Here is a 237,723-nt window from a genome sequence, read left to right as displayed (position 1 = left end):
GTTTGTTATTAAATCACTCACTCTGGAGTAACCGAATTATCCAAGTTTTAGCTGAACCAATTAACTGATATAATACATGGCTCTTGCTCTCTTAGATGAGGAGAAGCATCTTGCTTTCTGCTCATGTCTCGCTGTGAAAGTGATTTTTTTTAAACACTTTAATCTAATTAACTTGTTGAGACTGAGAATCTGTTGAAGGCGCTCAGGTGATGAGAATGGGATTGTTGCTAATGTGTGATGCTAAGCGGGGAGAGAAATCTCAGTGGGGATGAGGGGGCTTGGAAAAAGGATGTTCTTAGGACGCAGCTCAAAGTGCAGGAGGTCCGGCTGGCTGAGCTGATGTCCTGCTAAAATGCAGCTGGAAAGGGAAAGCAATCAGGAAGAAGCACTTTCAGAGTGCACTGGCTGTGCTCTCCTCCAGAGGGAAAGGCTAAACAAAGCTAAATAAAGGGGTGCATGTGACTGGGACCCCAGAAATCCAGCCAAAACAGGGAACCCAAGGATGCACGTTCATGTCTTCAGACAGGCCCAGCCACTCCCCATCCCAAACCCTTCCCTGTGGGAGCACAGCATTCCCTCAGTGGTTTCCCTGCTTTGCAGTGATGCAGCACAAAAGGAGAGTCCTGACCACGGGCTGTGCTGCCCACACAGGTGTTCCACAGCGGAACTGGAACGTGCCCAACGTGCAGCTCGGTGCTGCAGAGCTCTGCAGGAGCAGGGAGCAGCATCCCCGGAGCCCAGCGTGACCCACCCCACAGCACTGACCTTGCACTGCTTGTTACAGGAAATTACAGGAGGGCAGACGTGGGTGAGCTCCCTGCAATCCACCAGCCCTTGGAGCGTGGGGCAGGGGGCTGGAGGCAGCACTGCACACAAAGGGGAAGGGATTGTGCTGACCCACCAGGCCAGCTGATAAGGAGCACGGCTGGTAAAGAACACCTGTACTGAATGTAAATTATCTTCCAGGGTTTCTGTCTAGAAATGAATCAGAGGGAAGCATCACGGGTTAGTTCTGGTTGGCCCTTGCAATGTGACTATAAATGTTATTGTAAAATACAGCATGAGGTATTATGAATGATTCTCTAAATGAAATAAATAAAATAAGATGCAGATTAAGTTACACATTTACCACTAATGTTTACAAACATGAACTGAATCTTCCAACCTATGCACTTTGGCTGATTTTAAATTAGGACAAAATAAAGGTTTTCTTCTTTTCCTTCTCGTGGCATTTGAGCTCCTGTGGCTGCACAGACACTGGTCAGAGCAGATTGCCTGGAGCAGCCTGGCTGACACTGCTGGTGAGGACAAGGAGCCATCGATGGAGGCCAGCCCAAGCTCTTGGAGGACACAGACACGTGTGATTCCCTTGAACACCCATGACAGAGATATGGACAATCCGAGGCTCCAAGCCCACAAGCTTCCACCCCAGCCCACAGAATCACGGAATCATGGAATGGTTTGGGTGGGAAGGGACCTTAAAGCTCATCCCACTCCACCTCCTGCCATGGACAGGGACACTTCCATGAGATGTGTCCTCAGAGGTGACTTCACTCCCGCTCAGTCCTGCCCCACCCAATGCCTTGCACAGGGGGAGAGGAAAGGAGAGGCATGAGGGGTGGTCACGCCGAATGCAGATGGAATTTTCACTCCCCTGGGATTTGAAGACTCTGTCTGGATGCAGGGATGAGAGGAGGGCATTGAGGGCATCTCAGCCTCTCAGCTGCTGCATAAGCAGATTAACTTTACGTGCAGCTGATCCATGGAGAAATGGATCGGCAGGAGTCCCTGACAGAGACAGATTTCGGCCCGACTCACATTCTGCTTGCTCACAGCAAACACGCTGCATGATGTTATTTACGTGACCTCTCTTCTCTTCTCCGACTTGCATCACTTCCCCACTCAACCTCCAGCCTGGGTCACAGCCACCCCATTCAATTAGACCCATCACCGAGGCAGCCCCAACAATCACTCCCCTTCCTGATCTCTCTGTTCCCACAGGGATGCTCTTGATGCCAACCGCTATTCTGTGGAAAAAGCATCTAGAAGGCAGAAAAGGAAACCAGCTGCTGTGAAAAGCTCCATCACTGTGCTCTGGTTGACAAGGCTGGGATTGGTCACAGGGTGGACTTGGTGGCCTTGGAGGTCTTTTCCAACCCCAGTGACCCTGGGATGCTGTGACACTGAGAGGGAAAGCAGCCCTGGCCACTGAGGATGTTCCCTGTGCCCACCCACCCAGCTTCCCCTCTCCCAGAGCCCCACACGGCAGCAGCGCTCCCAAGGACACCCCGGGATGAGCAGCCTGGCTGCCTCCCAGCTAGTTCCTTTCTCATTCCCATGCAGTGTAGCAGCTCCCCGTGGTAATGGATTGTCTTTGGTGCCCTCCTGGAGCTCTGGGAGCTTTGAGTCAGCTCCCCCTGAGCTGCCCAGCCCAGCAGCCCTGCCGAGGCTCATGGAAATTTACTGCAGCATTCCGCGGAGTTACTCCGGGCTCCACCATGGAAGTGGGAGCACAATTGACCCCCTTGTTCTGCATGTCTTGGCTCCAAGGCCTTAATTAGACTGAACATTAGAAAAAACCCAGTGACAGGAGGGAAGCAATTTGGCACTTGGGGAACAACAACAACTCTGTAGTGGGTGTGTGGCAGAGGACAAGGAGCAAAGGCAAGAAAGGGAAGAACCACAGTCAGAGGGACAAGGAAATACAAGTTTTCTCAGGAAGCATTGTTTAAATGATTTGTAACCTAATTTAGCACATCAAGGCCTGTTCAGTTTTTGAGTGCCCTGGATGGACACAGTACTTCAGGCCAGCTGCAACTTCCAAGGACACAAGCGCTTCCCTGGACTTAATGGAACCATTTGCTCTTGAAAACATATCCCATTTCTGCCCTATGTCAGCTTTTCCTCCAGCTGGCTCAATATTCCTTTTGCCTTTGCGGGAGCATCTACACAACCTCTGCCTCCATTTCCTTTAAGGCTGGAGCCCAGGATTTCCCTGCAGTGCCTCATGGCTAACAGACCTGGAATGGACCCGGGAATTCACCCAGTCCACACTAAGGCACACAGCTGGTACACTGTCCTGCTGAGGAAGAACCCAGCACATCCAGGTGTCCTGGCTTCTGTAAACTGTGTCCCCCTGAGCCACAGCCAGCACTGGACTGGGAGACTGCCCAGGACCGTCTCCTTTTGTCCCTCCTGTGCCCTGCACAGGCTGTCTGAGCTCTCAGCAGTCTCTGGAAGGTTCCCAGAGAAGATGATTCCTGTTGATGTGATGAGCATAATGGGAGCGGGGTGGGGTTCAGCTCCTTGCTGGAGAGCCCGTAAATATCCTCTGTTCAGTGGCAGCTCTTTCCCTGACACCTAAATGGAATTAGAAATGCACACTTTATATATAATTGAAACTATGCTAATGCACAATGCACACGGAGAGCTCTCCTCGTCCTCAGCTCAATCTGCTGCTTTTCCTACGCTGAAAGGCCAATTCCTCTAGAGCAATTAAGGAAATCTACCCAAATTGTGATGAGCAGTTTACCAATCAAATCCTGGGGTTCTACTCTGAAGGCAGAAAAAACACAGGACATTCCCAAGCATGATCAAAAGTGCTTTTCAATCCAGATGTTGCAATAATATTTTGTTTTCTTCTTTTCTTCAGGACAAAGGAAGTAGCTCTTAAAATATACGTGGGAATAGAAAAGCATGCTCCAAGCCCATGTCAGGGTTTGACACACACACCAGCTATCTCTGATGCTCAATCTGTGGCTTTCTCAGTCTACAAGAAAAAAACCCACCAAACCACCTAGGCAGGAATCATACCTGTGACCTAACCAGCGGGCAGGAACAGCACAAGGAATTGGGCTATTGAGACAATGGATTCCCGCATTCACGTCCAGAAACCGTCATCACCTGCTTGCAACAAATTACCCGGCCTTTTAGAGCTTTCAGAGCAATTCCCGCAGAATTGCCATTCCCAGTCGTCTCCCGGAGCAAGCGGTAAACAGCAGCAGCCATTTGTGTGTAAGCCGGGAAAAGCAGAAGAATCAGCTGGGCTCCAGCACCGCTCCTCACGGCCCAGTGAGCTCTCATTGAATCTCTCAATCCTTAATAAGCATTTGGCCTTAATTGCTGATTTTATCGTAGCCCAGCACTTATGCCATAATTGATGAACATTGTTTGCAGCGGAGTTTTATGACTCTGCCTCGCTCCAGCGCCCGTGCAATTGGATCTGCCGTTCGTCCCCGTGGCACGGCGGTGCCTGGCACCATCTAGCGCTGGATGCCCGGCTGGGGCAGGCACGGGCCCCCCGCCCTCAGATCAGGGAATCGCAGGAGATCCTGATGGGAAGGGACCCCAGGGACCATCGGATCCCGCTCCTAAATCGTCTCTGCAGGGAGCAGCTGGTGCAGCTCAGAGCAGTGCTCAGCAGCCAGAGTGAAAAATCCTCTCCCACTCCTGGTGAAAGTGCCCCGGGTACAGCACGGAGCCCCCGGGGACAGGAATGTGGGGACGGGGCCGGGCAGACCTCGCTCCAGCTTGACAAGAGGTTTAGGCTGTAAAATTCAGAATATTCTTGTCTCCTGCAGGCTTCCCGAGGACTCAGCAGCGGAGCACCTCTCCTGAGAGGAAAGGCTGACCGGGTGAAGTGCATTTCCCAGCCAGTCCCACTGGCCTGAGCTCTGACCCCCAAAATATCCACCCCTCCTGGTTGAAACATTTCACCCCCGGGCAGCAGACTCCCTCAGCATGAGCTTGGACTTGTTACTTTAATGTGAGTTTGGGGATATTTAATTATTAAAACAAGAACATCAGTTCCCAGCTGTGATTCCAGAGCACAACCAGGACAAGGTGAGGTTTTGTCCTGTGACACTGCACATGAACCTTTATACATTATGGCAAAACTGTTGAGGGTTTTGGCGGATGCAGCAGAAAATTCCCTCACGGAGCTGGGGATGCTTAAATGCCTTAAAATCTTGGCCCCAAGCTGTTATCAAATTTAGAATAGGCAGCAACAGAAAACTGCCACCATCCCTACCAGTTCAGAAATCAATTATTTTAGCAGCACTCGCATTATCAAATTAAGGTTTTTAAAATGATGTTTTGTGCAACCAATTCCCAGTTATCAGAAAGTGCCTCAGAATAATACCATGCTCCAGACAGAAGATTTTTTTTTTTAATAAGGCATGTTTATGGGAGAATTGTCTACTACCCGTCTGACCCATGAAATGTAGTTAACTTAGATCTACTGTAACTGGCATCATGTGGCAGCTGCAGTCTTTATTACAAGGCAGTTTCAGCAGCAAGAGTTGAGGAAGGGCTTCATTGCCCTGGGGAGGGTGAAAACACAAAGCCCCTGCCCTTGGAATATCTGAATGTGTGTGCTGTAGCCATAACCATCTGAGGAAAGTGAGGCCACACACACATTTTTAAACATTTTCTTTACATTTCAAGGGCATGATCTGCAGATTGTATCATCCTGGACTCTCTCTAATTCCCCCAAAATAAATCCAGTAACAATCAGCAGCACACAGATATACTTGGTGTGACTTCCAGAGCAATCCCATACACTCCTGGAGGCAATGGCTGTATTTGTGTTGCCTAAAAAAATGTTATAAAAATGCTTCCAACTAAGCCGTTCCAAGAATGTTATTGGCTGTAGTAAAGCCTCTGAAATCTGGCACAGCAACACCCCCTCAAGCTACAGAAGTCTTTTCTTTGTCCCAGGAAATCTCATGTATATTTAGCAGAGTTAAATTTAAATTATTATTTTCCTCCTCTGCTTGTGCTCCCCAGCAACAAAGAAACAGTAATTGAGGTGGATGTTTTGTGAAACCACAGCATGAGACAACAGAACCTCAGCTCCCTGTGTTCAAACCCTTGTCTGCACTGTGGCTCAGCTCCTTCCCAGCACACACAACCTTTCCTTCCGGGAGCAGGGAATCACCACAAGCTTCCTGCACCCACTCGGGGCCACGGCTACCTCAGCTCCAGGGATATTTTTCTTTTTGCCCCACTTCTCGTTCCCCAGGCCACCTTCTTCAGCAGCTGCTCCGAGGACCTGGCTGCAGCTTTGCTCCTGTGCAGCTCAGCTCTTCCCAGGGAAACCCACAGCAATGCCTTCCCCTTCCTGCAGCCACTCCTGCTGGAGGGAAAAGGGGAATTTTGATCCCCCCACACCCACTCCGGGCATTCCCAGCCTTGTTTGCATCCCCAGGAGCTCTGTGAGCCCTGAGCTGTCAGCTCCTCTCTGAATGTCAGACAAAGTCATTCCCAGTGCACCATTCACTCTTCATTCCCTCACAGATGCTTCCCTGCAAGGATCACTCCAAAATCAATGTTTTCCCTTTTCAGAGATTATCCACAATAACCTGTGGGAGCTCCTGCCAGCAGCTGTGGCTTTATCCTTGCTGGAAATGTCATTTGCTGTTACAGGAATTCCACCAGCCCCTCGGAGCTGCTACTAAAAATGAAAACAAACCTTCTTCCGTGGAATACTATTGAGAGAAAGCACCTTTCTTCCAAAATGCCAGACTGCACTGAGCCTCCCCAGCTGCTTCCCAGGAACAGATGTGCTCCCTCCTCCCGGCCTGGGATGCAGCTTCAAGCCAATCGCAATTCCCTGGATCCAGGTCTGCTCTTTGGGCTGCCATTTGGTGAGCCAGTCCCAGGTGTTCCTGGGCTTGTTTTCATATAGCAACATGTTCTGGGAGATTGATTCTGATACCTCATTCCAAAGCCCTTATTCTCACAAAGATTTCCAAACCTCAGGTGCCCGTAAATAAACACAACCCCATTTCAGCTCTAAAGCCAGTTCTGATTCCATTCAAGTCCTTCTCCAGCTGCTCAAGTGCCATCTTCACCCTTCAGAGATACAGCAAACATTCTCCTTAGATGTCAACAGGCTTTACCTGGTGTGGGCAGCCCAAGTTACACTTTATTAGAGATGGGAAAGGGATGCCCTCAGAGCTCTGGGGGCATTCATTGAACGTGCTGAAAGGGAAATGAATTGTTTTTACTGTTCTTCCTGCAAGTGAGGCCTCAGAGCGTTCAGACACAGCTCTGTGGGGATGAGGAGGGCCTGGACACTTTGCAGGACAGCAGCGCTTTAAGCATCAACCTCACCCTCCAGTGCAACAATCATGTTCCAATAAAACCCCTCTCCAATGCCCTCCCCCTGCTAGAGCTGTTTTCCTACTTTAACTGGAGTTTTACAAATCTCCATGGAAATGCTGCTCATTTGGACAGTTGCTTGGCATACCAACAGATGGAGTATGTTAATCAGTTTTTAAGGATATACTAAAAGTCTGGGATAATTTGAGTTCTGTGTTCAGAATGTCTGTAAAAAACCACAAACTTGTAAAAGATTTTAAAAAAGGTTTATTCTGCTCCAGTGGAAGGAAACGGGATCCTAGAATCTTTAATCAGAGGCTTTTAAAATCACCAATTTTCTGTAAAGCTGAATAGATTATTAAATCAGACCATCTTCTTATCTTTGAGTTGAATTATGCACAGAAACCAAATCTGGCTAAATTTATCTTTCATTTAAAAACCTGCTCTGGATTCTGAAGGGATCAAAATCCTTGGCTGCAACAACAGCTCAGATTTTTTATTGCTTTAACTGACAAAAGTGCCATGGCAGTAACAATACAACACTGGTTCTAAAAATACCACATGTGGGGCTCCTAAACTTTCCAACCTCCCAGCAGGGGGAAAAAAAGGGAAGCAAATAATCAGCAATTCCTTTGCAAAGTGGAAATGTCTGAAGGGAAGAGGAAAATCAAATTATATGATGGATTCCATCAGCAAAACCAAGGCAGGAGGATGCCCTGCCCTAGGCTGTAACAGTACAAGGGTTGAAGCAGCAGTTTTTGAGGTTCCTTTGTGTGTTTTCTCTGCTGATAAGGGCTCTCATGCTGCTGCTTACACGCCTCTGCGGCACCACAGACCTGAGCATTCTTCCTCGGAAAATGTTAACACCTTCCAGAGCCACTGTAATTCTATTTTATCAAACTTCTGCACATTTTTAGGACATCTGGTAATGCTAACAGAAAAGTCTTTCAATTATATCAGTTTTTCTTCTCTGTGGCGTGGAAAAGAAGTCCATTAATGCCGGCTGTGTTACTCCTTCTTGATTAAATTAGTGGATATAAGAGTTTTCTCTTTTATTACTATTTTGTTAAATAACCTTTGGGTATTTTAATCTGGTTAGTGGCAGACAAATGGAAAAGATGCATGGAACAGTCTGGAAAGTTTTGATACAACACCAAATAATTTTTTTTTCTTTGGATCCTTCACTTTCCCCATGATAAGTAGAGGGATTAAGGCTTAGTTCTTGTACTTGCCCTGTTTCAGGGTGGAACAACTCGAGTGCTCCAGGGAGTGATGTCCCCATTCACGCCAGATCATGGGCAGAGAAGCCAAGGATCAGCCAGGATCTTGTCAGGGGCTGAGCTGAACATGCCATGGGACACATTATTCCAACACACAGTGTGAGATTACAGCCAGGGAGAGGCAGCAGGAACACCTTTCCAACCAGGAAAAGAACAGATTAGGACAGGATCAAAGGGTGTGGAACACAGATAAAATTAAATTGGAAAAAGAAAACTTCCTGGTATTGCCTCAGTTCCCAGATGTGCAAAGGAAACCACAAAAATAAAAGTGCAGGGGCCAGTTCTGACCCTGAACTCTGAGGAGCTGGGAAATCAAACAAATTCCAACAGGAACAGCTGAAACAGCAGTGGGGCAAGCACCACTGAGCACTGCCTGGAGAGATTTTTGAGCTGACTGTTACAGGTTAGTACCAAAACAAAGTGTGTGAAGCCCAGGTATAGATTAAATAAAATAACCCAGGAATATGACCTGAAATCTGCCATATTTACATTGTATTTCCATTACTTAGACAAACATTTCCTGGTTTGCAGCAGTCAGGTTGGCACAGAGTAAGTGCAGCCAGAAGGAATAAGCTGAACAGGGCAGACTTCAACCCTGGAACTACCCAGCCTCACAAGGAGGAAAAATTTGAAACGCTGGATTTGGAACGTGAATCTGCACTGCCATCTGCAGAGAGCAGACTGGCAAATTAATGGGCCGTCGGTGTAGCAGCAATTAAATTGCCAAAGTGCAAATATTGGTATGTAAAGTACGGAATCAGGTGGGAAGGACAGAGCCGTGACACCTTCGTCACAGCTGGCAATTCTGCACAAGGTGTGCGGTGTCTCAGGAAGGCTTTCTATACTTTATTTCTTAAATATTGTTATTTTTGCTTCTTTTAGGGGGAAAACTGATCCCCTCCTGTTTCTCCCACATCCTCCCCACACCATTTGCAGCTGGGGGTAACTGGGGTTGTGCCCAGAAGCTCACTGTGACCTCTGCTACCCGAGGGGCTTGGTCACAGCAGTGCAGCAGAACTGTGACTAAATCCCTCCACAGGGAGTAAAGCCAGGCCCAAAGTCTGGGTGGGTGAACTCCAGCACACCTGACTTCGCTGGGATCTCTCTCCCCTGACACCGAACCCTGACTTCGCTGGGATCTCTGCCCCCTCACACCGAACTCTGGATTTTGCCAGGATCTCTCTCCCCTGACACCAAACTCTGGATTTTACCGGGATCTCTCTCCCCTGACACCAAACTCTGGATTTTACCGGGATCTCTCTCCCCTGACACCAAACTCTGGATTTTACCGGGATCTCTCTCCCCTGACACCGAACTCTGGATTTTACCGGGATCTCTCTCCCCTCACACCAAACTCTGGATTTTACCGGGATCTCTCTCCCCTGACACCGAACTCTGGATTTTACCGGGATCTCTCTCCCCTCACACCAAACTCTGGATTTTACCGGGATCTCTCTCCCCTCACACATAGGGAGCGGCTGCAGCCACAGCCAGAGCTGGCTCCGTGTTCCATCCCAGCTCTGTGTCTCACTTCCTCGTGAGAACCAGCGGCACAGCGACATTAACGGGGCGTGAGGGAATCTGCCCAGGAATAAATGCGTTATCTGAGTGATCCTTATAAAACAAATTACTCCCCGTTGTCCCCTCAGGAAACACCTCTCAGGTGCGGGGCCGAGAAGCCCACGGTGCTCCTGCCCCGGAGTCAGGCGGGGGGGACGCACCTGGAGATGGGTCCAGAGACCTCAGAGCCCCTTCCAGTGCCCAGAGAGGCTCCAAGAGAGCTGGAAAGGGACTTGGGACAAAAGGACAAGACAGAAAGGCTTCCCACTGGCGGAGGGCTGGACGGGATATTGGGCAGGAATTGTTCCCTGTGAGGGTGGGCAGGCCCTGGCACAGGGTGCCCAAAGCAGCTGCGGCTGCCCCTGGCTCCCTGGCAGTGCCCAAGGCCGGGCTGGACACAGGGGCTGTGAGTGTGTCGCGTTTCCCCGCGCACGGCCCGGTGAGCCAGCGGCGGGTTTTTAACGTCCTTTATGGAGACTCCGCAGGGCTCCCCTCCCACGGGCGCGCTCCCCTCCCACGGGCGCGCTCCCGGCCCAGCCCTGAGGGCAGGCGGCCCCGGCTCTCGCGAGCGCTGCGCGGGCTCCTCTCGCGAGAGGCGCGGGGGGCGGGCGGCGGGCGGGGCGCCGCGGTGGCGGCTCGGCCGGTCGGTCCCTCAGGGCCCGGCGGCGGCGGCGGCGGCGGCTCGGCTGGCACCGGCACCGGCACCGGCACCGGCACAGCCCTGCCGGCCACCGCCCGCTCCCCTCGGGCTCTTCCCTCCCGCCGTTCTCTCCCAACTCCCTTAGCCCGCTGCCCTCAGGGCCTCTTCTCTTCCCTTCTCTCAGCCCCCCCTTCCTCCCCCCGTACCCCCCAGTTCCCCGCCGGTCATTCCCTTTTCCCCCCCTCAGGACATCCCCTTCCCCTCACATCCCGCCGCACCCTCAGGGCCGCCCTGAGCGCCTTCCCCGCCCCGCCTGACGCCCCTCGGCCTCCCCCATGGTGGGGTTCGGGGCCAACCGCCGGGGCGGCCGCCTGCCCTCGCTGGTGCTGGTGGCGCTGCTGGCGGTGATCGCCGTGCTCGCCTTCCACTGCTGGAACGCCGCGTCCCGCCAGGCGCTGCTGCGGGAGGAGCTGGCCGAGCTGCAGAGCCAGGCCCAGCGCACCGAGGTGGCGCGGGGCCGCCTGGAGCGGCGGAACTCGGACCTGCTGGGCAAGGTGGACTCGCACAGGAAGCAGCTGGAGCAGAAGGAGGCGGACTACAGCCAGCTGAGCAGCCAGCTGCAGGCCAGGGACGGCCAGGTGAAGAGGTGCGAGGACGGCAAGGTAAGGGCAGGAGCGGCGGGGGGCCCTGGCTCAGCCCGGGGCACACTCAGTCCTCGCCCTCCCGAGGTGTCCCCGCAGCCTCTGCAGCCCGGGAGTGAATCAAGGCCCCGAGGCTCAGCTTTGGTGCTGCTGGGACTGCTGCAGCGCTCTCCTTTTTCTGAAAACGTTCCCAGAAAGAGCTGAAGATGTCCAGCGTGTGTGTGTGTGTGAACAATGAAAATCCCGAGAGATCGCTCGTTTCCAGACGGCTGTTTCAAATTCACTTGTTGTTTTTTAGCTTTCTGTCTCTACTGAGAATGTTTGATCTGTTGTGATCATTCAGGAAACCAGACGCAGCCGTCAAACAACAGTTTCAAGGGAAATGAAACCAGTGTGGTGTTCAGCAGCACCCTGAGCTTGCCTCTTGGAATGCCTGCTACAGCACACTCTGATTTTTATGCTGCCAGCGTGTACTTGAGGGAAAAAAAACCCCCAAACAACCCTGCTGCTGACTAACGTGTCATTTTCCTTGGCTTGGAGAAGCCAAGCTCATTGAAAATTCAGCTGGCCCTTTCAGTGGGGGTGGCCTGGGGATTTCTTTTGTGGTGCAGGATGAGTGAATGCCTCAACTTTCACTGTTCTGCTTTCGTAACCGTCCTGAACGGGGAAGTTCACGGGGCTCAGCACACGGGTCCTGCTCAGGGCACGTGTGGGCTGTATTTGCATGCAGGTCAAACTCTGCTCACTGAGCACTGTTCTCACAGTGGGATTTATGGAAACGTCACACTCTCCAGGGTTGTTGCTGGCTACTTTTGTTTTTCTGGCCCTTTCTTACTGCACAGTGGATGAGCAGCCTCAGAAAATGCATTGAGTTGTCTCAGGAAAAGGTGAATATGGACATTTTACATTCCAGAGGAAGACTCCCTCGAACTGATTAAGTTTGTTCTAATGTTTCCTACTGAACCATTAAAATTAAGCCCTTTGTGTTCAGCAAACAGATTTTGAATTTTTATCTTTCCTCAGATAGCAGTAGACATTCCAATTGGATGTGACATGGACTCCATGATCTTAAAGGTGTTTTCCAGCCTCAGTGATTCAGTGATTCTAAAGCAGTTGGGGTTTGGCCAAGATACTTCCCCTTCTGTCTGCAGAAGGGCACTCAGCTTGTTTGGTGTGTTAGTGTCTCTGCCTGTGGGTGTAAAACTGCCCTGGCAGGACTCAGGGGAGCTCTCAGGCACAGCTCAGGAAGGATTTTTTTCCTGGAAGGGATGGTCGGGCACGGGGACTGCCCTGGGCAGGGGTGGAGTCCCCGTCCCTGGTCCCTGGAGGTGTCCAGGCTGGATGTGGCACCAGAAGGTCCCTGTTGAGGCCGTGTGAGCTTGTGGCTTTTGAACATCCTCTCTTCTGTGTTCAAATGTTCAGAGTGCCCTAAGAGGCCAGCAGAGCAGGATTTTATCAAAAACCAGTTGCTGGCCTTCTTTCTTCCCATGTAAGCCGCTGTCTTTTCTCAGTGACAACAATGTTGTTGGTTTTTTTCCAGAACCCTTTAAGTGACTTTATTTAAGGGCTATTACTTCTCTGAGAGTAGAGGATAAAGCTTTGTTTTTAGAGAATCAAAGTCTGTCAAAAAGAAACTGTAGTAGATAGAAAGTGTCTGACCAAAAAAGGGTTGAATGATAATTTTTTTTCCTCTCAAAATAGAATTTGCCAAGTCTGTGTGACCAAGCTGCTCATTACCTGTGATCTTAGTCAATCTGTGAAATGCAGGAGCTGAAATAAAACCCCAACATCGGTGTCAAGCGATCACAGCAAATTCAGGCTCATTTTAAGGAAAAGTCATTTGAAGATTCTCAGTGTCAGTTGTGCTTTGTGCTCCTTTGTCCTCAGCTGAGGTTCTTTGCCTCGTGGTCACGTTAATCAAGGGCCTTTCCCGGTGCTGAGGCAACTCCGGTTTCTCCAGCAGCTTCCTCGTGGCTCAGGGGTTTCTGGGGTCAAGGCCACACCCTCGGCTCTGCCCTCTGTCCCCTGATTGCGGGACGAGCCCGGCACGCTGCCCCAGGCTGTTGTTTGCTCTTGGGAGCAAACATGGGAGTGTGCCCCAGCGCCTTGTGTTTAAAAGGAAACAGAAAAGGCATGGATTCTCGGGAATTCTCCTCTCCTGCAGTGAGCTCCTGCGGGTCTGTGGGACCTTGGAACAAACCAGGAGTTCTCTTTGGAGGCGCCCCGTGAGAGGCAAGCGGGGTAATGCCTACCCTGGAATTTGGGCAGGTGCTGCCTGCACATACAGCATCAGCTTCCTGAGTATTCCCTGGGTTTTTGCAGCATGCTGTTGGGTTTGGGGGTTTTTCCACGGCTCTGTGGTTTGTGATGAGCTCAGGGAATTGTGTGACTGGCAGGAGCCTGTGATGGAGCAGTTCCAGGTGCCAGGAGCCCAGTCCATACCTGCTGCTGGCCATGCCGGCTGTGGAACGCTGCCCTGCCCTTCCCTGCTGCCCAGAAACGCCTGGGATGAAGCTGCTTAGTCAAACATCCCCAGCAGCAGCAGCTGGCTCTGCTCTTTGTTGCCAAAACTTGGTAACTCCCCAGTTTGCAAAGCTGTGGTGTGACAGCAGCAGCGTGGAGCTGTTACATGGCAGGATTCACAACTCAGACAGCACTGGAGGGTTGCCACATGACCATGCACAGGATTTCTGGTGTTTTTTTCCTGTGCAAGGCTCATTGGGCTACAGAGGGTTTGTTTTCTCCATGCCAAGTGCTTGGAAAGGTGCTGAGGAGCCCCTGAGAGCTCAGCAATACAAAGAGGTCCAGACCCAAGGAGGACAGGGCCCAGGGAGAGCTGGAGCTATGCCATGGCTCATGGATTGTGGGCTTTGCATATGTAGGTGGAACAGATCCCATGAATCATAAAAAAGCTTCCTCCTTTTCTGTCCTTCAGATGAGGGACATTTGCTGTCAGCTGAGCTGGTTTGGATGTAAATTCTGTCACTTCTCTCTGAAACTCAGAATCACCAAAAGGAAAGACTGTGATAGAAGTGCTGCAGATTCCCAGCAGCTCCTGCTCACGGACAGCAGCCCTCCCCCAGGCAGGCACATGGTTCTGGGATGAGCAGGAGCCAGTGGGAATGGTCCGTGTGTGAGGAATTCTCATAGATGAGGGTCTGAAAACAGACCCTGCTGCTTCCCAGGATCTCCTTTGTTCATAGATTTGTTGGGTTCTGGGAAACAACTGCATTAGCGTGGGAGACAGGAAAATGTGATTATTGCCTGTAGTTTTGCAGGAGAAGGGGAGATACTTGTTCATGAACACAACAAATCACTGGGTGCTCCTGCTCCCCTCTCCAGCCCACTGGATGGAGAAGCTTGGTGTTGACTTGTGTCTTCTGCTTCCCTGCATGTCCCCATCCCTGCGTGTCCCCATCCCTGCGTGTCCCCACTGCAGGGCCAGTTGTGCCTTTGAAGTGAAGCTCTGCAGGTCCTACCCAGGCCAGCACTGGTGGGGTGTTGCTTTGTGCATCCTGTCAGGGGGCCTTGAGTGCCTCGGTGGGCAGAGCTGGGCAAACGTGGCCCTGATGTGCCAGGAGGTTCCCTGAGTGTCCCTGTGGGGAGTAATTTTGTCCCTCTTGCAGAGCCCTGTGCTCAGAGGGCTCAGGTTACCTCAAGATCACCTTCCTGGTGGAATTAATAAATGCTGACAGATTAACTGTGGAGCTGGACTTTTCAGTTATGTTCCAGAGTTTGGAGGAAATATGTTCAAGGCCATTTTGTTTATTTTACTGTTTTTTCTGCTCTGTCCCTAATTTTCCAGTTCTGCTTGCTTTCTTTTTTTGGGACAAGCCTTGTGAAGCAGCACTGTGTCCTGTCATAGGTGGGAGCCATGGTGGTGCCTCTCCAGCCCTGGAAGCCTCTTGGCTTTTGTTTTGGGCATGATGGGTCAGGATCTCCCTACACTCCAGGGGTGAGCTGGGATCCTGCAGTGCCCTGCTGGCAGGACAGCCAGGATCCTGCAGGCTGGCACAGAACCTCTGCTGTGTGCCCAGAGCTGTCAGATGCATGCCCTGTGTGCTGCAGAAATGCACCATCCCCGCAGTTCCTGCATGGCTGCAGTCCCAAGGCAGGAATGTCTGATCGTACCCGCACGGGGCAGATGGAGCAGAGTGCCTCCTGTAACAGCAAAACCACAATGGGAAATGCATTTAAAGAATGAATGATTTGATAAAAGGGGAGGCACAGGTGCAGGGAGGAAGTCCTGAAGGCAGGGAAGATGTGTTCTGGGGTTTTTTGACAGGAAATGGAGGCGACAGACACAGACACTTGGGGGGCTGTGGGGGAACTGGAACAGCCCCTGTGTCCAGGTGTGTGTCCCAGCCTGTCTTGGCTGTGCTGGCTCTGCAGTGTGCTGTCCCCAGAGGTGATGCTGACCTTGTCACACCGTGACAGCCCTGCCCAGCACCTTCCTGCAGTTACCCTTTGTACCACCCTGAAACTGCAACTAAAACAGCCACAGCGCCCAAGGTGCCTGAGGGCAGGCAGGGATTTTTACCCCCTTTCTTTGAATATTCCAGGCATGAATTTTTTCTCTTTGTTCTTGCTGGTTTTTGTCTTTATGTAGTGACAAAACAAAGCATCTTTACTTCAGGACTTTGTGTATGTGCGTTTCTTACTTATTGTAATTATTTTTTCCTTACTAAAAATGCCAGATTAAAAGCTGTTGTAGTTTACTGGTGTGAGATTCCCTCTCAAAATAAAATGTGTATTAGGTTGTTAGATATAGCAACACCTAAAAGATCTATTTAAATATGACAATTCTATTACATCATATACCTTGCTGTTGATACTGTGATTATTTTTATCCACCTGTGCTTTGACATTGGCTGTTTACTGTCCCTCTTGCAGTATCAGGATGCAGCATGTTTATTTTAGTCCAGACAATCTATTTTTTTTTGATATAGATATGTTCTGGCTTTAAAATTTAAGCCTTTGTTAGCAAAGCCTGAACACAGTGTTTGGTTTGGTGATGTCACTTACAATCACTAAATACGCATTTCTTAGATTTACAGGAAATTTGTGCACGTCACTCCCATAATCCTGTCCATAGGTTGGCTTTACCAAGCAAACTGACACACCTGAGTCTTCACAGCCCAAACCCTCCCCAAGCTGCTGGTCCCCCTGTATTTATCCAGCCTTTTCTTCCTTCCAGATGAAGCTGCAGAGCAACATCTCGTATCAGATGGCAGACATACATCGGCTGAAGGGTGAGCGATTCGTGGCCAAACTCGTTTGGCTGGCTCAAGTTGTGCACTTTAACTGCTCAGGTGCTGCAGAATGCAGGTTAACTGAAGGGTCCAGTGTTGCTGGGGCATCTCATAAGGTGACGTCTCATTGTGTTTGTTAGCTGGGGTGGGTAAGTGCAGAGTTGGCTCTCGCTTAGCTGCAGAGAGGATGTGTGTTCTGGCACTGCTGAGCTCCAGGACAGTAGAGTCATTTTCATGGCCAGATACACAGTTCCGTAGAGTCTGATCAGAAACACTGTGGTGGGTTAGAAAAGGTCCAGGGCACATCTCTGGAGCTCTGTACAGACATGATTATAATGCCTGTGCTGTATCCAGAGTACTTCAGAGTGAGCCTGAGCGTGATCAGGTGTAAACATGCCTGCACACAGCACACATGGGTTCTGCCTGTAGCCGTGTAGCTGCACCTTGAAATAGAAGGAGCTTCATTATTCGTTGCATGAGGAGCAGAGAGAGCCTCTAGAGCAGCTGTGAAGGCAGGAAATCCATGTTGGCTTTATGGACAGTGGGAAGGTGCCTCCTTTTGTACACTCACTGCAGACAGACAGTGTTGGGGCATCCTGCCTGGAGTAACCTGGCAGCACTTCTGTGTTACTCACAGGGACAGAACCATTCAGGAAATTACGGGGATTTCCAACAGATAAGTGAAATAGCATTGTGCAAGGTTCCTGAACGCAAAGGTGCAGAAACATTTAGGGAGGTTGGCATAGTATCAGAAGAATTTGTCTCTTGTTCATGCTGCCATCTGGCAAACATGAGTAAAGTGGCATCTTCTTCAAACTGCTTTAAGAATCTTTAAAGTGTGTCTAGACATGAAGCTTGAGCAATTTCTTACTTACTTAGCAATATTGGAAATTGTATCTGGCACAGGGCGTTTTTTCTTCTCTCTCTGTGTTCATGTTGGTTTTGCTTTTTGGCCCAGAGCAACTGGCGGAGTTACGGCAGGAGTTCATCCGCCAGGAGGATCAGCTGCACGAGTACAAGAAGAACAACACCTACCTGACCAGGAGGCTGGAATATGACAGGTGTGTCCCCAGGAGGGGTGGGAGCTGCAGGTTGATGTGTGTGAGGGGGACTTGTGTTTACTGAGAAGTGCTAATTAATCTCGTGTCTGCTGATCCTCAAACATGAGTGTGCTGCCTTGGCAATGCACCTGAGCTGAGTGTTTGACTTTCGGGTTCTTTGTGGTGGTGGTGTAGTCCTTCCCCCAACCTGAGATAGGAGCTAAGGAAAACTTTGTCTTAGTGGAATTGTTCTGCATTTTTAACTCAATGTATTTTTTATAACATGGAGATGTAGTTCAGTAACACGTGAGGGAGTGTTAAGGACACAGCACTTTGTCACCAACATTGTTAATTGCTGCCTTTCTAGCAGTGTGGTTTCATTTGTTTCAGCTGAAGCTGAAAGCACCTTGTGTAGATTGAAATTTCAAGTTGACTTTAGCCCTTCAAGTTGATGATAGAGCAACAGGGAGAACAAATATTCCTGCAGCTTTGAGAAGTGAGGAAGACCTAACTCTTGAGAAAGTGTTTGAAACTTTTACACACATGAAGTGTTCCTGTGCCGTGCTGGACGCTAGTGGGACACGGGAGTTTTGGTGATTGGGCTGATGTCGTGCCTTGCTGGGGAAGTTGGGGCACCTGGCTGTGTATTCAGATGGTGTTATTTGAGCTGGGAGCTGTAACTGATAGTGCCACTGGTGCCCCTTCTCTGTTGACAGCCAGGAGAGACACGTTGCTTTCCCAGTGGAATTAATATTTGCAGACACATTAACTGTGGAGCTTGACCTTTTGGCTGCATTCCAGCTTCTGGAGGAAGTATATTCAAGGGCATTCTCTTTATTTCACTGGTTTTTCAGCTCACTGCCTATTTTCTTCCAGCCCTGCTTTCTTACTGTGTTCAGTCCATTCCCACTCCACACACCAGGCTTCTTGGACACACTATTCCAGTTGTATCTCTGGTTTGGCTTTTTGTGCCACTTCGTATTTTTCCCTCATTTTACTTGTGGGAGAGCAGATCCAGCAAATGAAGTGTAACTAATGGTGTGTTTCTCCTCAAGCCTGCAGTGTGGGCAGCAGATCAAGGAGATGAGACTGCAGCATGAAGAGACCATCAAGAAATTAATGGACCAACTTGCACGGGAACAAAAGGTAATGCCAAGGAAGGTTGTGTTGCATGGGAAGGGCCCAAAGCCTGCTGTTTGCCTCAGAGATGTGCAGGCCTGGGACACTTCTTCCCTGTGTTCAATGTCCCCCTGAGCAGCCCTGAGTGGGTGTTAGTGTCAGAAATCTGCCTGCTGTCTCACCCAGTGCCCTGAGCTGGAAGCTGTGGCCACATTCTCTGCTCTGCTCCAGCCTTCCTCCATGGTGTCATTGCTGGGGATTTCAGTTGTTGCCTGTAGCGTGGGTATCACTGTTCAGCCCTCCGGGGTGGGATGTGCGTCCTCACAGCCTCACCCGGGTTATTGCAGAGGGCGCTGAGCTCTGCCCAGGCCTCGAGGTGCTAATGTGCTGCAAATTGTGATGGTGCTCGGGTGGTATCAAGGGTGTGATTACATCAAACAGGCTGCCAGTAGAATTTGGGCCTCTTTCCTGCAAACAGATGCTTAAAATCCTGTTTCCTTACTTCATCTATAAACATCTCAAATAATAAGACAGACTGAGAGCAAGTTTGTCATGTCTTCCCTTACAGTCTAGAATTGTTTCAAGGCTCTGACCTGAGGCTTAAGGCTGATGTTACCTTAACCTGCTTCTGTTGTGCTTAACACCTGTGTGTGGCAGTAGAAATGTCCTGCAGCTCTGCTGTGTTGGACATTTCCTGTCCAGTTGTGTTCCCAGATCCCCAGGGTCCAGCTTTGTGCAGAGGGCTCTGCTCTTTGCCTTGGTGATCACTGAATTCATAAATGCAGTTTTGCTGACCCAAAGTAACCCTTGAATTTGAGGATGTTTATTTTGTAATTTCCAGGGAAGTGTTTAATGCTGTCTCCTTATTTGTTCCAACAGGCCACACAAAAAATTCAGTCTAGTAAGGACACTGCAGTGAGCCCCAGCAACGGTCAGCAGGCAGTACCTGAGGCTGTTGCAGAGGTGGAAGATAAAGACACAGGGAAGAATGAGGAGCCTTCAGAACATGCTGCAAATGGCAAAGGTATTTCCTTTTTTGGGCATTTGTGATAGAGAATGGGCCCGTTGTGTTGCATCCTTTGCCAGCCTCCAGACTGTGCATTTCCCTGAAGGAGAAGAAGGAATTGTTTGGCTCAGATACACTCATTAGCTGCAGTGATTGTTCTAAATCAGAGCCTTCCACAAGAGGGAAGTTCACAGTTCAGACTGAAGGGTTAGTAAGGCAGAATATCCTTTTCTTGTCTTGCAGAGAAAATCAAACCAGGAGGAGATGCAGGCATGCCTGAAATAGAAGATAATGACCCTGCTAAAGCTGAAGATACTCCCACTGGTTAGGAGAAACACTCTTCATTCTTTCACATTTGGGTCTTGGTGATGTAGATGTTGTGTGTGAACACCATGTGGTTCACAGTGAGTGCAGGCTTTTAAAATCTCTCTGTGGCAATAAAATTCTAGTGGGGTGTAAAATCAGATCATTTCTACTGTGCCTTAGAGGTTGGAATTCTCAAAATGGAATGTTTTAGGTAATGCCTCTCCTGAAATCTCACCTTTTATGTTTTTGCTAAGGAAATGATTAAAAAATAGGAGTTTACAGGATTGTTAGAGCAAGACCAGCTAAACAGTGTGTTTGTTTCATGTTAATGCTTTTGTCCCTGTGTTCTGTTTTAGCTTTAAGGAAGCCACATATTTCAGCTCCTAAAAGTGAAGGTCATCTTCCAACTGAGCAGCCCCATGCTCCCAACCTGGCACCAGGTAACATTCCTGTTATCAGGTGACGAGGCAATATTTTGGTCACAAGAAGAAAACCAAGATAAATTCCTGAAGGGTCCAAGGCTGTGTTTTTACCTGGCTGAGGCACTTGGGCTGCTGTTGAATGATCTCTTCTTGTACCCTCCACACCAATAATTTCTGAGCCTTTTGGCCAATCACAGCTAAATGTGAGTTAGAAATTTTAGAGATAAGTGCTTCAAGATTCCTCCAGTGGACAGAGTAATTGAAATGAGTGTTCCTCCTTAGGGTACTAATTAGGGCTGCACCAGCCCCTCAGGGGTTGGCTGTTGATCTCTCGGTAGCCACAGTCAGATAAATCAACCATCCTGTCCCTGCTCAGAGTCCTCCTGTCCCTGGGAACAGCTCATTTGAGGGTGCCATGGGGAAGGTTTAGGATGTGAGAAATCAAAGTCCTGCAGTGGGAGGGTTTGGAGGAATTGCAGTTAGAAGAGAGGCAAAGCCAAAGGAAATAAACTCTGTGCTTGTGGATGAAGTCACTTTATCAGAGGATATCAGGTTGTGCCTGCCCTGCAGGTGACTTGTTCCAGGCCTGTCCTGCTAAAATTCTGAGTGTAATTCCCGTTTTAACCTTGTAGGTTTGCCCAGTGACAGTGATGGAAACGCTGATGTTGCCAAGCAGATCCCTCCAAATCCTCTCCAGCACTTGAACTTTGAAGAAAACGTGGAAAACCAGAAAGACCAAAAACTTGAGCCAGAGCAGATAAAAATCCCAAAGAGCCGAGTTAGTGACTTGCAGAAGATTAAGCAAAGTAAGTTGGCCAATATCACACACTTCAATATATTAAAAAAATCCCTTCAGTTTTTATCTGTGTAAGTGCCTCTCTGCAAAATAGGTACCTTTGGAGAGGGAGCCTGAGAAAGAATATAATGTGTTCCTGGCTAAAAGATAGGCTTTAATGTGTTACTTTTCACATGTACATTCAGTTATTTTAAAAAATTATTTCCTCGTCAGAATTTAAGATATTTTTGGAAATTACTGCACAGTTAAATTGGTTAAGTCAGAACTTTGGTACATGCAGGATGCTGAGTTTCTCACTTTATTACTTGACTTCAATACACTCTTTGGACAATACTGTAAGAATTCAGACAAAACTGAGAAAACTCTGGTTGTTTTAATATCACTTGTGGAACTTTGTGATGGAGCGGGGACAAGTGTCTTACAAATTGTCACAGAACGTGGGCAGGCCTGGCTTCCACTCTGTGTATCCTGAGGTGTGCAAGGCTCGTGATTTTATCAAAGCAGCTTCTGGAAGAAACTTCTGGAGTGAGAAAGCTTATTTCAGTTGTTGGGGTGGTGAATGGATTGTCTCTCTGCCCTGGTCACAGATTAAATGATGGGGGATAGTTGTGTGGGCAGGAGCTGGGAAGAAATTATTTCCATTGTAGGCTCTGAGGGGGGACCTGAGAGTCAGGAATTGTCCCCAGTTTGTCTCTTCTCTTTGTTCCTTCATATTTGGAGTAACTCTGATTGTAGGTTTTAATGGTGCAGTGGGGGGAGACATTGTCACAAAAGGAATTTTCTAATCCAGGTTTGTGTAAGGTTCTGTCCTGATGGTCAGTGGCTGTTCAGAGGGTTCATCGGTGCAAACTCCCCCCTGGTGTGGAGGGGCCCGGCTCCGGCCCTGCTCTGGCCAGGCTCTGGCTCAGCTCTGGCCCAGCTCTGGCACAGACGGCTCTTGCTCAGCTCTGGCCTAGCTCTGGCTCAGCTCTGGCCCAGCCGCGGCCCTGCTCTGGCCAGGCTCTGGCTCAGCTCTGGCCCAGCCGCGGCCCTGCTCTGGCCAGGCTCTGGCCAGGCTCTGGCCCAGCTCTGGCTCAGCTCTAGCACAGACAGCTCTGGCCCGGCTCTGGCTCAGCTCTGGCCAGGCTCTGGCTCAGCTCTGGCCCAGGTCTAGCACAGACAGCTCTGGCCCGGCTCTGGCTCAGCTCTGGCCCGGCTCTGGCTCAGCTCTGGCCCAGCTCTAGCACAGACAGCTCCGGCCCAGCTCCGGCCAGGCTCTGTCCCAGCTCTGGCCTAGCTCTGGCCCAGCTCTGCAGCTCCCACCGTGGGCAGGTGCCCGGCTGGGTGCTGGTGGCAGAGCTTTGAAGCAGAGGGTGCAGAGTGGGACTGTTCAGCCTGGAGGAGAGAAGAGTCTGGGGAGACTTTAGGGTGCCTAAAGGGGCTCCCGGAGAGCTGGAGAGGGACCTGGGACAAGAGCTGGAGGGGACAGGACACAGGGAATGGCTCCCACTGGCAGAGAGCAGGGCTGGATGGGATGTTGTTCCCTGGCAGGGTGGGCAGGCCCTGACACAGGTGCCCAGAGCAGCTGTGGCTGCCCCTGGATCCCTGGCAGTGCCCCAGGCCAGGCTGGACACTGGGGTTTGGAGCAGCCTGGGGACAGTGGGAGTGTCCCTGCCCTGGCAGGGTGGCACTGGGTGGGTCCCCAGACTGACTGTGCTCCCTGAGCTCGGTCTGCAGCCTTTGTGGTCCTGCTGCATTTCCTGGGATCTCTTCATCAGCTTTAACCTTTCCTTCTGTCAGCCTCAATTCGTTCAGTGCTGGTTTGTCACAGTATCTCTGGCTGCCCACGGGCTGGTTTTGCTGGGAGTTGGGTACGTGCCCTTGCCTTCCACGGCTCAGTTTGGGTTTAACATGTGCAAATCCCACTGTCCTACCTGGGATTTGGATATAATGCAGGGTCAAAAATACCAACAGGGTCACTCAATTAGACATGAACAGGCAATGGATAAGGTATGGAACTTTGGATTTCTGAAGAGATCAAGGGTTTTTTCTTGCCTTTTTAAGGAAAATACCTGAAACTGGTGCTCCTGTATAATTGAGCTGTGCTAGGTGTGATTCTGCTGCTTTTCCCCCACACAGAGAAGCAGTACTGCTTCTGTCTGCTGTACTGCTGCTGTCCTGGTTTTCGTATACACATTGTTTTGGGGAACAATTTCACTTTTACCTCTGTCCATTTTTAATCCTGGTGTTGAAATCATTCTCCAGTTTTACTTCTCCATTAGTTGCTTGCACTGGGAATCGCCACCTGCCCTGGCAGCCTCGGTGCCCAGTGTGTAAGAGTTGTATCACACTTTAATCCCATTTTTTTTTTCCATTTATACACAATCTTCCAGGCCAGTGACCTCTGCAGACTCAGAGCTGCTTCCCTCAAGCCCTGGGCTGGCAGAGATCTCCCTGTATCCCATTAAACACCAGCTCTGAGCTGACATCACACCAGTAATCTCTCCCCGTGGCCCTGGGTGGTTGTCTGCTCATCCCGTATTTCCAGACAATTCCCCTTTTTCTTGTGGCGTCGTTTCAGGATCTGAAACCATTCTTAATTTTTTGTTGGGAGATGAAAATACTGGATTTGGGACGTGCTGACCAGTGTTAAATCTTCCTAGGACAGCAGAGTGTGAGGGCAGCTGGAGGAGTTTCCATGCCGAGGCGAGGGCAGGCCCGTGGCAGCAGGGCACGCCCTGCAGGCACCAGGGCACGATCCAGGCCTCAGGGAAAGGGGATACTGGCCCTTCCTCTCGTGCTTTCCGAGAAATCTGGTGTGGGTGCCTGTGGGCAGTCCAAGGTGGGGCTGCCTGGGGCTCACTGCAGCCCTTGCCGTGGAGAGAGGAGTGTGGCACAGTCAGGTGTCACCTGCACAGAGGTGTCCACGAGCCTTGTTCAGCCCCTGCCCTGTCCCTTCTCCCCCTTTCTCTCCAGCTGGATCTACCACAGACCCCGACTGCCTCCACCTGTGACCTGCTCTCCTGTAGGATCCCCCTGTTTCTTTCCTCTCTGCTGCTGACACTCCTTTCCTACTCCACAGGCCGGTTCTTTGATGAGAATGAATCCCCTGTGGACCCGCAGCAGGGTTCTAAACTGGCAGATTATAATGGGGATGATGGGAACGTGGGTGAGTACGAGGCAGACAAACAGGCTGAGCTGGCTTACAATGAGGAAGAGGATGGTGATGGTGGAGAAGAAGACGTCCAAGGTGAGCTTGGGCCTTACCTCCATCCCACTGTGATAAATCCATGCTGAGTTACTTGTTGAATTTGTGTAAAGCCTCTCTGGTTTAGATGATCACAAACTGATCTCAGACAGAATAAACAAGACTGAAATTTGGTCTCACTCTCTGTGGGACAGCAGCGATGTCCCAACTCAACAGTCTTGAGTGAGAGGGTTTTGGCACCTTGCTGCTGTAGTTGTGCTAGGAAAAGCAAGACTCTAAATTCCAGCCGTGGTTTTACCCAAACCCCTGGCTCTGGCCCCTGGCTGGGAGGGCTCTGGGCCTTGACATTCCTAAATTGTCAAATGGAGGAATGAAGTGGTTCAACTCCTGCTCCTGTCACACCTGCCTGGAGCTGGTGTGCAGGGAGGCCTCAGGTGGTGACTCCAGGTGTCCCTTTTGTGCATCATACACAGATTCAACAGGCTTGTGGTGTTCTGCTAACCCACCTGGGAGCTGCTGATCCAGTGCTGCCTAACACCTGTGTGTGCATGGCCATTCCCTGTCCTGCATGTCCTCCTGCATCGCCTCCCTTGCTCTGCCTGCTTTGTCTGCCTTCTCCATCCAGCTCTTGGGGGATATTTGTCACAGGCCTGCATGTCTGTAGGGCCAGAATATTGGGTAGACACAGAGAGTATTCCCAGTTAAATGGAAGTGTGAAATAAAGAGGGGGAAAAAATAGGAAATGGGACAAAAATCCTTCAGGCCCCCTGATTTTGACCCTCATGATATAAGTTATGTAAGTTTTTAGCTGGAGGCTTTTCAGGCATCGTATTTAATTGGCATCTAAGCAAAATGAATGGGCAAAGCCAGTAAAAAAGCAGCTGACTGTGTGAGTGTGCAGCTAAGTGCAGTGTCAGCAGGCTGGGCTGGGCTGGCAGTTTAAAACTTGTGCACAAGTGAAAGAATAGGATGGACCAGAACCTGTGGCCATTAACTAACTTACTAATGAGCTGCAGTGCCTGCTGCTCCAGCTGCAGCCTGGCCTGTGCCCCTGGTGCTCAGAACTCACAGGGGGTGTGTGTGTCCCTGGGCTGGCAGAGCTCATCCAGGCTGGCAGCTGCACAAAGGCACGGGGGCATGCAGAGCAGCCTGGCCCAGCAGCAGGTGTCCCTCCCACGGCACTTTGCTGTCCCTGGGGGTGCTGGGCTGATGTGGGCAGGGAGTGCAGGCTGTCCTGTGTGTCCCTGGGCCCTGCAGGCGCTGCCAGTCCTGTGGGTGGGGGTTTCACGGTTCAGTCCACTTCCCAAAGTCGGCAGCGGGTCCTGCCCAGCTCTTCACTGCAGTGGTTCCTTACCTGGCCTTCAGGAAGTTGTGTCTGTGGTGAGTCTGTGCTGGCTGGTGCCATCTGCCCCGCTCAGCCTGTGTGCTCTGGACAGCCCTTGCTGTGAAGAAACGTTCCCAGATTCCAACCTGACCCTCCCCTGGCAAAGCTGGAGGCCGGTTCCTCTTGTCCTGTCCCTTGTTCCCTGGCAGCAGAGCCAGGCTGTAGGTGGCTGCCACTCGGTGCAGGGATGCAGGGCCCTGGCCCTGGCCCCATCCCACAGCCAGAGCCAGAGCTCTGTGCTGCTCTGTTGTGTGAGTACCTGGCTGTGGGGCCTTCCCAGGGGAGCTGATGGCTCAGGCCGAAGGGCTGCATTCCCCTGGGCATTCATTCCCCCGAGCCCCTTGGGAAAGGGTGGGCATGGTACAGCTCGGAGTGATGGGAAAACGTTCAACCCCAGACACTGGGCTTGTGGGACTTGAAATGTGAGTGGTGGTTGTAAAAACAGAGCTCTGGCTGACAGTGACCCCATAAAACCATTTCCCTTCCAGGTGGGGTCCCCGCAAGGTCCCTGCTCTGGTGCCTTGGAATTTGAACTTGGGGAAGATCCTTGTCCTGATGAGCCCCTTTTTGTCTCTGTGCAGACAGACTGGATTAAGAGCTGGTAGTTAAGGGTAAAGGGTGACTTCTGGAAGCTTCTTCCTGAGAGATGGTCTGAGCAGAGTGTCTTACTACCTCAGACCACATTTCCCAAGCTTTGTTCTATTGTTCCTTAACTTGTTGTGTTGGCTTGAGCTGTGATTTGAGTGTGGCCAGTGGAGCTTCCAGGGGCAGTATTCCAGAAAAAGTGACTGCTTCAGGCTTTATACTGATTTGTCTGCAGGGCAGGAGGGGGCAGAACAGGGGGCTTGAAGGGAGGGAGGTTATAATTGTTTAGGGAGGGGAAAAAAGGAACGAGAATTTCTGTCTAAAAACTGTCAGGAAAACATCACCCGGGTCTGCGTCAGCCTGAACAAAGCCTGGGGCATGTGCTACAAAGCCACTGGATTCCACATGGTTTCTCTTTTCTCTGGGAATGTGTGGGCTTCGACTGAAATTATCCAGGGGAAGTACCCAGTTTGGGGGATGTTCCTCAGGGCAGGGCAGCAGCAGCCTGGTTCCTTCCCTCTGACACCTGCTGAAGGGCAAGGGGGTGTTTGAAGGTGGCAACTTCTAAAACGTCTGTTAGTGGTGGCTGGATGGTGGCAGGGGAGTAACTCCAGGATGTCCAGGTGCTGTGGTGACACTTTCTTACAGAACAAACCTGTGTCATGCAGGTGACCTCCAGCCTTTTGCTGCTGGAGCAGCCCCTCAGGCCCCTGCCTGGCTCCCTCCCGGGGTGCGGGGTGTGAAGGTGTGGGGAGCTCCAGGCAGCTCAGCAGCCAGTGGAAGATGGGGGAGCTCAACTTGGGTTTCCTTTGCTGCGAACGAGAGTCTTTCCTGATCTAAAGGAATAGCTCTGAGGTGCAGGAAAAGCTCGGTAGTTGGAACAAATGAAAGTTTTAGGGTTTTTCACTTTCTGAGGGTAGGAGGCCCTTGGTATGGAAGGAGTCCCAGTGACTTCCCTGTGCTAGTCCCTGAAGTTCCCACCCTCTGTGAAGCCTTATGGTGTCAGCTCTGGGCATGGGACTTTGAGCAGGAGCTGGGTTTTGGTGGGGGAGTTTGAAAGCTTGATAGGCAGTCTGAAAGGCCAGCAGCTGGTGTGCCAGTGCTGCAGTGTCTGAAGTCAGGCAGGGTGTGAGGTGGGGCTGCCCTGCAGCCAGAGATCCCCCTGGAGCACTGACAGCCCGGCTGGACACATCCTGTCACCAGCCCGGCCAGCTCGGGGCTGTGCCCTTCAGCAGCATGTCCTGGGAACTGTACTTGGGTATGTTTTCAGTGAGACCACATCAGATCTGATCCGAGCATTTGAACTGTGCTCTAATTACAATCTGTCATTGCAGATGACGAGGAGCGAGACCTGCAGAACGACCTGGGGGACTACAGCAAGTCCCGCCTCAGCGAGGGGGTCCTGTAGGCCCCCCCCAGAGCTCAGCCCAGGAGCCTGAGGTGCTGCAGAACTGGACCTGCTTTACTCCAGCGTTTCCTGCTTCCAGGGAAGCTGAGGATCAAGTGCCGAGTGCTCAGCAGCAGCAGAGGACCCACTCTGTACATATGTACATATCTGTACTGTTGCAGGTTGTATTAAACCCACATCTTTGCTGTGACATGCAGCTGGTTACTCAGCCTGGTCCTTACCTGTAATCTCTACACTTAAACCCAAGTCTATAAACACAGGCTGAAGTGTTTCTGCCACTTAGAACACTTGGAACCTGGAGAACTTGTACAGTTTGTACCTGATGTAACAAAGCCACTGTGGAAGCCACGTACAGCCAAGGACTCCTTTTCTACAGTCCCACCTGTGTGGCAGAACTGCTGCTCCCGGGTGCTGGGGTTTGTGCAGCAGTGAGAATGGAATGTCAGAGGCACTGGGACTGAATGGTTGAATAACTGCTCCTTCCTCACTGCAACCCAGCACCACATCCCACTGAGCTCCTCTGCAGTGACCACATCTCGTAGCTAGAGCTGGAAGTCTGTAGTAGGACTTGAATAATTTGATACATCCCCAAAAAAGTTGTGCAACTAATAGCTCGATTTAAAGGATGATATAAATAATCTGCAGCTTGTAGGAAATCTTTGTGTTAAAGAGGGTAAGTGTGCCAGTGAGAGACACAGCCCCTCCATGGAAAGACCAGCAGGTAAACACGCTGTGGGTGCTGGTGTGCTCTCCCAGAGTGTCTATCCCAGCTCCAGCCTCTCCAGTCCATTTCCAGTTGGATCCCTTGATCCTGAGCACCCACCCATCCCACGGTTTGGTTTTCTCCATCAGGTCTGTGGGTCAGACCCTTTTCTATATTCTGTGCTCAAGCACTTTCAGAACTGATGGAGATGATTCCATTGCTCTGCAGTGGTGGGATGAAGGGGATTGTCCCCCCTGTTCCCCCAAGGGCTCCTGTAGGCTGTAGGCCCTGATGAGAGGCATTGAACTCATCCCTGTGCTCTGGTACTGGGCTGAAGTAATGGGTCAGGCTTGCTCCTTGCCAGCTCAGTGAACCTCTTAAATAAAGTTCAATGCTCGTACAATTATGTTATGGGTTTTTAAGACAGTTCATTACTACTTTAAGTGTCAATGGCAAAAAAAAAAAAAAATTCCCCCCGGTTTCTGCATTTAAAAAGTGGAACTCCAGCTCAGTCCTGTGTCCCCATTCCAGCTGAACCCCATGTTCTCCAAAGCAGTGCAGCAGCACAAGGCACAGCCTGGGGAGACCCCTAAATAAAGAGCTACTTCTGAGATTTTGAGATGAAACCATTCTGCAGTCACAGCTTCAGCTGTTTTTCCCTTCCCTGCCCATCAACAGGACCATCCCTCTTGTGCTCCTCTGCTGAAGGTGGGTTGCTCCCTGTTCCTCCTTCTCTGCCTTTTCTTTTTCTTTGCATTCCACGTTTTCTCTTTTTTTCCTCCTTCCATCAGTGATTCCTCTGCCTCACCCCGTGTGTGCAGCCACATCTGGAGCGTTGTGTTCCATTCTGGGTTCCACAGCTCAGGAAGGACAGAGGGCTACTGTGAGGGTCCAGGAGGCCGTGAAGATGCTGAGGGGCTGGAGCGTCTCTCCGAGCAGGAGCTGCGGTGGGTGGGCTCCCCGCTGCCCCTGCAGCAGCCGGGCCGTGCAGCACCGCTCGGGCTCGGAGCAGCGGCAGTGACAAACCAGGCGGGGTTTGTTTCGGGAGCGCTGTGCCGACATCCCCGCGCCGTTCGTGCGGAGCCCGTTCCCGTTGCCATGGCGATGCAGCACAGACAACGCCGACAGATCCGAGCAGCCGCTTCCCCCAGCACCCAGCGAGGCCGGGAATGCAGCCGGCTCCGGCGATCCGGGGGGCACGGGAGAAATCCAACAAAGCCTGTCCCCACCGCGGCCCAGCCCGTGTTCTAACCAACGGGCACAGGTAGCTCCAGCAGCACACCCGGCCTGGGCTGAGGCTGCAGGGACAAATCCCTCTGGATCCACCTGGCAGTGCCTTTCAAACCAGGAGCAGGGAGCTGAGACTCCACGGCCAAGGCTGAGGATGAGTTCAGGCAGTGTCACCAATGCAGACACCTCCACAAAACAGCCAGAGAAACAACTCCAGTCACTCCAGCCAGTCCCAGCTGCCCAGTTTTGGAGGTTTTCAGCAAACAGACTCTGCCAAAGCTTTCCCAAAGTCACATGGATCCCACAGAAACAAAGAATCACTGGTGAACCCATTTTAAGTAAAAAAGGACAACCAAACTGCTGGGCAGGGTCTTGCCAAAAGGTCAAACCCAGTTCTGGATGAAACAAACCCCCACATTTTTCAGCATTTTAATTGCCACAAAGAGCCGAAGGTACTTTGAAGTGACAAGAAACAAAGAGACATGAGATAATGGTCTGTGGATTTTATTAAATGTTACCATTTTACATTTTTATATTTGCAAACCCAGCAACAGTGGGAAATCCAAAGCCTGCGGGAGAGAAGAGCTTGTGAGTGTTCTGCAGTAGTACATACAGAAAGTACAAAAGGCTTTATTCTCTATAAATCTATTTACCTCCCCTGTTCAGTTTGCACACTGGACTGAACGATGCTTGAATGGTTTTGGAGGTCCTGAGCTCTCAGCAGGACCCATTTCCCTGTGCACACAGATCTCTGACGAAATTCTCTCTCTGAAAACTTCCTCCTTTATCCCTATTAAGGAGAATTTCCACATGCCATAAATCTGTCAGCTGCAATCCCTGCTCCAGGAGATAAACAGAGCTTTCAGTAACTTGGCACCCACGTAGGGAACTTCCAGCTGAAGTAACCCGGGACCCTTCCTTGAGGAGACTGACCAAAATACTCAAAAGGAGGATCAGAAGTCTTGCTGTGATGAATTAGAAAATGTGTGATTAGGCACTTTATAAGGAGGAGCAGTGTCCTGCTGTTCCAGCTGGCTCCAGGACTGAGGAGACCAGAGTTCTGTACTTCAATAAAACAGGAAAACAAACCCACAAAACCAACCGGGGCCATCTCTGCCTGTTTATGAGACTGCAGTGGAATTTTCAAGCCAGCCAGAAACACAGAAATGATATTTACGCCTGAACTTCTTTATGCCAATATAGAAACCATAATACTCCAATTCCTCAACCTATATGAAACCCTGTGTGGCCACACTGGGATTGCTGGGATGGATAATCGGCAGTTCAACTTCCCGGAGCCGGGTTTGGCTGCTGGTGGCTGTGCATTTCCATCCCTGCAGGAATGTCTCATGCCACTCTCCAGTGCTGCACTGTGCCAGATCAAACACAAGGTTCATTCCCTGCGTTTCTGTGGGGATTGGGAGCAGATGAATCCCTGTTGCTGTCAGCTGGAGCGTCTGCAGTGAGAACAGCGAGTCTGGAGCTGCTCCTGGACAGCCAGATTGGCTCCCAGACGCTGGGGATGGAGGAGCAGCACAGCCTGGGAGCTGCTTCTCTCCAACTCTGGTCACCCAGCCAGTGGAACCGATTCCCTTCAGAAAGGCAAGAGAAACAGCAAACACTGCAAATGGCCAACAGCAAGATGTAAACCCAAAGAATCCCAAATTTGCTGAGAAGTGGCAGATGCTGGAGTTAAACTGGAACTGGAATAAACCCCACTTTTTCAGCTGCCCAAGACACTGAACCTGCCCCACATCAGCTCTGCACAATCAGGGAGCTCTGGTTGGTTTATGTGAAGGATAAACACAGAGCTAAGGGCTCTGCAAGGCTTAGGGGAAAGAGCTGAGAGGAAATCCTAAACCATGAGGAGGAGCAGTTCCAGGAGCAGTCAGGACCCCACTGCAGGGATGGGTGCTCTGACCACTGCACATTTCCCCTTCAGTTTCTCTGTGAAGTGAAGCAAACCTGCTGCTGGAATGTCTCAGGAGCCCAGATCCTCTGACAAGGGGATCAGCTCAGCCTTTTCTGTGGCCCAAACACGCGTTCCGAGCTCCGAAGGCTCCGTGTGCCAGCACAGGGTTTTTACACTTCCCACACAGAGCTGAAGCTGTGCTGGGGTACAGGGCTGTGCTCCACGGGGAGCAGGGTACAGCAGGGGACCTTTGAACTTCTCCCTGCACAGCAGCACCGTCAGCAAAATGATTTTCCATATTCCCTTTCCTGCCAGTCCAGCCCCTTCTCCCTAATTCAGCACCAGGGAACCGGAGGAGAGCACAAGGCACTGTGGAAAACAAATTTTGATATCCTGTTACACAGAAAAGGGCAGTTCTCATTGCCATTGGGATCGGTTTGAACCCTGAGTCACAAGTTTAATCTCTTCTCAGAATGGTTTTGGCCGTGCTGGTGCTCACACAAATACCTGCTTGCTTTGAATCTTGCTGGATCATCTCCTCTGGCAGCTCGTTTCATTTTAATTACATGGCTTGAGAGAGTATTTCCACCCACCGTTTCCCAAAACTCCCACTTTCTAAGTATCAGTGAACGTCCTTTTGGGGCAACACTGTGAGACATCACACAGTTATCCTGCAATACAAGTTCCTCCTAAGGGACTGCCAAACCATCTTAATGAGGCTCTAACATGCCCAAACGAACCTTTTTCACAGCTGATCATTCACAAAATATTCACAAGAAATACCTGAATGCTCTAAAGCAATATGGTTCCCTGTTCTGAACGAGTTTCCACTGCCTTCCTATGACCTCTTTTCTATGGTAAAATTAGCATTATAGTGTCTTCTGTTAAAGCCACACTAGTAGAGTCCTGTGACAGAATTCTAAACCAAAGCTTGGCTTCACAGCAGCAGATGTGCTTTTCTTTAACAAGCCAATAAATATTTTAGGTGACTAGAGAGCTGGGACTTCCATAATCTGATCCACGTTCAAAAGCCAAACAGGGAGTCAACGGGTACCAGGAAACACAACACCCGTGTAGGTTTCTTTACTGCTAAATTAGAGGATGGCAGATACTCCTGTAAAAGTCTTCCATTCTGGGCAATACATTGAGATGTTATCCTGTCATGACACAGGTGAACCTGAGAACTGATTTCTGTTACAAACACTGGTAAGTAAAAGCGATCCTCAAGAGAAATATTGTGATATCCAAGTTCGGTAGCATTGAAACGAGAAATGTAACCTCGCTACATCCTCCTATACTGCAAGAGATGGCCAAGCTGCTTCATTAAGCCCTTCAAACAGTAAGGCATGCAGCATCCTCAGCATTTCACACATAAAGAGGCTGCCTAGAAAAAAAAAAAACAACAAAAGAGAAAGCGGAAATAAAACTTCACACTGGATTCCACAGGCGACTTAAAACAGCAACCGAAACCGCAACCAGCACTGCCCTGCGCTTCGGGAATGGCACGGAGGGCGAGCGGGCGGCGCCGGGAGCCGCAGCCGGGGAGGGCTCGGCGGTGCCGCGGGGAGGGGGCGGCGGGAGCCGCGGGGCCGCGCTGCCCGTCCGTCCGTCCGTCCGTCCGTCCGTCCGTCCGGCCTCGGCCCGCGGCGAGCCCTGCCCCAGGGTGCCGCCGGGGAAGGCAGGGAGCCCCGGGCAGGGCACGGAGGCCCGGGCAGGGCACGGAGCCCCGGGCAGGGCCGGGCCGGGAGCCGCTCCCGCCGCCCGCTCGCCCCCTGCCCCGCGCCCCGCTCGCGCTCCCCTCAGCGCTGCCCTGTCCCCTCACCTCCCGGCCCGGCGCCAGGACGCGGCAGCGGCCGCGCCTCCTCCGCCGAGACACCTCCGCTCCCGCTCCCGCTCCCGCCGGCCCCGGCGCCGCGGCCGCGCCAGGCCCGTTCCCTCCTTCCCGGCCTGCCCCGGCCCGGCCCCCTCCCCCGGCCGGGCGCGCCTGCGCGGCGGCCCCGCTGCCATCCGGGTCCCTCGGTGCGGTGCAGCGGGTCGGTAGGCGGGAAATGGCGACTGAGCGCTGAGCGCCGAGCGCCCGGAGCGCGGAGCCGCCGCCGCCGCCAGCGCCCTCCGCCCGCCCGTCCGCCCGCCCGCCCGCCCCGGCGCGGCCCCGCGGCGCCGCTCCCCGGCCCCCGCTCCCGCAGGTGAGTGACGCGGCGGAGCCGCGCGGGTCCCAGCCCGGGATCAGGTGGGGGCGCGGGGTGGTCGTCGCTCCGAGTGACCGGCGGGATGTCCCCTCGGGGCCTCGCCCGCCGCGGGCCCCGCCGCCCCCCGGAGGCGCCGCGTCCCTCCCCCGCTCGCCCCCCGCGGCCGCCGCGGAGCCCCGGGCGAGCCCCGGCCGCGGCCCCGGCGGGCCGGCCCTGCCGCGGGGGGCGGCGGAGCGGTGTCACCCCGCCTGACGCCCCCCGCCCGCCCCTCCAGGCCCGGGCCTGCGGCGGGGCCGCCCGGCCGGCCCGTCCCGCGCCCCGGGGCCGGGCCGGAGCCGCGGCGCATCGCGGGCCGTGCCCGCGCGGGTCCCGCGCACGGCGCGCCTGTTGCTGGTGTTGTTGTCGCCGCCGGGGCGGCCGCGCGGGACGCGCCTGTCACCGGCCCCGGGGCGGCGGGACGGGCTCGGCCGGCGCTCCGCGCTGCCCGGGCCGGGCTCCGGCGGTGTCAGCGCGGCGGGGCGCGGGGGACACCAACTTTGTCGCTGTCATCCCCGGGGGGGCGGCGGCGCCGTGCGGGACCCCCGCGGTCCGGGGCCGTTGCTGGCATCCCCGGCCCCCGCTGGGAGCGCGGCGGAAGGAATTAGCGTGCCGCATACCGCGTTGATTATCTGCCCGCTCGGTGTGACTGGAGAGCACCGTGCGAGCCTGTTGCTCGATTTTCTGGTACTTGAGAGCGCTGGAGAGGACAGGTCTGGCTGTTTCTGCGCGGCTCTTTGGGCGAGCTCCAGCCCAGGTCTGCCCGGGGTACTCCGTTCTCCGTGGTGACAGCCGTGATGCTTTTTCTGGTCCCAAGCCCGTTGTTTCTGGGAGGGGTTTTCCACCGTCTTCCAGGTGCTTATGGTGCACTTTGAAAAGTAATTTCGAGTTTGTCGTTATTGTCTTTGCCTTTCTTGATCCGTTTCCACTGTTAGAGTAGTCCGTGAAGAGGATCTCTAAGTGTAACTATTACTCTGTTGCCTTGGGCCAGTGACAACCTCTTTTGCCGTTTCTCCGTGAGTAAAATGGGGATAATAATACCTTGGAGAGTTGTTACAAGAAGTAGTTAATGTTTGTAGAGGACTTAAAAGACCTAAGTGTTATTAATTAAGCCCCATGACACATTAAGGTAAGAGTTAGGGAGCCAGGTTTGCACATGGATGAACTGAGGCAGGAAGAGATTATGATTTAGCCAGAGTAACGTCCTGGATCTGTGACAATAGCAGAAAACAAGTTGTAACTGCTTCATGCTGTAGGCACAAGGGAGCCGATCCGGATAACTGATAGGATTCCAAGATTACTTGGCCCTCCCTCACCCCCCTCCTCCCAATTTCAGGCTTTTCTACTTCAGGAGGTTCTGCCTGTGTCACTTCCAGTTGACTGGATAGCTCCAAGGACACTTGTGGCTTGCCCACTTAAAAGTGTTTCAGCAGTTTTCATAACAAGATATATGTTCTAGGATGCAAGCCAAATCCCGACTTAAATTCCGTGAAACATTCTCCTCTTTTCCCCTGAAAACATCGTGTGGAACTTAGTTTTGATCCTGTTCCAGTCCGTGCAGTGTGCACTAAAGCTGACATTCCTGTTTCATCGGAGTTCTTTATTAAAGGAAAATTCCCCTGTCAGTCTGCCCTGGAGATCGAATGGGGCGGTGGGATCGTTTTTCTGGGGATGTAAACATTCCACGTGTGCTGGGGGCCTGCGTGCATTTCCTAATTGAAAGGTGATTTTCCCTCCCCAGCCTTGCACCACGAGTGTTGGTAACTCCCTTGCAGGGTGGTGATCCCCAGCGCAGGGATGTGACACTGTCACAGGCTCAGTAGCACTGAACAGTTCAAAAACCAGAAGTTGTCTGAATTCAAAAGGAAACTGAGTCTTCACCTTCCCAAGTTTTTCCGTACTGGCTTTTCTTTGATCTCTTGTGATGCTGCGAGGCTGTCACCAGCAGAAACTGTGTTTGCAGGAGACTTTAGGAGTCACATATGCTCTTCTGACAGACTCCTATGCACAGATTTTCTTCCTGTGGAAGAAACTTTTCCGCAGGTGTAAGTGGAAGAATGGCTTGGAGCGCTTGCACATTTTTGTAGAAACCATTCTGAAAGTCAGGCTGAACTATTTTGGCAAGAACTTGCAAGAAAAGCTTGAGCAGGGGGATTGCACAAGAGAAACTCCAGAGTTCCTTTCCTACCTCAGCCATTCTGGGAGTCTGTAAAAGCAGGATGCGTGAGGCAGGACTGGAATGTGACAGAAACGTAAAATTCCTGTGTATTTCTAGACATATCTGTGCTCCGAGAGGAGCTTGAGACTTCTTGCCCTTCTGGGACAGTGCCTTGGGGTTGCGGAGCATTGCTGTGATCCTTTCAGGGTCAGGGCTGGACGTGTAGCCCTGTAACCCTCAAACTGCCTTTCCCAGGGGATGGGTGTGGAGCTGTGCCCTGTGCAGGCTCTGCCCCGTCCCCGTGCTGCCAGCCTGCTCTCCCTGGGGAAGCCGATTTCCCCGTGTGCTGGTTTTGGCACTGTCAGTGCAGGAGCACGGAGATGAGCCCAGCTTTAGGGGCTGCCCCCGGCACACCCTCCCTCTGTCACTGCGTCCTCGTTCCGTGATTCCTTGGGAGTGTTCCTCCGCACAGGAGCCTTTCTCATTCAGCACTGAGAGTGGATCAGATGTGCTGATTATTCTTACTCCTCTGAGCCCAGGAAGTAAAGGGCCAGGTCTGGGTGAAGTCCCTTTGTTTGCTGGCCCCCAAATCGCTGGCACCGTCCCTTGTCCGTTTTAAATAGGAGATTGTTTTGTCTGTGCTATGTGAAAAGTTCCTGGGGTGCCGCTTCCAGCGCAGGAGGGACGTGGGCCTGCTGCCCTGAGTCCAGGGGAGACCTCCAGGGTGGTCAGGGGATGGAGCGGCTCTGCCGTGGGGGAAAGCCTGGCAGAATTGGGGGTGTTCAGCCTGGAGAAGAGAAGCTTCAGGGTGATCTAATTGTGACCTTCCAGGACCTGAAGGAGCCGACAAGAAGGATGGTGAGAGACCCTTTACAGGGGTCTGGAGGGGCAGGACACAGGGAATGACTTTCCACTGCCAGAGGGCAGGGCTGGATGGGATACTGCGAAGGAATTCCTGGCTGGGAGGGTGGACAGCCCCTGGGTCCCTGGCAGTGCCCAAGGCCAGGCTGGACAGAGCCTGGAACAATCTGGGACAGTGGAAGGTGTCCCTGCCCTGGCAGGGGCTGGAACAGGATCAGCTCTAAGGTCCCTCCCGACCCAAACCATTCCACGATTCTGTGATTTGATGTTCGTACATCCCAAGTAAATCCTCAGGAAATGCAAATTCCACAAGTGCAGGGTTGATTAATCAAATTGCTGACGGGTTGTGATTTTCAGGGGGCAGACTGCTCGCATGGAATCGTTGCTGGGATCCTGGGAGGGAAGGAGAAGCTCTCAGCAGCTGGTTCAAGAGGAGCTCTCCCAGTGGCAGTGCCAGCCCCACGGAGAGCTGTGTCCCGGGGGCATTCCCTGCAGTGCCACCGTGGCTGCAGTGGGGTGCAGCTCTTCCCACTGCTTCGGTTCCCCCAGCTGCTTGAAAGCCTACCTGACATGTTGTTTACATGTTGAGGTGCCTAGATGGCCATTATTTAGTGGTTTAGAAAAATAAATATTTGACATTCACAGATGAAGACATTTTCAACAGCACTTGAAAAATTAAGTGGGAAATCATCCACATCTAAAGCAATCAGCTCAGGGGTTGGGTGGGAGCTTCCCACTTGGCAGTCCTAACTTCTCCTAAATAGATTACTTCCCAATCAGATCAGTTTCAGTAATTACTTTGATTAAGGTGCTCTTAACTTCTTGGATGATAAGTTCTCTCATCATATCCTGTGATCCGAGGAAAACCCTTGTCAGGACGACCTGCTGTAAGGAAAGAGGGAGCTGAGCGTCAGCCTGCAGTGCACTTGCCCGTCTGCCAGCGCTGTTCCCTGTGGGGTGTGAGGAGATGCAGCCTCTGCTGCCTCAGTTTCCCTGGCAGGTGGGTCAGTGCCTGTGGTGATCCCGGGGCCTGTGGCCCGGCCCAGGGGACGTTGTGCAGCTGCTGGTGGACAGGATTAACTCAGCAGCACATCAGTCTGTGCTCTGCGGGGACGTTCAGAATTCAGCTCCCCCAGGGGGAAGTTTTCAGAGTGCAGCCCCAGCAGTCAGATTCCTGTGCATCCTGCTAAAAATAACCCTGAGGCCAACATTTAGGAAGTGCCTGTGCTGCGTTAGATCCAGCAGGGATCCACTGCCCACCGAGTGATGATTCTGCTGGAGTTACACGGCACAGATGATGGGAACAGAAGGTGTCCCTAACGGTGCTGACCTGCCTGAATTCAGAACTCCGTTCTGCTGCGTGAGGAGTCTGGTTGGGATGCACAAAACACCTCTGGTTCTGTGCTCATAGTATTTAGTGCAGCAATATAGCTTTAAGGATAATGCTGTCATGAAAAGAAGTTTAACTAAAAGGGGCTGTTAGCTCCACAGCATCTGGAAAAGAAGCTGTGGATCCTTACTTAAAGGAGCACAGCTACAAAAAATACATCCTGCTAGTCATTGCCAGTATTCCAGGTGTAAGTAGGAGAAAAGAATCTAGGACTCTAAAGCATTTGGAGTAGAACTCACCTGTAAATTAATTACCTTTTATGTACAAACAGGAGTGTTGTTAGCAGCAGAACGGGGCCAGGGAGGGGATGCTGCGGGGTGCCTGAGCATCCTCAGAGCCTCGCAGGGAAGGGAGGGATCCTGTCCTTGCTTAGGCTGTGTTTGGGAATAGCTCATTTAAGTTAATAAAGTCACAGGAGCTCTGACCAAATCAGAGCAGTTGTTCTGAGCAGTTTGGCCCGTGCTGCACCAATTCAGTCTAAATCACAACTCAGTTTACCCTGGGCCATTGTAACCCACGATTGCTTTGGTTTACCCTGTACTTTAGGAGGTGCTAATTAGAGGAAGGGAGGTAACTCAGTCTGAGGCTGAGGCTGTACCACAAGGGCTTTCCTGGCCCCACAGCGGCAGCTGGTTAGTGGGGAACCCCACACAGGGGTTCCTGGGCTGCCACTGGGGAAAAGCAGAGTTGCCCCTTCCCTACCCTTTCCCAGCAGATGCTGTTGGCCTGGGGGAGCTGCTGGGTTAGACCCAGCCTAGCACAGGTGTCCTTAGTCTAGGCAGAGCTTAGGGGTGCTCTGTGTGCTCTGCTCAGCACGGAGGGGCTGACACAGGCGTGTGTGCATCTCCCCCTGCTCGAGTTCCCTGCAGGCCTGCCCTTCCCTGCTTTACATCCCGTCATGGCTGTGTTTGCAGTGGGCCCTGTTCCCGGGCTCACCTGGCTGCAGGTGACAGCTGGGACCTGTCCTTTGGCCTTGCTCATCCCCCAGGACCCCTTGCAGAGGATGGAATCCCACCTGAGACGCTTCTCTTCCCTCCCTGTCCTGGGGGCTTCTCTCACTTTACCATCCTGGGGGAGCTCATTGGGGTGCTCATGATGGGCCACGGTCAGAGATGATGGGCCACGGTCAGAGATGATGGACCACGGTCAGAGATGAGGGACCACGGTCAGAGACGATGGACCACGGTCAGAGATGATGGGCCACGGTCAGAGATGAGGGACCATGGTCAGAGATGAGGGACCACGGTCAGAGATGATGGGCCACGGTCAGAGATGATGGGCCACGGTCAGAGATGAGGGACCACGGTCAGAGATGAGGGACCACGGTCAGAGATGAGGGACCACGGTCAGAGATGAGGGACCATGGTCAGAGATGAGGGACCACGGTCAGAGATGAGGGACCACGGTCAGAGATGAGGGACCATGGTCAGAGATGAGGGACCACGGTCAGAGATGAGGGACCACGGTCAGAGATGAGGGACCATGGTCAGAGATGAGGGACCATGGTCAGAGATGAGGGACCACGGTCAGAGATGATGGACCACGGTCAGAGATGAGGGACCACGGTCAGAGACGATGGACCACGGTCAGAGATGAGGGACCACGGTCAGAGATGAGGGACCACAGTCAGATGATGGACCACGGTCAGAGATGAGGGACCACAGTCAGAGATGAGGGACCACGGTCAGGAGCTCAGAAGGAAAGCAGAGACCAAGAGGCAGCTCCTCATCAGCTCTAGGGGCAGCCGTTTGTGCTGGGGCTTGCCAGGGCCGGGCAGAGTGTGAACTGAGGCTTGAAGGTTTGTTTTCAGAGGGGGGAAACAATGTAGAGAAAGTAAAGGAAGTGTTTAATAAATAGCAGGAACATTTACAGGAGTGTTCGAGGTGCTTGCAGGCGTTGTGGGATTTAGATTTAGCTACAGTGTATTTGTTTGGATTACCCACCTCAGTTTGTGTGACGCCTTGAGCTGGTGTCAGGACCAAGCGGTTGTAGTTGGATCAATTTAAATACAATTGGAAAAGCTCGTTTATTTTGCTTATCAGGCCAGAAATTATAAAGATTACAGGAGAAAATAAAGTTAGTGTAATCTTGATGCTTTCATGTTCTCAAAAATAAAGATTTGGAAGAAATTTTTGAGGGCTTCATTGTAGCTAAAATAATATTCCTAAACAGCTGTAATTACTGGGTTTAGAGTCCTTCACTTTGTGTTGCTTAGGGACCGGGAGGCTCCTTGGCACTTTTAAGAGAAAGGTCTTTGGGAGCTCAGTTGGAACAATGGGCTGCAGAGATCCAGGTTCAGACGTAATTGTTAGGTGTAATTACCCTGTTGGACTTATTTGAAGATAATTCTCTTTTGATAGTAGATTGGTTTATTATATACCTGAAAAGGTTTCATCATGTTCCATCTCAACGATTAATAGTTAATATAGAAATGTCCTCAGTCAATTAACATAATTGGGGTTCCAAACCATAAAATAGCTTAAGATTAGAAAATAAACATTTGTCACTGGTGGTATGTGCTTTCCAAATGAAAAAGTCGTTTTGAGAGGGTTTCTCTGCTCCTTCTCCCCTCGGTGGATTCCTGTTCCCTGCTCTGCGGTGTGAGCGGTGTGTGTGGCTGCTCCTGTGCCCTTTCCTGGGAATTCCAGAGGCTCTGTGGGAATGACAGGGCTAAAGGCTTGTTTGATGGTTTGGTTTTGGCTGTGCACTGAAGTGGCTGTGCTGATAGGTCCCCGCTGCAGCCTGGGGCAAACCGGGGTGACAAGGCTGTAAAAGAGGCTTCCAAGCCCCCAGTCAGCATCCACAGGAAGGAGACAAAGCACTGGGGACCTGGGCAGCTTTCTGCCTGTCAGACTTGGGGTCTTCCCTGCGTCTGCAGGACACTCCTCCCCAGCCCCTGCCCCGAGCTCTGCAAGAGATGCTTGTTAAACTCACCTGGGTGGGCTTTGCTTGTCCTCTCTGTTCAAAGAGAATTTAAAAAACCACCAATTTCTGTTTAATAACACACGTGATACCGAAAGGATGAAGCAAGGAATTTTTTCCTGCTTTAATGTGCCAGTTTTTAAATATTCCAGAGGTGGGCTGGGCAAGGTGGCAAAATGGGATGTGGCTGTGTGTGGCCAGACTGGATGAGGGGTGTAAGGACTGAGCCATGGCCCATCTTCTGCTTCCTTGGGATGCTGGAAGGGTCTGTCTTACCTACACAGGTCTGAATTTCCAGAAACCCAGTAGGAGCTGAGTGCATTTAAAATCTCTGTTCCTGTGTGACACAGCGCTGATGCTGCTCCGTGGGTTCTGCCTTTCCCAGCGAGGACTGACACACGCACAGACAGCTGCAGTTGGGTCAGCCTGGTTTTCTCTGGGAAAAGCTGATCCCCGTTTCTGTGCTGAAGGACAGAGCCCATCAGGGAGTGCAGGGAGCAGATGAAAGCTGAGCTGGAACTGTCCTTTCCCTGCCAGGAGTTCCGTGGTTTTATTCCACCCCCGGTTCCCGTGTGGAGCCACCCCAGCCTGAGGACACTGCAGGGTCAGCAGAGTGCCAGAGCTGCCTCGGGCTGCAGGGGGCTGGAAGGGTTGTGGGGAAGGGAGGAATGGGAATTGGAAAGGATTCCTTCCACCTCCATTAGAACATTTCTACTCTCCCACAATTTTGCTGAGTTGTTCCCTCAGCGCTGCTGCTGAGAAGTGACGTGTGCTCTGTCATACACCGCAGAGGTGACAGCTAACTTTTTTCAACTATTTCTTTGGTTTTTAAGCATTGAATTTGTTATTTAAGTTAATTCAGGTCTCCTCAGTATCTGGAAATTTTTCCCAGATTCGAACGTAGCTGCTTTGTAATGTGATAAATGAACCAGTGCCGAGACTCGTGTGGCTTTGGAGCGTGCCTTGGTGCTTTCTGCATCGTAGGGGCTCCTGATGGAGAGGCCAAGCTCACTCCTGACACTGGGCAATGGCTGGAAACAAATCCAGCAGCCCTGTGAGCTCCCAGGTGACAGCAGCACTTCCTGGTCTTGCTGATTTCTCTGGTTTAGGATCCCTTGGTGCAGATTTTAACTTGTGTGTGGGGATCAGGGCACTCACCCGTGCGGATTTCCTGCTCAGCACATGAATCCGTGACACAGGTGCACACCCCAGCACATGAATCCGTGACACAGGTGCACACCCCAGCACATGAATCCATGATCCAGGTGCACACCCCAGCACATGAATCCGTGACACAGGTGCACACCCCAGCACATGAATCCGTGACACAGGTGCACACCCCAGCACATGAATCCGTGACACAGGTGCACACCCCAGCACATGAATCCATGATCCAGGTGCACACCCCAGCACATGAATCCATGACACAGGTGCACACCCCAACACATGAATCCGTGACACAGGTGCACACCCCAGCACATGAATCCATGACACAGGTGCACACCCCAGCACATGAATCCGTGACACAGTGCACACCCCAGCACATGAATCCGTGACACAGGTGCACACCCCAGCACATGAATCCGTGACACAGTTCACACCCCAACACATGAATCCGTGACACAGTGCACACCCCAACACATGAATCCGTGACACAGTTCACACCCCAACACATGAATCCGTGACACAGTTCACACCCCAACACATGAATCCGTGACACAGTGCACACCCCAGCACATGAATCCGTGACACAGGTGCACACCCCAGCACATGAATCCGTGACACAGGTGCACACCCCAGCACATGAATCCGTGACACAGGTGCACACCCCAGCACATGAATCCGTGACACAGTTCACACCCCAACACATGAATCCGTGACACAGTTCACACCCCAACACATGAATCCGTGACACAGTGCACACCCCAGCACATGAATCCGTGACACAGTTCACACCCCAACACATGAATCCGTGACACAGTGCACACCCCAGCACATGAATCCGTGACACAGTGCACACCCCAGCACATGAATCCGTGACACAGTGCACACCCCAGCACATGAATCCATGACACAGGTGCACAACCCAGCACATGAATCCGTGACACAGGTGCACAACCCAGCACATGAATCCGTGACACAGTGCATACCCCAGCACATGAATCCATGACACAGGTGCACACCCCAGCACATGAATCCATGATCCAGGTGCACACCCCAGCACATGAATCCGTGACACAGGTGCACACCCCAGCACATGAATCCATGACACAGGTGCACACCCCAGCACATGAATCCATGATCCAGGTGCACACCCCAGCACATGAATCCGTGACACAGGTGCACACCCCAGCACATGAATCCGTGACACAGTGCACACCCCAGCACATGAATCCGTGACACAGTGCACACCCCAGCACATGAATCCGTGACACAGGTGCACACCCCAGCACATGAATCCGTGACACAGGTGCACACCCCAGCACATGAATCCGTGACACAGGTGCACACCCCAACACATGAATCCATGACACAGGTGCACACCCCAACACATGAATCCGTGACACAGGTGCACACCCCAGCACATGAATCCGTGACACAGTGCACACCCCAGCACATGAATCCATGACACAGGTGCACACCCCAGCACATGAATCCATGCTCCAGGTGCACAACCCAACACATGAATCCGTGACACAGGTGCACACCCCAGCACATGAATCCGTGACACAGTGCACACCCCAGCACATGAATCCGTGACACAGGTGCACACCCCAGCACATGAATCCATGCTCCAGGTGCACAACCCAACACATGAATCCGTGACACAGGTGCACACCCCAGCACATGAATCCGTGACACAGTGCACACCCCAGCACATGAATCCGTGACACAGGTGCACACCCCAGCACATGAATCCATGCTCCAGGTGCACAACCCAACACATGAATCCGTGACACAGGTGCACAACCCAGCACATGAATCTGTGCTCCAGGTGCACAACCCAGCACATGAATCCGTGACACAGGTGCACAACCCAGCACATGAATCTGTGCTCCAGGTGCACAACCCAGCACATGAATCCGTGACACAGGTGCACAACCCAGCACACGAATCTGTGATCCAGGTGCACAACCCAGCACATGAATCTGTGCTCCAGGTGCACAACCCTGCTTTTCCCCAGCTCTAGAAGCCCTCAGACAGAAACTTCCCAAGGTGAGGCAGACTCATCTCCTCGCTCAGCAGAGCAATCCCCTGGCTGCTTGCGGAGCCAAATGTGCCACTTCACAGCCCGAAAGTTGTTGTTTCATTCCATGTTGTGCATTTCAGAGTGGCACAGATACATTAGACCAGCCTGGAGGTGATTATCTTGTGAAAGAAAGAAGTGAAGTATCGGGGTGAAATTGACTGGAAACGTCACAGTGTGGATGCAGGGCAGTTTTACCCCACAGAACTTCTGTTGTCATTGGTAGCTTGTGCTTATTATACTTTGTATTGTTGGAATATTGAGCAGAAACTTCCTATAACTTTCCATTGAATAGGCAACGAGCCTTGTTGGTTTGTTTTTTCTTTCTTGTGGGTTTTTCACCCAAAATAAAACGAGGACAAAAAGAGAATGAAAATAAAACGTATAAAATAGCTTCATTGTGGTGGAATCAGACGGCTCCCTGAAATTCATTCCAGGCAAGGTTTTGAGACTGGGTAAGTTTCGAGTTCATCGTGTCTCAATATTATGTTTTAAGTGTAAAAACATAGGATCACCCACAAAGCAGTAGAGCTGTTAAACCTTTAGAACTCACTTTCGTGTCAGTTTTGACTCAGGTACACGCACAAATTAAGCTCAGAATTGCAATCTTGTGAGAAGGAGGTTTTCCATGCAGGAAAGAAGCCAGGATGGGCTGTGAAAGAGCCAGGATTAATTCAGCATGTGTTCATAAGGGCAAATGATTCGTTCAGACTTTGTCTGGACACTGAGTGATACAAATCCTGACTGTGCTGGAATTTCCCCCGTTTTTAACAACACAGTTGGTTGATTTTTTATTTTCAATGGGGGAAGCCAGGTGGCAGGAGAGCATGAAAGCAGCCGGGAGAGCAGTTTAGCCTCTTGGGAAAGGTTCTGAAGGGATACAGTGTACCAAGGAAAGTGTCTGCCCGGGCCATGAGAATCATGTTATCAGCGAAAGGGTCTTTATCCTGCAATAAAAATAGGCTGCTATTTTTAAGGCCAAAGGAGCAGCCAGAACCCTTATCTATCCCTTTAAAAGACAGCAACCTGACAAGGTCCTGTGGGATCCTGTGATCCCCCGGGAGGATTCAGGTGGAGTGCAGCGGGCTCAGGTTTTCTGGTGGAGTTCAGCAAAGGCAGCTCTGGTGCTGTGCAGACCCTGCAGAAATTCCTAAATTCTCCTCAGCAGCACAGCAGTTACTCCACGGCTTTCGCAGTCCGACACGGACATACCTGGGGTTACTAACCTGCTTGTTTGTGTGTGTTATTTTTTTTAATTAAAAAGATAACTGGTCGGGGTGAGCTGAACAATTAGCACAGGTAACCCCTCGGGATTGTTCCGTGGTCACACAACATCCCGAAAACGTTTGCTCAGGAAGTGTTTGCAACCTGCCCGTGCCACGGCTCGTCACAGGGGGACTGGACTTCCAGAAATAGGCTCCCTGTGTGCCTGGCAGTGTGGATTAAATGTCCAGAGGGGCTGAGGACAGCTGCTCCCTCCCAGAATCCCAACAGGAGCAGGGCTGGGGCTGTGGAATCTGTTCCTGCTCGTCTAAAACTCAAACTCTGCAGACTTCCCTTCCCCGAGCCCTCAGGAGCCCCACGAGATCTGGAGGTGGCTCGTGTGAAATTGTCACCTTGGCAGCACCAGAGGGTGGAAGTGGGGTCTCCTTTCTGCTGCAGGTTTTGGGGCTCTGCCCTGAGCTATCCTGTCCTGTGGTTGTCCCAGTCCTCCGAGTTTCCTCCTTGCTTAGTGTGACACACACTGGAAAGCCTGGATTAATTACCAGCCTGTACCCTCGGTGCAAAGAGAAAAATATCTTGGCTGGGAGGGAATAAACTTTCAGTTCCAAATGCGTTGGGTAGAATCAAAACAAAGCCTCGCGAGCAAAGCAGTGGCAAAACACAAATACGATGGCTCGAGCAGGAAAAGAAAGGAACAAAAGATCTGTTTTCTGTCGAGGCCAGTTGTAAAAAGCTGCCATCCTTCTTTGGCAAAATCCTTCTAAGGGTGTGTTTGTTTTAGGGGAGGTACTCGGACTTTGGGAGAGTAGAAGGGAGCACAGGTAGGTGTCCTGAGGGTTCAGGGTTTGCCCAGGGCGACTGGAGACCAAGGATTTTCCAGCAGGATTTCGTTTCAGATGGAAATGATGTAGTGCCCTGGAAGGTGGGGAGGAGCAGAAAATGGGCTTTCAGTGAAACGGGGAGAATTTAGAGGTGCCTTTGATGGTTGTAATTCCTTACTGTTGTTTTGATGGAACTTCTGGTCGCTTTATACATTTATCCAGATTTCATAACCCAGCAGCAACATCTGAATAGCACACACTGGCTGATTTGCTATTTTAATAAATCAGTGCCTTTTTATTTTGCTTTCACCTACCCCAGACTGGCATCACTTCCAGACTGCTTTGAGTCAGGGTTTCCTGGTTTATGGCTCTCTCAGTTCTGCAGTGGCAGAAAAACACACCTAAAGATTGGAGAAGAGTGACAAGCGGTGCGGTGCGTTGGAAAATATGAAATACATCTGCTGGAGTGGCATGAAATGGCTGTAATTTTCTAGGGAAGGAGAACAAGTCGGTTAAAAAAGGCCAAGAGTCGTTGAAGGGGAAGAGTCTCAACATCTTGAACTAGCAAGGAGCGTTTCCTTGAGGTGTGTGCAGTGCTCTGGGGGCTGTGTGGGTTTTATCTGCCAGTCCCTGCCCTGGCTCTGGTGCATAACCACAGCTCCTGCTGTGTCCCCAGAGCCCTGCCAGCCTGTCCCCTCCCCGTGTGGCCCAGGGGTGTGTGGGCACCACACGGGGTCTGTGCTGGCTGGGGATGGATCCAGCCCAGCCCTGGGAGCACAGCTCCTCCTTGGGATGCTCCTCACCCTGAAATCTGGGTCACATCCCTGAGATGTGCTGGCCAAACACCTCTGCTGTCACTGGTCTGAAAGGAAACTGGGCAGAGCAGCTGCTCTCGCTTCCTCTGTGTGTGGGTCTGCTCCAGCAGGGGCTGGAGGCAGCTCACACATCTCCTCAGCAGGGAGGGGTGTGTGTGTGTGTGTGTGTGTGTGTGTCACCTGGGAGTGGGACACCCAACCTGCCACTCCTCCGACCCCTCAGTTGTCCCAGCTCTTCCATCTGGGGACAGCTTGGTGCCGTTGGTCACGTCTCCATCTCTGTTTACACCCGGCCTTGATGCTCAAAATTTTAAAAAACGTTAAAAAATATTTGACTTTCTTGGCTTTGCGTATAAAATGTTTCAAGAAAAGCCCCGGATAAATAAATAGAAGTTTTTCACCTCCTGTGTTGCTGTCACCAAAGCCACACTCCTGGACTTGTTCAAGTTGTCTGAATCCTGTGGAGCTCCTGTGGTGTGGAGGCTTGGGGCAGATTGATTTCGGTGCTGGCAGCTCGGTGTTATTCCTGAGTGCCAAACTGACTGTTCAACACTGTAGTTTGGAATTTTCTTGTCACTTATCTCCTCCTATTGTTCTTCACCATTGTTCTTTTACCAGCTTCAACCTTTTCCCGGATCAGAAAGCCCCAAACCCTGTAATTAGATGTGCCTCACCTAATTTTCCCTTTAATAGTTGGGGGGAAAGTAGAGAAAACAGCGGAGTCATGTGTGGTGGGAAATAAACCGTGGCCAAGTGCCGATTCCCCGGGCTGTGCTCTGGTTTGGATCGTGCCTCATTCGCAGGAATCTCTTTGGTGAGTCCGGTGTACCTGTGCCATGGAATAACTGCGGTGTGCTCAGGGCAGGGAGCCTGACGCTTGGGGCTTATTGCAGAATGGGATTTATTGCAGCCGCAGCTCCTTCAGCTGCTGCTTTTTAAGAGCTCCCACGTTTTGTTTTCCTGTCTCACAAATTATTGAGTGGATGTTTCTTTTAGTCCTTCTTTGCCGTGTTCTCTCTTGAAGAACAAGGTTTTTCCTTTCTTTCCCCCCCCCCCCCCCCAGTTTCTGGGTTGATCATAAGTGTAGAAGCGGTTGAAGGGGTTTTGGGGGCTGGTTTCCCTGAGCAAGGTGACACGCTGCAGGTGGCAGTGCCAGCCCGGCCTCAGGTCCTTGGTCACCCAGCCCGTCAGGGGTGGCACGTGCTGGGGAAATCCAAAAAGGAAATTCTCCGGCGTGTTTAGACTTGAGTATTTGGACTGCGTCAAGTTTTGTAGCCTGGTTGAGGAAAGAGCCGCGACGGTAGTTCAGTAAAACCTGCCCCCAACAACCGGATCCAGTGGTAGGGAAGCAAGCTCCTGTCTCTGAGAGGATTGTAGGTACCTGTTGCTAAGTCCATTAGGGATATTTATAACCCCAGCCTTGATAGCCAGGATGTGCGCTGAGCCAAAGCAGCCGCTGGCAGGGCCGCACAGAGGGGCTGAGCATTTCCCTGCTGGATCGATGTGTGCTCTCCGCTGACAAACACTCACTTGGTTCATCTTGGGCCTGACTGATAACTTGGTTCACTTCTACAAAAACCAGGCAACTTACACTGTGGCAAGTTTGCAGTAATATTTCCATTGCCACGTTGGAATTTCAGTGGTGTCAGGGGTCGGGCTCTGCTCCCAGGGGACAGGGGAAGGAGGAGAGAGAGTGGGCCACGGGTGGCTCAGGTTGGGCGTTAAGGAAAAGTCCTTCCCTGGGAGTTCTCCAGCCCTGGCCCAGCTGCCCGAGGCAGCGCTGGAGTCCCCATCCCTGGAGGGATTTAACGTGTGCATGTGGCTGCTGGGGACACTCCTGGTGGCCCTGGGGGTGCTTGGCCTGAGTGCCCTAAGTGGTCCTGTGCAAGCCCGGTGTTCCATGTCATCACTGGGGCTGGCAGAGGTCACAGCCCAGCTGGCAGTGCCAGTTCCGTGTGCCATGGCCCCCACACGCTGCCCAGGGCAGGGCAGGGCAGGGCCGGGGGCTCCTGCTCGGCCCCGAGCTCCTCACAGTGGGTGCCCGGCATGGGGCGTCCTGGGGCTCCTGCTGCCTCCTGCCAGCCTGGGGCCATGTGCTGGCCCTGCCGGGACCCCGTCCTGTCCCTCCTGGGACTGTGACCTGTCCCTCCTGGGGCTGTGTCCTGTCCCTCCTGGGGCTGTGACCTGTCCCTCCTGGAGCTGTGACCTGTCCCTCCTGGGGCTGTGTCCTGTCCCTCCTGGGGCTGTGACCTGTCCCTCCTGGAGCTGTGACCTGTCCCTCCTGGGGCTGTGTCCTGTCCCTCCTGGGGCTGTGTCCTGTCCCTCCTGGGGCTGTGTCCTGTCCCTCCTGGGGCTGTGTCCTGTCCCTCCTGGGGCTGTGTCCTGTCCCTCCTGGGGCTGTGACCTGTCCCTCCTGGAGCTGTGACCTGTCCCTCCTGGGGCTGTGTCCTGTCCCTCCTGGGGCTGTGACCTGTCCCTCCTGGGGCTGTTTCCTGTCCCTCCTGGGGCTGTGTCCTGTCCCTCCTGGAGCTGTGACCTGTCCCTCCTGGGGCTGTGACCTGTCCTGCTGTCCAGAGTCCACCCTCTCCACGGGCTGTGGTGTCCAGCTGTGTCACTCACTGCTGCATTGCTCGGATGCCCACTGGTTCCCCTTGTAAAGTGATTTGTTGGTATGAAAGCGAAGGGATTTCCCCGGTTGTCTCAGTGAGCTGCTCAGGTCTCTGAGGAGGAGACAAGAGCTGAAGTGAGTGTGGGAAGGAAATGAGGAGGGAGCAGGAGCAAGGACTGAGATGTTGGAGTGTGTCCAGACAAGGGCAGCGGAGCTGGGGAAGGATCTGAAGCAGAAATCCAGTGAGGAGCTCTGAGGGAGCTGGAAAGGGGCTGAGCCTGGAGAAAAGGAGCTCAGGGGGGACCTGGTGGCTCTGCACCAGTCCCTGCCAGGAGGGGACAGCCGGGGACAGGAGGAGAGGGAACGGCCTCAGGCTGGCCCAGGGCAGGTTTGGGTTGGATACTGGGGAAGTCTCATCATGGAAAGGGCTGTCCAGGCCTGGCACAGCTGCCCAGGGCAGTGGGGGAGACCCTGCTGCTGGAGGGATTCACCAGCCCTGGGGACGCGGGTGAGTGGTGGCCTTGAGGGCTGGGGACAGCTGGACTGCCCTGGCTGCACTGCCTCCTGTGGCTGTACTGACCGCTGATGGAAACGCTGAGCTCTGGGAGATGCCCCCCGTGTTTGCTGGCAGTTACAGGGAATATTCCATGCAGTTCTCCTGTGGGACATCACGTTTCACCCTTGGCAGTACCCACGGAGGACTTTCCTTGCTGGGTCTGACCGCAGTGGCAGACCTGGGGTCACTCCTCTTTAGCTGCGACACCTTGGTGTGAGACTGAGATTTACCTGGGAACAAACGCAGCTGCGTAACGGGTTTGGGACTGGTTTTCAAAAATACTACCAGTATTTCCCTGTCTGTGACTCGTGCCAGTGCCTTTTCCTGAACAACATACCTGTTGTGACATTACTTATATGGTAAATGCTGCAGATTGTTTATTCTGTCTGTGCAGCAATCGGATCCGCACTAAATGGACTCCAGAAGGGCAGGCGCTGATTCCTGTCGTGATAAGCATTCCACTTTCTTTAAAAACCTGGGTTTTGTCATGATTTCAGGTAGGAAAGGCAAATTACTTTCCTTCCAGTATTTCTGTGCATTACACCTCGGATGGATTTCTTGCTAGTTCATTTTTCTGCTCCTGATCCATCATAAGAATGATTTTAAACATGAGGAATCCCCTTCAACCCGTCCAGCTGCAGGCAGCTGCAGAGGGCACATCCCCAGCCCAGGGAACAGTGGCACTGGGGCTCAGGTGTGACGATACCAGCAGCCCTCTTGGAGGCTGGAGGTAAACGGGATGCATTCCCCTTTACTCTGCTTTAATAAAGACTGCCCTTGCAGGGGAGCTCCCGAGGTGTGATGTGGTTCCCAAACTCGGCTGTGTTGTAGCTCAGTTTGGGTTCCTTTGCAGGGCTGCCCTGTCCTCCCCCACCCTGAGTGCACAGGCTCGTGGTTCCGTCTGTGAGCACTTGGCAGGAATTTAGATTTGTGCTTCGAGTTTAATGTGGAGACTTGCAGACTTTGAGGAACAGAGGGAGGAAGGAACGTCCTGGGTCCCGGAGTCCAGTCCTTTGGGGCTGGAGATGACAGGCCCCCGCAATCAATCCTTTCAGCGAGGCTGTTGACACCCTCCTGGCTGACAAGGTGTGGTTGTTCCCGGGTTGGCCTCGGTGACCTGAGAGATGCTTTCCACCGCAGACAGCCGTGTCACGCTGAGCAGGTGGGTGTTTGCCCCACGGGAGGGAGGGAGGGTTGTGCCGGGCTCAGGGGTGCGCTGGGTGCTCTATCCACGGCCAGGTCCCAGCTCTGTGAATCGCTGAAATCGCCGCTCGGCGCGAGCACCACCAGCCTCGTGCAATTCCTCACGTGCAGCAGCCGCAGCTTCATCCTCAGTGAAGGGCTCCTGCTTTTTCCCCTTGCAGCTTTCCATGTGGTACCCATGAAGATGAGGCTGAGGACACGGAAGGCTTCCCAGCAGTCCAACCAGCTCCACACGCAGCGGGCGCTGCGCGCCAAGCGGAAACACTCGGAGGTGGAGGAGCCCTTACCTGGCGGCGGGGGAAAGCCACCCAAAAATGAGACTGGCCTCTTGTCTTCGATCAAAAAGTTCATTAAAGGAAGCACACCCAAGGTATGGCGGCTGCAGGGCCCCGCTTTGCTTTCCAGGGGGTCATAATCACTTCGAGTTTGATTGAGAACCGGTTCTGGTGAGAATTGATCCTGTGGTGGGAGCAGAACGTAAAGAATTGGAAGGCAACAAGTGCCTGTGAGTTGTGTCAGGTGAAGCAGGCTTTGAAACCTTCAGGAGTCAATTGTAGGCATATTTAACAGTCCGGTAAATCACAGGTTTTATTACCCGGTGTTCCTTTGTGAAAATGTCAGATAAATTCAGTACATTCCTAATTTCTGGTTTAAGGATTCCTTGAATCCAAATTCAAGGAATTACCAGTACTAACAGCTTAGAAAAAGCAGTCTGTAAGCAATAATTTCTTGACTATTTCTGGCAGTTTTGTTCTGTTTAAGAGTCATTTAATCAATGAAGGTCAAACCTCACAAATCCAAGTGCCACGGAGCTGATGCAGGTGCTCAGGGATTCCTGCAGTGAGCACTGCCCTGCTTGGAGCATCCCATCCACATCTTGTTGGGGAAAACCACCAAATCTCACGTCCTGCTGCAGCTGGAAAGCTGAGCTTTACTGGTCTGCACATGGGAACACCTGCTGCGTGTGCTGTAGGGACATTTGAGGGTGAAAAATAAACACACACACACTTTGGTAGGCTGAATGTAACCCCGCAATTACTTCAAGAACTGGCTTTTTTTTCTCTGGCTGGAGGCCGGTTAAAAACCCCACATCATCCATCCCAGAGGTTCAGATACTGCCGTTATGTAACTGCAGGTTTGAAAGGAGAGTATCCAGGAAGTCATAACTAATTTACAGCGTGTCCCAGATCAGCTACGTGATAAATAAAAATCTGGTAAAAATTCAACATTTTATCGACTTGTCGTAGGTGTTTTTGGGAAAAAGGGTAAGAAAGCTGTCCTGAAGGTGTGCCCTGCACATAGAGCCGTGCACAGATTTTGTGCAGAACTGTTTGGTTCTGCTCATTCCCACGAGTGCTGCAGTCACTTGTTTCCAGGTAAGGAGAATCCGTGGATCTTCCGCAGCTCAGTTTTGCCCTGTGCCGGTATGGATTGTCACACTGGATATTGTTGGGCAGTTCACCTCCTGTGTGTTTATCAGGCAGAGAAATCAAGTTTCAGGTCACTTTAGTTGCTCTGTCTCTGCATTTCCCAGCCTCTGCAGCCCTGGAATATTTCTCGATCAGCTGTAAAGACAATTTTTCTCCATGTACAGTTTTCATTTCCCGTACTTTGACTTAGTTTCAGCTCACGTAAAATCCCAGCTGGCCAGACACTTGTTGCACGTTCTGCATCTGGAAGTGGAGCAGTAAAGGGCTCCTTGGTGAACTTTCTCCAGGAGATAACACTCTCTGCTCTGTTCCATGGACAAACAGGCACTGCTCAGTGTGTTTCTTTCTCCCCTCTTTTCTGTTTTAAGGAAGAAAGAGAAAATCCCACCAAGAGGAGTCGGATCGAGCGGGATATCGATAACAACTTGATCACCTCCACGCCCCAGACGGGGGAGAAGCCCAACAAACAGCTCTCCAGGGTGCGGAGGAAAAGTCAGATGAATGGAGGTGGGTGAATGCTCCCCCTGTGCCCTGCAGTGCAAGGGCATTCCCCCAGCTCCCAGCTGGGCACTGATCCAGGGCTCTCCTGCACTGCGGGAGCTGCCTGGGGGCTCTGGCTGACTTCAGTGACACCAAAACAGGATTTCCAGGGGTGTGAGCAGCACTTCCAGCACCCCCCAGACACATCCACTCTGTCTCTGTGAGAGCAGTTTGGATCAGCAGCTGCTACTCTGGAACTAAATGAACTTTTTTGTTGTTTTTAGTTATTATTCTAGAAGTCCCATAATAATTTGTTTTAGCTCTTCTCCCGTTTTCTCCCAAATAAGAGGGAAGCATGACCTCCCAGCTCCTGACGTTTGTGGAAATAGGCAGGTGTCCTCAGATGCTGAAAGCACTTGTCAAGCACATGGACAGCTTTCTGTCAGATCTGGGCGTTGTGGGATGTGCATACCTGTCCTAACATTCAGAGATCACCCTTGTTACACGTCACACCTGCAACGTGCAGATTCATTTAATCCTGTCCTTTGTGATCTGTGCTAACAGCTGACACTTCTGTCCCTGCCCAGTTGTGTTTGTGTCTCTGTGTGTGTGTGGAGAGGAGCAAACGTTGGGCCCTGGAGCAGCTGCAGCCTCGGCCGGGGAAGTCTGACCCTTTCTCCTGCCTCCCTCTAGTGGAGTCCTGGCACTGACAGCTCCGCGGCTGCTCCCTCCAAAGCACTGCCAGGATTTCCCCCTCTGCTCTTTGTCTGGAGAGAAGCTCCAGAGGGTGTTCACAATGGGCATTTTGGGTTTATGCTGGGAGAACGTTGCTGACTCTCATGGACCCAGCTGGGCCATGAACAAGACTACAGCCCTAGGGTGCAAATGCTGACCACAAAGGAGCAGAGGCAGCTGAAGCTCAGCTGGGTGGTGTTTAAACTCATATTTTTTCTTTTCCAGAAGCTGGAAGTTATGAGATGACGAACCAACACGTAAAGCAAAATGGAAAATTGGAAGATAACCCTACCACAGGCAGTCCCCCGCGAACAACGTTACTGGGAACCATATTTTCTCCCGTTTTCAATTTTTTTTCACCAGCAAATAAAAATGGTGAGTGTTACTCAAAAAGCCAATAGTCTTAAAGCTGAGAGTGACAGATTTTTGTATGAAGTAGCTGCTTTGAGTGACAGTACACTTTTCATTCTGGTTTACAAACCAAGAGTTACTGCTGCCAGGCAGAAAAGCTCCTTCATTCTTGGATGGGTTGATGGTTAAGGAAAGAAGCTTACAAGCACTAGAACATTTCTTTTGTAGGTGTATTTAGCGGTGCACCTTTCAGTAAAAAAAACAAGGAGAAGGGAAAAAAAACAGGGATGACATTCCTTGTCCCAAACATGGTTTAAAATCATTGTCGTGGTCTTTGGTTTGGTTCTTATTTCTGTGGCATGAATCAGTGCAGCTACCTTTAATTATTGTGTGTGTGGGGTTAGTAAGGGGTGTGAGCACCGTGGTGGGGACCTCATGGCGAAGGTAAAGGGGTGTTTGGGAATGTCCCCCAGGAACGTCGGGCTCCGACTCCCCGGGGCAGGCCGTGGAGGCCGAGGAGATCGTGAAGCAGCTGGACATGGAGCAGGTGGACGAGATCACCACGAGCACGGCCACGTCCACCAACGGCGCCGCCTTCCCCGGGCAGCCCGGCGCGCTCCGCGTCAACAACGGCCTGGGGGACAGCCAGGAGCCCGGGGACCGCGACCTGCCCCCGCTCACTGGTAAGGGACAGGGACGGGAGAGTGATCCCGGGGGTTCCTGCCTTGGGTAAGGGACAGGGGACAGGGACAGGGACAGGAGAGTGATCCCGGGGGTTCCTGCCTTGGGTAAGGGACAGGGGACAGGGACAGGGACAGGAGAGTGATCCCGGGGGTTCCTGCCTTGGGTAAGGGACAGGGGACAGGGACAGGGACAGGAGAGTGATCCCGGGGGTTCCTGCCTTGGGTAAGGGACAGGGACAGGGACAGGGACGGGAGAGTGATCCTGGGGGTTCCTGCCTTGGGTAAGGGACAGGGGACAGGGACAGGAGAGTGATCCTGGGGGTTCCTGCCTCGGCTAGGGGACAAGGACAGGGACGGGAGAGTGATCCTGGGGGTTCCTGCCTTGGGTAAGGGACAGGGGACAGGGACAGGAGAGTGATCCCGGGGGTTCCTGCCTTGGGTAAGGGACAGGGGACAGGGACAGGGACGGGAGAGTGATCCCGGGGGTTCCTGCCTTGGGTAAGGGACAGGGACAGGGACAGGGACGGGAGAGTGATCCTGGGGGTTCCTGCCTTGGGTAAGGGACAGGGACAGGGACAGGAGAGTGATCCCGGGGGTTCCTGCCTTGGGTAAGGAACAGGGGACAGGGACAGGGACGGGAGAGTGATCCTGGGGGTTCCTGCCTTGGGTAAGGGACAGGGGACAGGGACAGGGGAGTGATCCCGGGGATTCCTGCCTTGGGTAAGGGACAGGGACGGGAGAGTGATCCCGGGGGTTCCTGCCTTGGGTAAGGGACAGGGGACAGGGACAGGGACGGGAGAGTGATCCCGGGGGGTTCCTGCCTTGGGTAAGGGACAGTGGAGTGATCCCGGGGGGTTCCTGCCTTGGGTAAGGGACAGGGGACAGGGACAGGAGAGTGATCCTGGGGGTTCCTGCCTCGGCTAGGGGACAAGGACAGGGACGGGAGAGTGATCCTGGGGGGTTCCTGCCTTGGGTAAGGGACAGGGGGCAGGGACAGGGGAGTGATCCCGGGGATTCCTGCCTTGGGTAAGGGACAGGGGACGGGGAGTGCTGCTGGGGAATCCAGCACCTTGGTAAAGGACTGCTGTCCTTGGGTAAGGGACAGGGACAGGGGACAATGCCACAGAGCAGGAGGGTGCTCCTAGGCAATCCAGCACCTTGGCAAGGGACTTCTGTCCTTGGGTAAGGGGCAGGGCCTGTGCCATGGAGCAGGAGAGTGATCTCAGGGAATGCAGCACCTTGGCAGGGACTCCTGTCCCACCTTTCTTTGGGTTAGGGACAGGGGACAGGCCTGTGCCACAGGGGACAGGGATGGGATGATCCTGGGAAGTCCAGCACCTTCACAGGGACTCTCACTTTCCCTTGGGGCATGCAAACAGTGTTAATGCGGATTTTTATGGTTGGTAGACAAATCTGGTTTATGCGCCAAAGACACAGTTTTGGCAGGACTTACCTGTTCCTGGTGTAACTCAGGTGGCCTCAACACTTCTTCCCATGGAAGCAGAGATTCCAGAGGAAAGGAATTATTAGTGACACTGAACTTGCACACTCAGGACTTGCTGATCCCCAAAGAGAAATTGGCTACATTTTGATGTCTTAGAACCACATGGTAAATGAGAAACATGCAGATTCATGTTCCATATTTTCTTCAGCAGACATCTCTTTTTTTGCCAAAAACTGTAGCCATAAAACCCAGCTCCTGTGTGCATGAGCAGCACCAAATCCTTAACCAAAGCCTCCCCAGACCCTCCAGGCTCTGGTGGATGAGCAGCTTTTTGGTAGGGGGTAAATGTGACCTGGCAGGGGAGGGACAGTGTGTCGCTGCTTCCCTCCCTCGTGCCTCACGTTGTCACTTCCAGGAACTGCACTAATGAGACCAGCTCTTGTGGTTTTTTGTTTTATTTTTTTGTTTTGGTCATTTTGGTTGAATTTCAGCACCAGTATCTCCAGACAGTGGCTACTCATCAGCTCATGCAGAAGCCACCTATGAAGAGGACTGGGAAGTCTTTGATCCGTAAGTGCGGGTGTTTCTGCTGGAAATGGTAAATTAATCATTTGGGGGAGTGAATTAAATTACTTCTATTTAAATTGAATCGTTTTCGTGTTACAATAATGAACTCCAAGAGCTCTTCGTTAAAAAAACGAGTGGATGCTCATGTGGGGTTTATTTCCGTTTAAAATACTTCTTGTGCCTTAAATAAAACTGTTAACTTGGGCTGCAGCATTGCAGTTCAGTAATGTACATTGTTACAGCAAAATCTGTATTATTTTCAGATACTATTTCATCAAACATGTCCCCCCACTAACAGAAGAGCAGCTGAACAGGAAGCCAGCTCTCCCACTGAAAACCAGAAGCACACCAGAGTTCTCATTAGTTCTAGACTTGGTAAATAAAGCTATTTACACAAACTTTATACACTTAAACTTTTTATCTTTAAACAAAGATACAGACACAAACCAAAGCGGGGGGATGGAGCATTTCCCTTATTTTGTTTGTTGTGGGAATCAGTTATGCTTGCTTTAAACTAACACTTTTGAATGTTGCATAATTTTAGTTAAAAATAGTCGAAAAAGAATTAATTGTGGTAGGAATGGAAGGTGAGCTGTATTTGTCAAGTACTTATATCCTGCTTAAAAAAAAAAACCCAAAACCTTACAGTTTTAACATCTCAAGCAGTTATCTGTCCCCAAAAAACTTCCCTAAATCCAGTGTGGGGAAAATGAGGTGGAATAAATAGGAAAAAATCAGTTACGAGTGTCTTCCATCAAGACTGATGAAAAATTAAACTTTTACTTGTTAGAACATTCTTAAAGGGCACAAATCCACCCTTTGAAATACTCCTATGAAATATATTTGCCTTTATGATGAATTGTTTCAGTGTCTCTGTTTTGAAAGCTGTTTCAGACCCTGTTACTGGTGGTGTGACTTTCTGAGCAGCATCAGTTGGGCCGTCCCTGTCATGGTGGGAATGGGGGGATTATTCCCACTGAAAGATACAGGCTGGAGCTGAATGAGAGAAGAGCCTACAAAATAAAAATCTCCTTAGAGCTACACCCCCAGCGCACAGCTTTAGTGACAGTTTAAAAAAATTACAAGAATAATGCGATGTTTAATTCATCCTAAGCATCTTCTTCAGTCTTGACAGCACTTGCACAAAAGTACATTTTCCCTTCTAAATAAACCTGCTTCAGAATGAACATAGAATGCAGAAAACTACTTCCATTTTCAGCATTGTTTTTTCACACTCTTTTTCCTTTCTTTTCTGTAACTTTTTCTCTAGGATGAAACATTAGTGCACTGTAGTCTAAACGAATTAGAAGATGCTGCACTCACTTTTCCAGTTCTTTTTCAAGACGTCATTTACCAGGTAAATGGAAAAACACCAACTTTTTAATTATGTTCTGTGGGAATCCTTGCTGTGTGTAGTCGTCCTCGGCTTGTTTGAAGGGAGAGAAGCAGCAGCCTGGCATTGTACACCTGTCTGGTGATGAAGTGCAGGTGTCAGATCTGGCAGGGAATTTTGTGTTCATTGAAATGTTCCCCTTTGCAGCCCCTCCCCGTGAGCCCAAATCCTGTGTTGGAGTCAGAGAGTCCTGGCCGGGGCCTCTTGTGACTCCACAATTCCTTACAGGGAATGCTTTCTGTGTGTGCAGTTCTGTGCTGGTGGTGGTTGGGTTTATGGAAGTGTAGAAACAACTGAAGATTTATTTTTTTTAATCACTTCTGACACGCCCAGGCTCAGGTAATTGCTGGTGGTCATTAAGAAGAGGATTCAGTTCTTGTGTCCAGGGCTTGAAGTGGTGCTGCCCTGCTGGTGAGAGCAGAGTCAGGGTGTTTAGTCAAAGCAACCAGTTTCATTTTTCATTTAGAGATGTTCCAACTTCTGTATTTTATTAGATTTTTTTCTAACTCCATCCAGTTTTCCAGTGGATGTGCTGAGGCTGATGTTAGTGTGTTCCTCCTCCCCTCTGAGCTGCCCGGGCTGGGAGCTGCTGGGATGCTGCTGTCACTGGGGTGCTGTTAGACAAGAAGCTGCTGCTTGCAGTTTGTTTCTGATGCTGAATTTCGCTGATTTGGGGACGTGGTGGGGAGGCTGAGGGCTGGGAATGTTTGCTGCAGCCCCTCTCTCCCTCTCTGCTGCAGGTGTACGTCCGGCTAAGGCCGTTCTTCCGAGAGTTCCTGGAAAGGATGTCTCAGATCTATGAGGTAAAACTGTCAGACACCACCTCTGAACTTCACATTTTAGATTGTGTCCACTTGCTTGTACCTCCAGTGGTGACTTTGTCCCCTCCAACCCCCAGATCATTCTGTTTACTGCTTCTAAGAAGGTGTATGCAGACAAGTTACTGAACATCCTGGACCCCAAAAAGCAGCTGGTCAGGTAAAACCAGAGCAATGTCCCGGGCAAACTCAGTCCTGTGCCTGCCCAGTGGGGTGGGATGTGTTCCTTACTGCAGTGCCTGATCCCCTGGGGCTTTGCCTGGGCTGAGAGAGGGGGAAGAATGGACTGAGGTGATGGAATTGGTGCCTTGGGGTAAAATAACCCCAGGCCAAAAGCTGCCCCTGTTCAGTCTCTGTTGGGTTGGCTCATGGGAAACGACCTCTTGGGGATCCAAAATGTGCTTTGGAATACACACTGCAAATAAAGGAAACGAAATGAGCGCCTGAATACTTTTAAACTGTTCCAACTTGAGTTATTTATTACAAATTGTGATTTGTGTAGCTTTTACAATCAGCATGCTTTGCATTCTCATTCAATCACAAAATCATTTGTCCGTTGGTTTTGTATTAGAGCTGGGTTGGTTTTTCGTTTCTCAGTACTGAGCTTTGTTGGGGAGTGCTTGGCTTTTCCAGTTCCTTGAGGCAGAAGGAAAGTCCAGGGGTGAGGTTCTGCCCCTCTCACCTGGCAGGGGGGACTGTAGCTGGACCCAGCCTGATTTGTGCTCAGGGGCTTGCCCTGTGTGGGGTGTCCCAGGCCAGGGAAGCCCTCCCTGGTGGTGCCAGGGCTGTGTGACACCCCGGGGATGGTGGCCAGGAGGGCTGGGGCAGTGTCCCCGTGTCACACCTTCCTCCACACGCCCGATCCCGGCGCTCAGGGCTGGGGTTGCTCCCGTGCTGGGGCAGTGGCACGGGCAGGACGGGCTCTGGGAGCCTGCAGAGATGTCCCCGTGCTGCCTGGCTCTGTCTGGGGCTGCCGTGGCTCTGCCACCAGCCCCAGGTGCCTGTCAGGCCCCACACGTGTGACTCACGCTCTAAATATAAACGTGGCAGCTCATTTCCCTCCATGGCAACGTTGGGAACTCGGCTCCCGCACGGAATTAGGCACAGTGTGTACAGCTCCTGAGCGCTCCATTTAAACACACAGGCAGCCTGGAGGGGCTGCTCTGCTCTGGGGCTGGGCAGCCCCAAACCTGCCCGCTTTACACTTTGTGGCTCTGTGGATACACCATGAAATGGGAGTTTTATTCCTGCTGGTTTTTCGCTCAGAGTCCTTTTAGTCAATGCACCTGTTTCTCCTGTCATAAATTACGCAGGGGCAGGCTAATGGGCAGGGAAGGAGTTGATGGGATGTTTTGGCCCTGAGACTTTTTGGGGGTTTTTTTTGAGATGTAATAACTGAAATGGGTCAATTGCCAGCAGAAGTGTAACAGGAAAGGAAACATTCCTTGTGACGCTTTGTGTTCTGGCATGAGGTGGCACAGGGAGGCCCCGTTCTGTGAGGGCTGGGACAGAATAAAGGGATGATAAACCCCAATAAACTGTCTCTGTGCAGGACCTGGGGCTGGGCAGATCCTTGGGGTGTCCTGGGTCCGTGAAAGGGGTCAGAAAGAAGAGCCTGAATAAATAAACACCAACACCCGCCCCAGAACTGGGTTAGTGCAAAACCACCTGAGCTGGGCGTTTTACCAGTGAAATGCTGTACAGAGAGCAGGAAAAGGGCTCAATTCCCTGACAGGAGCTCAGAAGAGGAGGAACTGGATAATGCCTGGCAAAGGCCCGTGCCCCTGGTGCAGTGTGGACGTTGTCCTTGGGCTCATTAATGAGTATTTTCCTCTCATGGCAGGCATCGGCTCTTCCGTGAGCACTGTGTGTGTGTCCAAGGGAATTACATCAAGGATTTGAACATCCTGGGCAGAGACCTCTCCAAAACCATCATCATCGACAATTCACCGCAAGCCTTTGCTTACCAGGTGAGGGGCAGAGCTTCCTGAGGGGGACGGGGAAATCCCACGCTTGGATTTCACTCCTTACGTAGGTCTGGGGCTTTGTGCTGAAGTTTGCACGCCAAAAAAATGCTCGGGAATCTGCAACTTGGAAACATTTCCCCCCCAAATGCTGTTTCACAAGTCGTGTTTGTAGATAAATTAAATATAAATTGTGTGTTGATGATGGTTTGTTTTTTTTTTTTTCATATTTTAACTTCAGCTTTCCAATGGAATTCCTATAGAAAGCTGGTTCATGGATAAAAATGATAATGAACTCCTAAAGTTGATTCCATTTCTGGAGAAACTCGTAGAGCTGGTAAGTGTTTGCGTTCTCGGCTCTTCCCGAGACTGTCAGCGAGTTCCTGTAATATTTTCACCTGTTGTTGAGGGTTTCTGAGTCACTGAGGTTGAGGCTGGTGGAGACTCAGGGGTGTGCTCACACAGCAGGAGGGCACTTGTCGCTGCTGCCTGTGCTCTGGATGCCGGGCTGTGGGATTGTCATAAGGACAATCAGTCATAAGGAAACCAGGAATCTCTGAGCATTCTGGTGCCACAGCGCCTGTCGCCGCCTGGGCTGTGTGTCGGGATTCCCGAAAGGCCAGTGAACCCCTGCCGAGCTGTTGTGGGTGCCATGGAGTTATTTCTGTGAGTCCCTGGGACGGCACCAGTCGTGATTTATGTTTGTCAGCTCCGAGCAGGGGTGTTAGGGCAGGAGGCCTGCTGCAGTGGGGCTCTGGCTGCGGTCATTCTCCTAAACCTGCCCTTTCCCCCGCAGAACGAAGACGTCCGACCTCACATCAGAGACAGATTTCGCTTGCATGATTTGCTACCGCCCGACTAAAGCCTTTGCTCTCGCTGCCGAGGGGAGGAAATGCAGGACCCTGTTGGACTAATACAAAACATTGCCATTACTGTTGAAATTTTGCATTTTTGTACCCCGTCTTGCTTTTCTTATCTTTGGTGCCCAACAATGATCAAGGGTTACAGAAAGAGACTTTCTACACCTGAGGTTGCCGCCATCAGTACAATCCAGTACCCGCAGTAGGGAGGCTAGAACAGAAAAGTCTTTAGAACTAGTGCAACTCCAAGGAAATTTTTTATGTACAGGACATCTGCAGTTTATAAAGAAAATTCTGTTTCTGCCACCAGCAGTTTGACCTGTAGAAACACAGGATTTTATGATACAACAGAGATTGAAAACGGACTCGGATTTTCTCTCTGTTCGGTGCTCTAAGTGGGTTTGTAGCCACTTTTCTGTTACTTTTAAGATTCTCATTTCAACAGGAATGGCCAGTAAAAGTTGTTTTATTTTTCCTGTTAAGGTTTATAACCTTTTTACATTTTTGACCTGTATTAGATTAGAATTTCATTATGCATTCCTTTTAGTTGAGGCGCTTCATAGTTTTTCTGGAAATAGCCAAATTTTGTTAGTTTTTTATTAAACCGTTGGCTGGCCGTTTCCCTGCTTTGTCTGCCTGCATCCTGTATATTTGTTTAAAAATATTCTCTAGTTTTAGCCCACGTAAGTTTCATTTAGAAAGAAAAAAAAAACCCCAACAAACACCCCCCTCCCCCCAAACCCTGCATTTATATTTTTCTTTCCGTAATATTCTACTGTAGTCTGAACCTTTTCAAAAAAAAAAAAAAAAAATTCCAGAGACTGGCTAGATAAGACGAAGATAAGGATGACTAAATATTGGGAATATCCTAAAGCATTGCGATGGCACGTCCTCGGGACAGAGCACACACGCAGCTGGCAGTGGCACCACGATGGACAAGGAATACCTCACCCTCTGCCGTGCCCTGGGCGGGACGAGGTCACCTGGCAGGTGTGCAGAGGCTGCTCCGGGCGGGGCTGCCGTGACACTCCCGGCTCCGCTGCCATCCCATCCCGCTGGTTTCCGAGGGAACGGCCCCGGCCGTGGCTCCTAATGCAGCTCCCCCGGAGGTGATATTTTTATAGCGGTGGGGCCCCGGAGGCTTTTTTTTCTGGAAAAGGGAGGAATTTGTACGAGTTTAGGAAGCTTTTGCCTCTCGACTGCATTACCACGCCACAGGCTCGGACTGGTTTTGTGTAAAAGATGTCACAGAACGGCACTTTTTCTAAAGAGAAGTTTGCTATTTTGTATGCTTGATAAGAAAGTACAGTATTGGAAATTAAAGGTGGACAGCTGATAATTGAGAAGTATGTCAATTAATTTTTTATGTATATTACCTGTTTACTTGTACAATTTTATTGTACAAATTACATGCAGCTTCATTTTCAAATGAGTCCTTAAAATAAGGAAAATCTTTTTAGCAAAACATTTAATTTTTGTATTTTTGATTTTAAAAGGCATGAGTTATGTCAACTTTTTCCAGTGTATTAATGAAGATTTTAACTTTTCATCAGGTTGAGTGTTTTCTTACTATATTATCTGTTGTGTATGTAGCTAGCACATGGTGTCACTGAACTGTTAAAACTTAGCATGTAGAGCAAGCCTGTTTTGTGGAAAATCCTTATTCATTAAAAACAAAATCATCATGGCAGATTTTCTGCAAAAAAAAAAAAAAGTGAAAACATTTGCAATTCAGAATACTGATTTTTTTTGTATTTAAAGAAAGGTATTTTGCTTGCAGGAAAGAAATACTACAGATTCATTTTAATGAGAATCTTTTAAATGTATTTATCTTTAGGGCATCTGGGCATCTTTACGCTGTTTGTCTTATGTCTTTATTGAAATAAAATGTACAGAACATTACCTTTACATCTGCTTGGTGCAGCCGTGTCCCCTGGGCAGCTGAGGAGAGATGGAGGACGGCCCCTGGAAGGGGCAGCTGCTGTGGAGCTGCCCCGTGGTTCGCAGCCATTTCTCACTTGTTCCTTCCCACGTAAATCTCAGTCGGAGGGGTTTCATTCCCTGCCGAAGCTTTTCCTAACGGGGGACTCCTCCCGGTTTCTCCGCATCACAGAACTGTCAAACTCACGGATCTGCCAGCGTGAGGCCAGCTTTAGCTCAGGGCCTTTTCCAGCTGTGATGGGATGTTCACCTGTTGCAGTAACATCCTTTTCCCCAGGTCCTCTGTGGCTCCGGCCACTCCAAAAGTGCTTCCAGAGCTGAGGAGACCAAAGGCACCTTGCACTTTGCAGCTGTGTCTGTGTTGTGCCCATCAGATCCGCGAGGGAAGCCCGAATGTGAACGAGGGGATGTAGTTCTGCATCGATGCTCGGCGGGACTGACAGAGATTGCTCAGTAAACACATTAAATATTCATGTTTTCCTGTGCTGCAAGCCTGGTGTTTATCACTGAACTCTGCAGAGCGCTTCTGCCTCCTGCAAACCTTTCTGGTGTGAAGCAGGGTTTTCGTCCACAGGTTTTATTTCTGTCCTGTTCATCTCGAGGGGGAGTTCCCTGTTCCTGTGCCGAGCTCTGGGTCAGGTTGTGTCCCCAAAACCAGCCCCGTGCCTGGGGGAGGCTCAGCCAGGTGTGATGCCTGAGCAGGGCATCCCAGTGCAGCTGGATCACTGATTCCCGTTTGTGTCCCTACGGAAAGCACCACATCCTATTTCCAGAGTTCGGAATGATTTCCTTTGTGCTCTGTGCTGGGTGTGGTGACCTGTTTTCCCTGTCCCCGTGGATTCTGGTCCGTGTTGGAGCACCTCGGTTCTGGCAGCACAGTGACGTCTCCCAGACCTTTGGTGGCAGCTCCTGTTCAGTCCTTTGCTTTCCCTGGAATGGTCCTTGCCTTGGTGTCACTGGATTCACTGCACCTGACATTTCTCATTGCTTTTGAATGTAGCAGGAGGCCTGGATGTCCCCAGACTGGAGCGGGGATGTCCCAAACCACGAGTGGTCACGGCGAGGAGACGCATCGGGTTTGGGAAGAGCCCTGGAATGTGGAACGGAACCCGCCGGTGCCGCCGTGGGTGACAAACGCCCTGTCCAGCATCGTCCCCTTCCCCAGCCCTGCTCCGGCCAGCTCCGAGCGCCGGGGAAGACATGGAGCCCCGGGACCAGAGAGACCGCCCGGAGAGGAGGAGGAGGAGGAGGAGGAGGAGGAGTTTTTGTTCTTGGTACTTGCAAAAATGTCCTTGTACTGACGGGGCTGAATCCTGTAAAATATGATGGGAAGAGAAGTCCCGTGTGCTAGGGATTTCTGTTTCTTCTGCAATCGTTTCTAGCCTACAGAAGCACAAAGATTTAATTAAATACTTATGCTCTGGATTCTGTTTTTTATGATTTTTAGCTGATATCATCCTTCACTGAGCCTGTTTGCTCTAAGTCAAGACATTGCTCCTGTCAGTTTTCAGCCTTGAAGTGGAGGAAAAGAAATCGTGTCTGTGTTTTACTGTCAAGGAAAAATTTAAATGTTCTGTGTGAATCCTTAGAATTCCAAATTACATATTCCAATATTCACATATTCCAAATCACTGCACAATCCCTGGCAATTTTGTGATTATCCCCGCAGCACCCTGAGCCTGTGAAACAGTGTAGACTTGGCGAGGATATAACTTGTGACATTGTTTGATCCGTAGGTACAGCTCTGTTATTATTTATATTGGCTGGTAAATGGAGGAGAACGGGAAAAGGATGATAAATTTGTAAGTCTCTGTTTTTTCTTTGTGTTTTCCCTAGACACACGTGTGCGATTTATGCAGGTGTATACAGAGATCATTTATTTGTTCCATGAAAGGCACGTTTAAATTTATTATCTTTAGACAAAAGCTGTCCTCCTTTTCCACTTACTGGGATTCTCACAGAAACGGGGAGCTGCCAGTGAAGAAGTGACCAATTCCAGCGTTTGTCTGTTCCATGTTAGAGGGGGAAGGAGTGCTGAACCGGGCCGGCTGAGCCTTCCGTGCCGAACCGGGCCGGCTGAGCCCTCCGTGCCGAACCGGGCCGGCTGAGCCCGCAGTGCCGAACCGGGCCGGCTGAGCCCGCAGAGCCGAACCGGGCCGGCTGAGCCTTCCGTGCCGAACCGGGCCGGCTGAGCCCGCAGAGCCGAACCGGGCCGGCTGAGCCCTCCGTGCCGAACCGGGCCGGCTGAGCCCGCAGAGCCGAACCGGGCCGGCTGAGCCCGCAGAGCCGAACCGGGCCGGCTGAGCCCTCCCTGCCGAACCGGGCCGGCCGAGCCCTCCGTGCCGAACCGGGCCGGCTGAGCCCCCAGAGCCGAACCGGGCCGGCTGATCCCTCCGTGCCGAACCGGGCCGGCTGAGCCCCCAGAGCCGAACCGGGCCGGCTGAGCCCCCAGAGCCGAACCGGGCCGGCTGAGCCCTCCGTGCCGAACCGGGCCGGCTGAGCCCGCAGAGCCGAACCGGGCCGGCTGAGCCCTCCGTGCCCAACCGGGCCGGCTGAGCCCGCAGAGCCGAACCGGGCCGGCTGAGCCCTCCGTGCCCAACCGGGCCGGGCCCGCCGGTCCCTGCGCTCCGCTCCCGGGCTGTGCGTGCGGCGGGGCCGCGATAGCGCCGGGCGGGCTCTGCCCCGGGACAGCCCCGGGACTGCGGGCCGGGGAGCGGGATGCCGGTACCAGGGCCGGTCCCGATCTGGGTCTGAGTCCGGGTCCCGATCCCGATCCTGTTCCCGATCTCGTTCCCAATCCTGATCCCGATCCCGTTCCCTGTCCCGTTCCCGATCCCGTCCCCAATCCCGTTGCAATTCCCTGTCCCAATCCCGATCCCGTTCCCAATCCCATTCCCAATGCCGTTCCCGTTCCCGTCCCCAATCCCGTTCCCATTCCCTGTCCCAATCCCGACCCCGTTCCCAATCCCATTCCCAATGCCGTTCCCAATCCCATTCCTAATGCCGTTCCCGTTCCCGCCCCTCTCCCTCTCGTTCCCGCCCCGTTCCCGCGCGCCGCTCAGGCCCCGCCTCCCTCCCAGGGGGCGTGTCCGGGGGGCGGGGCGGGTCAGTCCGCCGCCGTCCCGGCGTGCCCCGCGCGGCGCTGCCCGGCGGCCGCGGTCGGGGCAAGATGGCGGCGGAGGCGGCGGACTCGTGGGGTGGGTGCGGCGGGGCCGCGGGGCCCGGGGCCGGCGGGGGTCCCCCCGCGCCGCTCCCCGCCGCTCACCCGCGCTCCTCTCCCCACAGACGCCGACAGCTTCGAGGTGGTGGAGCCGGTGGCGAAGCGGCTGGTGCCGGGGGTGGCCGGGGACCGCTGGGCCGGCGAGGATGAGGAGGACGACGTGAAGGTGCGGCCGGGCGGGCCCCGCCGGGACCTCGCGGTGCGGCGGCTCCGGGGCGCGGCCTGGGGGCGGCGGGGCCGGGCCGGGCCGCTGCCGTATGGCGGCCGAGCGCGGGGCCGGCGTGGGGCGGGGGCTCGGGGCCGGGCCGGGCGGGTTCCGCGGCTCCGGGCCTGGGGCTCGGCGGGGCCGGCACGGACACCCCGGGACAGCCCCGGTCACCCCGGACAGCCCCGGACAGCCCCGGGCCCCGGCGGCTCCGGCCGCGCGGCAGCGGCTGCGGGTCGGTGACGGTGCCAAGTGGGAACGGCAGGAGAGCCCGGGCCGTCCGTGCCCGAGCCGCTGTCGCTGCCCGGGGACCCGCGGCGCGGGCAGGGTCACACGGGCGCCCCTAAAGCGTCGCCTCGTGCTGTCTGCGGCATCCACCTGCTGCTCCCCAGCCGCTGCCCGGGCTCCGGGGCGCTCTCCCCTCGCCTTGTGCAGCCTTCGGGGCCCTGAGCTGTGAGTGGGGAGGCGTCAGGACGGCTTTAATGAGGGCAGCGCTGTGTCGGTGCCTCTGCTGCTGACCAGACGCTTCTGTGCGCTTTTCCACCCGATCTTCCTGCTCCGGCACACAGCAGCCGGCGGGACTGTGCCGTGTTCCAGCTGTGCTTGCCGTGTTCCAGCTGTGCTTGCCGTGTTCCAGCTGTGCTTGCCGTGTTCCAGCTGTGCTTGCCGTGTTCCTGCGGGGTGTGTGCACGGGAGGGGGAATAGAACGTGTGGAGGATCGCTCCTGGTGTGTCTGAAGGCGCAGCTCCCTCCCTCACGGGCTCTTTGCTCCTGCCCGGCCCCAGCTGCCCTTGGCACGCTGCTGGTGCCACGGAAAGCTCCTTTTGCTCCACATTCATGTGGATAGTGCAAAGGGATGCCAGGGAATGCACAGGGAACACCCCAGATGGGTTTCGAGGCCAGGCTGGATGGGGCCTGGAGCAGCCTGGTGTGGTGGAAGGTGTCCCGGCCCTGCCCAGGGTGGTCCCTGAGGTCCCTTCTGGCCCAAACCATCCCAGGGTTCTGTCAGTAGAACAAGGCAACTGAAAAGAACCTTTTTGTTTCCTCCAGCCCTGGGACATTGTAGCACTGGGTGAGGACTCCGGGCTGTTCTGAGGACACTGTTGCCAGAATCTCTGAAAAGCGCCAGGAGTTTTTCTTGGGGCTCAGGGGGAGTTCTTCTCATAAACAGTATGGGAAAAGTAGTTGGTCTTCTCTTAGGAACCCTGAAGTTACCAGATTTCTGTGATTCTGGGTGTAATTTTCCTTCTTAAATGAAGCAGTAGCCAGAGCCCAGAGTCGCAGGTGTCACAGAGCAGCAGGACAAGGGCAGTGTGGGCAGCGTGGAGGTGACACAGGTGTGTGTGACTGGCACAGGTGACACTGACGGCTCTGTGCAGACACCTGGAGCTCAGGCTGTCTGTGACATTCGCTTTTCCTCCTGCCTTAGACAGTGTGAGCAGCTTTCCTGCTGGATGGAATGTGTCCAGGGCAGCTGGACCAGAGTGGTTCTCTTGGGGACAGACACCTGAGGGTTCTCTGCCTGTTTAACAAAGGAACAAACATTCCCCACGTGGAATCCCAGCCTGGTGTGGGTTGGAGGGACCTTAAATCCCCTCCAGTGCCAGCCCTGCCAGGGCAGAGACACCTCCCACTGCTCCAAGCCCTGTCCAGCCCAGCCTGGGACACTGCCAGGGGTCCCAGCCCCTGCCCACCCTCCCAGGGAACAATTCCCTCCCAACGTCCCATCCATCCCTGTCCTCTGGCACTGGGAAGACATTTTGCATCTCACACATAGCAAGGATGCAGCTGCTTAACTGTTTCCAAGGGATTATGGACTTAGTGCCAGAGCTGCATCCAGAGAGGATCCAGCAGAGAAAGGTGGTTTATTTTGGTTTCTTCTGCTTTGATTTGCTCTTCCTGCCCCGACTCTGGCTCCCGCGGTTGAGGGCTCACCGTGGGGAAATCCCCACGTGAGGAAATGACGTGGGCTGAGGCAGCAGCACAAAGTTCTGGCCGTGCCTTTCTGGAGGCTCCTCACGGTTTGGAATGTGCTTTGTGTCTGCACGTCTGTGTGTTGGAAGGTTGTTTAGTAATGGACTCGCAGGGACTGTTAATTTGGGAAACGTCAACTTCCCGGGTTTAAAATGATCCCCTTTGGTAGCAGGAGTGCTCTCAGTGCTCCCAGCACACGTTCCCCACAGCCTGGGCCTCCTGCCAGGGGATTTTCATCTCCTGACTCAGGGCTGGCACAGGCACAGCAGGGCCAGCTCCATCCCAGGGCTCATCCCTGTCACCTCCCGGAGCCCTGGTGTGGGTCAGGACACAGGAACAGTGTTGGAGCACTGGGGAATGAAGGTGTTCTCTGGGAATTACTGTAGCACTGCAGGGACACGCATGAGGCACTTCCTCCAAGAGACATCCCTGGAGTTTGTAAACCAGGCCTGCCTGGCAGGACTTGGCGTTCCCAGGTTTCTAAAGCAGACCTGGCAGGATTTGGTGTTCCCTGGGTTTGTAACCAGGCCTGGCTGGCAGGGTTTGGTGTTCCCTGGGTTTATAACCAGGCCTGGCTGGCAGGGTTTGGTGTTCCCTGGGTTTGTAACCAGGCCTGGCTGGCAGGGTTTGGAGTTCCCTGGGTTTATAACCAGGCCTGGCTGGCAGGGTTTGGTGTTCCCTGGGTTTGTAACCAGGCCTGGCTGGCAGGATTTGGAGTTCCCTGGGTTTGTAACCAGGCCTGGCTGGCAGGGTTTGGTGTTCCCTGGGTTTATAACCAGACCTGGCTGGCAGGGTTTGGTGTTCCCTGGGTTTATAACCAGGCCTGGCTGGCAGGGTTTGGTGTTCCCTGGGTTTATAACCAGGCCTGGCTGGCAGGGTTTGGTGTTCCCTGGGTTTGTAACCAGGCCTGGCTGGCAGGGTTTGGAGTTCCCTGGGTTTATAACCAGGCCTGGCTGGCAGGGTTTGGTGTTCCCTGGGTTTGTAACCAGGCCTGGCTGGCAGGATTTGGAGTTCCCTGGGTTTGTAACCAGGCCTGGCTGGCAGGGTTTGGTGTTCCCTGGGTTTATAACCAGACCTGGCTGGCAGGGTTTGGTGTTCCCTGGGTTTATAACCAGGCCTGGCTGGCAGGGTTTGGTGTTCCCTGGGTTTGTAACCAGGCCTGGCTGGCAGGGTTTGGTGTTCCCTGGGTTTATAACCAGGCCTGGCTGGCAGGATTTGGTGTTCCCTGGGTTTGTAACCAGGCCTGGCTGGCAGGATTTGGTGTTCCCTGGGTTTGTCACCAGGCCTGGCTGGCAGGATTTGGTGTTCGCTGGGTTTGTCACCAGGCCTGGCTGGCAGGATTTGGTGTTCCCTGGGTGTATAACCAGGCCTGGCTGGCAGGATTTGGTGTTCCCTGGGTTTATAACCAGGCCTGGCTGGCAGGATTTGGTGTTCCCTGGGTTTGTAACCAGGCCTGGCTGGCAGGGTTTGGAGTTCCCTGGGTTTATAACCAGGCCTGGCTGGCAGGGTTTGGAGTTCCCTGGGTTTGTCACCAGGCCTGGCTGGCAGGGTTTGGAGTTCCCTGGGTTTATAACCAGGCCTGGCTGGCAGGATTTGGTGTTCCCTGGGTTTGTCACCAGGCCTGGCTGGCAGGATTTGGTGTTCCCTGGGTTTGTCACCAGGCCTGGCTGGCAGGGTTTGGAGTTCCCTGGGTTTGTCACCAGGCCTGGCTGGCAGGGTTTGGTGTTCGCTGGGTTTATAACCAGGCCTGGCTGGCAGGATTTGGTGTTCCCTGGGTTTGTCACCAGGCCTGGCTGGCAGGATTTGGTGTTCCCTGGGTTTGTCACCAGGCCTGGCTGGCAGGATTTTGTGTTCCCTGGGTTTGTCACCAGGCCTGGCTGGCAGGATTTGGTGTTCCCTGGGTTTGTAACCAGGCCTGGCTGGCAGGATTTGGTGTTCCCTGGGTTTATAACCAGGCCTGGCTGGCAGGATTTGGTGTTCCCTGGGTTTATAACCAGGCCTGGCTGGCAGGGTTTGGAGTTCCCTGGGTTTGTCACCAGGCCTGGCTGGCAGGGTTTGGAGTTCCCTGGGTTTATAACCAGGCCTGGCTGGCAGGATTTGGTGTTCCCTGGGTTTATAACCAGGCCTGGCTGGCAGGATTTGGTGTTCCCTGGGTTTATAACCAGGCCTGGCTGGCAGGGTTTGGTGTTCCCTGGGTTTATAACCAGGCCTGGCTGGCAGGGTTTGGTGTTCCCTGGGTTTATAACCAGGCCTGGCTGGCAGGGTTTGGTGTTCCCTGGGTTTATAACCAGGCCTGGCTGGCAGGGTTTGGAGTTCCCTGGGTTTATAACCAGGCCTGGCTGGCAGGGTTTGGAGTTCCCTGGGTTTATAACCAGGCCTGGCTGGCAGGAGGGACTCAGGGCACGTCTCAGGGTGTGGAGCCCTTGCCCACGCGCCCTCTGAGGAGTCTCCAGACATCCCAGTGCCGTGGCTGGATCGCTCACACCAGGCTGCCCTTCCCCTGCAGTTTGTGTCTGGCGCCCAGGCCAGGGGGCCGAGGCAGCTCCTCAGTGCCCAGTGGAGCTGTTTAAGCAGTGGGTGTAACAAACTTAATTAGATGTGAGCTCAAGTGACGCTGCTCCAGATCGAAGTCAGCCCTGTGGAATGTGCAGGGAAGCCGAGTCCCCTGCAGGTGCCAATTAGCCCGGTGAGACTGGGGTGTCTCCCTGCTGGGGTCAGCACATCCTGCTGCGACGCGGGGCTCTGCGCCCCTGCCTCTGCTCTGGCCGCCCAGAAAATCCCTGCAGGCACAGGGCTGCTTTTCCCAGCACAGGAGAGGCTCCCTGGGCTGCTGTGGGGCAGAGCACGGTGGTCAGGGTCTCATCGTACCAGAAATGAGAATAAAGTCCTGTTTGTGTGGGTGGTGTTGGACTGTTGGTGACCTGGCTGTTGTAATTATTGACACAGGCTGATAGTTTGACCAAAACCTGCCTTTTTCATGGTGACAACTGCCCCAACCGGCGTGGACAGCTCCCAAAACCCCCTGAGGTGCAGCTCCTGGGGCTCTCTAACACCACATCAGTGGTTTGTGGGCTCTGGGAGAGGTTACAGGTACCTGTAAAAGAATCTTTAATGTTTTGCAGGATAACTGGGATGATGAGGAGGAAGAGGAGGAGGTGAAGGAGACAGAGGTAAAACAAGGTGAGGTTTTAAGATAAGCCCTGGTTGTGTATCAGCGTGGGAACAGACACTGGGGGGGTGTGAGGATCAAACCTGAGCAGGGCTGGGTTTAACAGAAACCTCCTCAGCTCTGTGCCCAGCCCCAGGAGCTGAGCTCTGTGGCCTCCAGTGTTTCTGGTTGTGGGGGGAAAAATAATCTTCAGACTTCTGAGAGCTGTGTTTGTTGTTCCACCTCCTGCAGAACCGAAAGTTTCGGAAAAAAAGAAAATAGCGGAAAAAATCAAAGAAAAAGAAAAGCTACAGAAGAAAAAGCAAGAGGAGCTTAAAAAAAGGGTAACTCCTGATTTCTTCTGGGTCACATAAAATTTAGAGGGCAGGTTTAATTTGGTTTTTTTGGAGGTTGAGCAAGATCTGAAAAGGTCTTGATTCGTGTGATAAACCAGACTTGCGTCTTGGACGTGATCCTCTCTGGGGCTGGGAGCTTTAATTCCTGGATAATTGAACCAGTGATTGGATCAGTGTTATCCCAGTTCCTCTGTGTGGAACAGGCAGGAGTGGGAGTTGGGTGTTTCTTCCCATTCCTTGTGAAATGAACGATTTACCGAGGCTCCAGGGAATGGGCTCCAGGTTTTCCACGTGCCCCGGGTCGAGGCAGCAGTGGGGGATTCAGTGGCTCTGGGGAAGGCCCCGTGTCTTGAAGGTGCCACCCTCTCCCTGTGTGCTCTCCCTGCAGTTAGAGGCACCAGAGGAACAGAAGGAGCTCACACCAGAAGAACAGTTGGCGGACAAACTACGGCTAAAGAAGTTACAAGAGGAGTCAGACCTGGAGCTGGCAAAGGAAACCTTCGGTGAGTTAAAGCAGCAGGAAATAAAAAAACAACCCCTGAGCCACGGGGGGCTCTCAGCACACAGAGCTCGTGGCACTGAGAACAGAGAGGTGGCAAAGGTGCTGATGCACAGCAGCATTCCTCAAACGTGGAAGGGTTTCCTTGGTGGGGAAGGATTCAGCTCGTTGCCCAGGGAGTTGTCACAGAGCACAGTGCCTGGGCAGTGTGCACTGCGGGAGTCCTGCACTCAGGAGCTTGAGGCAGGGATTGTTCATTTGAGGGAAGAAGGGGCTTCCTGGTGCAGGTTGTCCAGAGAACAGGAATAGCTGGGTCAAGTTTGACTCGGCTTCAGAAACTGTTGGACAGAGACTTTGGACAAGGGTGTGGAGTGACAGAACACAGGGAATGGCTTTCCACTGGCAAAGGGCACGTTAGGTGGGATGGTGGGCAGGAATTGTTCCCTGGCAGGGTGGGCAGGCCCTGGCACAGGTGCCCAGAGCAGCTGCGGCTGCCCCTGGATCCCTGGCAGTGCCCCGGGCCGGGCTGGATGGACTTGGAGCCCCTGGGACAGTGGGAGGTGTCCCTGCCCTGACAGGGTGGCACTGGAGGGGCTTTAAAGGTCCCTCCCAACCCAGACCATTCGGGATCCTGTGAAATTACTGAGCTTTGCAGCGAATTCCTTCCTTCCTGCAAGGCCAGGGGTGGGCCCTGGCTGTGGGGGCAGCAGAGCTCGGGGAGGTGGGAGCCCCTTTTAGGGCTCACAGCTCATGTTCTCTGTCCCTGCAGGTGTAAATAGCACTTGTGGAATAGATGCCATGAATCCCTCTTCGAAAGATGACTTCACGGAATTCGGGAAACTCCTCAAGGAGAAGATCACACAGTACGAGAAGTCGTTACACTACGCCGGCTTCTTGGAGGCCTTGCTCCGGGACGTCTGCATTTCCTGTAAGTGCTGAGAGCCCCAGTGCTGCCAGAGCCCCAACTCTGCTGCCAGAGAGCCCCAGTGCTGCCAGAGCCCCAACTCTGCTGCCAGAGCCCCAACTCTGCTGCCAGAGAGCCCCAACTCTGCTGCCAGAGAGCCCCAGTGCTGCCAGAGCCCCAATTCTGCTGCCAGAGCCCCAACTCTGCTGCCAGAGCCCCAACTCTGCTGCCGGAGAGCCCCAGTGCTGCCAGAGAGCCTCAACTCTGCTGCCAGAGAGCCCCAATTCTGCTGCCAGAGAGCCCCAACTCTGCTGCCAGAGAGCCCCAGCCCAGCTGCTGCCGCTGCAGTGGGACACGTGCTGTGACAGTGTTCAGAGAAGATCACTCTGTTAGCTTGTATTAGAGCACTGACTCCATTCCCACAGACTCCACTAAGGATCCTCTCCTCGTGCCAGAGTTGCTCTTGCTGCACGTTGGTTAGAGACAGTCATCTAAAAAGTGTGGATTTCTATGCTGCTCTAAACCTGAAGCCATTTCTGAAAGAGAAAGGGTAAATTCCCTGAGGTGGATGATTCGAGTACCTCATTTGGAGGGGAGCTATTACAAAATTGAGTTCATGTAATTCTGGAGGTGCAGATTAAGTGTTCTGGAATTCAGCGTGTAACTATACAGAGATGAAGTAATTGAAGCTCCTTTTCCCAGAGCCCTGGTGGCTGGAGCAGGGGCTGGGATGGTTCCCTGCCCTGTACCCAGTTGTCCTTCAGTCAGGGGTAACTCGATCCCAGCTGGAGCTGGGTCCATCCATCATCCCAGCTGGCAGCTTCCATCTCAGAGGGGTTCCAGAGCTCCTAACAGGAGGGACTCCCAGCCTCTTGCACCATTTATTGATAAACATAATAATTTGCTAATAATTTACTGTTAATCCAGTGCTCCTTTTGAGACATTTTACTGTATTTTACTCTGTCCATATTTTACTGTTCGAATGTCTCAGTTAGAACCTTGTGCTCAGTAACTTTGTTTGCAAGTTTCACCTTCTACAATGCTCAGGCTTCCAAGGAACCAGCTGGAATCCTTGTTGGGATTGGAAGGACCAGAACCACCCACTCTGTGTTCTGCTGATTTAAATCAAGTAATTGCCCATAGTTACCCTAATGCTTATTTCTAGTTTTAGAGACACTGGATGTTATTTAACTGCCTTATAAGAACAACACTGATCAGGAATCTTTTTTTTTTCCTTTTTTTTTTTTCCTGATGCAGTGGAGGTGGATGATTTGAAAAAGATCACAAACACTCTGACAGTATTATGCAGTGAAAAACAAAAACAAGAGAAGGTAAGACTGGGGCTGTTCCTCAGGGATCACATCCCCTGCTTTTATTAGTTACCTGTTGAGAGTCCAGGGGAAAGAGGATGAAAGGCAGAAGGGGGGCAGGGGGCTGGGGACACCTGGAACTGTCACAGCTTTCCTGGGAAGAGAAAACGTGTGGGGTGGAAACCATTGGCAGTGCTCAGTGCCACTGGGCCGACCCCAGCTGGGGTAGTGACAGAGCTCTGGGCCTGTCCAAATCACCCTCCTCATCCTCTTGGCACACAGAATAAAGCCAAAAAGAAGAAAAAAGGTGTTGTGCCTGGTGGGGGGCTGAAGGCAACGATGAAAGACGACCTGGCTGACTACGGCGGCTACGACGGCGAGTACGTACAAGACTTTGAAGACTTCATGTGACATTTATCTCCCTTCTGTTTGTCTTTCTGTTGCCCATAATCCCTTAAACATGTAGCACAACCTTTCTTCCTCTAAATTCTGCCAAATGCTACAATCAGAATTGCAGTATCTGTGTGCTGGGGGCTGGAGGTGCCGGGGCCGGGCGGAACGGAAAACGTCTGGAAATTGCAGTTAAAAACCCAAAATTCTGACAACGGGCACTGCTGCTGTTCATGGCAGCAGCCACTAAATTGGGAAGGAATTGGAACGAGGTGAAGGATTATAACCAGCACAGCTCCATGACATGGCCTTAACTGTCCCTGCTCCAGGGCCAGGGCTGAGCACGAGCAGTTTGCAGCAAGGGCAGGGTGTGCACGTAGAGTTCCAGTCGCTTTGTCTTGAGTTAAAGCTTGAGGATTTCGGTATTTTGGGAAGGGAACTGCTAACTTCAGTGTGGAATACTGTCCCCTGGGACAGCCACTGCTCCAGAGCCTGACACCTGAACAGCACCTGCTGGGGCAGAGCAAGGCAAAACCCACTTGTGTCTCGAGGATGAAGTTTAGTTCCATTCATTTAAATTTCTACTAATGCAGCTGTCTGGGTTGGGTGTTCTTTAACAGTTAATTAAGGGGTTAAGTGTAAAAGAAAAAAACCAAACCACACGACTTCCTTGGGTTGTGGTGGGTCTCTCACAACTCGGCCGTTTTCTTTCATTAAAAACCAAACTTGCTTAGCAAACTGCAGCAGTTCCTACAGTTGGGCAAATTGTTATGTTAACAATTACAACATCTGCAATGTTTTATAAAGCAACTAATTTAATAAAAATCACTATCGAGGACTTCACCAGGCTGGCCTTGGAGCAGTTCTTTTGGGCCTGACAGGAAAAATACCTGAAGAGGGAGAGTTGCTGTGCTGGGGCTGTGCCCATGGCCTGGGCCAGGAAAGGAATTTGTGTTCAATAACTGTAAAAATACATTTGCACTTGATCTTTTCTTTTACTCCAAGACAGCAGAAGTAGGAATGTGCTGTTCAAAGCTGTGTAAGACTTTAGAAATGAGAGTGGACTCAAAGAACACATTATTCTACTGGGTACCTGATACCTTCACTGATGCTGCTTATTCCACCCCCTTGGCCTGGACATTGTGCACACCTGTTTCAGCCTCTTGGGATACAATTCCTGGCCTGCACCTTAATTTAAAGAGCTGCTGGATCTTCTGCTTCACCTGGGCCAGTCAGTGTTTGCTGGTGACTCAAGTAATTTATAAACAGTAAGATTTACAGATTTATTATACAACACACAATTTCAGGTTAACGCTGTCAGCATTTAAATACTTACAACCCTGTCCAGTTTTCTGGGGTGATTTTTGCAGAGCAGCAGAGGCCTGTGAGCAGGTCATTGATAAAATCTGTGTTACTCAGCACTGACCCTGCAGTCCAGGCTGGAATTCAGTTGGATAAGAGGTCGTTGAGGCAGCAGCCAGTCTGAGGGTCCTTCAGCAGGGAGTTCACCACGTCGTAGAACTTGTGGTCGTAGGCCAGCCTGTAGTAGGTGTAGATGTCCTCACAGTGGCTCAGGAACCGCTTCAGGTTCCTCAGGGCGGCGTCAGCAGGCGGCTGTTGTTTCACCCTGGAACAATGGCACATGGAATTGACACACAGGAGCTTCCCAGCCCTGAGACTCCTGCTCTGGGCCTGCACGAATGACATTTGCAACAAGAGGTTGTGCGCAACACCTACATCTGAATCTCCTGGTTGTTGACTTGCTCTGATTGATTTTAAAGATTTGTTCTGCCCAGCCCTGAGCTCCCTCCTGGTCCAGCTCAAGGACAGGGCTGGATCAGGGCGACTTCCACGCTGTGCTCAGGAACCAAACCCTTCCCTGGCAGGGTGGGCAGGCCCTGGCACAGGTGCCCAGAGCAGCTGTGGCTACCCCTGGATCCCTGGCAGTGTCCCAGGCCGGGCTGGACAGGGCTTGGGAGTGTCCCTGCCATGGCAGGGGTGGCACTGGGTGGGCTTTAAGGTCCCTTCCCACCCAAACCATTCTGGAATTCTGTCTCCAGTCCCTTTTATGCCCCTCACCCTGTAACAATTGAACAGTTTAACCCTTTCCTCCTGCCCCTCCCAGGGCCCTGTGCAGGTGCAGGGTTTGCCCCCAGAGCCTCACTCACCTCTTGGCCACCTCCTCGAAGAGGCCGGGCTGCAGCGGCCGCTGCTGCTTGAACTCCTCCAGGTACACAAAGTCCCCCCTGGTGATCACCTGCTGGAACAGGACCTCGGCCCAGTCCGGCAGGAACTCGTAGGCCTCGGCCACGATGGCTGCCTGCAGGGAGAGCAGCACAGGGAGGGGATTGCACGCAGCATTCCACACTCAGGGCTGGCCATCTTCTGGTCCACCTGCCCCGTGCTGCTGTTCTGGAGAGCAGCTGTGAAATGCAGGGGAGCAGAGCACTGTGAGCAACCTTCCTCAGCCCCCAAACAGGGACACTCCCACTGTCCCAGGGGCTCCAAGCCCCAATGGAGCTGGCCTGGGGCACTGCCAGGGATCCAGGGGCAGCCACAGCTGCTCTGGGCACCTGTGCCAGGGCCTGCCCACCCTGCCAGGGAACAATTCCTGCCCAACATCCCATCCAGCCCTGCCCTGGGCAGTGGGAGCCATTCCCTGTGTCCTGTCCCTCCATCCCACGGGACACAAGGTCGGGGTGACAGTCACAGGGCTCAGAGAAGGAGCAGAGCACAGGCACTGCAGTGACCAAGGGAGCCCAGCTCACCTGGTAGAACCTGGGCAAGGCCAGGATGGCCCCTGGCAGGTCCTGCCTGCCCAGGTTGATGATCCTGGTGCTCAGCCCCGAGCCCAGGAAGTGCAGCTGCAGCGTGATGAGCCGCGTCAGGCGGCGGCAGCGCAGAGCCTGCCGCACGCACGAGTCCTGCAGCAGAACAGAACAGCCTGAGAGCTCCCAGGGGAACCTGGACCGGCCCCGAGAGCAGCTGGGGGCTCTGCAGTGACTGACAGCACTGCAGCCCCCCAGCCATCCCATTCCATCCGTTAAACAAAGCTTCATTCCCACGAACATTTCCCTCATAGTTACGCTCCGGTTTCAATACTTCATTTGCTCTACCCTTGCTAATTGGGCTCATGGTCCCTGCTCTGACAGTGGGAACCCACCTGTAACCCCAGGGGTTAAAGCCTGGGCAGGGCCAGCATGGCCCAGTCAGACACAGCCACGCTGCTGGTGCTGCTGGGCTGCAGAGACACAGATCCTTCCGCACTGGGCGCTGCACACCCTGCCTGGGGCAGCTCTGTGTGTCCTCCCAGCCCAGCCCACTCCTCACGTGCTCCCAGCGCTGCCCAGAAGTCATTCCACTCCACCTCACTTTACCTTGGAGTAACTTTCTGCTGCATCAATGAAGAGAGTCACAGCTTTCAGCAGCAGCTGCTTTAAATTTGCAACGTCCTGAAGAGACTCCTCTGGAACGGGAAAAAAGAAGGAATAATCAATTATTTATAAAGGTGACAGAGTAAGTTACAAAACTCCCTCCCAGTGCCAAGTCTGTCCCTGGTGCTGTCTCATAAAGCACCAACAAACTAAACTGAAATCAATGTGTTAAAAAAGCAGGAAGGGACACGCTGCCTGTTCAGTTAATGGATCAAAGCTTTGCAGGAGCCTGGTCGAGTGAGCGAAGCTTGGGAAGAAACCCCAGCCACACATCTGTGCCCTGACCATTGCCAGACCCACGCAGAAATCCCTTGGCTGTGCCCTGACCATTGCCAGACCCATGCAGAAATCCCTTGGCTGTGCCCTGACCATTGCCAGACCCATGCACAAATCCCTTGGCTGTGCCCTGACCATTGCCAGACCCATGCACAAATCCCTTGGCACAGCTGCTGTGACAGCACCGGCTGGATGGCACACACAGACACAAACCCCGGCCCTTCGCAGAGCCCAGCAAACCCACCGCGGGCGGAGGGAACCCCGGCTGTGCCTGCAGCTGCCCCACAGGAGGTACCACGGCAGTATCCCACCGCAAAGAGCCTGAGTGCCGCCCCCCGGGCACTGCTCCATCCCAAGAGCCCCAGTGTCACCCCCCGGGCACTGCCCGGGGCACTGCTCCATCCCAAGAGCCCCAGTGCCACCCCCCGGGCACTGCTCCATCACAGAGCCCCAGTGTCACCCCCCGGGCACTGCTCCATCACAAGAGCCCCAGTGCCACCCCCCGGGCACTGCTCCATCCCAAGAGCCCCAGTGCCACCCCCCGGGCACTGCTCCATCCCAAGAGCCCCAGTGCTGCCCCCCGGGCACTGCTCCATCACAAGAGCCCCCGTGCCACCCCCCGGGCACTGCTCCATCCCAAGAGCCCCAGTGCCACCCCCCGGGCACTGCTCCATCACAGAGCCCCAGTGCCACCCCCCGGGCACTGCTCCATCCCAAGAGCCCCAGTGTCACCCCCCGGGCACTGCTCCATCACAAGAGCCCCAGTGTCACCCCCCGGGCACTGCCCGGGGCACTGCTCCATCCCAAGAGCCCCAGTGCCACCCCCCGGGCACTGCTCCATCACAAGAGCCCCAGTGCCACCCCCCGGGCACTGCTCCATCACAAGAGCCCCAGTGCCACCCCCCGGGCACTGCTCCATCACAAGAGCCCCAGTGTCACCCCCTGGGCACTGCCCAGGGCACTGCTCCATCCCAAGAGCCCCAGTGCCACCCCCCGGGCACTGCCCGGGGCAGGAGCTCCCCAGGCAGGGGCCGCCCCGGGGCTCTCCAGGACCTCCCGGTCGGAGGGACGCTCACCCCAGGGCCGGCTCTCGATGAGTTTGAGCTGAGTGCAGGCGGCAGCCTCGTGGTTCTGGCCGATCTCCCGGCACATGCTGAAGCACAGCGCGATCATGTTGTGCTTCTCGCTGTCGCCGGGCCGGCAGCGCTTGGTGTAGTCCAGCAGCGCCGCCTTCAGCGTCCCGCTCTGGGCACAGGGAGCACTCTGAGCACGGCTCTGCCCGCTCCTGCCACCCCAGCCCTTCCCAAAAAGCGACCCCTGCGCCCCAAAACCCAGCCGCAGCCCCACAGCCGCGCTCAGCCGGGGATGAGAGTCCAGCACCCGGGCGTTCCTTTACACACAAACGTCAAAATGTGACATTTCTTTACGGCTCACTTAAACAAAGCTGTGAGTATTTATGACTTTTAAACCCCCCACGAAACCTTAAGTGCAAATAAAAGCAAAGCAGGACGTGAAAACTCTGACCGTGCCAAGTTTAAGTTTCAGTGCTGCTCTCGTCGTAGCCCTGAGCTAATGAGGAAAAAACGGTTCCACTAAAAGGAGAAGAAGCCCCAGCACTGATTAATTTCCATGAAACCTGACTCTGGATTCCTGCACTAAGGAAGTAAAATGCCCAGCCAGTTTCACCCTGTGGCAAGAGCAGCTTCTGGCGCAGCCACACAATTCCCTGGGCCTCTGTCCCTCACCTACCGGGTCCAGCTTCTTCCTCATGAGCACCTCGAAGTAATGTTTCTGGTGCAGCAGCTCGAAGATGTAGGTCATCTCATTGTACCTGCCAATGCCCGTCAGCAGCCTCACCTGGGCACAGCCAAATAACCGTCCTCATCCTCCTGGCACAGGATCTCCAGGGGAGGGGAACAATCCCCTGCCAGGGCTGTGCCAGGCTGCCCACACTCCCCTGGAGCCCCGGGGGTTCTCCTAAAGCAACCCCAACGGCATCTTTCCCACAGTGAGGTGAAAGGGCATCGTCTCATCACACTGAAACAGGCAGTGAAGCTTTCAGCACTGGCACCATTCCACCGGGCACGGCCCAGGCCCCAGGAGCTCCCTCAAGGCACGAATTAAAGATGCCCAACAGCCCAGGGACACTGAGCAGCACATTTCCCAGCAGCTGAATCACCACTGGACAGGCAGAGCTGGCCCTGGACGGGCATAGGCAGCCCTGGAACGGGCACAGGCAGCCCTGGAACGGACAGAGCCAGCCCTGGAACGGGCACAGGCAACCCTCCCAGCCCCAGAGACACTCACCACCAGCCCAAACTCCTCCTTGGGGGCCAGGTGCTCCTCGGTGAGCAGCCGAGCTGCCTGCAGCACCCGTGTGATCCCCTCCATGTGACAGGTGAGGCTGAAGCAGCTGTGGGCCAGGATCAGCAGCTCTGTAACTGAGGAGCAGGAGGATTCCGGTGTTTCAGTTAAAGGGCTGGGGAAGGGAATTTCTGCCTCTCTCCAGAAGAGAAAACACAAAACGCACACAAGGCACAGAATTTCCAGCCTCCTCCAGCAAAAGCTGACAGATGAGTAACACATCATCACTGCACTGCCTGCCAGCTCTGCGCTTGGAAAAGGACACGAGCTCTGCATTTGGGCTTAAAAAATTCAGTTTCTAACTGAACATGAACAAAGCCACAATGCCCCTCGTGTAACAAACCACCACCACAGCACAGGTCACTCCCGTTCTGCATTTCCCACCTCCTGCTTAGCACAAAAATCTGACTTTTGTTTGGGAAATAAACCCTTGAGCAGCACCCTTGTCTGCTGTGCGCCCTCAGCCCTACTAACTGAGAGTCAAACCTGAGATCAGCAGCAGAGCCTCCCCTTCAAACTGTGAGTTAAATGCCACACTAGTTACACACAGGTTACACCAGGCAGGATTTGCCATTTACTCACTGCACGACAGCTCCCCACGGGGGACAGAGGAGATTTTATCCAGTAACTTCATCCCAACCAAGGTGTGATCCTGGCACAGCTTGGCAAGCTGCAGGAGTGCCTGGCTCTCCACTGCAGGGTTCCAAACCTGCTTCTGCCCTGTGGCCAGAGAGAGAATCCTGTCACCACTGCTAACGGTGCAGGAGAGAACTCCCGTTATTTTTTATCATTGGTTAACAAACCCCAAACAAACCAATCTGACATCATCCAGACTCACTGAGGACTTGGGACTGCAATCCTAAAAACACTTTGGGTGTTCTTGCTTAAATTCAACAATCAGAAAATGCTTTTTTTGGCAGTTCAACCCAACAAAACCCTACTGGACGACCATACAGCTGCCCCCCATTTCCCCAAGGGAAAAAGAAAGGGGAAAACCTTTTGTCATGCTTTACACATGATATTCCCAAGTCAGATGATGCGGGGCAGCAAAGACCACAGTTAAAAATCCTTTTTTTTAAAAAAACCCATTAAATTTATGGCCATAAAAATACAACCTTGACTACTGCAACACCACACTGGACAGAGGAGTAGCTGCAGATGAACACTTGTACAGGACTTTACACCGGGCTGGCAATGCTCGGAGAGCAGAGCTGCTCAGGCTCCCCTGCCTGTGCTGAGCCCTCGGGCACTGAGTGCAGGGGCTGCTCTGGGACGCACAAATCCCACCCAGAGGACAAACCCAGGTGTGTTCCCACCCTTTACCTGTGCTGAGACCAAACCCAGGAGTGTCCCCACCTTTTCCCTGTGCAGAGCCCAAGCCCCCAGCACAGCCCAGGTGTGTCCCCACCTTTTCCCTGCACAGTGACCAAACCCAGGTGTGTCCCCACCTTTTCCCTGTGCCGAGGCCAGCAGCTCGTGGGTGATCTGCTGTGCCAGCAGCGTGGCCACGGCGGCGGGGGGCAGCCCCTGGCAGGTGATGAAGGCCTGGGCCCTGCGGCCCCGCTCCGGCCCCGGCCGCGCCAGGATGGCCCCGAGCACCTCCCGCGGCTCCCGCGCCCACAGCTCCCCAAAGGGGCAGCTCAGCTCCTGTGGGGACACCAAAATCCCTGTCAGAGCAGCCTCGAGCCACGGCACATCCCCAAAGAGAAGCCAAAATCCCAGTCAGAGCATCCCTGACCCAGAGCACATCCCCAAAGGAACACTCAAAACCCCAGTCAGGGCATCCCCTGACCTATGGGACATCCCTAAAGAGCCCCCAAAACCCCAGTCAGAGCATCCCTGACCCACAGCACATCCCCAAGGAACACCCAAAACCCCAGTGAGGGCACCCCTGACCCACAGCACATCCCCAAGGAACACCCAAAACCCCAGTGAGGGCACCCCTGACCCTCCCTGACCCGGCCAGGCTGGAGCTCACCTCAGCCCCTCATGCCCAGGAAGCCTCTGGCCTTTTCCCACACACAGGGCTGGAATTTCACCCTCCGCAGCTCCCTGAGGGCCCTGCCCAGGACCTTCCCCCCTTCCCTGCCCTCCCCAGCCCCAGCAGAGCCCTGGGCTGACCTTGGAGAGCTCGTAGAGACACAGGACCTGCCTGCAGTAGCCCCTGCCATGGACACACTCGTCTGCCAGAGCCTTCAGTGCTGCCACCACGGCATCGTCCCCACCCGGGGCCCCCAGAGGGCTCCAGTCCTCCAGGCTGGACGCTGGGAACAAAAACACATCAATTCCTGCCTCATAAAGGCAGACAGCTCCCTTACACCTGGGCAAGGATTCCAAAACCCGCAGCAATTCCGGAACACTTCCTCGGTCTTTGAAAACTGAGCTCCTGACACCTCAGACTGTTCAACTTCTACATTTGTTTCAGGGTACAAACCACACGTAACAGAACGCAAATATCCTCAGTAATATCTCAGATATAAAATTTGTAAGCGTAAGATTGAGGAAAGGGTTCTGCAGCCTTCCTGGCGGGTTTGGATTCATTGATGCTCCCCTGTGCCTGTTCAGCTTCCCACATCACGAGCAGAAAGGGATGTTCCAGCTGAAACAGACTGCACAGGCACGCAGAGAACTTTACAGATAAACCTTCTCAGCCTTAGCCTTGCTGTTAAACAAGAACCACTAAACCCTTCATAACCTACAAAGGAGTCAGAAAAGTGCATTAATAAAAGCATTTCCTTGCCTCAGCGACAGCAAAAAAAAAAAAATTAGTAGAGTGTGTTATTCTAGAAGCAGGAACAGGGATTAAAGCCCAGTGCTGCTTTGCTGGGCCAGAACAGGGAGCTGGAACAAATGAAAGGTTCAGCATCTCTGGGAACTGAACACAGGGGACACGATTCAAGGCTTCAGATTCCTTTCACAAGAGCATCAATGAACCAGGGAGGGAAACCAGGAAGAGCTTAACCCCTGCAGAGGATCTGGGGAGGTGCAGAGGGAGAGGAGAGGCAGAGCAGGGGAACCCAGGGGGCACTGGTGCAGGGAGAGGAGAGGCAGAGCAGGGGAACTCAGGGGGCACTGGTGCAGAGGGAGAGGAGAACCCAGGGGGCACTGGTGCAGGGAGAGGAGAACTCAGGGGAATTCAGGGGTCACTTGTGCAGAGAGGGGAGAACTCGGGAACTCAGGGGAATTCAGGAGTCACTGGTGCAGGGAGAGGAGAACTCAGGGGTCACTGGTGCAGAGGGAGAGGAGAACCCAGGGGTCACAGGTGCAGGGAGAGGAGAACTCAGGGGTCACTGGTGCAGAGGGAGAGGAGAACCCAGGGGTCACTCACTGCTGGGGGCTCTGCTCGCCGTGCTCCCCTCCGCCGTGCCCGCTCCGGCCGCCAGCAGTGCCCGCACCTCGGGCTGCAGCTGCTCCAGCCCGGCCTCCCCCGAGGCCAGGGCCCTGCAGTGCAGCACCAGGGCCACGTCCCTGTGCCACAGCTGGAAGTAGTGGCACACGCGGGTGGCCTCCAGCACGCCGCCCTCGTCCAGCAGGGCGCCCAGCAGCGCGGCCAGCGCCGCCCGCTCCGCCGGGCCCAGCTGCGGCTCCCCGGCGGCCGGGGCCTCCAGCCGGCCGGGCACGGCCGCGCTCAGGGCCGGCAGCCTGGAAAAGGAGAACTGCTGGGCCAGGCTGCCAAAGGACAGGGCCCCGGGCAGCCCGGGACACGGGCACTGCCCCGAGCCCCCGGCCTCCAGCGCTCGCTGGGACACGCGGCACTGCCAGATCTGCTTCTCCACCTCCTGCAGCTCCTGCACGGCCACCTCGGGCTCCTTGGCCAGCCAGTGCCCAGCCAGGGTGAGCAGCAGCTGCCTCTCCATGGTGCTGGTTGTCTTCTCCTGCCCCGAGGGCTCCCACACGTCGCTGGCCTGCTGCAGGAAGAAGCCTGCGGCGGCCCGGCTGCAGATGGAATGTTTGGTGAAGGTGTCGTCGCACTTCTTCCAGAACTCCGCTCTTGTCTGGCTTTGATGCCACTGTCCAGTGTCTCTTAAATGATGCAGATCTCTCAGAACCTGTAAAATCCACAGAGGTTTGTCACAATTATCCTCCCAAGGAAGCAAACTCCAACTTGCACAGGACGGCCAGCACTGAAACGCGGGGCTTAGGTGAGTGCCCCAATATGCAACAAGTCACAGAATTGGTTTGGGTTGAAGGGACCTTGAAGGTCATCTCGTTCCACCCCCAATGGACAAACCCATCGATTGTTCTCCCCAGATAAAACTGGTCGCATACAAACAAAAAGAGTAAGAGAATAAGGACGGTCGTCCTGTACTCTGCAGCTCAGCACTTACACTTTGGTGCACTCGCATTTAAAATAAAAACATTTTTAACAAAAAATGAACATTCCAGGAAGGCTGAGAAGCTGCATCCTCAACCCCAGCAGCAGCAGGAAGGAGAGGGGAGCGTCGCCCACTGCACTGTACCTCGTGTGTGACAATGCTGTCCACGGGCAGCTCAGCCAGGGCTGCCACCTCCCGAGCCAGGCTGAACATTCCCTCCTCCTGCAGCTGCTCCAGGATGGAGCTGCACTCCCCCTGGAAGGCCTCCAGGCTGCAGGAGGTCAGGATGGAGCGGCTGATGGAGATGGAGGAGCCCCTCAGGGCCTCGCTGAGGGCGCACAGTCTCCGCACGTGGGGGCCTGGCTTGGACAGAACAAACAGCTCAGGACGGCTGGGGCCGAGCCCCAGGGAAGGCTGAACTTCCCTCGGGATTCAGCCCTGCCAGGGCTCATCCTGTCCTCACCATCCAGCAGCAGGTTCTCAGCCGCAGCCAGGAGCTGCAGCAGCTTTCCCAGCTCATACTGGGTCTGGCACTGCTGCAGCATCAGCTCCAGCAGGAACAACGCCTGCGACTCCAACCACGGCACCGGCACCTCGGGGGCTGCTGCTGCTGCCGCCAGCTGCGGGAGGGAAGGGGTTACGGCTCAGCACTTCAGGCCCTCTCTGCTAAAACACCCTCAAGCAAGCGCTGCATTTGACCCGAGGCCGTGGAACAGGCTTCCAAAACTGAGTGACAGCGCCGGGGTTGTGGGTGTGCGGCTTGAAGAGAAGTGTGTGATCTCGCAGGGGGGAAAACTTAGAATTAAGATTTCAGTATATAGTAACGGATTTGGGGCAAGATGGAAGATTTGGGGCGTTGTCTGAGTCCTTCTTCACCTTCTTCTTGGTTTTGGGTGGTTCTTTCTACTTGGGTGAGAAAGGTCAGCATTGCAGACCTTGTGTGGTCATTACTGGGTTAAAAGTATAAACAATCTAGGTGTCACCTCGTTACTGGGTAATTAGCACTTAAATAACCTTGGAAAGAGTTAGAAGGATCCATTTTCCACCCTGTTAGTTAGAGCTCACAACTCATGAGTCTGTAATCAAGATAATAATTAATAAACACTGAACACGAAACTGCGACTCCTGTGCATCAATCCCTAACAGGAAGAAAAGCAGGTAACAACCCCCACAGGGCGTCCCTTTGCTGCTGCTTTGGGTGGGAACGGGAAAGGAGGGTGCACCAGCTCTGCCCCTCCTCAGGGAACAGGGACCTGGCACTCTGAGTGGCACTGAGCCACCCCTGAGCTGCTGGACCTGAAAATGAGCATTGCACAGCCAGGGGGAGAGGAGAGATGTGAGCAGGGTCAGAAATGGCCAGAGAGGATTAACTGGGGGACAAACAGCCCCTGTCACTGCTGGACCCCTCCCAAGCACATCTGCTGGGGGGGGAAAGGGAGCTGAGCTGCCTGAGCCTGAAGTCCAGGAAGGAAAAGCACTAATGACAGGGAATGCTCGTTAGCAGCACGCCCAGGGAACCAGAAAACTGGCACGGATAGAACTGTGAAAACATCTGCACTGAGAGACAAGGAGCAGCGTGTGGAAAGCCCAGCTGCTAAACCCCAGCAATGACATTTAGAGAGAAGTGGATTTCCTTACTTTTGTGAGGCTTTCCTGAAACTGCTGCAGTTTGGTTTTAGCCTCGTTGTACTTTTTGCAGTTCATGCACAGTTCATACATCTCCAGGATGTGCAGCAAAGGGGAATCCTTTAAGACACAAAAACCAGATGACAATAAATTCCCAAAAGTACCTTAATAAATAAACCATATCTTTAAAAAATCATCTATTATGTCACTCAGTCAATGTAGAATTTGTCTTTCTCAGCAGCAGAACAATGAAGTTCTAATTTGTTAAAATTGCATGCAAGGTTGATGTAGGATCTACAAACTTGTGATAAGTGGAAGAACTCCCAGTTTGACTGGGAATTTCAGTGGACAGCCAGGTTATCCTTGGCACAAAGCAGGACAGAGGGGGATTTACAGGCCCAGAAGGTGTGAGACACATCAAATACACCCCTGAAACCACACTCCCTCACCTTTAAAAAGAGCTGGAAGCCATTCAGAAGAGTTTTACTCTTTTGCTTCCTCAGGAAGACTTTCCAGATGACAGCAAGGTCCTGCAGGTCCCACCGGGGACCCTCTGGCAGGCCCTGGGTGTGGGCAGTTGCCTCGGCCCTGGTGGCATCATCCACAGAGGTGATGATCCAGACACAGAGGCAGGAGACGAGGCTTGCATCCTGCAAATGCCAGAAGGACGGGCTTGCAGCTCCCCTCGCGGGTGAAGGGGGTCAAGCCGTGCGCAAGGACCCCAGAAACACAAGAACAGATTTAACGCAGACCCCGGAGAACACAGCTGGGCACAGGCAGCAGCTGGCACTACTGACCCCCTGAAACACAAAGAACTGCAGACTCACGGGGCAGCAGGCTGCCAGCACACTGAGGACGGGCGCCTGTGCCCTGAGCCCCTCGGCCAGCAGGTGCCAGCAGGGGCTGGGCTGCTCCTGGCACTGCAGCAGCACCTGGAACAGGCTCCCCGCAGGCCTCCTGCCAGCAGCACCAGCCTCAGCACCCAGCAGCTTCCCCAGGGCCAGCAGCAGGTGATCCCGAACCACGGCAGGGAAATCCTGCAGCAGGGGAAGGACCTGTGGGGAAAACAGCACCAAAGCCTCGTGAGGCCCAGGGAGGAGAGGGGCACTGAATACACAAAACACTCTTCACATGCAGTCCTTAGAACAACTGGGTTATTCTATTATTTCATTATTCTAACGGAAGATTGAAGCTCATCCTTTTCCACAAAGCTCAAACAGAGAGCCTCAGTTCTCTTGTCTCTTGTAGCAACAGAGCATGAAGAGGGTCTGCTCGGTGCTTTTGTGGAGTTACAGATTCTTCAAAGCAAGAGGGAGATGCAAGTTAAAACCCTAGGCCTGCTAAGCATCATCTTAATTACCAATCACCCAGTTAGCTTCCTCACACGACTTCTCCCGATTGCTTTTAGTGGAGTATTTTATCCATTTTTAAATCACCTTCAAAAGCAAAGGTGGAAAATTTGGATTCTCCAAAGTCTAAGTATCTTTACCAAAAAATCAACTTGAGTTTTGAAAGGAAAGAGGAGTGGGTTTATTATAACTTACACTGAACATCTGGCGACTCTTCAATTAAAAACAAAAGCAGTAAGTGCCAGAGTTTAAATTAAATTAACGAGTCTATCTTCAAGGGAAGGGCTACCACAGTCCAAGAGAACCAGACCCCAGGAGCTGGTGAGGCTCCTGCTGTCTCCACACTGGGACATTCCCTTGCTCCCAGACTCAGTCCAACGCACAGACAGCTCACCTGGGCTGGCTGGTGGCCACAGAGCTGGCTCTGGATCAGGAACTGCAGCCACTCGTTGGATTTGGCACATTCCCTCAGGAAGGACGTGCTCAGCTCCAGGTTATGGAGCTTGCAGAACTGCATGACCAAGGACCACTGCCTCCTGGAGTCACTGGATGTCCTGCAGGGAATTCGGAGACAACTGCAATCTCTGCACAGAGGCCCAGGTGTGAGGTGACCCTGTGACCCAGAGCCGCTCTCTGCAAACAGCAACAGGGTCACTGCAGGGAGGCCACGTCCCCTGGGGGCTGCCACCAAGGCAGGCACTGTCCTGTCCTGCCCTCTCTGGTATTCTCTGGCACACAAACAACAGAAGTCAGTGCTCAGCCTCCATCTCCCAGGTAAGCCCCCAGCTCTCACCTCTTTATTCCCTGCTGCTCAATGGCATCCCAGAAAGCCTCTTCCAACAGGGTCAGAACTGCTGCTGCTGCTGCTCTGTCACCATCAGCCACCTTTATTAACTTCTCACCTGTTGGAAAGAACACGTTCCTGAGGAGCTACCTGGGAGCAGAGCCAGGGCAGCATTTGTAAGAGCACCAGTTGGGAAAGAGTTTCCAAGAGTTTCCTGGTTGGGAAAGCAGACACCCGTGGCCCTAGAGTTACAAATTCAACTTTCTGAAGTTATTTCTGGGATAAATTTAATTTCCCCGCAGCTTTGAACACCTGATCTCCCAAACAGGAAGGAGAAAGGAGATGTGGCAATGGCCTTTGTGTAACTCTCTGTAGTATTACTACAGCATCAGGCTGAACCTCACTGCTATCAGTCCCAGGCAGCCGCTGGACAGTGTCTGCTAGATCCTGATACAGCCTGGATCACTCTTCCTGCCTTACTTGACACGACAGGATAAAAAAGGCACCTTCAGAATTACTACAGAAACGGGAACAAAAGCACAACCAAGTTCTCCGATGCTTTTACTGCCCAGCCGAGCCACCAGGGCAGCATCCCTGCATCCCCCTCTGCTTCCCTTCCCAAGAAACCCGCAGCACCCATCCAAAGCAGCCCAAGAGCCCCTTACCCAAGGAGTCCCTGGCGTGGCTGGGGTGATGCAGAGAGGCCTCACTCCTGCTCCCGTGGCTGAGGATGACCTTTGCAGCCCTGAGCTGCACGCGCAGGCGGAGGCTGTCCTGCCCCAGCAGCTCCAGGAAACACACACAGGCTGCTGCCACCGAGGGGACACTGAGGGAGGACAGGGCCAGCAGCTGGGCCTCCCGGGCTGCCTGCTGCACCCTGCAACGAGCAACACAGCCAGGGGTTTGCCCCACTCCGAGCCCCGGGCACCCAACTCCCAGAGTCAGCAGCTTCGGTGATAACATGAGCCCAAAGCTTCTTATTCATAAAAGGTGTGGGTGTGAGAACGAAGGCTCCCACCTGCTGAGCAGAGTTTGCAATTTAATGTGTTTATCAAAAGCTACAGCTAGTGGAATTGGTGTTGTAACTAATACAACGCCCCCTGAGCGGCTGAGGGCAGAAAGAGGCTCCGCAGAGTTTACAACCCACTGCAGCACCAGGAACCTGAGTCTGACCTGCAGATGGTGCTAAGAGGAAAATGGACCCAAAGGGTTTTTCCAGAGCAGGCCCTGAAATAATCCTGGATCCCTGTCTGTCAAACCACGGCTTCACTCTGCCTTCATGGATGTTTCCCTTTTTGCCCCAGTTTTACCTGGTCATACAAGAGAAACAGATCTGTGTGGAAACGATGGAGAGAAGCAAACAGTGACTATTACACAAACCAGCCATTCCAGAAACAAAGTGATTTGTTCTAATTCCCACTCCAAACAGCAAATTTCGTGTATTCCGGCAAGATGTGCCATTTGTCTGAACCCTTCTGAACACCTGATTCTGAAGCTTCAGCCAGAACATTTAATCCCATCAACCTCCAGTGCATTTTTTTGCCTTACTAATTAAACTAAAGAAGTGTCACCACCAGGAAACGTCAAAGAGAAGGGGGCACCATTTTCCTGTGAAGCCACCTAGGGGCTTGAGCTTCCTAAAAGAAGAGCCCACCCACGTTTGATCTGGCTGGAATTTCCTCCTGCCTTCCCTCGTGCAGATTTTACTGAGCTAATTCCAAACGAAGCTCACCTCCTCTCAGGTGGCATTTCATTTCTAACCTTTAGGACAGCCCCAGCTGAGCACTGGGCAGGACGAATCCCTCCCCGTGCTGGGTCCTGTCCCTGCAGAGGACACTCACAGCTGCCTGGGGGTTTTGCTCCTGGCCAGCTGCTGCCCCAGGAAGGTGCCAAAGGCGAAGGCGGGGCGGCCGTGGAGCAGGTAGAACAGGAAATCCAACCTCTCCAGCACGGCGTGCCTGCTCACCAGCCCGGGGCTGGAGAAGTGGGGCAGCTCGCTCCAGGCATCTGGAAAGGACAGAGCAGCGCCGTGAGACACACCTGAACTCAGCACAGACACCCCTGGAGCTGCACACACCTGAACTCGGCACAGACACCCCTGGGGCTGCACACACCTGAACTCGGCACAGACACCCCTGGGGCTGCACACACCTGAACTCGGCACAGACACCCCTGGGGCTGCACACACCTGAACTCGGCACAGACACCCCTGGAGCTGCACACACCTGAACTCGGCACAGACACCCCTGGGGCTGCACACACCTGAACTCGGCACAGACACCCCTGGAGCTGCACACACCTGAACTCGGCACAGACACCCCTGGGGCTGCACACACCTGAACTCGGCACAGACACCCCTGGAGCTGCACGGCGAGGGGAGAGTCCAACGTGGCTCCCGCAGCTCTCATTCTGACCTCAGCACACCCAAACCCACACTGAAATCCCACTCCTCACTGGGAAATCAGAGCTCCGCATCACTCCAGCTTGCTTTTAAATGAAAACATTGGGCTTTCTGTCTTTTATTTAGAAAGAGTTCTGCCTGCGAAAAGCTTAATGCAAAAATTGAGGATTTCAGTTCAAAACCCGATTTTAGTAAATGACAATGTTTTCCTAGTGAAAGAAAAAGCCTTTTGAGCAAATTCGTCTGCCAAATAATTCCCCTGGAATGCATTTTATTTTAGGATTTTATTTTATTTTAGGTGCTCAGGCTAGGAAAGCACGTAAACCCCGGCAAGAGACATACCTGACACAGCGAGGGTGTTTGCTGACTGCCAGCCAAATAATTTCGTGGGGTCAAAGGGCATTAATGACTGAAAGATCAGAAACAAAATATATTGAGGCAGCTTAAGAATGATAACTCTCAATTCCTAATTCCCTCACCGCTACAAACATTTTTAAATTTCAAACATTGCAATTTCTGCAATATTCAACACCTTGCCCACTGAACGCTGCGAGAATTTCCCTCCTCTGACACTCCAGGTGTAGAAACCTCTCGAAAGAGCAGCTCAGGGTGAAGCTGTGAACTTCAGCTCCACATCAGGGATCCCAAGGAAACAACCCCAGGCTTTAGCTACAAACAAACCTCTCCGTCCCTCTGTGTACCTGCAGAAGGTGGTAGAGGGAGATGTCAGGAGGCAAAATCCCGTGAGCAGTGCAGGAGGGAAAGAGAGCAGCCTTGAGCTTGGGGTAAGGGCTCAAGGCCATTTTCAGGAGCTGCGGATCAACTTTCTTCAGAGGTTTTTCTGTGTCTTCGTTCTGAAGGACCTACATTGCAAGCAAGCAAAGCTAATTAGGAGGAAACTGCATTAAGTAACAACCAAGCGAGCTTGGGCTGTGCCAATCCACCTCACGGGAATTTGACAGAAAAGCATCATCTCTTTTTTTCTTTTTGCCGTAAAATGCTTTTAAGTTCCATCAGACCCATCTTCCCCAGCACAGCTGCTGCAGCTACATTCCAGCATGTGGCTCAGGGGGCATTCTTCTGTCAAAGCCAGGAGAGCAGGACAGGGGAGCAGCAGCACAGGGGGACAACGGGAGGATCAGGGGGGTCAGGGGAGGGATCAGGGGGGCCAGGGGAGGGATCAGGGGGGCCAGGCAGTACCTGGTCGATGCCCCCAGGCCCATAGACCGTGGTGGCCAGGGCCAGCAGGGTCCTGCCCTCCAGCAGGATGCTGCTCACACCCCCCTGGCTGCTGGGAATCAGCATCTGAGCGTTGGCCAGACTCGCCTGGAAAATCATCTTGGGATCTTAACGGGGGAAAAAAAAAAAAAGTGACATTTAATTGCACACAAAACCAGTGTTCAATCATCAGTCCCACACTGCAGCTGTCCTCTGACTGTGAAAAATGCTGAATTTTCTACTGTCTGCTGTCCATACTGGTTTTCCCCACCTTGTCTATAAACACAGGTAAGATGAGCTAAGGTTTACTAAGCCTTCCCCCGTTTCAAACTACAGCTCTGCCCACACAGACTGCCTGGGGTTGAGCCCCACAGCTCAGCATTGGAGTGGTTCCATTCTTTATCCTACACTGATCCTGCTTCCTAAAAAAAGCCTCACTTGGGATTATTGTTGTCTTTTGTTAATGTGTGACTCTGCAGAAGATGAAATGTTTAAAAACTGCAATGAGTTAGGGGCACAAACTCTACTGGTTTTCAGTAAAGCAAACACATAATCCAAGGGCAGGGAAATCAAAATGCACCACAGGGACCAGAGGAGGGTTTAATTTTAATGGATGTGCATTTTGTTATGAATTCTCCTTCTGTCCAGCCTGCTGGGAAAGTCACTGAACTGGAGGTAACAGTGATTACACACAGAGTGAGTCTCACTTCTGTGCAGCCTCCACATCTTTAAGTGCAGTTCAAGCAGGAACCCCAATCCAGATTCCAGAGATGAAGAAGTGACGGACAGGGAGGTGACCAGCCACGGGCAGAGGGTTTGCTGCAGAGCAGAGGTTTAATCCAGCTGTGCCAAGCCCGGGCCAGGGCAGAACCATCAGCCCCCTCTGGGATTCCTACCTCGGGGATTGCTGGCCACCCCTCGGCACTGCACCAGGAACTCAAACCAGGGATGTGCCTCATGCAGCTCCTTCTTGCCCAGGATAGGGCAGTTTGAAGGGGTTAAACTGGAAATAAATCAGCAGCAGAGTGAAAATACAGGACTGGAGACCACTGGTGTAACAACACAGCATGAAAGGTCTGAGCACCTCATGGGTGTAATGCCAAATAGAAGTGGTCAGACAAACAACCACAAAATGATGTGCTGGCTTTTTTTCTGTCCACATTCCTGATAATTCAGTGTTAGACTGGAGTTAGAGCCCAGAAATTTCAATTGCCAAGTATCCCCCAAGTGGGAAGTATTCATATTACCTAATACTGGTACCACCTTCAAATCCCGACGGACCCCAGCTCAGGTGGAAACCAGCAAGTTCCTTTTCTGTGACCACACCAGGAGCCAACTCACACCTGAGCTTAAGAAAGGTTCTGAATTCTGCATTTTCTGAGTTTCTGAAGAGCAACTTGTCTCGGCTCATTTAGGATTGTATTGCTCACGGCATTGTACTAATTACAGCTGTAATTGCTTCCTTTCATGACTGACACACAAATTAACATTAAGACAATCTGAACAAAGCTTCAAAACACAAATTCAAAAAAACTTCCTGAATACAGCTTAAAATCTCACACACTGCCCCGGAGTTTCTGTTAAATGACACTGCCAGGGCTGAGGAAAACCCTCCCCACCAGCGGTTCAAATTGTGTTTCCTTCTTAGAACCTGGGATCCCTCACGGGGTGAGAGGGATGGAAGCATTCCTACCTGTAATAGTCCAGGTAGGTGTACAGCAGGTACTGCAGGCTGTGCTCCAGGCAGTGCAGGACAAACTGGGCATGGAAATCCAGGCCACTGGCAGTGCTGTACTTTGGAACAGGGTGAGGGTTCTGCAGGACTCCTCCGAGGCACGACAACCTCTGGAGCAGGAGCTCAAAATCTTCCAGCTCCGAACGGACAAAAATTCCCTTTCTGCCAGAAAAAGAAAAAAGCACAGACACTGAGCACACAGTTCTCTCTGACAGGTTCTCATGGGTGTTTTCAGCTCAGAACTGGAGCAGACCTTTCCCTCACAGGAAACAATTCCCTACTGGGGCAGACATGTGCCAAAATCCACCTGCCTGTGCCCCAACAACACTGTGCTTACTGCACAGAACGAGCTGTGAACAGTGAAATGCTCAGAATTCCCTCCCTTGCATCACAGCTGGAATCAGGAATATAACCCCTGGGAAACTTCCAAGGGCTGAGGGAGGAGGGCTCTTGCTCTCATGGCTCTGACTGTTTTCAGGTAACTGAAAGCAGAGACCAAAATCACATTTATGACTGAAATTGTGCGGTGTCCAAAAGGGAGCAGTATAAAAATCAATACATATCAAGGATTTTAGTCCTGATTTTTGGCTTCACACAGGGAGGAGATTCAGCGTGAAGCCTTACCTGGCCAGCTTGTTGAGGATGTCCTGTCTCATGTAGGTGCTGCACAGAGTGCTCCTGTCCACGATGTCAGGGCTCAGGGGGGGCCAGGAGCGGGCACGGGGAGCCCGGCTGGGCTCTGACTCCTCAATCCAGGAACAGATGCTGAGCCAGTCATGCTGGGCAGTCAGGTGCATCCAGAGAACCTCAGCACTGCAGCTCTGGAGTTCTGTGTTTCAAAAAGGCTGATGGATGAAACCAGCACACACAAACACCCCTGAGGGCAATGCTGATGTTTTCTTACACAGAATCATGGGATGGTTTGGGCTGGGAGCTTAAAGTGCATCCAGGTCCTTGGGCAGGGACACCTTCCACTGTCCCAGGTGACTCCAAGCCCCATCCAGCCTGGCCTGGGACACTTCCAGGGGCAGCCACAGCTGCTCTGGGAATTCCATCCCAGCCCCTCCCCACCCTCCCAGCCAGGAATTCCTTCCCAACATCCCATCCATCCCTCCCCTCTGGCAGTGGGAAGCCATTCCCTGTGTCCCACCCCTCCAGGTACCCATTTTTAATGAACAGTTCGCAGTGTGATGCTGAGATCAAGGATTTGTTCCAGCTCTGGAGCCTCACTTGGCAGAGCTGGAAGGGATTCCCCAGGGCAGGGAGAGGGACAGGACGTGGCAGGGGGTGACACAGGGTGGCAGGGGGTGGCACTCACACGTGGCCATGCTTCAGGCAAGTCCCTTCCAGCTACTTCCAAACCCTTCCCTACAGGATCAGCCCAGACCCGGGATGGAAGGGGATGAAACCCACCCTGACCCAAAACAAGCGACCCGTGTGACTGTGCCCCTGCCACCCCCACACAGGGAGACCCGAATTCCCAGCTCAGGCCCTCAGTGCCACCACACTTGCCTTGGGGGGGTTTCCTGGGGAGCAGAATCATCTCCTGCAGCAGCTCATCCCACCAGAGAGCCCAGTTAAACATCACTCTGAGCCTCCTGCTCCCGGGGCTGCCCCAGCCCAGCTGGGAGCCCAGCAGCTCCTGCTGCCTGCACAGCTCCTGCTCCCTCCTCCAGCTGCTGGAACTGCTGGAACGGCAACGGGCTGGGGTCAGCTTGGCCGGACCTGCTCCCAGCCCAGCAAACTGCAGATGAGGCAGGCTCAGCAAAGCTCCCAGCCCGGCAGTGACTTCAGCTCGAGGGTTCAGAACTAAAGAACCGCCTCGTTTTCCCAAAGCTGACACATCAAACCATGAGTCTCATAACAGTTTTAGCATTATTTAACTGCAAAATGATTTTTCTGGGTTATTTAGTTTGCCGTGTCGCAGACATCACAGATCAAAAACAGAGCAAACATCTGAACATGGATAATTGAGTAGCAATTCTAATATTATTATTTGAAAAGCTTCATTTGAAGCAGCAGAGCTCTGGCACCCTCGCAGTGCTTTGTCGTGACTCACACAGCAGCTTGTCATGAGGGAACATGACAGCGACTGCTGCATTAATGAGAAAATCACTCCGTCCCCACACCGACTCTGATTTCTGCAAACAAAGACCGGTGTGAAATTAATGAAATTAAAGACTGCCTTTGTTAGTGCAGTTAATCCCACAGAATGCAGAATCCAGCACATTTTAAATCCTACTAATGCTATTAATTAATAATTAAAAGCAATAACCCACATTACCTGGAAAGAGACTGAGTCTCTTTATTCTCCTGGAAGGATTCCGAGTAGAAGTTTTCAACCTGATGCACAAAGTCTATCACTTTCTTCTCTTTTTCAGAAAAATAATTTTCCTCTTGCAAGACCTTCACCTTTAATTCAAATTAGAGTGTTACCTCCAACTGTCAAAGAATTACCTGCAACTGCTCCCAGTTTTTATCTAGCTATCTTTAATATATTCGAGTTGTAAATGATCCTGCAAGTGCAAACAGTGAACCAACTGCAGAAAAAAAATGCAGGAAGCAGAGAGCCACACAGTTAAATGACAAGAGGGCTCCAGATTGTGTGAGAGAACCAGATCAGAGCCAGGACAAAGAAGTGGCATTTTAACAGCTCTTTAACTGCAAAGGCAGAGGGACAGGGATGCTGCAGAAAGACACCGGGAGGATGCAGGCACAAGCCCTGGCTGTCCCTGCTCTGAAGGTCAGTTCAGTGCAGGGCTTCCCCAGCACAAACACACCTCAGGGCTCAGGCCTGGGCTGAAGCAGCCTTTGCTGCACTCACCAGGAGGTCCCGGACGTGCCTGTCCTCGGTGTGGAAGCAGATCTTGTGAAACTCCTGCCTCACGTCAAAGCCCTGGCACAAAGAAGACACTCGCTGTAAAATGTGCCCAGAGAACGCACTGAAGAGATCAAACACAGAATAAACACAGCTGCTCTCCCTCCAAAGCACACAGCCCTGACAAACAGGCCTGTGCCAGCCCCTGCACGGCTCCGCAGGGATGTCCCCGATGGAACAAACCCTGGGACACGTCGCCAGGCAGAGCCAGCCTCACCCCGCTGCTCAGCACCTCCGCCAACACACCCCACAGCCAGGCTGCCCCAGCAGCTCTGCAAACGAGCCGACTTTCACTCTCAGTCCACCTGCTTTCCGCCGGAACCAATAAACCCACAGCACCCCGAGGGGCTCCCCATGCTCTCATCCATCACAGACCAGCGTGACCCACCCTGAACACCTCTCACCATGTTCCTCAGCAGCTCCGAGGCCTCCCTCGTGCTGCCCCTCAGCAGACAGTCATAGACCAGGCTCAGACCTGTCTGGATAAACTCCTGCAGGCTCTCAGCAGGGTGCTGCTGCCTTCGGAAGAAGATCTGGGCCTCTGGGATTTTGTTGCTCAGGATGGCCTCAGCAATGACTTCCTAAAGGGAAAAACACGGAGCAAAATTATCTACACCATCCCCAGGTTGATTTTCTTGTTGCTCAGGATGGCCTCAGCAACGACTTCCTAAAGGGAAAGACATGGAGCAAACTGATCTGCACCATCCCCAGGTTGATTTTCTCCCCCAGTACTTTAAGATATTTCCACATAAATGATCTCCTTACACAAACTCCCCCACAGCAGTAACATCTGGGTTGCTCATTCTCACCTCTGGTGTCAGTTTTTCCCACTCTTGGCTCTCTTCTATCTCAGGCAGGTCCTCGTCCAGGTCAGCTGCCGTGTGCTCCGCAGGGATCTGTGGTCGAGGATATTTCCTCAGGAATTTTCTTAGTTTGATGATGTAATCAGTTAAAATGTCGGCAGCCTTCTGCAGGAATTCATCAGGTTCTGCAAAAAGCCAAGACACCAGTTAAACAGGGAAGGAACAAATTTTAATGTTTAGCAAGGCCGAATTAAGAAATGTGCTGCTGAATAAACAGAAACCCCTCAGAGGGAAGAGCACATCAGCTCTGTCCCCGGTCCAGGCAGTGACAGCCCAGCAGCCCCAGCAGCCTGCCAGGACACAGCCACAACCCCGCAGAGCTCCCTGCCCTCCCTCAGGGGTTTTCCTGCCCAGGGACCAGTAAAGGAGAACTGAAATTTCATGTTAATCCAACCAATTATTAGTCAGGGAAGTCCAATCTAAAGCTCAGGGATGAGCATCCTTCACTCACTTAATTCTAGTATTTTTATTTTAATTCTAGGCAAATTTAAGCTTTTAATTAAAAGAATTAGCCATACTTACTTACTTAAATGATGACACATTACTAGATACGACCCAGCAGGAGTGATCTTACCCTCTGTGTGCACAAAGATTTCCTCCAGCTGCTTGGTAAGGAAAGTCAGGGTGAGGTTCAGGAGCTGCTCAGAGAAGTGTTTGCTGTGAGGCTCCATGTCATTGTCCTGGATTGCTGAGCAGAGCAAGTTTAAAGCTGGCCTGAGCTCCTCCAGATCTGCAACGGTTCCAAAGAGAGTTCACACATCTGTATCCCACACGCAGCCACAGGGAGAGAGGGGATGGGAAAAACCTCTGTGCAGCTGCAGGTTCTGCACTTACTGCTCAGGTAAGACTGGGAGGCCCCATCCCCAGGGTGCTCAGGCCCAGGGCAGGGTGCAGACAGGCTGAAAACACTTTCTTTGCTTTTTAAAAACAAGTCCACCGTGTCCAGCTGGCGATTTTCCAAACCTGCCTGGACAAACATGAAACAGAACAATCAAGCATGGGTTCCAAACCCACACACTGTGCGCCTGCTGCTGGGATTCTTACTCCACCCTCAGTGACAACCCAGACACGCAGAAAACCAGAAGGGATTTAAACTCTGTGTGCAGCACCTGCAGCAGCCTGAAATAACACGGTGACCTGCACAGTACCTGCCAGGCTCTGCTCAAAGCCCGCCCTGTATCTTCACACACAAAATGTTATGGCAGCAATATAAATTAAATACTGCGAGAATCAGCACTCTGAATAAGCTTACAGCAACTCTGTAAGAACAGCACAATAAACCCAGAAATCTAGTTCCAAGGATTTCTTTTCATATTTAACATTTTGCAAGAGGACAAAAACTGCTGCAGAAACTGGCAAAGTTGCTTTGGGGTCCAGTTAAGAGGGAATTCTGAGCACTGCTTTATTCTCTTTTATTTTATTAATGTGCATTCACATCTGCTGCTGGATTTCTTCCTCTGGGTTACTCAGCTGCTTGGGGTTTTACTGTTTATTTATAACTAAACCACTTCCTTTCGCCCCTAGGTTTGAGGCGCACTTTTAATTGTGTCTAAACCCGCACTGACATTGCTAAACTGCATTCAAAACTTGAACTGGAGAGTTTATTCTCTCCTTACCTCGAGGGCATGGATGGGGATGGAGCACCTCTCCCACCCATTGAGGCGACACACGGAGTCCACGACGCCGGCGCTGCCGAACATCATCAGCCTGGTCAGAAACTCCTCCTGGGTTACTCCAAACAGGACCAGGGACAGACCACGCTCTGAACGACAGAACCAAGCCACAATTAAACACAGAGCAGCCACTCATTTTACCCACTGCTGCTTCCAAAAGAGCGAGGCAAAGCTGCAGCGGCTCCGGTTGGATTTCACCCGAGCAGGAATGCAATGGAAGTCACCCAACAGCAGCCAGGTAAAACACTAAAAAACCCTAAAGCAGCTGCATCAGGACAGTTTCTGACCCCTCACCTGTCAGCAGCAGACACAGTGGCACTTCTGCACTGCACTCCACGAAGACGCTGCTTCTGCCGAAGTGGGAACACGTCACGTCCTGGGACTCAAAATCCCAGAGCACCAGAGACAGCCCCGTGTCCTGCGCCAGCACCATGAACACAGCTTTAGCTCCAGTCACCAGTTTACACTCCAGCTTCACCGTTTCCTGGGCTGCTCCCACGGGGATTTGTGCCCACTGCTGTCCTGCAGCCCCACGGGCTGCACCCTGGCTTTGGAGCGCTCGGGAGGCCGCCCACGTGACAGCCCGGGGAACAAAGGCCACCATCCTCTCTGGATCCTCACAAATTTCAGGATCATGATCTTCAAGATGGGTAAAAAACTGATACCAAGGCAAATTGGAGTTGTCCACCAAATCTGGAGAAGCTGGTGTTCTTCTCCTCCTTACTCTGTCCCACAGTGAGGATAAGTGTGCTTTCCAGGACCTGCGGAGGGGACAGAGTCACCTGGAACACCAGGAATTACTCCAAGAGCAAGGCAGGTAAAGCTTTCTCAGCTAAACAAAATGCACTTCGGGCTTATAAAATCCACCCAGCATCCTGCATTTTAACCTTACCATGGCCTCTCTCTTTGCATTTAAATGCTCCCTGCAGCCAAGCTGAGTGACCACAGCTGCATCAGCTGACAACGTCCATGTTTAGCATTTTCAGTAAAAAGTTTTCTTTTCCTCACAGAAAATGCCCCATCAATTAAAATCCAGTAGAACAGAATTAATTCCAGAACTGAATCTTTCTTATCTCTACATCAAGTTTTAATTGACACGTTTGAATAGTTTCAACACTCTAAGACTTAAAGGCAACCCCTAAGCAGCAATTCCGGTTTGGAAGCTGTTCAGTGCCGTACATAAAGCTGTCTTGGTCCACCCTAAATTCCAGAGATTTACAGCAGAATGGGCTGATTTCACCTGTCACAACTACAAGCGAAAACAACAAATCAGCAGTTTGTTATCAGTGACCCAAAGGAGGCAAAGCCCAGCCTGTGTCAGGAGGTTCTTCCCCTCTGTACCTGTCTGTGCGGAAAGGCGACGACAGCAGCTCCATGCTGTGCTCAGAGCTGGCCAGGTCATCCTCATCCAGCCCCTCTGGAGGCTTCACTGGGAGATTTTCAGGATCTCTCTTACAGAGCAGATGTTCAGGGAACTGTCTGTAAAGAAATCAATACGAATTTTCACCTTGCTCTGATGGTTTAAGATTTTTTTTCATGTTTAACTCCTCCAGGAGCTCTCGGTGCAGTTTTCTCTCAGGGTAACAGGTGAACCATCAAAACCTGTTGTTCTTTCCTTTCAGCTGGACACCACCTCTTAATTACCATCTGGCCCTAATTTATGAAGCTAAATCAGCACAGCTGTACCTGTGGAGTTTGATAATTCCATACCCCACAGTATTTCTAAAAGGTGCTACCACCCACTCCTGGCACTGAGAGCACCTAATCCTCCTGGAAAAAAAAAAAAAAACCATGAAGGGCAAGACAAAGTTTATCTACTTGTTAACAGACAGATCAAAACAAAGAGATGTGAGACAGCTTCTTCTGTGAAAGTGACAGAACAAAGCAGAGCAAACAAGGAAAGGACAACCTTTAAACAAAGAGGAAATTTCTGCTCTGGCACAGAACTCGGAATGAAAAGCTGTGAGCGCCCTGATGAGTACAGAGCCAAGACTGGGGACCTGTGAGGGTCAGTCCAGCCCAAAGCTGAACTGGGAGCTGTACCTGAAGTAGGTGTTGAGCTGCACAGCCAGGGCACAGTGGCAGCTGTTGGTCACCACGGCCGTGCTGAGGTCAGGGGACACCGCCAGGGCAGCCAGGGGGGACGCAGGGGCTGGCCCAGCTCCCACACCGACCTTCCCCAGGGTGGCCCCATCAGTGCCGTCAAATATGTCTGCAAAGAGCATCAAGGAAAAGGCCAGCAGAGGAGACACACCCGAGGGGAAGGGGCTGAATTCTGGCTCCCAGAGGAGGGGAAGGCAAGCTGACTTTATTGTGCTTCAATGTGCCACAGAAGATGACCAGGAACAGGTGAAATCCAGAAGATGGCCAGGAACAGGTGAAATCCAGAAGATGGCCAGGAACAGGTGAAATCCAGAAGATGACCAGGAACAGGTGAAATCCAGCAGCTGGTGGGACTGAGAGCTCTGAGCCCCTGCCCCCCCAGCACACAGACTGGCCCCCAGGCTCTGATTCCCTGGGGGCCTGCAGACCATTTCTGTTTAATCAAGCAATGAGGTGCCAGTAGAAGTCAGCTTGTAACACACAGACCCAGGAATCAAACCTGTTAATGAAACCCAAGAATCCGGTGGGAAACAGATCTCCAGCGGGGAGCTGGAAAACCCTGGATACACAACTATGGCACTTCCCAGAATCCCCAGGATTTGGCTACACAACCTTCTTTGCAGGCACCACTTAAATGTCTTTAAAGACATTTCTGCTCAGCCCTGAGAGCAAAGAAAATAAACTTTGTTCTCCCAGATGGTTTTCCCCAATCTCTCCTGCAAAGGATACAAATCCAGCCAGCACTGTCCAACAGGAACAGGATGCCCCTGCAGAACTGGGAGTCTGTCATTCTCCCCACAGCTTCTGGAGGCAGAGCCAGGGGGAAGCAGTCACAGGTCTCTGGGGCTGAATCTTCCCCAGGAAAGGTCAGGTGCACAAGGATGAACCGGTTGAGCAGAAGTTTGCACTTGTTGCTTGCAAAAGACAGAATCTTCACAGAGGAAATTGAAGGCACACCTGTGAATTGGAAGATGTTTAAATTGGGGATTACAGCCAGCTGGGACTTCTGATTTGTAAAGGAATCCCAAGAAAATGACAGCTCCAAGTCATTGCCCCAGTCACCATCCTAACAGAAGCTGGGGTGGTTGGTTTTAAATCTCACTTTCTGTGCCAGGGGCACTAATTCTAGAACAATTTCCCCAAGCTTTTTATGTGGCTTTTCCAGTGGACAACACTATGAAGAACATTAAAAATCAGCACAAAGAAGAAAAGAGGATTTCTGTCAGCACTAAGAAGAAAAGCTACAAACTTTGGAAATACAGTATGTTAGGAAGGGAGACTGTTCAAGAACATGTCAAACACCAAAGGCTCATTCTAACTGCACACTATGTTTGCTAATCATAAAATACAAGGTTAAATGTTTAATTAGTCTTTGTGGGGTTATTGATGAGCCTGTCTCTCTTTCCTTCCCATCAGTCCCAAAATTAAAGTTAAAACTTGAGAGAGCAGGGTTGCATGTGCTTTATTAAAATTTATTTTCACATCACTCAGACATGACCCTACAAGAGTTTAATTATTTCTGATACTGTCCCCTTTGAAAACAGAAATGTCCCCGTTATTCTTCAAGCCCATGAATCCTGCTGATCACACTGCATCAGTGTGGAGGGACCTGAAATTCCCCAGTGCTCCATCCCACTGCCTGATCCATCCCAGCAGGAGCAGCAGAACCAGACCTGCAGTATTTCACGCAAAACATTGAATTTACTCACTAATGCTTTTAGCTTCAAGGAGCTTTTTAAGCGTCTCTTCCTTACAACTGTGCAGGGAATTCGGGTTGTGTTTTCCATCCTCTACACTGAATTCATACACAAACAGGTCATGGCTCTGACCAAGAGCCAGGAGTTTTGTCTTGTTGGATTGCAAACCATCATCTTCCGCGCTGTCCCACATGAAGCTGAAGATAAAACATTCAGGAAGGTTATTGGCTTTATGCCCTTTCCCATTTCCCAGGCTGCACAGTTCTGGGTGTGCACTGATGATGGACAACAACACCATCACCTGAGCACTGAAGGCTCTGCTGCCATCCCGACCCTCCCAGCACTGGAACTGCCTCATCCTCGGCAGGACACAGCCTGAGGAACCCCAGCTCCTCCTTTTCTCCAGGATGAAGGCGTTTCCACCTTCCTGCCTTTTTCACTTCAGTCACCCAGGACACGAGGGATGCTCTGCTCCAGGATTCCCAGGAGGGGGAATGCCAGCTCCGCCAGCAAGGGACAGCAGAACACATTGTCCATTTCCAGACTTCCCCCTGGTTTTTGGGCCGAGAAGCTCTCCAGGTGTGTCACCCGTGCTCCGTGGTGATGGGGAGGGGGCAGAGAGGGACCAGCCCAGCACGGGCAGAGCAAAGAGCCCTGCCACTGGAACCCTGCCCAGCCCCGGAATGTCCCCAGGAGCCCGGAATGTCCCCGGCCGGGCTGGACAGGGCTGGGAGCAGCCCGGGACAGGGGCAGGTGTCCCTGCCCTGGCAAGGGAGCAGCGGGATGGGCTCTAAGGTCCCCAAAGCCGAAGCAGGTGGGGGTTCTGAGCGTCTGAGCAGCGCTGCTGCGGCCGGACACTGCGGATGCCCCGAACCAAAGCGTCACCGCGGTCGGGGCTCCGCACGGGAGCTCAGACGTGTGTGGCCACCGTGTGACCGAGCGTCGCCCTGCTCCTGCAGCCTTCTGATGACCTTTACGTATTTGTAGTGGAGTGTCTCACGCATTTAACACGAACAAAGTAGATTGTCTTCGCGTACCCCTCTGCGATGGACTGCGGAACTGGCCACTGGGGTCAGAGGGGTGTTCCTCCCATCTCCCAATCCTCGACCAAATCCCGAATCCTATTTAACCCCCAAATCATTACAAACTTCTTCTTCCTCTGCTCATCTCTCAACCTGAGCGAGTGTGGTACTTCCGTGTCCCTCTAACAGCGACAGCCGAGTGTCACCGCGGGCAGCGGGGGGCTCAGGGCACCCAAGACAAACCCCTCCTTGTCTGCGCTGCCTTTTAAAAGCACCACCCGCCGTGAGCACACGCAGCCCAGCCGGCGGACACGACCCGGCTCCGGGGCTCGGGGAGCGCTCCCGGTTCCCCCCGGCCGCCCCTCCCCGCCCTGCCCGACTCACTCAGCCCAGGCTCCGGGCAGGACGCTGCCCCGGGCCCGCCCGGCGCCGCCCGGCCCCAGCGCCTCCAGGTAGATCCCGGCGGGCGGCTGGAGGCTGCCCAGAGCGTGCCGGGCTCTGCTCAGCCGCGCCCGCGCCCATCCCCGCGGCTCCCCCGAGCGGGGCACCAGGAGCACACGCAGCTCGGCCCGGGCCCCCGCCGCCGCCATCCTCCTCCTCCTCCTCCTCCTCCTCCTGGCTCTCAGCGCCGCCCGCCCCGCCTGCCCCGGGCCGCCGCCATCTCGGGGCCGCCCCTCGTTCCGGTCAGCTGGGGGAGAGCCGCGACTACAACCCCCAGCAGGCACCGCGGCGCGGCGATGCGTGCTGGGAGCTGGAGTCCCCGCCGGCCCGCCGCTGCCGCGCCTGTCTTTAAATAAAATTTTTGTTTATCGTTAAGTAGAATTCTCTGTATTTTAACTCTGTCTCTGTCCTTTCCTCTGCTCTCTGTTGCAGATGGATCCCCATGGCATTTCTGTGCCCCCACCCTGGGGCCGGGGCTCTCCTGGGATTCCCTCCGTGTCCCCACTCTGTGTCCGGGAGCTGTTTCGGGGTCCCTCCGTGTCCCTACTCTGTGTCCGGGGATCTCTCTGTGACCTGGGATCCCTCCGTGTCCCCACCCCGGGGCCGGGGCTGCCCGGGGGTCCCTCCGTGTCCCCACCCGCCCGCGGCTCCGCGCGGGGACACCGAGCAGAAGGCGGGGAGGCCCCGCCCACCCTGGGCGTGGTGGCGGTCTCTCCCCTCCCATTGGCTGTCCCCGGCCCCGCCCGGCCCCGCCCAGGCGGAAGCGGCGCGGCCCGCGGGCCGATGGCGGAGCGCGGCCATGGCGCTGGCGCTGGCGCTGCTGTGGCAGGCGCTGGGCCGGGTGTGGCGGAGCCCCGGCAGTAGCGCCCGCCATGCGCCCCCGAGCCGCGCCATGGAGCACGACAGGGCCATGGAGGTCTACGGTGACTGCCGGGGGCCGCGGGGGGAGCCCCGGGGGCGCTCCCGGTGCGCCCTTGGGGGGCTGAGGGGGAAACCTGAGCGGCTGAGGGCCCTGAGGGGCCGGGGCGGGGAGGAAGGGCCGCGTTTGGCTTATCGGGATCGTTTCTGGCTTCCAAAGGGGAGCAACATCAACAGTGCTGGGAAACGGGGTGCTCACGAAAACACTTCTTATAAACTCCAGGGGAGATTCCTTATCGCTTGTCTCGTGCCTCAGATATAATCCGGACCATCCGGGACCCGGAGAAGCCCAACACTCTGGAAGAACTGGAAGTGGTGACAGAGAGCGGCGTGGAAGTGCAGGAGATAGGGGAGGAGGAATATCTGGTCACCATCAGGTTTACACCAACAGTACCTCATTGCTCCTTGGCCACCCTCATCGGTGAGATTCCTCTCATTACAGCAGAAACAAAGAGCACAGGGTTCATTTCAGGCTGTCTGGATGTGCCATCAGTCCCAGTTCAGATGCAGTCTTGCCTGGCTGCGTTGGTTTGACCAGGAATTGCAGCTTGAGAGCCCAGCCACCAGTGCAACCAAACCAAAAACCAAACCAAGCAAAAGATAAAACCCCAAATCCCGAGAAATGGGGACAGCCATTTCTGTGTCATGTTAGGGAGTCTCTTCAAAGAGATCCTCTCAAAATTCTGCTGGGAAGTGGTACAGAATTCCTTCTTTGTATTCTCCAAGTTACTTCATCAATGTTATTAATTGACAATTTGCCAGCTCTTAAATTAAAAAGAAAAAAAAAATTACAACTTTCTGCTTGTCCCCTTTCCCTCTGTGGCTTGTGCTGCTCAGAATACAAGAGGACATTGCCAGTTACGCTGATTGTTAACCATGGATTCTCTGAAAATTCACCTCACACCTGGAGTTTTGCAGGAAAATCTCTTTTGTGTTCTGTTTTAACAGGCCTTTGTTTAAGAATAAAACTTCAGAGATGTTTGCCTTTTAGACACAAGGTAAAGTGCCTGGCTTGAAGCCTGTTTTAAACCCCATGAATGAATGGCAACCTCCCTGAATTAAACACAGCAGTTCACAGACCTTTAGAGACTTGACCAAAATAACTCAAAGACTCCGTTAACTGCCCGAGGATTTCTGCAGCTGATTTTTGGGTGGTGGTTTGGTTTTCATAGCTCCCAGCTGAACCCTGCAAAGGGAGCAGGGGTGACAGGCCCTGTGTGTGTGCGTGTGTGTGGGATGGAGTTTTCCCTCCAGGGAGGAAAGTGTCCCACTGCTGTGGTGCTCCTAACACTGCTGATCTCTCCTGCAGCTGGAAATCTACATCTCTGAGGGCACACATTCCACGGAGGAGGACAGTGAGTAGAACCCGTGCATGCTGCTGCTTCCGCCTCTCTGTGCTCTGTCCTCCCCTCCCTTCCCAAAAATTAATCCCCTGTGACAGCCTGGGAACCAAGTGGCACCTCGAGGTGTTCCCAGGGCTGTGGTGGCTCTGATCACCTGCTTGTTGCTGGTTGGGTTTTGTAACAAACCCCTCAGTTCTGGCAGGTGCTGTTTGTAAGAAAGGAGGATAATTGCCATGAGGAGCTGCCTCGCTGGTTGGTCCCACTGTCCTGAAATCCTCACACCAAAACTGGACGTTTCTCGGTCAGTTTTCTGCAGGATCTGTCAGCACAGAAGGTCTCAAACTCTCAGTGCCCAGGGTTCCAGCAGTGAGGTTTGCAGGACGTGGGTGTTGTGCCAGAGCCGGGCACTGCCCTCAGCAGCCAGGAGTGCTTGAGCCTTCAGACTCTGCCAAAAAATGGGATGTTTGGGTTAAATAGCTACAAACTCAACCCGGGCTGCTGATTTATCCCTAATTTCACTCCTGGTTTCGGGACACACCACCAGAGCACCTCACATCCTTTTCCTGAACCAGCACAGTGACAAAACCCATTATTTCCGATGGCGGTTCTGGCGTGGCCGAGCTTTGATTTGCCCCATTCCCTGCTTCCCTGTGACCCTCCTGGTGATGTCCCTTTCCCCTGAGCCCCTCCATGGCCTGAGGTGTCCCTGGGAGGGGCTGACCCCCCTGCCCCGGGGTGTTTTGCAGTCAACAAGCAGATCAACGACAAGGAGAGGGTGGCGGCGGCGATGGAGAACCCGAACCTGCGGGAGATCGTGGAGCAGTGCGTGACTGAGCCCGACTAGGGACAGCCCTGGGGACAGCCCTGCTGCAAGCTGAGCACAACAATAATAATCAAGGCCTTGGGTTTAATACTTGAGTTCTTTTTATCTTCCGTGCGTTTTTTTTGTTTTGTTTGTTTGTTTTTTTTTTTAAAGAGAAATTGTTTATAAGATAGATTTCAATTATGAGGAATCAGTCTCTGAAGAGAGTCCAGTGCGTAGTGCTGGACGTTTGTGATTTTTGGTGTCCAGAGGAATATTTTGTGATTCAAAGCGAGGCCTCTGCGATGCCTCCTGAGAGACGTTGTGATACAAATTCAGTTTGGCAAGTTCAATTTCTACATTGTTTCAAATCACTGCACTGTAAAAATAAAACAGATTCTTGTACTGAAATGCTACTCTCTGGGTCCTGAATTTATTCTGGTTCTTTTCCTAAGGATTGAGTTGAGGTTTCTGTTAGAGAAATTAATTTCATTCCGCTTCCTCGGTGTTGATAAACATTAAAGCTGAAATTAATTCAGGAAAAAAAAATTGGAGCTGAGGGACTGGACTAGAACAAGGAGGTTTTTACTGGGACACAATTCCTGCTAAATGCTTGTGCTCTTTTCCCTGTTAACATCACACATTTCTGACTCTGGAAGCGTTGCTTTATAACCAGCCTGAGGGTGAAGTTTCCCTTTGGATGAGAACCTGATCCTGCTTTTCCTTCTTGGCTGCAGAGTGGGAGGTGATGGCATCCCACAGCCCCTCCTCCTGCTGGCTCCCCTGTCCTTGTCACTGCTCCCTCACTAGTCTTACCTGGAGCATCCATAACGTTTCCAGCTTTCCCACCTTCCTCACTGGAGACCTTCCCCAGGGTTCCTGCCCAGGGCAGCTCTGGCTCTGAGCCTGGATTTACCTTTCCCTGGGAATCGGGCAGTTCCCTCCTGGCTTCTCCTCCCGGGGCAGGTGTTCAGGATCTGCTCTGGTGGCTCCTCAGGGATCTGGGGAGCTGCTCCTCCCTGGAGTGCCCCGGTGCTTTGTGGCTGAGGGATCCTTGGAGAGTGGTGAAAACGTCTGTTGGGATTTCAGGCGTTTGTGGCCGTTTTAATAATCCCCATAAAGCTTCCCTGAGGGCGTGGAAGGATGGGATGGACTCAGTGTTATAAATGGAGGGAATGTTCTCCGTGGTAAACCAGTGAACTGCTCCACGGAGCAGCAAGGCCCCTCCCCTCGAGGGCCAAATTAGCTGGAAAAATTAATTAAAGGAGGCAGGGAAGGGAAATAACAATCCTCTTTACTCCACAGGTTCGTACAGGTGTGAAAAAAAAAATACTTCTCAGCTTCAATTAAATTTCAAACTCCTTTGTAGGCCCATGGGCAACTGTGCCTCATGTGCCAGCCCAGGGGACAGGTCCTGAGTCCCACCCCACTGCTGGGAAGGGGCCCGGGCAGGTAACTCCTGCAGGGATGGAGCAAATGCTCCAGGGAGCCTGAGCTGCCGTTATCTCTTGGCTCCTTTCCTGGAATTTGCTTTCTTTTTGTTTTGTCCTGCAGCAGGGGGGTTGGTATTTTCTTTTCAGAACGCAGATATCTCTGCCAGCGAGGAGGTTCTGTGGGTCCTGGGGCCAGCAGATAGCAGCTCCTCCCCTGGGATGGGCTCCTGGGGGCTCTCTGTGCCTGCTGCCCCTGCACAGCCCGGTGGCACAACCAGAACTGCATTCCCAGCTCTGGCAAGAGCCTGGAGGACAGGGAATAGGATGCTCTGGTGGCTCTCCTTGCTCCTGCAGTGCCCTGGGGTCCTCAGCCCTGAGGGCTTTGTGCTGGGCCACACGGGTTAAAAGTTCTTCTGTGGAGGAACAATTCAGGGAAATGGGCCAGATCCCAAACCCAGGCCTCTGAAACCAGGAATATTCCTGGGGCAGTGGGTCACTGCAGGGGCACTGAAACCAGGAATATTCCCAATCCCTGGGGCAGTGGATCACTGCAGAGCCTCTGAGATCAGGAATATTCCCAATCCCTGGGGCAGTGGATCATTGCAGAGCCTCTGACACCAGGAATATTCCCAATCCCTGGGGCAGTGAATCACTGCAGAGGCACTGAAACCAGGAATATTCCCAATCCCTGGGGCAGTGGATCACTGCAGGGGCACTGAAACCAGGAATATTCCCAATCCCTGGGGCAGTGGATCACTGCAGAGCCTTTGAGATCAGGAATATTCCCAATCCCTGGGGCAGTGGATCATTGCAGAGCCTCTGACACCAGGAATATTCCCAATCCCTGGGGCAGTGAATCACTGCAGAGGCACTGAAACCAGGAATATTCCCAATCCCTGGGGCAGTGGATCACTGCAGAGCCTTTGAGATCAGGAATATTCCCAATCCCTGGGGCAGTGGATCATTGCAGAGCCTCTGACACCAGGAATATTCCCAATCCCTGGGGCAGTGAATCACTGCAGAGGCACTGAAACCAGGAATATTCCCAATCCCTGGGGCAGTGGATCACTGCAGGGGCACTGAAACCAGGAATATTCCCAATCCCTGGGGCAGTGGATCACTGCAGGGGCACTGGGAGGGGACCCCCAGCAGCTGCTGCGCCTCCCCGCGTTTCCACTGGAACTGGGCTCGGGGTCTTTGTCCATCCCGTCGCTGCTGGGCTGGGCAGAGGCTTTGCTGCCATGGGGCTCCGGGGACACCGCGGGTGACAGAGGGGCAGCCAGGGAGCGGCAGACACCGGGGGCTGGGGACAGCTCCAGGGGATCCCATCGGGCAGGGCTGGGGGTCCCGGAGGAGCGCGGGACGTTCCTCCAAACTCACACGGGCCACGCCCTCACCTGGAATCAAACAGCACCGAAATCGATCCTACGGATTGCTGAATCCTCCGCGTTTACAGCAAGGAGGGCCAACTGCAGAGGGCACCAGCGACCCACGGCACCGCTGTGCCGGGAGGAGCCGCCGGGCTCGGGGCCATCCCGGGGACCCCGAGAGCTCCGGGACCATCCCGGGACACCGAGAGCTCCGGGACCATCCCGGGACACCGAGAGCTCCGGGACCATCCCGGGGACCCCGAGAGCTCCGGGACCATCCCGGGACACCGAGAGCTCCGGGACCATCCCGGGGACCCCCCGAGAGCTCCGGGACCATCTCGGGACACCCCGAGAGCTCCGGGGCCATCCCGGGACACCCCGAGAGCTCCGGGACCATCCCGGGGACCCCCCGAGAGCTCCGGGACCATCCCGGGACACCGAGAGCTCCGGGACCATCCCGGGACACCGAGAGCTCCGGGACCATCCCGGGGACCCCCCGAGAGCTCCGGGACCATCCCGGGACACCGAGAGCTCCGGGACCATCCCGGGGACCCCCCGAGAGCTCCGGGACCATCCCGGGACACCCCGAGAGCTCCGGGACCATCCCGGGACACCCCGAGAGCTCCGGGACCATCCCGGGATCCCCCCGGGCTCCGGGACCATCCCGGGGACCCCCCGAGAGCTCCGGGACCATCCCGGGGACCCCCCGAGAGCTCCGGGACCATCCCGGGGACCCCCCGAGAGCTCCGGGACCATCCCGGGAAACCCCCGGGCTCCGGGACCATCCCGGGGACCTCCGGCCCCCCCCGGTGTCCGTGACCAGCAGCATCCCTGCGGCTGCAGAGCCGTCCCGGTGTCCGCTGGAGAAGCTGCCTGGGGCCAAGCTGGGAAGGGCAGGAACGGGCAAGGCAAGGTTTGAGCCGAGCCGTGGAGGTTCTGCTGTTCTCTGGGGTCAGCCAGGGAACACTCGGAGCTGGAGGGGGCTGGGGTCTGTCCCGTGTCCCGGCAGGAGGCTGGGCTGCTGGGTTACACCTCGGCAGAGGCTCAGAGCAGCCCGGCAGGAGCACAGCGAGCCCCCAGAACCCGCAGCTGGGGGAATTCAGCCAGGGCAGCTGCTGGCGGGCACCTTCCCTCCCATGAGCTCGCCCCCCGGGCAGGAGGGAGCGCCCCGAGCCCAGGCTTAGCCCCCCAAACCTCAGCATGGCGCAGAGACTGTTCCCCACCTCCGCTGCCCCCCGGCATCCCCCTCTGCCCCCTCTGCCGAGGGATCTCCTGCAGCCCCTGGCTTTCCAGCCGGCCTTTCCAGGGCTGAAATGGCGTTTCCATCCCCGCTCTCCAGGCTGCGGGTCCTTGCGGAGAGCAGCGAGGGCAGAGGAGGAGGCAGCGGGCTGTTCCCCTGCCCCGCCGGCCCCAGCGCCGTGTCTGCACACACTTTACTCGCGGTGTAACTACTCACCGCAGATGGCAGCGGAGCAGCCGCGTGTAGAGACAAGAGCTAATTTTAGCACGATATTTCCAAGTGTTCCCAGCCGGCCGAGCCATCCCTCGGCGCGGCTCAGGGGCCGGGGGCTGCGGGCTTGTGGCAGCGCCTGGGGAACGGCTTCATTGAATTTCCCAACGCACTGGCTGCCCTGGGTGAGCAAACACCCCGCGCCTTGGTACCAGCTGAGGAGAGGGGCAGCTCCTCGTCCCTCCCTCCCTGTGCTTTACTTCCCACCGGGAATACCCCTCTGCAATAGGATCAGCTGCCAGAGCCCCGCGGTGGGTGGGTGAAGGCTGCTCCCCGCCGGAGCAGCTGGCAGGGATCAGCTGCCCATTCAAATCCAAACGAAAAGATAAACCGAGTGACATTTTTTCAAATCCTTCCCTTGCCGTCCTGGCTGTGCCCGCGAGCCCTTTCTGCGCAGCACAGGGAGGTTTTAAGAACGAGAGGAAATAAACCCAGTTTTATTATTCTCTGGAAAGGGCAGGAGGGAGCTGAGCCGGTCCTGGTCCCGCTGGGTTCGCTGCCCCCGGTCCATGCAGATGATGGTGAAGGACTGACGACCCCTGCGGCCCTTTGGGAATTCCAACCCTCCAGCCGAGGCCATGCAGAGCCCCTGGTGAGGTGTGAGAGCTGTGAAACACAGGTGCTCCCGGGGCTGGGGAGCTCTTGGAGCCTTCCCGAGGAGCTGAGACACAAACAAGCTCCTCCAGCAGCAGCTGCTGCTTCCCACTCAACGAGCTCCTCTTCCTTCCTGTCTCCAGCATGGAAATGTCTGGAGGTGACCAAGGGAGGCACAAAGGTCTGACTTGTGATCTGAAGCCAGACAATTCTCTCAGAGAGTCTTCCAGAAGATTGTGGAATCATGGAATGGTTTGGGTGGGAAGGGACCTTACAGCCCAGTCCCAGCCCTGCCACGGCGAGGAACTGGATGGGCTTTAAGGTCTCTTCCCACCCAAACCATCCCATGATCCTATTTCAAACATCTTTTGATGCGTGAGCCCTTTCCTCCTTTCGCCCCGCTGCAGCAGCTCTGTCTGAACAACATCCTGCTTGTGTTGAGACAACGAAAGCATCTTTAGGAGAAGAAAAAAGGCATTTCTCTACCCGTGCAACCCTGCCCTCTGTCAGTGGGAAGCCGCTCCCCCTTCCCCTGTCACGCCAGGCCCTTGTGAAGAGCCTCCCTCCAGAGACACTCACCGGAGGTGTCTCACTGAGAGGAAATGTTGCAGGTATTTCAGCCAGATGTGTTTTATTGTCACTGACAACGCAGTTTCTGTGCTGGTGGGAGGCCTGGCCTGTCGTGCGGCTAAGAATGGCCGCGTGTCTCACAGGAAGGGTTATCCTCAGGCAGGCACAGAGGGGCCCTACACGTGGAAAGGCACTGCAGGAGGGGCTCACCACACCCTGTGCCCCAAATAAACCGATTTGCAGAACTGATTTACCCCACCAACCCGGCTCCCGTTTTAACCAACAAATCCCCATTGCAAACAGCAGCTGTGAATGGTTTTCGGATGCAAACCGGTGGTTCCTTCCTGCTGCCAGTGCCTGAACCATCTCCAGTTAACTGAAAACCTTGGGAACTCCCCTCGGGGAGAGAAAATGTGAAACCCACCTGTTTCCTTCTGCAACTTTAATTTAACACGCTTGTGAGCTGTGGCCACGAGACCCCAACACAAGGGTTGTCCCTTTGCAGCCCTGGGAGGGTGACAGGCTGTGGGACAGACGGGGACAAGGAAACCAGGGCTGGACACAGGCTCTTGGACCATGAGAACTTTACACCACCTTGGAAGGGAATAAAGCGCCAACGGTGAGGTCATGGCTTGTGTTTTACATCCAAATCACACACAGGAACTTCCCCTCTCGGACTGAGTGTGGCTCCCCGGGTGCACCTGGAGCTCTGCAGCCCAGGACGGGCTCCAGCCCGGGGCAGGGAGGATTGCCCCTCGAGGTCCCCCAGGTTTTGGGCATTCCCCACAGCCTGAAGAGTAACAGGGAAAGGAATTCCTACCTAAACGCTCCTGCCCTGCTCCAGAGACCGACCTGCCAGCAAACCCTCCCCGGGACAGGGAGGGATTCGTTCCCACAGCGCTCTGGGAGCGGGCCAGGGGGCTGTGCCTCAGAGTAAATTGGATATTCTAGTTAAAAATCTGCTAACCTTAACAGAGGAGAATCTAGATAAGCAGGAAAAAAAACAGGGTTCGGCCTGTGAGGCCACAGAAAAACACCTTAACCAAGCATGACACTGCTACAGGTACAGAACAGAAATCCGGGGACTGCGCACCCGGCTGCCCACGAGGGAGGGGATGTGCCACTCACAGCCTCCCCCTCCTGCCCAAATGCACGCGAGGGAGCGAGCTGGGGGACTCCAAACCTCGGTGTCCCTGCCCTCTGCCCCAGAGGGGCACAGCAATGGCCTTGGGGAGGTGGGGTGTGGAGCCCTGCACGGCCCCAGCTGAAGCTGAAACTTTGTTCCTCTGCCCTGGCTCCACTTCTTAAATCAAATCTATTTAGCTTCAGTGCGTAAACATTTTAATGAAAGTTACAGGGATGGGTTGCCAGCTTCAAGTCCCTTAAAGGGGGAAAAAAAATAAAATAAAATCCCTGCCCCGAAGGGTCGGCAGAGCCGGTGGAATGTTGGATGCTCACCTCGGAGATACAAAAATAATAATAAAAGTCAAGGTTTGTGCTGGCCAGCCAACACCTGTGAGAGGCTGCAAACGTCAAGTGATAGCACCAAAAGCATTTCTGAGAGCTCTCCCCCGAATTATCGCTGCTCTCAGCTCCCCTTCCCCCGGGCAGGGCGGAGCGGCCCCGGCAGGTCCCGGGGGGTCGCTGGGGACAGCGGGACCCGCAGCCCGATGGTTTCAGCACCGTGAGAGAGCAGCACGACCTGGAGAGCCCGGGCAGCCCCGGGCTGCGGCAGAGCCGCCAGTCCTGACCCAGCAGCCACGCGGAGCCACCGCGGGCCGCCCGGGGACAGCGCTGTCACCTCCGCGAGAGGCGCTGGTGGCCGCGGCGCGGGCCGGCCGACGCCGGCAGCCCGTGGTGGCCGCAGCTGCGGCAGCACTGGAGGCGCACGGTGGGGAGGTGGCACCTGCCCAGCAGCCGCAGCGTCTGGCAGAAGGCGAAGGTCAGGCGGTCGCGCTCGCAGGGGACACCTGGAGGGGACAGGAGGGGACAGGAGGGTGTCAGCGTCAGCAGGTGTCCGGTGTGAAAACGCCCCTGCCCGTGGCACGTGGAAGGAGCCGATCCTTACGGTCCCGTCCAACCCAAACCATTGCAGGGTTCTGGCACTGGCTGCAGAGACGCGGCCAGAGCCCCCCAGGGCAGAGCCCTGCTGCCCCTGGGCACCTGGGCCACGTCCCACCCCCACAAAAACCACACCGGGGCTGCTGCCGCAGCTCCAGAGCATCCTCCCAGGGCGGTGACAGTCCCCGGGAACTGCAGGGGACAAACCCCCCGTGCTGACACCTCCTGCCACGTCCCACCCCCACAAAAACCACACCGGGGCTGCTGCCGCAGCCCCAGAGCATCCTCCCAGGGCGGTGACAGTCCCCGGGAACACAGAGGGGTACAGGGGACAAACCCCCCGTGCTGACACCTCCTGCCAGTCCCCAGTCCCCCCAGTGCCAGCACTGCAGCGCCAAGGTCACGATTCCTTTTTTTCTTTTTTCTTTGAGTTGTTTCGGTTATTTTGAGAACCTGCATCATCCGGGCGGCTTCCTGCAGGTGTCCCGCAGCCCTCAAAACAACCCTGGGGCTGCCCTGAGGACGGGCTTTGTTTTGGGAGCACAGCCCACCTGGGCGCAGCGCGGCAGCACAGACCCATCACCAAACACACGTGGCTCACAGGAACACAGGCTTGCTTTGTCTGAACTTTTGATTTCCTCCTCCTCTACTTCATCTCAGAGCAAGGCACGACCCCCTGAGCCTGCAGCTCCTCACCCAGCGGTGTAAGACTCGCCCAAATTACATCAACTCGAAAACCAGCCTGAGCTTCAAACCTGCGATTCCCATTTTACCTCCTGTACCAGGAATGAAAGCAAGTGACAGCTTTTCTCTGGGAAAGGGCAGAGTTGATGCACGCTGGGGCCAAGCCCCCCATTGCTTCTCTCCCTGGGCACCCTCCAGCAGCACCATGCAGAGCAGGGGCAGACACGGGGCGGGGAAATGGGCTTTTCTCTTCCTCAGGACACTTCTCTGCAGGGGAAACACGGCGAGCGAGGGCAGGGGAGCTGGGGCTGACCACTGCCCCCGGCCCCGTCCCCTCTGGGAACAAAGGCCGTGCCGAGGGAACGGCTGCTGCCCCCATTCCCACGGGAGGAGCCGAGGCAAAGGATGCGGCAGATGCAGAGCAGAGACTTTTCCCCCGGTTTGGGATTTCAGCCACGGCCCCCTTCCCCCAGCCCAGCAGTGAGGAGGTCACTCCACTGCTCCAGAATTTATTTTCTGGTTCCAGCTGAGGTATTTCCTCCCTGCCTCCCGAGCTGCAGCTCTCTGTGCCTGGCCAGAGCGTCCCCGCGCCCCCAAAAAGCGATTTATCCCTGCACTGCTGGATCCCACAGTGCTGACAGAGCGGGATCCAGGGGATCCCAGCCTCACATCTCACCTCCAGGCTGGGGATTTTCCCTGCCGGGTGAGCAGAGCAGGTGAGAAATCTCTGCACACCCCAGACCTGCTGCGAGAGCACCGGAGGCACTGGGAAAAGGGAACTGCTCGTCGGTGCTCTGCTCCAGGGTAATATTCCCTGGGAGCATCCCTGTGGCTCCACGAGGCACCCCCTGAAGCTCCGGGGACACCGGAGCACAGGAACACAGGTATTCCCATCTGGGGCAGGACAGGGATGGCCCAGCAGGGCTCCTGGAACACCTCAGGGGTGTCCCATGGGAGTGGGAATGAGCCTCCCATGGATGGGTGGGAATGTCCTGGGCACTGCTCTGCCCGGGCAGACCCTGCCCAGCCCCTCAGTGGCTTTTTTAACACTCGCAGCTTCCTAGAAAGTTATTTATGGATCACAACCAAGCTGCCTCCTGCCTCCCTTGGAAAGAGCTGAGAAGGCTCACACTGGGAGGCCGCTTTCCAGGCTTGGAGTGATGCTTTAGCTCTCCCCTGATCCCGTTCCAGGGGGTCAGCACCCCGGGCCCATCAGGAAATTCCTGTCCCTGCACCATGCCCAGGCAGCAAGGAGCCCACTGTGCCGGGGGGGACTGCTCCCTGGACACCTCCGCGCCCACAAAGGATGGGGTCACTGGGGAGAACAGCGGGGATGGGCTTGGGGACGGGGGAGAAGAGCCACCACCCTTGGCTGGAGGCTCTGCTGACCCTGCAGGAGACCCCAGGGGTCCAGAGCCAAACGACCTCACAGATCATAAAATATCCACATTGGAAGGGAGCCGCAGGGATCATCCAGTCCAGGTCCTGGCCGTGCACAGGACACCCCCACAATCCCACCCCACGCCTGGGAGCCATTTCCCAGCACGGCCTGAACCCCGGGAAGTCAATGGGAGCCGTGCAGGGGTTGAGTTCCCATCACTCTCCCAGACGCTGCTGCAGGCTCAGGGTGGATCTGTGCGGGGTCAGGCTCAGGTCTGAAGTCTTGGCCGAGCTTGTGATTCCTCCCCGGAATTTGGTCTTGGGCAAAGGAAGCCGTAACGAGCACTTCGTTTGTCAGCTCTTCGGAGAGGCGCCCACAGAACCCAGCCACTTCTCATTTCATCCTTCTTCTGCTCTTTCTTTCTATGAACTATTTTTTTACATAATCCTTGCACTTCATTTGGACACACGTTCCGGAAGTCCATGCCAAATTTTAGGCTAAAGAAATAGCTTAGAGCAGGGCTTTAAAAATCCAGGCTAAGTCAGCACATTAGAGGCTGAAAACCCCCACTTTTTTTGGGGGGGGGGGCTGTTTTTTTAGGTCGGCGTGGAAGTCGCTTTAAATTTCATTTAAGCTTCTGCCAGCCAGACCTAAGCTTTTACTTTTATTCCTGGGAAAAATAAACTTCCTGGAACACGTTTTGTTAAAACAAGGAAAGGTTGAGCTCGGAGCTGAGCTGGCAAATCCAGGGAATTAGGCTGCTGACCTCTGGCCCTGGGGATGCTCTCGGAGCCAGGGCCGAGTTTAACAAGTAAATTATCCCAGGGTCCTGCTCTGGGGCTGAGGCGTCTCCCTGTGGTCTCTGGTCAGCCTGATGGGATGTGTGGGATGTGTGGGATGTGTGGGATGGATGGGATGGATGGGATGGATGGGATGGATGGGATGGATGGGATGGATGGGATGGATAGGATGTGTGGGATGGATGGGATGTGTGGGATGGATGGGATGGGATGGATGGGATGGATGGGATGCATCCAGAGCCTGGCACTGACACAGCCACGGCTGGGAAAACTGGGAGAAACCCACAAACCGCACAGATTTCAGGTGTCAGCCCCGCTGCAGGCAGCATCTGTCTCCTGCATTCTATCAAAACAGGAGTCCTTTCCGGAGCATCCCTTTCCCACTGCCTCCTGTCGTTAATTAGCAGTTAATTAATTGCTCTCCGTGCCTCACTCAGCGGCAGCTCCTGGCCTCGCCACTTGGACAGGGCCTTACACGCTCAAATGACGGAGAAAATTGGGATTTGCTGCAATTATTTCCCACATGGATCCCTTGTGGACGAACCCTGTGACTTGCAGAACCACGAACAATTTCATTTCCTAGCTTGGAGCAGGCAGGAGCAGCACGTTTAATTGCCAATTAAGCTCGTGGCAACTCGAGATCCAGCCAGCCCCGGATAATGAGCTGGGAAAGGGCAGCAGTGAGGGGTGTCTGGGACTGACCCAGAGTGAGCAGAGCCTCCATTCCTCGGCCCCCAGGCACTGGTGCTCCCACAGACCCCACAAATCCCACAAATCCCCAGCAGGATCCCCTGTGCTGGCTGCTCCCAGGACCGGGCTCCATCCCACTGCAGTGTCCCAGGGGAGCTGCGCCACTTCACACACCCTTGTCCTCGAGCCAGGGAAGCCTTTACCTCATCCCTTTGGAATTCCCAGCTCCTGTGAACAGCTGTGTTTGCTGCTGGAGCCAAGAACTGGCCCCATCACCTGCCTGGCACCTGCCTGGGGCAGCGTGGGATCTGGAGAAACAAGGGAAGGGATTCATTCCATGGCACGGCCACGAGGAGCACCCCGGGCTGCCCTGCTCTGTCCTGGGCAGGGATGTGCCACCACCACCAGGACGTGCCCAAAGCCATGCCCGGCACCGCCACCACCCCGCAGTGACCAGCTGAGTGCCCAGCTCCATCCCCGCCCTGCCTCCTCCTCCTCCAGCACACAGCAATTCCCACTGTCTCATCTGCTGCATTAACTGCTGCAGGCCCTCCTGCAGACCTGGGGCTCAGCTCCTTCCCAAGACACCCTAAACAATTCCCAGATAAATGTCCCCAGCCCCTGGAGCATCACAGGGAGGCACTGGGGTGCCCAGGGCTGCCAGGAGCCATCCAAGGACACACTCACAGCTGGCTGCAGCTGTCAGGCAATAGCCACCTTCAAAAATAACCTCGGTGGAATCTTCAATTAATTTATAACCTGGCAACAGCTCAGGACTCTGCTTCTAATTAATCCCGAGCCCCTTTAATTGAGGAGCCGATGGCTGTGAGATGTTTGTGCTTCATCTGCTCCATCTCCACTCAAAATCCGTCTGATAATGCTTTGAAGGTTTAAACCCTGCCGGGGTTATTGGGAGTTCTGTGTCCAGTGAGGACACAGACCCAGCCCTGGTTCTGCTGGTGCCTCGTGCCACAGGGGGGAGAGGCTCCTCACTAAAACATGGATCGCTCCAGCCTGAACCCATCTTGTGCAGAAAAGATCCCTCAAAGCACAGGAAAGGGCTGGAATTAACATTTATGTCTTTCTGGGAGCCTTTGCCTGTGCATTTACACATCTGGGATTTCCTGCCATGTGAAAGTTTTGTTCCCCTTCATGCTTTGGCTGGAAACGTTTGTATTTCCAAGAGGCGTTTCCTGCCCTGGGCTGCAGCCAGAGCATTCATGTCATTTCTGCTCCAGGGTTTTACCATTTATTTGTGTGCTTCCTACACATCTCAGTGGTTATTCTGGTCCAGCCTTGGCTCCACAGCTCTCATCACCAAGCCTGGCATGGAAATTTTCCCCTGACCAAAACAACTGAACCGCAGATCGTGCCTCGAGCAGGGCTGACTCATCATTTCCTAAATGCCGGAGTGGCCCGTGGCCCTGCAAATGCTCCAAAAAGGAGCAGATTCATGGCTAAAAACATCCTCGTGGCCAACAGTTCCAGTGCCCAAATCCCAGTGAAGCAACGGCAGCGCTGCTGCCTGCTCTGGAATGGGTGTTAGGAGGGACACGCTGGGCACGGGACAAACACAAAGAGCTGAAAGGCTGGAATGGGTGTTCCAGGCTGCAGGGGGGACCTCGGGGATGTGTGGAGCAGCCACGGATCCGGCTCCTCCACCCCAGGCACCAGCTGCTGCTGCCCCCTGCCCCATCCCTCAGCCCCCCTTTGCCCAGCAAACCTCCTGCAGGCCCAGCAATACTTTCTAGAGGCCAAAGAGCTTTTCTTCTGCACAGACACATTGAAAAGATAAAGCTGGTAAGTGACTGGCACGCTGATACGGGTGACATCTAATCCCTCATTATATTGCCTCTCTGAGTGCTGTTAACCCTTGCAGCCCCAGATTCCTGCCTCCCCGGGAACTGCCTGGTGCTTGGGATGAATCTCTGGGAGCGGAGGAGGGAGAAGAAGCCAAGTGAGTGCCCGTGGTGTGGCCAAGCACCGTGGCCGCAGCCGGTAAATGACAAACAGGTCCAAACGGGGCTGGCTCCCTGGAGCACCTGCTCACACACACCTGAAGACGCTGGAGAACTGCTCCTTTACTCCATTTCCTGATGCTGGGCCCAGCTTGTTCCACGAGTCTTGTGTTCTGGGACTTCATCACTGAACAGCTTCCTGAGAGCCCCACCACTGGGTGTTCCCCCCTGCCCTCCTTTTCCTGAGAGCCCTGTTGCCTCCGGATGGGCTCCCTTCACCCCACAGGGTCCCTCGGGTGTCCCAGGGCTGGGTGACACTGCTGACCCCAACGAGCACATCCCAGCTCACATCCCTGCCGGCAAAACCCCGCTTGGCCCCTCGAGGGACGGATGCTGCGGACGTTTACAGACAGTCACGACATTCCCACTCAATTATCAACCAGCCAAGTCAGCCTTTCAGGACCCACGTAGGGAAGAAAGGCCGGCTCCGCCTGCCCGCAGCCCTCCCGCACCCTTTCCCAGGCCGGGGCCGCTCACCCGGCTCGGAGCTGGCGCAGTCCTGCGGGTTGCACTTCTGGGTGCTGTCAGGCCAGGGCTCGTGGTCGCACAGGCGGCTGTCCTCCTCGGCCACCCCGGTCCTGGTGTCCATGCACTTCACCTGGCGCCGCTGGATGCCCCCTCCGCAGGGAGCCGAGCACTGCGGGGCCGGGGGTCAGCCTGGGGACAGCCCCCGTGCCACCCCTGTTCCCTGCATGTCCCCGTGCTGTGGGGCTGGGGACAGCCCCCGTGCCACCCCTGTTCCCTGCATGTCCCCGTGCTATGGGGCCGGGGACAGCCCCCGTGCCACCCCTGTTCCCTGCATGTCCCTGTGCTGTGGGGCCGGGGGTCAGCCTGGGGACAGCCCCCGTGCCACCCCTGTTCCCTGCATGTCCCTGTGCTGTGGGGCTGGGGGTCAGCCTGGGGACAGCCCCCAGTGCCACCCCTGCATGTCCCCGTGCTGTGGGGCTGGTGACAGCCTGGGGGACAGCCCCCGGTGCCACCCCTGCATGTCCCCGTGCTATGGGGCCGGGGACAGCCTGGGGACAGCCCCCGGTGCCACCCCTGTTCCCTGCATGTCCCTGTGCTATGGGGCCGGGGGTCAGCCTGGGGACAGCCCCCAGTGCCACCCCTGCATGTCCCCGTGCTGTGGGGCTGGTGACAGCCTGGGGGACAGCCCCCGGTGCCACCCCTGCATGTCCCCGTGCTATGGGGCCGGGGACAGCCTGGGGACAGCCCCCGGTGCCACCCCTGTTCCCTGCATGTCCCTGTGCTATGGGGCCGGGGGTCAGCCTGGGGACAGCCCCCGTGCCACCCCTGTTCCCTGCATGTCCCTGTGCTATGGGGCTGGTGACAGCCTGGGGACAGCCCCCGGTGCCACCGCGGCCGGAGGGCGGTCACCCCCCATTCCCCGCAGGTCCCCCCGCTCACCTGGCCCCAGGAGCCCACCACCCAGGTGGTGCAGGGCTGGCTGTTGCAGGGCCGGGTGCTGTTGGGTCTCGCTGTCTCCTCGCAGCGCCCCGGCTCCGGGCAGGTCACCAGGCGCGCCTGCTCCCCGCCGCCGCAGGGCTCCGAGCACTGCGGGACAAACCGGGCAGGCTCCGTCAGGACCCCGGGCTGCAGCCCCTCTGCCCCACACAGAGCTGGGCGTCCGCACCGGGGGAGGAGAAGCTCCAGGGAGAGCTCAGAGCCCCTTGCAGTGCCTGAAGAGGCTCCCGGAGAGCTGCAGAGGGACTGGGGACAAGGGGGGGCTTCCCACTGCTGGAGGGCAGGGTTGGATGGGCGATTGGGAAGGGATTGTTCCCTGGGAGGGTGGGGAGGAGCTGGGCTGGAATCCCCAGAGCAGCTGTGCCCACCCCATCCCTGGCAGTGTCCCAGGCCAGGCTGGACGGGGCTTGGAGCCACCTGGGACAGTGCAAGGTGGTGATGCCTTAAGGTTCAGCCTTCCTGTGTTTCAGGTTCTGTGCCGCCCAGGGGTGCAGCCCTGAGCCTCCCATTCAGTGTCACTCAGCTCTGCACAGAGCAGGGACACAAAATACTCTTCCTGCTGAAGACCAAGGACAACTTTGAGCCATCGGCACAAACAAGGGTGGGCTGAAGGGAGGAACAAGGATGGGACCTCACAACCTGAAGCTGTAACTGGACAATTAAACCCCAACGTGCAAACGGACCAAAACTTATAAAAGTGGAAGACCCCGTGACCATTTTTGTGACCATTCTTAGTCCACCTTGGGTGCAGTCCCACCTTGGGCTTAGTCCACTCAGTCCCTGTCCTGCCCAAGGTGGATCCTAGAGGCCCTTCAACAAACACCTGCTTTACTCTCTAGCTCTGCCCAGCCTGTTTCAAGCCCACCTCCCCAAGGCACCAGGGGCAGGGGTTGGGGAGCCGAGCCCCCGGCAGCCCGTACCTCTCTCCAGGAGGACGTGTACCAGCCCAGGCAGGGCGCGGTGTGGCACGGCACCTGTGCCGGGGGCTGCCCCAGCCCCGCCCGGCAGTGGAAGGGCCGCAGCAGCCGCTGGTCCCTGGTGTCAACGCAGTGAACGTCCCGAACCTTGGTGCCCCCGCCGCAGCTCCGGGAGCACTGGGAAAGGACACAGCACCACGGTGGGAAAGGACACAGTGGGAAGGGACACAGCTCCACAGTGGGAAAGGACACGGTGGGGAGGGACAGCACCACGGTGGGGAGGGACACAGTGAGAAGGGACACAGCACCACGGTGGGAAAGGACACAGTGGGAAAGGACACAGCACCACGGCGGGGAGGGACACAGCACCACGGTGGGAAGGGCAGCATGGCCCGAGCAGGGGGAACCCCTGTGAGGATGGGAGGTGACCCCTGGGACGTGCTCTGCCTTGGAGTTGACACTCCACCTCCTTTCCCCTCTTGCTCCAGGCCGAGCTGGAGCACATGAGCAAGATGAGCTCGTCTGTGCAGCTCATCTGCCACTGCCACCCGTCTGGAACCAGCTGGATTCCAGCTGTAACAAGAGCAGTCTTCATGCCTTAAAGAACTGATGGTCCCAAGGGACAGCGACCACCCAGAGCAAGGAGGGCTGTCCCCCACCACCAAACCCACCGAATTCACCCAACTGCAAACACCCCCTGGCAGTGCAGAGTGGCCCGAACGCTGTCCAGAGGCTGGCAAACCACAGAACGGTTTGGGATGGACCTTAAAGACCACCCCGTTCCAAGCCGCTGCCATGGGATGACACCCGCCAGACCGGCCCCACCCAACGTGGCCTTTCACCAAATCCCTTTGTTTAGCTTTTGCAAATTCCTGACTTTTTCTACCAGCCCGAGAGCAGGAGGAACTAAAACACCGCGGGACGAGCGGTTTAAACCCTGTGGCGAGTACAAACTTTTAGCTACGTGAGCCACGGGGCGAGACCCCTCCCGAGGAGCAGCTGTGACCCCACGCCCGCCTGGCCCCGTGCGTTTTGGGGTCCCCGCAGAGCCCTTACCTTGCTCCAGCTGCCCACCCGCCAGGCCGAGCAGGGTCTGAGGGAGCACCTCCGGGCCGGGACGGGTCTGTCGGCGGCGGGACAGCCACCGTCGCTGCCGCTGCTGCAGCGCACCGGCCTCCACACCGCGCCCACGCCGCACGTGGCCGAGCACTGCAACACACGGAGCCGCTGCAGCCCTGCAGCCATGCAGCCCTGCAGCCAGCCTGCTCACCCCTGGGCACTCAGCTCCTGCCTGCCCCAGGGGCACTGGGAGGTGTGGGGTGGTGTGGGGACAGGGGTTGTCCCCTCTCAGCAGTCCCACATCAGGCAGTGCTCAGCCCAGGGGAGGAGGAGGAGGAGGAGGAACACGCTCCTCCAAAGTTCTGAGCCTCACATTAAGTGTCACTCAGCTCTCTTCACAGAGTAGGGAAACGAAACAAATCCTTTTCCAAATGGAGACCAAGGACAACTTTCAGGCCCAAAAACACAAGGAACTGTAGCTGAAGGGAGGGACAAGAAGGATGGGGCCTCACAACCTGGAGATGTAATTGGACCATTAAACCCCAATATGCAAATGGACCAAAACTTATAAAAACGGAAGATCTCGTGACCATTTGTCCATTTTGTGACCATTTTGGGTCCACCCTGGGTGTAGCCCTGGTCAGCCCCTGTCCTGCCCAAGGTGAATCCTAAAAGCTTTTCAATAAATATCTGCTTAACTCTCTGTTCCAGGTCAGCCTTCCTAAGGCACCACGGGTGGGACTAACCCTTCCTCTCCCTGCTCAGTGTTTGCTCCCAGGAGGATTCTCATGGGACCATCCCCCTCCCACAGGGGAAAAAGGGCCAGCACCCTGGGGCTGGGGGCCCCTTTAGCTTTTGGTTACCGGTTGTTTCCTAATTAGCACTAATGACCCCATCACCGACTGCTGCCAAGAGCAACGTCCCAGAGCCAGCCGGGACAGGGACAGCTCTCACAGCCACACTGGCCGTGTCACCCTTTTAATGGCACTCACCACGTACCTCACTCCAGTTCCCGACCTCCCAGCTGGGCTTGGCAGTGCCTGCTGAGCTGCTCGATGGTGGAAGCAGAGCCTCCTCCTCCTCCTCTTCCTCCTGCAGCCTCTTCTCCCAGAGCAGGGGGGGAAATGGGGTGGGCTGGGACAACTCGTGCCCCCCGGCACTGGAGGCAGATGTCCCTGGGGGTGTCCATGGTGTCTCTTGGGGTGTCCATGGTGTCTCTTGGGGTGTCCATGGTGTCTCTTGGGGTGTCCATAGTGAGGGCTCCCTCGGTGATGTCCCTGGGGGTGTCAATGGTGTCTCTGGGGCTGTCCATGGTGAGGGCTCCCTCGGTGATGTCCCTGGGGGTGTCCACGGTGAGGGCTCCCTCGGTGCTGCCCCTGGAGATGTCCCTGGGGGTGTCAATGGTGTCCCTGGGGCTGTCCATGGTGAGGGCTCCCTCGGTGATGTCCCTGGGGGTGTCCATGGTGAGGGCTCTCTCAGCGGTGTCCCTGGAGGTGTCTCTGGGGGTGTCCATGGCAAGGGCTCCCTGGGTTGTGTCTCTGGGGGTATCCATGGTGAGGGCTCTCTCAGTGCTGTCCCTGGGGGTGTCCATGGTGTCCCTGGGGGTGTCCATGCTGTCCCTGGAGGTGTCCATGGTGAGGGCTCCCTGGGCTGTGTCCCTGGGGCTGTCCCTGGCGAGGGCTCCCTCGGCGCAGTGACGCTGAGCAGGGTCCCATGGGAGGTCAGCCGGGTGTGGGGCGATGCCGGATCCGGGGGCTGGGACACCCCCTGTGTCCCCCATTCCCGGGGGGACCCTGCAGCGTGGGCAGGTGGGCCAGGAGCTGGGGCTGTGGGCACGGCTGGGAGCAGGGCACCCTGCCGGCTGGAGGGGAGCTGGGGGGCTGGTCCGGGCACGGCAGGGGACAAGGACACTGGGGGGGCTCCTGTGGCCACCCAGGGGGTCCAGGTGGGGGCTGTGGGGGTGTGCAGCCCTGCCCGGTGCCCTCCCTGCCCCACGGGAGCCCCATCGGCACCCGCAGGAGGGGGGCTCGGGGCAGGGTGGGGGCTGCCAGCACTCCCTGCCGCCCCCCAGCCCGGGGCCTGCGGGGTGGGCGAGGCAGGATCTGCCCTCTCCGTGCCGTGGGACTGCCCGCCCGCCCGCGTGTCCAACGCCGCCCGTGCCCCTCCCGCCCAGCCGTGCTGCCCCGTGGGCTGCGGGGCTGCACCCCGAACATCCCTGCCGATGGCCAGAGCCATTTCCCTGGAGTCCTCGTGGCCTGTCCCTGCAGACCCGGCCGGGCCGCGTCCCTCTGTGCTCGCCTGGGACACATCCCCAGCAGCACTGCCCCAGCCCGTGGGCACCGCACCAGCCAGGAGGGGACCCCAGGGAGCGGGGCCACCCTGCCCAAGGCTGCTCCTGGTGGGCACAGCCCCGGGGGGCTCATCCCAGGGCGGGTGGCCGTGGTTTGCAGAGCCGTGGCTCACCGAGTCCTGGGCAGGCAGGTGGGGCTCAGAGTGGGGCACGAGCACTGCATCCTCCTCCTCCTCAGCCAAAAAGCCAGGGGTGGTGTATCTGGGAGTGGCAGATCCCCCACGCTCGGGGGCCACGCTCAGGAGGTCGTTCGTGGCTAAATCCCCGGGCTCTTGGCGCACAGGAGCAGAAGCGTTTCCCTCCCGGGTGCCCGGCTGCTCCTGGCTGTCCCCTCCCGGCTGGGGGCTGAGCAGGGCCTCCGTGGGCAGCTCCCAGGGCCCCTCCGTGCCACCAGTGGCCACCTCTGCCTCCGGCTCCTGGCCTCTGGTCTCCTTCTCCGTGAAGGGGTAGTAAGACAGATCCTCATGGAAGTTGATGAAGTTGTAATCGTAGTAAAAGTCGTCCACAAAGACGTTTCCTTTCCTGGCTGGGAAGTCCTCCTCGGTGATGACATTGACGCCGTTGGGCTCGGGGACGTTTGGGATTAAGGGGTTAAATTCAGGGATGTGGTTGCTGGGGATGTAATGGATTTCATTAAAGACCTCCCTGCTGGAGGAGCCGCTGCCAGACCAGTCGCTGCTGTCCCATTTCTGGGGGCACCGTGGCAGGGAGCAGAGCCTCTCAGGGCCGGGTCTCTGGGCAGGGTCGCAGGCAGCCCCGGTGCTGTTGCTGCAGAGCACAGGGCGCCGCTGGGTCCCGTTCCCACAGGTCACGGAGCACTGGGAAGGGAACAGAGAGGGACAGGTCACTGGGGCAAGGCTGGGAGCGGTGCCCGTGCTCCCTCCGTCGGGGCTCCACTGTCCGCAGTGCTTTGGCTCTGTGTCACTCTGCCACCTCCCACCCGGGCCCCTGGGCAGCTCCTGTGCCAGTCCCTGCCGTGCTGGGGTGCAGATCACCCCAGTAAGCAGAGCACTACTGCCCTAATCGCCCTCTGGGGCTGCCCCTGTTGGAGACCATCCCAGAGCAGGGCTGTGGGCACTTTGCTCGGGGTGATCCCTGACCTGCACTCCAGCCAGAAGCGGTTTCTGGGAAGGGCAGGGGTGGGATGATCTAATAGGTCTTTCCTGTGGCCTCCTGCCATGGATTGCATCTCTTCTCCTAGAAGAGCGTTCTCTGAGGCCGGGAGGAACAACGTGGGTGTTGTCCGAGTAGGGAAAAAGCAAAGGTCAGGGAGGAGCTCTGCTGGGGACACACCACCCCCCCATAACGGGCTCTTTGACATGGGGCAGCACAACACAAACTGAGAAGCTGCAAAGGAGAACAGCAGCGTTTGCTGACGCATTTGGGCCTTGGAGCAATCTGGGCTCGTGGAAGGTGTCCCTGCCCACGGCAGGAGGGTGGAACCAGATGAGCTTTGAGGTCCCCTCCGCCCCAGAGCACCCCAGGATCCTCTGGTAACCCCACCAGGCGTTTCCAGGAGCTGGAATCAAACATTGCCACACACCAACACCTGTGAGAGGGCTGCAAGGAGCTGCTCCTTCCCCTGGGGTGGCACTGCCAAACCTGGGAGAGCAGAGGTGCTCCCAGCGAGCTGAAACTTCCCAGCAAAGGCCCCCAGCTCCATCCAGGAGATAACTCAGGCATCACAGTGCTTGCAGGGGGGAAGGAGGGAGGTTGTTTACCAAGGCTGGGTTGTCAGGGATGCAGATAAGGAGTGGGGGCTGCCAGGAGCCCCGTGTGGGAACACAGCGAGCAGGATGGAGGGTTCAGCCTTGGGCAAGGCTGGCTGGCACAGCGGGATGTGCTCCTGCCAGGACACAGCCACGCCGTTCGGGAGCTAGAGAACAACAACGCAGCCTGCTCACCGCACCAGCTTCTTTGGGAAGTCCCTACAGATGGATGCACAGTGCTAGGGGGTCCTTCTGGAGCAGCTGGGGGCCACCCAAGCCCCAGAGAGCCCCTCAGGTGTGGCAGTGCCAGGTGGGCACACGTGCTCCTGCCTGGGCTCTGCACGGACACAGCCACCCCACCCTGCTGCTGCTGCTGACAGAAGGAAATCCTGGGCAGCTTCCAAGCCCCTCCAATTCCCCTAATCACGGGGGTGGTGGAAATGGAAATGAAAGACGACTCTGCCTTTAAATGAAAGGACAGAGAAATTGCAGAACCTCAAAATCCCAAAGGCATTTCTCCTGGGCTCACAGATCCACCGGTGCCAACACCACCAAGAACAGCTGTGAGGGCTGGGGCTGGCCCTGCCCAGCACTGACCCACCAACAAGCCGTAATTTTCCTGTTAAACCATCGCATCCATCTTTCTCAGCCCTCAATTGTGGCTTTTGTGGGCCCCTAGAAAAATATTTCCAACTCGCTCTCATCTAGCCCTCAAATTCTCTGCTCCCGTTTGATTCCATTTGTTCCTTAGCAACAAGCTCTGTTCCCAGGCTCTCTCCTTTCTGTCTTGATATTTGTCTTCACCCTGAACACTTTTGGAAGGGCTGCTTAAATCAGGAGTTATCATTTTCTGGTCGAAACCCTCAGCCTGTGGTGGTTAAGCTGATTCACACAAACACAAAAATAAATCAAGGCTGCGCAGCGTGCCACCATTAATCACCCCACGGAATCATTTTGGGCTGGAAGAGACCTTGAAGATCATCCAGTTCCACGCCCTGCCACAGGCAGGGACACCTTCCACCCCTCCAGGCTGTTCCCAGCCACGTCCAGCTGAAAACCTCATTCCTGCCCCCCCGTGCCAAGCCCAAGTCCACCCTGGGTGAGGGAGCTGCAAAGCCCAGGGATGGGGCAGAGTCCCACTGCCCAACACTCCTTCCGAGCCCCGAGACCTCTCCAAGCGATGGAATTCCCACCCGTGGGAGCTGCTGAGCCCACATCCATGGATTCCGTGTGAGCAGGAGCGCGCCCAGGGCTCTCGGGCAGGCTCAGGTGTGTGGGGGCACCTGTCCCCAGCTCCCACCCCTTTGCACGACATCCCCAGTGCTCCCTCTCACCTCAGACCAGTTCCCCACGGCCCACGGGGAGGGACAGGGCACCTCGGGGTGACAGGGCGCGGTGGCAGCGGGCTTGGGCAGGTGCTGGCAGTGTGCTGGCTGCAGGGCCCTCTGCTCGTCCAGCCCCACGCTCTGGATGCACAGCACCGTCCTCTTCGTCAGCCCCGCCACGCCACACGAGGCCGAGCACGGCTGCCACTCACCCACCCACCACCTGCACACGGGGACGGGGACGGGGGAGAAGGAAAGGGGAATGGGAGAGGGAGAGGGGAGAGGGGAGAGGGAAAGGGGAATGGGGAATGGGAAATGGGGAAAGGGGAATGGGGAATAGGGAAAGGGGGAAAGAGAAAAAGGGAAAGGAGGAAGGGCAAGGGGAGAGGGAAAAGGAGAAAAAGGGAAAGGGGAAAGGGGAATGGGAATGGAAAAGGGAATGGGAATGGGAAAGGGGAAAGGGAAAGGAGAATGGGAAATGGGGAAAGGGGAATGGGGAATAGAGAATGGGGAATAGGGAAAGGGAAAGGGGGAAAGAGAAAAAGGGAAAGGAAAAGGGGAAAGGGGGAAGGGTAAGAGGAGAGGGGAAAGGGGAAAGAGAAAAAGGGAAAGGGGGAAGGAGAAAGGGGAAGGGAAAAGAGAAAAGATGTCAGCAAAGCAAGCGGCCGTGACCCAGGATCTGCCCCACTGCCCATCACGTGGGGCCACGGGGAAAGGAGGATCCCAGATGTGTCAGGCCAAGGTCTGGGAGCTCAGACAGAGGGTCAGCGATGGGACAGTCCCCGAGCTGCGCCAGGGCTATGTGCACACAGGCAGAGAGGAGCATCCTGCCAGGACGGGACCTCCCATGAGGCGCAGCCTGTGACCAGGCAGTGCCCCACTGCCCTCAGGGACCCCCAGGGATGCTGCCATGGACCAACACAGGGCCTGGGACACATCCCCGGGCCGAGGGAGAGGGGAGGGCAGGGCGGGGTCTCATCTGGCGGGGCAGGGTCTCTCACCCGGTGGGGCAGGGGCTCACCTGGCGGGGCAGGGGCTCACCTGGCGGGGCAGGGGCTCACCTGGTGGGGCAGGGTCTCACCTGGCGGGGCAGGGTCTCTCACCCGGTGGGGCAGGGTCTCTCACCTGGCGGGGCAGGGGCTCACCTGGCGGGGCAGGGTCTCTCACCCGGTGGGGCAGGGGCTCACCTGGCGGGGCAGGGTCTCACCTGGCGGGGCAGGGGCTCACCTGGCGGGGCAGGGTCTCTCACCCGGTGGGGCAGGGGCTCACCTGGCGGGGCAGGGGCTCACCTGGCGGGGCAGGGTCTCACCTGGCGGGGCAGGGTCTCTCACCTGGCGGGGCAGGGTCTCACCTGGCACGGCAGGGTCTCTCACCTGGTGGGGCAGGGTCTCACCTGGCAGGGCAGGGTCTCTCACCTGGTGGGGCAGGGTCTCACCTGGCAGGGCAGGGTCTCTCACCTGGCGGGGCAGGGGCTCACCTGGCGGGGCAGGGTCTCTCACCCGGTGGGGCAGGGTCTCTCACCTGGCGGGGCAGGGTCTCTCACCTGGCGGGGCAGGGGCTCACCTGGCGGGGCAGGGTCTCTCACCTGGCGGGGCAGGGGCTCATCTGGCGGGGCAGGGTCTCACCTGGCGGGGCAGGGTCTCTCACCTGGCGGGGCAGGGGCTCACCTGGCGGGGCAGGGGCTCACCTGGCGGGGCAGGGTCTCACCTGGCGGGGCAGGGTCTCTCACCTGGCGGGGCAGGGGCTCACCTGGCGGGGCAGGGTCTCTCACCTGGCGGGGCAGGGGCTCACCTGGCGGGGCAGGGTCTCACCTGGCGGGGCAGGGTCTCTCACCTGGCGGGGCAGGGGCTCACCTGGCGGGGCAGGGTCTCTCACCTGGCGGGGCAGGGGCTCACCTGGCGGGGCAGGGTCTCACCTGGCGGGGCAGGGTCTCTCACCCGGTGGGGCAGGGGCTCACCTGGCGGGGCAGGGTCTCTCACCCGGTGGGGCAGGGGCTCACCTGGCGGGGCAGGGTCTCTCACCTGGCGGGGCAGGGCTCCTCGCTGCAGGTGCGCTGCTGGTCGTCGGGGCGGGTGAGCGCGTCGCAGAACCGCTCCTCCACCAGGCCCGCCAGCCTCTCCACGCAGTGCACCACCTGCCTCTGCACCCCTGCGGCGGGAGGGACACTGAGGGCACCCCCGGGGGCTGGCAGGCTCCCCTGGGGGCCCTGACACCACACGGGGTGTTGGGAACCTGACCCACCCAGCAGCCGCTGATGGGAGGCCCCTGGTGGGCCGGAGCCACCACAAGAGCAGAAGGACAATGAAGCCACCCCGTGAAGCTGCGAGTCCCTTTGCGCTGAGGGCGCGGCGCACTCATGGAGCACCCGCGCAGCTGGGGCAGGCTGGCAGCTGGAGGTGCTGCAGCAGCTGCTGCACCCTCCCGCCACCGCCGCCCGCGTGCCCTGCGAGTTCTGGGGGCTGCGGGGCGCCCAGGGGCAGCACGCAGCCCCTCTGGCAGCCCTGCCCCAGCCCAGCGCGGGGACAAAACGCTGCCCAGCGCCCCGCGTCCCCGGCCTGCTCCCAGGGGTTTTAGTGGTGACCTCAGCACAGCGCCCCGCTCCGGCTTCTGTCCCCGTTGTGTAACACGCACTTGACCTGTGACACGGAGAGCTGTCACCACGGGCCCAGCTGAGGCTGACAGGACCCTGCTGAGGCTGCTGAGCCGGGCTCTGGCTCAAGCACTCGGGAGCTTACAGAGCCCTGGGACTCACCAGAGGCTCAGGGTGAGCCCTCCCAAACGCAAACCTCATCTCACATCATCACCAAGTGCAGCAAGAGGCGCTCGGCCCTCCTCCAGCTGCTCACCCTCACCCCACTCCTGCCGGATTCACTCCTCTAGTTCCCTTCTGCTCTGGAAGCCAAGCGCTCGAATCACACAAAGGAAAGCTGGTTTTAAACAAAGCCCGCGTCCTGGCACTCCGTGCTACCTAGAAAGCACGAGTGTCCTTGAATTCCCCTTTTTTCCAGTGCCAGCTGCTCTCGAGGAAGCGTTTGCTGCTCCCAGCCTCCCCTGGCAGCCTTCTAGAAACGTCCCTCAGCATCAGCCGCCCCAAAAGCTGCCCTGGGGACCCCGGGGTGCCCAGCCAGGGGTGCCGTGGGGCAGGATGGGGGGAAGCAGATGTCCACACACGGACACCGCGGGACGCCGGCGCTGTCTGTAAAACCCTGGGTATTCTCCCCGCGTGGAGAGGCCCAGCCGCGCAGGAGAGCGGCCCTTCCACATTCCCTGATTTCTCTAAAGCTCTTCTGTCAGGACACCGAGCCCGGAGCAAAGCACTGATAAAGCCCCCACGGGGACACCCGTGACCTGGGCAGCTGTCCCTTTCTTCTTCCCCTCACACCTCGCGAAACGCAAGACTCGGGAATCTCCAAGGCTCCCCAGGGATGCTGCGGTGCTGGGAGCGGGCGTCCCGCGGGGCTGCGCTCACCTGTCCCGCAGGTGGCCGTGCAGGTGGTCCAGGAGCCAAAGCGCCACAGGAACTCGGGCTGCTCGATCTCGTTCTCGCTGTCGGCCGGGCGCTGGATCGTGTACTGGTACCTCACCCCGGGGTTGGTCTCCTGGAACAGCAGCTGGGGGACACAGGGGACAGGCAGGGGGTGAACTGGGGGACACGGGGGACAGGCAGGGGGTGAACTGGGGGACACGGGGGACAGGCAGGGGTGAACTGGGGGACACGGGGGACAGGCAGGGGTGAACTGGGGGACACGGGGGACAGGCAGGGGGTGAACTGGGGGACACGGGGGACAGGCAGGGGGTGAACTGGGGGACACAGGGGACAGGCAGGGGGTGAACTGGGGGACACAGGGGACAGGCAGGGGTGAACTGGGGGACACAGGGGACAGGCAGGGGGTGAACTGGGGGGACACGGGGGACAGGCAGGGGGTGAACTGGGGGACACGGGGGACAGGCAGGGGGTGAACTGGGGGACACGGGGGACAGGCAGGGGGTGAACTGGGGGACACAGGGGACAGGCAGGGGTGAACTGGGGGACACAGGGGACAGGCAGGGGGTGAACTGGGGGGACACGGGGGACAGGCAGGGGGTGAACCGGGGGACACGGGGGACAGGCAGGGGGTGAACTGGGGGACACGGGGGACAGGCAGGGGGTGAACCGGGGGACACGGGGGACAGGCAGGGGGTGAACTGGGGGACACGGGGGACAGGCAGGGCGTGAACTGGGGGACACGGGGGACAGGCAGGGGGTGAACTGGGGGACACGGGGGACAGGCAGGGGTGAACAGGGACTGGGGGACACAGGGGACAGGCAAGGGGTGAACTGGGGGACACGGGGGACAGGCAGGGGGTGAACAGGGACTGGGGGACACAGGGGACAGGCAGGGGGTGAACTGGGGGACACGGGGGACAGGCAGGGGGTGAACTGGGGGACACGGGGGACAGGCAGGGGGTGAACTGGGGGACACGGGGGACAGGCAGGGGTGAACTGGGGGACACGGGGGACAGGCAGGGGGTGAACTGGGGGACACGGGGGACAGGCAGGGGGTGAACTGGGGGACACGGGGGACAGGCAGGGGGTGAACTGGGGGACACGGGGGACAGGCAGGGGGTGAACTGGGGGACACGGGGGACAGGCAGGGGGTGAACTGGGGGACACGGGAGACAGGCAGGGGTGAACTGGGGGACACAGGGGACAGGCAGGGGGTGAACAGCAGCTGGGGGACACAGGGGACAGGCAGGGGATGAACTGGGGGACACGGGGGACAGGCAGGGGATGAACTGGGGGACACAGGGGACAGGCGGGGGGTGGTGAACTGGGGGACACAGGGGACAGGCGGGGGGTGGTGAACTGGGGGACACAGGGGACAGGCAGGGGATGAACTGGGGGACACAGGGGACAGGCAGGGGGTGGTGAACTGGGGGACACAGGGGACAGGCAGGGGGTGAACTGGGGGACACGGGGGACAGGCAGGGGGTGAACAGGGACTGGGGGACACAGGGGACAGGCAGGGGGTGGCCGGGCAGGGCACTGGGAAGTGGATTAGCCCCAGGGGTTCTCAGGAGAGAAGGAGCTGCCCAGCAGGGCCAGAAGGACATGAGCCTGTGCCCAGCTCCACAGCAGAGCTGGACGGGACTCGGAGTAGCCGGTTTGGGGAGGGTGTCCCTGCCCACGGGTGGAATTTCCTAAACTCCCTCCCGCTCCAAAGGGGCTCCTGCTGCTCCTGTGGTTGACACAAGCCCTGCTCAAAGCGCCTCCCGCACCCGCGCTTGCCAGGGCCCCGAGTTCATCCCTGTTTTTCTTAGCCTAAGCACTCCCATTATTGCCAAAGCTTTGTTGTTCTTGGAGCTTTGGCGGGGGCCGGGGCGCCTTTCCAAAACCTCTCCATGAACATGGAAACGTTGTTGTCCAAAGGTTTTAATTAGCCTGTGAATCCCAGCCAGGGATCTGCGGGCGCTGAGCACGCCAGCGTTCCCATTAACGGCAGCGGGGCCAGGATCCCGCTCACATCCCGGCCCGAGCTGCTGCTCAAGGAGAGGCAGAAGCGGATTTTGGCTGCTCGGGGTGGCTGAGCTCTGGGTGAGCCTGTGCAAAGGACGGGATGCTCCGGGGAGTGCCAGGGCAGGGGGTCCTGGGGGTGCCTGGGGCGCAGCTCCGTGGCAATGACCACCTCTGCACCACACCTGGCGCCACGAGGGAGCTCAGCCCGCTGCCAGCATCTGTGGGATGATTCCCACTGGCTTCCCCAGAGGGAGGCTTGGCCTCAGGGTCACAGGGATATTGACTCCCGAGAGCTTTGGCAGCTCCCTCACTCCTGACTGTCCAGCCCAGCCAGAAGCACCGGAGGCTCCTTCCCTGGCTATGGTAAGATACAGGAAAGGCCTCGGGAAACGGCCCTTTCTCCTCACGCTCCCTCTCCTCTGTAAATATTTTGTGGAATGCTGCAAGGGCGATGAGCTGCTGGAAGTGGTGTGGGCTGGAAACACTCCCAGAAGAACACACCCCGAGGAGGTGCAGAGCCCACGGCCTGCGCGCAGGGAGGGGCCGTGAGGGACCACGGCAGCCCAGCCCCACAAGGAGGGCAGGATCCATCCTACCTGGATCCACACGGGCTCCACGGTGGGCCCCGGAGAGGTGAGGTTCTCCCAGTTCCCCGTCCTCTTGTAGGTGAAGGTGGTCCCTGCCACCCTGTAGTCCCCGTTCCACTGGATGGTCCAGCCACCGTTCAGGAAATACTTCTCGGGGTCCTCGCTCCGCAGCGCCAGGAAATTCCCGGCCTCCGCCACTTCCTCAATGCGGATCTCCCGGGCTCCCACGGGGATAATCCCAATGTCAACGTAACCTGGGAATGGAAGCGAGTGTCGGTCTTGGTGGAGGCAGAGATGATTTCTGTCCTTGTGTCCCCTGGGTGCCGGCACTGTGCCCATCCTTACACCTCTGTAAGGCACCAGTGGGCACCACACCCTACGCTGCCCTGAGCCCACCTGAGTTCCCTGCCGTCTCATCCCCAAAAAATCCACAAGCTGGAATTAAACTCCCCCTCCAAAGGGGCAGTGGCAGCAGCCCAGCGGTGCTCTGGGGACAGCAGGAGGTGCCCTTACCCAGCCCCTCGCTGTCCTCGAAGGTCTTGTGCACCGTGTGGCAGGTGGAGCCGTCCCCGTGGCAAACCCCACAGCGATCCTCCACCGCGTGCGAGTCGATCTCGTAGTCACAGCCCACGTTCTGCAACAGGGGAGCCCCGTCAGCCCCGCACCAGCCCCGCACCAGCACCTCCCAGTCACCGACAGCACCGACCGCATCGCTCCCAGTCACTCACAGCACCGACTGCATCGCTCCCAGTCACTGACAGCACCGACTGCATCGCTCCCAGTCACTGACAGCACCGACTGCATCGCTCCCAGTCACTGACAGCACCGACTGCATCGCTCCCAGTCACTGACAGCACCGACTGCATCGCTCCCAGTCACTGACAGCACCGACTGCATCGCTCCCAGTCACTGACAGCACCGACTGCATCGCTCCCAGTCACCGACAGCACCGACTGCATCGCCCCCAGTCACCGACAGCATGGACTGCATCGCTCCCAGTCACTGACAGCACCGACTGCATCGCTCCCAGTCACCGACAGCATGGACTGCATCGCTCCCAGTCACTGACAGCACCGACTGCATCGCTCCCAGTCACTGACAGCACCGACCGCATCGCTCCGAGTCACCAACAGCACCGACTGCATCGCTCCCAGTCACCGACAGCACCGACTGCATCGCTCCCAGTCACTGACAGCACCGACTGCATCGCTCCCAGTCACCGACAGCACCGACTGCATCGCTCCCAGTCACTCACAGCACCGACTGCATCGCTCCCAGTCACTGACAGCACCGACTGCATCACTCCCAGTCACTGACAGCACCACCTGCATCGCTCCCAGTCACTGACAGCATGGACTGCATCGCTCCCAGTCACCGACAGCACCGACCGCATCGCTCCCAGTCACTGACAGCATGGACTGCATCGCTCCCAGTCACCGACAGCACCGACCGCATCGCTCCCAGTCACTGACAGCACCACCTGCATCGCTCCCAGTCACTGACAGCACCGACCGCATCGCTCCCAGTCACTGACAGCACCGACCGCATCGCTCCCAGTCACTGACAGCACCACCTGCATCGCTCCCAGTCACTGACAGCACCGACCGCATCGCTCCCAGGCACTGACAGCACCGACTGCATCGCTCCCAGTCACTGACAGCATGGACAGCATCGCTCCCAGTCACTGACAGCACCGACTGCATCGCTCCCAGTCACTGACAGCACCGACTGCATCGCTCCCAGTCACCGACAGCACCGACTGCATCGCTCCCAGTCACTGACAGCACCGACCGCATCGCTCCCAGTCACCGACAGCACCGACTGCATCGCTCCCAGGCACTGACAGCATGGACTGCATCGCTCCCAGTCACTGACAGCATGGACTGCATCGCTCCCAGTCACCGACAGCACCGACGGCATCGCTCCCAGTCACCGACAGCACCGACTGCATCGCTCCCAGTCACCGACAGCACCGACCGCATCGCTCCCAGTCACTGACAGCACCGACCGCATCGCTCCCAGTCACTGACAGCACCGACGGCATCGCTCCCAGTCACCGACAGCACCGACTGCATCGCTCCCAGTCACTGACAGCACCAACTGCATCGCTCCCAGTCACCGACAGCACCGACTGCATCGCTCCCAGTCACTGACAGCACCGACTGCATCGCTCCCAGTCACTGACAGCATGGACTGCATCGCTCCCAGTCACTCACAGCACCGACCGCATCGCTCCCAGTCACTGACAGCACCGACCGCATCGCTCCCAGTCACTGACAGCACCGACTGCATCGCTCCCAGTCACTCACAGCACCGACTGCATCGCTCCCAGTCACCGACAGCACCGACCGCATCGCTCCCAGTCACCGACAGCACCGACCGCATCGCTCCCAGTCACCGACAGCACCGACTGCATCGCTCCCAGTCACTCACAGCACTGACCGCATCGCTCCCAGTCACTGACAGCACCGACTGCATCGCTCCCAGTCACTGACAGCATGGACTGCATCGCTCCCAGTCACCGACAGCACCGACCGCATCGCTCCCAGTCACTGACAGCATGGACTGCATCGCTCCCAGTCACCGACAGCATGGACTGCATCGCTCCCAGGCACTGACAGCATGGACTGCATCGCTCCCAGTCACCGACAGCACCGACTGCATCGCTCCCAGTCACTGACAGCACCGACTGCATCGCTCCCAGTCACTGACAGCATGGACTGCATCGCTCCCAGTCACTGACAGCACCGACTGCATCGCTCCCAGTCACTGACACCATCGACTGCATCGTCCCCAAGGGACTCACAGGATCCTGGGATGGCTCGGGTTGGAAGGGAGGTTAAAGATGACCCAGTTCCAGCCCCCTGCCATGGACAGGGACCCCTTTCCGGGGACCAGGCTGCTCCAAGCCCCGTCCATCCTGGCCTGGGCTGTGCTCTGGCTCCTCGAGGCCAGCCAGAGGCTGACACAGCCCGTGCCACTCACCCCATGGGAACCAGGAAAGCTCTCCGAGTGCGGACTGGCAAAAAGCACGAGCTCAGCACGAGAGGGAGGGGCCGCTGAGCACCCAGGGGCGGGTCCTGCCCCAGGTGTCCCCGTGTCCCCACCTTGCAGATGCCGTTGATGCAGACGTCGCGGCTGCCGTCGCTGTCGTAGCAGGGCGTCCCGTCCACCACCGCGTCCCGCAGCTTCTCCGCAAAGTACTCGTGCTCGGGCCGGCAGTGCAGCTCGCAGGGGTTCACTGGGGAGCAGGCACAGCCTCAGCCCCGGCTCCCAAAACACAAACCAACCCTGCGAGCCCAGCCAGGGTTCATGTAAAACACAGCACGAAGGGGCCGCGAGGCACCCTGCGGGGCCGTGTCCCGGCGTGCCCAGCTCGCAGCTCTCTGCCCTCCACTCACGGTTGTTGGGCACTGGGGTCCACTTGTAGAGCTTCCCCTTGTAGAGCATGGGGTTGAACTGGCTGCACTGGAGCTGGCGGAAGGAGGGCCTGTCCGGGGGACAGCGCCGCACGTTGCAGATCCGGAACCGCTTCCGCTCCCCCAGGCAGTACCGGCCCCCGTACTTGGGCCTGTGGGGGGGAAACGGGGGTCACCCAGGGGCTGAGAGCTCAGAATCACAGAGCTGTGCGATGGTTTGGGTCGGGAGGGACATTAAAGTCCATCCCTGTTCCAGCCCCTGCCGTGGGGACAGGGACACCTTCCATAGACCAGGCGGCTCCAAGCCCCGTGCAGCCCGGTGCCCGTCCCGCTCTCCATCCCACCCAGGGAGAGCTCCTGACTCCGCTCCTCTGCTGCCCCAGGGAATGGCAAAGCTGACACTGGACTTTTTAAAGCCAGACAGACTTGAGAGGCATCAAGAATGTTTTACTCAGATGCCAGCAGACCCTCACAACGCGGCCACCATCTCCCGCCACGCTGCCTTTCCCTTCGGTCACACCACTGTCCCCGGCCATTTGTCAGTGACCTCATGAAAATTCCTTCTCCTGGGCACACTTTGCTGAGGAGAATGAAGCCAGTGATTATTTTAGGGCTGTGTTTACATGCTCTGCCCTGAGGAATGGCTGTGGGCGGGGCGGGATGCCCAGCACACATTTACTCACTTCATCCCAAGGGCAAAGCTGAATATTTACCTCCGGTGGCCAAAGCAAACAACTGCCCGGGGAAATTCCCAGTGTTTGCTCTCCTGCCTGTCCACAGCTGTGTTTGGAACACTCCATAAACCACCAGAGCACCTCTGCCACAGAGCTTATGCCAAACACCAACCCAGGTCCTGACCCAGGACTGAGATGACAGAGCACTTCCCTCAAGAGCCCAACGGCATGTACCAAACTCACCCGAGGAAGAGGATGGGCAGAACACATCTGGAAGGGTCAGGAGCTCACTCCTGGGGCTGCCAGAGCTCCCCATGCCATGGAAAACATCCCTACCCTGGAACATCCCTACAAATGCCTTTTCCTCCCCATCCCAGGGTGCTCTGACACCAGGGCAAGCCGGGGGGTTGGCTGAATCCAGTGCAACAGTGATTTGGAGACCATGGGGACATCTGGGGAGCAGATGGGTCAGTCCAGAAATCCCAGGCTGGAGATGGCAGCTCCTCCAGCAGTGCCTGGACATTTCCAGGCAGGAGCCAGCGCTGGCCCATGGAATGCAGCAGGGCGATAAAGCGCAGCAGGATTTTTCAAAACAACTCTGAATCAGGCTCCAAGAATGCCTGGTTTGCCCGTCTGTCACTAAAGGACACGGGAGATGTTTTACATCTCCGAGCGTGGAGTCTCTGCCCCTTGTTTGTGTCACACTGCAGCACTGCCAGCGCAGGGGACGGAACAAGGACCCTTCCAAGCCAAACCCAAACGCTCCCAGCACTGTGTGACTCCTGCCTGGTGTCCTGGGCAGTCCAGGGGATGGAACAAGGACCCTTCCAAGCCAAACCCAAACCCTCCCAGCACTGTGTGACTCCTGCCTGGTGTCCTGGGCAGTCCAGGGGATGGAACAAGGACCCTTCCAAGCCAAACCCAAACGCTCCCAGCACTGTGTGACTCCTGCCTGGTGTCCTGGGCAGTCCAGGGGACGGAACAAGGACCCTTCCCACCCAAACCCAAACCCTCCCAGCACTGTGTGACTCCTGCCTGGTGTCCTGGGCAGTCCAGGGGATGGAACAAGGACCCTTCCCACCCAAACCCAAACGCTCCCAGCACTGTGTGACTCCTGCCTGGTGTCCTGGGCAGTCCAGGGGACGGAACAAGGACCCTTCCCACCCAAACCCAAACCCTCCCAGCACTGTGTGACTCCTGCCTGGTGTCCTGGGCAGTCCAGGGGACAGGGCTGGCTTACGTGGGGTGGCTGCAGTGCCTCTCAGCACTCTGCACTCCTGCACCACAGCTGCGGGAGCAGGAGGCCCAGGAGCTCCAGGAGCCCCAGGCGCCGTCGATGGGCTGCGGCCGGAATCCCACGGGAACGCACTCGCCGTTGAAGCACCACTGTGGGGACAGGCAGGAAGAGGGGACACAGGGTTAAGGACGGGCCCAGCACATGGATTGTCCCGTGGGAATCCCGGCTTGGATTGCATGGAGGTGCCCGGGGCCAGCTGGGCTCTGCCTCAAGCAACGGGAAACTCAGAGGTGTTGTCGGGCTGCTTGAGGATTTGGGGGAGACAACAAACCCGGAGCCCCACGGAGACCCCTCAGCAAAGGGATTCACAGCCCAGTGACAGCTCAGAGGCGCCTCCCCAGCAGTGGGGAAGATCCCAGGGAGGAGAGTCCACGAGCCTTGTGCTCTCCGTGGTCATTAACGGTGGGTTTCGCCTTCCCAGGTGATTCCAGTGACCCCAAGTGAGTCCCGTTCCCTGAGGGCGGTCCCTGCTGGGCCAGGGGGGTTTGGGCAGAGCGAGGGCAGTGGGATGAGCCCAGCCCTGCACTGGGCCCTGCACAGCCCCTGTGAGTGCAGGAGCAGGGGGCCCAAGGCCATGGAGGGGTGTCCCCTGTTACCTTGCTGTCCCCACACGCCGTGCCGTCCACGGCCGCGTCCAGCTTGGAGTGACACGTGTTCCCCACCGTGCACCACAGCGTGCTGCAGACACTCTGTGGGACACAGAGGGACATGGTTCCTGCCCAGCACAGATCCGTCCCTCCAGCAGAGATCAGATCCACCCCTGGGCACAGATCAGATCCCTCCCTGGGCACAGAGCAGATCCATCCCTGGGCACAGATCAGATCCCTCCCTGGGCACAGATCAGCTCCATCCCTGGGCACAGATCAGCTCCACCCCTGGGCACAGATCAGATCCACCCCTGGGCACAGAGCAGATCCCTCCCTGGGCACAGATCAGATCCATCCCTGGGCACAGATCAGATCCCTCCCTGGGCACAGAGCAGATCCATCCCTGGGCACAGATCAGATCCCTCCCTGGGCACAGATCAGCTCCATCCCTGGGCACAGATCAGCTCCACCCCTGGGCACAGAGCAGATCCATCCCTGGGCACAGAGCAGATCCATCCCTGGGCACAGAGCAGATCCCTCCCTGGGCACAGATCAGATCCATCCCTGGGCACAGAGCAGATCCACCCCTGGGCACAGATCAGATCCATCCCCGGGCACAGATCAGCTCCATCCCTGGGCACAGATCAGATCCACCCCTGGGCACAGATCAGATCCACCCCTGGGCACAGATCAGATCCACCCCTGGGCACAGAGCAGATCCCTCCCTGGGCACAGATCAGATCCACCCCTGGACACAGATCAGATCCACCCCTGGGCACAGATCAGCTCCATCCCTGGGCACAGATCAGATCCATCCCTGGGCACAGATCAGATCCATCCCTGGGCACAGATCAGATCCATCCCCGGGCACAGATCAGATCCATCCCTGGGCACAGATCAGATCCCTCCCTGGGCACAGATCAGCTCCATCCCCGGGCACAGATCAGATCCATCCCCGGGCACAGATCAGATCCATCCCTGGGCACAGATCAGATCCACCCCTGGGCACAGATCAGATCCACTCCTGGGCACAGAGCAGATCCACCCCTGGGCACAGATCAGATCCATCCCTGGGCACAGATCAGATCCACTCCTGGGCACAGATCAGATCCACCCCTGGGCACAGATCTGCTCCACCCCTGGGCACAGATCAGATCCCTCCCTGGGCACAGATCTGCTCCATCCCTGGCACAGATCAGATCCCTCCCTGGGCACAGATCAGATCCACCCCTGGGCACAGATCAGATCCGTCCCTGGGCACAGATCAGATCCCTCCCTGGGCACAGATCAGCTCCATCCCCGGGCAGGGTGAGCTCAGCCCCACCAAAGCCCCCGCGGTGCCCCCCGAGCCCGCCGCCCACCAGGGACCCCCCTTACGTCCATGTCGTCGCAGAAGGTGGAGTAGGGGCCGTACTGCAGCCGGCACTGGTGGCCCACGTCGTACAGGACACCCGGGGGCACCAGGGGGAAGTCCAGCACCTCCCGGGCCGGGGGGTCATCCAGGCACAGCCCCCAGCCCCGGCTGAAAGAGACAGGTCACGGCGGTGTCACCCCGGGGATCCAACACCTCCGGCAGCTGCTCAGTGTGCCCGGGTGAGGAGCAGTCGGCATTTCCCGATTCTCTCTGCAATCCCCGAGCTGCTCCGGTGTGGGTGGGCACCTCTGGGTACCCCCCAGAGTGATCCCCCCATGTCCCCCCCGGGGTGGCAGGACACGGGGAAGGTGAAGGGGCAACAACCACAAATGTCCCGAATGGACCCACAACCTCCGGGAAGGTCCGTGCAGACCCTGCTCACAGGAATAAAGGAGATCATCAGACGTGCTGTCGCCCACGCTGCCACCACAGACGCGCTCCGGGCAGGCGGCACAGGGCTTTTCTTTGGAGCAGGGGTGGGAGCGGAGCAGCCAAGGCGGGCGGTGCCTCCCTGCGCTCCGATCCTTCCCAAACACTCACGGAATTGTCACCAGTTCAGCGCTCGGTGTCGATTTAAACAAACTCGCTCCCAGCCCGGCCAAGCCTCTGGCAAGGCTGCCGCGGCCGAGCAGATGACCCGGCCTTGCTGCGATTGGGAGCGGCTCTGAATTAACCCGAAATGAGATTCCGCTCCGACCCAAACCGGCAGCAGCACGGAAACAGGGGCTGGAGGCCGGAGAGCCGCTCTGGGGTGCCGGCAGTGCCGCGGGGTGATGCCCAGCAGAGCCAGCACCCCGCCCTCCCTCTCCCATCCCACCCACTGGTCCCCACCGGACACCTGCAAACAGCTCCCTGGGCTGGAGACAGCCCCCTGAACTCCCATGGATATCCTCACTGGAATACACCTGTGGAAAACCCAGGAAATGGGTTACTTGCAGCAGCCCAGGGGCTCCAAAGTGCCCCTGTCCAAATTCCCGGCTGCAGGAGCATCCTGCCGCTCCCAGCCCAGCGGGAAGGGCAGCCTGGCTGTGGGCGATGGGGGCGTGGGTTGGGCGGCTGGACACGGGGCCCTGGGGCAGCCTGTGCCAGGCACACCCTGCAGGGCACTGCCACACGTATTTCCACAGAATCCTGGAATGGTTTGCGTTGGAAGGAGCCTTAAGGCTCATCCCATTCTGCACACTTGGAGTGTTGTCTCTACAAACGGAAGGAATGGTGTCCTTAACCGGGAAAAGTCCAGTTCATCCTGGATGAGCCCAGGTGTGACACTCGTGCTGCTCTGGACCCTTCACCCTCTGCCTGTTTGGGCCCACACGTCCCCCCCCACTGTCCCCAGCCTCCTGTCCCTCTGAGCTGCCTGTCCCTGCCAGCTCCCTGTCCTGCCCCAGCTCACAGAGCGCTCTCCAGCCACTCTGGGGGTGACTGGGATCTGCTTCAACTTCCCAGCTTTTCCAGAATCCATTTCGTTGTTAAATATTTTACAGTCCTTCAACTACAGTCTGTTCAACTGGCCAAAACACATCTCCAATTGGGCAGGGAGAAATTGGCCTGAGTTTCCCTCTGGCTTCCAGGGATCTGCAGTAAATCCCAGTCCACGGGGAAAGACGCAGGGGCCTGCACTGCTCTGCCTGTTCCAGCCCGCTCCTTAACAAGCTGGAGGATGGAGTGGATGGAACAATGATTAAATCCCCAGCTGTGAGCAGCCTGAGAGGATCTGCAGATACATTTGCGAGCGAGATTAAAATTCCAAAAAGCTCCCAGAGAACTGGAGGAAGGGCCCAAAAAAAGCCAGGAGAGACTTGAACAGAAACAGAGGCAGAGTTTGAGAGGAATCAGCTGCAGAGGCACGGAGCCGGTGGGGCTGGCAGGGGAGTGGCACGGGCAGGGGAAGGGCAGCAGGCCCCAGGCCCTGGCAAGAGGAGGATGATGGAAACAGAGCTCCAGCCCTGTGGAAAGAGGCTGAAAATCTGGTTGCCTGATGCAGAGCAAAGACCCTCCACCACCAGAGCACCAAAACACCCTGTGCCAGCATCCTACACTGGCCTGAGCGAGGGGACACCTCCCCTGGGGACACTGCTGCCACAGCAGGGACAGGACCTGTCCCAGAGTGCCCTCGTGTCCCTGAGTGAAGCCCCAGTGCTGGCTGCAGTGCTGGGGCCGTGCTGCTGCCGGGAATCACTTTCAGATTCTCCAACACTGGGCAGCGCTTGTCAAATAATAATAATAATAATAATGATCTTGTGTAAAATAATAACAGCCATCGTCCCAGAGCGTGGCTTTTCCCAACGTGAGCTCTGTTCCAGCAACCCCAGGTCAGCAGGGTCCTGTTTCCTGGCTCCCTGCCTCCCTTTGTCCCGCCAACATCCCAACAAACAGCTCCTGTCCGTGCTGGCCCCGGGGTGTCACAGGCGGTGACAGACGCCTGCCGGGCCCTGTGCTGCTCCCCAGGAAGAGCTGCTCCTTCGGGGGGAGCCAAGAGACCCAAACCCCACCAGAGGAGCCTCCAGCTGCTCCGTCTCCCCCAGCACAGCTCGCAGCAGCAGCCCAGGCTCATCACAAGCAGGAAATCCTTGGTTGCCAAGTGAAGGTTAAGAGCAGAGGGCCAAGAGCGCTGCGGATGCGGGAAAGCTCCGTTCCTCTGAAAGCCATAAATCAGCAATCATTCCCCCTGCACGGGGCCAAGCCCACATGTCCCAGGCTGGGATTTGGGGCTGGAGCCTGGCCTCAGCAGCCTCCCGGCCACGGAACACCAGCCCCTGGCCCAGCTCCCCCCTCGCTGCTTTCAAAGGGGGGAGAATGTTCCTCCAGCGCGGGCCACTGGCTGACAAACCAAACTCCTTGGAGCCTCCTAACAGCAGGCTGAAACATCAGCCACGGGCGCTAAAAATAAACAAAGGCAGGGAAGAATCTGGCTGGGTCTGGTTTGCCCACGTCAGGCAGAGAGAGTGGAAGAGATTCTGCAGAACCTGCAGGGAGCATCGAGGGAAAACACTCCGCTTTTATCTGTGCAACCACAGCCCCTGTGCCGCCCACAAAAGTTCCTGACCCCCCTTCACAGCACAGAGGGAGGCAGCCCCGGGAGGATCCGTGGAATGGTTTGGTGGGAAGGGACCCTAAAGCTCATCTCATCCCACCCCCTGCCATGGGCAGGGACACCTTCCACTGTCCCAGGCTGCTCCAAGCCCCAGGGATGGGGCAGCCACAGCTGCTCTGGGCAAAGAGCCCCAACACCCTCAGAGAGATGATCTCAGAGGTAAGAGCACCCCCCTGCCCGGGCCCCGACCCCCAGTCCCATCAGAGAGGAAGAAGAGGAGGCAGCACTCACTCGAGGAAGCGTGTGATGTACTCGCGGCTGCAGCGGGACCAGGTGAGTGGGGACGTGTCATACAGGAGCTGTGGAGACATGATGAAAGGTCTTTTCCCAACTGGCTCACAGTCATTGCTGCTTCCATCATGCTGAATCCCAAAACTGTGTAAGAGCACAGCCCACGGAGGGGAGGTGAGCCACGAGCACCAGAGCCACCACAGCCAGCGCTCCCGGCACGGCGCGGCCCCGGGAGCAGGGACCTGCCCTGGGGGACCTGCTGCTGGCAGCCCTGAACTTTGTCCCCTTGTGCTTTCAGTTCAGCTTTCCCACTGAAAACTCGGGAATATCCAACCAGATCCCGCTGGTGGGTGTTTTCCCACACAGGGAACTGTGGTGTTCAAGTGACCTCATGGAAATTTAACTGAGACTGGGGCAGGCAAAACCCTGTCGCTGATGTTACAGACAGATCCAACTTTAAAACTTCTCAGTGGGCAACCCCTGCTCCAAAGCCTTCCCAAACCACCCCAGGACAACACACAAGTGCAATTTGCTCCAGGTTGCCTTGCATTACGTGGTTCTCGTTAAACCTGGGACAACCCAAGACTTCGGGATGAAATCCTCAGGGAGCAAGGGAGTGTTTGCACCGGTGAGGAACCACTTGGGAACCATCTCCCGGCTTCCCCGCCCCCAGTGCCTTCCCCAGCCCCAGGGCGCACAGAGGAACAGGAGGAGGAGGAGGAGGAGGAGGAGGAGGGTGGTACCTGTGTCCGAGCTCGTGGGCCACGGTGAAGGCGAGGGGCAGCCCCGTGTCCTCGTTGATGTTGCAGCTCCGGTGGGGTTGGCACATCCCGGCCACGTGGGACAGCCCCAGGGTCTCACAGGGCCTGTTCATGGCAGCACAGATGTCCTTCCTTGGCCGAGGGGGACGAGGACACACGGACAGACAGACAGACAGAGAGCAGAGAGGGCGTTGGAAGGCGGCAGGACACACGGACAGCGGCCAAACGGGAGCGAGAGCGGAGACGTGCAACATCCTTCCACAGGGGAAACATCGGTGACCTTTCCTTTCCCCTTTCCTCTCCCAGTATCCCCAGCCCATTATTAAGCCTGATGGATGGGAGCTGCTGGCCAGCCTGGCTGCGTTTATCCCCTTGTATAAATAAAGCTGATGCTGGGGATAAGCAAGCCGTGCTATGGGGAAGCACATCCCAGAGGTGCTGTGGCTTTCCAGGGCAGCTCCAGCCACCCAGGAAGAGCAGCTCCATCAAAGCACAGGGCCCGAAGTGCCTCATTTCTGCTACAAAGCGACCTCCCAGAGAGGACAAAGCTGCTGCGGGTTGTGAATCCTCACCCAAAGCACCACAAGAGCCAGCTCACAGCAGCCCAAAAGCCTCAAACCAGGCTTTGACTGCAAGGTACACAAACTTGGCCAGAGGCAGGGATTCCTGCCAGCTCCCTGGGAGGTCAGGGGCTTCCCAGAGGCTCCTCTGCCAAGCCCAGCCTCCGAGGGAACAGGGAGAGTTAATCCTGGGAGGATCCAGCCCTTCTGGGGCTTGGCAACAGGGCCACGGTGAAAACCTGGCTTGGAAACCTCAGCTGGGAGCTGTGTCCAGGTTTAAACCTGAGATCCGAGACCAGGACACAGAATCACGGACTCGTGGAATGGTTTGGGTTGGAAGGGGACCCTACAGATCACCGAATTCCAACCCCCTGCCATGGGCAGGGACACCTTCCACAGCAGTTCCAGCCATCAGGAAACATCCCCCGATTCCACATGCAGGTGAGAGGGGGATTTCCACAGCTCCCAGGGAAGATGTTTCCCTGCCTGCCCCCACCTGCAGCCAGGTGAGATTTGAGGTGCCACGGCCCCAGAGCTGTCCCTGGGCCCCACACCTGGTGAGCAGCACGGCCACGTCGTGGTGCAGGGGGTGCGAGTCTCCCTTCACGTTGATGCTCTTCTGCCACTTGCAGAAGCTCTTCAAGGTGTTGTCGGCGTGGTGGGAGATCTTCAGGTCCTCCTGCCAACGCAAAGGGAGATCTGCTGGGGCTGTTTGGATTTGGGGATGGGGAGGGGAGAGGTCTGACCCCAGATGCTTCAGAGCGGAGTTGGGAGTGACTGCCACCCAGATGGAATTGCTCCATGTCTATGGCTTGGAGGCTGGGTGGGAAGACAGCCCTTTTCCTGCTCTCCTTTCATCTGTGGTTCAACCAAAACATGAATTCATCCAGAAAGAGGGGTGAAGAACCACTGCAGGAAAACCCCCCGTGATGGCTGAGAGTGAAGGACGTGGCTGTGGGGACCTCAGGCCCCCCAGAGCCACCACGGCAGCTTGGACACGGCCACCCAGTGACCCAGAGCCCTCTGCCACCACACTGCCACTGTGTTCCCCTAAACCACCCCAAGCCAGGCCTGGCAGCCCCTCTGCCCCTGTGTTCCCCTAAACCACCCCAAACCAGGCCCTGCAGCCCCTCTGCCCCTGTGTTCCCATAAACCACCCCAAACCAGGCCCTCCAGCCCCTCTGCCCCTGTGTTCCCATAAACCACCCCAAACCAGGCTCTGCAGCCCCTCTGCCCCTGTGTTCCCCTAAACCACCCCAAACCAGGCTCTGCAGCCCCTCTGCCCCTGTGTCCCCATAAACCACCCCAAACCAGGCCCTGCAGCCCCTCTGCCCCTGTGTTCCCCTAAACCACCCCAAACCAGGCTCTGCAGCCCCTCTGCCCCTGTGTTCCCCTAAACCACCCCAAACCAGGCTCTGCAGCCCCTCTGCCCCTGTGTTCCCATAAACCACCCCAAACCAGGCACTGCAGCCCCTCTGCCCCTGTGTTCCCATAAACCACCCCAAACCAGGCTCTGCAGCCCCTCTGCCCCTGTGTTCCCATAAACCACCCCAAACCAGGCCCTGCAGCCCCTCTGCCCCTGTGTTCCCATAAACCACCCCAAACCAGGCTCTGCAGCCCCTCTGCCCCTGTGTTCCCATAAACCACCCCAAGCCAGGCTCTGCAGCCCCTCTGCCCCTGTGTTCCCCTAAACCACCCCAAGCCAGGCTCTGCAGCCCCTCTGCCCCTGTGTTCCCATAAACCACCCCAAACCAGGCTCTGCAGCCCCTCTGCCCCTGTGTTCCCATAAACCACCCCAAACCAGGCTCTGCAGCCCCTCTGCCCCTGTGTTCCCATAAACCACCCCAAACCAGGCCCTGCAGCCCCTCTGCCCCTGTGTTCCCATAAACCACCCCAAACCAGGCTCTGCAGCCCCTCTGCCCCTGTGTTCCCATAAACCACCCCAAACCAGGCTCTGCAGCCCCTCTGCCCACACCGTCCTTGGCTCAACCAGCCAGGACAAGGAGGCAAACCTGGATTTGTCCCCCGCACACACTCAGCCAGGCCACCAGGAGAGCCCAGGAGGGTTTTGCAGCCCCCTCACCTCCTCGCGCTCCAGCAGGATGAGGCGAACGATGGCGATGTTGATGGGGTTCCCGATGCTGGCGTGGTGGAACAGCCCGGCCACCTGCAGTGGGGACAGCCACGGGGACAGGGCTGGGCACACAGAGCAGCCAGGACACCGCTGCTGCTGCCACACCTCCTGCAGGGAAAGCTGTGGACAACAGCTCGGGAATTCCCCTCGTGGGAGACAAGAACAGGCAGGGGCCCGGAGTGAGGCCAGCCATGAAATCCCTTCACACCCGATATCATCTGTGCAGACTCTGGAACTCAGCCAGGAACGCCCGGGAAGCCCCTCTGCTCTGCTCCTATGGGGTGTGTTTAACACGCCAGAGGAATTCGGTGCTCCCCGGGTGCCTCCACCACCTCCCTGAAGTCCAGGGACATCACCTGAGCTCCTCTGCCCAGTCCCACCCTTTCCTGGCTGTGTTTAACACCCCAGAGGAATTCGGTGCTCCCCGGGTGCCTCCACCACCTCCCTGAAGTCCAGGGACATCACCTGAGCTCCTCTGCCCAGTCCCACCCTTTCCTGGCTGTGTTTAACACGCCAGAGGAATTCGGTGCTCTCTGGGTGCCTCCACCACCTCCCTGAAGTCCAGGGACATCACCTGAGCTCCTCTGCCCAGTCCCACCCTTTCCTGGCTGGGTTTAACACCCCAGAGGAATTCGGTGCTCTCCGGGTGCCTCCACCACCTCCCTGAAGTCCAGGGACATCACCTGAGCTCCTCTGCCCAGTCCCACCCTTTCCTGGCCCCGGCAGCAGCAGAGGGACACATTGAGCCACCTCCTTATCTCTGCTGGTTTCACGGCACCAGCAAAGCCCCCCAGATCCCCAGCGGGGACCACCACGACCTGGCTCTCAGCTGTCCCCTCTGCCACCCCCACGGCGGACAGGAGCCGCCACGGAAGGTGACCCTGGATGAGCCCTGGGTGCCTCCCCACCGCCCGGAGCGCTCCAGGGCCGCAGGAACGCTGGGGCTCCCCGTGGCACTCACCATGTTCATCACGGTCAGCACGTACTTCTCGATGTTGTCGCTGCCGTGGAACTCCACCATCTTGGTGTCTGCCACCACCAGCGTCTCCACCCACTTCTCCCTGCTGATGGAGCGCTGCCTGAGCCTCCTCTTCCTCCTGGGCTGCCGCTGCTCCCACCTCTCCCTGCGCCTCTCCCACTGCTCCAGGCTTTCCTGGGACTCTGAGGGATTTAAGGGGGGAAAATAAAATGACTTTTTTTCCCTGATAAAATGCCTGCAACTTTAATATCTTCCTTTTAACTCAAAGGAATCGCCTTTGATGCGGAGAAGGCTCCACACTTGGACCCATAACTCAGTAATTCCCGTGCGTTTTGCCGTGGACTCTGAGCTCAACCTGCTGCAGGTGAGCAGGACACCAGAGAAACAAACAAAGCATTTGAAGGAATTTCTTTGACCAGAACAGGGTTTGCAATATTCCACAAGGAACAGGGAACTTCCCAAAGCAGAGCCTTAGCATTTGTAAGGAATTTATAGACAACACTGCGGAGATGCTTGAGAAACAACCTGAGAAAAAAACAAACCCCGGTGACTCAACATTCCGGGTGATCCCAAATCTGTATTTTCCAGGAAGGGACGGTTCCCACCCCGATAAACTCTGTGCCCCAAAGCCAGAGTGGTGAGTGGAGCTAAAGCCCAGCAGCACCAGAGCCCTGGGACAACACTGCAGGCCGGCACAGAGGTTCCACCAGGCACACGGAGCCCGGGCGCTGCTCCTTCCCAAGGGAAGGGTCGGGAATGTTCCCGGACGAGCCCGGGGGCGGCGGAGAGCTCCTCACGCACAGCAGCCACTGGGAATTCTCCAGCGGGGACTTTTCCTGTGACACGGCTCCGAGAGCAAGGTCAGGGTCAGCCCCAAGCTGGGTGAAGGCTTTACAAACCTCATCCCACACAGTGGGAATCGCTTTCATGGCCGGTTCGGGAGGGCTCGGCCTCGCTTCCCTAACAATGGACTCCTACATTTCCTGGGCTGCGCCGAACGTTAGCTGTGAAAGGGCGTTTTATCCCCCAGCCTGAAAAATCCCAACTATCCGGACCTCTTGATGAATTGCTAATACCACTGTGACAGTTCAGTCGCAGCAGCCTCCTTGGAGCTCGTTCCCCTCGTGGCCTTGGCTGCTGAGCTCCCAGCTGGCCTGAGGATGCTGCAGGGCTCCTGCGGCTTTTCCCCTTGGGAGGATTTCCCCTTGGGAGGATTTCCCCTTGGGATGATCCCTGTCCAACCCACCCAGCTGAGCACACGGACGGGAGCTCCACAACGCCAGCAGCGCCTGCCTGGCGTTGGGGCAAAGCAAAGAGCGGCACAGCAGAGCTCAGTGAGGGGAGGGCAGCCACTAAAACCCTACAGACTTTGGGGCTCCTTTGGGATTCTCCCGCGGGGCTGGCACAGCACATTCACCCCATTAGCCCCGACTGCAGAGCAGATCCACCTGAGCCACACACAGGCATACCCAGAGAAATTAATTTTCAAGAATAGACTTCAAAGTCCAGAAAGGACTTGAGCCAAGAGCAGACTTCAAAGCCTAGAAGAATCCCATTAAGATTATTACCACAGATTAAATAATTAATGGAGATCATCAGAAGGATGCCTGAAGATAACCCTAGTGTAGAAGCAAACCCCAGTTTGTGAAAGCACAGAGCTCCAGGACACGTGCAGCACATAATGCACTGCAGCTTCCTCGGGGAGTGAAGTGCCCATGAGCTTTTGGGAATGCAGTGAATTCCTCAGCGCTTGAAATCCTGGATTTAGGAGTTCATCCAGCCCGTCTGCTCTGCACAGGGAAGGACCCACGTGCACTCTGCCCACAGTGGGAACTCCCGGGGCAGCGACCGAGCTCCTCTCCCAAAGTCCAATGCCCTGGCAGCTCAAAAAGCAAAGTTTTCATGGAAATGAAAGCAAAAAGCTCCGTCCCCACATCACCCCCCTGCCTGCAGCAGGGCTGGGAGCGGCAGGTGAGAGGCGCAGCACCCACTGGGTCCCTGGTGGCACAGGCTGTGCCCAAAGGGGAAGGGTCAGTACCTGTCACACCGCAGGGTTCTCTTAGGGCCGGGGCTCTCCTGCCCTGCTCTGCCCCGTCCTTGGGCACCTGGCGCTTGTAGATCCTGTGGGGCTGGGCTGCTCCCTCCTCCCAGGGGCTGCTGGACACGGGCTCGATGAAATAGTCCTCGTTCATGAGCTGGAACACACCTTTCTGCCAGGGAGACACCGAGTGGCACCGTGAGGCCACCTGAGGAACCCGGGACTGGGAGTGACCGCGGGACCACAGCACCATGGAATGGTTTGGGTGGGGAGGGACATTAGAGCCCACCCAGTGCCACCCCTGCCACGAGCAGGGACAGCTCCCACCGTCCCAGGGTGCCCCAAGCCTTGTCCAGCCTGGCCTTGGGCGCTGCCAGGGGTCCAGGGGCGGCCACAGCTGCTCCGGGAATTCCATCCCAGCCCCTCACCACCCTCACAGGGAAGGATTCTTCCCAATATCCCGTTTACTCCTGCCCTCTGGGAAGCCACGGAGGATCCAATGGAGGCGTCCTCCCTCCAAAATGAGAGACAGGGGCATGAGCACTGCCCCACCAGTTATTTGGGACCATTTCTGCAAACCCACAGGAGGTTTTAAGCCCTTTCCCCCCAAAATAGGAAATACCCACAGTGGAACAAGGCAGTGCAGAGTCCAGGGAACAGCCAGCAGCTTCACCGTCCAGGAGCTGAGCTACCAGTAACAGCTCCAGCTGTGAGCCCCTCGTGTCCAGATGTGCTCCCCACAACCCCATTTACGTAGCAGAAGGCAGAGAACTGCTCTTTTCGGGGATTTGGGCACAAACAAGTAAACCCAGCCCCGGAGAGTTCCCAAACCACTGCGATCCATGGGAAATTCCCAGTCAGCTCATCCGTGGCTGCACCACAGCTGCGTGATGAGATGCTGACTCTGCTGCTGCTGCTTCTGGGAATTTTGGCGTCGCTTTTGGCAGAAAACAAAAGGGTTTCCCGCAGCTCCCGCAGTTCCCTCGTGGATCAAGGGGGCCGTACTCACCAGGCCATCGCAGGTGCTGAGGGCGGCCAGCCCCGCCTGCAGCGCCCGGCCCCGCACCTCCCCGATCATATGGCAGGAGTTGTAGGAGCGGGGCTGGATCTTGGCGCCCGCGATGCCCCCGAAACGCCTCTCGCTGACAAAGCCCGGAGCCAGGAGGCGCCTGTTGAGGCTCAGGTTGAATTTCAGGGCTTGCCCTCGGTACTGCAGCTCATAGAAGGCGGGCAGCTTGCTCCTGGAGGCGGGAGACCTCCGGTGAAGGGCGCGGTGGGACAAGTCGTAGGACAGGAAGGCTCCGCTCTCGTCGACCTTGATGGGATGGACGATGTCGCTGCCGGAGCGCGGCTCTGGGGAGAGGGGGTGCAGTGGTTACCTGCGGGGGTCTTCACCTTTCCTCTCACACCCCTTCCTTGCCCCGCGGCGGCGGCGTCAGGGGCCCGGGGAGCAGCTGGGTTTGGTCACTGGTGCGCACTGGGACGGCACGGAGCAGGGACAGCAGGGACAGCAGGGACTCCGCCTGCCCCTGCTGCCCTCGGGGGTCAGGCTGGGCTTTGCCAGGGCCAGCGTTAAGGTCAGGGTTAGGGGCCGGGGGGGCCAGGGGGAGTCCGGCAGCTCCGGAGCTCGGCTCTGCCGCGGCCGGCCCCGGTTACCGGCCACACGGTCCCGCGGTTAAACTCCGGCTGCCAGTAAAACACACCGAACGAACAATGAAAACAACGCCCCGAAAATCAAAACCCCGCTTTGAGACGGTGTTGGGACGCCGTGTCTCGGGGCAGAGCGGCCCCGGGCACGGGGCGCACCGGAGCCTCCCCAGCCGGGGAACCGGGAGGGGACCGGGAGGGGACCGGGAGAGGACCGGGGCTGCGGCTCCGACCGTGCCCAGCCCGGGGGGCGAGCGCGGCAGCGGCGGGGACACCGGGCTGTCCGGCCCCGGCCCCGCCGAGCGCCCCGAGAGCATCCCGCGAACAATCCCGCGGACACCCAGCGCTCATTTCCGCGGGCATCCCGCCCGCATCCCGCGGACACCCGGCGCTCATTTCTGCGAGCATCCCACGTTCAGTCCCGCGGACACCCGGCGCACATTTCCGCGGGCATCCCGCCCGCATCTCCGCGGACACCCGGCGCTCATCCCGCTCATCCCCGCGGACACCCGCGCTGCGCGGACACCCCGCACTCGTCCCCGCGGACACCCCGCACTCATCCCTGCGGACACCCCGCGCTGCACGGACACCCTACACTCGTCCCCGCGGACACCCCGCACTCATCCCTGCGGACACCCCGCGCTGCACGGACACCCTACACTCGTCCCCGCGGACACCCAGCGCTGCGCGGACACCCCGCACTCGTCCCCGCGGACACCCCGCACTCATCCCCGCGGACACCCGCGCTGCGCGGACACCCCGCACTCATCCCCACGGGCACCCCGCGCCCCGCGGGCCCCCCGCACTCATCCCCACGGGCACCCCGCGCTGCGCGGACACCCCGCACTCATCTCCGCGGACACCCCGCGCTGCGCGGACACCCTACACTCGTCCCCGCGGACACCCCGCACTCATCTCTGCGGACACCCCGCGCTGCGCGGACACCCCGCACTCATCTCCGCGGACACCCCGCGCTGCGCGGACACCCCGCACTCGTCCCCGCGGACACCCCGCACTCATCTCTGCGGACACCCCGCGCTGCGCGGACACCCCGCACTCGTCCCCGCGGACACCCCGCGCTGCACTGACACCCCGCACTCGTCCCCGCGGACACCCCGCGCTGCACGGACACCCCGCACTCATCCCCGCGGGCACCCCGCGCTGCGCGGACACCCCGCACTCATCCCCGCGGGCACCCCGCGCCCCGCGGGCCCCCCGCACTCGTCCCCGCGGACACCCGCGCTGCGCGGACACCCCGCACTCATCCCCGCGGACACCCCGCGCCCCGCGGGCCCCCCGCACTCATCCCCACGGGCACCCCGCGCTGCGCGGACACCCCGCACTCATCCCCGCGGGCACCCCGCGCCCCGCGGGCCCCCCGCACTCGTCCCCACGGGCACCCCGCGCTGCGCGGACACCCCGCACTCATCTCCGCGGACACCCCGCGCCCCGCGGGCCCCCCGCACGCCCCTCCCGCGGTCCCCCCGGACCTGTCCCCGCGGTGCCCCCGCCCGCGGCCAGCGCCAGCGCGGCGGCGACGGGGACGAGGGGCAGGAGCGGGCGCAGCGCGGCCGGGGCCGCCATGGCTGCGGCGGGCTGGGGGCTCCGCGCCGGGGCGGGGCCGGGCACAACGGAGGGCGGGGCTATGCACAATAGGGGGCGGGGTTATGTGCAGCAGGGGGTGGGGCCATACACATTAGGGGCGGGATGTTGTGCATCGGGGCGGGTTATACACGGCAGATGGGCGGGGTTATGCACATGAAATGTGGGCGGGGTTATGCATAATAAGGGCGGGGTTATGTACATCAGATGGTGTGGTCACACGTGTTCGGGCGGGGTTATGCACATCAGATGGGCGGGGTTATGATGTAAAAGGCGGGGCTAGGCATATTAAGGACAGGTTACGTATTAAAGGCGGGGCTATGCATATTAAAGACAGGGTTACGCATTAAGGGCGGGACTATGCATACTAAGGGCGGGGTTATTCACATCAGGGGCGGGGCTTCTGTTAAGCGTTGCCGGCGTGGCCCCTGGCGCCCCCTGGCGCTCCCTTGCCGCTTTGCTTCACCGGCCCCGCCGTGGGGATGGCGATTAAACAAAAAAATCACAACAATTCAGCCAATTTTCGGTCAAAAATGAACAACGGCGCTTGGCTGATGCCGCCGTGTCCCCCGCTCCCCAGCCGGGGTTGCCCGTCGCTGCCTTTTTTTATTTTCTCTCAGCTTAAAGCGCGCCGGGAGCAAACACCCGGGATTACTGAGCGCTGTTAATTAGCCCCTCGCGGGCTGCTGGTGGCGCCGGCATCCCACAGCTTTCCTCGGCCGCGCCTTCCAGCGCTCCGCACCTGCGGGCTTTAGGAAAAGGCTTAATTAGGCTGCCATGTTAAATATGCAAATCAGCCGGGGCAGGCGCCCCCTGGCGGGCGGGGCGGGCGGCGCGCGGGGCCGGCGGGGGGCGCTGCCGACACCCGAGGCGGTGGCTCCGTGTGCGTAGCGCCCGGCTAGCTCAGTCGGTAGAGCATGGGACTCTTAATCCCAGGGTCGTGGGTTCGAGCCCCACGTTGGGCGTGTCGTTTTTTTTTCGCCCCTCGATTTTTTTCATTATTTTATTTTTTTTTTTTTCAGCCCAGCCCGTCTGCTGACGTTGCGGGCGGCCCACGCCCGGCAGCCGAGGCGGCGGGGCGGAGCGGGGCGCGGGGGGAGCCCGCGGACTCCATGTCCCGGCATGCCCGGGCGGCGGCTGCGCGGCGGGGCCGGGCCGGGCCGGGCAGCGCCGGGGCCCCGCGGGGAGCGGCCGGAGGAGCCTCCGGCCCTTATAAATGGCGCCCAAGCAGGACCCCAAGCCCAAGTTCCAGGAGGGTGAGTGCGGGCGGAGCCCGGGGGCCGCGGGCGGGGCGGGCCCGGGCGGCTCCGGGGGTCGCGGGGGGCTCCGCGCTGGCCCCGCCGCCGCTCCGGGGGGATTCGCCTCTCCGCGCTCCCTTCTCAGCCCCCACCAGGCGCCGATAGGTGGGAAAAGCGCAATTCCCGCAGTCTTTGTCCCTTCCCGTCCCTCCCCGTAACGCGCGGGGCCCTTCCGCAGGGCCCCGTTATTCCAAATATCCTTCGTCCTCCTGCGCCCGGGCATTAAATTAAATGTTCGTGGGCGTTATTAAAGCTGCTGGAATCCCTCCGGTTTGTTCGGGGGGGGGGGGGGTTTATTGTTTTAATGCGTTTTTGGAAGGTGGTTGTTATTTATTGTCCCCCGGAAGGGAACACAGTGCGGGAGGATTCATGGAGGCACAGCTGGAATCCACATCTGTAACAGAGCGCCGGGGTTAGGGGAATGGAGATGGGTTTTTCTTTTTAGGAGGATTTTTCCGCGTTTGTTTTGGTTTTTAGATAAGAACAATATAAGCGTGATAAATAAAAATACAGATAGCAGTGGGGTGTAAGATGGATGCCCCCGGCTCCCTGGAATGCCCAAGGCCAGCCTGGGGAAGGTGTCCCTGCCACGGCAGGGGTGGCTTGGGGTGAGTTTTGGTGTAGGGAGCAGCGTGTGGATCCGAGGACAGCCCCTCGTGTCCCCTGCCGGCTTATCGTGGAGACAAAGGAGCCTTTCTGCAAATCAGAAAAGCAGGTTTTACAACAGCGTGTCTTTTAGACATGAAATGTCCCCGGGAACCGCGGGCGTCTCTCCCGGAGAACAGCGCACGGCTTTGAGGCAGAGGTGTGTCCTCCGCCGGCACCGTGACAACGAGCGTGGAAATGTCACCCCTGCGGCCAGCCCTGTCTGTGGGGACATTTTGGAATATGAGCAGCCATCGTGCGCTGCGTTCCCTTCGGGGAGAGCCCTCCTGAGCCTTTTCCTTTGTTGATGCTCAGGAGCGTCTCGCGGCTCTGCGGCTCGTCTTCCCAAAGAAGCCGTGAGGCACTGCAGCTTCCAGGAGGGAGCGCGGGGCCTCGCACCTCCTGTGTTCCGTGCCCTGCGGTGACACTCGGCCGCTGCGGAGATGAATCCAGGCTGCAGGACAGTCTCATTCTCCCTAAAAGCCCGGAGTGAGGAGGTTCTGCTGCTGCACAGCCCCTGCCCTGCCCCGGGCTCGGCTGGGGAAGCAGCTCGGGGCTCTCTCCTGCGGACTGCCCTGAGCTGGCAGTGCCAGCTGCTGCTCTTCCTGCGGGAAATGGATGCTGGGGACAGTGGCTTTTGGGTGTCAGGGGCTCAGGGTGCACGGCTGGGGGTCTCAGGATCGGTCACCCCGCAGAGGGGCAGCTTCACCTGCCCGTGGGCGAGCCCAGCCTGCTGTGGGGGCAGCTCCCCTCCCTGGGGGTCTGGGAGTTTCCCCCCGGGGTCTGGGAGTGTCTGGCAGGAACGTGGGGTTTGGTGCCAGGTGCCGTCTGTGTGATCCTCCGGGGTCTCGGCTCCGGGCTCCAGGTGAGCACAGCTCTGATCCCCTCGGGTGGGAGGGTGAATTTGCTTTTCCAGCCGGTTCCTGCCTTGGAGCTGCTCCCTGGGCTGCTCCTGCTGCCACGGGTGATGGAGAAGGAGCTCTGAGCTGTTTTCTCTGCTCTTCCCTCGCAGGTGAGCGGGTGCTGTGTTTCCATGGGCCTCTCCTTTACGAAGCCAAGGTGGGTGTGCCTGGCTCCTGCTGCTCCCCAGGAAAGCAGGGACGTGCTTTTGTCTGCTGTGCCTCTGGATGGGACCGAGGACTGGAACTAAAACTAACAAAAACACCTGCCTGAAATCAGTTTTAAACCCTGGAGCCCTATTCCAGGACAATCCCAGGAAGCCCAGTGGCACCGTGCAGCTCTTCCAGGGAGCTCCCGCGGGCTGGTAGAACATCCCAGAGCACTGGAAACATCCCAGAACAACTGGAAATAGCCCAGAACGCTTTGTGCCCGCAGTGATTCGGTGCCTGAGCTGCTCAGTCACCTGCCCCTGGAGGGGACAGCCCGTGGTCCTCCTCAGCAGCAGTGACAAAGGAAGGGGCAGTGCCAGTGCTGCTCCCCAGTTCTGGCTTTTTACCCAGATTTGTGCCCCTGCTGCCTCTGTTAGGGCAGGCACAGCTCAGGTTTGAGGGAAGGGAAGGGCTGGTGGGGCTGTGTGGGCCCTGGGGCACCTCAGCCAGGGGTTTAAACCCTTTAGGGTTTGGTGTCAGTGCATGTTAGCACAGGGAGGCAGGACAAACACTCAGCTCCTCTCTGCAGGAGAAAGAGTTGTTGTGGTGCTGAAATCACACCTAGGGCACTGAGGGAGAGGGTTGGGGCTGCCCCAGACCATTCCCACCTCGGGCCTCCTGCTCTGCTCTTTCCTCTCTGGAGCAGAAGGATGAGGCTGTTGGGAACGTGGGACAAATTCCCACTTTCTGCTGGGAACGCGTGCTCAGGGTTGTTGTTCTGCAGAGAGGAGGGTGATTGAGGCTGTTGAGGAAATAACCTCGTGGCACTCCAACAGCCCCGAGCTGTGTCCCTCCTTTTCCCAGCGTGGAACGGGTGCTGCAGGGCCAGGCTGTGCCAGCTGGGTGTGCTGGCAGGGATTTCCCAGCTCACGGTTGGGTTTTTTCCTGGCTCTTTGTGCTGAGTGAACCCTTCCGAGTTCCTGCCCTGGCAGAACCAACTCGGCAGTTTAATTTTAAAAAGGTTTGGCTTGTTTACTTTAAGGGGTTTAACTTTAAAAGCTGCTTTGCCAGTAGCAATGAGTGACAACCCTGCCTCTCTTCCTTGCTCCTTTGATCTGTTTTTCCTCCCGTGGTTCTCAGCCCGGCAGTTTTGTTTGCTCCTCACCACATCCCGCAGCCAGGCGCTCCGGGCAGCTCTTTGCGCCTCCCTGCCATGCTCAGCCAAGGGAGGTTCACTTCAGGCCCTTCTCACCTCCAGCAGGGGAAATATTTTGCTGCAGAGCCGTGTTCCAGTCATCTTTTGCTCGGTGCTCAGCCCCTTTGTTCTCCAAACCAGAGACGGGCACAGGCTGCGTGTGGCTGGTTTTGGCTCCAGGCTCAGAACGGGCCACTGCTCCAGCAGGAGAACCTTAGTCCTGGCTGCAAGTCCCCCTGAGCCTGGGTTTAAGTTCCAGATGTGGCATTTTGCAGAACAGGAGGCTCCTCTCTGGCAATATTTTGGAGTTGAAGTGGGCACGGCACAGCGTGGTCCTGAGAAAATGTTGTGCGGCCAAAGGTTCTGCCCTCTCAAACGCTTGGAGGTGGCTCTGTGTGCCGAGAAAACGCCACTTGTAACTTCTGTGAGTCGTTTTTGCTTCAGTGGGAAGAAAAGCCCCCCTTAAAGAGACTGAAACGTGGAGGGAGCCGTGCAGGTTTTGCAGCAGCCTCGTTGTGTCACTGCTCAGGGGGCAGCTGGATCTCCGCACCCCCAGGACAGGACCTGAGCTCCCTGGGGGAAGCGTCCAGTTGGTGGATTTGGTTTGTACAGCCAACAAGTTCAGGGGGCAGGGAAAACTCTGCGAGCCAAAGCAGCAAAATTCCCTGAGCTCTTGTTTTCCCTGGGCCTGACTGACCTTTCCTCTCTGTTGCAGTGTGTGAAGGTTGCCATAAAGGACAAGCAAGTGAAATACTTCATCCATTACAGTGGCTGGAATAAAAAGTGAGTACCGTGTGGAGCAAAAGCAGGATTCCTCTTTCCTTTCCGGGGAGGTGCTTTGTCTGAGCATGGGCTGGGGGCAGCAGCCCTGCCACGTCCCTGCTGCTGGCACATCCTCTGGGGTTGACAGAGGGATTGGTACTGATCTCTGGAACACAGAGGACGTTGCCAACGTGGCCGTTTCCTGCAGAGCTGGCAGGAGGCTGCTGGGGAATGCTCTGGAATGTTCTGGCTGTTCAGGGTGGGGAAACTCTTGGAATGAATTCCTCCCTGGCAGCAAGGTCTGCTGTGAAAACTTCCCTGTTGTGCCTCGGGAGGAAAGGCAGCTCCTCCTGAGGTGAGAAGCGCCCAGGAGCCCTGGCCTGGCCTCTCCCCCGGGTCTGGCCGCGGGTTTTGGGGCACAGCTGGCTCTGGGGGCTGCGTGCAGGCTGGGTCAGCAGCAGGTGCAGCCTGTGTTCCAGTCCCGGCCCCTCGGATCCAACTCACAGATCCTTCTCCCTCCTGCAAAGCTGGCAGGGCTCCAGCTGGGAGATGGCTCAGGGTCACTGGCACCTCTGGGAGATAAATGCCGAGCCTGTTAAAGCTGAAAACTTCCAGGAGATTGTTACATTGGTGAACTTTTCTCCCTTTTTTTGAGTTGTTTTCTCCCCCTCGGTTTGAAATTAGGAAGAGCGGAGGTTTTTTTTTCTAAGTGATTAAAAAACCTCAGCTCTTCAGACCCAGGAGTCTGAGAGAGCAGCTTCCTGTTTGGTTTGGCGTCATTCCGGTGCTGAGGACTCTCAGTCACAGCCGCCTTGATCTCTGTGACGTGACTAAAAGCTGCACCTCGTGTTTGGGATGTGACTTTTTAATTGCTCCCCCTCCTGCCTGGGGGGCAGGGGGTGTCTCAGTGTAAGCACAGCTCTTACAGCGCATCACCGCTTGCTGTGCTGGCTCCTCAGTGAGGCAGCGTCACTCTGGCCCTTCCTTCCTTTGGTTGTGCCAGGAGAGGACCAGGAGTGTGTCCTGAGCCCGCTTTTCTTGCCTGTGCTGGTTGAGTTCTTGTTTCTGCCTCCACGCTTCCAATTCAAGGACGTTAAAAGTGTCACTGCTGCAGGAGCCAGGGCGGCACAGCCTGCTTTTGGCCCTCTGCAGCTGTAAGGGGCTGGCTTGGGGTGGTTTTGCCAATATCAGCAGGCAGGATGGCAGAAGAGCTTTGTCACCCTGGGGCGCAGCGGTGTCACCTGTCGCACAGCGCTGCTGGGAGGGCTCTTGCAGCTGGACAGGAGTGGCCTAAAGAGCTGAGCAAAGCACTGCCCAAACCCCAGAGGCTCTGGGCACAGCTGGAGATGTCTCTCTGCAGTTTGGAGACGCTGCCCTTGCACTTCTCTCCACCCTCCGAAGTCCTGGAGCAAATATTGGTTTGGCCACATGATGCTCCAGTTGCTGAAAAACGGCACAGAGCTCTTCCTAAAGAGCCTCAGCTGATGCACCCCAGGTCACCTTGGCCACTTTTAATGTGTTTTGTTTGAGGCGAGCTGTCAGGTCGCTCAGCTGAGCCGCTCTTGAGCGTGGAAGTGGAATTCCTGCTGGAAATGGCAACTTCCCCAACGCCCGTTCTCTTCAATCGTTCGGATTCTGCAAGTATCCACGTCACCTTGGTTCCCTTCACAGACAGAAACCACAGCTCTTCTCCTCACAGCAAGATCCTCTTGCTGAATCTAACCTATAAAACATTGGGATAGATGAAGGAAACTTTCTCAGTAATATACTCTGGCTACAGATATCCCATAATTTTGTAAAGCCAGGGTGGGTTTTTTTTTCTTTTCCCTGAGATGCTTCTTTTTTGAATTAAAGACTGTTCTCCCTGCTCCTAAATTGCTCATCCTTCAAGTCTGGGGAGCTGGGAATGACAGAGGGCTGCATTCCCTGGAGAAATCATTGCAGCTCCTGTCAGGGGGAACGTTTGGTGGCTCAAGCTGTGCCAGTCCCTGACTTGACACAAAGCAGAGTTCGGTCCCAAATTCTGTGGAGCTTTTAATGGACTGCTGTGTGCAGGAGGCAATCGTGGGATGAGCGATGATTTATTCATCTCTGGGTGTTGGTTTGTTTTTTTTTCCAGCTGGGATGAATGGGTTCCAGAAAGCAGAGTGCTCAAATACGTGGACACCAACCTGCAGAAACAAAAGGAACTCCAGAAGGCCAACCAGTGAGTAGTGGGGCAGGAGGGCTGCTCAGGGAATGTTTATTTAACGGGCTTCAACCCAAAGTTACCGGGGGAAGCCACTGAGTTTGAAACCAGAATCAGGGAAGCTTCTTTTCCCACCACAACCTGATTTCTGCGCGTGCTCTCTTCGAAGGGAACAATATGCAGAGGGGAAGATGAGAGGAGCTGCTCCAGGCAAGAAGACTTCGGGTCTGCAGCAGAAGAACGTTGAAGTGTAAGATTCCTTTTTGTTTAAAAATACGAGACAAACCCACCCCCAAACCCTGCCCAAAACACCTCCCAAACTTTGGCTCATCAGTTTGACTTTCAGTGCCTCTGCAGCTCGTTTCTTGTGGCACAGTCTGTGCAGGAGCAGTTGAACGGTACCAAAAAGGCCTTTGTTCAAGTACCGAACGTTGAAAATGCCTTTTAGGTGGTGCAGAGTTGAATTGAGGTGCTGAGCAGACACACTCTGCATGTTTTGCACTCTGTTGTTGGTGACCTGACACTCAGAAAGTGATGATTCCTCGTAAGTCTGGTGGATCTCAGTAAATTCAGTTTCTCTGTAGAATTTCCCTCACAACGCCTTGCCTCCTGCCAGTTGTCAAAACCTCCAAAGAGCCTTCCTTTGGCTGGTTTTGACAAAACCAAACCCATAAATACACAGTTAAAAGCGGGTTTGCATCCTAAGAGACCAGAAGCCGGCTCAGGCACGTGAGCTGGGACTGTCACGTTTCCTTCCCTCCATCCTTTTGGTGTTTCAGGCCCAGACTTCATGGTGGATTTTCAGACAACCCAGCTCTGCTCAGTTGTCATCTTCTGCTCGGGCAGGGTTTCGCTTAATGATGAACGTGGCCCTTGCTAATTGGGATGTTTTGACTCCCTGCCTTCATTTGTGATTCTGCCCTTCATAAGGCAGCTGCTGAAATGCCACCTGCCCTTCAGAAGTGTCTTTGGCAGCAGCCTCGGGGTCCGTGTCTCACTCTGGGGCAGGTTTGAGATGTGAATCACGGCTTTGGGGATGCACAGGTGGGGACAGGGGTTTGCTCTGGATGCTGGAGCAGTTGCACTTTGGGCTTGGCCAGGGCTGGAGCTGGCTCTGGTCTGGGGAAAGGGGAGCCAGGGGATCCCGCTGGATCTGCTGGATTCCCCTGGATCCCCCTGGATGTGCTGAGCTGTGCCAGCTCGGGCGCAGTCCCTGCCTGTCCTCACCCGGGGACAGACAAAGCCCAGCCCAGCTCTGCGTAGGCAGCTGATAACGAGCGTCATTAAAACCTAATTAAAACAAGCCTAAATGGTGGCCATCGCTAATTTGGCTGCTTAAGGGGCTGTTTCACCGGAGTGCCTCCCGTGTGAGTGGGAGGGAGCAGACTGCGGGGGTGAGTTTGACTCACCTGTGAGTGTGTGCAGTGCAGAATAGCTCTTCCCAAAATCGAGCCTCTGGGTCGTTCCCCTGCACATCTGAGCTCGTTGCAGACACAAAGGGCTGGTGGTGGGCACGGGGGGAAGCTGTTCACACACCTGATCTGAGAGGGTAGCTCCGGGGGCCTCGGGATTTACCTTGTGTAGCTCCTGGAGGATCTGAGGGGAAGGTAATTTATATCCTAAGATCGGTTCTGCAGCTAACCACGCGACGGTGGCACCGATGTGAGCAGAGCTTATCCCGCAGGAACGCTCAGTGAGGATGATGAGGAGGGCAGGTGTGGGGCTGCTGGGCTGTGTGAGGCTGCCCGGGAGCCCTGAGCCGTGTGTGTTCCCAGGTTTTTCCGGAGGGATGGAGCTCACACCGTGTGCTGCCTGGAGACCCCGGCCATCTCCACGCGGTGAGTGAGGCTGGCACACAGCTCTGCCCCCCTGGGGACCCTTCCCCCTTTTTCCCTGGGGACCCTTTCCCCTTTTCCCTGGCTCCCCCTCTTTTTCCCGGCTCCCCCTTTCCCTGCTCCCTCTTTCCCTGCCTCCTTCCCTGCTCCCTGGGCAGATCCTGGCTGTCCTGGGTTTTTTTTACCCCCGCTTTGGGGTTTTTTTTACCCCCGCTTTGGGGGTTTTTTTACCCTGCACCTTTTTGCCTGGGCTGGGTACAACGGGGGGACACTTCCAGCTCACTCCAGACTTCTGGCACTGGATCCTTCCAGAAGCTGGAGCTCATGGGAAGCAGCACCAAGGAGTTTTCTGGGGCAGTGCTGGAAGGGAGAGCTCAGCCCCTGCTCCCTGTGCTGTGTTTTTGTTCTGGGCTGGTCAGAGTGACTGCTCTGCAAACTGCAGCCGCTGGTTCCAAAAGCAATTCTGTGACCAAGTTAGAAATATGTATGAAATGCAAAGGTTTGGGGTTAAAATAGCTGCTCATCTTCTGATAACTGGAAGCTGTAGCAGAAAAAAAAAGTGCAGTTAAAGCAGGTTTGATGGCTGCCTGTGCAACAGCTTCTGGCTCTGTTAAATGCAGCTCTGCCGAATTCCAGCTGCCGAGAGTTTATCCTGCATTTCATGGGCCTAAAAAATCAGGAAACAGTCAAGAGTTAATGGGTGCTGGAAAAATAGGAAGGGTGACCAAGTGTTCTGGAGGGAGGATACGGCACTGAGGAACACGTGAGGGAATAACATCTGGTTTTAAATGATCCAAATGCAGTTTTAAAAAGCTCTGCTTCTGCTCTTAATTGTTGAGGTGATTTTTATCCTGGGAATTAATGCTGGGAAGGACTCCCTGGTCCTCCCTGCTGGCTCTGGGCTTTGAGGAGAAGCCTTTCTCTCCGTTGCACCAGCCCAGTGTCAGTGACTTACCTGGGGGTTGCTCCCTCTGAGGGATGAGCTTCATCCTGCCTGCAGTTCCAGCTGCTTTGCCTTTAAACAAACCCTTCTCTCCCTATCTGCAGCCCTTCCTCAGGGCTCTGCCTGTTTCCTGGCCCTGATAAACCCAGTTCAGAGCCTGAGGGTCACTTGGGAGAGTGCTGGATTTCCCAGGGGTCAGGGTGGGACTGGCCCAGGTTCTGAGCCCTGGATCCAGGCTGCTGTTGGCAGGGAGCAAACTGAGGATGAGCAGTGGCACTCCAGCTAAATCTGCCTGGGAATGGGCAGTAAATAGACAAAAGTGCTCCTGAATCTTCCCTCTGCTGCTGCTGCAGAGGTAAAGCTGGAGGGGTTTTTTTCAGTCGTTCACTGGAAGTCAGTTCGCTTGAGTGAGATTTTTCTGGGAATTCCCAGCACTTCTGTTTCCCTGTGCCATAGTCTGTGTGAAATTAAACAGCTACAAACCTCGTGTAGCTCTCCAAGAGCACTTGGGAAGGACAAAACTTCCCCAAAATGGTGAATTCTGACCTGATCCACCAAGGATCTCATGGTCCCACAGCTCTGAAGCCAAGTTACAGCTTTGAATTTCCTCTCTGCGTCCTTAGCTGAACGCTGCCCAGGCCCCTGAGGATCTGCTCAATGCTTGAAACACTTTCTGCCTTTCTTCCTTAAGTACCACTCTCTTGATGTGTGCAATAATTTGTGTTCTTCTTGCAGGAAGACAAAAAAGAACAAGCAGAAAAGTAAGTGTGTTTTGTTTTCCATCTTGGGTGGGTCTCCCCGGTGAAGGATTTGTAGCTGAAGTAAGACCTTCAAGCTGCCCCAAGAATTCACTGACACCTCGTGCTGTCCCTCCTGGGCTCCTCTGGGGCTCTCCCTGCTCGGGAGGGGGGAAAGGTTCACCCTTTTCTGCTTGGCACAAAATGTACTCGTTTCAGTCTGTCAGGATTTTGAGCTCTTGCCGATGAAAAGCAAAGCTGAGCTGCTGAAATGATTTCCTGAGTCAAACTTTGGGTTTTCTTACTGAGCTGGGGACGTGACACAGCTGCAGAGCTGAGCTGCTGGGCCCAAAAATTCTCTCCCCCCCAAAAACAATATGACAGACTGCTGAGGTTCTAGTGCAGAAACCCTCCCTCAGGTCAGTGCCAGTGCAGCAGTTCAAACTGGCACAAACAGGGGACACAAGTCAGATTTAAAACAACCAAAACCAAAAGACCCCAACAGGTGCAAAATCTGAGCAAAATCCCGAGCCTGACTTTGAGATCCTCCTCCTAAATGTTGCCTGCTGTTTTTGTTTTTCCCTGCTGCTGTGTGTGCTGGGCACAGCTCCTGGCATTGGGGAGGGCAGCAGCACCAGTGAGACCCCCCAGCCTCCCAGGAAGAAGAGGGCTCGGGTGGACCCAACAGTTGAGAGTGTGAGTATTCCCCATCCCCTCGCAAGGGTTCTGGGGTGGAAAACACGAGGCTGCTGTGCTCCCTGAGAGTGACGAGTCCTGCTTGGCTCTCCTCAGGAGGAGACTTTCATGAACAGAGTGGAGGTGAAGGTGAAGATCCCCGAAGAGCTGAAGCCGTGGCTGGTGGATGACTGGGACTTGATCACCAGGCAGAAACAGGTACCTGTGAAAGTCCTGCCACCCCAGCTTGGCTGGGTTGTTTCAATGCCCAGCTAAACTCTTGGAGGAGTTCCTTCCCTAACCCTGTCCCACCTTAACCTGCTGATTCCATCCTGGAAAGGCCCCGGTGAGAAAGGGTTTCACTTCAGCTTCCAGGTGTGAATGTCTGCAAGAGTGAGACAAACTTGTATCTGTGCTGCTTTGCATTTGTAGCTCTTCTACCTCCCTGCCAAGAAGAACGTGGACTCCATCTTGGAGGATTATGCCAACTACAAGAAATCCCGAGGGAATACTGACAACAAGTGAGTGGTGCTCAGTGCCAGCCCCAGGCTCCTCCTGGGCTGTTGTTGTTGGACTGGGGTTCCGTGGAAAATGGAATTTTACGTTGTGGAAGCTCACCCAGCCCCATGTCCAGTGCCCTGTTCCAGGCCCAAGGTGATGGTAGTGGTCAGAAATCCTGAGGGAGTAATTCCAAACTGCACCTTCTGCTTCCTGGATATGATCTCTGCTCCCCCACTGGCCCTAAGCCATTTCCTGAAGGAAGCTGATAGAACCTTCCCAGAAAAGCTGTGTGGGGTGAGCTCAGTGCCCCTGGGCTCCCTCAGGCCAGGGAGGTGCACGAGGACCTGGAAATACTCAGATGGGCAAAGCCAATTACTGCTTGTCATTACCCCAGCAATCAGCCCTGAGCAAAACAAGGTGTGTTTACTCTGCAGGAAACTTCCCTGCTCGAAAGGGACAACAGAAAGGGGAAGTCATTTTCTTCCACTCAGGAGGAAGCAGATTATTGACTTGTCAGGGTGTTTTAAGCTCCTGTGATGTCATTGTCCTGGTGCCGGCTCTAAATTTGCTGGCAGGGCGGGGTGAGGGCTGTGCTCCTCTGTCGCTGCCAGATCCTGTCCAGGCAGGGTGAGCCTGGAGGCCTGCAGGAATCTGGCGGGAGAGGAAGGGAGCAGGTGCCTGAGGTGCTGTGGGGCTGTCCCCCTGCTCAGTGAGTTCAGTGTTGTCCTTTGGAGCTAGGGAGAGCTTTGGGTGACAGCAGAAAGCTGCTGAGTGTCCCCAGTGCTGCCTGTGCCTGCAGAGGGGCTGCTCCAAGTCCATCTCTTGGAGAGGACGACTGAAAACTGCTGCCCTTGGTTTGCCTAAATTAGTTCAGAGCAGCCCATTTTTCCAGGGAATTCCATCCCTCCCCGTGGCTGTAGATTTGAAGTTCTCCAGACAAATTTCCTTGCCAGATGCGAAAGGCCCTCCCGATTTTGGGGGTCTCCCCGAGCCAAGCCTCGCCCTGGAGCAGCCCTGGCTGTTGGGGGCTTGCAGCAGGCCCTGCAGAGCTCTCTGTCCCCAGGGAATACGCTGTCAACGAGGTGGTGGCTGGCATCAAGGAGTATTTCAACGTCATGCTGGGCACTCAGCTGCTCTACAAGTTCGAGAGGCCGCAGTACGCCGAGATCCTGGCCGATCACCCCGACGCCCCCATGTCCCAGGTCTATGGGGCCCCACACCTCCTCAGGCTCTTTGGTGAGTGCCACCTGGGGGGGATGAGCAGCGCTGGGAGGGGTTCAGGTGCTTGTTCCCCTCTCTCCAGCCTGTGACGGGCAGCTCTGAAGTGAGATTCCCCGTGCGTTTCTCCAAAAAGCTCAGAGGCACTGCGGGGTTTGGGATGGAAATGGGTTGTGGAAGCCTGGTTGGTTTGGGTGGGATTGTACATGCGGGAGCAGGTTCCTGGGCTGTTTTCCTGTGCAGCTGTGGGCTCACACAGCGACTTGAGGCAGTGTTTGTGACAAGTGTCCTCCTTTGAGCAGTGAGGATCGGAGCCATGCTGGCCTACACGCCCCTGGATGAGAAGAGTCTGGCTTTGCTCTTGAACTACTTGCATGACTTCTTAAAGTGAGTACTTGGGAGGTCTTCCAGCAAGACAGGGAAAGGTCAGGCTGCTGTCAGGCTGCCCCTTTTCAGTGAACTGCTGTAGGACCGGGGCCTGTGTGTGGGATCTTCCGCAGGGCTGCGGCGAAGCCTCTCAGACTCCACTTCTCTGGTTCTGTTAATCTGCGCTCCCACCCTGCCCCATCTGCTCCTCGTTGCAAAATAAATGCTTCAAACATTTATTTATAGCTGCTAAAAAAAGCAGATGATAATCCCAGCAAGCTATTAAATTGTGCAACAGTTACTCAACAACAATTGAGCAAATGTTTAAAAACTGATGAACTTGAGGAATGTTATTTCTGGGACAGACTATCACCAGGGCTTTAGTGTGCTGTGGTACCCTGTAGCCATGGGATGTTTAGGAGGAAAACATCCTGATAATAATAATTAAACACTTCAGTGCAAAATGAGGTGAGCTTTAAGGTCCCTCCCAACCTAAATCATTCCATGGTGCTGTGATTAGGAGCTACTGGAAGCTGAAAGAAAACCCTCAGCATATCCAGGATGGCTCTGCAGCAGAGCTGGACAGGGATCAGCCAGGGAAAACCTGCCCTGGGACAGCCCTGGGGCAGTCTGAGGTAAATGCAGGTGCCCAAGAGCTCTGGCCATGAGGCAGAAATGTGAACCCAGTGACCAGGAACCCTGATCCCATTCCATGAGAATTAATGGCACACAAGCCATTAATTGTTTATTTGGCCCTTCCTTGTTCTGCCATCCTTCACCCAGCCCTTGAGGGTCCCTGTTAGAGCTTCCTGCTGGCCTGCTCTCTGTCCCTGCTCCTCTGAGTAGAGCAGTACAAATCAATTCTTGGTACAGCAGCTGCCTGAACCTCAGCTATCAAGGGCTCCATCCTGTTAATGCTGAGCTGCTGGCGCTCGCCTGGAGCCAGAGGTGCTTGGCAGCTCGTTCGCAGTGAATTTTTTGGCCGAGCTGAGCTGATGCATGGGACTGGTGCTTCTGAAACCCCTCCTGATTCACTGGACAACAGAGGATTTGGGCAAGAAGCAAGGTGACATTTTCTGTTGTCTTTGTAGATACTTAGCGAAGAATTCCTCTGCGTTGTTCAGTGCCAGCGACTACGAGGTGGCCCCTCCGGAGTACCACAGGAAAGCCGTGTAATCCCTGTCCCTGGAGCAAGGCTGGCACCCTGCACCACTGCCCACTCCTGCGCCCTGTCCTTCACCTCCCCGTCACACAGCTCCCGTAAACACAGAGTGAATCAAGTTGTGTGTGTGAAACGGAACCGCTGCCCAAGCCGGCAAGGTTCCTTGTTCCCCGGCGGGATTTCTTGTCCCCAGGTGGAAGCTCGGAGCTCGTGGGGAGCTCTGGGGTGTTTCTGGCTCGGTGTTTGCATCGCTGGGATGTCGAGGGATGTGTTCTGGTGTGTCGTTGTGTGAACTCAGTGCTCGTAGGGCTGCTCTCCCCCGAGGCTCGGCCTCACTAACCCGCTTTATTCCATAGCAATGACAGACCCACGAGGGCTGTGTCACCTGTGTTGGTGCTATTGACTGTCTCGCTCACCCCAGTGACTTTTTGGTGTTGGAAGTTCAATGTTCGGTTCATACATGTCTGCTTTCCCATGGGGTAGTTGGAAGGACTGTGACTTTTTTTTTTTATATTCTAATGATAGGAAAATGCATCCTCATCTCGTGGTGTTTGGAAACGTTGGTCTTTCGCAGTGCTGTTTTTACAGACCTGCAAATAAAACTTTTTTTTTTTTAAATTTCAAATGTGGTTTCTGATGTTTGTGTTTGCATCCGTGTGAGAGCGTTCTGGCCAGGCCGGTGAAGGGAATGAGGGGTTTGGATCTCTTCGAGGCATCGCATGACTTGGCTCGGAGTGGCTGCTCCTTGCAGGCAAACTACCAGGTTTTAATCCCAGATGTGACTGCAGGAAGCCACAGCGGCCAGGGCTCTGGGAGCCGTCCTGCCCCAGGGCTGCTCTGGTGCAGCTGGGGTGGGGCTGAGCCTTTCCTGCGGGGGATGAGGGGCAGGAGGGTCCCACGCGTGTCCCCAGCACGGGCTGCTGAGGGGAGGAGCGGGCACATTCCCCGGACAGGAATCCCCCCTGCCCTGGTGCCCTCCTGTGCTGAGCACAGCCCCCAGCGCTGCTGGGGCCGGGATGGGCTGGGTGGATAAGGAGCCCTTTGAAAAAGCAGCAGGAGCTCCTGTGACTGGAAAAAGAACAATGTTGAGCAATGGGGAAGAGGGGGAGTCGCCATGGAGACTGAGGCAGGGCTGGGAGCAGCTGTGGCACTGCCAAGGCGGCTTCCTGCCCGGAATTCTGTCCAGGGCAGGCGGGGAGCAGGGCAGGGGCACTGTGGGCTCCCTGCCCAGCTCCAGGGAAGGTGGGTGCTCCAATCGCTGCCTGCTCGCCTCGGCATTGTTAATTAACCACTTCTCATTATTTATCCTGGCCAGTACCCGGAGCCAGGACCGTGTTCCAGTCTGAACAATGGATTTATCCTTTGCCAACTACTCCAAGAGTGAAAACGACCTCTTTGCTGTCAGTGCTGGTGTTCAGAGAACAGGGTTTGTACCGAGGCCCGTTGGGACCTTCTGGTGATTCTGTTCTATCTGGGCAGGTCCCTGGGCTCCTGCTGCCAGACCGAGGTTCACCAAGGAGAGGACACCTGATGCTCTGTTGCCCCTCTGAGCTGGGAGCCTCTGCTCCTTCCAGCTCTTCTGGAAAGGGTGAACTCTTTGTGGCTGGCCTGAGGCAGGAATCCTTGTCTTCCCTCGCTGGCTTCCTCGGTACCCTCAGCCCCCACGGAGGCTGGGTGCGCTCGTGGTTGTGGTTCCTCAGCCAGGGCCCTGGAGAAGCTGAGGAGTTTGTAGAGCAGGAAATGAAATCTTTGCAAGGATGGGGCTGCTGGAGGCCAAGCCCCGTGCCCAGGAAGGGGGAGGCTCTGGGAAGTGGAGTCCCTGGCACAGCACGACGGGACAGAGCCTGGAGCAGCTCAGCTGGAAAAGGTGCTTTTACACATGGAAAATGAATGGATGAGGAGGTCGTGGGGGAAAATGAATGGATGAGGAGGTCGTGGGGGAAAATGAATGGATGAGGAGGTCATGGGGGAAAATGAATGGATGAGGAGGTCATGGGGAGCGGTGATGAACTGTCCTTGTCGGGGTGACCCCAGCGGGAGGGCGGGGCCGTGCTGTTCTCATTCCAGCTGTGCCATTCCTGGTGTTCCAGCTGTGCCGTTCCCACAGTTTCGGCTGTGCATCCTGCCCCCTGCACTGTCGCCTTTTTCCTCCCCTTGCTGCAGTGTGAGGGCTGTTTCCTGTGCTGCAGGGTGCGCAGGGCTGGGTCCACCCTCGCCCTGTTTTCCCGCTGCCCTTTCCGAGCCCGCCCGGCTCAGCGGCGCCGGTGGCAGATGCGATCCCGGCGCTCCTCCATCCCCCGGGCCGGCCCCTGCCCCGCGGGACGGGAGGCGAGGGAGCACAGCGGTCCCTGTGGCGCTGCCCGAGCTCAGCCATGCCATCCTCACAGGTGAGTGTGCCATAACCACGTCCCGGCGTTCTCCTGGCTGTGTTCTCCTGCAGTGTGCCGTGTCCGTGTGCCCCGGGATGTGCTGGGTGCCCCGCCCGGGGCCTGCGTGGCCTTTTGGGGTGCCAGGGGGCTGTAATCGGCTTCTCTGGAGTAAAGCAGGTTTCTGCAGCTGCCCTGGGCGGTGAGCAGGGGCTGCCAGGAGCTGTGTGTCCCCTCGAGGACCCTGCTGGGTGGCACCGTTAGGTTTCCATCCCCACGGTATTCCCATGGCTTCACCAGCTGCTGGAGGGTCTGGAAGGCCTTGGCTGGGCAGCACCCACTGGCAACGAGAGTGGGTGAAGGGTGGGAGTCCCAAGGGATCCAGTCCCCATCCTTGGTAGGATCAGGGAGCAGCTCTGGCTCCACAGCTGCTCTCACCTGTAATTGGCACCGAGGGGTTGCTGCTGGCTAATTAGTTTCTTCTCTAAAACAGCCTTTCAGGAGCAGCTCGGTGATGTGGGAAAGGCCAGGGCTGGGCAGGGGTGTCATTACCTCGTTAGGCCAGCTAATGGAGCTGGGAAACACGAATTGTGCACTCTGCACTGTGGCGCGGCAGCTGCGGGTCCGGGAGTCCCTGGTGTGGTACAGACACACCTGAGCCTGGGAAACCTCCCCGGGACACAGCGCCGAGCACCTGCCCTGGCCCCCGGCTCTGCGACAGCCCGCGGGCACACCCCAGGAAAGGGAAGTGGCTTTTGCAGAGGCCGTGGGGTGTGAGCTGGCTCAGGACACCCTCGCCGCCGAGCTGCGGCCGTGCTATCAGCCGGACGCTCCCGCTGCCACAATCGCTGCTTTTGTTTCTGAACTGGGTGGGGAGTGGAAACCCGGCGTCCCTTCTCGAATGAAACCGCAGGGATTCGTTATCCAGGGCCCCGGTGCTCGGAATCGCACTGATTGAGCTCCCACCCATCTCCTCTGATCTCTATCGGGCTCTCCATGGAAACGGCATCAGCATCATCCCCGCGAGTGCCGCAGCCCTGCTGGTGTTATCGGGGCTGGGGCTCCGAGCTGTCACCAAAACAGCTGTGCCCTCCCCGGACTGAGAGGATGCCCCATCCCTCTGCCCTCCCCGGGTTCAGAGGATGCCCCATCCCTGTGCCCTCCCTGGACTGAGGGGATACCCCGGTCCCTGTGCCCTCCCTGGATTGAGATGATGCCCCCATCCCTGTCCCCTCCCCGGGTTCAGAGGATGCCCCATCCCTGTGCCCTCCCCAGGTTCAGAGGATGCCCCGGTCCCTGTGCCCTCCCTGGATTGAGGGGATACCCCGATCCCTGTGCCCTCCCCGGGTTCAGAGGATGCCCCATCCCTGTGCCCTCCCCGGGTTCAGAGGATGCCCCGGTCCCTGTGCCCTCCCTGGATTGAGGGGATACCCCGATCCCTGTGCCCTCCCCGGGTTCAGAGGATGCCCCGGTCCCTGTGCCCTCCCTGGATTGAGGGGATACCCCGATCCCTGTGCCCTCCCCGGGTTCAGAGGATGCCCCGGTCCCTGTGCCCTCCCCGGGTTCAGAGGATGCTCCGTGCTTGAGGCACGGCCTGGCCCTTCCCTTCCCAGGACCCGCGGGTTCCGTACAGCAGCAGGGCGGGTTCCTGGCGCTCTCCGCCCAGCACTGCCGCTCCAGTGCCCGCTGACAGCGGGACAGAGCAGCAGAGTGCACGGCAGGGACCGCGCCGTGCCGATTTCCCCTGTTCCCTCTCTGGATTCATCAGTACACGATGATGCCGGGAGAGAGGAATGCAGGGCTGGCCGAGCTCCTCCTGCCGCTGGCAGCCCAGCCCAGGGCAGGTATCGCCACCACACCCAAACCTGTGCGGGGAGCCCTGACCCCGACAGCCCCAAGCGTGCGCTTGAACCCGGCCGCAGGTGGGGGTGATGCTCCGAGGAGGAGGAGGAGGGATAATTACTGGTCCGGGCCATCCTTGCGTGCCTCTTGGTCCAGCGGCTCAGCAATTAGCGCCTGGGAGCGGCCGGGGAGGAGCTGCTCGTGATCCTTTGTCTCTCGGAGTTTCCCAGCAGAAGCTGCTCCCCGTGATTTGCTCTGAAGTGTCGCTGCCCCAGCTGAACCTGTGCGGCAGCTGCTGCCTCACCTGCCCGCAGGTCTGGGCAAAGAAAACGCGGGTCCCTCCGTAAAGTCAACATCGCAGTAGGCTCTAATTACATCTTGCAAACAGATGCAGTCACACATATCTATTATGGGGTTTTTTTCACCCCTGGAGAATTAATGATAGAGAAAAATTAATTTTGATTAACAACTGGCGTGTCCCCAGAAGGGATTTTTTTTCTTTTTTTAATGAGCATGAGTTATGCCAGAATAATCCCAAACGGGTGCCTCAGCCAGCCCTCTGAGGAGACGGGATGGGTACTCCAGGAGCAGGGAAAACCGAGGCAGACGGAGGTGAGGGCTGGTGGAGCCTGGAAGGAGGAGGAGCAGTAGGATGGAGATCTGTCAGTGGTGGGCTTGGGGACCCTGTCACCTCGCTCTGCTCCATGCCCAGCTCCCGCATCCCGAGCCCGGGGCGCTGCAGGAGTGCGGGGCCGGCCGGAGCTGGGGCGGGAGCACGGACTGAAGTTTCCGGGGACTGAAATTTCCGTGGTAGACCTGCAGGGCCTGGGCACCTTCCTGTGCCACCGCAGGCGGGAGCTGTGCCCAGCAGAGCCCTGTAAGCAAAGCCGGGAGGTGCCCCGAGGGTGTCTGGAATGTTCCCGTGGCCCGAGTGGGAAGCGGCTGGAGCGGTGGGATGAGGGCGCTGCACCCATCGGCGTGTTTCTACTTTTAACACGTTAAGGATCGTGTCTGCAACCTGCCCTAATTTTAGGCCTCGGTCTCTGGCGCTGGATTCCCGCAGGGAAGAATGAGTGCAGGTGTAAAATTAGCCGGATTATTTCTGGGCTGGCGGTTACCAGTGCTCCATCATGGGAATGTCGGGCTCAGCCTGTGCTGCCGCCCCCCGAGCAGCCCTGTTCCCACCTCGGGACCGGCGTGCCATCACAACCTTGTTACCCAGGTTATCAGAGGGAAAGGACACCATTCCTGCATTTAGGAATTGATCCCTGTTAGGGGGCAGCCGAACAGAGCAGCCTTTCAGTCCCAGCGGTTTGGCTGGAAGAGCTTGGGGAGCAGAGACTGAACGAGGATAAATGGTGCGTTTCTAGGCTCTGCCGCAGCTGCGGAGGAGATTATGTGAAATAACTAACATGGAAATGTTAATCAGCATTAGCTGTAGCCCAAATTCCATCAGAGGAACGCTAAGCAAAGAGAAGGAAAAGGCTGGGATTAGGGCGGCTTGGCAACAGGCTGTCCTCCCCAAAGTTTGGGTCTCGTGCTCCAGGATTTAAGCTGTTATTTAAAGTACAAGTCATTTTCTTTCCCTCCTCAATGCAAACACCAGAATGTCCAAGCACAGAGCAGCTGGAACTGGCACATGGAGTGTGCAGCAGCCTGGAACTGAGGACACAGCAGAGCAGCAGCTCATTAGTGTGAGCACCAACATCCTGCCCAGGCTGCTCCTGCCACTGCACTGCCAGGGACCGGTGTCACAGACAGGCGGTGACAGAGTGGGGCTGCAGGGGACACGGCCAGGCTGAGCAGCTGAGGGCACTCTGAAAGGATATTTCTCGGGGTTTTGGTTTTCCATGCCTGGACATGATCTCCCGAGCTTTTTAACACTTAATGTTACCTCGTGTTTGACTGCTCACTCCCTGGTTTCAGTACTTTTCTCTGCTTGCTTTGTCCTGACTCCTTTTTATCAATTTTCAGAGTTAGTATTTCTGAAGTAACTTGAGTTCCTCCTGTTCTTCCCCTAAGGAGCCAGGCTGGGAGATCTGGGGGAGTTCAGCCTGGAGAAGGTTCCAGAAAGATCTTAGAGCCCCTTCCCATGCCTAAAGGGGCTCCAAGAGACCTGGAGAGGGATTTTGAACCAGGGCCTGGAGGTACAGGACAAGGGGTAATGACTTCACACAGCTTTAAAGTCCCTTCCAACCCAAACCAGACTCGGATTCTGTGATCCTGTGTTCTCATTCGAGCTGGAAATGCAGGAGGACGTGGAGCTGTGGAGTCTGACACAGGGGAAACCCCCAGGGCAGAGTTCACCCCAGTCCAGCAGAACTGGAACTGGTTTGGATTTAGCTGCGCCTCTTCCCCCACCTGCACGCTCCTGGAGGGCTGCAGGGGATGGAGAGGGAGCGAAGCTGTGCACTCACACACGCTGTGATCTCTGTGCACAGCTGATTGTTTGAGAGGCTCCTGCGGCACAGACCACTCTGGAATGCAGCCCTGGCTGGATGTGAGGTGCCATTTGAGTGTGGAAGCTGCCCTGTAGCAGGACAGGTGATATTTTCTCCGTGGAGTTTGCAGATTTCTCCCTGTACTTGAGACTGAGCAGACAAGCGTGTTCAAACAGAATCCAAGAGTGATGGGCACTGACACGGTTTAGTCTCACCAGCTAAAAGAAGGCCTGAACTGAGGAGCAGGAGCTGCCCACGCAGCCAGGGAAGCATTCCCAGGTGGGATGCCCCGCGGCACGATGCCGGGGCTGATGTTGGGGCAGTGTCTGCTGTCTGCTCCGGGCACTCACCGCGCTCACCAAGAGGGCACAGCACAGCACTCCCGGACAGGTTCCCAGGCTGCTCGGGTGCTCTGCCCACGGGTATTTTTTTTCCCCGTTCTCTTGAAACAAGACTTTGAGAAAACCCATCCTTGAATAGCCGGGGCAGCGCGGATCCGCAGGGAGCCGGCTCAGGTTTCCCGGCTGCCGAACCCATCCGGCAGGTATTTCGGGCAGCCCCGCGGCTTTGTCCGGCAAGCCGTGGGGTGCCACTGGAATTAGGACACAGCGTGCCTGCCCCTTTTTCCAGGACTGCTCCCAGGGCTGAGGCCTCCGCTGCACAGCCAGATCAGCTCCCGGATTTGCGCACAGATTGCTGCCCAGCAGGAGGCGAAGCTCCTTTCCAGAACGAATCCCATTCACGGGAAATCCAGCCCCCGTTTGCCATCGGCCGGCATCCGAGAGACAGCAGGACCAGCAGACACGGGGTTTATTTGGCAGGAGTGCCGTGAACTCGGGGGTGCAGTGACAGTGTGAGTGACAGCGGTGTGCCAGCCTCGGGTCACCCTGTTCCCCTGTGCCACCCCGGGGGCTGTTCATGCCCCAGCCTCTCCCTCCGTCCTGTGAGCCCAGGCGGGTTCGGCTGCTGCAGCTTCAGCTGCTCCCTCCGAGCAGGCAGGAGTTCAAACCCCGCTGGTTTCTCACTGCTCGGAGCAGATGGAGAGCAGGGAAGGCACGGCCAAGATAATAATGGAGCTAATTTGCGAGGCTCGGGGAGCTGCGTGGGGTTTCTCTGGCTTCAGGAGACGCTGCTGGTCGGGATTACTGTGGGAGACGCTGCGGTTGCTATTATTACACCGCAAATCCTGCGCGCCTGGATGGTTGCTAACCTGGGACCCCGCTTGCTTTGCTCCTCATCAACCTAAAAATGAATCCAGCATCTCTCCGGTGCTGACAGGAGCTCCCAAGAAGAGACAGAGGGTGAGGGAGCTACTGAAGGTCACGGGGCTCCAGTTTCACTGTTGATCCATTTGAGCTCAAACAAGGCTCCGAGCTGTTGATGGTCCAACCCCAGACATCACACACACACACACACACAAGGATAAGAAGCTCAGGAAGAGCTTTGCCTTTGCCACTGACTCCAAAGCTTTGGAAAGTGCGCTGTGGTTGCCTGGGAGCTCTGGTTTCCAGTGTGACCAGCCCATCCGTGAGGAGGGAGGAAGATGTGCTGATGACAGCAGCTATTTGAGATGTTTTTCCCTGAGCTGGGCTGGCTCCCCACAGACAGAGCATCGTCTCCCTGAAGACCTGTCTGTAGCTCTGCCAGTGCTCTGATGGATTTGCACACTCTGTTGCCACTGAGTCCCAATTTTCTCTCTCTTTTGCCGCAAGTGAAACAGTTAAACTGCAGCATGGTCACTCCCCGGCCAGACTGCTCTGTGCAGGAAGGCATTCAGCTCTGGTTGAGTTCCTTTTGATCTTTACATTCCTTTGGCTCCTTATCACTTCTCCTTATCCCTGCTGTTTGTCTGTCCTCCCATTTACCACAGTCCCTGGTAAGGCTTTATCTCCAGGATCAAACCAGTCCAGGGGAGATCAGAGTTTCTGCTCCCATTGCTCTGTCCCCTGCTGCAGCCCCAGGACCTGGTCCGAGGTCCCTTTTGCCTCTGCTCTTGTGTTGGGAGTTGCATAAATCCCCTCGAAAGCCTGTCTGCTCGTGCTGATAAACCAAGGCAGCAGCAAACCCCACTGCTGTCTGAGGCGAGGGGAACAAGAACCTCTTGGAACAATGTCCTGACGGGAACGTGAGAGGTTTTTGGTGTCCCTTGCACCCACTCCTGTTTCTAATTCTACTTCCCAGCCTCGGGTAGGACCACAGCACGTGTGACAGGGCTCAGCCAGTGTGGGACATGCTGCCTTCGGTTCACTCGGGAATTTGGCTCCCTTCACACTCGCTGGAATGTGCTGCTTAATTAACACCACTTACCACCCAGATCCTGCGACCACAGTGAACACGGGTTTGCTGGCTGTCTCTCCGTGCCTCAGCTCAACGATTCCACTCCTCTGAGAGGGAATTTGCCTTCTCTCAGCAGCTAAGGTGCTCAGCAAGGCCTGCAGCCCCAAGAAGAGATGCCTTCACTGTACACCTTCCCCAGTGACATTCCAGAACATTCTCTTGGCATCTGGAACAAGAGTTTAGTGCAGACAGGAAAATCAAATTCACCACTCCACGTGTGAATGAGGAGCTGTTTTCAGCCTACATCCACAACCTGAACTTTACCCTCTTTTGCTGCCAAAAGAGATTCCTTCCCTTTGGGGTGTTTTCTTCTTTTGGGATGTGGTTTAATCCGCCCTGAATCCACAGGACAGTCTGTTCTGTCGGCTCTCCTGGCAGCAGGCAGCAGCCCCGGTTTCTACACCCACTTCTGACCTGATGAACAGCCCTGGAGAGCCGTTCCCCACCTGTTCCCGTTCCCAGCTCTGCTCCGTTGGCTGCGCAGCGCAGGAGCTGCTGCCAGGCACGGTCTGGCGCTGGCTCCGGGCACGGCCCCGTGCGCAGGGCGAGCGTTCCCTGTGCCTGTCGGGCACTGCTCTGGAGCAGCCGCCAGGAGCCAGGGACAGCAGCCAAGTTGGCACCTCTGGGCTCCCGGGAGGTTGGCACACGCTTTGTTTTTCCCCAGCTCGGCCTCGGGCCAGGCGGGCTCGGAGCTCGGTGTGCAAACACTGCTGAGCGCAGGTCGCCGTCTGAACATGTTCCCTTCCTCCTCCCTTTCTGGGAACCCAGGACAAGATGGGGGTGACAGCAGTCAGAAGAAAGGAGTCAGGCTCTTCTCCCAGGGAACAACCCACAGGATAAGAGCAAACAGCCTCAGGTTGTGCCAGCGGAGGTTTAGGTTGGATATTAAGGAAAATTTCTTCACTGAAAGGGTTGTCAAGCTTTGGAAGAGGCTGCCCAGGGAAGTGGTGAAGTCATCATCCCTGGAAGTGTTCAAAAAACCACGTGGATGTGACATTCAAGGACGAGGTTTAGTGCTGAGCATGGTGGTGTTTTATGGCTGACAGCTGGACTTGATGAACTCAGAGGTCTTTTCCACCCCTAACAATTCTATCATTCCGTGATTCTCAAGAGCTTGGACACTGGTTTGCTTTGGCTGTGTGCTGTTAAACCTTCCCACTGCTTGTCTGTACATCCCTGGGGCCGTGTCCCCTCCCCAGCCAGCAGTGCAGGTTTGTGCACACCTGCCTGGCGCTCCTGGGCATGGGCAGGAGCTGCCCTGGGAAGGTGGGAGCCAGCCAGGCCCAGCAGTGACGGTGTGTGTGCTCCTGCCCATGTGGTCACTGCTGCTCCCAGGACAGGCCTGCTGTGACCCTGGGACCTGAGGGACACCGGACAGACCTGTGTCCTGCTGGGGACACTGCACCCAGTGAGACACCCCGCGGCAGCAGGGCCCTGCTCTGTCCTTGCAGTGGAGACCGGGACCCTCCCTGGGCTCAGGAGCAAAGGGAGGTAAAATTATATCCTCCATGTGTGTGCCTGGCACAGGGATTAATTTGTCTGGATGATTAAGGCAGCAAGTGATGCAGGAGGTGGCTGGGTGATTTAATGACCCAGGTGGAAATAGAAAGCCAGGAGCATGTTTCCCTTTCAGTCGTGCTGGGGTTTGATTTTAATGTCCTGTTACAAATGGATTGATAAATGAACCCCCCGGAGAAGTGGAATATATTCACGCTGATCTGCTTCTCGGTCATACGGAGCTGCTGAGAGGCAGAGCTTGCTAAGCCCCTTTTTGGGGCCAGATGTTGCCATGGCCTGTGCAGAGGGGCCTCCCCAGCTCCTGTGTGGCTGCGGGAAGGTGTCACTGAGCACAGGGATAGGTCCTGGAGTCACATCCCTTTGGATTTGGGCCTCACCCCCTCAGACAGCCAGTACCACCTCATTTTGTGCAGCGTGTGGCCACCCAGCTCTGTGCTTTTGTGACCGATTCAAAAGCTCTCTGAGCTCCGACTGGGCTAAGAGAACGGCACAAACGCTCTTCCACAGGAGCAGAAACCCAGGCTCTGGCACTGAAACTCTGGAAATCCCACCGTGCTGCAGCAATTCCTTCCTCCTGCCTCGCTGTACAGCTTGGCTCCAATTAGTTGGTCTCGACTGCTACATGTGCAGGCCAACACTGCTTCTATTTCAGGGGGACTTGCCAGAGATTAATTAGATCCCAGGCCTGCGGAGGACCAGCCAGCACATTTCGTGTGCCATTAACTCGGCACTTATCAGGCAAACATTGTCGGGCTAAATCTCCCCTTTGTTGTGGTGCTGTAAGCGAAGGTTGTCACAAAAACGAGCCGTTGGAGCAGACACGGGGCTTGGGGAGCTCAGCCGCCAGCCCTGGTCACTGGGACGGCACTAAGCGTGTGTCAGCGCAGGCAGCCGAGCTCCCCACGGCTTCCCTGCTCAGGGAACTGCTGAGCCACAGCATCCACCAGGCCCTGAGTCAGTGCACGGAGATGTGCAGTGTCAGCCCCTGCCCCAAGGAAACCTGCGCTTTGAAGGGTAAAACCACAGCCAGAGAAATCACGGGGCTGGGGAGAGCGGGGAACAAATCCCTGGTAGGAGCTCCAGAGTTCTGTTTGGAAAGCATGGGGTGACCTTATCTCACCAGCCTCAGGTTGTGCTCTGCTCTTGGTGCCCACGCACTGGGAACACAAACCACAGCGGGCTGGCTTGTCCCGGCTCGTCTCACTTCCAAGAGAGCAGGAGAACGTCTGGCCAGACAATGAGGGACAGGAGCCAAGAACCAGGAATGGAGTGATGGCGAGAGCAAAACAAAATCAGGGACCAGGAAAAAAAAAAGAGGCTTGGAGCAAGCTGGTCTGTGGAAGCTGTCCCTGCCCAGGGCAGGGGCTGGAACTGAGTGGCCTTTAAGGTCCCTTCCAACCCAAAGCACTCCAGAATTTTACGATTCCATGATATATCATCTAGCTAATCATCTAGAGGGGATGGGATTTGCAGAGGGGTGATGTAGTGGGAACTACGTGCCAAGAACCTTACCAGCAGCAGCCTGAACTAATTTGAAGAGCAAAGTGAGAAGTCTGGAGAAAAAGCCTGTAGAAGTGTCCAGAATGAGGGAACAGTCCTGGCAGTGTGGTCAGGGAAGGGCCAGCTGTGGAATCTGCCCGGACTGCACTGGAACAGCTCGGCCTGGGCACCGTGAGGTGAGGTTGGTTAGCTGAACTCCCGGGGCTGCCACTCACACCAACCAGTCAGGCTCCAGTAATTCAACATGAAACGTCTTGTTCTGGTGCTGACACATCGGGCTGGGAGATGGTGTTCAGATAGGGAACTTCCTGCCTTGACAGCAGGGGAAAAATGGGAGGGCTGCGCTCCAGCTGCTCTGGCTGACGGCTCTACCCTGCACGGAGCGAGAACCGCGGTGTGCCTGGGCCACGCTTCCCCCGGGATAGGCTCCAGAGGGATGCAGCTGGATCACAAGGAGGGATGCCATCCTCTCCCTGCAGCCCTCAGCCGAGCAGAGGCTTCCCTGGCCAGGGCAAACATGTGGACGTGTGTGATTATCAGGGGACAGGGAACTGGCCCAGCACTTGGAACCGCTCCGTGCAGCTTCTCGGCACTGACTCCAGAGCAAGGAGTTATTTTTAAGATTCTGCTTTCCTTCGTATTGGAATGACTCAGTAGGAGCTTCCTTTAAACAGCACAGATTTGGTGGGAAAAGGAGAAAAGCTACTGGTGTTAGCGTGGTCCTGAGGATGTGACAGTATTTTTGTAAAGCTGAAACCTTTGGGAAACTTTTGGAGAGAGGTGTCAGGAGCTGTGGCTTCTGCTCCGGGACATGGTGGAGTCCTGTTGGTGCCCTGGACACATGGAGGCTTCCGTGGGGGAACGAAAGGAGAGAAGCTGCCTGAAACACGGCTCTTCAGGGAGAAAAACACCACAAACTTTAAATGGCATTTGCGGCATGAGCAGCGTGTCTCCAGAGAGCCCCAGTCTGGGACTAATCCCTGCTGGGTGCTGCTGCGCACAAAATGAGTTCATATTTAACCGCACAGGTTTTCTCCCTTCTAAACAGGCCACCTATAGAGTAACCCAAGTGTTTGAACAGGGTTTGGCCAGATTGATTAAAAGGCAGTGACATTTACCTCCAGCCTTGCTTATATTAGAGATCCATTGATCAAACAGCCCCGTTCCTGCTCTGATAAGCAAGGTCTTAAACCCAACCCATGGGCAGTAATTAAATAAGTCTCAAATAAGCTTTAAAGCCTTCTGTCATCAGTGCGGTGTGACGGAGCTGTGAGGAAAATGGGGTGAGAAGGGGACGGTAAATAAGACTTGGGATGAGCAGAACTGAACTCAAACCCGGACATGCTCACGCCGAGGCTGGAGTAATTGTGTTATTTAAAACGCTGCCCATGCCCAGCTCGGGCCTCTGCTGTGTGAGCCCTTCACTCCTTTGCGCACAGATTGTTTATTACAGGGATTGTCTGCACGGCGGCCGCTGGTTCGTATGGCCCGCTGCAGGTGAGCGGGAGAGCTGCGAGCTTCCTTCTCGGCCACCGGGAGCTCTCTACTGGGAGAGACGGAGGCAGAGTCCGCCCGGCACCAGGTACACCTGCCCCGGTTCTCATCCCGGTGCTTCTCCCGGTCCTTCTCCCGGTGCCCCGGCAGGCGCAGCGCCGCCCTCTCTATGGTGCCCTGAGGGGCCGCCCGGGGCCAGAGCGCCGCCGGCCCGCCCGCCGCGCTCCTGCCCCGCCCGCAGCGCGCCCCCTGCCGGCCGGGCGGCTCCGCGCCGGGCAGCCCCCCATTGACCGCGAGGAAGTCCCTCCCCTCCGCCCCGCTCGCTGATTGGCCGCAGCGCCCGCGAGGGCGGGCGGTGATTGGCCAGGCTGGGGGCGGGCGGGGCAGGGCCGGCGCGTCCCGGCCGTGGCGGTGGCGGGAGCGCTGCGGGGCCGGTGCGCGCCCCCCGCCCGCGGCCGCGCCATGAAGAGCCTCAAGTCCCGGCTGAAGAAACACGAGGCGGTCATCGGGGGCAGCGCGGTGGGTGCCGGGGCAGGACCCCCGCGGGTTCCTGGAGGGGGGCAGAGCGAGGGGGTCCCGGTTCCTGGAGTGGGGCAGAGCGCGGGGGTCCCGGTTCCTGGAGTGGGGCAGAACATGGGGGTCCCGGTTCCTGAGGTGGGGCAGAACATGGGGGTCCCGGTTCGTGGAGTGGGGCAGAGCGCGGGGGTCCCGGTTCGTGGAGTGGGGCAGAGCGCGAGGGTCCCGGTTCGTGGAGTGGGGCAGAACATGGGAGTCCCGGTTCGTGGAGTGGGGCAGAGCACGGGGGTCCCGGTTCCTGGAGTGGGGCAGAACATGGGGGTCCCGGTTCGTGGAGGGCAGAGCACGGGGGTCCCGGTTCGTGGAGGGCAGAGCACGGGACTCCCGGCGTCTGGAGGGACGGAGCACGAGGGTCCCGGTTCGTGGAGTGGGGCAGAGCACGGGAGTCCCGGCGTTTGGAGGGACGGAGAACGGGGGGTCCCGGTTCGTGGAGCAGAGCGCGGGGGTCCCGGTTCGTGGAGGGGCGGAGCACGGGGGTCCTGGTCTTTGGAGGGACGGAGCCCGGCGGATCCCGGCTCCCGGAGGGGCAGAGCCCGGAGGATCCCGGCTCCCCGGGGAACGGGCACTTGGCTGGGAGCAGAGAGCGAGGGCAGCCCGGGATGCGGGGCACGGCTGTTCGGGGCGCGGGGCTGAGCGGTCCCCCACCCGGCCCTGGCCTCTCGGAGCTCCGGACCGGTTACCGGTGCCTCTCTGCTGCTTCCTGCCTCCAGCACGGATTTTTTTCTCAGCCTTTTTTTCCCCGAGAGCCCCGGGAGCCGGTGCGGAGCCCGGCCGTCCGTGTGCGGGGCTCGGGCAGCGGCGGGCTCTGCGCCGGGAATTAACGTGGAATTAATAAAACTCAAAATCGGAGCGCTTCTGAAGGAGAGGGTTTGCTGAGGAAGGAAGCTTTCCGAGGCTGGTGAGCGCGCAGCTGTGATTGCTGATCATCCAGTCCGGAATGCGGAGCTGGGGGAGGGAGAGCCTCTGGAAACGCACCTTTGTGATGGTGCGGTTGTCTCTGCCGCCTTGCCCGGCTTCCAAAATTTAGGCTGGCTTCAGCTGGCTTTAACTGGCTTTCTTGGTCTTTATTTTTACTTCATCCCTGCGGATGACTTTTGTTGAGGGAGGAGGTCTTTGTAACTGAAGAAGAGAAAGAGAGAAGCTGCGTTTGGAAATCGCTCTTTGCTCTAAATCATCTTTAATTGTGTCTGTTCAGTAAACGCTTCTTCCCCGGGATCCCCTCCCGAGCGTGTCCCCGTGTTCCTCTGCCGCTGGCTACGTGCGATAGCGGGACAGGCAGGTGGATAACGTGAGACTGCTGCCTTTTATCAGCTGTCCTTTGAGATATTGGCTATCTCTAACCACCCTCCTGCGCATTTATTTGCCTTGGGTCTGTTTTACCTGCCGGTAAGAGCTCGTGGGGAGGAGCTGGAAGCAGAGAAGGAATTCCCTGGCAGATGACAGCTCCATCCCCGTGCCGAGCTCAGCAGTGATTCACGAGGCTGTTAAGAGCATTTGTCATGTGTGGGCTGGCACTGCTCTCGCTGTTCATTAGCTGTCCTGCACTTTAGAGCTGTTTGTTATTCTCCAATTAGCCCGGTAATTAAATTCAAACGGAGGCTGACAGCGCCTGTGTTTGGTTTTGAATAGACACGGAGGTTTTTCCCTTCCAGTAAACCTCTGCAGAGGAGGTTTGAGCGGTCTTAGTGCCTTTGAGAGCTGGAGTTACTCTAAAACACGTGAAGGGAAATGGCTTTCAGCAAGATCCTGTAAAAACAGGGATTTTTTTTCTCCATGGTAAACTTCTTTCCCCCGTTTATTGCATAGTCTGGTTATGTGATCACCGCACCATCTCATCAAATAGCAACTTTTAATCTTCTCTGTGGGGGGACAGATCCATCCCGTGGGTGGGGATGGTGGGATGAAGGCGGGTCTGTGTTCTCCTGCTGGGAAGGAGGGGAGGTGGGTGGGAGCCCTGCCAGCGGCAGCTTTAGAGATCCTGCTTGAAAGGAGCTTCTCTGTTTGAGAAACTTCATCCCTCTCTCCTCTCCCCACCCGGTGTTATTTCCTGGGGGGTGGAGAGAAACCGAATCCAGCCTGCTTTTGGAAGTTTTCTTCCAGGTGGAGGCGGCAGTTACGTGCCTTCTGATGGGGGTCTGTTGGGAATGGCTTTACTGCTGATTTGTGATGGAGGGAAGCCACAAAAAGTAGCAGAAAGTAAAAAACCACGTTGGTTATTTTACCAATTCCACGATTAGCCTGAACGCTGTGCCTGGAAGTGGAATTTCCTGGTTTCGCCAAGTCCAGCTGGCTGATGGTGCTTGGAAAATCATCTGAGCAGCCTGTTCAGTGCCCTGCAGAGCGAGACAAACGCCTGCCGTGGGCAGGAGGGCAGCTGGAAAGTTGGATGTGGGCTTCTGTGGGGCACCAGGGTCAGAGGAGGTGCCTCATCCACCAGCATTTGCAGGAAAGATCTTCATTAATGTTCTCAATCCCACTGGCCATGCTGCTGAGATTGCAGAGAACACCCTGACACTCCAAATGTGTGTTCGGGACCTGGGTTGTGATGAGGAGATGTGTTCTTCCAGCAGAGTCGGGCTGTGTCTGTTCAATGGGATGCTCATGGGTTGGTCTCTCTTGAGGGCAATTGGGGCAGGGTGGGGTTTGTTGTTCTGCAAAGTTGTCTCTGGGTCAGACCTTTGCAAATGGATTTTCAGTGGTGGGTTCTGGCTGTGGCAGGGGAAAAGGCACCTGAATGTTGCTGTTACTCCGGGGAAACAGCTGGGGAGGGGCACTGCTCAGCCTCAGGTGTGTTGTCTCCTCAGGTGGGGACTTTAACCTTGCTGGCCCTTTGTGATAGGGCCTGGAATTTAGGGAAGGGGCACCTGGAGTCACTGGGAAACGTGGGGTTCCTGGGGGTCCTTTGGGCAGAGCTGGAGCTGCATCCCGAGGTGTGGGGTCCCCAAGGTTCCTGAACTGCCTGGGGCACCTGGAGAGAGCTGGGAGTCACCTGGAGAGAGCTGGGAGTCACCTGGAGAGAGCTGGGAGTCACCTGCGCTGCTGGGAATGGGCAGACACAAAACCATGTGAAAGCTCCTATCAATCCTTTCTCCTCTGGGAAAAAAGTGGTGCTGGCTTTTGTTTAATTAAGAGAAACCAAACCTGCCGTATAATTAGCGGAGAGCATTGTGCAAGGAACAAAGGGAGCACCTGAGCTCTTCCCCTGCTATGATGAGCTGTGATTATTAAATGAATATCTGAACAAGCTCTGGAGGTAGCGACAGCCGAGCTTGTCCAAGGTTGTGTCAACACTTCTGTCCCTGTGGATGCTGCCCCGCTCTGTTCAGTGGGTGAGTTTTGCTCTGGGAACGTGGAGCTTTGTGGGGTGACCCAGTGCACCTTTAAACATCTGCTTCTGCCCTGTCAGCAGCAGGGAGAGCAGGGACCACCTCCCGGGCTGGTACGGGAGTGAAGGACGCTGCCAATTCATCGGCGGCAGCAGCAGCAATGTTAGCAGGGATTTGCAGCCCCAGCGTGCTGTGGAATGCACGTTAGGCACTGGAAGGGTGCAAAAGTGAAAAATGGGTGTTTGGTAGCCTGATTTGAACCCTTTAAAGATTCCAGGTCATTTACAGAAGAAGAATGTGCTGCTGCTGGGGGCAACAGGAGAGTTTGTGCACGAACAAGACTTTTTTGGTGTTGTGGCCTTAACTTCGCCCGCTTTTCAGTGTTTGCATTTTGTTCTCACGCGGCTTCAAGAAAACAATGTGTATTTTCAGGATTTATCTTTTTGTTTACATATTTCTCCTCCGGGAGGAGAAAGGCGACTGATGGTGATCATCACCAACGAGGTCGAAGAGGTGGCAACCTGTGGAGCCAGTCTTGTGCCTTCTGATGATTTTGTACATATAGATGGAGTCAGAAATTAAAGATGCTGTTCCTTGGAGCGCGTTTGGCTCCAGGAAGATTTATTCAGGCGCGTGCTAATGTGTTTGTTCTTGGGGGGAAAAAAAGAAATCTCTTTGTGATTCATTTGCATTTAGTTAACTGGGATTAGAGCTCGTTTGTGTGGTGTTTGGGGTGAAGCTGGAGGAACACAACGGGCAATTTGTGATGCAGCCTGTTTACAGGTGCATTGTAATTTTCAGGCTCCGTGGAAAGGAGTGTTGATGCTTTATCGCTTTGGAATGTGGCAATTAAAAATATTTAAAAGAGTGGAGGTTCAGTGCGGGGCCTGGGAGTTCAATATCCTGAGCTGATTTTACAGACGTAATTACACAGATAAGCTCTGTGCATATCTTTTGTGTGGAAGCAACTTCTGGAGTGCTTTGTCAGTATTTAAATATTAATATTAGCAAGCACATGCCTGAAACATCTGAGGCTGATTCCTGTTTTCATCCCTCCCCGGTGACTGAGCAGGGCTGGGATTTGCTGCTCCCTTCCCCGTGTGCTGGATGCGACAGCCACGTCAGGTTCCATCCCCCTGACATTTCCTGATGCTTTTAATAAATGGAAGTGCCCAGATCAATGGGGCCTTTTGCCTGAGAGCTCAGAAATTCCAGCTAATGCTGTGCCTGAAGTCCCGGGAGCTGTGCTGCTCCCACTGGCAGCTGCACTCTGACCCTGCTCCTGTTTCTCCCTGTTTTTAAAGGGGAAATATTTCTCCTGGGCACCTGTGGGGTGAAGCCAGGCTGGGCTCCCCGTTATCCAGGAGGTGTGGAGGGTGTGATGTTGTTTGTCGGTGTGAGTCTGGCCCCAGCTACCACGAGATGTCCTTAGCAGAGTTTGGAAATGCAGCCGCAGAGCCCCAGCTTTGTGCCCACTGGTCGCTTTTTTTGGTGTCCAAGGCTGCCAGTCTGAGGCTGTTTTATCAATTCTCTGCTCTGGGCTTGTGTGCTGGCTGTGAGAAAGTTGTTCCAGAACAAAACTGGGGCTGTTTTTGATTCTTTGAGCTGGCTTTGCCTCCTGCAGGGCTTGTGGGCAGAATCCCCCGGCAATTCCAGTGTAGCCTCTGAGCTCTGGTGCTGCTGGATTTTCCCCTGGCACAGCCTGGAAAAGAGAAACTGGCACTGCTGTCAGGCACCTGGTGATTCTGAGAGGATTTTTTTTGGACATATAGCAGAGCTAGAAGTCAATTTGAATTGTCTCTTGATTCTTAATAAATTGACCTTGATCAGTATGCCGGCTTGGGAGGAAAATGCTTTCAGAACAGGGTAAAATCAGGAATGTTTGTGAGGGGATTGAGTTGCTTGCTTTGAGCTGTTCGTTAGGACACTGTCACCTGCACTGGTGACATTTGAACACCAGGCACAGCACAGCTGTCCAGGTGAGTTATCGACAGGAGCGTTTTCAAAATACCAAACCACGGATTTCAAAAACCAAAGGGCAGGTCTAGGGGAGCTGCGGTTTTTGATCCCAGTTTGGGCTGAGCCTTCCCCACTCCGTGGCATTCAATGGCTTTTTTTATTCTGCAGGATTTTCGGTGGATGAGGTGGTAGCACAGAGTGCTGCCTGTGGGGAGGTGGAACAAGGGCCCAGTGTTCAGGCTGTGTCTGGTTTTCCCTTGCACAGACCCAACCCCACGTCTCACCCCTGCGGTCTGCCACTCCAGGGCGTTTGCACGTGGAGACAGACATTTCCTGGGAAGTGAGATGTGCCAAAATATAAAATAAAATGCCATTTGTGCTCGCCCCAGTGGGGTTTAACCCGGCATGTGCAGTGCTTTTTCAGACAGGTGAGCCACGTTCTTCGGGAGAGATGGGTTTGGTGAAATGCCCTCACCCTGCAGGGGAAGCTGCACCTGGGGAACGTTTTTAAAAACCAGTTTTCTGATCTATAACTCACCCTTCCGTTCTGTCTGTGCAGCTTTAGAACAAATCAAAGTACTCCGAAAGCCTTTGTCACTCTGTGCCATTGAAAGGGCAGGGTGTGTCTGTCTGCTGGTTGGTTTTGATGCCAAATGTACTCTGCCCTCTGGAGAAAGAGCAGGGACTCGGAGCGTGGGGCCTGGCTCTGAAAGAGCTGGTTTGGGTGGGATGTTGGGAGGAAACTCCTCCTTATGAGGGTGGTGAGGGGCTGGGATGGAATTCCCAGAGCAGCGGTGGCTGCCCCTGGATCCCTGGAATGTCCCAGGGCAGGCTGGAGCAGCCTGGGACAGTGGGAGGTGTCCCTGCCCAGGTGGCCCTGGATGGGCTTTAAATCCCTTCCCACCACTCCTGGGTGTTATAAATCCATATTATATAGTCGGATTTTCACAAATATTAACAAATTTATAGTTAAATAAATAATATAATAATATAGTTAAATATTAGCAATTATATAGTCGGCTTTTCACAAATGTTAACATGACTACTATATGTATAATTGTACTTACAGAAAGTACAGTTAGAACCAGCAAACCTCAGGAGAAAATTTATACCCACGTTACCAGGCTGAGTGGAGCCACCCTCAAATAAATCTATCAGATGAGAGGATCGGGGATACTTAAAACAGATCCAAAAAAAGAATGTTTGATTAACATCTATTGAATATTCAACACAGCCATCCTCAAAGATAGAAATCCGAAAGGGTTTTCTGGAGAACTCCGCCTGTTCTGTCGCCTTATTGTCTATTTTTTTCTTATTAAACTCATCAATTTTTAAAAAGAGAGTGGAACTAGGTCTGTGAAGGGCCACCGAGGGTGTGTGAGCCGTGCCGTGTTGGTGCTGGCACTGTCCCCAGAGCTCTCTGCCCTCCTGTGTGCTTATGTCACCTGCTAATGGCATTACCGGGGCTGTGTCCCTGCTGGGGGCAGGATCGGCCTGGCCCTGCACTTTCACAGCTTGATCCCAGCTCGCTGTGAAGGGCTTAGGAGCTGCTTGGAGTTCCAGCTGGTGTTTCTGAGCTGGGTTAGGTGAGCTTAGGGCTCCTCCAGTGCCCCCCCTGCCAGGGCAGGGACACCTCCCACTGTCCCAGGGAGTCCCAGCCCTGTCCAGCCTGGACATTCCAGGGGTCCAGGGGCAGCCGCAGCTTCTCTGGGCTCCCTGTGCCGGGGCCTCACACCCTCAGAGGGAAGAATTTCCTCCAAACCAACCTAAAGCTCCTCTCTTTCTGTGGGAGGCCGCTGCCCCTTGCCCTGTGCTCTGAAGTTGTACAATTTCTTAGCAGAGGGTGCGTCGAGGATGCTCAGAGCTCACCTGGATTTGGGGAATAACTGGGGAAATCAGTTCTTTCAGCGCAGGAAGGCTGGTTGAGCAGGCTGAGCTTAGGGGAACAGGTGCTCTGTGTCAACACAGAATGGGCAGTGTCAGCCTTGGCCACCATCTGCGCTGTGGAGGGTGGCGTAGCACCTCCAGAGATCTGCGCTGCTGGGGTCTGGTGATGTTTCCGGTCTTAATTCTGGGGGAAAAAAAGGTCTGAATTAGGCCTTGGTTACCCTAAAGAGCGTGTTTAAGTCGGTGCCTTTGAGCTCTCAGGGTTCAGCTGCCTTGGGGAGGGTTTAATCTGTGGGTTTGGCGCTGGGCTGTGTTTCCTGAAGCTGCTCGGTGCTGGTGGAGCCGTGGAAGCTGCTCTGGGCCTGGCTGGGGAAGGTGGTTTAGCAATCCTAAATCTGGTGGCCAGGGCTGTCTCAGGAGGATCTGCAGGGTGAGTGCAGCTCAGGAGGCACGAGGAACGTTTGCAGGCAGATGGAGACAAGGAAAAACCTTTGGGATGAATCCTCTGGAGAAGGCTGCACACCTGGAAGCCGCAGTCTTACCTGCATTTCTCTGATTTTGGTGAAGTGGGGATTTTCTGTTGCTGCCACTTGGGGGGTGTATTTATTCCCCCCCCACCCCACCCCCAAAATAGCCATTTTTAGCCTGAGGAGACAGACTCGGTTGTGGTCAGAAGACGACACGGTCACTGCGCTTTTTTGGAGTGCCTTTTTGTCACATGGATGCTAATTGCAGAGAGGTCTCGGAACATTCTCTGGGGAATGTTGGTGCTGAGGGGCAAAGGCTGGTGCTCACACAGGGCATGGGGGACAGTGCGGAACTTACCGGGGAAGAGAGAATTTGCCCAAATCTGAGTGAATGACTTTGAAGTTCTCTGCTGAGAAGATCCATTTATTGGGTTGTTTGTGTCCTCCAGGGTGTGCCTAAGTGGTTTTCCTGGCCCCGGACCAGGTTTCTCTCCTGCAGACAAAACAGTGCCTCGCTTGTCTTGTTGACCTACTCCTCTAAATACGGCACTTGGGAGATCTCCATTTAAATTTAAAACTCGTGAAAGGGGATTCTCCATCTCCCTCCTGTTAATCATTGCGCCGTCTATTGAATGTTTTCACAGCCTCTGTGACTCCTCTCGTTTCACACGTCGGGAGACAGGCTGGCAGCCGCAGTAAGCTGAAACCAGCTTTTATTCCGAAAGGGTTTCAGCGCGCTGTAAAAGGAGATTTTTTTTTTTTTTTTTAAAGCGGAGGCATGTGTGTTTTCTAATTTAAAATGGGTTACATTGCTGTCAAAATAGGCTCAGGCATTCCGTCTGCTCCGCGCTCGTAGCCGTCTGAAGTCTGAGCCTGGTTACGGCTTCGTGGCGCTGCGGAACGGGCCGGGGGGGGGGAAATTACCGCTGGGAGTATTTCAGTGCCGGGCTTTTATTAACGCTGACCTTCCCCCCGTGTGGGTGCGCGGCGAGGAGAGCGTTTGTTGTTTTAATTTTAAAAGAGCGTTCGGCTGGCTGGCTGGCTGCGGGGCCGGGGACGTGCCTGTCCCCTGAGTTCACCCAGCGCCCCGTGACTCAGGGCGCGGGCACGCCCGGAATGTATCAATGGCCACGGCTTTCTGCCGAGTGCTGCCTTATCAGAAAATAGCCGCGGCCGATGGGGCTGCCTGGGGGTTGTTTACAGCATCCCCGCGGCGCTGGGCAGTATTTCTGTCCGGTCTGTCCCGCTCTGCCCGCGGCTCCGACCGGGCTCCCCTGGCCACGCGGCCATTGCCAGAGGGATGAAGGCTGAAGATGATGCTGAGGATGGGGAAAACACCGTGGGGGAGCCGAGCTAAGTGAAGGATGGAGCGGGAGGAGCAGAGCCGCCGTTCCTCGCTGTGAGCTCGGCGGGCCCTGGTCGCTCCCGGCGCCTCGAGTTCGGCATGATCTGTTGGTTCTCTTGCGCGGCCAAAGGCACAGTAGGTATCGCACGTCTGGAGCTCCAGCTGAGGTTTCGTGTCCCGGCAGCGATTTACGGCGAAAGTGGGAAAGCTTGGCTTGTGCGGATGTGGTGCAGTGCTTCTGTTTCGTTGGGGAGCGTGGTGTCTCCTTAGCAGCTCCTCCTGCGGGGAATTTCCCCTCGATGCGAAATGCGTTTGTTGAATGGATAATTATTGAATCCTGGAGTGGTTTGGGTTGGTTCTTAAAGCTCATCCCATTCCACAACCTGCCGTGGGCAGGGACACCTCCCACTGTCCCGGGCTGCTCCATGCCCGGATGTGGAACCTGGCCTTGGACAGGAATCCAAGTCCAAACTTCCAGGGATCCAGGGGCAGCCACAGCAAATCTGAGCACCCTGTGCCAGGGCCTGCCCACCTTCACAGCCAGGAATTCCTTCCCAATATCCCCTCCATCCATCCCGGTATCCCCTCCATCCATCCATCCCAATATCCCCTCCATCCATCCCAATATCCCCTCCATCCATCCATCCCAATATCCCCTCCATCCATCCATCCCAATATCCCCTCCATCCATCCCAATATCCCCTCCATCCATCCATCCCAATATCCCCTCCATCCCTGCCCTCTGGCACTGGGAAGCCATTCCCGGTCCCTCCATCCCCTTTTAAACGTAGTACCCCATAGGCCGTGGATACAATTCCCTGAAGTGTTGGGTTTGTTTTTTTTTTTATTAAAGTAATGCTTCTGTTAATCAGAACTTCCATGGGATGGGAGCGAGGACCAGCCGGGGAGGATTTGGGAGGATTTGCTGTACGTTTGGGGGCTGAGTTGTGCTGGCAGGTATCAGCTGCAGAGCGGCAGTCCCTCCCCAGTGTGGACACCCAGGGTGAGATCTTTCCTGCAGGGATGGGAAGGTGCCAGGGGAATTTCGGGAGCACGGAGCTGGATGCTGGCCGTGTGCAGCCTCCAAGGTGTTTGACCTGAGGAGCTGAGCCTTGCACCAGGAGGTGGCTTTGCCGGGCAGCCTGTCCCAGCTGGGGAGGGACGTGGCTCTGGTGATGTCACCAGCGCTGCGGCTCCTTGGCTTTCAGGCCAATGGATGTGTTAATTGATTGATGAGTCGGCGCTAATTTCATTAGTGCTCTATTTTTGTTACTCCTGTCACTTGTAGCAGGGCTGGGTTGGGTTAGCTGCTGCTAAGCCTTGGTGATTGCTGTGATCTTGTTTATTGTGGGAAAGCAGAGTGAAGATAATCCCCTGGGGTCGTTAGGGCTGGAAAGGCCCTCTGGAGATCCTCCGGGATCCAGCGCCCTGCACAGGGAGGGTCACCTGGAGCAGGTGGCACAGGGTGGCCAGCTGGGCTTGGGATGTCTCCAGAGAGGGACAGCCCAGCCTTTCCTGGGCAGCTGCTCCAGGGCTCTGCCCCCTCCGTGGGAAGAAGCTCCTCCTCATGTTGAGGTGGAAATCGTGGTATTTTCGTGTCTGGCCATTGCTTCTTGTCCTGGGTACCACTGAACAATGTGGAATCATCCTCTGACACCCCTTGGAGACATCTCTATGGATTGGTGGCATCTCCTCTGATCATGAGTGCAGCTCCCTTTAACAAATCACTGCAGATGCAGCTGGTGGCAGTGGATTTTTTTTTTTTTTTTTTTTTGTGTACCCTCTTTTTACATAAACAAACCCTGGGCTGGGGTGACCTGCTTTGACGTTCTTTATGTTGTGAGGGATTTCTGACCCACAGTGAAAAGTGACTTTGTGCACCCACAGGCTGCTTGTGTCTCACCCTTACCAGCATATTCCTTTGCTGTGCAGAGTTAGAGTATAATCCTCCTATTTTTGAATATAATGCTCCTGTTTTAGAGTATAATACTCCTTTGGAAGCCTTGTTCTTCTGTTAAAAGCTCCTTGAGTATCAAGTTATCAGCATCCAGCTTTGGGAGGTTTCTGTCACAGAGCAGTTTCCTGAAAAGCCCCGAGCCATTCACTGGGATGGTTTGGCAGGGCAGAGAACCAACTCTGCATTTTGGGGTGGGAGGCTTGGCCTGGGGCCTGAAACTCTGAGTCTGAAGTAAACAACAGAGGAGTGGGGGGTGATGAGTGTCTGGGTGAATGGGTGGTGGGCTATTTATAACTGACTTGGGCTTTCTCTGCCCTCTGCAGTGCTCTGGGAATTGCAGGCATTTCAAAACCATCAGCTCTGAATTTCTTCCTTCTGCAGCTCAGTAGCTGTTCTTCCCTTGAATATCACACTTAGCTGATTTATGACCCACTGAACAGTCTGGCACAGCCAGGAAAAGCCACGTCCTGGAGCCTGTTTTTAGAGCCCCCGTTTGTTGTCGGAGTGTGAAAACCGAACAAAGGCAAACTGAAACAGAGCGAGGGAAACCAAAGAAGTTTGATCCCAAGGGTCTCCTTTAGGACCAAAAGTGGCCTGACCAGGCTGTCCCCAGAGCTCTGCACATTCAGTACCAACAGTGACACTGTTTGTAAGCCAAGGTGGACTTTGTTGTGTCCCATTTTGGTGGTGTCCCACCCTTGGGGGATCCACATAACCCCCCATCTGTGCTTCTGTGTCCCAGGTGAACCCAGACTGGAACAAGTACGATGACAGGTTGATGAAGGCAGCTGAAAGGGGCGATGTGGAGAAGGTTTCATCCATCCTGGCCAAGAAAGGGGTCAGTCCCACCAAGCTGGACGTGGAAGGGAGATCGGCGTAAGTGACTTCCCCAGCTCTGGGAGTGGTGGTGGGAAGCTGCTGGAAGTCTTACACAGATTTCTGTGCTCAAAAAGGCTTCTAGAGCAGCAGGAGTAATACCTCATCTAAATCTGGCTTCGCCAAGCTGGAACCCAGCTGGCTGGAATGGGAAAGTCTCCAACAATCTTCACTTCCAAGTGAAGACCGGTGTTTAAAGACTTGCTCTTGCCAGGTTTGAATATTAAAGAGAAACTGAAACAGCCCCACTGGTATTTTCACCTGTTTCACTGATCCAGGTGAATCGTGATTGTTTCTCAGGAAAGTAGCCTTGTTCCTTGAAGTGGTATTTGCAGAACCCTTAAGTTTGGATGCTGTCCAGAGCTGGCCCCTGTAACCCTTCCCTTACACAGCTCTTGGCTTGCCTGGCCAATATTGCCATTTTTCTGCACAAACCAGCTGTGCCTAAGCAAGGTCTTTTTCTCTCTCTTTTTTTTTTTGTCTTTTTTGTAGATTCCATGTTGTAGCATCAAAGGGAAACCTGGATTGCTTGAACACCATCCTGGTGCACGGAGTTGATATCACGGCCACTGATGCTGCAGGTAGGTTTCCTCAACCTGAAAATGCTCTCAGCTGGCTTTCAGTCTAGAATAAAGTTCAGCTGAACCACAGGATAGCTCTTCCTTCTTCCTGTAGCTGGCAAAAAAAAAAAAAAAAAGGAATTAGTTGTGTGATTTGTTGCTGGTCTTGAGGAAACTGGCTGTGTCCTGGAATTCATGGACGCAGCAGAACCTACCTCACAATTTAACAGGTTTAAGGTGAAGCTGAAGAAAATCGACAGAGGTAACTTGGCCTCCTCCTCTTATTGGGAGAGTTTATTTATTAAATCCTTGTGTGGAGTAACAGATGCGGAATTTAGAGATTAACTTCAGAAATGATCTCTCTTCCTTGACTGAAGATTCACCATAAAAGTGAGATGTAGACAGGAGATGTCACTTGCAGCACAGACAGACCTGCAGGGTCTGGCACACGGGGGCTGTTGTCCCTGAAATGGGAATATTGATCAGGAATTCAGGGAACCCAAACCCTGAGCTGCTGTTCTCTGTTTTCAGGCAGAAACGCCCTGCATTTGGCTGCCAAGTATGGCCACGCTCTGTGCCTGCAGAAGCTCTTGCAGGTACTGAAAATACAGTAATAAATAAAGTACAGCTTGTCTCTTACAGCTCTTGTGTTGAGGGGGGGAAAGGTGGCTTTAAATGCACTGATTCCAAACTGGGATATGGGATTTCTTTCTTATCCAATCAGGCTCTTTTTTAAAAATAAAGAGTCATGGGGAAAAGACTTTTTCATGTTAAATACCAGGTAGGGACTGAAATGGGGCTAAAATAAAGAAAATAAACTTTGCTGGGCATTTAAAGCCACAAACTCTCATTAATGAGACAATGTTGGAGGGTTGTCTTAGGTTTGGGTGATGTTTATTTTTTCTTCATTTATTCTTGGTCAGTGTATGCTCAGTCAATTTTTTTTTTTTGTTATTTTTTATGGACTCTTTTAAACTTTTATTTGATGCATGTCTCTATGCAGGTATAAGTGGCCTATTATCTATGAAAAGTCTAATGAATTGTGCAATTTCTGTGCACAGCCTGTAATTTGTTTTACACTCTGTAAGTTTAGAGCCCTAAAGTGCACAGACCCAGAGCTCTTTTCTTTGTGTCTGTCACTATATTTGTAGCTCCAAACTTGCATGTTTTTTACTTAAACAATATTTTCTTGCTTTAATTCAAACCTCAAAGCACCTAAAGCTGTAAATGCAGTCTGGATTCTGATTGATAACTGGGATTATTTCTTTAACAGTACAACTGTCCGACAGAGAATGTGGATCTCCAGGGAAGAACTGCTCTTCATGATGCAGGTGAAGGGGTTTGCTTTGCTGGCAGCTGTATGGAAATGAGGATTTCATTACTGGATTTGCTTCCAGATGGGCTGAACTCTTCTCTTTTAATTTTGGTCACTGTAGTAAGAGAGAGCGTTTTATATTGTCATGACATTTGTCCTCAATAATCAACTTAACAGTCTTATGGGGCTTCGAGATCTGAGGTGAAGTTGAGTAAAAAATCTTCAAGTATCAGGAGCAGAGTTTAGGGGAGTGCTGAGAGTAGATTAAGACCCCTTTACTCTGGGTTTTCTGGCACAGGAGGGTTTGGTTTCTGATGTGGCACAGGAGGGTTTGGTTTCTGGTGTGGCACAGGAGGGTTTGGTTTCTGGTGTGGCACAGGAGGGTTTGGTTTCTGATGTGGCACAGGAGGGTTTGGTTTCTGATGTGGCACAGGAGGGTTTGGTTTCTGATGTGGCACAGGAGGGTTTGGTTTCTGGTGTGGCACAGGAGGGTTTGGTTTCCGATGTGGCACAGGAGGGTTTGGTTTCTGGTGTGGCACAGGAGGGTTTGGTTTCTTGTCTTGGCACAGGAGGGTTTGGTTTCTGGTGTGGCACAGGAGGGTTTGGTTTCTTGTCTTGGCACAGGAGGGTTTGGTTTCTGGTGTGGCACAGGAGGGTTTGGTTTCTTGTCTTGGCACAGGAGGGTTTGGTTTCTGGTGTGGCACAGGAGGGTTTGGTTTCTGGTGTGGCACAGGAGGGTTTGGTTTCTGGTGTGGCACAGGAGGGTTTGGTTTCTGATGTGGCACAGGGGGGTTTGGTTTCTGATGTGGCACAGGGGGGTTTGGTTTCTTGCCTGGCACGGGAGGGTTTGGTTTCTGGTGTGGCACAGGAGGGTTTGGTTTCTTGTCTTGGCACAGGGGGGTTTGGTTTCTTGCCTGGCACAGGAGGGTTTGGTTTCTGGTGTGGCACAGGAGGGTTTGGTTTCTTGTCTTGGCACAGGGGGGGTTTGGTTTCTTGCCTGGCACGGGAGGGTTTGGTTTCTTTCGGGTGCCCTGGGCGGTGTGAGAGCTGAGCCCTGCAGCCTGCTCAGGCTTTAACTCAGCTGTGGGCGCTTTGGTGGGACAGATGCCGGCCGGGATGTGCCTGGAGCCTCCCCAGGCTGCTCTCCTCTCCCTGCCCTCCCCGCAGTCAGTGCCAGCTCCTCCCTGCTCTCTCCCCAGCCATGTCCGACTGCTCCGCCAGCATCCAGCTGCTCTGCGACCACGGCGCCGCCGTCAACTCCAAGGACGGGGTAAGGGGCTGTCCTCCTCCTCCTCCTCGTGCACAGACCCTGCTGGCCTCCCTCACGCTGTCCCCTGTGTCCCCAGGACGGGAGGACACCGCTGGTGCTGGCCACCCAGATGTGTCGCCCCGCGGTCTGCCAGCTGCTCATAGACAGGGGCGCCGACGTCAATGCCAGGGACAAGCAGAGCAGGTGAGTGTGGGAGGGTTTCCTGTGCCTGGAGCTCCTGCAGGGCTTTGCTGGAGTTCCTGCTGGCCCGTGAGGGAAAGCTTCCCCTTGGCAGAATGAGTGTGCCGAGCCTGGGGGAGGACAGCCTGGGTTTGGTTCAGAAGTGGATGTGCCAGTTCAACGCTGCAGATAAACCTGGCCTCTTTTCCTGCTCCTGCTGGCATCCAGAATATCCCCAGGCTGGTTCTTGAACCTGCTCTTGGTTGGTTGAGGGGCCAAAGCAGTCTTTGGGATCAATGTGCACAATGGGCCTTGGCAAAAATGCTGCTCTGGCAAGAGGTCCTGAGTCCACTGGAGCTCCCAAGGGACCTTGAGCTGTTTATTCCCGGGATCAGGGAGGAGAATTCTATTTGGAGCTGCTGCTTTTGCCAGATATTTCTTGGAGCATCCCTCCATGACAGGAGGCTGCCGTGGGACAGAGCCTGGCTACTCACATTGCAGTCCTGCAGTTGGGAAGTGTTTGGGGAAGGGCTGCCAGGTCTCCCAGGCACCCCCCTCTGCAAACCTTCTCTAAACTCCTTGCCTGGTGTTTGTTGTGTCTGCTGAGATTTGTATCTGGTAGAGGAAACCAGAGTCGTGGGGGTTCTCCAAACACTGGGGTGCCTTTCAAAGGCAGCACGTCTGTGCTGGTTCCGTGGAAATACTGTTCTTGTGGTGGGTTTGTTTGCCTTTCCACAAATATTTAAACATTGCCCCAGTGACTTTAGAAGGCTGTTTCCTCTGTGGACAGAGGGAAGGTGGCTTGGCTGGGATTTCTGTGATGGGACATGGATGGGGTGTCTGTGTTTAGACATGGATGGGGTTTCTGTGATGGGACATGGATGGGGTGTCTGTGTTTAGACATGGATAGATTTCTGTGATGGGACGTGGATGGGATTTCTGTGATGGGACATGGATGGGGTTTCTGTGATGGGACATGGCTGGGGTTTCTGTGTTGAGGCATGGCTGGGGTTTCTGTGTTGAGGCATGGCTGGGGTTTCTGTGATGGGACGTGGATGGGGTTTCTGTGATGGGACGTGGATGGGGTTTCTGTGATGGGACATGGCTGGGGTTTCTGTGTTGAGGCATGGCTGGGGTTTCTGTAATGGGACGTGGATGGAGTTTCTGTGTTTAGACATGGCTGGAGTCTCTGTGATTGGCTCTGTGGGATCCCTGGCTCTCCCCATCCCATCTCTGTCCCCGTGCCAGGACTGCCCTGATGCTGGGCTGTGAGTATGGCTGCAAGGATGCCGTGGAGGTGCTGCTCAGGAACGGTGCTGACGTTGCTCTGACCGATGGCCTCGGGCACGACTGCGCTTACTACGCCAGGATTGGGGACAACATTGACATTTTGGCTTTGATAAAAGCGGCTGTTGAGGACTCCAGCAGAGGTAGGAGGAACCTTCCTTTGGGTGGAGGTGTGTCCCTACCCCCGTGTCTCCAGGAGCTCTTTTGGTCCTGTGACCACGAAGGTCACAAACCGCCTGTTTGGGAGGGGAAAAGACTTTCTGGTGTTGTGTGGTTCTAGCAAAGCTTTTTCGGGGGGTTGCAGGCTCTGATGCCTCGAGGGCTTGACAGCATTGATCATGGGAGTTATTTACCCTTACTTATAGAAATAGCCTTTATTTTGTAGAAATGAATATTTATTTGATACTTACAATTTAGATTGATAATATTTTATGTTATTTATTTTATAGAAAACCTCGTTCATGTTTCCATGTTTGATTAATTGGGGAGGAGGTGGTGAGCTGTTTTTTGAAATGCCCTCCCAGGCTGGAAAGGGGACAGAATTAGCTGAATGTGTGGTGTTGTTGCACAAATATCAGTGAAATGCCTTTTGTGACTTGCTGGTTTTGTGGTGCTTTTTTAGGTAGAGACAGCGTGAAGAGAGGGCAGGCCGAGCAGAAGGTACTTGCTGGGGCTGTTTGTCACTGAGGTGTTGAGAAGGGGTGTCAGATTATACTTTTTTCTGACTTTCATTCCCTTTTCAGTCTCATGTGAAGGGTGAGACAGTACAGGTGTTACAATTCACACCATCACAATCAGAAGCCAAACTGTTTCCTGATTACAATCCATTAGAAGCGTTTCTTGGCCCGTCAGCTTTTCCACTCAATGCTGTAAATGCCTCAAAGCCAATCATCTAAAACCACCCCTAAATCCTAATACAGTGCACCTTTCATAGTTCTGTTTCTCTAGAGTATCCAGTCTTATTTGCAAAAAAACCATCTTTTAAAACTCGTTTCTAGTTCCATTTCTCTCTCAACAGTGTCCATCCTATTCCGTTTCTAACCCAGCATTTCTCATCTCAAAATTTGCACACAAATGCACCTTACGTGAGGCTTCTGTCACACTTTAAAAACTCCCTACAAATGCCTCCAGGGGGATGGTTTGTGTGGGGCTGAGGGGTGTCACCCCCGTCCCAGCGGGAATGGGGAGGGCTGGGATGGGCACAGGGGTGTGAGGGGACGTTCTCCTGCTGCCCTGACAGGTCCCCAGCGTGTCCCAGAAGTGGCCCCGGGGCTTTGGAGCACAGGAGGAGCTCAGAGTGTTCCAGAAGGAGCCCGGCACTCAGGTGGGTGGGGAAGGATCCTTTGGGCTTCCCACAGGGATGATTATCCCACAGGGATAATGAGCCACAGGCACTACCTGAAGTGAGCGCTGATGATCCCATCGACAAAGGTCATGTATTGCTGTTTACTTCGAGCCTAATTGCATGAGGTGGAGTGTGGTAATTACGCAGATGAGCTTTCAACTTTTTTCAGGGAAAAAACCTGCACTTTTTTTGGGTAATAAATAGTTGGAAGTGTCCCTGCCTTAACCTTTCCTACCTCTTAACCTTCTGCCTCTGCGGTTAAAATCAGTCACAAATGAGGAAGATTTCTTTTTTTAACATTCTCAAGGGACATACCTTTGTGTCATGCTGAAACTAATCAGTGTCATAACTGTTCTGCTAACCAGCACTCATTTTCCCATCTCATCCCCATGTCCTTGCAGTTTTCAAAGGGCTGGGCAGGGCTTGGAGCCCTCAGTAGCTGCTCAGTCTGTTGCTTCAGAGTCTTTACCTTTCTCAATGTGTGTGTGTGCAGTGTGTGTGTGGGGTCTTCATTTCTTTCTTTCTTTTTAAAATTTCATATTTTACTTCTAAGGACCTGGAGTTGGAAAACCAAGACCTGAAAGATCGAGTGAGGGAGGTGCAGGAGGAGCAGAGGATGCTGCTGGACACCATCAGTGGGTTACAGCTGCAGCTGAGTGAGGTAAACCAAGGCTTGGATCACCTGGAAATCTGGGACAACCACCTTTGGTCTTGCAGCTACACTGGAATCGTGAGGGGACTGATGCAAAGTCCTTCCCTGACACCCAAAATTTGAGTCAGGAGCATTTGTGGCTCTGCCTCCCAGGGCAGCTGAGCCACGGACTGCTCTGGAGTGCTGGGATTTGGAATTTGCTGAACTTCATCCCTCTATTAAATGGAGGTGGTGTGTGGCAGGGCTTTGTCATCTGCTGATTTTCCAGCTGTTACTGGAAGTGGAAGCACAGAGGAAAAAAAAATCTTAAATTGGCAAGAAAGCAAAGCCAAAGGTTTTTAGCAGAAGTTTTTCACCCAAATTCGAAATGTTGATTAAAATAAATTTCCTCTTTTTGGAGGTCTAAGTGTGACCAGTGGAAGGAAAATATAAAGAGGATTTTTTGTTGTGTTTTTGCTTTGTGGAGGCTCTTTGTTTGCTGTATTTTTGTAGAGGTACGTTTATGCAGCTTCTCCTAAATGCAACCCCTGGATAGAAAGAAGGTTTCTTAGTGCATTCGCTGGCTTGTCTGAACTCCTGTTTTAGGCTTTGCCTTTAAAACATCATTGAGAAAATGTTTGGGGGGGGGGGATTTTTTTTGTTGTTGTTGTTATTTTTGCAGGAGCAAATGTTGGCAGATGATCTTGAGAACGAGGTAGGATGTGTCACCTGCAGGTGTGACAGGACTGGGGAGCAGGGGAAGCAACTCTCTCTTTTATTTCCTCTGCACTTTGAAATACATGAAAGCTACCTAAAAATGCCAAATTACCTGCTGCTCTGGATCAGTTTGTGCAGCTCCACAGCGTTTCTGTTACCACGAATAATTACCATTCCCCTGGCTCCTTTCACAGCACACTTAGGATATTCAGCACACTGATAATATTAAGCATCTCTGTAGTGACTTCCAGTAATGCAAGACTAACAAATATGAATTAATTAAACAGTAGCAGCTTATGTTGGTGCCTGTTCTTGACTCATTCTTCAAGACTCCTCCTTGAAGGAGAGCTCCAGAAGGAAAAAATTAGGGATTCTTTCGGTGCTGGTCTTGGTTGAAGTTCTGTCTAAACCTCTTTAAAAAGTTACTTGAGGGTTTTGGAAACCTCTCCATTCTTTGTGGCTTTGGCTATGTGGCACTCCTTCTCTTTCAGAAAGATGAGTTGAAGAAAATCCTGACTACCAAGGAAAAGCAGCAGGAAGAAAGTTTAAGGACTATTGAAGCTCTCAAAGCTAAACTCAAGTATTATGAAGTATGTTGAGTAATTTGGAATGGGATGTGGCAATGGATAATTTGCAGTAGGAAATACTTCAGCATTTCAAATTGCTGAAACTGTTGAATGCTTATCTCATTGCAAAAGCTTTCCCTGCCCCTTCACCCCTACTTTAACACTGAGCAGAAATTTGAAATGAATTTTCAGCTCTGCTTTTGTTTCTTTCTCTTTGCTTTTAGGGTGACTCTGTGGGATCTGGAGGTAACTTTGGAAACAGTAAGTCCAGTTGATTGTTAGAGCTTGCTGTGCATGTGCGTGGTGTTAAAATACAGGGATAAAGGGGGGTTTTGGCCATCTCTTCCCATTGCTGGAATGAAATGCAGCCAGGCCTGGTGTGCAGCCCCGAGCAGAGCTGTGTCTGCTGCCACTGATCAATCTCCCAGGAGTGCCTGCCCTTGGGTAACGTGCCTGGGGACTCTGCTGTGTCCTGTGCCATGAAAAACGGGCTGAGCAGGATCCCTGCTCCCCCTGGGGCTGCCCTTCCCACCCTTCCCAGCTGAGCAGTGCCCCTGGCTGGCTGGGGGGCAGCAGCTCTGACACGACCCGAGCTCCCGCTTGTGTGAGGACCAAACCCATTTCCAGGAGCTGGAGCCTCCTGCATCCAGCCCAGCTGCCAGACCTGCCTTGCACTTGTGTAACACGAGGGCTCTTGACAGATGAAATGATATTTGGAGTGTCTGGCTGCCTGGCAGGAGGAGTGGTGGGTGTGGAGTGCAGGGGATGCTCTCCCTGCTGTGGCCACGTGCAGACACGAGCTGGGCGAGCTGCCAGCTCTGACCCTTGTGCAGCACCAGAACCCAGTCTGGAAAACCACTTCTCTCCTCCTCCTTAGGAGGGCTTTGGCCAGGCTTCCTGTGGGGATTAATTAAGTAGAAGTTGTTTTAATAACGAGTACTTAAACACCAGCCTTCAGCCTGGTGTGACCCCGGCGACCAGAATAAAGCTGGGCAGGAAAATCAGTGTTCTTGTGATTGTGTTACTGTTTTTAACCGGGCCCTAAACACTGTTTGCTTTGTAAATCCAGGGAAAGAAGATTTATTGCTTAAACAAGGCCAAGCATTTGCAGTGGAATCCCAGGTAATAAATATTTTACCACTGGAAGAACTCTGAGATAGTCGTGCTGGGAAAGCCAAACGTGCTTATGAACGAGTGTTTATTGAGCATTGCTCCTGAACACAGAGTTTGGAGGAATTCTCGCTTTTCCATGTTTATTTTTACCTGTGGGTGCCCTCTAGAGTCCTGTCTGCGACAGGGCTGTAAATGCTGGGAGCTGCTGGGTCTGTCGTGGGCTCTCCTAAACGTATTTTACAGTCACTCTCTAAACTGGGGATTCATCTCCATCATGTTTTTTCTAATTTAAATTCAGCTAATATTTGAGGATTTCATTTTCCTGCCTGCTAGATGATAATTCTCTGACAATTAGGTTTGATAGCTATCAACCTTTTAAAGCAACAGTTTGGGTATAATAAACAAGGTCCAGCAGACCCTTGGGGGTGGAATGAGGTGGTCTTTCAGGTCCCTTCCAACCCAAACCCTTCTAGAATTCCAAATGACTGCATTCCTCAGTCTTCTCAGCAAGAAGGGTTCGTTAACCGTGGCATTCTCTGCTCTGCTCCCTTATAAAACCATTTTCACACACTTGAGGGATGGGAGCAATATCTTAATGAATTAAATTTGTTCTAGCGGATGAGTGATTCCATATGAATGCAGAGCAAGGGACCTGGAATTAATGCATTATACTTGCCCCTCGAGGTTTTGATGGGAAATTGGGAAGGAATTGTTCCCTGGGAGGGTGGGGAGGGGCTGGGATGGAATTCCCAGAGCAGCTGGGGCTGCCCCTGGATCCCTGGCAGTGCCCAAGGCCAGGCTGGACATTGGGCTTGGAGCAGCCTGGGACAGTGGAAGCGTCCCTGTCCTTTTGGGCAGGGGTGGCACTGGGTGGGCTTTAGGATCCCTTCCAACCCAAACCATTCCACAATTGGGAAGGGTAATGTAGAGCTACATTCACGATATTTGCTGTTAAAAGCTGAAATACCTTCTAATAGAGACAAGAATTACCTAGTGGGGGAAAAAAAGAGAAATCTCTTGTACAAGTTATGCTCAGATCAACTGGATTTCAGACAGTTCCCATATTAAATAATGGCAGTTCCCATATTATTTACGAAGTAATAAACACGTGTACGTGACCTGTCAGGGCTGTGAACTCTGTTTTTTTTTTTTTGTGCCAATTTCCCTTCAGTCCAGGTCCATGCTGAGACCCCTGGAGCTCTCCCTGCCCACCCAGTCGCCCAGCTCGGAGAAGGAAACTTTAAAGAAGGAGCTGGAGAGCCTGCGGGGCAGCTTTGGGGCAGCCAAGGAGGAGATCAGCAAGCTGCAGAGGGAGCTGTCCCTGAAGGCCAGCGAGTGCAGGGCTCTGGCCTCCGAGTGCCAGAGGACCAAGGCTGAGTCCGACAGCCAGGTCAGGCAGCTGGAGGACGCCCTGAAGGACGTGCAGAAGAGGATGTTCGACTCGGAGGGCAAAGTGAAGCAGATGCAGAGCCACTTCCTGGCCCTGAAGGACCACCTGGCCAGCGAGGTGGCCTCGGGCAGCGCCAAGGTGACCGAGGAGCTCAAGGAGCAGCTCCGGGAGATGAAAACCAAGTACGAGGGAGCCTCTGCCGAGGTGGGGAAACTGAGGAACCAGATCAAGCAGCACGAACTGCTGGTGGCAGAGTTCAGGAACGACGAGGGGAGGCTGATGGAGGAGAACAAAAGGTTGCAGAAGGAGCTTGTCAAGTTGGAGGTGGAGAGAGAGAAAAGGGGCAGGAACGTGGCGGAGTTGGAAGGGCAGCTCAGGGAGACGGCGGCCAAACTGGCCCGGTCCGTGTGCGCAGAGGAGTTTGAGGACATGAAGAGCTCGCTGTCAAACGAGGTGAATGAGAAGGCAAGGAGGTTAGCAGAGGTGGAGGGCGAGAGGGAGAAGCTGCAGGCAGAGGTTGTGCTTTTACAGAGGGAGTCTGAGAGCCAGAGAGCTCAGCTGGCACAGCACGTGAAGCCAGAGGAGCACGAGCAGATGAGGAGTGGGTTTGAGCAGAGGGAAGAGGAGCTGGGGAAGGCAATTTCTGAGCTATCACGGAAGAATGAGACGCTGCAGAAGGAACTTGAAAGATTGCAGGCTGATAACAAGGTGCTGAAGCAGCAAGTCCAGATGCTAAAAGCTGAAATTAAAAGCCAGAATGTGCCTTTAAAAATTCATGAGGAGCTGAAGAAAACAAACGATCTGGCTGTGGGTGACCTGACAAGAAAGCTTTTTGAAATAACAAAGAAGTACAATGAAAGCAAAGCAGAAGCTGAAAAGTTGCTGGCAGAGAAGAATGACTTAAGTGAGAAGCTCAGCCACTTCCAAGCTGTGTACCTGTCTCCTGAGCAGCACAAGGAAGAGGTGGAAGCTTTAAAATCTAATGGGATTGAGCTTGAGAAGCAGCTTGCTGAGCTGCAGAGGAAATACGATGAGGAGCAAGCAGAGGTGGGCAAACTGGTGGCTGAGAACACGGGCTTGAGGGAGAGCCTGAGGGATCAGTACGTGCTGGCCACCACGCACGAGGAGGTTAAAACCGTCCTCAACAGCACCCTGGAAAAGACCAACGGGGAGCTCTCGGACCTGAAGGGCAAAATTGGAGAGATAAAGCAGGAGTTCCTGAGGGTAAACGAAGAGAATGGAGCTTTGAAAAACAAGGTGAAACTCTTACAGAGCCAATTGCAAACGGAGTATATAAGCTTAAAGGATCACGAAACCGCGGTAAATGCTTTAAACAAAAGCGTGCAAGAGCTGCAGGAGAACAATGCTGCCATCAGGGCTGAGCGTAAGAGGGGGCAGGATGAAATCTCGCAGTTGCACGCAGAAATCGAAGCCCAGAAGAAGGAACTGGACACGATTCAGGAGTGCATCAAGTCCAAGTACGCCCCGGTGGCCTCCTTCGAGGACAGGGAGCAGAGCTTCGAAGCCACGGTGAAGGAATTGAGGGCACAGCTGCAGGAGCAGGAGCAGAGACGCAGGGAGAGCGAGGAGGAGGCTCAGAGGTGCAGAGAGGAGAACGAGAAGCTCAGGGCTGGGGTCCTGTCCATCCAGAACGACCTGCAGCAGAACTACGTCCTGGCCGAGAAATCCCGCCGGCTGGAGCGGCTGTGCGCCGGCGCGATGGAGGAGCTCAGCCAGCAGCTCAGGGCTCTGCTCAGGAGATGCACGGGGCAGGAGGGGCAGCAGGAGCAGCCCCTGGCCCAGCAGGTCCCCGCAGAGCACGTGGAGGCCCTGAGGGAGGCTCTGGGACGCACCGTGGAGGAGCTGCAGGAAGCCCTGAGCAGGAAGGAGGAACGCTACGACAAGGAAACGCTCAGAGTTGAGGAGCTGCAGCAGGAGCTGGCTGAGCTGAGGGGCTCCTCAGTGCCTCTGCTGGAATACACCCAGCTGAAGGAAGGGCTGGAAGGAGAAATCACGGCCATCAAGGCCAGCCTGAAGGAGAAGGAGGCGGAAAGCCAAGCCAAGAGCGAGGAGGTGCTGAGGCTGCAGGCGGAGCTGCGGCTGAGCCAGCAGGCCGTGGCAGAGCTGCAGAGCCAGGAGGTGGTGGCCAGGGCAGAGTTCAGCTCCATGAAGAGTGCCCTGGAGGCCCAGGTGAGCAGCATGGCCGGCCACCTGGCCAGCATGAGCCACAGGTACGAGCAGGCCTGCGAGGAGGCCGTGCAGGCCAGGAGGAGCGAGCTGTCCCTCAAGGACGAGAAGGAGCTGCTCCAGCTGCGGAGCTGCAGCATCGAGCAGGAGATCAAGGACCAGAAGGAAAGGTGCGACAAGTCACTGACAACCATTCTGGACCTGCAGAAGAGGATCCAGGAGTCTGCAAAGCAGGTGGAAGCCAAGGACAACAAGGTGAGGTCTGGGGGTCGTGCTCCCCGTGCTCCTGAGGTGCTCCAGCACCCCTTTGTGCTGAGCATTGGGTACACCCGGGGCTGGCCCAGAGCAGCTCAAGTCCTGATTTTACATTATGCAAAGTTTTTCCAGCCCCTGATGAGTTCTGGACATCGTGGAGTGTTTAAATTCAGCTAAAGCTTCAGACTTGTGGGGATATCAGCTCCTCCTTCCGCTGGAGCTGTGCTTGTTGGGCATCCCTGAACTTGCCTTCTGGAGCTTCACTGTTCTTCCTGGAAGTTAGACCTGGAATATCCTTAGCTCCTCCCTTTTCTCAGTCCCTCGTGTCCCTGCTGACCTGCAGGCTCGGTACCTGGCACAGCCCAGTGCCAGGGAGCACCGCAGGAGCCAGCATGTCAGGAGAATAAAATCCTCTCTCAGCAAGCTGGCACAAAGACCCTTCAGTGCTTGCTGGGCTTCCTCAGACTTGAAAGAACGTGAAAGAGCAGTTTGCAGTGAGACATCCTTAAATGGTGTTTTCTGTGGGTTTTTTTTTTTATTTTAAAGATAACAGAGCTGCTGAACGACGTGGAGCGGCTGAAGCAGGCTCTCAACGGCTTGTCCCAGCTGACATACACCACCGGGATCCCCTCCAAGAGGCACAACCAGCAGGTGGAACTGCTCCAGAGCCAAGTGAAAACACTCCAGCAGCAGCTGGCTGTAAGTGCTCGCACAAGGTGCTGTCTGACGTGCGGTAGTTGCTTAATTCCTTGTGTAAACAGGGAAATGTGGATGTGCCCGCCGGAGCGGGGTGGGACTGCAGCCTCACACTAAACAACTGCACTGTCCACTAGTTTGTTGGGGTTTCTTTTTTCTTCTTTTTTTTCCCCCTGAGTTGTTGCTTCTCTGTAAATTTTTTTTCGGCTTTTCTCTTTGGTTTGAGTTGCAGCACTTGGCAGCTTTTCCTGATGAGGAGGATATGAGCAAAGTAGGAGAACTGGTGCTTATGGGATTCTCCGCTCTAATCCTGCCAAGACCATTTCTGGATGCAGGCTCAGTCATTTCTTACCACCACGTGGGGTTTTTTTTCTCTCCCCTGGAAAGGGTGAGGTGGTAATTTCTTTATGGCCTGGAGTTGTGTTCCTTTGCCTGCAAGCCCTGAGCGTCCTGAGGCACTGACAGAGCAGGGGACAAGTCCTGAGTGCTGGGATTTTGTGCACCACTTGTGTGGCCCCTGTGGCTTCAGTAAAAGCTCCTTGTTGAGGCTGTGTCTGAGCAAAGTGAGTTCTCCTGCTCAGATTCACAAATACGTTTTTTAGAGTATTTGCAGGGTTGGTTCTTACAAGGCAAAGTGTTCTGAAATGAGGTGGGTTTAACCAAAACACCAAATAGCTGCTGCTGGTGATGAAACAAGTGTGTAGGGCCAGGAGTTGGGCTTGGCTGGTCCCTTCCAGCTCCGGATTTTCTGTGATCTCAGCTCCTGGCTGGCTCTGCCAGCCTTCCACCAAAACACCAGTGACTTTTTTTTTTTTTTTTTTTTTTCCCCTTGATTAATGGAGGGGATAAAACTTCAACCTGGAAATTCAGCTTTGGTCGGTGTGGCAGTGCCCAAATTGAATTCAGAGGGGCCGGGAGGGGCAGGAGCAGAGGTTATGAACGTGAGGAGCTCAGCTGGTGTCCCTGTTGTGTCCCCCAGGACGCCAAGAGGCAGCACCAGGAGGTGGTCTTGGTGTACCGCACGCACCTGCTCAGCGCCGTCCAGGTGAGGCACGGGGTCCTTCCCCTGGGCTGGGGGTGCTCAGGGGCGTTCTCAGCGTCTCTGCCCAGTGTTGGTGACCAGTTTTTGCTCCCCCAGGGCCACATGGATGAGGATGTGCAGGCTGCCCTGCTGCAGATCATCAGGATGAGGCAGGGCCTGGTTTGCTGAGTGCCCGTGGGACTGGGACCCTGCAGGGCTCGGTGTGGGCACTGAATTTAGTGATGATTTGCTGGGGAAGCTGCACTCGCAGCCTGCCAGCACCAAGCACCTCTCAAAGCCGAAGCATTTTCCTCTCATAAAACACTAAAGCAGGGCTCTGGCGTTTCAGGCCTGACACCTTTTTTTTTTTTTTTTTTTTTTTCTCATGAGTTGGATAAAAGGTAATAGAGCATCTTTTAAAACCGTCAAAATGATGACATGGAGGTTAAATTATTTCTGATGTCTGATTGACCACTCATTAAAGCAGGACCTGTACCCAGAAGCTCCAGCTGATCCTTGAACTTGAACTCTCGTGGGGTGGTTAAAAATAAACTGTGCAGGGGAGTGTGGCTGAGTGTTGTAGCTGTGCATGTCCCTCAGTGACTGAGAGAAAGTGGCTCATTTGTCACACTGGCTGAGCAGGATGTGCTGTGACACACACACAGGAAGGAGTTCCAGTGTCTCTTGTAACTTGGCTGGCCAAGTTACAGCCTTTATTTAATAAGCTTAAGATTTAGTGCCTTTGCTTCTACAGGACTTAAAGAAAATCAGGTTTTTTCCCATCCGAACACTAACACTCCCTCCCCTCCTTTCCCCCCAAACTGTTCCCGAGTGCTTCAGTCCTGATCCTGCAGGAAAAGGGGGGCTGGAGCGGCCTGGTTTGGGGGGCAGCAGCTGCATCCCAGTGCCCCCTGGTCCTGCTGCTGCAGAATCTCCTTCCTCATCAGGGTGGGGCTGAGCAGCTCGTTCAGGTGCTGGCCTTTCAAACCCCAGCTGGGGGAAGCCTGAGCTGTAAATGATGTGCTTTCATCTTATTTACGGGGGAGGATGTCAGGAGTGAGGATTAATGAAAGGAGAATTTTTTAATTGCTGCGGTCTCCCCGTGAAACAAAACTTCGTGGTGGTTTTTTTTTTTTTTTTTAACTGAAGGATGGTTTCCATAAAGAAGTTTTATGGAAAAAAAAAAACACCAAAAAAACCCCCAACAAAGCCATGAAATTTGTTACTGTTCAAGGGAAGCCTTTGAAAAATGAGCCTGTTAACGACAGGGGCTGTTTAAATTGAGCACCAGTGAGCGCTGACCTCAGTCCACTTGTTAAAAGCCTTTGCTGATAACCACCGAGGGGAAATGTGGGATCCTGGTGCAGAAAAGCCAAACTTCCCCTCCACATTCCTGAAAAACGAGGGCTGCAGTCAGAATTCCCTGCCTGGTGTTGTCTGGGCTCCCCCAGCTGCCCCTCCAGGCCTTGGGCTCTTTTTTTTTTTTACACCAGAGTTGTGTTTATCTCCCTTTTTTCTCCCTTTTTGGGCAGAGTCTTGTAGGACTGAAGAGGCCACGTGCGGGCTGCAGACAGTGATGGATGTGCAGGGCAGTTTTTATATAGAAATACCCTTAATATATTTCCTGAACCCGTGTCTGTAGTAAACCAGGTCTGCTGCTGCTGCTGCTTCCCTTGAGTTTCTTAGAGGACTATTACAGAAAACATCTCAGAGCAAAGAGTTCCTTTTTAGCCAAATTCTTTTATGATTGCATTACTTGAAACTTATTGGGAGAGGCTTTGTTTTGCCGTACTAACTATTTTGATACTGTGTTTCCTTACCCAGGGAGTTCTAGGTAATGTTTTTTTCTAAATCTCTCCCCTGTTACAACATCAATAAAAACGGTTTCTTCCCTTTTTTTGTGTGTGTGTGTTGTGGTGGTCAATTATTTTTTTCAAGGTAAAGAAAAATCCCATTGGAGTTTTGAGCTTTAACAGGTTGTGTGGGTTGTGTAAATCCTGGGAAAAGGGGGATGTCTCCAGGCTCAGGGGGTGACCAGGGCAAAACCCACAGCGCTGGGGGGGAGGAAATGGGAGGTCAAATGCCACCGGAGAGGCCCCGGTGTCCCCTGCGTGAACCAGGGCACGGAGCCTGGAGCTGCTCTTGGCACCGGCTTCCCTGCAAAGGGAATTTTTGCCTTTTTGCCCCGAGGAGCTGCCTCCGGGAAGTCGGAGTTTTACTGCTTTTGTCATCTCGTGCCTGTGTCGCTCTGCCAACTCAGAAAATTACCTTCTAATAGGGAGGCCATGCACGTAATTGTCACAGCCATTAGGTCAGATGGATTTTACAGGAAGGGGAAAGGATGCTGAGCGTTTTAAGGGCCATTAAACCGTGCGGGTTTCCACTGGTGGGGCTGCAGCCTCCGAGGCAGCACGACGCCGGCAGGGATCTTTACTTCTGCATTTGCAGAGCAGGGGGAGGGAACGCGCTGCAGAGGGAAATAGGACATGGGAATGGGCTGGTTTTCCACTCGGCAGAGCAGCTGCTTTTAGTTCATAATAATTAGTTTTACACTTCATTAAGTGATGGGGGCTTTTTGCTTATAGGCTTCAGGAATACGGTGGAGATGATTTAAAAATTCTCAGCAGGGCATCAAGTTCCGGTTTTGTAACGTAATGAGGAATTTCAGAGGGAGACGGGATCTGGCTGGGGAGGATCAGGGCTGGGATGAGAATCAGTTGGGTTCAGAGACACCTCTGCTTGCCCTTGTCTCACTGTCCGACTCTGGGGTCTGGGGTCTGGGAGGTTTTCACATACGACTCTGGGGTCTGGGAGGTTTTCACCTCTGCTCCAGTGGACGAAGGAGTGAGAAGTGCTGCAGGACCTCAGCTCCTGCTCAGAGGAGGGACACAAGTTGGACATCCGCGGGGGATTTCTCCAGCCCAGCCCAGGCAGCACCTCTGGGTGCTGGGGGCAGAAATGGGGCATTGCAGGGAAGGGTTTGGCGGCTGGGTTCAAGAGCAGCAGATCCTGCAGGGCCTTCAGCAGCTGATCTTACAGCAGCCAGGGGTTCCAGCATGGACTGTGGGATTCCCAGGGGTGCTATCCATGTTTTCCTGGCCTGGAAGGGAATGGCCCCATCTCCTCTCCTGGGCTGCCAGCAGCTGCTCCGAGCTGCAGCTCCGCGGAGCTGTCAGATCCCCCAAAATCCGGGTCAGAGGCAGCTCAGTGTGTGGATCTCGGCTCCTCAGGCTGCCCCCCCTCCCCGGGCTGCTGGAGGTTTTGGAGGTGCTGAATCCTCCTCGCAGACAGGCAGTGGGAGGGTGCCCCGGGAGCTTTGCCGTTCCCGTGTGCTCCTGACACAAAACCCGTGCTCCTGTGTCTCTGACATCTCTCGCATCCCACTCCTGCTGCACGGAGGGAAATCAGCGGGCGCTGCGATGAGAGGGAGTTCCTTGGCAAGCAGCAGAGCCTTGCAGGAGGGTGTGGGGAGGGAGGGCAGCAGCTCAGGAAAGGCTGGCAGGATTCTCCTGGGCCTTCAGCTTCACCTGGAGACAGGGGAGGCTGCAAAAACCCCAATAATTTGGGCAGCTTGGAAGAATTCTGCCGGTCTGCTTTTTGCCTTTTCCTCTCCTGAGTGAGGACAGAAACAGGCCTGAGGAAGAGGATGCAGGGAGAGGGCTCTGGAGATTCCCTGGGGTGAATCCACAACCAGAGGAGGGGACGAGGACACACCAAGGGGGCAGAGGGCAGGGTCGGGTGGGATTTGGGAAGGAACAAAACCTTCCCCGGTCACCTTCGCAGTATCTCCAGTGCAGTGGATGGGGACTCCAGGGACACATTTGGAAGTAAATTACGTGGAACAAATCAACCAATCTGTTCCTGAAGCGCTCCTGTGCCTTTGGAAATGCTCCCTGGCTGCTGGGGAGCTTTAAGGGGATTTTAATCCGTTCTAATTGGGTTCTTGCCTTTCTTTTTATAAGGTCAGCTGAACGAACCCCGCCAGCACTGGGGGAGTCTGTGCTCCATCCCTGCAGCTGCACGGGCGGGGGGACATCCCAAATACTCCTTGGAAAAGGCTCTGGTGCCCCCAAATGTGAGCTCTGCTGGCAGCTAGAGCAGGGCCCTGACCCAGAGCAAGGAAGGAAAAGTCACTTTGGAGCCGCTTTGGGCAGTTGTGCCCCGCTCCAGTCCCCACCCAGCCTGGCCTGGGGCACTGCCAGGGATCCAGGGGCAGCCACAGCTGCTCTGGGCACCTGTGCCAGGGCCTGCCCACCCTGCCAGGGAACAATTCCTGCCCAACATCCCATCCAGCCCTGCCCTGGGCAGTGGGAGCCATTCCCTGTGTCCTCTCCCTCCAGGCCTTGTCCTGGAGCTGTTTGGGGCTCTGTCCCCGGTGGGTTTGGGGCTCTGTCCCCGGTGGGTTTGGGGCTCTGTTCCCTGTGGGTTTGGGGCTCTGTTCCCTGTGGATTTGGGGCTCTGTCCCCGGTGGGTTTGGGGCTCTGTCCCCGGTGGGTTTGGGGCTCTATCCCTGGTGGATTTGGGGCTCTGTCCCCGGTGGGTTTGGGGCTCTGTCCCCAGTGGATGTGGGGCTCTGTCCCTGGTGGATTTGGGGCTCTGTTCCCTGTGGGTTTGGGGCTCTGTCCCCTGTGGATTTGGGGCTCTGTCCCCAGTGGATTTGGGGCTCTGTTCCCTCTGGGTTTGGGGCTCTGTTCCCTCTGGGTTTGGGGCTCTGTTCCCTGTGGATTTGGGGCTCTGTCCCCGGTGGGTTTGGGGCTCTGTCCCCGGTGGGTTTGGGGCTCTGTCCCCGGTGGGTTTGGGGCTCTGTTCCCGGTGGGTTTGGGGCTCTGTTCCCTGTGGATTTGGGGCTCTGTTCCCGGTGGGTTTGGGGCTCTGTTCCCGGTGGGTTTGGGGCTCTGTCCCCGGTGGGTTTGGGGCTCTATCCCTGGTGGATTTGGGGCTCTGTTCCCTGTGGGTTTGGGGCTCTGTTCCCTGTGGATCTGGGGCTCTGTCCCCTGTGGATTTGGGGCTCTGTCCCCGGTGGGTTTGGGGCTCTGTCCCCTGTGGGTTTGGGGCTCTGTCCCCTGTGGATTTGGGGCTCTGTCCCCGGTGGGTTTGGGGCTCTGTTCCCTGTGGGTTTGGGGCTCTGTTCCCGGTGGGTTTGGGGCTCTGTCCCCTGTGGATTTGGGGCTCTGTCCCCGGTGGGTTTGGGGCTCTGTTCCCTGTGGGTTTGGGGCTCTGTTCCCGGTGGGTTTGGGGCTCTGTTCCCGGTGGGTTTGGGGCTCTGTCCCCTGTGGATTTGGGGCTCTGTCCCCGGTGGGTTTGGGGCTCTGTTCCCTGTGGGTTTGGGGCTCTGTTCCCTGTGGGTTTGGGGCTCTGTCCCCGGTGGGTTTGGGGCTCTGTTCCCTGTGGGTTTGGGGCTCTGTTCCCTGTGGGTTTGGGGCTCTGTCCCCAGTGGATTTGGGGCTCTGTTCCCTCTGGGTTTGGGGCTCTGTCCCCAGTGGATTTGGGGCTCTGTTCCCTGTGGGTTTGGGGCTCTGTCCCCAGTGGATTTGGGGCTCTGTTCCCTGTGGGTTTGGGGCTCTGTTCCCTCTGGGTTTGGGGCTCTGTTCCCTGTGTGTTTGGGGCTCTGTCCCCAGTGGGTTTGGGGCTCTGTTCCCTGTGGGTTTGGGGCTCTGTCCCCGGTGGGTTTGGGGCTCTGTCCCCTGTGGATTTGGGGCTCTGTCCCCAATGTGTGTGGGCTCATGTTCCCGGTGAGTTTAGGGCTGTGTTCCAGCTGTTTCTGGCTCTGTGTTTGGGATCACCTGGGTTCAAATCCCTCTCTCCTGTCGGTGCCCTTCTGGGGCAGCTGGCAGGGGCAGTGCCCGTGGGGGCACAGCAGGTCCCTGCCCGGCTGGGGCAGGGTGAGGACAGGGGTGAGGACAGGGGTGGGGACAGGGGTGGGGACAGGGGTGGGGACAGGGGTGAGGACAGAGGTCCCTGCCCTGGCACGGGGCCTGCCAGGGCAAAGTTGATGTGCCAGCCCTTGGGAATGTGTTTGAACTGGCCCGGGGAGTTTGACTGGTCAGCACTTCTGGGCTCCACTTCCAGCATTTCCATCCTGGATCAGTCACCCCGCAGCAGGGAGGTGATGAAAACGCTGACAAGGGTCTCCAGGCTCGTCCCTCTCTGGCTGTTGTGTCACAAAGTGCTCTGATTTCTGCTCTCAGCCCTCTGAGGTGACGTTTCCGTGCAGCTTTGGGGTATTCAGGTGCCATTGTCTCCAGATCCTTTTTGGCGGCCAGGAGGGCTCTGGGGTTTTCTAGGAAAGCTCAGAACTAGAGGGGGCTGGACCTGGCCTAGCAAAGCTGCTCTTCCAGCAGTGGGGGGACAGGTTCTGGCTCATCCCAGCTCCTGTTGGCTCCTCCTCTGGAAGCTGCACGTTCCCCAGTTTCATTTAACTGTCCTGTCCTCCTCAGCTCCTGCCCGCAGGCTCTGCCCTGTGGCTCCTCCAGCTCTCCCAGTTTCCATCCCTGAGTGCTGAGCTCGCCCTGCAGCGAGTCAGGAGCTGCCCCAGGGCAAGGCAGGGCAGGGAGCGCCGGGCTCTGGCTCTGCCCCCCAGAACCCTCCCCAGGAATGTGCTCATCTGCTGTTCCCAGCCTGGGCGGGAGCCTCGTGCTCCCGACGGAATCGAGATGCCCAGGAGAGGCCACAAACGCTGCCCAGGGCTTTTCCTCGGGCTGCAGGAAGGTGTAACGTTACCTGTGTCAGCTGGATGCCTCCGCGGGCAAAGCGTGGAGCGCTGAGTGCCAGGACACGGGGAACGGCTTCCCACCGTCACAGGGCAGGGCTGGATGGGATGTTGGGGAGGAATTGCTCCCTGGGAGGCCCAAAGCAGCTGTGGCCATCCCTGGGAGTGTGCCAGGCCGGGCTGGATGGAGCTTGGAGCAGCCTCATCCCTCTGTCCGTGTCCTCCTGATGTCCAACCCAAACCTCCTCTCCTTCAGCTTGAGGCCATTCCCTCGTCCTGTACCCCGTGTGACGCCTCAAAGTGATCAGATCATGGAAGCGATTCCATTGAAAACCAATTTTTTCAGTCCTCGGAACACCTGGATGTGGGATGCGGCCCGGAGGGCAGCAGCCGGTTCTGGGCTCTCCGCCGGCACTGCCAGGCAGGAACCGCGTCAGGCTGCTCGGCAAGCCAAAAACAGGAGATTCCGAGCCGGCCCTGCCTCCTCCCGGCCACGGTTTGGGGATCCCCGGGCAGCTCCGCCGTGCCGGGCTCAGCCCTCCTTGGAAACACCACGGCGGCTTCTTCGCCAGCTCGGCGGCTTCCCCGCGCTTAACGCCCCCGACAAACAGCGCGCCCCGCTCCGGCACCTCGCCTCCCGGGAACTGCCGTCGTTGGAAGGTTTCGGTCAGCTCTCGGAGCCCTGGCAGCTGTGAAGAAAGAGGCTGCCGGGAGCGGAGCTGCCCCACCGCGTCCCTGGCCTCTCCCAGGGACCCGAGTGCCGGGATCCCCGCCACGCTCGTGCTGGAGAAACCCCAAACCTCGCCCTGGGGAACACTCATTTAGAGGAACCCGTGAAACGAGCGGCTGTGTTCTTAGCCACATGTTCCTCGTTTTTCCCCCTCTTTATTGCTTTAACGTGTCAGCGCTGGAGCGGTGCCCCGCGAGGCGGCGGGTGCCAGCTGCACACCTGGCCGGGAGAACCGAGCCTGCCCTTTCATCCGCAGCTCCCTGCTCTGATTGGAACCACGGCTTTGGCCCCACATCACACACGGCGAGCTGAAAACCATCCTCGGAGCTGGCCCTGTAAGGCCGGGGGGGTTCGGGGCGGGTTTTGGGTTTTCTTTCCCTTTTTGGAGCTGATGTCCTGGCAGAGGCAGGAAACCATCGTGCGCAATGTGGCAGCCAGAGCTCGCGAAGGCAGCCCGGCCAAGGGCTGTAAATTATGGCTTTAATTTCGCGGTTTACGGGCTCTTGTTGACTGCAGATCAATGGGAAAAAGGTGCGCGGAGCCACCTCTTTTAATTAAAAATGCTGCTGGGACTGGGCTGCGGCGAGGGCCGGGGAGGAGGCGCCTGGAGCTGGTTCCCAGCGCGGGGTTTGTGTCCCTCCGAGCGCTGTCCCTGCTTTTCCAGAGGCCGATTCCTCCGGGAGAACCGACCTCGGGGAATCACGGAACACCCTGAGCTGGAAGGGGCCCACAGGGTCTGCAGAGACCCCCCAAAATCCCACCCCGGGCCTGCGGGGTCCAAACGCTCCTGGAGCTCTGGCAGCCTTGGGAACGTGACCAAATCCTTGGGAACGTGACCGAATCCTTGGGAATATGACCAATTCCCGGGGCTGGCTCCAGCCTGGGCTGTGTTTGCCTCCTCACATCCCCAGCCAGCTCACCTTGTTTTCCAGAGAACAAAAACCGCGGCGCATTTCAGTGGAATCTCGTTTTAAAACAGCTCCGATCCCGCCTCACCCCGAGCCGGGGACGCTTTCCCCGGGGCAGGCTTTGGCCCCGAACAGGTGCAGCAATGTTTTTCTTCCCAAAGAATTTCCAGAGCAGGATCTCCCATCTGTGCCAGAGCCTCTTTTCCTGCTCGTGGCCCTCTCTGACACGGCCCTAATTAAAGGCAGACATTCAACCCCAGCCCAGTTTATGTCCCGTCGTTCTTGGGAGAACGACCCATCGCGTGAGATCGTTTGAAGTCTTCGTTAACCTTTAATCATTCGAGGCTGAGTCTGGCTTTGATTTTGCTGCGAGGAAAGAAAAAAAAAAAGAAAAGAAAAAAAAAGAAAAGAAAGAGGATATTTTGCGAATTCTTCGGGAAGGAAACGTGCCAATCCTGCGGCATCTCTCATCGCGCTGGGAATGCTGCGTTTGGAATCCCTTTGGTGATAAAGGCTGTGGAATGAAGGCTTTTTCCATTTCCCTGCCTGGGGTCTGTCTGTCCTGCCTGAGGAACCCGGGGCCAGGTTCTACCTTTGGCACCAGGTCATTTCTGCATTCCTGGATGTGTGCTGGGCGCTCTGGGTGAGTCTCAGGTACGGAATTTCCTCTGAGCTAAGGTACCCCAGGAACCACCTCCAGGTGTTGGGGAGCGGCAGAAGGAGGAAACATCCAACCCCCGGCACATTCCAGGGGTAAACCCGGAGCCAAGATCTCCTCGGCAGCCCTCCCTGCCTGTTTGTTTTTCCCGGTGGGAGGTGCTGGCTGCCTGACACGGGGCTGGGAGAGCGGCCAGCCCCCGGTGCCAGGAGCCAGGGCAAGAATTCCCCGCTCCCACCCGGAGCGTGGAGGGGGAGCTGGGCCTGGCTCCAGGGCTGGGAACGATCTGCCGCCACGGAGGGCTTGGAGCAGCGCCTGCAGCTGCTGCCTGCCCGTGCGAGGTGGGCTGCGGGCCGTGTGCCCTCCTCCCAAAAAACCCAGCCCTGCAGCCCTCCCGGCCTCCGCAACCCTTCAGCCCTGTGCCCGCGCTTCCTTTCCACCACAGCTCCTTCCCCAGAGCCCTCCCAGCTGTTTCCTCCTGCAGAGAGGGAGAAACAAACGCCCTGAGCTGCGGCCAGGAGCTGAGCACTGCTGGGAGTGCCGTCAGCAGGGGCAGGGGACGGGGCACCGAGGGGAAAGTGCTTCCACCTGCTTCCAGCCGGCGCTGGAAACTCGGCCCTTGGTGCTGGGACCGGCTGAGCCCTGTCAGGTGAAGCTCCAGGCTGGGGACAGCTGGGGACAGCTGGGGACAGCTCAGGGCTGGGTGATGCCCGGAGCTTTGGCCATGGGATGCGCAGCTGGAGTGCCAGCCAGGCTCGGGGGGGACACGTTCTCCCTGAAATGTTTCAATCCTTCCTTCGCTCCCTCCCTCCTTCCCCTTGGCTTGGCCACCTGCAGTTTGGACATGAGCACAGCGTGGTGCTGGGGTGGGGGAAGAACCTCACTGGGCTGGATTTGGGGGCTCAGGCTCTGTCTCCCAATCCCTCTGGGTGGATCTGGGGGCTCAGGCTCTGTCTCCCCCAGTCCCTCTGGGTGGATTTGGGGGCTCAGGCTCTGTCTCTCCATCCCTCTGGGTGGATTTGGGGGCTCAGGCTCTGTCTCTCCATCCTCCCCTCTGGAACCCTCAGGAGATCCCCCAGCCTGCCTTAGGATCAGCCCTGGGCAGGCCCTGGGCTGTGCCCGTCCCGGCTGAGCCCTGCTGGGAGCTGGGTGGGCTCAGATCCCCCGTCCTGGGCGGCTCCTTCAGCTCAGGAGCTCCCAAACCCTTTATCTGGTCCCTGCCGAAAGAGCTGCAGGGGCTCCCTGGGTCCTGTCCCGTGCAGGGTTGGTGCTGGGGAGCCGGGAGGGGACCCCTGGCCCGGCTGCAGGAGGGGTCTGGGGGGTCCCCGGCTCTCTCTGTCCCCATGGGGCTCTCCAGGAGGATCAACTGGGCTGTGATGGATTTTTGGGCTGGCTCAGGCTGAGGGGCAGCCCTGTGCTCACCCCCCCCCCCCCCAAACACCCACTGCCCTTTCCAGGGATGTGTTTTGGCTCCCTTGTTCCCGGGGGGTTCCCAGCTGACCGCGGGGAGATTTCCCTTCCCGGGAAATGCTGGGCCGGGAGGGCTCGGCCGAGCTGGAATTCCGGGCCGGGAGATGCGGCCGCTTGCCACGCTCCGTCCTGCGGGAGGGAATCGCGCTGCCACCTGCAGATGGTGCCAGAGACGGGGACAAAGCCCGGCAGAGCTGCTGCTGCGGGAACTCGGGGGGTAAAGCCGGGGAAAGAGGGGAAATGGGGAGGAAATCTGTCCCCGGGGGGGAATCGGGGGGTAAAGCCGGGGAAAGAGGGGAAATGGGGAGGAAATCTGTCCCCGGGGGGGAATCGGGGGATAAAGCCGGGGAAAGAGGGGAAATGGGGAGGAAATCTGTCCCCGGGGGGGAATCGGGGGATAAAGCCGGGAGAAGAGGGGAAATGGGGAGGAAATCTGTCCCCGGGGGGGAAATCGGGGGGTAAAGCCGGGGAAAGGGGAAATGGGGAGGAAATCTGTCCCCGGGGGGAAAATCGGGGGATAAAGCCGGGGAAAGAGGGGAAATGGGGAGGAAATCTGTCCCGGGGGGGAAATCGGGGGGTAAAGCCGGGAAAACAGGGGAAATGGGGAGGAAATCTGTCCCCGGGGGGAAATCGGGGGGTAAAGCCGGGAGAAGAGGGGAAATGGGGAGGAAATCTGTCCCCGGGGGGAAATCGGGGGGTAAAGCCGGGGAAAGGGGAAATGGGGAGGAAATCTGTCCCCGGGGGGGAATCGGGGGGTAAAGCCGGGGAAAGAGGGGAAATGGGGAGGAAATCTGTCCCCGGAGGGGAAATCGGGGGATAAAGCCGGGAGAAGAGGGGAAATGGGGAGGAAATCCGTCCCCGGGGGGGAATCGGGGGGTAAAGCCGGGGAAACAGGGGAAATGGGGAGGAAATCTGTCCCCGGGGGGGAAATCGGGGGGTAAAGCCGGGAAAACAGGGGAAATGGGGAGGAAATCTGTCCCCGGGGGGAAATCGGGGGGTAAAGCCGGGAAAACAGGGGAAATGGGGAGGAAATCTGTCCCCGGGGGGAAATCGGGGGGTAAAGCCGGGAAAACAGGGGAAATGGGGAGGAAATCTGTCCCCGGAGGGGAAATCGGGGGGTAAAGCCGGGGAAAGAGGGGAAATGGGGAGGAAATCTGTCCCGGAGGTCTCACGGCAGGCCCGTTCCTCCTGTCTCTGTCGGTCGGACCCACAGGTGGCCCCTTCCCACCTGAGCCCTTCAGTGATTCTGGGATTTGGCTGTTCCAGGAGCCTCTCCCCCAGCTGGGGACATCCCTGGGGACACTTCCATCAACCTCTCAGTCTCGGTGTTCCACAGGGGCTGAAATTCCACGGGGCCAGGCGGATTATCCCGCTCTGGGAGCAGCTCCGCGGCCCCCCGGGGATGTGATTTATCCCCCGTGGAATACCTGGCTGTGATTTATTCCCCGTGGAATAACTGGATGTGATCTATCCCCCGTGGAATACTCGGCTGTGGTTTATCCCCCATGGAATACTCGGCTGTGGTTTATCCCCCATGGAATACTCGGCTGTGGTTTATCCCCCGTGGAATACCCGGCTGTGGTTTATTCCCCATGGAATAACTGGCTGTGGTTGATCCCCCATGGAATACCCGGCTGTGGTTGATCCCCCATGGAATACCTGGCTGTGATTTATTCCCCGTGGAATACCTGGCTGTGGTTTATCCCCCATGGAATACCCGGCTGTGGTTTATCCCCCGTGGAATACCCGGCTGTGGTTTATCCCCCATGGAATACCCGGCTGTGGTTTATCCCCCATGGAATACCTGGCTGTGATTTATTCCCCGTGGAATACCTGGCTGTGGTTTATCCCCCGTGGAATACCCGGCTGTGGTTGATCCCCCATGGAATACCCGGCTGTGGTTTATCCCCCATGGAATACCCAGCTGTGGTTTATCCCCCGTGGAATACCCGGCTGTGGTTTATCCCCCATGGAATACTCGGCTGTGGTTTATCCCCCATGGAATACCCGGCTGTGGCTGATCCCCCGTGGCACACCCAGCTGGTTCCCCAGTGGGGCAGCTCGGGGGGGGAAGTGGCATTTTCCCTTTTCAGCCTCGGGCTCTGTCTCCTGGGAGGTGAGAGCTTTACCGGGAGTGGGGAGCACATGCGGGAGCCCGGCTGGGCCTGCGCTGCCTCCCCGGCAGCAAAAAGGCACCAGAGGGAGCCGGCCCAGCACAAGTGGAGCAGGTTGACCCTTTTCCCCCGGCCCCGACAGAGCCGTTACCTTTTTAGGATCAAAGCTTTTCACATTCGGTCGCTGCCCTTGAAGGAGCTCGAGTGTTTCCAGCGCGGCCCTGAGTGATTCTGGCTCTGCTCCTGCCACCCAGCCCCAGCTCTGCTCCGCGAGCAGCTCCTTGAAACCGGAGTTTACAAAAATAAAAACCCAGATTAAAGCCAGCGCAGCTGCCCCGAGGTTTAAATCGATGCTGGTGTGATGTGCTGCCAAAGAGAGAATTACTCAGGAGTGTGGATTAGAGCCGTTTGTCTCCAGGAAGGCCTGGCCTTCAAAGCCAGGGAATTTTCCCAGCTCTGGCTGGTGCATCTTCAGAGAGGCTCTGGTGCCCTGCTCCGTGGGCTGCAGCCTGTCAGCCATCTCGTTTTTTATCTCAGCTGCTTCATCTCCTTTCTTCTTCTTCTTCATCTCTCTCTTCCTGCCTGCTCTGGTATTCTCCCATGCTCCTGCTTTGGCTGGAATTTGCTGGCCGGGGCTGCCCTGCAGCCTCCCCTGTGCTGCCTCTCACCAGCTGTAAAAACTTCGAGCCTTCAAAAAATATTTTTTCTTCCTGTTGGGAGAGAGGTTCCATTTATTTTTTTTTAATTGTTGTTATTATTTTTTGTTGGTTTGGTTGTTGGTTGTTGTTTTTTTTTTTTTGGTGGTGTTTGCTGGTTCTGAAGAGCCCAGCTCTGCTGGGGGGAGGTTTGGGAAGGGCAGGTTTGGGCTGGAGGTGCCTGTGCCACGTCCTGCAGCGCTCCTGTGCCGTGGGGAAGGGTCAGGGGTCAGGAGAAAAGGGCTCAAAGCAAGGCTGGGGCTCAGCAAAGCCCGGCTTTGCCCCGGCAGGGCTGCAGCAGCTGGGGTTTGGTGGCGGCAGCCCGGGGACACTGTCCCTGGAATTCTGCCCGTTCCACGGTGCCGCTGCTCTGCCCGAGCTGCACGGAGCCTGCGGTCCCTGTCCCCGGAGCCCCCAGGCACAGCCGGGAGGTCAGAGCCCCCGCACAAGCCAGGAGAGAGGGGCCGGGCCCAGGGTCACCTGTCCCTGCCCCAGGTGTGACCCCGGAGCCCTGAGCCGAGGGCGGAGCACGGAGCGTCCCAGCCGGCAGCTGCTGCTGCTCCTGTTCGGCTCCTGGAGCCGGCACGGACCCTGGGGGGGGGTCTGGGGTCCTGCCCTGGGGGTCTGGATCCTTGTGGGGGTCTGGGATCCCTGTGGGGGTCTGGGGTCCTGCCCTGGGGGTCTGGATCCTTGTGGGGGTCTGGGATCCCTGTGGGGGTCTGGGGTCCTGCTCTAGGGGTCTGGGGTCCCTGTGGAGGTCTGGGATCCCTGTGGGGGGGTCTGGGGTCCTGCCCTGGGGGTCTGGGATCCCTGTGGGGGGGTCTGGGGTCCTGCCCTGGGGCTCAGCCCCCTGTGCATCCCCGTTTGGCCCCATCCGAAGGGAATCCCGGATTTCTGGCTGCAGGAGGGGAGGCTGTGGGCGCCCTCAGGCCACGGGGTGAGTCCTGCCCCTCCCCAGCTCCCGAACCCTGCAGCCCTGCCCCTGTCCCCGGGTTTGTCCTCCAGGGGCTCTGAAATCCCGCAGTTTGCAGCCAAACCCCCGAAGCCCGGACTGCTGCCTGTGCTGGCGGTTAAGCCTTGCCTGGGTGGGCTTAGGCCGAGCTTTGGCTGTGGCTCAGCAGCGTCCCCACGCTCGGGGGGGCTCTCGGGACCCTCGGGGGCTCTGGGGACCCTCGGGGGGCTCTCGGGACCCTCGGGGGGCTCTGGGGACCCTCAGGGGGCTCTGGGGACCCTCGGGGGGCTCTCGGGACCCTCGGGGGGCTCTGGGGACCCTCGGGGGGCTCTCGGGACCCTCGGGGGCTCTCGGGACCCTCGGGGGCTCTCGGGACCCTCGGGGGGCTCTGGGGACCCTCGGGGGCTCTGGGGACCCTCGGGGGCTCTCTGGACCCTCGGGGGCTCTCGGGGCTGCAGAGGGTGTGGGGTGAGGGGGGCAGGGGAAGGCGCTGGCGAGCACTCCCAGCCTTTCTGCGGGCCCTGATGGATGTTCTGATGGATCCGGGCTTTATTTATTTATTCGTGTTCCATTCCCGGCTTGTTTGTCCATCTCCTTAACAAGGTCACGGCTGTAAAAAACCAAAATAGCATCCACCGAGGGATCTCAGCCTTCCCAGTTAAACCTCCCGGAAAAAACACAGGCTGGATCTTCAAAAATAAAAATAAAAAACAGCCCAGCTCGGCACGGGGGAAGGGTGAGCCACCAGATTCCCCCTCCGAAGAGCAAATTCCTTCCCCCCCCCCCCAAAAAAAAAAAACCAAACCAAAAAAACCAGGACCTGCTTCCCCGCGCCTCGAGACCCCGGCACGGTTTAATTTCGGTGTCGGCGCTAATTGATTGGAAGCAACAATTTCGCCAGACAAAGCTGTAAATTAGTTCCGAATGGGGGGAGCCGGGCCACCCACTGCCCGGCTATCGAATCGCAGGAACAACATTAAACGCGGAGCACAACCGTAACCCGGGGAAGGAAAAGCCAAGTGAAACCAGATTTGCACTCGTTGCCTTTCCCCCGGCAAAGTGGAACCAGATGGTTTTGCGGCTTTGATAATGAGCCGGGGCCGATCCTTTCGGCGGCAGCTGAGGCTGAGCCGCGCACAAAGCCACGGGCTGAGAGGAAAACCCTCCCGGGCAGCAGCTCTGCCTCCGGAGACCACCGGCATGTAAACCCCTCCCAATGCAAACATGACCCAAATTGGTGCCTAATTGCAGCCCGGCCTCCCTCGCTGGGACGGCCCCGCTCTCGCTCCGCGCTCATCGCCTCCCGCGGAATTCCAGCCGCAGATGAGAATCTTTCCTTGTTCTCCTGCGGATCCCTCCTTGTTCTCCTGCGGATCCCTGCTGGTTCTCCTGCGGATCCCTGCTGGTTCTCCTGCGGATCCCACCTCGTTCTCCTACAAATCCTTCCTGGTTCTCCTGCAAATCCCACCTTGTTCTCCTGCAGATCCCTCCTGGTTCTCCTGCAGATCCTTCCTCGTTCTCCTGCAGATCCTTCCTTGTTCTTCTACAAATCCCACTTCGTTCTCCTGCAGATCCCTCCTGGTTCCCCTGCAGATTGCTCCTGGTTCTCCTGCAGATCCCTCCTGGTTCCCCTGCAGATCCCTCCTGGTTCCCCTGCAGATCGCTCCTGGTTCCCCTGCAGATCCCTCCTGGTTCCCCTGCAGATCGCTCCTGGTTCTCCTGCAGATCGCTCCTCATTCCCCCGCGGGGCCGGGCCCTGCGCTGGAGCAGAGTCTGGCTCTGGGCAGAGGTCAGAGGTCCGGGATGTTCCCCAGAGCCAGCAGTGCCGCAGGGTCTGGGGCTGTCCCAGCATCCCAGGGTCATCCAGGCTGGAAAATCCCTCCCAGCCCATCCAGTCCCAGCCGTGCCCACCTTGTCCCAGAGCCCTGAGCGCCACCTCCAGCCCTCCCTCCAGGGATGGTCACTCCAACCCCCCCTGGGCACCCTTTCCGTGGGGAAATTCCTGCTGGAGTCCAGCCTGAAGCGAGGGGGTGTGAGGGGTGGAGGTGCTGAGAGCTCTGAGGTTGCAGAGCAGTTCTGAGGGTGGCCCTCGGCTCCTGGTGGGGCCGGGGCTGGCTCAGATCTGCGCTCAGAGGGAGCTCTGCTGCCTCAGAGCATTTCCTGTGCTGGGCCTGGCTCTGTGTCAGCAGCACGTGATGGTGGGCTCGGGGCCTCCAGCCACCCAGCTCCAGCCCGAGCTCCAGCTCTGCCTTTGTTCCACGGGCGGCTTTTCCCTTCTCTGCTCCTGTCACCTCCAGGGCTGGCTGGGAACAACCTGCAGGTGCTCCCAGAGCCAGCTGGAGCTGAGCACCAGCCCGTCCAACCCTTTGTTTGATCTGGGTCTGGCTGTTCAGGAGGTAAAATCTCTTCTGGTCTGGATCTCTCATGGCTTTGCAGGTGGAAGGGACCCTTTGTGGGGAGACCCTGGTGCCAAGGACAGCCCTGCCTGTGCTGGGTCCGTATTCATGGATGGTCTGAGAGGTTTTTTCCAGGCCTGGCCACTCTCTGACTCCGTTTCCTGCCCCGGCAGGGACAGTCCAGCAGCAGCAAACGCTGCAGCTCCCTGAGGAAAGTCCCCACAGGGACGTGGGAGGCCAGACCTGCATCCAAGCTCACAGAATCATCCACGTGTTCCATCCCGGGCCCTGCTCCAGGGCAGCACCCCGGGCTGCTGGGGGCACAGGAACTCGGGGCTCTGCGTGGAAAAGCTGCTGGGAATTCCTTCTGACTTCCATGGAGTTCTGAGCACGGAAATGTTCGTCCCAGCAGAGAAACCCTCCTTGCTCCAGGCCGGGGTCTCCTCATGGCCACAGCGGCCCCGGAAAATCCAGGGGGGCTCTGAGGGGAAGGTTTTGAGCTTTTATCCCTTTTCGGCAGTGAAATATCCCTTTTTCCCAAGCCAAGGCTGCCCACAGCCGCCCTGGGAAGTGGCTTGGCAGAGGAGCTTGGGCAGGTCGGTGGTGGAGCAGGAACGAGGAGCTCCTGTGGCTCCTTTGGGAAGCGCCGGGTTTTTGGGGCAGCCTGTGCAGCCCGCTGGCATGAGGGCTCCGAAAAACCATCAACAAATAATTCCAATTTCCTCCCGGCCTCGCGGTGAGGCGGGATGGGAGCCGGGAAACCAGCGGGGTGGAACGGCTCGGCACGGCACGGCACAGCCCCGGGCCAGCCCCGCGTCTGTGCTCTCCCAGGGGCAGCAGAGGGGGAAGAGCTTCGTGTTCCCGCCCGGATCTGCCGGGCTCTTGGCTCCAGGAGCCAGAGCTGCTGCCCCGGCACAGCTTTGGTCACACGTGGGGACAGGACAGGACAGGACCCGGCTTTAGTGAGCCCTGGGAGAGGCTCTGCCGCCTGGGCCAGGACAGGTCTGGGAGAAAAGGGAGGGAGGGAGGGAGGGAGGGAGGGAGGAAGGAAGGAAGGAAGGAAGGAAGGAAGGAAGGAAGGAAGGAAGGAAGGAAGGAAGGAAGGAAGGAAGGAAGGAAGGAAGGAAGGAAGGAAGGAAGGAAGGAAGGAAGGAAGGGCCCAGGGTGGTGCTGGAGTACGTCCCCATCCCTGGGGGGGTTTTACTGCCCTGTGGATGTGACACTCGGGGACACGGATCAGTGGTGGCCTCGGCAGCGCTGGGGGAACAGCTGGATTTGATCTTAAAGAGGTTTCCGAGCCAAATGATTGTAAAAAGGAGCAGGTGAAGCCTCCTGGCCTGTCCCCAGGGCTCTGCTCTGTCCCCCGCACGGGTGACAGCTCAGGTGAGTCTCCTGCCTCCCGCCCGGATCCATCCCGGGAAAAGCCGCCGAGCTGCTCCCCCGGCAAAAGGCCGATGAAACCCGGCGTGACACGGCCCCGGAGAGGCGCAGGAAATTCCCAGCGGGAGCGGAGAACGCCCCGCGCTCCTGGAACCTGCGAGGACTCGCAGCTCTCATTATTCACGCCGCATCTTCTCCCCCGGGCGCCGGCGGAATTACAACGCCGGGTTCTCCCGGGCTAATCGCTGTTTGGAACAACAGGATTGATTGCTTTCCTCCTGTAATTGTTTGCAGATCGCCGAGACTTTGCGGAATGCTCTAGGTGACAGAAACCGCAGTTGGGCGCGCTGGCGTTTGCCCATCTCGGGGATTTTTCCAGCTTAGCCACCGGCCGGGCTGTGGGAAAGGAGGAGCGCAAACATCCCTGTCCTCTAATGACCCGCCTGGCACACACGCATTAATTCCGCCCTAATGGGGCGCTTTGGGGAGCAGACGGGGCGTCTCGTCCCTGTCCCCATCCTCTTTCTGTTTAACCTGCTTCAATCGAAGCACTTCACGCTTTTTGAGCGCTGATTTGCAGCTCAAACACCGTCGGCGGCGAAGCAGGCGGTGCCAAATCGGTGTGACGGTGACAATCCGGGCCGGGGCCGTTCCAGGGGCGGCTCCCCGGGGCGGCTCCTCCAGCACGGCGTGCCCGGGGAGCCGCGGGGGGGTCACGGGGCTGCTGCAGCTCCGCTGACCTGGAAATTGTCGCGTTGGAGCCGTGCGGGTGCCCGGGAGCCGCCGCCGAGCGCGATCCGAACCTCCCCGATCTCTGCCTTCTCCAAAGGTCACAATATCTGCAGAGACTTGTGCGGCTCGGGCCGCTGCAGGGCTGCCGGAGAGCCTGCGCTTGTCGGCTCTAATCGGGGAGAGCGGAGCCGGGCTGTCGGCGGCCTCACGCCGAAATAGCTGCTCCTGCTCGGGGAGGGCTTGTCCGAGTGACCGAGTCCCCTCTGGCACCTGCATCCATCCATCCCTCCATCCATGGATTCCATCCATCCCTCCATGCATCCATGGATTCCATCCATCCATCCATCCATCCATCCATCCATCCATCCATCCATCCATCCATCCATCCATCCATCCATCCATCCCTCCATCCCTCCATGGATTCCATCCATCCCTCCATCCATCCCTCCATCCATCCCTCCATCCATCCCTCCATCCTGCAGGAAGGAGCTGGGTGGGGCTGGGCTGGCTCAGCTCCCATCACACCTGGCCAGGTAAGAGGATGCCCAGAGCCACCTCGGGCACTGGATTGAGGATTTTTTTAGTGCTGAGGAGACAAACGAGCTGTAGAGAAATGCACGTCTGCTCCGTAATTCCAATTAAAGCGCAGCTTGGCGCTGATTAGATCTAGGAGTTACATCAAGAAAAGGAAAAAAAATGTAAATAAGCAGTTTTATTCCCCGCTCCCCCCGTGCTTTCGGCAGATGGAGCCGCTGTGCTCAGCTTATCTGATCTCCTGTGAGAGAACAAATTGTTGGTGGGAAGCGCTTTGTGGGTTCTGACTCTGCCTGGGCTGGGGGATGGCGGCGATGCCGCCGCATTGTTCCCGCACGCTGAGCGGCTTCTGCCGGGCCCTGTCCCCACACCGTGCTGTCCCCATCCCTGTCCTGTCCCCACACCGTGCTGTCCCCATCCCAGTCCTGTCCCCACACCGTGCTGTCCCCATCCCAGTCCTGTCCCCACACCGTGCTGTCCCCATCCCAGTCCTGTCCCCACACCGTGCTGTCCCCACACCGTGCTGTCCCCATTGTCCCCCATCCCCATCCTGGTCCTGTCCCCAGACCATGCTGTCCCCTTTGTCCACCATCCCCATCCCAGTCCTGTCCTCCCACTGTCCTGTCCCCATCCCGGTCCTGTCCCCATTGCCCACCATCCCCATCCCTGTTCTGTCCCCCTGATCACCATCCCCACACCATCCTGTCCCCATCCCTGTCCTGTCCCCATCCCTGTTCCCATCCCTGTCTTGTCCCCATCCCCGTCCTGTCCCCATCCCTGTTCCCATCCCTGTCCTGTCCCCATCCCTGTCCTGTCCCCATCCCCGTCCTGTCCCCATCCCCGTCCTGTCCCCATCCCTGTCCTGTCCCCATCCCTGTCCCCATCCCTGTCCTGTCCCCATCCCCGTCCTGTCCCCATCCCCGTCCTGTCCCCATCCCTGTCCTGTCCCCATTCCTGTCCCCATCCCCATTCCTGTCCCTATCCCCGTCCTGTCCCCATCCCCGTCCTGTCCCCATCCCTGTCCTGTCCCCATCCCTGTCCCCATCCCTGTCCTGTCCCCATTCCTGTCCCCATCCCCGTCCTGTCCCCATCCCTGTCCTGTCCCCATTCCTGTCCTGTCACCATTCCTGTCCCCATCCCTGTCCTGTCCCCATCCCCATCCTGTCCCCATCCCTGTCCTGCCCCCATCCTGTCCCCATCCCTGTCCTGTCCCCATTCCTGTCCTGTCACCATTCCTGTCCCCATCCCTGTCCTGTCCCCATCCCCATCCTGTCCCCATCTCTGTCCTGTCCCCATCCCTGTCCTGTCCCCATCCCTGTCCTGTCCCCATTCCTGTCCCCATCCCCGTCCTGTCCCCATCCCTGTCCTGTCCCCATCCTGTCCCCATCCCTGTCCTGTCCCCATCCCTGTCCTGTCCCCACCCCGGTGACAGCCACCACGGGTCATTCCTGGTGGTGCCGGGCTGGCTCCCTCTGCTTTCGGGAATAAGGTTTTTCTTACGTGAAATCACTTCCTCGGAGTAATTACATCAGCTAATTAGGGACCTAATTGGCTAATTAGAGCCGAGTGACAGTTTCTCCCCTGCACGGAGAAGGAACACGGTGTGACTGCAGAGCTGCCAGCGCCCACCCTGCAGGGGACAGGGGGTGACAGGGGGTGACAGGGGGTGACAGGGCCTGGCCCTGTCCTTCCTGAGCCCCGTCTGCAGGGACTGGGGCTGCAGGGAGCACAGGGAATGTAGGAACGGGGCTGTGGCCGTTGGGTCAGGGCTGGAGATCGGTGCCAACAACCTCCGAAGGCTCCTGGAGGCAGCGCCTGGAGCACGGCTCCGGGCTGGGGACAGGACAGAGGGTGGGAGGGGACCTTACAGCCCACCCGGTGCCACCCCTGCCGTGGGCAGGGACACCTCCCACTGTCCCAGGCTGCTCCCAGCCCGTCCAACCTGCCCCTGAACACTTGCAGGGGTGGTGAATCCACAAAACCTCACCCTCCCTTTCCCCTGGGCTTGGCTCCGCCGGGACGTCTTGTCGGGAGAAAGCTTTGGGAAGGATCAGAGGGAAGGGACGGGTTTTACTTTCCCCATGCCTTTGTTTTCCTCAGACAAAGGGAGCTGAGAGTGCTGCCCCGGGTCTGTGCTTGGGCTTGGCTCCTCTCCGGGAAGCCTTGGATGTGGTTTGTGTGTCGAGGGCCCGGGCTGGGAGCTGAGCCCTGGATGCTGTTCCCTGCCCTGGCACTGCTTTGGGGTGGCCTCGAGCGAATTTCTGCTCAGCCCTGGGCTGCTTCTCCTCCTCTCTCTGCCAGCCTTGCCTTATAAGTGACCTCCTTGGAGCAAAACCACGTCTGTGTGTCCATAAGAGGCCTGGATCCTGCCGGGAGCCACGTCGGCTCCGTCCCAAAACGACTCGGGGCTTCTAAATCCGGCCCTGCCGTTCCTGTGAGCGCCCAGATGGGAAAGGCGGGTCCTCCCCCACGTGGGATCTCACCCTCCACGTGTGCAGCAGCTGGGCGCTGCCCCCACCTCGGGGTGCAGGGGCTGGGTGTCCCCCAGCTGCCACCTCCAGACCCACGGGGGCCGGAGCAGCCTCTGGAGCGGCCCCCAGGAGAGATGGAGGTGGAGGAGCACGGAGCACACCCCTGGGGCGGCCGGAGCATGGATACCCTGGGCTGGGATGGACCCACAGGCGTCACTGGAGGGGTTTCACAGTGCAGGGTTCACACAGGACGGTCCCACCACGAGCTTCTCACCCTGGAGCTCTACACAGCGCAAACCCAAACCCAGCAGGAGTTCCCAAACACCTCTGCTGGAACTCTGGGAACTTAAATCTAAGATTTTATTATACAGCAATACGTGTGAGTCAAGACGGAGGACTTTGGGCGTTGTCTGAGTCCTTCTTCTTCACCTTCCTCTTCCTTCTTTTTCATGGGTTTGGGTGGTTTTCTGTAGTTGGGTGAAAAGGGTCTGCGCTGTGGGCCTTGGGTGGTCATTACTGGGTCAGAAATATAAATAATACAGGTGTCACCCTGTTATTGGGTCAGAAATATAAATAATACAGGTGTCACCTCGTTATTGGGTGATTAGCACTTAAATAACCTTGGAAAGAGTCAGAAGCTCTCCATTTTACCTCATTTCTCTAACTCGCCAGTTAGAGCTCACGGCCTGTGGGTCTGTCATATAGATTAATTAATAAGAATTAATAAACATCCAAGTCTGAGCACGAACGGTGACTCCTGTGTAGTAATCCCAATCCTGGGATTAGGAAAGGAAGGAGGAAAAGAAGCCAGAACCGTCGCAAATGGTGCCCCGTGTGAGGATGGAACTCAGGACCTTCAGCACCCTCCACCCCTCTCCCTGCCCACGGCCACCCCCAGCTCTGTCCCTGCCAGGGGACGGGTGGCAGTGGGGTCACAGCTCTGCCCCTTCCCGCAGCCCCACAGCCCCAACCAGAGGAGGCTGCAGTGGCTGAATTCCAGCTGAAAACTCTGCACAGTGGAATTCCTCCCCGGCAGTAAAACCCGCCCTGGCTGGGCTGGCTCTCAAACGGGCCCTGGGCAGACCCAGCCTGAGCTGGGATCTGCTCCCAGCCCCAAAACGCAGGGGCTTTGAGGAGGGTTTGAAGCTTTGGGCTTTGGACATTTATTTCACCAGGCAGGAACACAGAGCTGCTCTCCTGGAAACTGCTCATTCCGTGTTTAAATCCCGGCGCTGGGCGCTCCCCGGGACGCTCCACCGCCTTCCCTCGGCTTTCCAAGTGTGCCACGAGCTGCCACGGAGCAGAGCCAGGGCCTCTGGGGGACAGCCCGACCTGCTCCGCGATGTTTTCGCAGCTGGAAGGAAAAGGGCCTTGTAGCACTTAAAGGATAAAGCGGTTTCCAAGTATTTTTTTAGCACAGAAAAGAATATTTCATGCGCGGAGAGACCAAAACAAGGCAGGGAAAGGATGTTAAATTCCTCCAGCGAATTGCTCAGGGAATTTTCGCTGGACTCGGATTTTGCCAGAGGGGAAAATCTCGCCGTGGTGGTGATGTTGAGCGCCAAGGAAACGAGCCGAGGCTGCCCGTGGGGTGACAGGAGTGACAAGTGGGCACCCTGGAGCTCAGGTGATGCCTCCACCTCTGCAGAGCCCTGGGGACATGGGGACAATCCTTCTCCGTGCGATGGATTAGCCCAGGAACCAGCATCTTCCTGTCAGATCTTTTTTAAATGAAAAACAAAAACAAAAACGCTTAAACCAGGTTGTTCCCAGAATCTGGGTTTCCCGGGGCATTTGTTCAGCAAACCTGGGAGGAACCAGCTCTGAACGAGCCTTTCTTGTCTCTCTTACTTGAAACAGAATTTTGGTTTCTGAAGTAAAAACAACGAGAGAAAAAAAAAAAAAGTCCGTCTCAAATCAACGTTTTGACTTGAAATGTCATTTTGTTTTTAATTGAAGAACCAGAATGAAATGACATTTTAAGTCAAAATGTTAATGTTTTGTTTAGACGTCTCCCATGGGAAAATTTAAATGTTTCAGCAGAGCTGACATTTGCTTGTGACAGGCTCCCAAAACCGGGGGGTTTCTCCGAGCAGGGCTTTCCAGGGGGGTGCGTGGACACGCTCTGCAGGTCTTGGTGGGCTTCGGAGGGGGAATTTCGGGGGTGTTGGTGGCCAGACCTGCTCCAGCTGCTCCAGCTGCTCCAGCTGCGGTGGGATGAGGCTCCGTGGTGGAGCTGAGATGGTCACAGGGTGACGCTGGTCACGGGGTGACGCTGACCATGGGGTGACACTGACCACGGGGTGACACTGACCACGGGATGACGCTGGTCACGGGGTGACGCTGGTCTCGGGGTGACACTGATCACGGGGTGACACTGACCACGGGGTGACACTGACCACGGGATGACGCTGGTCACGGGGTGACGCTGGTCTTGGGGTGACACTGATCACGGGGTGACGCTGGTCACGGGGTGACACTGATCACGGGGTGACACTGATCACGGGGTGACTGACACTGATCATGGAGTGACGCTGACCACGGGGTGATGCTGATTACGGAGTGACACTGATCACGGGGTGACGCTAGTCACGGGGTGACACTGATCACGGGGTGACACTGATCACGGGGTGACACTGATCATGGAGTGACGCTGACCACGGGGTGATGCTGATCACGGAGTGACACTGATCACGGGGTGACGCTAGTCACGGGGTGACGCTGGTCTCGGGGTGACACTGATCACGGGGTGACGCTAGTCACGGGGTGACACTGATCACGGAGTGACACTGATCAAGGGGTGACACTGACCACGGGGTGACGCTGGTCTCGGGGTGACGCTGGTCTCGGGGTGACACTGATCACGGGGTGACGCTGGTCACAGGGTGACATTGATCACAGGGTGACGCTGACCACAGGGTGATGCTGGTCACAGGGTGACATTGATCCCAGGGTGACACTGATCCCAGGGTGACACTGATCATGGGGTGACACTGATCACAGGGTGACACTGGTCACAGG

The 237,723-nt window shown here is 55.8% G+C and overlaps 8 protein-coding genes, 1 long non-coding RNA gene and 1 other non-coding gene across 14 annotated transcripts; 7 read left to right on the top strand and 3 right to left on the bottom strand.

Moving 5' to 3' along the window:
• The first annotated feature begins 10,628 nt into the window (after positions 1-10,628).
• Positions 10,629-28,839, top strand: GOLM2 (golgi membrane protein 2). Of its 2 annotated transcripts, XM_066196085.1 has the most exons (10): positions 10,630-11,246; positions 16,423-16,477; positions 17,436-17,538; positions 18,573-18,663; positions 19,516-19,660; positions 19,886-19,966; positions 20,305-20,388; positions 21,003-21,176; positions 24,228-24,395; positions 27,657-28,839. In XM_066196085.1, exons 1-10 carry the CDS (start codon positions 10,920-10,922, stop codon positions 27,728-27,730), a joined length of 1,302 nt encoding a protein of 433 aa, XP_066052182.1. In that variant the 5' UTR covers positions 10,630-10,919; the 3' UTR covers positions 27,731-28,839. The 2 variants fall into 2 exon arrangements, with proteins under 2 accessions (XP_066052183.1, XP_066052182.1); XM_066196086.1 differs by lacking the exon at positions 24,228-24,395 and having other exon boundaries at positions 10,629-11,246.
• A 1,312-nt stretch (positions 28,840-30,151) lies between these two features.
• On the bottom strand, positions 30,152-33,535 carry LOC136296723 (uncharacterized). The gene is made up of 2 exons (XR_010722996.1): positions 33,398-33,535; positions 30,152-32,959 (listed from the first exon to the last, which is right to left on the bottom strand). It is a non-coding gene; the product is annotated as an uncharacterized lncRNA (long non-coding RNA).
• Positions 33,536-33,598: 63 nt separating this feature from the next.
• On the top strand, positions 33,599-64,236 carry CTDSPL2 (CTD small phosphatase like 2). Its single transcript, XM_066196226.1, has 13 exons — positions 33,599-33,761; positions 51,767-51,975; positions 53,404-53,542; positions 54,476-54,625; positions 55,075-55,284; positions 57,220-57,298; positions 57,559-57,670; positions 58,566-58,652; positions 59,429-59,491; positions 59,587-59,666; positions 61,350-61,476; positions 61,712-61,807; positions 62,267-64,236. The coding sequence occupies exons 2-13, from the start codon at positions 51,784-51,786 to the stop codon at positions 62,330-62,332; spliced, it is 1,401 nt and encodes a 466-aa protein (XP_066052323.1). The 5' UTR covers positions 33,599-33,761; positions 51,767-51,783; the 3' UTR covers positions 62,333-64,236.
• Positions 64,237-67,360: 3,124 nt separating this feature from the next.
• Positions 67,361-77,120, top strand: EIF3J (eukaryotic translation initiation factor 3 subunit J). Its single transcript, XM_066196620.1, has 8 exons — positions 67,361-67,468; positions 67,557-67,657; positions 72,793-72,850; positions 73,071-73,162; positions 73,563-73,677; positions 74,443-74,601; positions 75,835-75,908; positions 76,170-77,120. Exons 1-8 carry the CDS (start codon positions 67,441-67,443, stop codon positions 76,296-76,298), a joined length of 756 nt encoding a protein of 251 aa, XP_066052717.1. The 5' UTR covers positions 67,361-67,440; the 3' UTR covers positions 76,299-77,120.
• A 426-nt stretch (positions 77,121-77,546) lies between these two features.
• On the bottom strand, positions 77,547-106,606 carry SPG11 (SPG11 vesicle trafficking associated, spatacsin). Of its 2 annotated transcripts, none has more exons than XM_066196618.1 (40): positions 106,401-106,606; positions 105,007-105,191; positions 104,027-104,254; positions 103,238-103,406; positions 102,536-102,673; positions 101,489-101,955; positions 101,138-101,283; positions 100,356-100,488; positions 100,096-100,251; positions 99,468-99,646; positions 99,063-99,239; positions 98,605-98,676; positions 98,065-98,192; positions 97,293-97,468; positions 96,405-96,609; positions 95,739-95,942; positions 94,942-95,048; positions 94,028-94,173; positions 93,529-93,690; positions 93,170-93,236; positions 92,268-92,433; positions 91,092-91,303; positions 90,436-90,544; positions 90,037-90,196; positions 89,121-89,348; positions 88,743-88,943; positions 88,306-88,413; positions 87,131-87,287; positions 86,812-87,026; positions 85,680-86,400; positions 84,473-84,615; positions 83,800-83,998; positions 82,934-83,071; positions 82,295-82,428; positions 81,737-81,844; positions 81,064-81,232; positions 79,655-79,743; positions 79,046-79,201; positions 78,446-78,597; positions 77,547-77,904 (listed from the first exon to the last, which is right to left on the bottom strand). In XM_066196618.1, the coding sequence occupies exons 1-40, from the start codon at positions 106,604-106,606 to the stop codon at positions 77,724-77,726; spliced, it is 7,197 nt and encodes a 2,398-aa protein (XP_066052715.1). In that variant the 3' UTR covers positions 77,547-77,723. The 2 variants fall into 2 exon arrangements, with proteins under 2 accessions (XP_066052715.1, XP_066052716.1); XM_066196619.1 differs by having other exon boundaries at positions 97,293-97,465.
• A 615-nt stretch (positions 106,607-107,221) lies between these two features.
• CIAO2A (cytosolic iron-sulfur assembly component 2A) lies at positions 107,222-109,931 on the top strand. The gene is made up of 5 exons (XM_066196512.1): positions 107,222-107,380; positions 107,632-107,796; positions 108,324-108,373; positions 108,685-108,730; positions 109,465-109,931. Exons 1-5 carry the CDS (start codon positions 107,257-107,259, stop codon positions 109,560-109,562), a joined length of 483 nt encoding a protein of 160 aa, XP_066052609.1. The 5' UTR covers positions 107,222-107,256; the 3' UTR covers positions 109,563-109,931.
• Positions 109,932-115,424: 5,493 nt separating this feature from the next.
• On the bottom strand, positions 115,425-157,958 carry ADAMTS7 (ADAM metallopeptidase with thrombospondin type 1 motif 7). The gene is made up of 24 exons (XM_066196630.1): positions 157,865-157,958; positions 155,737-156,080; positions 154,728-154,899; positions 152,672-152,871; positions 151,660-151,743; positions 150,131-150,255; positions 148,999-149,148; positions 148,256-148,399; positions 144,894-145,038; positions 143,526-143,618; positions 142,873-143,018; positions 140,941-141,110; positions 140,647-140,780; positions 138,053-138,173; positions 137,549-137,793; positions 134,925-135,066; positions 133,477-133,603; positions 131,465-131,678; positions 127,071-129,239; positions 126,069-126,221; positions 125,016-125,189; positions 124,039-124,185; positions 123,109-123,268; positions 115,425-116,967 (listed from the first exon to the last, which is right to left on the bottom strand). The coding sequence occupies exons 1-24, from the start codon at positions 157,956-157,958 to the stop codon at positions 116,795-116,797; spliced, it is 5,826 nt and encodes a 1,941-aa protein (XP_066052727.1). The 3' UTR covers positions 115,425-116,794.
• A 910-nt stretch (positions 157,959-158,868) lies between these two features.
• Positions 158,869-158,941, top strand: TRNAK-CUU (transfer RNA lysine (anticodon CUU)). The gene has a single exon. It is a non-coding gene; the product is annotated as a tRNA-Lys (tRNA).
• Positions 158,942-159,117: 176 nt separating this feature from the next.
• On the top strand, positions 159,118-173,171 carry MORF4L1 (mortality factor 4 like 1). Its single transcript, XM_066195934.1, has 13 exons — positions 159,118-159,232; positions 160,932-160,978; positions 162,879-162,946; positions 165,045-165,131; positions 165,283-165,363; positions 166,889-166,951; positions 168,627-168,652; positions 169,236-169,324; positions 169,421-169,522; positions 169,736-169,824; positions 170,868-171,040; positions 171,325-171,409; positions 172,480-173,171. The coding sequence occupies exons 1-13, from the start codon at positions 159,193-159,195 to the stop codon at positions 172,562-172,564; spliced, it is 1,035 nt and encodes a 344-aa protein (XP_066052031.1). The 5' UTR covers positions 159,118-159,192; the 3' UTR covers positions 172,565-173,171.
• A 13,270-nt stretch (positions 173,172-186,441) lies between these two features.
• On the top strand, positions 186,442-214,850 carry UACA (uveal autoantigen with coiled-coil domains and ankyrin repeats). 3 transcript variants are annotated; one of them, XM_066196081.1, is made up of 19 exons: positions 186,442-186,567; positions 198,308-198,441; positions 198,934-199,022; positions 199,533-199,597; positions 200,275-200,332; positions 201,516-201,586; positions 201,663-201,769; positions 202,994-203,175; positions 203,655-203,692; positions 204,273-204,356; positions 204,931-205,038; positions 205,691-205,723; positions 206,217-206,315; positions 206,516-206,552; positions 207,361-207,413; positions 208,576-211,236; positions 211,783-211,935; positions 212,912-212,977; positions 213,071-214,850. In XM_066196081.1, exons 1-19 carry the CDS (start codon positions 186,511-186,513, stop codon positions 213,140-213,142), a joined length of 4,167 nt encoding a protein of 1,388 aa, XP_066052178.1. In that variant the 5' UTR covers positions 186,442-186,510; the 3' UTR covers positions 213,143-214,850. The 3 variants fall into 3 exon arrangements, with proteins under 3 accessions (XP_066052178.1, XP_066052180.1, XP_066052179.1); XM_066196082.1 differs by lacking the exon at positions 186,442-186,567 and adding an exon at positions 195,493-195,743; XM_066196083.1 differs by lacking the exon at positions 205,691-205,723.
• The last annotated feature ends 22,873 nt before the right edge of the window (positions 214,851-237,723 follow it).

This window comes from Chamaea fasciata, unplaced genomic scaffold (genome assembly GCF_029207755.1).
Source record: "Chamaea fasciata isolate MVZ Bird 193981 ecotype frontalis unplaced genomic scaffold, bChaFas1.0.hap1 SCAF_14, whole genome shotgun sequence".
NCBI lineage: Eukaryota > Metazoa > Chordata > Aves > Passeriformes > Sylviidae > Chamaea > Chamaea fasciata.
This window is presented reverse-complemented; position numbering and strand designations above follow the sequence as displayed.

Coding starts and splice junctions, on each gene's coding strand:
- CIAO2A (XM_066196512.1), top strand. CDS start 107,257: ATGGCGCTGGCGCTGGCGCTGCTGTGGCAGGCGCTGGGCCGGGTGTGG. Junction 107,797..108,323: donor CTCCTTGGCCACCCTCATCG/GTGAGATTCCTC, acceptor CTGTTTTAACAG/GCCTTTGTTTAAGAATAAAA. Junction 108,374..108,684: donor GTTTGCCTTTTAGACACAAG/GTAAAGTGCCTG, acceptor TCTCTCCTGCAG/CTGGAAATCTACATCTCTGA.
- GOLM2 (XM_066196085.1), top strand. CDS start 10,920: ATGGTGGGGTTCGGGGCCAACCGCCGGGGCGGCCGCCTGCCCTCGCTG. Junction 16,478..17,435: donor AGACATACATCGGCTGAAGG/GTGAGCGATTCG, acceptor TTTTTGGCCCAG/AGCAACTGGCGGAGTTACGG. Junction 19,661..19,885: donor ACATGCTGCAAATGGCAAAG/GTATTTCCTTTT, acceptor CTTGTCTTGCAG/AGAAAATCAAACCAGGAGGA.
- EIF3J (XM_066196620.1), top strand. CDS start 67,441: ATGGCGGCGGAGGCGGCGGACTCGTGGG. Junction 73,678..74,442: donor GCTGGCAAAGGAAACCTTCG/GTGAGTTAAAGC, acceptor CTGTCCCTGCAG/GTGTAAATAGCACTTGTGGA. Junction 75,909..76,169: donor AAAAACAAAAACAAGAGAAG/GTAAGACTGGGG, acceptor CTTGGCACACAG/AATAAAGCCAAAAAGAAGAA.
- ADAMTS7 (XM_066196630.1), bottom strand. CDS start 157,958: ATGGCGGCCCCGGCCGCGCTGCGCCCGCTCCTGCCCCTCGTCCCCGTC. Junction 156,081..157,864: donor CGGGGGCACCGCGGGGACAG/GTCCGGGGGGAC, acceptor CCCTCTCCCCAG/AGCCGCGCTCCGGCAGCGAC. Junction 125,190..126,068: donor GGGTGGGCAGCTGGAGCAAG/GTAAGGGCTCTG, acceptor GTCCTTTCCCAG/TGCTCCCGGAGCTGCGGCGG.
- CTDSPL2 (XM_066196226.1), top strand. CDS start 51,784: ATGAAGATGAGGCTGAGGACACGGAAGGCTTCCCAGCAGTCCAACCAG. Junction 61,477..61,711: donor CGCAAGCCTTTGCTTACCAG/GTGAGGGGCAGA, acceptor TTTTAACTTCAG/CTTTCCAATGGAATTCCTAT. Junction 61,808..62,266: donor TGGAGAAACTCGTAGAGCTG/GTAAGTGTTTGC, acceptor TTTCCCCCGCAG/AACGAAGACGTCCGACCTCA.
- SPG11 (XM_066196618.1), bottom strand. CDS start 106,606: ATGGCGGCGGCGGGGGCCCGGGCCGAGCTGCGTGTGCTCCTGGTGCCC. Junction 98,677..99,062: donor CGGAGCTGCTGAGGAACATG/GTGAGAGGTGTT, acceptor TCTTTGTGCCAG/GGCTTTGACGTGAGGCAGGA. Junction 91,304..92,267: donor AGCAAAACCCCCAGGCAGCT/GTGAGTGTCCTC, acceptor TGCTCGTTGCAG/GGTGCAGCAGGCAGCCCGGG.
- UACA (XM_066196081.1), top strand. CDS start 186,511: ATGAAGAGCCTCAAGTCCCGGCTGAAGAAACACGAGGCGGTCATCGGG. Junction 199,598..200,274: donor GCCTGCAGAAGCTCTTGCAG/GTACTGAAAATA, acceptor TTTCTTTAACAG/TACAACTGTCCGACAGAGAA. Junction 206,316..206,515: donor CTAAACTCAAGTATTATGAA/GTATGTTGAGTA, acceptor CTTTGCTTTTAG/GGTGACTCTGTGGGATCTGG.
- MORF4L1 (XM_066195934.1), top strand. CDS start 159,193: ATGGCGCCCAAGCAGGACCCCAAGCCCAAGTTCCAGGAGG. Junction 169,325..169,420: donor TGGACCCAACAGTTGAGAGT/GTGAGTATTCCC, acceptor GGCTCTCCTCAG/GAGGAGACTTTCATGAACAG. Junction 171,041..171,324: donor ACACCTCCTCAGGCTCTTTG/GTGAGTGCCACC, acceptor TCCTTTGAGCAG/TGAGGATCGGAGCCATGCTG.